The sequence below is a fragment of the Mytilus edulis genome, chromosome 12, assembly GCF_963676685.1.
Source record: "Mytilus edulis chromosome 12, xbMytEdul2.2, whole genome shotgun sequence".
NCBI lineage: Eukaryota > Metazoa > Mollusca > Bivalvia > Mytilida > Mytilidae > Mytilus > Mytilus edulis.
In genome coordinates this window covers 1-288358 of record NC_092355.1, presented here as the reverse complement: position 1 = coordinate 288358, position 288358 = coordinate 1, and the positions used below count along the sequence as shown (strand labels likewise).

At 33.2% G+C, this 288358-nt stretch overlaps 9 protein-coding genes and 2 long non-coding RNA genes across 30 annotated transcripts; 7 read left to right on the top strand and 4 right to left on the bottom strand.

The window, feature by feature from the left end:
- Positions 1-744: 744 nt before the first annotated feature.
- Positions 745-9241, top strand: LOC139499298 (insulin-like growth factor-binding protein complex acid labile subunit). Its single transcript, XM_071287967.1, has 13 exons — positions 745-911; positions 1629-1700; positions 2249-2320; positions 2641-2712; positions 3040-3111; positions 3657-3728; positions 4049-4120; positions 4448-4519; positions 5660-5814; positions 6252-6419; positions 6770-6937; positions 7400-7513; positions 8110-9241. Exons 1-13 carry the CDS (start codon positions 745-747, stop codon positions 8193-8195), a joined length of 1362 nt encoding a protein of 453 aa, XP_071144068.1. The 3' UTR covers positions 8196-9241.
- Positions 9242-39299: 30058 nt separating this feature from the next.
- Positions 39300-70042, bottom strand: LOC139499358 (uncharacterized). Of its 8 annotated transcripts, none has more exons than XM_071288041.1 (4): positions 69317-70042; positions 54050-55359; positions 43675-43822; positions 39300-40084 (listed from the first exon to the last, which is right to left on the bottom strand). In XM_071288041.1, exons 2-4 carry the CDS (start codon positions 55133-55135, stop codon positions 39975-39977), a joined length of 1344 nt encoding a protein of 447 aa, XP_071144142.1. In that variant the 5' UTR covers positions 55136-55359; positions 69317-70042; the 3' UTR covers positions 39300-39974. The 8 variants fall into 8 exon arrangements, 5 of the variants coding, with proteins under 5 accessions (XP_071144142.1, XP_071144141.1, XP_071144144.1 ...); XM_071288040.1 differs by lacking the exon at positions 69317-70042 and adding an exon at positions 65335-65864; XM_071288043.1 differs by lacking the exon at positions 69317-70042 and adding an exon at positions 64160-64466.
- A 12053-nt stretch (positions 70043-82095) lies between these two features.
- LOC139499357 (uncharacterized) lies at positions 82096-84674 on the top strand. The gene is made up of 2 exons (XR_011658164.1): positions 82096-82187; positions 84260-84674. It is a non-coding gene; the product is annotated as an uncharacterized lncRNA (long non-coding RNA).
- Positions 84675-94782: 10108 nt separating this feature from the next.
- LOC139499355 (uncharacterized) lies at positions 94783-95607 on the bottom strand. The gene is made up of 2 exons (XR_011658162.1): positions 95542-95607; positions 94783-95158 (listed from the first exon to the last, which is right to left on the bottom strand). It is a non-coding gene; the product is annotated as an uncharacterized lncRNA (long non-coding RNA).
- Positions 95608-107794: 12187 nt separating this feature from the next.
- Positions 107795-110015, top strand: LOC139499354 (tripartite motif-containing protein 59-like). The gene has a single exon (XM_071288037.1). The coding sequence runs from the start codon at positions 107818-107820 to the stop codon at positions 109738-109740; it is 1923 nt and encodes a 640-aa protein (XP_071144138.1). The 5' UTR covers positions 107795-107817; the 3' UTR covers positions 109741-110015.
- Positions 110016-112589: 2574 nt separating this feature from the next.
- On the top strand, positions 112590-113078 carry LOC139499297 (E3 ubiquitin-protein ligase Midline-1-like). The gene has a single exon (XM_071287966.1). It carries the CDS (start codon positions 112590-112592, stop codon positions 113076-113078), a length of 489 nt encoding a protein of 162 aa, XP_071144067.1.
- A 181-nt stretch (positions 113079-113259) lies between these two features.
- On the top strand, positions 113260-114516 carry LOC139499296 (uncharacterized). The gene has a single exon (XM_071287965.1). It carries the CDS (start codon positions 113260-113262, stop codon positions 114514-114516), a length of 1257 nt encoding a protein of 418 aa, XP_071144066.1.
- A 6644-nt stretch (positions 114517-121160) lies between these two features.
- Positions 121161-124262, bottom strand: LOC139499295 (uncharacterized). The gene has a single exon (XM_071287964.1). The coding sequence runs from the start codon at positions 124260-124262 to the stop codon at positions 121161-121163; it is 3102 nt and encodes a 1033-aa protein (XP_071144065.1).
- Positions 124263-133503: 9241 nt separating this feature from the next.
- On the top strand, positions 133504-135487 carry LOC139499294 (E3 ubiquitin-protein ligase TRIM45-like). Its single transcript, XM_071287963.1, has one exon. The coding sequence runs from the start codon at positions 133504-133506 to the stop codon at positions 135436-135438; it is 1935 nt and encodes a 644-aa protein (XP_071144064.1). The 3' UTR covers positions 135439-135487.
- A 9962-nt stretch (positions 135488-145449) lies between these two features.
- Positions 145450-147617, top strand: LOC139498426 (transcription intermediary factor 1-alpha-like). Its single transcript, XM_071286808.1, has one exon. It carries the CDS (start codon positions 145486-145488, stop codon positions 147397-147399), a length of 1914 nt encoding a protein of 637 aa, XP_071142909.1. The 5' UTR covers positions 145450-145485; the 3' UTR covers positions 147400-147617.
- Positions 147618-163942: 16325 nt separating this feature from the next.
- Positions 163943-287677, bottom strand: LOC139499351 (cytosolic carboxypeptidase 2-like). Of its 13 annotated transcripts, XM_071288022.1 has the most exons (29): positions 287425-287677; positions 283947-284072; positions 267093-267272; positions 252991-253635; positions 214635-214827; positions 211579-211733; positions 210057-210135; positions 209166-209244; positions 208480-208663; positions 207963-208096; positions 205497-205685; positions 204781-204930; positions 203635-203780; positions 202416-202514; positions 198265-198404; positions 196955-197234; positions 196337-196508; positions 194274-194303; positions 192601-192672; positions 189571-189606; positions 186376-186507; positions 185709-185768; positions 185380-185445; positions 183456-183476; positions 179500-179698; positions 173032-173089; positions 172043-172186; positions 169584-169725; positions 165834-167199 (listed from the first exon to the last, which is right to left on the bottom strand). In XM_071288022.1, exons 1-29 carry the CDS (start codon positions 287438-287440, stop codon positions 166984-166986), a joined length of 4143 nt encoding a protein of 1380 aa, XP_071144123.1. In that variant the 5' UTR covers positions 287441-287677; the 3' UTR covers positions 165834-166983. The 13 variants fall into 13 exon arrangements, with proteins under 13 accessions (XP_071144126.1, XP_071144131.1, XP_071144128.1 ...); XM_071288028.1 differs by lacking the exons at positions 252991-253635; positions 267093-267272; positions 283947-284072; positions 287425-287677 and adding exons at positions 220625-221180; positions 236445-236965; XM_071288023.1 differs by lacking the exons at positions 267093-267272; positions 283947-284072; positions 287425-287677 and adding an exon at positions 262944-263151 and having other exon boundaries at positions 165835-167199.
- Between the last annotated feature and the right edge of the window lie 681 nt (positions 287678-288358).

Below are 288358 nucleotides of genomic sequence, written 5' to 3'. Positions count from 1 at the left end.
GTTGTTGCTAGAAAAAAAAACCATCCCAAGATCATCTAAAGTTAGACACTATGCGTTTATACCCATTCAATTCAATACTATATATTTTTACATCAATTTGATTGAAGAAAAGAGGGTTACCAGGATGATCATTAGAATTGCTTTTCTTGCTTTAATTTCTATTTGATAATTTCTAAATGATGGTTAGAACAAGTTTTGACAATTTTTCAATATGGAAAAAAACTGTATTCTGCCTTATCACTAAATGTCTTAACCTTACATTATTATTTAACACTAGGTGTATTGAATCTTTTCCTATTGATAAACGTGATGTTCATTCTTGCAGATCTCTGTCCGGCAATACCATTACCTCAGTAGAACCAAATGTGGTTGAAGTATTAACAACGCTACATACTTTGAAAGTGAAACCAAAGCGTTGAAAGTAAAATCCGACGCGTTGATAATAAAAACCAACGCGTTGATAATAAAAACCAACGCATTGAAAATTCCATACGGTATGTTCATACCGCCAATGACACGAACGGCCACTCATACTAATGACGCATTGTACATTGTGTATAATTATTGAAAATGATTTATATTTGGTAAGAAAAAGTATATGTTATTGTATGGTTACCTAATATATTTCTTAAGACCTACTAACTGACGGTGTCAATTTCCAAACCCGTTATAAAAGTGTTACTTAATGCTATTTTCAAAGACAGTTTTATTAATTACAGAACAGGAATAAAATCACATATAAAGATGATGTTTACAGTAGAATTTATGCTGATGTTCAGCTTATCAACAATTCACTTAGCCCGTGCCCAGGGATGTCCTAACATGTGTACTTGTTCTGGCCCCACTGTGTATTGCTTTAACAAAGGTTTAACCCAAATACCAGATGATATTCCTGCTACTACAAGGACTTTGTAAGTACTGTTCATTTTGTCTTCATAATATTTACACCTTTTTTTTTATTGTTTATTCAATTGATATCTATCCGATCAATTTAAACTTAATTATACAAAAATACAAATTCTTGTTTATTTTGATTCGTTTTCTTAATTTATCTTATTTTCTTTTTATTATTTCTGATTACATTAATTTCCTTTCTTCTTTTTTACATGTTTTCAACTCAATTATCAATTTCGAATTAGCTTTTATCAAAGAACTTGAATATGTTACTAGATAATTTCAATCTAAAGACTTTTTATATATTTCTGTTTGAACAGCAGAATATTAATTTATTATATAACCAATACAGTGTATTTAGAAATGTTATTTCCGATATACAATGAAATTAGGATGCATTACGACACCGGATGTTAAGAATAGGAAAACTATTTGTTTCCAGTACTTGTAATAAGAAATACTACAAAATGTTTTCTCCCAAATTTCGAAAAAACATTTTCAATTTTTATTCTGAATACTATCATTATGTGTTTTTTTTTTTGTTTTTTTTTTTTTTTAAATTTCAGTAACAAAGCAACTTAAATGATTATTTTGAACAAGATTTGATTAACTTCAAATGTAGGAAAAGAACATAACTTTTCTTATCACTAACAATTCTGAATCTTATATAAATAACCTTACATTGGGTTTATTGAATGGTTTTCAATTGATAAACTTGATGTTCATAATTTCAGATATCTACATCTCAATAGCATTACCTCAATAGAAGAAAATGGATTTAAAGGATTAACATCGCTACAGACTTTGTAAGTACTGATACACTGTGAACCAAAAATAGACATGCAGTAAAATAAACAAAGCGTTGCATGATCTTAGCTTAACAAATATACAAAATGTGTATTGACCTGAATTTAGTCATGTAAACAAAACTTCTTCACTATACTATATACATGGTTCAGTAGAGTAGGTATGATTTGTTTTCAGATTATTTACACAAGTTTTATTTTCTATTAATATGATATTTAATCGTTGTTGCTAGAAAAAGAAAAACATTCCAAGATCATCTAAAGTTAGACACTATGCGTTTATATCCATTCAATTGAATACTATATATTTTGACATCAATTTGATTGAAAAAAAGAGGGTTACCAGGATGATCATTAGAATTGCTTTTCTTGCTTTAATTTCTATTAGATAATTTCTAAACGATGGTTAGTATAAGTTTTGACAACTTTTCAAAATGGAAAAAAAATGTATTCTGCCTTATCAATAAATGTCTTAACCTTACATTATTATTTAACACTAGGTTTATTGAATCTTTTCCTATTGATAAACGTGATGTTCGTTCTTGCAGATATCTGTCCGGCAATGGCATTACCTCAATAGAACCAAATGTGTTTGAAGGATTAACATCGCTACAGTTTTTGTAAGTTTTGATACACTGTGAACCAAAAATAGACATGCAGTAGAATAAACAAAGCGTTGCATGATCTTAGCTTAACAAATATACAAAATGTGTATTGACCTGAATTTAGTCATGTGAACAAAACTTCTTCACTATACTATATACATGGATCGGTAGAGTAGGTATGAATTGTTTTCATAATATTAACACATGTTTATTTTCTATAAATATGATATTGAAACATTGTAGCTTATCACTTAACTTTTTAACCTTATTTTATTATTTAATCCTAGGTTTATTGAATCTTTTCCTATTGATCAACTCGATGTTCATAATTTCAGATATCTAAATGACAATAGCATTACCTCAATAGAAGAAAATGGATTTGAAGGATTAACATCGCTACAGGAGTTGTAAGTACTGATACACTGTTAACCAACAATAGACATGCAGTAAAATAAATAAAGCATTGCATGATCTTAGTTTAACAAATATACAAAATGTGTATTGACCTGACTTTAGTCATGTGAACAAAACTTTTTCACTATACTATATACATTGTAAATAGTTCGGCAGAGTACGTATGATTTTTCTTCATGATATTAACACATGTTTATTTTCTATGAATTTGATATTGAAACATTGTAGCTTATCACTAAATTTTTTAACCTTATTTTATTATTTAGCACAAGGTTTATTGAATCTTTTCATATTGATAAACTTGATGTTCATTCTTGCAGATCTCTGTCCGGCAATAGCATTACCTCAATAGAAGAAAATGTGTTTGAAGGATTAACATCGATACAGAAGTTGTAAGTACTGATACACTGTGAACCAAAAATAGACATGCAGTAAAATAAACAAAGCGTTGCATGATCTTAGCTTAACAAATATACAAAATGTGTATTGACCTGAATTTAGTCATGTAAACAAAACTTCTTCACTATACTATATACATGGTTCAGTAGAGTAGGTATGATTTGTTTTCAGATTATTTACACATGTTTTATTTTCTATTAATATGATATTTAATCGTTGTTGCTAGAAAAAAAAACATTCCAAGATCATCTAAAGTTAGACACTATGCGTTTATATCCATTCAATTGAATACTATATATTTTGACATCAATTTGATTGAAAAAAAGAGGGTTACCAGGATGATCATTAGAATTGCTTTCTTGCTTTAATTTCTATTAGATAATTTCTAAACGATGGTTAGTAAAAGTTTTGACAACTTTTTAAAATGGAAAAAAATTGTATTCTGCCTTATCAATAAATGTCTTAACCTTACATTATTATTTAACACTAGGTTTATTGAATCTTTTCCTATTGATAAACGTGATGTTCGTTCTTGCAGATATCTGTCCGGCAATGGCATTACCTCAATAGAACCAAATGTGTTTGAAGGATTAACATCGCTACAGCTTTTGTAAGTTTTGATACACTGTGAACCAAAAATAGACATGCAGTAGAATAAACAAAGCGTTGCATGATCTTAGCTTAACAAATATACAAAATGTGTATTGACCTGAATTTAGTCATGTGAACAAAACTTCTTCACTATACTATATACATGGATCGGTAGAGTAGGTATGAATTGTTTTCATAATATTAACACATGTTTATTTTCTATAAATATGATATTGAAACATTGTAGCTTATCACTTAACTTTTTAACCTTATTTTATTATTTAATCCTAGGTTTATTGAATCTTTTCCTATTGATCAACTCGATGTTCATAATTTCAGATATCTATATGACAATAGCATTACCTCAATAGAAGAAAATGGATTTGAAGGATTAACATCGCTACAGGAGTTGTAAGTACTGATACACTGTTAACCAACAATAGACATGCAGTAAAATAAATAAAGCATTGCATGATCTTAGTTTAACAAATATACAAAATGTGTATTGACCTGACTTTAGTCATGTGAACAAAACTTTTTCACTATACTATATACATTGTAAATAGTTCGGCAGAGTACGTATGATTTTTCTTCATGATATTAACACATGTTTATTTTCTATGAATTTGATATTGAAACATTGTAGCTTATCACTAAATTTTTTAACCTTATTTTATTATTTAGCACAAGGTTTATTGAATCTTTTCATATTGATAAACTTGATGTTCATTCTTGCAGATCTCTGTCCGGCAATAGCATTACCTCAATAGAAGAAAATGTGTTTGAAGGATTAACATCGATACAGAAGTTGTAAGTACTGATACACTGTAAACCAAAAATAGACATGCAGTAAAATAAACAAAATGTTGCATGATCTTAGCTTAACAATTATACAAAATGTGTATTGACCTGAATTTAGTCATGTACACAAAACTTCTTCACTATTCTATATAAATGGTTCGGTACAATATGTATAATCTGTCTTCATGATATTAACACATGTTTATTTTCTATTAATATAATATTCAAACGTTGTTGCTAGAAAAAAAAACACATTTCCAGATTATATAAAGTTATACTCTATGCGTTTATACCCGTTTAAATGAATTGACATCAATTTGATTGAAGAATAGAGTGTTTTCAAGATGACCTTAAAACTGATTGTTTTTCTCTTTTTTTTTCTTAATTTAGAAAAAAAATATTTTCAATTTGTCGTTTGAATTTATTCGTCATGTTATTTTTTTTTTCAATTTCTGTTTTGACAAATTTTTCATTGTGAAAAAAAAATCTATATTCTACAGAAATCATTATAAGTTTTAAAATTGAAACCTTATGTCTGTATCACTCGCATGCCATTACATAAATAAATACTTCGGGAATTTTTGGTTGAGGTCTGTTCTGCACCAATGTCATAACATTGTATGGATTAACACATTCAATCCCTTCATGGCATATATTAACACATATTATTATGACAAAGTAAAAACTAAAATCACAAAGATTCCGAGAAAAATTCAAAACGGAAAGTCCTTTATCATGTTGATCAAATTGCCAACACATCAAGCGAATTGATAAAACCTGTCATATTCCTGACTTTGTACAAGTATTTTCTTATGTAGAAAATGGTTGATTGAACCTGGTTTTAAAGCTAAACCTCTCACTTGTATGACAGTCTCATCAAATTTATTATATTGACAACGATGCATAAACAAAACAAACAAACACTAACATGTCATCAGTTTACAGATATATCTTCTCTTGCAATCAAAAATTATGGTGATTTGAGTCAGTGAGTAAAATCCTATTTAAGTTTAGCTTGAAATTAAGTTTGAATTAATTATTGATCTTCAAAGATGACTATTGTTTTTATCAAAGTTGTTTTTGTTATCATCAATTAAAGATTTTACAATAATTTTCATTTCTTATTCTATTATTTTTGTTTCCTTGTAGATATTTTAACAACAATCCTCTTGTTTGTTGTTCAGTGACCGGATTTGTAGATTGGGTCAATAGGAGATCGTGGGGTCTATTTGAAGGAACTTGTACTGCTCATAACAAGACTACTGCAATACTAAATTTTAATACATCAGACTGTATTGTGCCAGGTATGTAGTTCTAGGGTTTTCATGTTTCATAGCTTATCATACACATGACACATATGGTTTCGTCATTATTATGGTATTACTATAAACACCATCATCATGTTTAATTTCAATTCAAGGTAATAATCAATATCATAATTTGTATTACCATTATAGGTTAAAAGCAAACAACTTTCTGAAACACACATACTTGAGTCAGTGAAAAAAAACTTTTAATCTTAAGGTTTGTAAATCTATTATCCTGAAGTTTTTAAATCAAATGCATCTTAATTTGAGTTTACATTTTTCAGTAACAATAACAATTCACACATGTCTTTGTTTACACTATAATTTATAAATATATTTGACCAATCTTAATATGTAAGGATGTTGTTTAGGATGTTTATTTATACATAGTATGACTTCAAACTAAATGTTGCAACGTTTCAAAATTTAAACAGTTGATGGTGGATGGAGTGACTGGGAAAACTCGACTTGTTCTGTAACCTGTGGAGACGGCACAGTCACAATGAACAGAGAATGTAATAACCCCGTCCCTTCTGGTGGTGGGAATAACTGTTCTGGTAAATCTATTAACACGGACAGTTGTTATCTAAGAGAATGCCCAGGTATGTACAGTGTAAACCCTATGCAGAACTCATTTATCAAAAAAACAAACTTAAAGACCTGTCTACAGGAACAAAAATATATTTTCGGTGCGCAACCTTACTTCAAATGATAATTTTTCAGTTCGTTAACCAGGTACTGTCTTGTACAGTACCTTTTCATATAGCAACACGAAATCAAACACAGTTCTACATATACTACTAGTAACTAAATACATAAATTATAGATTCAATGAGTTCGAATGGTCATTTAGATATTTTTATAAACATATATGAAAAATGTCAATATGTTATGTTGATTTATACAGAGTATGACTTCAAAGTTAACAGTGTATTTTTCTATATTCAAACAGTTGATGGTGGATGGAGTGACTGGGAAAACTCGACTTGTTCTGTCACCTGTGGAGACGGTACAGTCAATATGAACAGAGAATGTATTAACCCCGTCCCTTCTGGTGGTGGGCATAACTGTTCTGGTGAATCTTTTGACACCGACAGTTGTAACCTAGGAGTATGTCCAGGTATGAAAAAAGTCAAATCACAAAAATACTGAACTTAGAGGAAAATCAATTCGGAAAGTCCATAATCACATGGCAAAATCAAATAACAAAACGCATCAAAACCGAATGGCCAAGAACTGTCATGTTCCTGACTTGAACATTGTAAACCCTATGCAGAACTCCTTTATCAAAACAATCTCCTCGTAACGAAACATCTTTGTAAGGTAACCGTATAACACACAAATTGATTCAATGAGTAGTATTGTGGTGTATTGAGTTGTTAATAACCAGATAACACATGCCTATCTTTGAATATATAGATTATGATTTTTCATTCTTTTTAAAGTAATACAAAAAAAGAAATGAATTGACATAAGGCCAAGTAAGGGGACAAATATTATTACTAGACTTTTATTTATTTGAGGCTGCTCTTATTCTGTTTTCATGTTGTAATAAAATAGTTTTTTCTTACTTTTTTTACAGAATCATGCAGCACACTAGAAAAGGAATTGGACAAGAAGTCAGGAAAAAGATCGGACAACAAATCAGGAAAGTGGTCAGACAACAAATCAGGAAAGTGGTCAGTCAACAAATCAGGTAATACTTAACAGTCAAATGTGCATCGACTTTTTAGACTAAAAGAGAGGCAAAAGATACCAAAGGCAAAATTCAAACCAATAAGTCGAAAACAGATTGGCATTGCCATGGCTCAAAAGGACAAAGAGACACACAACAGTAGTACATAAAACATAACAAATCAATGTCGGAGCAACATGAACCCCAACAAAAACTGGAATTGATTTCAATATAATAATATAATAAGTAACTTGATGTATTATTTCTGAATAGGTTTCTACATCACAGTGAACAAGTTCATCCTTGTCATTCCGCTCCATGATGTCACGTGATAAAACATTGAAAAGGCTGGTTTAAATTCATTAGAGTTCTTACGAAATAATGTTTACACATCACCTAAACACTTGTATGCTTGTTTACAAAAAAATAAGTCAATTGATATGCACACAGGCATACATTATTCCACGAATCTGTCAATATTCGCATGCATATTCATTATAAGTATGCAGTAATATAGGTAGAACAATACGAGCAATTCTGTCCTTTTTGTATAACACACTTTTATGTTCTTTTACTTTCATGCTCTTTTACTTTTATTTCATTATCTACTTCTTTAGGCGGAAAAAGGAATGGAAGGAACGGAAAGAAAGAAAAGAGACAAAATAAGAAAGGAAATAAACCAAACAGGAACGGCTGGTATTGATATGTATCGACAAACCGAGACGATTGGACATAAACGGCATCGAACCGACATCAACCGATAACAATGTGTTATCGTTACCATTGTGGGAACTTCCATTCATAGATTTTTATATTGATTTAAATGGGAAAATATTGGGTAATTTTCTGCGATACAAACATACAATTTTAATGCATAATTAGTTCGAGTGAGAAAATTAATTGTTTTTTCAACGTACTCAGAGTGTACAACTTTTATTCTTGAATTAAGCTAAGTTCTAACTTACAGTTTTTGTGAAAAAATTTCTTTTGATTCCAAATATACAGGCATTGTTGTTTACTTTCACTTAATTCCGAACACGTATATGTAGTCTGTGTGAATCAGTCGAGTACAAACACAGTCATTGTTGTTTACCTTCACACAACTAGAAGATTGACAATAAACGGCATTTAATTGAATTTATCGTAATCATTGCGGGAAATTTCATTCATAGCTTTTATAATAATTGGGAAAGTTTTCAGTTTATTTTCTGCTATTCTAACATACAATTATTATGTGCTTCATCAATTCGAGTCAAAACATTTCAGTTTGCAATGAAGTTTAAGTGTACAATTAATGTAGTGAAATTAAGTCGAGGTTAATTTTTTTTTTTTTGGAAACATTTTTTTGTGGTTAAGTTTCTTCTGTGTTCAAATATACAGTCATTGCGGTTTATTTTCACTCGTTTCAGAACACGTACTCTGTAGCAATCAGTCAAGTTCAAATATATAGTTTGTGCTTCTGGACTTCACTCGATTTCAAATATACAGTTTGTGCTTCTGGACTTCACATATTTATTTGTTTTTGTTTCAAAACGATAGGCAATTTACTAACACCTATAACCGATTCGCATGTGTTTGTAAAATATATTTTAATCACATTATATGAGGATATATTATGGGAATATCAATTGGTGACTGGTATCATTTAAATCATTTGTTAAAAACATACTTTGGTAACATTTTGCATCTGTTTAATCATATATACATTTGTGGGTGACATTTTATAAATAAATGTGGGATTAAATTAAATTTTGAATTATATTTTGTCTGCCATATGAGTTGTCCTATTCCCGATAGTGGATCATAAAAAAAACAGGAAACGTTTGCCTTATCCACACAGCCAATATTGGTCTGTTTGGAGTTTATGCAATTCTTTTTGGTCCTAACTTGATTCGTATATTCGCTGGATTTATTATATCTAAACAAACGTTAAAATATGTTGCCTACAAACCATACACACATAAAGGCAACAGTAGTATACCTCTGTTCAAAAGTTATACATCGATTAAGAGAAAACTAATCTGTGTTCCAAAATAAAACCAATGGAAACACATCAACTATCAGAGGAAAACAACGAAACAACAGAAACGCTGAAGTGCAACAAAATGACACACATAGAAACAAACTATTATAAACCAACTGCCATTGTCCTAACTTGGTACAATATATACCAATCAAACAATATATTATCTATAGTTTCAAACCAAAAGAGATTTCATTGTCGAAAATATCATCTACGGGCAATAACTCGGAGATGAAATGCATATCTAAAACCGCTGCATCTGTTTGTCATATGTAAGGTACCTGTTGTTCAGTGGATGTTGTTTGTTGATGTGGTTCATGAACACATTGACAGGGGCAGATACCAGATAACATTCACAGATAAACTGATAAGAGCCATGCATTGCTAAAAACAAAAAAGACAAGCAATAGTACACACAACATGTAAATTTAGGACTGTGCAAAACAAACACAATTTAAAAACTGATGGTGATGTCATGTGCTCCGGAAGAGTAAGCAAACCAGCAGCACATGGGGCATCCGATGTGTTGTTCATTACAGAATAAACCCGATATATGTCTAATTAGATTGGTCATATTTGTGAAAAGGGAACGATATTGTAGTTCAGACACAAGGAACAAATTCGTTGTAATCTCAGAACGGATATTCCATAACGTCAACCAACTCATTATGGGGTCCATAAATAAAACAAAGAAAAGATTCCATCTTTTGGAACTCTTCGTTTAATAAATTCTTTGTGAGCAGCAATACTCTATAAAGGAAACTATAATAGGAAACACAAGCCCGGGAATATCGTATCAATTTAGAGATATATTCTCTATAAGTAGTCACTGCTGTGCTCCTTGTTTCTCAGTTTTTTCAATAGATTAAATAGAATGGTTTTAAACCAGTTATTATTTTAACTTGTTAAGTTTGCTTTTCATTGTGATCCAAGGCTCCGTGATGAAGACCTTTTTTTGATCTATTAGTTTGATGGTTAAATTTTCACAAAGCAAGTCTTGTATGGAGAGTTGAGTACTCATATATGCATACCACATCTTCTTATATCTATACACATAACGACCAGTTTATCTTGGTAAGGATAAGGGCATTATGTTGTCTTGTCCATTCTTTTGTGTATCCGTCCATTCGATGTTGGTTACGGTAGATGCTATAAAGTGATATTTACGACGATTCAAATAGTAGTACATATGCTAAAAAGGATGTAAACTTTTGAATTTGTACGTCAAATAACCATTACACTGTGGATACGTATTAATGTTTTGATATATAATTAGTTTTCGCGTTCAATTACGTGTACGTGTGTCTATGTAAAGTGTCTCGTGTTTTCAAAAATTGGCCAGTGCGTCTGTATGATTTAATGTATAAGTTCTCCCTTTATTTATACGTATCAGGTTGATTTTTTTTACTTGATGAAAAACGTTCATAACGGAAAAATAATGGCAACAATATTCACCTCCCCCTTTTATGGCAATGTTAAATATAACATTAAAATGACAACATTACATGACAGGACTACAATACAAATAAATGGAAGAACATGTAGGACAGAGAAGAACACGAATAATATCTAACAAAAGGTGCCTGGTTTAAAATTTGTTACGCCAGACGTGCGTTTCGTCCAAACAAGACTAACCAGTGACACTCTGATGAAAAGGTTGAAAGCCAAAAAAAGTACAATTATGAAGAGCGCGAAGGTTCAGAAGTTCTAAACTATTGTGCCCAATATGGCTAGGGGTTTCTGACTGAGACAAGAACATCCTATTAATTAGAATAATTCATACTTTTCCAAACAGTTTTTTTTTTATATGGAATGACTATATAATAAATATAATTGATGAAACCGGTGACTAACTAAAGAATAAAAAAGGATAAATAAATAACCTAAAGCAGCATATACAAATTCACAGCCGCGTTAGACAAATCGATAAACGTAACACTTGAATTTCTAATTTTTCCCAGAAATAGGTTAGATTTCAATCTTAAGTGTGTAATGTTGATATAACATTTATTAATAACAATGAAAATTACAATATTAATTAATACTCAGCAAAAAAGTCACAATCGGGAACAAGTCATGTTCGGTAATTAAACAATCAGACAACGTAATGACAATCCACAATCTAACACGTTGTAAAAATTCCCTTAGATAGTTTGGACAAAGACACATCGTATGGATCAACCAATTCGCAATTCGTACGGAGTGTCATTTTTAATCTGTCCTCCTCATAACTTTGTTGGGGTCATTTTTGCGTTAGGAGAACACTCCTGTATATGAAGTCCGTGTGAACATTCACGAGCATTAAGTATCTATTAAGATATGAAGACACCATACGAAGGAACAGAGGGTATGTTACTGCTGCGAAATGGAAAATTGGTAATTGGGAAGTTGATATCGTCCCGTTTACCATAAATTTTCGTGTGAAGTCGTCAATCTGTGTCAATATTGAGAAACAGATTAAGGTATGAAGCAGTCATTGTAGTATCAGTAGAATCCTTAATTTCAAGTTCAGTAGGATATATGAGATGTAAGCAGTGGCTGAAATAGGGGTTATTCAATGATCGGAACTCTTATATGAAACTATTTTATCAAAGATCAACATCAAAAGCTCAAACACTTCAAACAAATCGAAAACAACTGTCATATTCTCGACTTTGTACAGACAGTTTCTCGTGTAGTGAATTGTGGGTTAAAGCTGGTGTACAGGTAGCATAACCTCTCATGTGTATGACAACCGCATCAAATTCCATAAAACTGCTCACAATTTGGGAATAATTGTTAAATAAAAGAAACTAAATGTTCCAATAAAGTTACGATCACAGCAACCAGTAACGTTGTATATAACCTATACCAATACTGAAGACTAAGCAATACAATCAGTTACGTTGTATATAACCTATACAAATACTGAACACTAAGCAACACGACCAGTTATGTTACATATGAAGGCAACAGTAGTATATCGCTGTTCGAAATTGATTAATCGATTACGAAATAAAACAAATCCGGGTTTAAACTAAAACTGAGGGAAATACATCAAATATAAGAGGAGAACTACGACACAAGAGAAACACAACATTTAAATTTAACAAACAATGAAACGAACTATAATATATATGAATGGCCATTTTCCGGACTTGGCACATGATATTTAAAAAAAAACAAGAATGGTGGGTTGCACCTGGTTTTGTGGCATTCCAACCCCTCGCTTTTATGGCAAAGTTAAATATAAGATTAAAATGACAACATTACATGATAGGACTAAAATACAAATGAATGGGAGAATAAATTTGACAGATTACCTATACTCATACTGAAGACTAAGCAACACAACCAATAATGTCGTATATAACCTATACAAATACTGAAGACAAAGCAACACAACCAATTACGTTGTAAATAACCTATACAAATACTGAAGACAAAGCAACACAACCAATTACGTTGTATATAACCTATACACATACTGAAGACAAAGCAACACAACCAATTACGTTGTATATAACCTATACACATACTGAAGACAAAGCAACACAACCAATTACGTTGTATATAACCTATACACATACTGAAGACAAAGCAACACAACCAGTTACATTGTATATAACCTATACAAATACTGAAGACTAAGCAACACAACCAATTACGTTGTATATAACCTATACACATACTGAATAATGAGAAACACAACCCGTAATGTACTACATAACCTATCAAAATATTAAAGACTAAACAGCACAACCAGTAACGTTGTACATAACCCATACAAATACTGAAGACTAAGCAACACAACCATTTACGTTGTATATACCCTATACAAATACTGAAGACTAAACAGCACAACCAGTAACGTTGTACATAACTTATATAAATACTGACGACTAAACAGCACAACCAGTTACGTTGTACATAACCTATACAAATAGTAAAGACTAAACAGCACAACCAGTTACGTATTATATAACCTATAGAAATACTGAAGACTAAGCAACACATCCAGTAACGTTGTTAATAACCTATACAAATACTAAAAACCAAACAGCACAACCAGTAACGTTGTTTGAAACCTATTCAAATACTAAAGACTAAGCAACAAAACCACGAACGTTGTGCATAACCTATACAAATACTAAAGACTAAGAAACACAACCAGGAACGTTGTATATAACCTATACAAATACTGAAGACTAAACAACACAACTAGTTACGTTGTACATAACCTATATAAATACTGAAGACTAAGCAACACAACCTGGAACGTTGTTCATAACTTATACAAATAATAAAAACTGAGCAACACAACCAGTTACGTTGTACATAACCTATACAAATACTGACTACTAAGCAACATAACCAGAGTCCACCCCTAATTTTTGATGGGGTTCGTGTTGTTTATTCTTTAGTTTTCTATGTTGTGTCATGTGTACTATTGTTTTTCTGTTAGTCTTTTTCATTTTTAGCCATGGCGTTGCCAGTTTGTCTTAGATTTATGAGTTTGACTGTCCCTTTGGTATCTTTCGTCCCTCTTTTACGTTGTACATAACCTATACAAATACTGACGACTAAACAACACAACCAGTTACATTGTCTATAATCTTTACAAATACTGAAGACTAAGTAACACGACCAGTTACGTTGTACATAACCTATACAAATACTGAAGACTAAGCAAGACAACCAGTAACATTGTGCATAACCTATACAAATACTGAAGACTAGGCAACACAACCAGGAACGTTGTACATAACCTATACAAATACTAAAGACTAAGCAACACAACAAGTTACGTTCTACATAACCTATACAAATACTGAAGACTAAACAGCACAACCAGTAACGTAGTTTATAACCTATACAAATACTAAAGACTTAGCAGCACAACCAGGAACGTTGTACATAACCTATACAAATACTGAAGACTAAACAACACAACTAGTTACGTTGTACATAACCTATACAAATACTGAAGACTAAGCAACACAACCAGGAATGTTGTTAATAACCTTTCCAAATAATGAAAACTGAGCAACACAACCAGTTACGTTGTACATAACCTAAACAAATACTGAAGACTAAGCAACACAAATAGTTACATTGTATATAACATATACAAATACTGAAGACTAAGCAACACAACCAGTTACGTTGTACATAAACTATACAAATACTGACGACTAAGCAACACAACCAGTAACGTAGTTGATAACCTATACAAATACTAAAGACTAAGCAACACAACCAGTTACGTTGTACATAACCTATAAAAATACTGACGACTAAGCAACATAACCAGTTACGTTGTACATAACCTATAAAAATACTGACGACTAAGCAACATAACCAGTTACGTTGTACATAACATATACAAATACTGAAGACTAAACAGCACAACCAGTTACGTTGTACATAACCTATACAAATACTAAAGACTAAGCAACACAACAAGTTACGTTCTATATAACCTATAAAAATACTGAAGATTAAACAGCACAACCAGTTACGTTGTACATAACCTATACAAATGCTGAAGACTAAGCATCACAACCAGTTACGTTTTACATAACATAGCCAAATACTGAAGACTAAGCAACACAACCAGTTACATTGTATATAACCTATACAAATACTGACTACTAAGCAACATAACCAGTTACGTTGTACATAACCTATACAAATACTGACGACTAAGCAACATAACAGTTACGTTGTACATAACCTATACAAAAACTGAAGACTTAACAGCACAACCAGTTACGTTGCATATAACCTATACAAATACTAAAGAATAAGCAACACAAGCTGTTACGTTGTACATAACCTATACAAATACTGAATACTAAGCAACATAACCAGTTACGTTGTACATAACCTATACAAATACTGACGACTAAACAACACAACCAGTTACATTGTCTATAAACTTTACAAATACTGAAGACTTAGCAATACAATCAAAACAATACAAAACAGTTATTACCGGAGGGAGCACCTCAAAGTTGTCCGACAACTTAATTAATTTTCACACCTGATGCATGAAGGGTAAAAATGCCGTTCAAATTCCAAAAAAATCCTTACTATCTTTCTGAAACACTTAATGCATTTAACTTTAGTGTATCTAGTGGATGCCAGGCATAAGCCTCTTGTTTTTGTTAGTCTTGTTTTATTTTTAATTTTAGTTTCTTGGGTACAATTTGGAGTCTAGTATGGTGTTCATTATCACTAAACTATTATATATATTTGTTAAGGGGCCAGCTGAAGAACGCCTCTGGGTGCGGGAATTTCTCACTGCATTGAAGACCTGTTGATGACCTTCTGCTGTTGTCTGTTCTATGGTCGGGTTGTTGTCTCTTTGATACTTTCCCTATTTTCATTCTCAATTTCATTATTTAAACTTTTCCAACTGGACTGGACAGTTTTTTAAATGTAAATACAGCCATATTCGTTCGTTTGTTATGATGAATCTTAATAGACAATATGCATATAATTATGTATGGGATGAAGACATAAAAAATAAAGTATTATAAGTAAAAGAGTGCATAATCTGTATCAAAATATTTCGAAATGAAACGTTATATAATTATTGTTGTCCGGTTTTTTTTATAATTAGACGATAGCGTTTCCTTGTGGTGTAACCTGAAACACGTGACCTCTTAATGGAACAATATTGACAACTACACATCGCAAGGTAGATATAGTTATTTGATCTGGTATGATGATCAATGGGAAACTATCTATCAAACACAAAATAAGGGCGAATTGAACAACTGTAATGTACTGTTACGGTTAAGCCAAATCTTGATTGTTTAAGGAAGCTAAAATAGCTGCATTTACGCTCGTTAAACTGTCCCTTTGGTATCTTTCGTCCCTCTTTTAAAATGCTAGCTCGAAAATCAAACTTATTTAGCAGCCCCTAATAAAATGTTGGTAGTTAAGGACAATGTTTTTTGGGGGGGTGTATAAACTCGACCAATTCACTCACAAACAAATAAAAGTCCGAAGGAAATAAAATATATTTGTTGGTTAACGCAAAAATATGTACTCAATTTATCTGATAAAAAAAACCCTGCAAAAACTCATTATCATTCAAACGAATGTCTTTTGTGTATTATTTTATTTAACGATTAACTTGCAGTGAAAATTTATAAAAAAAATAACGTCGTTGTTATTATCGCCGCCTTCTTGTTTTCATTGGTTACGAAAAGAAGTTCGGTCAACGTCGTCTATCGAAAAATAACCAACGTCAAGATCAACTACTGGAAGTTCTCTCGACCAATCATATCAACGTATTCCTTAATATGCAAATCCTATAAGAATTGTAACTTTGTAACCTGATAAATAACGAGGCACTCGTTGAAAACGATATCTCATGAGGAATCAGTACAGATAGTTCGAATAATACCATTGTTAATGCAATAATAACTTATTTTAAGTTTTTGGAAAATAACGATATGATGCAAATTCAATAAAGTTTAACTGAATATGCAGTCTATACAGGCTTTGCTGAGATTATTGCACACGAAAAATGAATTAAAACTTCTATTGCTACGCTCAGATATAAAGTATATATCTCTTTATCGAAACGATATAGGAAGATTTACTTGTTAGTTCTATTGATCTAAATGACAGTTCGGTTCCATTGATAATAATCTTAGGAGGAACGTAAACAATAGGTTCTTTTTACAGATTGAAAACAAATACTTTTATTGTAATCAATAGTTGAATCTATGTCCGTGCATATTATGTACAATAGTAAATTACCACATATCATGCTTCATAAAACATTAGTACTTACAAAATGTGCTTTATCCTATTAATAATTCATATGTATATAAGGTGAGCGTTTGAGATAAATAATTCACAGCTATTTTGTTTCCCCAGTGCCCAACATTTAGGAGTAACAATGGAAACTAACCAACTCGCAGTAGGCCAAATAGTATTATTCGCCTTTTTGACGTTCATAGTGAAGTTAGATATAGGAAGATGTGGTGTGAGTGCCAATGAGACAACTCTCCATACAAATAACAATTTAAAAAGTAAACCATTATAGGTTAAAGTACGGCCTTCAACACGGAGCCTTAGCTCACACCGAACAACAAGCTATAAAGGGCCCCAAAATTACCAGTGTAAAACCATTCAAACGGGAAAATCAACGGTCTAATCTATATAAACAAAACGAGAAACGAGAAACACGTATATATTACATAAACAAACGACAACTACTGTACATCAGATTCCTGACTTAGGACAGGTGCAAACATTTGCAGCGGGATTAAACGTTTTAATGGATCCAAACCTTCTCCCTTTTTCTGAAACAATAGCATAACATCACAACAAAGAAAAACATACGATAAAATATCAATTGGCAGACTTAACTCAATCAAAAAACGTATGATTAAACAATGAACGAATAAATTTGATCTGCGATATCTGAATACAAATGCACAGTTAATTAAATATTAGAGACAAACATTCATGACCAAAAAGCTAACAAACAAATTCAAAAACAGGACATGACTGAGAAATATTTAACCAATCAATGTTCACTTTAGAAAAAAACCAGAAAAGGCGCTTCGGTCGTATGCAACTTTAAACCTTTTTGTTTTCTATTTAATCGATTGCATGACGATAATATATTGCCTTTTATGATTGATTTTAGTTCCTATTTTATTGATTGCATGACGATAATATATTGCCTTTTATGATTGATTTTAGTTCCTATTTTATTGATTGCATGACGATAATATATTACCTTTTATGATTGATTTTAGTTCCTATTTTATTGATTGCATGACGATAATATATTGCCTTTTATGATTGATTTTAGTTCCTATTTTATTGATTGCATGACGATAATGTATTGCCTTTTATGATTGAATTTAGTTCCAAGTAATGTTACAGAAGTCATAATTAATTGATGGTGTCGCAATGAACGTTGCGCTAGGCGTGCTTCAGCTGGTCCCTAGACAAACGTCGTGCTAGGCGTGCTTCAGCTGGTCCCTAGACAAACGTTGCGCTAGGCGTGCTTCAGCTGGTCCCTAGACAAACGTTGTGCTAGGCGTACTTCAGCTGGTCCCTAGACAAACGTTGTGCTAGGCGTGCTTCAGCTGGTCCCTAGACAAACGTTGTGCTAGGCGTGCTTCAGCTGGTCCCTAGACAAACGTTGCGCTAGGCGTGCTTCAGCTGGTCCCTAGACAAACGTTGTGCTAGGCGTACTTCAGCTGGTCCCTAGACAAACGTTGTGCTAGGCGTACTTCAGCTGGTCCCTAGACAAACGTTGTGCTAGGCGTGCTTCAGCTGGTCCCTAGACAAAAAAGCGTCAGTACTGGTTCAGTGATGATTCAGTGATAAAAGACGTCATACTAAACTCCGAACTAAAACAATGAACTAGAATTAAAATCATACAAGACTAAAAAGGCCAGAGGCTCCTGAATTAGGACAGGCGCACAAATGCGGCGGGGTTAAACAGGTATTGTGAAATCACAATTCTCACCTATACCTCTAGCCAATGTAGAATAAACAAACACACAGCAATACTCACAGTAATCCCACTTTATAAGAATCCAAGTCCTATGTCAGAATAGAAAAACTAAAGAAACTAATCAAAATGACAATGATAATAAATTAACAAAGGACTACTAGATACAAAGCTAGCAGAACTGACATTTGCCAGCTCCAGACCTCAACTAAACTCATTGAAAGATTATGTCTTCATCATATGAATAACAAACACAATCCCTCCCTGTTGTATGTATTGCTTATTTGTTCTTGAACATTCATGAAATATTTGTCGCTGGCAACCAAAAATTGTTAATTTAAAATAGGCTGTTTACATACAAACTACAAAGAAACCTAAGATTCAACTCCCTCGGGCTAAGTACCCCTTACAGATGGATTTTGATATGTTTAACTTCACTTTAGACAGACACCTCTTCAATTATTTCGGTTCTTATATTTACATGACTTTCAAATATTCAGTTTTTTCAGCGTTCCGTAGGTGTATGCTTTACTTAAAAGTCAGCGTTTTACATTGTACTATTTTTTTCGAGAGCAACATTGGCGCATGGCCAAAAATGAAAAAATCCCTCATACAGCTGACAGCGTGGCACTATTTTTACACAGGTCGAGAACTCTAGATTTCTTGACGTCAGAATATATTTGCATAGTAATTTAACAAACACAAAGCCAATTATGGCCTTGAAAAACTGACCAATCGACTCAATGAACTACAATGCATTGTGGGCTACTACGATTTTTACTATCACTTGAAAACACGTGTAGTTAGCGCAAAAAGTGTCAACTTATACAGTGTCTGGGATTCTCAAAATAAATGTTTTTGTTCTGCGAATATGTTTATTGTAAAATATATAACATAATCTTCAATTTGCATGCTCAGATTAGAAACGTATTGTTTACGGGCTTCACGATTCAACTTTCTTTTTCGCCTTGTAAAAGTAGTTGAACAGGTTTGTTCCATTGTTATGTGTTGCACCTGTGCACTAGTTTCACGGCGTGAAACAGTGAAATTTCAGATGAAGTGACCGGTGTCCAGTATTTGTTGAGAAAACCTGTATAATATCATTTTAAAAATGATTTCTGCCTCGAAACACACGAAAACTGGCACTGAAACACTTCTATCTGTACTGGATTTTTATTAGGACCTGAACAAAAGTAAGAATATCATAATATTCAGTATGCTTAAAATAGGTGTTATAAAAGGGGGTAGGAATTGTGCTTGATATTCCAATGATGAAGACATAATCTTAAAATCAGTTTAATTGAGGTCTGGAGCTGGCATGTCAGTTACTCCTAGTAGTCCGTTGTTAGTTTTGTATTATCATTTTGTTTAGTTTCTTTGGTTACCTTTTCGGACATCGAACTCTGACTTTAACACTGAGTTTTACTGTGTGTATTGTTGTGAGTTTGTTTTTCTACATTGGCTAGAAGTATATAGGGGAGGGTTGAGCTATGAAAAACCATGTTTAACCCCGCCACATTCTAGTGCCTGTCATGAGCCTCTGGGCCTTTGTTAGTCTTGCTTTGGTACTCTGGTATAAAAGTAAAATTAAAATAAATAATAAAATAACAATTGTTTTGTGTTGGGATATTTTGTATGCTTATATATATTCTATGATATTATCTCATCATCTTCATGTGAATTATAATTTTAATTTTACTTCATTTTATGTTAATGTGTTATGAATGAGAATGATTTGTGTGTTGTTGTCATTGTGTCCCGTAAGGGGCCCTTAATTGGAAAATAAAGAACTTTGAACTTTAAACTTGTATGCTTTTAATTTTAGTTTCTTGTGTATAATTCGGAGTTAAGTATATATATATGACGTCTATAATCACTGAACTAGTAACATATTTGTTTAGGGCCAGCTGAAGGACTCCTCCTGGTGCGGGAGTTCAAGTTCTCGCTGCATTGAAGGCCCATTGGTGACCTTGTCTGCTCTATATAGTCGGGTTATTGTCTCTTTGGCACATTGCCCATTTCCATTCTCAATTTTATACGCTATATAGCTTAACATATTTTGTATAGTTTTTTCCATCGATAAAGTCCGCCTACTGCTTATTTTATCTCAAAATATACTGTATGCATCAGGTATTTTCATCGTACGGCTGCTGTCCTTTTGACGTGTGTGCAATATATCCAATTATTAAAATCCTCTGGATCATATTGGGTTCCATATTACCTATAAATTTTGTATCTAGAAAGAAGAAAATGAGACATGAGTGTCAAATAAGACATCTTTCCATCCAAGACACAATCTAGTAAAGTAAGCAATCATAGGTTCAAAGTAAGCTCTGAAGGGACCAACATTTACTTGTGTAAAACAATCCGAACAAAAAAAAACAAAAACGGGCTATTTGTATTTACAAAAGGAGAAGAAACTTATCCAATAAATAAAATAAATATAATAGGTTTAGATCCAACACTGCAATTTTCACAAAACATATCAAAGATCATACCTTGTTGCACATAGCAAAAATAATGATTTAATTGAGGTTGACAAATGTCCGTGTCCGTTTAAAACCTTTGCAAAGACGAAAACAAAATGAAACTACAGTTTCTTGCTTCACTACCTTGAGAACAAGGGGAACAGTTTTAAAGTCCTAAATACGGCAAGAATTAATAGAAATAGATTATGTTAACACTGTCATTTATGCAAATATTTCATATTAAGGGAAAACCAAGTCTTTGCCTTTTTTACGAAAACAAAATTCAAAGATCACACAATTTTTCTTTAACTATCTATACGAAACTTGCTGCCCTCATGAATATTAGCACCGACTGTTTACACTAGTAAAATTGTCTTATGAGTAATTGTGTTTTTCACTGTTGTTTCGTTGCTGGTGGACGAATACATGAAATCTCCGTGTCATCACCAAACATATTAAGGGCTATATATCGGGTAATTCAAACACTTGTTTCTTCGCATAGAAACAATTCTTCGTTAATCTGAGCATGGAACGAATACTTTATATCACGAATTATAAATGTGGATACAAAAAATGAAAAACCAAGCAAAATTGGTAGTCCCGCATTGCACGAAAAAGGTGTTATATTTTTGTAAATAACACGTGTTCTTTGTTGATTGTAAACACGTAGTAGTCCATCATGCATTGTTACCCATTTAGTGGATTGGTCATAAAACCCAGATTAACATAAATTGCGTCACACGTAAATAAATAATTACACTTTCGAGAACATAAGTATGTAGTAGAGTCATTTTTACGCCTGTTTAAATAATAGTAAAAATATCTTTTTAAAGTTCTTTAATTAGTTGTATTTATAATAAACGTTTAAATCTTGAATTTTGATAAAGGAATATTATTATTTAAGTTAAAATCTACACTTTACTTTTTATATTGAGTTCATGAATATTCAAAAGGTTCTTACTTTAAATTACGTATTTAATTGGTCATTGTCATTTTCGCGGTCAATTTATATTTGGTATTGACCAGGTAGATTTGCACGGGAGATTGAGAATTACAGTCGCATTATATTGTATCCCGAATTTATATACCTGTGTTAGTGTTTTAATTCATTGTGTGGACACAACATATTACCTGATTATTGTAAGTTAATTTCTTTGTTATATAATTAATATTTTCACATGTAAATGATAAATTTAGCAATGTTTCTATTATATGATTTCGTTCTCCTCGTAAAGTTTGGTTATTACATAAGTATGATAGATGTACCCGAGAATATTTTATTTAGCTTCGTGCTTCATATATTTTATTATCTACCGTTAATTTGTCACGATAGAATATATAGTACAAGATAATTTGCATAGCTATTTGATTATTGACACAGATAATTTATATTTAATAAATGGCGGCATATTAGATAAAATAAGGGAAAGTGTTAAAGTTGATATTTATTAGTACACTTATATTATACATTGTAATGATAGAAGTTTAACTATGAATGAACTTGAGTTATTTTGTCATATTGTATATTTTAATATTTTACGAGTCCGAATGTTTATGATTGCATTTTGGTTTTAGGACTCCATTGATGTAGTTATTTGAAACTTGAAACTTTGAAACTTTTTATTTCTCAAAGACCCCATCAGGGGTATGTGAATATAAACAGTAATAACAAACAATAACATATATACAAAATAATGAGATAATAGAATGACATGGTTACATATTCAACGGTATACATAAAGTACATGATTTAAGGAATTTGCAGTGGAAGGCAAATCTAATTTATAACAGACAGGACAATTTTACAAAATTTGGCAAGTTTGACAATTAAATTGTAGTCATCAGAACAGAAAAGTTCACAATACTTTATAGCATTTGGCTTTTTGTACACATTACAGGGCAAAAGCCTTTTCTTTCATTCGAAAAAAAAGTACATTTAAATAGATTATGAAATTCATCACCAATTTCACATAAATTGCATAAATCGTAAATGCGATCATCACGTTCAACACCCCAAAAGCGACCTTGTTCTATTGGCAATTTATGGTTCATACATCTAAAATTACAATATGCCTTTCGAAGATCATATGGTAGATCAACAATATATCTTTCAAAATTATGAATTGTTTTGAAAATTCTATAATTTAAACATTTAGCTGAATCATAAACAGTAGTAACCCATGTTTGTTTGAACTGATCACAAAGACATTGTTTGACTAGATTTGATATGACTACATTTTTTGGTACACTCTGTGACAGCCAGTACTCTGAGAGACCACAATTATTAAGGGTTTTTTCAATACAAACAATCCATTTAGAATGTAAAAATTTCTTGATATGCATGTTACATAATAACTTGTACAAAGTAGCAGCAATTTTATCTTGCTTATTACAAATAATTCTTTTCCAGAATGCAACCATTCTACTTTTGATAAAAATATCAATAGGAAATCTTCCTAGTTCACCATACATGATACAATTTGGTGTACATTTCTTCAGACTTAGTATATAGAATGAAATTCAAAACAGTGTGGCTGTGGCCATTGATTGACACATTAAATTCATCCATTGACTGGGACAATTTACGTGAACGTTTGTCTGTAACGACCACTGTTCATGACGTACTTACGATAGACATTTAAACTGCGGGGCCACCAAAGGTTTCTTAACGCCTTTAATTATAAAATAATTCGAAAAATTAATCAGGAATAACCGTTATGTTTTGATTTATATAATTGATATAAATCAAAACATCGTGTTATTTCTGATTAATTTTTCGAATTACTTTATTAAGGTGTTGAGAACCTTTGGTGACCCCATAGTTTAAGTGTCTTTAAAAAGTACATAGTGAGCAGTGGTTGTTACATACAAACGTTCACCTAAATTGTCCCAGTCAATGGATGAATTTAATGTGTCAATCAATGGCCACAGCCACACTGTTTTGAATTTCATTCTATTTATAAAATTGCAGACAAAATGATTCTAGTATACTGTTATTAGTAAAACCCCAAATCTCACAACCATACATTAATATAGGTAAAACCATTACATCAAACATCTCAAGCTGTATATCAATAGGTAAATTTAGTTTTCTACTTTTTTTCATTATACTAAACATAGCCTTTCTAGCTTGGCAAACTAATCTTTCTTTATTTTTACAAAATGAACCATTTGAAGCAAAAATTATTCCAAGATATGTAAAATCACCAACAATATCTATAATTTGACCGTCATAAGTGAATGCAAGGTTATTATTCAGTTCAAAAGTACGTTTTCTAAAAATTACAATCTTAGTCTTAGCAACATTTACTTCTAATTTCCAACATTTGCAATACAAATACATGGCATTCAAGGCAGCTTGCAATTCAGATTCGGACTCTGCTAAAATTACAGTGTCATCAGCATAAAGTAATAGATACAATCTAAAATATACAGCAATTTCATCATTATCAAGAAAAATATGAGCAGCATTGTAAACATTTGACAAACCTTCATAAGAATGTGACAAAAATTCAACTAGATCATTTAAAAACAAAGAAAATAGTACAGGAGACAAATTTTCTCCTTGGCGTACGCCAACATTGCTAAAAAAGAAACTTGAGGTGTTACAACCTAATCGTACACAATATTTGGCATTTTTATACATACTGTGAATTACTTTAAACATTTTACCATCAATACATTGTTGTAGCAACTTGTGCCATAATGCACATCTATCCACCGAGTCAAAGGCTTTCCGGTAGTCAACAAAAGCACAAAATAAAGGTTTGTTACATCGCAAGTAAAGATCAATCAGACAGTTCATATTAAAAATGTGATCCGTAGTACCATAATGCTTTCTAAAGCCTGCTTGCTCTTCGCAGAGAACGTTAAAATTATCTAAATAACAATTAAGCCTATTATTCAGCACACATGTGAATAATTGACCAAAACAGCTAAGAACCGTAATGCCCCTATACTTATCAGGATTTGCAGGGTCTCCTTTACATTTATATATTGGTACAATAATACCATCAGACCAAGAGTCTGGTAGACAACCAGATTCAAAAACAATATTAAACAAAGCAATAAAAACTGGTAACATTTTAACAGCAGAATGCTTCAAAAATTCATTAATAATCAAATCATTTCCACAGGCTTTATTATTTTTCAACCCTTTAATAGCCTGTCTCACCTTATTTTCTGAAATAGCTCTATTCACTTCAGTATTTAAACTAGTAATATTATCAACATCAATATTTTCAAATGTATCATCATTTTCATCTTGACCAGAGTTCAATTTCTTAAAATGTTTATAAAAACAATCAAGAGACACTTTATTGATAATATTTTGTTTGGTCTGAGAGCTACATGCTCTGTTCAGTAAGTTCCAGTATGATTTACAATCATTTTGTCTAAGATTTTTTAACTTCTTAATGAAATTCTTATTATACAATCTATATCGATTACATAAAACTTTTTTGTACTCTTTACAACACATTGTTAAATTTATCTTGCTTTCAGCAGTTTTAACTCTCCAGTTATAATTGTTTGCTCTATGATACAATTTGCGTTTTTCAGCACATTCTCTATTGAACCATGGTTTCCTGACATTTCTTTTTTTTAAAGAATTATCAACCTTTCTAATGACCTTTTTACAAAGTATATTAGTGAATTGTGCCTTGTCCTTGCCAGTAAAAACTCACTCCACAAGTGGTAAGAGTATATCTATTTTTAACTATGTAATGTTGTAAACAAAACGTTATGGATTATTCCCCTTTAAATATGCGGTTTTAAGCATATTTAATATATTGGTTTAATTAGTCTTTATAAAAATAGTATTTACAATTTGATGATTGTTGTAATGTAATTGTATCTAAAGAACAAATAATATCGTATGTTCCGATTACCTTAATGTTATATTTGCAGTTTTAACTTTAGTTTTGTACCGTACACATAGAAAACCAGTAAACACTATATAGTATATTAATTCCGATCAAGGGTTACAGTCGTGTGTAGCGTATCACAATAAGAACTTAAAGTACACGTGACATCAGCTGACTGATTGTCTATTATATGTATTCGTAGAATAGTACACAATCTTAAACTGCATTGTATTTTACCATTACTATATGTGATAATGTGTAATTTAAGATACTTGTGTTTTATAATAGAACTGTTATTTATAATTGTGATATTGTTATTTCAGAGTTTATCCTTTTTACTACTGGTATAATAAATCATCCGAACCCTAAACAGAGTTTATTATTACTTGACCCAAGAATCGACCCTGTTACAAGTATGCTAAAAAAAATTATGCATTTCCATATAAGGTAGTGATCCCGACCTGTTACACGCCCCATTCTGACTGGACGTACCTGTGTTATTTTACTTTGCTCAAAGCTGATAGTCGTACGATAACTTAAAAATGCACAAATAACAAATGCGGGACAATGAGAACTCTTTAATACAAAAAAAAAAAATTTTCCCTTCATTTGCTATTTAAAAACAGTGGTTGATTTCGGGATAATGGAGCTACGTATATGATAAATGCATATTCTTTTTACAATCATTAGTCATAACTTTGTCTAAGGGAGCAACCATTTAACTTCAAAAGTAGGGATATGGTTGTTTTGTCGAAGTGAACAAAAAAAAAGAAATCGCGCTAAGCCCTTACAATTTTATTAAGTTTTACCATCGCTAATAATCAAATTATTTGGTTAAAATTTAACACTACAATGCATTTGGAAAATGTCGATTCAGAATGTTTGTTTTTTTTTGTCTTATTCTTGCACAGAATATTTTATTCTTCTTCAAATTGGGGATCAAAATATATTTATGTACCATTATTGAAGCCCCTCGTGAAAGTATCCAAGTAAAAACAAGTGCTACTTTAGTTCAGCTTTTACAAATCCAGAACAATAAGTTGGTCAATGGATGTCAATGTTTACTTTATTTGGCATTTTTAATTATACTTCACTGTATTGGCCTTTATAACTTAACTTGATTCAAGCGTCACTTATAAGTCTTTTTAGACGAAACGCGCGTCTATACTTTTTGACCTACTACGAGTTGGTAAATTTTTACTGTTGCTCCTAAAATATGGGTGCTGGGCGCTTACAACTGCCTGCCTATGGTTTTATTTTATAAATTTATTTAACTTTTAAGTATCAGTATGTTTTCATTTCATTTTGATTCGTTTCGTTTCGCATTTAATTCGTTTCGCAGTTTACAGGTACCCCTCTTTTCGACCCTTTTCTATTTTTTACATCTTAATCAAGATTTTAAAAAATCAAACTTCCAAAATGTGAAATTATCAAAATTGCACAATAGGTTTAGTATTTTTAAAGTTTGATCAAATTTCTAAACTATCAAATATAAAAACGATATTTAGAATTTTAATATTTTAATTATTTGGTTAATTATTCAAAATTTGAAAACGTTTACACAATTTGGAATTCTTATATTTTAAAACTTTAATCAAAATTCCAAAAATTTTAAATTTGAAAACTTTTTAAAACTTTGAAGTGATAAGTGTTACACGGACCATTAAACAATAATTTCAATTTTGTTCAATCACATCAATAATTTCCAATCCAAACTACAACAATTAGCTTCACACTTGTCATTTTTTTCTCAATAAAATATATAGTTTTTTTCAAGTTTATATCTACACATGTTTATTCGGATATTCGATAGTGCTTATGTATTATACAGTGATGTGTATCAGGTAAAATCAATTGTATTGGTTATTTTAATATATAAACTCATTTTATTTTTTCACAGGTGAAGTGATGCTGTTAAAATACAGGGGGCCCGAATGGCCTTCAGTAGTCAGCTAGCCCAATAACAGATAGCAACACATAATTTTACTAGAGAAAACCGAATGGCCTTCAGTAGTGAGCTAGCCCAATAACAGATAGCAACATATAATTTTACTAGAGAAAACAGAATGGCCTTCAGTAGTGAGCTAGCCCAATAACAGATAGCAACATATAATTTTACTAGAGAAAACAGAAAGGCCTTCAGTAGTGAGCTAGCCAAATATCAGATAGCAACATATAATTTTACTAGAGAAAACAGAATGGCCTTCAGTAGTGAGCTAGCCCAATAACAGATAGCAACATATAATTTTACTAGAGAAAACAGAAAGGCCTTCAGTAGTGAGCTAGCCAAATATCAGATAGCAACATATAATTTTACTAGAGAAAACAGAATGGCCTTCAGTAGTCAGCTAGCCCAATAACAGATAGCAACATATAATTTTACTAGAGATAACAGAATGGCCTTCAGTAGTGAGCTAGCCCAATAACAGATAGCAACATAGAATTTTGCAACTATAGAAAACAGAATGGCCTTCAGTAGTTAGCTAGCCAAATAACAGAGAGCAACATATAATTTTACTAGAGAAAACAGAAAGGCCTTCAGTAGTGAGCTAGCCAAATATCAGATAGCAACATATAATTTTACTAGAGAAAACAGAATGGCCTTCAGTAGTCAGCTAGCCCAATAACAGATAGCAACATATTATTTTACTAGAGATAACAGAATGGCCTTCAGTAGTGAGCTAGCCCAATAACAGATAGCAACATAGAATTTTGCAACTATAGAAAACAGAATGGCCTTCAGTAGTTAGCTAGCCAAATAACAGAGAGCAACATATAATTTTACTAGAGAAAACAGAAAGGCCTTCAGTAGTGAGCTAGCCAAATATCAGATATCAACACAGAAGTTTACAACTAAGGAAACCGAACGGCCTTCAGTAGTGAGCTAGCCAAATAACAGATAGCAGCATAGAATTTTACAACTAGAGAAAACCGAATGGCCTTCAGTAGTAAGCTAGCCCAATAACAGAGAGCAATATAAAATTTTACAACTATAGCGAATGGTCTTCAGTAGAAAGCTAACCAAATAACAGATATCAACACAGAAGTTTACAACTAAGGAAACCGAACGGCCGTCAGTAGTGAGCTAGCCCAATAACAGATAGCAACATAGAATTTTACAACTAAAGGAAACCGAATGGCCTTCAGTAGTGAGCTAGCCCAATAACAGATAGCAACATAGAATTTTACAACTAAAGGAAACCGAATGGCCTTCAGTAGTGAGCTAGTCCAATTACAGATTGCAACATACCATTTTACAACTAAAGGAAACCGAATGGCCTCCAGTAGTGAGCTAGCCCAATAACAGATAGCAACATATAATTTTACAACTAAAGGAAACCGAATGGCCTTCAGTAGTGAGCTAGCCCAATAACAGATAGCAACATAGACATAGAAGTTTACATCTAAGGAAACCGAATGGCCTTCAGTAGTGAGCTAGCCCAATAACAGATAGCAACATAGAATTTTACAACTAAAGGAAACCGAATGGCCTTCAGTAGTGAGCTAGTCCAATTACAGATTGCAACATACCATTTTACAACTAAAGGAAACCGAATGGCCTCCAGTAGTGAGCTAGCCCAATAACAGATAGCAACATATAATTTTACAACTAAAGGAAACCGAATGGCCTTCAGTAGTGAGCTAGCCCAATAACAGATAGCAACATACAATTTTACAACTAAAGGAAACCAAATGGCCTTCAGTAGTGAGCTAGCCCAATAACAGATAGCAACATATAATTTTACAACTAAAGGAAACCGAATGGCCTTCAGTAGTGAGCTTGCCCAATAACAGAGAGCAACATAGAATTTTACAACTAAAGGAAACCGAATGGCCTCCAGTTGTGAGCTAGTCCAATAACAGATTGCAACATATAATTTTACAACTAGAGGAAACCGAATGGCCTTCAGTAGTGAGCTAGCCCAATAACAGATAGCAACATAGAATTTTACAACTAAATGAAACCCAATGGCCTTCAGTAGTGAGCTAGCCCAATAACAGATAGCAACATAGACATAGAAGTTTACATCTAAGGAAACCGAATGGCCTCCAGTAGTGAGCTTGCCCAATAACAGATAGCAACATAGAATTTTACAACTAAAGGAAACCCAATGGCCTCCAGTAGTGAGCTTGCCCAATAACAGATTGCAACATATAATTTTACAACTAGAGGAAACCGAATGGCCTTCAGTAGTGAGCTAGCCCAATAACAGATAGCAACATAGAATTTTACAACTAAATGAAACCCAATGGCCTTCAGTAGTGAGCTAGCCCAATAACAGATAGCAACATAGACATAGAAGTTTACATCTAAGGAAACCGAATGGCCTCCAGTAGTGAGCTTGCCCAATAACAGATAGCAACATAGAATTTTACAACTAAATGAAACCCAATGGCCTTCAGTAGTGAGCTAGCCCAATAACAGATAGCAACATAGACATAGAAGTTTACATCTAAGGAAACCGAATGGCCTTCAGTAGTGAGCTAGCCCAATAACAGAGAGCAACATAGAATTTTACAAGTAGAGGAAACCGAATGGCCTCAAGTAGTGAGCTAGCCCAATAACAGATAGCAACATAGAATTTTACAACTAAATGAAACCCAATGGCCTTCAGTAGTGAGCTAGCCCAATAACAGATAGCAACATAGACATAGAAGTTTACATCTAAGGAAACCGAATGGCCTTCAGTAGTGAGCTAGCCCAATAACAGATAGCAACATAGAATTTTACAGGTAGAGGAAACCGAATGGCCTCAAGTAGTGAGCTAGCCCAATAACAGATAGCAACATATAATTTTACAACTAAAGGAAACCCAATGGCCTCCAGTAGTAAGCTTGCCAAATAACAGATAGCAACATAGAATTTTACAACTAGAGGAAACCGAATGGCCTTCAGTAGTGAGCTAGCCCAATAACAGATAGCAACATAGACATAGAAGTTTACATCTAAGGAAACCGAATGGCCTTCAGTAGTGAGCTAGCCCAATAACAGAGAGCAACATAGAATTTTACAACTAAAGGAAACCGAATGGCCTTCAGTAGTGAGCTAGCCCAATAACAGATAGCAACATAGACATAGAAGTTTACATCTAAGGAAACCGAATGGCCTCAAGTAGTGAGCTAGCCCAATAACAGATAGCAACATATAATTTTACAACTAAAGGAAACCCAATGGCCTCCAGTAGTGAGCTTGCCAAATAACAGATAGCAACATATAATTTTACAACTAGAGGAAACCGAATGGCCTTCAGAAGTGAGCTTGCCCAGTAACAGATAGCAACATAGACATAGAAGTTTACATCTAAGGAAACCGAATGGCTTTCAGTAGTGAGCTAGCCCAATAACAGATAGCAACATATAATTTTACAACTAAAGGAAACCGAATGGCCTTCAGTAGTGAGCTAGCCCAATAACAGATAGCAACATATAATTTTACAACTAGAGGAAACCGAATGGCCTCCAGTAGTGAGCTTGCCCAATAACAGATAGCAACATATAATTTTACAACTAAAGGAAACCGAATGGCCTTCAGTAGTGAGCTTGCCAAATAACAGAGAGCAACATAGAATTTTACAACTAAAGGAAACCGAATGGCCTTCAGTAGTGAGCTAGCCCAATAACAGATAGCAACATATAATTTTACAAGTAGAGGAAACCGAATGGCCTTCAGTAGTGAGCTAGCCTAATAACAGATAGCAACATAGAATTTTACAACTAAAGGAAACCCAATGGCCTTCAGTAGTGAGCTTGCCCAATAACAGATTGCAACATATAATTTTACAACTAAAGGAAACCAAATGGCCTTCAGTAGTGAGCTAGCCCAATAACAGATAGCAACATATAATTTTACAACTAGAGGAAACCGAATGGCCTTCAGTAGTGAGCTAGCCCAATAACAGATAGCAACATATAATTTTACAACTAAAGGAAACCCAATGGCCTTCAGTAGTGAGCTAGCCCAATAACAGATAGCAACATAGAATTTTACAACTTTAGGAAACCGAATGGCCTCCAGTAGTGAGCTAGCCCAATAACAGATAGCAACATAGAATTTTACAACTTTAGGAAACCGAATGGCCTCCAGTAGTGAGCTAGCCCAATAACAGATAGCAACATATAATTTTACAACTTTAGGAAACCGAATGGCCTTCAGTAGTGAGCTAGCCCAATAACAGATAGCAACATATAATTTTACAACTAGAGGAAACCGAATGGCCTTCAGTAGTGAGCTAGCCAAATAACAGATAGCAACATAGAATTTTACAACTAAAGGAAACCCAATGGCCTTCAGTAGTGAGCTAGCCCAATAACAGATAGCAACATATAATTTTACAACTTTAGGAAACCGAATGGCCTTCAGTAGTGAGCTAGCCCAATAACAGATAGCAACATATAATTTTACAACTAGAGGAAACCGAATGGCCTTCAGTAGTGAGCTAGCCAAATAACAGATAGCAACATAGAATTTTACAACTAAAGGAAACCCAATGGCCTTCAGTAGTGAGCTAGCCAAATAACAGATTGCAACATATAATTTTACAACTAAAGGAAACCAAATGGCCTTCAGTAGTGAGCTAGCCAAATAACAGATAGCAACATAGAATTTTACAACTAAAGGAAACCCAATGGCCTTCAGTAGTGAGCTAGCCAAATAACAGATTGCAACATATAATTTTACAACTAAAGGAAACCAAATGGCCTTCAGTAGTGAGCTAGCCCAATAACAGAGAGCAACATAGAATTTTACAACTAAAGGAAACCGAATGGCCTTCAGTAGTGAGCTAGTCCAATTACAGATTGCAACATACCATTTTACAACTAAAGGAAACCGAATGGCCTCCAGTAGTGAGCTTGCCCAATAACAGATAGCAACATATAATTTTACAACTAGAGGAAACCGAATGGCCTTCAGTAGTGAGCTAGCCCAATAACAGATAGCAACATAGACATAGAAGTTTACATCTAAGGAAACCGAATGGCCTTCAGTAGTGAGCTTGCCCAATAACAGATAGCAACATAGAATTTTACAAGTAGAGGAAACCGAATGGCCTCAAGTAGTGAGCTAGCCCAATAACAGATAGCAACATATAATTTTACAACTAAAGGAAATCGAATGGCCTCCAGTAGTGAGCTAGCCCAATAACAGATAGCAACATATAATTTTACAACTAGAGAAAACCGAATGGCCTTCAGTAGTGAGCTAGCCCAATAACAGATATCAACATATAATTTTACAACTAGAGAAAACCGAATGGCCTTCAGTAGTGAGCTAGCCCAATAACAGATAGCAACATAGAATTTTACAACTAAATGAAACCCAATGGCCTTCAGTAGTGAGCTAGCCCAATAACAGATAGCAACATAGACATAGAAGTTTACATCTAAGGAAACCGAATGGCCTCCAGTAGTGAGCTTGCCCAATAACAGATAGCAACATAGAATTTTACAACTAAATGAAACCCAATGGCCTTCAGTAGTGAGCTAGCCCAATAACAGATAGCAACATAGACATAGAAGTTTACATCTAAGGAAACCGAATGGCCTTCAGTAGTGAGCTAGCCCAATAACAGAGAGCAACATAGAATTTTACAAGTAGAGAAAACCGAATGGCCTCAAGTAGTGAGCTAGCCCAATAACAGATAGCAACATAGAATTTTACAACTAAATGAAACCCAATGGCCTTCAGTAGTGAGCTAGCCCAATAACAGATAGCAACATAGACATAGAAGTTTACATCTAAGGAAACCGAATGGCCTTCAGTAGTGAGCTAGCCCAATAACAGATAGCAACATAGAATTTTACAAGTAGAGGAAACCGAATGGCCTCAAGTAGTGAGCTAGCCCAATAACAGATAGCAACATAGAATTTTACAACTAGAGGAAACCGAATGGCCTTCAGTAGTGAGCTAGCCCAATAACAGATAGCAACATAGACATAGAAGTTTACATCTAAGGAAACCGAATGGCCTTCAGTAGTGAGCTAGCCCAATAACAGATAGCAACATAGAATTTTACAAGTAGAGGAAACCGAATGGCCTTCAGTAGTGAGCTAGTCCAATAACAAAGAGCAACATATAATTTACAACTAGAGAAAATTGAATGGCCTTCAGTAGTAAGCTAGTCCAATATCAAATGTTTGCCCGTACATTTTTACGCTAAGGGTTTCTTGCTCGTTAGAAAGCTGTCAACATATTCAATAATTCAATTATATTAATGTTCTATGCTATTTGGTCTCTTATGGAGAGTTGTCTTATTGGCATTCATACCATATATTCCTTTTTTATATCTAAAAAAAACGAAATGACCTATAGCTGTAAATTACATGTTTTTATTTGTCTCTTGTGAAGAGTTGTTTCACTGGCAAGTGTCAACAACCCGCTTAAATAGTAGATAACAGCCGAAGACCACCAATATGGGTTTTCAACGAAGAGAGAAAATTTCGCATCCGGAGGTGCGTCTCAGCTGCCCCCTAAATAAAAATGTGTTGTAGTTCAGTGAATATGGATGTCATAGTAAACTCAAAAACATATAAATGAACTATAATTGCGTCAGTGTTAAAACAATATTGTGAGATCCCAACCCTCCTGTTAAACCTCGATCAAAGTAGAATAACGAACAAACTTATGGTGAAAAAGACAGAGACAAACAATTGTAGAAAAAATGGAAAACTAAAGAATGAGTAACACAAATCCCACAAACACTGGGGTTGTTATCAGATGCTCCTCCGTGGGACCCGTCTTGTTGCTTATGCTAGTTCGAACCCAGTAATAAATCTACTTGGTAGGGATTGTAGTTAGGAACATATCCGCTTTCATGATCATCTGTGAGTTAGAATTCTAGGCAAAATTGGAATTAAAGTTCGAATTAGCATTGGGTTTCGTGTTGAACTTCCAGTTTGAGTCACATTTGACGGCAGAGTTTGAATTACAATTCGACTTCAACAATTTGGCATTTTAGTCATCTTTTGAGTTCGAGTTAAACTTACAAAATTGAGTCTCATTATATGAGATATGCACACAAAAGATAAACAACGTTACAGTATCGAAAATACAACATAGAAATCTAAATCAAGTTCGAGGATGAGGTATGGGAGTCAATGAGACAACTATCCATCAGAATTTAAATGCTGTTTATCTTTGCAAGTATAGCAACCATACCTCCTTAAAACACAATAGTCGGTTATAAAAGGCCACCACGTGAAAATGTGAAACAATTCAATCGAGAAAAGTAACAGCCCAATTTATAACAAAACAATTTCCGAAAAACAAATATGACAAATATGAACCAACGACTACCATTAAACTACAGTCTCCTGACTAAGGACAAGCACATAAAGAATGTATCTGAGTTAACCATGAGCTTAGTCATAACCATAACCTGGGACAACAGTGCAGCAGCAGAACATAAAAAAAAATGTAAAAATCAGTTGCATTTGGCTTAAATCGATAGTTCGGCATGACTTGGCAATTCCATATTAATCTATCAAAATCCTGGAGTGATCTCGGATGCTTCGGAAGGGAGAGTAGATCTGCTCAATGTTTGGCACATTTCGTGTTAATCCTTAAAGTAAAAACCGAGTAATTTGGTCTAGTTCTGTAGTTCACATTCGAGCAAAAATGAGGACGGGATTGTGATTATTACAATCGGAACATATCCGTCGTCACCTGTGAAATATATAGTCCAAAAAAAAATTGTTTTTCTCAGTCAGTGCGAGATATATCAGAGAATGCAATTTACAAAAACGAAACATTGATATTGGTACATAATCAAATGACCATACGATCTTAAAATATCGGAGAATTTTATTTAATCTAATTGTCGCTTAAAAGCCTGTCCCCTCCTTCTTCTTTTCCCGTAAATTACGTGTGAGTTGATTTGTGTGTAATTTGTTGACAATAAAGTACAAGTCACATGATTTGTGTCGAGCATGGGAACTTAAATAACGCGTCGGAGTCTTCATCATTCAGATCGCTAGGTTTCTCGTTTGAATTGTTTCACATTTGTTAGTATATCCCCCTTATGTCCGAAATATTGTTATTTTTCTAATACTTTTTGTCTGCCGTTCCTCTTTGAATAACTCAGAACAACAAATCGAAATTTAATTCAAACTTTAACACAATGAGCATGTTCAAATAGTTTTAAATATAGAACTAGATTTTCCCAAATGGTCACGTAGCAAGGACATCAGACTAAGGATGATAGAACCACATTAATTAATGGAACGAACACATTATGTAAAATAGTCAAATTTTGAAAAAAATTATTGTAATGTTTAAAGCATATAAAGAATAATTGGTTTACGAAAAAACAAAACCACATGTGTAATGAAACAACTACTGTAACATTTCGTTCAGCCAGTAATGTTCAAACCACATCGCTAATTTAAAATGACACAACCACAATGATTAAACAATTGTGAAACCACATCGAGTAATGACAAAACCATATTAAGTCCACATTGTTCAGGATAACTAAAGACAACAGTAGTATACCGCTGTTCGAAACTCATAAATCGATTGAGAAAAAAAACAAATCAGGGTTACAAACTAAAAGTTAATATAAGAGGAGAACAACGACACATTAAAATGAAACACACACAAACATAAATCTTAAAATGGTGGGTAAAACCTGGTTTTGTGGCATGCCAAACCTCCCGCTTTTATGGCAATGTTAAATATAACATCGAAATGACAACATTACATGACACGACTACAATACAAATAAATGGTTGAACATATAGGACAGAGAAACACACGAATAATAGCTAACAAAAGGTACCAGGTTTAAAATTTAATACGCCAAACGTGCGTTTCGTCCACACACGACTAACCAGTGACGTTCAGATGAAAAAAAAAAGCCAAAACAAAAAAGTGTCTTTTCAATTTTCTATGTTTATGGACCTTGAAATTGAGTCGAAAAAGTAATTTGTCATTAAAACTAGAAAGGTCATATCTTCGGGAACATGTGTCTTAAGTTTCAAATTGGTTAAACTTCAACTTCATCAAAAACTACCTTCACCTAAAAATTTTACCTAAAAACATTAACCTGAAACGGGACGTCGACGGACGGACGCACAAGAACCGAAAAAAGTTTACAGGAGAACAAATTATAGCATATCATTCGGCAATCCTCGGTAGAATCCGCTACTCGGTACGGAATCGAGACGAATGTATAGCATATATGTGGCGTACATTAATTAGTCTTAGATATAGGAAGATGTGGTGTGAGTGCCAATGAGACAACTCTCCATACAAATAACAATTTAAAAAGTAAACCATTATAGGTTAAAGTACGGCCTTCAACACGGAGCCTTAGCTCACACCGAACAACAAGCTATAAAGGGCCTTAAAATTACTAGTGTAAAACCATTCAAACGGGAAAACCAACGGTCTAATATATATAAACAAAACGAGAAACACGTATATATTACATAAACAAACGACAACTACTGTACATCAGATTCCTGACTTAGGACAGGTGCAAACATTTGCAGCGGGATTAAACGTTTTAATGGATCCAAACCTTCTCCCTTTTTCTGAAACAATAGCATAACATCACAACAAAGAAAAACATACGATAAAATATCAATTGGCAGACTTAACTCAATCAAAAAAAGTATGTATGTCTATTTTTTCTAAATTTGGTTTGATCACCCCCAGTTTTTGGTGGGGTTAGTGTTACTTAGTCTGTAGTTTTCTATGTTTAGTCTTTTGTACTATTATTTGTCTGGTTTTTTTTAATTTTTAGCCATGGCGGTGTCAGTTTATTTTCAATCTATGAGTTTGACTGTCGTTCTGGTATCTTTCGTCCCTCTTTTACATGTTTAGACTTTATAGTGTGGCGTCCATTTCTCTGAACTTGTATACATTATTGTTATAGTGTGGCGTCCATTTCTCTGAACTTGTATACATTATTGTTATAGTGTGGCATCCATTTCTCTGAACTAGTATACATTATTGTTATAGTGTGGCGTCCATTTCTCTGAACTTGTATACATTATTGTTATAGTGTGGCGTCCATTTCTCTGAACTTGTATACATTATTGTTATAGTGTGGCGTCCATTTCTCTGAACTAGTATACATTATTGTTATAGTGTGGCGTCCATTTCTCTGAACTAGTATACATCATTGTTATAGTGTGGCGTCCATTTCTCTGAACTAGTATACATTATTGTTATAGTGTGGCATCCATTTCTCTGAACTAGTATACATTATTGTTATAGTGTGGCGTCCACTTCTCTGAACTTGTATACATTATTGTTGTAGTGTGGCGTCCATTTCTCTGAACTAGTATACATTATTGTTATAGTGTGGCGTCCATTTCTCTGAACTAGTATACATCATTGTTATAGTGTGGCGTCCATTTCTCTGAACTAGTATACATTATTGTTATAGTGTGGCATCCATTTCTCTGAACTAGTATACATTATTGTTATAGTGTGGCGTCCACTTCTCTGAACTTGTATACATTATTGTTGTAGTGTGGCGTCCATTTCTCTGAACTAGTATACATTATTGTTATAGTGTGGCGTCCATTTCTCTGAACTAGTATACATTATTGTTATAGTGTGGCGTCCATTTCTCTGAACTAGTATACATTATTGTTATAGTGTGGCGTCCATTTCTCTGAACTAGTATACATTATTGTTATAGTGCCTGCTGAAACCAACCTTCGGCGGAGGATTTGTTTCTGTACGTTGAAGACCCAATGTGGCCTATTTTTATCTGTACTTTATTTTTCATTTACATGTTGTACTGTTAAATCGATCATCCTTAATCAGAACGATAGTTGTATGTGTGAGTGTATGCGAGTGGGAGAGAAAGGCTTTTTATTTTTACTTTATGTGATTACATGCTTGTTTAGTGATGAGCCCTATGATTAGGAAATAAAATATCTTTATCTTTACCTTTATCTTTAAAACATTCCCTGCATCAATTCTCAATTCTTTGTCATATATTGAAAGTCGAAATACCAATCAGTTAACATAAAGCATTTTATTAAAGCATTCTGGAATTTAACAATATGAATCACATTGGCTGTTAATCCAACAAAATTATAAAATAAAAACAACAACAACAACAAAAGCCCAATATTTCACAATATTGAAGCAAAAATTGAACATTTTGATTTTTTCATTAGTGATGCATATTTGGCACAGGGGATAATTGCTGAGAGAGAACGATGTGTTCTTACAACTCTTCAATGTATTCTTACAATTATTCATCGTTTGAATGTACATAAACACACACATCACTTTTCTTATCTAGACTCTGAACACACATATTCAAAATCTGTTATATTCTTCATCCAACTCAAAAGTAATTGTTTTCCCGGCTCATCTATAAACAGTGGATTTCATTTCTTTCTTTTTCAGTTTAATAATCAATTCAAGACCTCGTTTGTACCCTTGGTAAATCAAATATTAAACAATTTTGTAAATAACGTTTGTTTAAAAAGTGTCAAGTATATTTTCTTATTTCAAATCGCACTATTACTTTCCACTTGAACATCGTTCTCATCATTTCACGAAAGTCTTTGCAGCAACGATTAAAAAAACGCAAGATGAAACAGGCAGGTAACCTGGATGAATTTAAGATTTCTAGTTTGCGCATGCGTAGTCTTTGGATGTTATTAACTGGCGTTAACGTGTTCAGAGAGCTGCCTCAATATCTTGCTTGATTGGGGTACCAGTTTTCTTTGCTTTCAAATTAAACAAGTCTTCTGCTAATTCGGGGTTTTCAGCATACCTCTTTTCAAATTCTGAAAAAGAAAAAGAAAAGTTTTGTATTATCTTTTATGCAGGATGATTTAACCAGTAAGTAAGGCATATCTTAAGACAGGATAATTATTCAGGAAGTTCCTCTTATCGTGTCATGCATAGAATTAGACAAAATGATTAACCCCCAACATATGTAACCAGTAATAATTATCTGAGAAAATTACGTTCTCATTTCTATTTTCTCTAGCCCCATGTAGACCCTCTTACAGTGGTCGTTAAGACGTCCTGGTGTTCTTTCTCTAGTCCCATGTAGACCCTCTTACAGTGGTCGTTAAGACGTCCTGGTGTTCGTGTTTTTATATTTAATGTCAATGCTTTGCTAGTCCTTTTTTCTCTTTTCTCTTACCACAACTAGACCCTCTTTGTTTTGCTAGTCCTTTTTTTCTCTTTTCTCTTACCACAACTAGACCCTCTTTGTTTTGCAAGACCCGGTGGTTGTCGTGTCTTCGCTATGGGGATTTTGTTTAAATTCGCTAGTCCTATTTTCTCTTTTATGTAAATCACTATCTAGACATTCTCTAACTTGTTGGGACCGGGTGGTTGTGTTTTCGATATTTAATGTCAATCTTTCGCTGTTCCTATTTCTCCTTTCTTTAACCCTATGTAGACCCCCATACACTGATCATTAGGCTCGGGTAGTCATTATTTAATGTCAATCCTTTGCCTGTCCTATTTTTATTTTCTTCAACCTCATCATGTTTTATTTTGGCCCGGGTTGTTGTCTTACCTGCAATTTCCCAGTCTTCTCTCTTCCTTTTCAATTTTGCTATGGGGATTAGTTTTAATTTTGAGAGCTCTATTTTCTCTTTTATGTAAAACCCTACCAATACACTCTTTAAATGGGCCTTGGTGGTTCGTCTTTTCGTTATTAGTTTCAATCCGTTACTAGGGCCTATTTTCTCTTTTCTCTAACCCCAGTGGTCGTTAGGGCCAGGTGTTTGTGTTTTCATTATTTTATATCAATCTTTTGTCAGCTCTTTTTTTCTTTTCTCTAATCCTTTTTAGACACCCTTAGAGTGGTCGTTATGCCCCGGGGAATTGTTTTCATTATTTAATTTCTTCTTTGCTAGCCCTATTTTCTTTATTCTCCATCCTTATTCAGGTCCTCTACACTTGCTGTTTGGGCCGGGTGTTGGTTTTTTCATTATTCAATTTCTTTCCCTAGGCCTTTTTTTGTTTTTTGGGCCCGGGTGGTTGTCTAACCTGCAATTTCCAAGTCCTTACAGTGGCCCTCTTTGTTTTTGGGCCCTGGTGGTCGTCTTATCTGCATTTCCCCGTCCTCCCAGTGGTCACCTTTTTTTTTGGGGGGGGGGGGGGGGCGAGTGGTTGCCTTCCCTGCAATTTGTAAGACCTCCAAGAGGCCGTCGTTGTGTTCGGGACCTGGATGGTTTCCTTACCTGCTATTTCCCAGTCCTCCATGTGGCCGTTTTTGTGTTCGGGGCCCGGATGGTTTCCTTACCTGCTATTTCCCAGTCCTCCCGGTGGCCGTTTTTGTGTTCGGGACCCGGATGGTTGCCTTACCTGCAATTTCCCAGTCCTCCTAAAGGCCCTCTTTGTGTTCGGGACCCGGATGGTTGCCTTACCTGCAATTTCTCAGTCCTCCTAAAGGCCCTCTTTGTGTTCGGGACCCGGATGGTTGCCTTACCTGCTATTTCCCAGTCCTCCTAAAGGCCCTCTTTGTGTTCGGGACCCGGATGGTTGCCTTACCTGCTGTTTCCCAGTCCTCCCAGAGGCCGTCTTTGTGTTCGGGACCCGGATGGTTTCCTTACCTGCTATTTCCCAGTCCTCCCAGTGGCCGTTTTTGTGTTCGGGACCCGGATGGTTTCCTTACCTGCTATTTCCCAGTCCTCCCAGTGGCCGTCTTTGTGTTCGGGACCCGGATGGTTGCCTTACCTGCAATTTCCCAGTCCTCCTAAAGGCCCTCTTTGTGTTCAGGACCCGAATGGTTGCCTTACCTGCTATTTCCCAGTCCTCCTAAAGGCCCTCTTTGTGTTCGGGACCAGGATGGTTGCCTTACCTGCTATTTCCCAGTCCTCCCAGTGGCCGTCTTTGTGTTCGGGACCCGGATGGTTGCCTTACCTGCAATTTCCCAGTCCTCCTAAAGGCCCTCTTTGTGTTCAGGACCCGAATGGTTGCCTTACCTGCTATTTCCCAGTCCTCCTAAAGGCCCTCTTTGTGTTCGGGACCCGGATGGTTGCCTTACCTGCTATTTCCCAGTCCTCCTAAAGGCCCTCTTTGTGTTCGGGACCCGGATGGTTGCCTTACCTGCTGTTTCCCAGTCCTCCCAGAGGCCGTCTTTGTGTTCGGGACCCGGATGGTTTCCTTACCTGCTATTTCCCAGTCCTCCCAGTGGCCGTTTTTGTGTTCGGGACCCGGATGGTTTCATTACCTGCTATTTCCCAGTCCTCCCAGTGGCCGTCTTTGTGTTCGGGACCCGGATGGTTGCCTTACCTGCAATTTCCCAGTCCTCCTAAAGGCCCTCTTTGTGTTCAGGACCCGAATGGTTGCCTTACCTGCTATTTCCCAGTCCTCCTAAAGGCCCTCTTTGTGTTCGGGACCAGGATGGTTGCCTTACCTGCTATTTCCCAGTCCTCCCAGTGGCCGTCTTTGTGTTCGGGACCCGGATGGTTGCCTTACCTGCAATTTCCCAGTCCTCCTAAAGGCCCTCTTTGTGTTCAGGACCCGAATGGTTGCCTTACCTGCTATTTCCCAGTCCTCCCAGTGGCCGTCTTTGTGTTCGGGACCCGGATGGTTGCCTTACCTGCAATTTCCCAGTCCTCCTAAAGGCCCTCTTTGTGTTCGGGACCCGGATGGTTGCCTTACCTGCAATTTCCCAGTCCTCCTAAAGGCCCTCTTTGTGTTCGGGACCCGGATGGTTGCCTTACCTGCTATTTCCCAGTCCTCCTAAAGGCCCTCTTTGTGTTCGGGACCCGGATGGTTGCCTTACCTGCTGTTTCCCAGTCCTCCCAGAGGCCGTCTTTGTGTTCGGGACCCGGATGGTTTCCTTACCTGCTATTTCCCAGTCCTCCCAGTGGCCGTTTTTGTGTTCGGGACCCGGATGGTTTCCTTACCTGCTATTTCCCAGTCCTCCCAGTGGCCGTCTTTGTGTTCGGGACCCGGATGGTTGCCTTACCTGCAATTTCCCAGTCCTCCTAAAGGCCCTCTTTGTGTTCAGGACCCGAATGGTTGCCTTACCTGCTATTTCCCAGTCCTCCTAAAGGCCCTCTTTGTGTTCGGGACCAGGATGGTTGCCTTATCTGCTATTTCCCAGTCCTCCCAGTGGCCGTCTTTGTGTTCGGGACCCGGATGGTTTCCTTACCTGCAATTTCCCAGTCCTCCTAAAGGCCCTCTTTGTGTTCAGGACCCGAATGGTTGCCTTACCTGCTATTTCCCAGTCCTCCTAAAGGCCCTCTTTGTGTTCGGGACCAGGATGGTTGCCTTACCTGCTATTTCCCAGTCCTCCCAGTGGCCGTCTTTGTGTTCGGGACCCGGATGGTTTCCTTACCTGCTATTTCCCAGCTAGTCCTCCCAGTGGCCGTTTTTGTGTTCGGGACCCGGATGGTTGCCTTACCTGCTATTTCCCAGTCCTCCCAGTGGCCGTCTTCCTCGTCGTCTTCGCTATGGGGATTCTGAGATCGTTGTTTCTTTAGATCTTCTATGGTGTCATGGCAACGTTTTAATTGTGACAGGAGTACTTTGTCTTGAGCTCGAAGTCCAACCTACAAAGCAGGAAATAATTAAAATGTTTCTATGAGAATATTTGTGCCACAGATGACTATGATTTTTTCCCTTGTACTGAGAAATCACAAGAAAAATACGTTGAATATTGAAATAAATACTGTATACAATTAGTGCGCCCAAAGCGCTTTTCTGAAATCAACCGTCCGCTGTGTAGGAACGCACAAATAAACCTGCGGTAGGAACGCTCAAATAAACCTTCAGTAGGAACGCTCAAATAAACCTTCGGTAGGAACGCACAAATAAACCTTCGGTAGGAACGCACAAATAAACCTTCAGTAGGAACGCTCAAATAAACCTTCGGTAGGAACGCTCAATCAGAACAAACATAGATAGTAAACGCAACGTAAATACATGAGGAGTAAGATGTGCAAAAAGGGGCCGTAATCAAAATTAAAAATATTTCATAAGACGTTTTTTTATTTTTTTCGACGGTTACGGTACTGTTTTTAAAACGGTCAGTTATTACTTTGAAAAAAAAATGAAATGACATTGCGAATCCAAAAAGTTGACACATGGAACCATCTCGACCTATCAAATATGATGAGCACATGGGACCAAATCGACCAATCAAATATGGTGGGCACAAGGGACCATCCAAACCAATCAAATATGATGAGCACATGGGACCAGATCGACAATCCTAAAAGTGGGCACATAGAACCAGATTGACCAATCCATAAGGTTGGCACACGGGACTATCTCATTGTATCTGAAGGGTGATAAAATGGGACCACCTCGACCAATACAAAATGTGAACAAATAGGACCATCTCGACCAATCCAAAAAGTGGGCGAATGGGATTATCTCGAAGTTTTAACATGTGCAGCTATGGTCGGTGTCAAATGATAAATAAAATTGAGAAAGGAAATGGGGAATGTGTCAAAGCGACAACAACCCAACCATAGAGCAGACAACAGCCGAAGGCCACAAATGGGTCTTCAATGTAGCAAGAAACTACCGCACCCGTAGGTGTCCTTCAGCTGGCCCCTTAAAAAATATGTATACTAGTACAGAAATAATGGACGTCATACTAGTCTAAACTCCGAATTATACACAAGAAACTAAAATTAAAAATCATACAAGACTATCAAAGGCCAGAGGCTCCTGACTTGGGACAGGCGCAAAATTGCGGCAGGGTTAAACATGTTTATGAGATCTCAACCTTCCTCCTATACCTCTAGCCAATGTAGAAAAGTAAACGCATAACAATACGCACATTAAAATTCAGTTTAAGAGAAGTCCGAGTCCGAGTCCGATGTCAGAAGATGTAACAAAAAAAAATTGACAATAATACGTAAACAGACTACTAGCAGTTAACTGACATGCCAGCTCCAGACCTCAAATAAACTGATTGAAAAATTATGTCTTCATCATATGAATAGCAGGTACAATCCCTCCCGTTAGGGGTTTAGTATCATACTATCATAAAATATATGAGAAGAACATAACCCGTGTCATGCCAACAACTGTTTTTTTTTTCAAATAAATGTGTTTAGTTCCGATGCAAAGACCTTATAAGTGAATCAATATTAAAGCCAAAATATGCAATCTTTAATGACCTGACAACAGTATCGTAACTATGTCCCTTCTTAATAAGTCTGTTTAAAGGTTTTGTAAGCTTTTGAGGTGAATACTGACATTGTTGTGCTTTGTAAAGAATATTACCATAAAAGATTGGATGTGAAATACCTGAACATGAAGATACAATTATGCAGCTTTTAGTACATTTTCGCCTTCCATGTCTTTTTAGATCACCTATGATCCTCCAGTTAACTATAATAGCATATCAAAAGAATACCCTTCAGCTACCTCATAATCAAGATTACCCACAATGCACTCCGTGTGCATTTGAAGATTCATCATGAGATGTAATCGGCTTTGTTCTGTCAGCACCGATTACTTTCAAATCAAGATATAATTGTCATTGATAATGAAGTATGTATGTATACTTGGGGTTACAAAAAGGAGGACTTAACCGAAAGTAAAAGATCTACTTTGTATTTTACTGGTTTTGTTACGGTTGTTTTCGCTTGAGCACATACCGTTGTATGATTGATAGCCGATTGACTTTTTAAATAGTATTTGTGTTATTTGATTGTTGAACTCAAAGATACAGCTTCAGAACTGTTAGCTGTAATCATTAATAAAAATGATTCTTAAGAGGTAGACCAAAAGTATGGGATAAAACTCTTACACTTTTCCTTGGTACGTAATTTTTATCAAGCACCTTTTATAAATCTATTATAAGCTTCAATTAATTATTTATTTTCTGTTCCATTTATAGATAGTTTAAGGCATTGAGATTAAATACAGCAAATGCAATACCTTAGAAGACACCCTCCCCCCTTTTTCCCCTTCTCCCCAAACGAAATTATTTCCGTATGGAATTATTATATAAATCAAAAGTTCCTTCTGTACAAGAAAAGAAATCATTTTGAAATGTTCCCATCATGGATAATTCAAGGTTTCTTTTCCATTTAGTTTACCAATATTTCACCCCTTCATTTGCAAACTCTATACGCAATAACAATTTCGTTAAAAAGTGAAAATTGTTTGCATTAAGTGTAATAAATGACATTTGTATGTTATTTCTGCATCCTAACAGCACCCTTGCTTTGTACCTTTATCAGCAGACAAAAACAATAAATCACCAGCTCGCGTGCCTTCTGTTAGCTTTATCTTTTGGCAGAAGTAATTTTCTACTTAAAGATAATAATCACTGTCATGCCTGCTTGATTCTTTTCTTAAGTAATCATCTCCTTACAACCTGTCTGTATAAAGTTTTAAACTTACAACATGTCTGTATAAAGTTTTAAACTTACAACCGGTATGTATAAAGTTTTAAACGTACAACCGGTCTGTATAAAGTTTTAAACTTACAACCGGTATGTATACAGTTTTAAACTTACAACCGGTATGTATAAAGTTTTAAACTTACAACCGGTCTGTATAAACTTACATAATGTCAGGTCATTAAAGATTACATATTTTGGCGTTAATATTGATTCACTTATAGGGTCTTTGAATCGGAACTAAACACATTTATTTAAAAACCAGTTGTTGGCATGACACGGGTTATATTCTTCTTATATATGTTATGATGGTATGATACTTAACCCCTCACGGGAAGGATTGTGACTGATATTCGTATGATGAAAACATAATCTTTCAATCAGTTTAATTGAAGTCTGGAGCTTGCATGTCAGTCAATTGCTAGTAGTCTGATGTTATTTATGTATTATTGTCATTTAGTTTATTTTCTTTGGTTACATTTTCTGACATCAGACTCGGACTTCTCTTGAACTGAACTTTAATGTGCGTTTTGTTATGCGTTTACTTTTCTACATTGGCTAGAGGTATAGGGGGAGGGCTGATATCTCATAAACATGTTTAACCCCGCCGCATTTTTGCGCCTGTCCCAAGTCAGGAGCCTCTAGCCTTTGTTAGTCTTGTATTATTTTAACTTTTAGGTTCCTGTGTGCAAATTGGAGTTTAGTATGACGTTCATTATCACTGAACTAGTATATATATTTGTTTAGGGGCCAGCTGAAGCTGAAGGACGCCTCCTGGTTCAGGAATTTCTCGCTGCATTGGAGACCTGTTGGTGACCTTCTACTGTTGTCTGCTCTATGGTAGGGTTGTTCTCTCTTTGACACACTCCCCATTTCCATTCTCAATTTTATTAAACGTACAACCGGTATGTATACACATGGAAAAAAGTATTGCAACACCTTGATTTTTAACTAGAAAAGTTAGCCTCTTATTTTGGATGGAATATGATAAAATATTTGTAAAATAATATTGAAACATAGTTAATGATAACATTGGCATTAAAACGAACAAAAAATGCATGAAAAAAAATGTTTTATCTAACCAAAATTTTTATAACAAAATGAAGTGTTTTCTGTACAAAAAAAAATGCATTTTACAACTTTTACTGTTACAGTAGTCGAACTTTACAATGTCAGACATTTCAAAATTTATCTTTAGATGATTGTTCACATCATGGTTGATCGTTATACGCCAAATAATTAGTATTTTGTGCGCAGCAAACGTATAACCGCATCTTAACGTCTTCTGATTCCTGCCATAAGTCGACTAATTTGTTGCTAAGATATCAGCAACCATTCCTGACGAAGGGTATTGTTTATTTCATGACGTGTTTGAACTGGGCCTTTCGTGCACTTTACGCCCAATAGTGTCCCATATATGCTCGATATGGTTCAAATTCAGGCTACGATCGGGCCAAGGAAGATAAACCGAATTCCATTGGAACACTCTTCCTCCACGATGCTAATTTCCAACTTTGGCGAGCTCTGCACTATATTGGATACGGGCAACTGTGTGTCTGTTCGTAGGCAAAGGTCCCCGAAATGGTCTTATCGCACGATAACCAGTAGCGATGAGCCGATATCGAACAGTTCTTGTTTAAAGGCTCCAGTATGGTCATCACTCTCTTTTTAGGATTGTTTTGTTTGCAATGGGTTTCCTTCTTCATTATGCTGGATTTTCCCTAGCAGATGTTATAGGGGGTTTTCTTGATCTCGGAAGGTCTTTAACATCGTTTGTTTCCTGATTTTTATTCTCAAAACGACTTATAGTGGACTGGTGAAGACCAACAATACGTGAAATTGTCACAGCGACATACCTGATTCTCTCATGCTGATTATCTGCCATCTTGCTGCAGTTATGAGTTGTGGATGACCAATTACAAGGTGTCAATCACATAACTTTATAAACTTGGTTATTTAAAGTGTTGAAAACAATGAGGATAAAAACATCTGTTTTATTGTTTACGAGTACAGTAGCTGCATGTGCAGATAAGAACTTATCAAGTCGATATTTATTAATTAAACTCAGGTGATATTTAAATAATGTTCTATTTCAACAAATTATATCACAAAACAACAAAGAGTGTTTTTCAAATTTGAATTTCAATTTGGTGTTGCAATACCTTTCTCCATGTGTATATCAAGTTTTAAACGTACAACCTGTTTGTAAAAAGTTTTAAATTTACAACAGGTATGTATATAGACAATAACTGTTTAGTGTCTTTAAATATCAGCTGTAATAGACCTTTTCAACTTCTCTAGACACCGACTAATGACACCTACAGTTTACAGGTAAAATGGATGGGTTGTCTCAAAGACAAAAAACCATCGTGATTATCATTTCGTATCATATTGGATTGGCGGTTTCATACTGATTTGACTATATAGTGTAAGAATATATACCAACCAAATAAATAAATAAATATATGTATGGTGGCCGGATGCGGCCATTTATTTCGCCTTTTCGCGTTTTCGTGACGTCTCCTTTCATTTTGCAAACGCGAAATTGGGAATTCGAAAAATCGAGAAATTGAGAAATCGGGAAATTGAGAAATTGGGAAACAGATAAGATCGGGAAAGATCGGGAAATCGAGAAATCGAGAAATCAAGAAAGCAGAAACGCCAAAACACGCAAGAGAAAACGCGAAATGAATTCTTGATTTTGCGTTTTTGCTTTCTCGATTTCCCAATTTCTTGATTTCTCGATTTCCCGATTTCTCAATTTCTCGATTTCACTTTCTCGATTTCAAGTCTAGATTTCCCCGAAAACACGAAAAGGGGAAACGTCCGCATCCACCATACATATGTCTCTGTCATATAATATTCTTATTTCGTATGAATTTGCACGACATTTCATGTTGAATTGATTAAACAAATATTCCAATCATTCAGAATCCTAACACATTTTCTCTTCACTTTTGTGATTATGTGAGTCTTTCGTTAAATATTTGCCGCATGCCAATAACGATTTTATTTGTTGGTGTAAAAGCTTTTATGATTTTTTCAAAAATGAAAAAGAACACTGGACCGTACGTCCGTATCACACTTGAGAACACGACCATCTTTGTGTTTTTCCACCGATCTTTACCTTAGTTGATGTACATATTCAATGTTTACATAATTACATATTGATTTTTTTAGGTCGAAGGAAAATATCACGTTTTTTTTTTTGTTATTGTTTTTTTTTTTTTATTATTGTTTTTTTTTTATCAACGCTTCAAGATATCTTGTTTGAGGTAAAGTTTTTCCTGGATGAATTTTGAAAAAAAAAATAATTGACCCCTCGTTTCAATGTTACAACATTTAAGCAGTGATTGTTGAATACAACATTCAAGTGGAACCCCAAATTGGTGAATTGAAATGATACAAAGTATTGAGTAAGTTATGGAGGCATCCAAGGCCAAAACTAACAGACATGTGCCGCCCTTGTTAACCGACATAATCATTGTTTAATTAAATATCAACTACAATAAAACATAATTTGTTCTTTTCGTTTTCAAAATTCAACCAGGACAGCTAGAAGCTAACCGTCTAAAAGATGAAATATGACTTAAAGTATATCCTTTTCTTTATAATAAATTTAAAAAAAAACATGGACTCTGTAGGAAAGTTTTATCATTGTCAATGATTGAAAGCAATAAAATCAATAATGATCTCATTTTTTTTTATTTTTGAGACGACCCTTCACATTTTACCTGTCGTAGTCGTTCTCAACTGTAGGTGTCGAGAGATATTGAAAAGGTCTATTTGTACGAGGCTAGGAAACAAGGTGTATGCGAGCTTTTAGCGAGCTACTACACCTGTTTCGAGCCGAGTACAAATACAGCTGATATTTAAAGACACTAAACAGTTATTGTTTTTATCCTGCAATTAATTCTGTATATTGTTTGTGTTTTGAAAGACACAAAAACTAACATATTTAACATTTATTTTCGATTTGTAATCCCTTGAGGCCCGCGTAGTAATATCAAAATCACACATTACGCTGAAGACGGGTTCGCAAAAAAGAATCTCGAATGGTCAACAATAATACATCGCTCAAGGTGAATAATTATCTATTTTAACATAACAACTAATTTCAACAGTAAAAACAAATAACAAAACATTGTCAAATTTGAAACAGAAGTGTACGAGTTGTCCTACGCTTCAGACTTGACATTCACTAAACATGCATGCTGAAATTGACATGGTTGATTTTGTAACACAATCATACACATTCAAGTTTAAATCGACTATTGTCATCGTCATTGGAATGCAACTGGAATACACATTCTGAGGTCACACAGGTTAAACAATACTCAGTCCGCAGTGGGCGGAGCTTAAACCTTTAAAGCGATATCTGTATAGTATACAGATACAGCATAGCGATATCTGTAGGGCTGTATCTGTATAGTAGGACACCCAATTGCAGGATAAAAAGTTTTAAACGTACGTACAACCGATATGTATAAAGTTTTTTATCCTGCAATTGGGTGTCCTACTATACAGATACAGCCCTACAGATATCGCTATGCTGTATCTGTATAATAGATAATTATTCACCTTGAGCGATGTATTATTGTTGACCATTCGAGATTCTTTTTTGCGAACCCGTCTTCAGCGTAATGTGTGATTTTGATATTACTACGCGGGCCTCAAGGGATTACAAATCGAAAATAAATGTTAAATATGTTAGTTTTTGTGTCTTTCAAAACACAAACAATATACAGAATTAATTGCAGGATAAAAACAATAACTGTTTAGTGTCTTTAAATATCAGCTGTATTTGTACTCGGCTCGAAACAGGTGTAGTAGCTCGCTAAAAGCTCGCATACACCTTGTTTCCTAGCCTCGTACAAATACAGCTGATATTTAAAGACACTAAACAGTTATTGTCTATTTATCCTGCAATTGGGTGTCCTACTATACAGATACAGCCCTACAGATATCGCTATGCTGTATCTGTATACTATACAGATATCGCTTTAAAGGTTTAAGCTCCGCCCACTGCCGGACTGAGTATTGTTTAACCTGTGTGACCTCAGAATGTGTATTCCAGTTGCATTCCAATGACGATGACAATAGTCGATTTAAACTTGAATGTGTATGATTGTGTTACAAAATCAACCATGTCAATTTCAGCATGCATGTTTAGTGAATGTCAAGTCTGAAGCGTAGGACAACTCGTACACTTCTGTTTCAAATTTGACAATGTTTTGTTATTTGTTTTTACTGTTGAAATTAGTTGTTATGTTAAAATAGATAATTATTCACCTTGAGCGATGTATTATTGTTGACCATTCGAGATTCTTTTTTGCGAACCCGTCTTCAGCGTAATGTGTGATTTTGATATTACTACGCGGCCTCAAGGGATTACAAATCGAAAATAAATGTTAAATATGTTAGTTTTTGTGTCTTTCAAAACACAAACAATATACAGAATTAATTGCAGGATAAAAACAATAACTGTTTAGTGTCTTTAAATATCAGCTGTATTTGTACTCGGCTCGAAACAGGTGTAGTAGCTCGCTAAAAGCTCGCATACACCTTGTTTCCTAGCCTCGTACAAATACAGCCACTAAACAGTTATTGTCTATAAACTTACAACCGGTATGTATAATGTTTTAAATTAACAACACATATCTAAAATTGGGATTATCGACTTAAAACAGTTACTACAAAGCAAGATACCCGACTTGACAACTAGTCTGTACAAAGTATTACCTACCCAGAGGTGGATTTAGGGGGGGCTGGGGGCCGGCCACCCCCTTTTCAGGGAAACATTTGGTTAATTATATATAGGGAATCACTGAAGCATGACCGAAGCGGGCCTCCTCTTAGGCAGTCAGTGGGTTCCCCTCTTCCCACTCATGAAAAATTCTCAATCCACCACTGTTACCACCAACTTATAACCAGTCTGCATTAAACTTTCAAAGTGAGATTGTCCTGTTACAATCAGTCTATAAAAAGTTTTAAGCAAACGTACGTATACGTAATCCTGATTGGAAAATATCGAGCACGTGTTCACGTTAACTAGAGTATCTTACCGATGTCAATAAGATATAATGTAGACGACGAACTATGGAGTATGTTAATGAAATGTATGGTATATGTCAATGAGAAATGATTTTAAAATAAGATATGGGTTGTATGTCAGTGAAATATGAGGTATACGTCAATGATATATGAGGTATACGATAATGATATATGAGGTATACGTCAATGAAATATGAGGTATACGTCAATGATATATGAGGTATACGTAAAATTGAGAAAGGAAATGGTGAATATGTCAAAGCGACAACCACACCATGGTTGTCGCTTCCGAAATATATTCCAATGAGATAAGAGGTATACGATAATGAGATATGAGGTATACGATAATGATATATGAGGTATACGTCAATGAGATATGAGGTATACGTCAATGAGATATGAGGTATATGTCAATGAAATTACGGCATGTCAACGTAATATGAAGTTCAATTCAATTCAAATTCAAAGCTTTATTTATAGTCAGCATGTTACATAACAAATAAAGATAAGCTCTCTGATATTAAAGGGTAAACGTCAAAGAGATAGTGACGGATGTATATGTCGATGAGATATGGAATACATTTAAATGAAATTATGGTATATATTTTAAATAGATATGAGGTATACTTAAAAGAGACATGGATTATATGTCAATTAAACTAATGAGATATGGTATATAGACTTAATTATCATCATAGATTAATAAAATTATGGTAGGTCAATGAAATTATAGTATGCCAACGAGATATGGAGTATGTGTCAATGAAAGTATGGTATATTTTGATAAGATATGGGTGTACGTATTGTATGTTTTGCATATTAGAGACCTCGTTTATATGATTGGCGGAGAAGGGCTTCCGAAAGTGGATCTTGAAGTTATTTATAATTTCGATAGACGAACAAATTGAAGTTGTATTACATATGGTTGAGGCAAACTAAAGTTAGAGAACTGAAACCAACTTTCGGACGTACGGACCGCCGGACAAACTTACATTTACAAACGTTCAGACGGACAAGGGTAAAACTTAATGCCCCTTATTTGTCTAGTTTCGCCAGCAATTAAGAAATTTGTTTGGTAAACATGTCGATGAAAAGCCTCTACAGATTTTATATTGTATTCAGTTATATGTATATACCTAACTTGAAATAAATCCTCAGTTATGTTAATGTGGAAATTTATTAATGTAAGGTTAATCATTATGACATCGGCGCTAAGTTCGTTTATATATATATAAGTTATGAACTCCCGGACAACGGTAAATTTGACCGCACATATAAGTGATTTTATAGGCGCAATTGTTAACAACTGATCAAAATACAGGCAGAGGGGAAACATTCTAATACTAAATTATGTCTTACCAGTTCTGACCGTAGCCATTTCAACGCATCTTCAATTCTTCCTTGTTTTTCTGTCCATGTCTCCTTTTCTTTATGCGGCATTGCAATTGGGACATTTCTAACTTGAGGTCCATTGGGGTCTCCTTTCAGAACGTCTGGTAAATTACTTGAACTATTTGATTCTAATTTGGAAGGGTTGTCGCCCTTGTGTGAGTATTCCTGTTGTGACTTCCTGGGACTAGAATATGGATCATCTTGGACTACCGATGACGCCCGAGAGGATCCAGACGAAAAACTTGATAGTCTAGACATAAAACGATCTAAAGGTTCAGAACATAATGAGTCTCGAGAACTATTCATACTTATACTCGGAAAATAGCGTAAACTAGAGTTAGAATCACTGTCACTGACGTCCGCACCATGAACGGGAACGGAATGCGGACGTTCGTGATCTTCTGGCGTTGTCGGACAATCAGAGTAAATCTCGTGAGGTACTGAATGTCTCTCGTCCTTCATAAACTTATTCTCTAGTCTTTTAGATAAATCTGAATCATTTCGTTGTGAATATGTCCTTTCGCGTTGTTTGTTGTAAGTTTTGAATGGTGTGGAAGCAGACGAAGATGGCGAATATTTATATTTTAATGGCGTAGAAGCAGACGAACTTGGCGAATATTTAGATTTCGACGGCGTTGAACAGCGGCTAGAATAGTTTGATTGAGAAGGCGTAGATGATGAATTTTTTCTCCTGTCATTCACTTCTTCAGATATAGTCTCGTTTGAACTCGATGTTTCATAACCGGAAGTCGTGGAATATGAAGACTCCGAACGTCTGAATCTGTTTTTAGTAAATGAAAAGACGTCATCGGCAAACTTAGCGTCCGCATCAACAGAACTTCTTGCACTTGATGCAAATGAGGGGAAAGAAGAAAATAATTTGTCCGTCCGACTTTTTTGTTTCTTTCGACTAAAAAAGTTCTCTATGTATTCATCGGCAGGTTGAGAAAATATGTTCATGTCCCTCCAATTAAATCCTTCCTCGTTAAAATCATCTAATAACCGAAAGGTATCTTGTAAGGTGTCGCTGTCCAACTTATCGAAATCCACCATTTTGAATGTTTGACTGGTAAATAATTAAAGATTTTTTTTCACTAAATGTTTAGCTCACATCATTCAAGTATTAATTTCTTAATTCTCATACAACAAACTTACTACTTCCAAGTACAAGGTGAAGTCTTTGAAAATCTTAATTCACTTTTTTTTATCCATTTATTCTAGCTACCAATATATTCCCATCTGGGAGCAGACGACACTATGTGTATTCACGCGCTGATCTGAAAAAGAAGAAGAGAAAGCGATTAAGTATTTTTTGGTACATTTCCATAGAACAAATGTTAGTTCTGCTACATCGTAGAAAGCACATCACTGACGCAGATCATTACATTCTTCCCTCTATGACGAGACTAATCAAGATAATTGTTCAAGTCCACCTACTGGATTCTACTGGTTTACATTCCATAGAACTTTATAAATGAAGGATTGCTCAAAAAAATTCTTGGCATAAAATTAATAATGTGATATCAAATCAATTATTGAAAATATCTTTACTTCGGAACATCATCAAATAAATTACAATTAAGCAGTATGGGTAAAACGTGACAGAAACCTAACGACAAAAAGTACTCAAAAATATTTTTAAAAAATCCTTTATAAATTACAATGGGTATCTGAGGAATTTTAAGAATTATAACGAATTGGCGGTTTCGATGGGTTTTCAGGATTTTTTTATATGTGTTATGTACATGTTTAGTGGTATTCCATGGGTTTTGAACATCCCCTCCCCCTTTTATAAATGGCCGGATCCACGCCTGTAACGGCCTGTTTCTTTGGCACTGGACAAAAGATAAACCATGGAAGTATTATATTACCAGTGTCAATATAATACTTTCATGGATAAACCAAATGGTATTGCATTATATATATATGATTATAAATATACAGGGGTGGATCCAGGATTTTTTAAAGTAGGGAATCTATAACTAAAAAATCATTGCCGAGCATAACCGAGGCGACATTTTTAGAGAACTATATGGTAAAATGAAATATACTTGAAACTGAGAATGATTATACATCTCGTATAGATATAGAACATGTAGAGAGACATAAATCATCAATGATTATAGCAGATACTGTATAACGAACATCACACGAGTGTTTTAATTAGTGTAGACTGCACGTTCTGTGGAAGTGGGTACATAATCATACTATTGACTGCACGTTCTGTAATTATCTGGCAAACTTACTTATATTTAATCAGAACACAGGTTAATATCAGTACACAAACTCATCATTTTAAACTGTAGAATCGCTTGGCTCTATTCAATGCGATATTAAGTGCAAATTTCGCATACCACCATTTACATGATTATGATGATGCTGATGATGAGTGGCTGTTTAACGTCCAGTGGCAAACTTTATGCAAGGACGAGAAAATTTTAATATGAATATAAAACCTGCTTTGTATTAGACCGACACGCTGAGTCAGATTTTACTTGTGCTATAGTCCACACGTAGACATCTCACACGGGCACATTTCTCTAGCTCCCAGTCAACCTTGAAGTATTTGCTCTTACTTATATATATATGCTACCTAAGAGGATTGCTCTATCACTCTTACTTTTTTCTTTTTTGTTCTGTATTTCAACAATATACTTTTTCGAAATCCTAGAGAAATTTATAACACGATAACAAGTACCTTCCTAAAGGAAGTTTTAATCTGTTCTGAAATTGATCGAACTTTTCCTCGGCGATATCAGGTCAGAATACAAGTATAGTCCAACAGGTCTTTCCTCTTGCTCCTATATGCCTACCTAAGAGGATTGCTCTAACACTCTTTCTTTTTCCTTTTATTTTTTCTGTATTTAAACAATATACTATTTTCGAAATATTAGAGGCTATTCCGCAATCACAAGATCTTTCCTTAAGGAAGTTTAAATCTGTTCTGAAATAGTGGAACTTTTCATCGACGATATCAGGTCAGAATAGTCCAATACTTTTAAAATCTTGTATCCACCCATGCATATATATTACAATGTACGTCTTACATGGAGGTACGTGAGCATGTATCCGCCCATATATATTACTTCTTACATGTAGTTACGTTAGCTTTATACATGAATTAACTGACAATATCGTTTATAATTACATCACAAGAACAAAACCTTTTATAAGAATCATCTGTATATCGACGTCTTCACATGCTATTGTGACAAATATGTATTGTGACTTATGGTATTCTCTTCCGGGTGTCTGATTTTAACTTAATATACATCGAAATCCTTCCACTGAATATAATTTCTTTAGCTTAAGTCGTGTAGATTTTACACAGGAAGTTCTGATTCCACTACTGAAAGAGTAAATTTCAAAACCATCGTTTGCCAAGAGAATACAGTTGCTACACACACAACTGTATAATGATCAAGTAAAGAAATGGACTCGTTTCTTTGACTATTGTCTGTTTAACCATTCTTCTATTCTTTCTATTTTTAGCCTAGTTTTTTTCTATTATTTATGTTTACACCATTATCCTGTCTTATTCAATTGTACCAATTTCTCCGGTTCTTTTTTGACAGTATTCTCTTTCTAAAAAAAACTCAATCCATGCATGCTCTCATAACTCGAACTCACCAAAAAAACAGAAATTCATTGTTAGAACTGTTTCATGCTCATTAGGGCGGTTCCAGGGGGGCATTGGGGGGGTTCCAGGGGGCCAGGGGGCGGGTCCCCTTTTTGTTGGAAACATTTTGTGGATTATATAAGAAATCATTAAACTGCATGACTAGAGCCCCCTTTTTATGTCAAGTCAGCGCCCCTCCAAAATAACCCCCTGAAAGGTTTTGGATCCGCCACTGTTCAGTCATGTAACATGCACTCACGTTTATATCGTTTCCTTTCCTATTGTAGAAAACGCAATAGATTATAATTTCTTAAGTCATAATATCCTATTGTAAACCGACACCTTCCAAAATATGACGTGTATATAATAATAATAGTAATGGTATTACGTGGTGGTTTTATTAACTCTCCTCCCTGACATCTAATATCTATAGCCGTTCCTTATATTTCATATAAATCTGATCTGTTTAAATACGTATTTTAAATACTGCATTAGAATTAGGTAACACCATCATCTGTCATCATTTCAAATATAACTAACATTTTATTGAATGACCCACTCCTTCTTAAACTGTAATTGCATTGTGTGTTCGTCTTTGCGTTCGTACGTTGTTCATCCGTCCGTCACCGTCTGTCCCGCTTCAGGTTCAAGTTTTTATTCGAGGAAGTTTTTTAAGAAGTTGAAGTCCTATATATCAACTTGAAACTTGGTACACATGTTCCCTATGATTTGATCTTTTTTTTAATGCACATTTTACCCCATTTTCACGGTCCACTGAACATAGAAAATGATAGTGCGGATTGGGCATCCGTGTACTAGGGACATAGTCTTTTTTATGTATCTAATTATCTTTTGTCATTATAATTATAATTAGTATTATCATTTTAACTTCATAATATTTGCCTATGCCTGTTGTTCCTATTGTGACCAATCCTGTTGTTTTGACATTGTATACACATACATTTTCGTAATAATTTAAATATCTATTTGCTTTTAACTGCATGCATGACGATATAATATTTGAAGTGATTATAAACTACTTATATCTGACTCCTACACATCAATACAATTTAATCTTAACTACTGTCATAATTATATGTATGGTATGTGACATGTCTATACAACTTATATTATAGAGAATGATGTACCTTTAAAATCGTCTGTACTACAAGACAGTGCCGGATCCAGAACTTTTTGTAAAGGGGGCCCGCTGACTGACCTAAAAGGTGGGGGCGCTCCAGTCACGCTTCAGTGATTCAATATGTAATCAACCATTTTTTGTCCACGAAAAAGTTACCATACAAAATTCATATTGATCATGATTGTCATTCTGACCCTGACCCTGGCGGAAAAGTGACAAATTCAGGGTTGACTTAAGAACGACGTCATTTATATCCCCCCCCCCCCCACTCCAACCCCACCCCCTCTTAACTTAATTTCGGGCAAAACTTGATTGACCAATATGGATATATTTTATTAGAGTATACTTTTTCTGACATGGGTTCAACAACGTATGTTTGTTCTGGATATTGACATCACTTATCAAAATACATGTATGTCCATCAAAGAAGGTACTGTTAAATTATGATATAATATAAACACTACATACCCTGACCCTGGCGAAAGAGAGTCGAATTCAGAGTTGACTTGATTATCTTTTCCCTGATGGGAGATGTTTCAAATTTAATTTTGCCCAAGTACACCAGGGAAATATAAAAATAATGGGGATGTAGCATTATTACCAAGGAGACAACTTTCAATCAAAGTTCAATTGAACTGGATAGGGACAAAAATACAGTATAGTCGGCTATAAAAGGCCCCAACATGAATTTGTTTTAGACACAATTCAATTGAGAAAACTATAGGCCTATTTATTACCAAACAATTCAAGAAAACAATTTACGACAAATGAACTACTACAAATACCAAACTATAGGATCTTGACAGTGGCGGATCCAGAATTTTTTTATAAGGGGGAGAGGACACTAACTACATATTTTTCCTTCAAAAGGGGGGCAAGTCCTCAGAAAACCCTCTTAATCCACCTGTATCTGACTTGTGACAGGCACATACAGAATGTGGTGGGGTTAAACATGTCTGTTGGTGCCAAATCTCTTTCCTAGGAAAGTGTATATACTAAGAAACAAGGAGGTATGGGAAATATTCTGTTCTATCAATGATTGTTCCCATGGTTTGTTATACATTGACCAAACGTTGAAGTAGATATAAGTTTGTACTTGTATTCTTCTGTTTATGATCGTTTATTTGTATAGCCAGTAAAGTATACATTTGTATTTATCTATTTACATATACAGATAGTTATAAAGATATACTACCGATTATATCCCACCAACCAAATCTTATTAAATTTTCTTAACCTAAATAGAGTTCTATTTATATAGACTAATTTAAATGTGTATATGAGAAGTTCTGAATATGTCAATGAGGCAGCAACCCTACGACAAACATCTAGAAGGCAATACAGTATATATGAGCAGCATCGGATAGAAACCATCAACCTTATACAAATGTCAATATGTGTGTTAACTTATTTTGGGTTGAAAAGTAAAGAGAAAGTTTGTATCTGTTTGAAAATTGAGTTGATATGAGAAGCCCACAAAACAGAATAAATTCATCTTATATTTCGTGTTTAAAAGTTGTGAAATTAACAAAAGTCTTATACATGTACATGTATACGGGAATTTCAGAAGGTCGATTTCTATCCGACGCTGCTCAATATAGTCTTGAACAATAGGTGACTACACAATTTTACAAGCTCTAAATCGTTCTGAAAATTCGTTCGTTTGCTTTCTTACTATGAACTCTTTCAGCAAAATGTTCCTCTCGTTCATAATGGAACAAACGGGAAATAATTACTCCTTTTCACGGGATTATTCATTCTTATTTGGGGATGAGAATTTTAGTATTATACAATTATTTTTTGTGTAAAATTATGAAAAATTCCTACCTTTATATATTCATCGTTTGTCACTAATACAACGAGCAAGTTATATAAAAATCGTGTATCCTATACGTATAAAAGATTTAACTTTGAAGGCGGTAATGGAACACCACTGAAACATTGGGTAAAATACATCTAATCTATAGTAGTCTACAAGTGCAGTTATTGAAGTGGAAAATATTGACGTAAAATGATAGTTATCACATTTCGTTGTGATGTAAACAGGACAATTAGAAAAATTACATTCTGTGTTACAAAGTTATTAGACCTTAAACTGTTGAATTCCTGACAAATTTTGACAGTTTGAACATAAGTTTATATTGAAATTGTCCTTTTGTTATATTAATCATAATCAGGTCACCAACACGTTTTCTGGGTTTCACACACGAACTGAGATTTGTAGTTAAATACGTTTGTCTCTGGTACAAAGTAACTTAGTTTATCAGTATAATATATAAAAGAAGATTGCAAATGAGACAACTATCTACAAGAGACAAAACGACACAGAAATTATCAACTATAGGTCACCGTGCGGCCTTCAACAATGAGCAAAGCCCATACCGCATAGTCAGCTATAACAGGCCCCGAAATGAGTCCACATCGACAATTTTTCTGTGGTATCGTTATAAAAATGAAGAATTTAAGGGGCATTAGCTGTCAATTTAATGTTCACCGATTTGACTCGAATTCTCATATATAATTCATAACATACTAAAACGTATATATCCCAATTATAAAAAGTCAAAAATAAACAATTTACAAGGCAGGGGCTTGATAATTTGTATCCTCGTTTCGTGTGTACTTTAGTCTAGACGCCATCTAATTACATTTTGTATAACGATCGAATTTACCTCAGAAGACAACCGACGGTCATATATAAGCGATTTAAACATAGATATAAGAAGATAGAGAAATCGTACAATTACATTTTTCTAGGTCTCTTTTATTTCATATTATAGGTTAAAAATATATGTTAATCGTGGTTTCTAAGGTAAGGAGAAAATTGAACTACGGTAAGGGGCGAAAAAATTTAACTATGGTCAAGAAAAAACACATCAAAATGACTTGGATTAGAGACACGTGAACTAGTCAGTAAGAAGTACACCAAAATACAAGAACTTACTGGTAATAAGAAACACGTAACTGGTCAGAGAAATAAATTAGCTGGTCATGGTGAAATATACCATTAATATTATGTTATCCATTCGTTTGATGTGTTTGAGATTTTGATTTTGCCTCTTCATTGATTAGGGACTTTTCTGTTTGAATTTTTTCTTTGGAGTTCTGTATTTGAGGATTTTACTTTTTATACTAAAATTCACTTTAGTCTCTATTTAAAATAAATTATTAGGGTCCAAAAGTAAATCATCGTTTGTCGTTTTAATTAAATCTATAACTTCACAGGCACTTGTCTTAGAAAAAAAATCTATATATCTTAATATATAATGTTATATTAAGGTATAGAGGAATTTTTTTCTGAGACAAGTGCCTGTGTATAACTTATATGAAATAAAAGTATAATCTAATTTAACTTTACCTTTAAAAGATCTTGTGTAATTTCATACAATAACTATAATTCCCGCGTTATTATAAATTATTCCTAATAATAAGATGTATTTGTGTATTGCACAAGTCGCATAATGATGTTAAATATACCGAACAAAACAATATAAACAATCTTTTAAAGCCCGTCCTTGGTTTTGTGTGTGTATACATACACCACTTACTAACCCACTCACGACAATTGGTTTCTATTTTTATAAACTTTAAAAATCCCGACAAGATGTTTTATTAGTAAATTAAATTGAAAGAATCTGATTTTAATACAGTACTTTATTTTGTCACGATTAACAATGGTAAGCTTTGTGGTTAATGTGCAAATCTTTTACGAACACAACAAACACGTGACCCTGAAAATGTCGATTAAAAAATCATATTACGTTATGAATAATAATAAGAATATTTGATTCTTATATGACTCGGCAAATATTTTGTTATTAATTTTTTGTCAGTTATATTTACAAGAGATCATAAATAATTGAGAAGTTTTAAATTGTTTTATGAAAAGGTAATATTAATTGTTTAATGATCTTTAATTGATAGGTGTACTGATTTTCGTTTTTTGAACAGATGGAGGTTCGAGATACAAGGTTACAAATAAGTATGCCAATGTTTTTAACTAAACAGTAATATATTTTCCCCATACCTGATATTGTTAAATTGTGAGAGAAAAATAAAATTGATTGATAGAGTCAAAATAGAAAAAAATGTTCGCGCTTTGCGCACAAACAAACTATGGAACCACCCCCTTTTGTCCTTGAAGTTAAACTGTTGACCCCTAACAAATACTTTCTATAAAACTTGAAATATATGAAATGTTGTTTTGTAACTTTATCGTTGTCTATTTCTAATTGTGTTTATCTTTGTTTATTTGCACCGATTCGGAACTGCAAAATTTCACAAAAGATGATCTGCAAGTAGTATTGGCACAGACAGAGAGATACAATACAATAAATTATATATATTTCAACATGCAAGAGATTTAAATCTAACACTGGATTTATGTTGTGTCAACAAAAAACTATCTTTCAGGTCATCGGTAAAGTGACCTGATTACAAGATAAAGATGGTCAGATAACATGTTATGTTATAGTTAACATTGTCTGGCCATTTCTACTCGGGTAATTGGAAAATTCGTTTTTACAGAATAAAAGATTCATTATACATTCACTTACAAAAAATATATAAAGATAGACAGTCTATTTGCATATAACCAACCTAGTGCAAAGGTTATAGAGATGTTAAAAGCCTGCATGCAAAATATAAGATGACTTTTTTGTGATAACATGAAAAAAGTAAAAAAAAAAATGAAAAATGAGAAAATTGATAAAACAAATACAATTTAAGTTTGAAAATGTATATACACACACCCGAAAAATAACGTACTAAATAAACATGTGTAAAACGAAATAGTTTCAGTGTTTAAATATATTGAAATTATAGTTGAGAAGAATGAGTAATTAGACTGTCTAAATACATGTAATTACTTTTTTTTTAAATGTACTTTTTCACTTTTTTGGTCTTTTGGAAAATGTTGAGTGTGTTGTATTTAGACCTTAGGAAATGTTTTACACATATGAAAATTACGGTTTTTGTCCAACATGTCCAACGCAATCATAGATGTATTGGTTGTTTTCAATTTACACTTGTTTACAACTAAGAAATTACATAGCTGTGCGATTGTGTGGATCCGGGAATTCTTTTTTCAGATTTCGGGATGCCGGGATTTACTTGATTTAATTTCGGGACCTCGGGATTTCGTGTTTTTAAGCCCGGGATATCGGGATCAGGACCCCTCCTAACCCCCCCCCCCCCCCCCCTTTAATAGAATTATTAAATATTGACGTTCAATTTACCTCAATGAGATAACTTGTTATTAAATAGTTACTAGTAAAATTATTTTGTCATTGACAATAAAGAAATAAATGAGACTCACGATCAATGTTTATTTATCACCGGTTCCTCTGCAGTTATTTCATTATTTTTCGTTTTAGGAGAAATTATCATTTGTAAATCGTCTCTCCCACTTTCACTAGATTTTATTTTACACGGTTTTGTTGTACAAAGAAACATTCAAATAACTAAATTACTACGAGGTGGTAAATCCCGGGCTTAAAGCATGTGGTATTTACTTTACGTAACAAACGAGGACAATATCTATTCTTCTTTCTATTTACCATCCATTCTTCTTTCTATTTGTTAATCAATTAAATTTAATGTGATAATCTCAGTAGGTATTTTAATGAGTAAATTGTTCAGTGTAATCTTACGTCACCGTATGACATGTTATTACGTAGTAATCTTATTTCTTGTCAATTACAGGGTCAGCACGGGGGTCAATCGATAATTCATTTAGGGAATCTAAATATATATACAAACACTCGAGAACAAACTTATTTCTAATCTCAAAGTCCTCAAAGACGAATTGGGAGAACATGATAAAAATCGTTTTAAAAAGTCTCCCGGATACTCCATAATAATTTTTCCTTTTCCTTGATAAAAATACCTATTAATTTCTTAAGGAAGTTGGAAATCAGAAAAAATGCATACCCCCGAATTAATGATAATTTAATTATATAGTATTTAAAACTTTATTTTCTAAACTGTATTGCTAAGGTATGTTATTATTACATCCTTCAACAAACTTTAAATATTACTAATAAAATAATTTCTTTCTTCAAAATACGGAAGTAACCGGAGTATGCATAAGGCCAAATAAAAAAAGATGTGTGTTTCCTATTTTCCCTAACCTCCCTTTTTTAATATAAGCTCCAAAAAAGCCTACCATTAAGTTTTTTTTTGTCATTTTCCAATAAGCACTGTTAAAGTCAGAATGCCCTCCCATAGACTCAATATAAAAAATGGTTTCATAGAAAAAAAATCCCTACCTACCCTATTTTTGTTAAAGATATACCAGGAAACACACATATTATTTTTTTTTACCTAATGTGCATCTCTGCTGCTTCAATCACTCCGTGTTCATGTGAAATTAAAGAATCGTATAAATTTAAGACAATGTATAAACATCCTTAATTATATTTTCCTTTTTGCTTAGAAAATTTTACATGAATGTTTTACATTTTAACATCTATTTTTCCTATAAAAACTTACCTTCTTAATTTATATCCATAAATAAGAAAATAATGATATTGATTGTATTATCCTCTCACATGTGTTATTTCTCAATTTCTCCATGTATGATGATTTAAATAATACATTTTTTTTCAATTACAGGTAAAAATCAGCTGTTTTATTACAGGTATGTTTCACGTAATAATACGCTCTGTTGACACTTTTGTTTAGGAAAAAAATGTCTGTATGAACAAAAATGGCACATTCTTGTCACATTGTGACCAAACATTCTTACTGCCAGTCAATATTGAGTGTTCATTTTGTTAATACATTCCGAGTGGTGCTTCCAGAAGAGAAAGTTACCGACCGTGCGGCGAGGGCTGTATAGTCAGTCAAGGTCGTAAAAAACTCCTATCATCAACGCACTTCAATGTATTAATAAAGTAATTATACGTTAGAAGATCTTAAAAAGAAAACCGATAATGCATTAAGACTTACTGTAAATGTAGTGTAAAGACACTGTCGCATGCCAGAGAAAGAAACTGATACATTTCACATAAAGGACAGGTGTTTATAATTATTGTAGCATTGAAATCAATAATCATTTGGTAAAATAACACCTGATTATCGATTATTTTATCTGTCAAAAATCAGATTTTATCATTCCAATTGTTATATTAGAATAGTTTAGTGTTATATCATTTGTATTGTATTGTTTTGTCAGGAATATGAAATATCAAATAGATTTTTTTCACATCTCATATAAAACCGAGACTGTCATTCTTTCAACAACCATCGACCTTTTCATTTTTAATTGACATTCCCCATGGGATAAAGCAAGGTGAATCGAACAATACAGTCCCTCTTCGTTATCGACTCTCCACATCGTAACCCGGCTGATTCTGTACCTCCATCCAACAGACGGAGACAAGCGGAATCACCCGAGGTTAGCCGATGTGCAGTGGAACAAAATATAACGACTGAATAATTTGGGTTAAAATGCTGATCACAGTTTTAGGTGTTAATTTCAATATAAAAACTGTATGATTCAATATGTATATTAGTTATATCCAATCCACCCCCCCCCCCCCCAAAAAAAATAATTACGAAATAGCGGGGTTATAAATTGTTTTACCCGTTCGTCAATCTGTCATTTTTTTTTCAGATGCCAGTAACGCAAATACTTCAGTTTATCAGAATGCAATTTACTATGATAAATGAAGATGCATATTGACCCTTTCTGAGTGTGGGGTCACGGCCGTAACTAGGGTCAAGATGAAAGGAAAAAGTGGTTTGCGAATACTTAACAAAAACTACACTTGGGATTTCATACAAAATGTGCTCCGATCCACGCTTTAATTTAATATTAAAAGTAACTGCATGCATGACATTCAATTCTTAAATTAAATTAAAATTAGTACTTTCTTTCTCGTGGCTATCTATTCAACATATTAAATCCTATTCCTAAAACTACAAGTTCGCGTGTGAAGGTTTAATCATATTATTTATTCATTATCATGTCGTCGTTTTTATTGGGATATTAAGTTTCCTAATTATAGAAAAAATGCACCTTTTTATTACAGCACTCTAAACATATAACTATGTGCCTGTCCAAAGTCAGGAGCCTGTAATTCAGTGGTTGTCGTTTGTTGTTGTGTTACATATTTGTTTTTCGTTCATTTTTTTACATAAATAAGGCCGTTAGTTTTCTCGTTTGAATTGTTTTACATTGTCTTATCGGGGCCTTTTATAGCTGACTATGCGGTATGGGCTTTGCTCATTGTTGAAGGCCGTACGGTGACCTATAGTTGTTAATGTCTGTGTCATTTTGGTCTTTTGTGGATTGTTGTCTCATTGGCAATCATACCACATCTTCTTTTTTATATAGCTTTTATAAATTAGTCTTGTTAAAATTTGACACTATATTTGTACCACAATATGAAATATTATCCTATAAAATGAAGTATATAATATATAGATATAAATGTGTTGTGATTAGACAAATCGTGACTTTCATCTCTCATGATTTTTACTTTAAGATTTTCTTTATTTATATAACATAATATGTATTTCGTTATTAAAGTCCTGTGGGATTCTGGAAAGACATACAAGAGGTCAAACATAGATACATGGGGTCAAACATCGCTACATGAGGTCAAACATCGCTATTTTTTAACAAGGAGAACAATTAAAGTATGAAACGGAATGTTCTGAGGTAAACAAAATACATTATGATTCAATGATTGTTTCATGCATTTTCAGGGCGCAAACACATAAACAAATTTGAAATTAATAGAACAGGTTAGATCTGTTAAGTGCGAGAACCATCGTAAGAAGAACAAAATACAGAACCGACGAGAGAGAGAGAGAGAGAATTTTCAGTTAAAGCTACTAATCGAAAACTAGAAACTTTTGTAAAGTGTCCCTATAGCTAGAGTCTTATAGTTAAGACATCATGTCTTCTTGGAGCCTCTAGTTTAATTTCAAATGTAAGAGGTTTATTTGAAAGAACTCTATTGTCATATTTTGACACTTACAGTTGGTATGATCCATACCTGTCTGCGTGATATGTCCGCAGGTTAAATCAATTTTTGCACATTCTTTTAACATTTTTAATTCAATTACTATTAGATATTAATTGATTAGGCGGAGCAACATATGTCATATAATTATTATTAAGAGTAGTAATATCATATTATTTGACTGTTATTTTTTTGAAATTTCAGAATATTTTTATGCCCCATTTATAGGCATTATGTTTTCTGGTCTGTGCGTCCGTTCATTCGTTCGTTCGTTCGTCCGTGTGTCCCGCTTCAGGTTAAACTTTTGGTTAAAGTTTTTGGTCGGGGTAGTTTTTTTTTAAGTTGAAGTCCAATCAACTTGAAACTTAGTACACATTTTCCTTATGATATGATCTTTCTAATTTGTATGCCAAATAAGAGTTTTTACCCCAATTTTACGGTCCACTGAACATAGAAAATGATAGTGCGGAGTTGGCCTGGCATCCGTGTACTGGGGACACATTCTTGTTATTATATCAATCAAGACGATTTTTTTTCTTGAAAGCCTGTATGTAAAACAATGAACAAAACCTATACCAAATACCTAAGTTAAATCATTAAACATAAAGCAACATCTTTATACATGACTTGAACAAAGGATGGACCATTATAATAATTAAGGTCTGCAGCCTTCATGATCTTTCAAATCTTAAACATAGTGTCCAACAAGTTAAAGTATGCATGAAATTTAAAATGTAAAGCAAATTGAACAAGGAAACTAACAACAAGCGTCATGTAAAGGGTGACAAAGAAACGCTTATAATATATACAGCAACAAACGGCAACCACTGAAATACAGGATATGTTGTCTTGAGAAAAGCATATACTTAATGCGGCAGGGTTTAATATGTTTTTGGGGCGCCAGCCCAAACCCTCAGCCTGGGACAATGGTTTTACAACACAAGATTTGAATAAGAACTCGTGTTAAAATGCGTTTCATACGAAGGTAAAAGAAAACAAACCACCTTTTAATGATTTATTGTTTTTTTGTTTTACGTTTAGTGTCACATTTTGTATGCATGTTCAAGACGAAAATCAGTTAACAATGGTTGTATGTCCTATAATAGAGCAGTAAATGTTGGTAAAAGGGTGGGAAATTCTAACTGCCACCGCACAATGAGGGCATGTTTTATAGGGGACAAAAATTTGCCTTCCAACAGCGCACCTGCGGACCCCTCAAATAGTTGTTGCAAGGTAGCGAGACACTATCTCTACACATGCCATCGAAACTAAGGTCCCAATTCTCAGTAGAGGTAATTATACCTTTTACGTAATGGCAAATAAATCGTAGGTACCAGTACTACAACCCGAAAAATCCAGTCATAATTTCACTCACTTCGATCGCTACATCCTCCGGAGGACAATGGCCATAAGGGGGCGCTTTTATTTTGTTACATGGAAGTGAAATACCATGAAAACCACAAACATTATAGATACATAAATAATTGAAACATACGTACTGTTTTGTCTTGATGCGATTCAAATTATCTCAATATTTACATGCGTTGTCTGTCTTGAATGACGTGTCGCATTCCCGATGTTGTGCAGGATTCCTGATGTCGTGCAGAATTCCCTGTGTCGTCCAGAATTCTCGATCTCGTCCAGAATTCCCTATGTCGTCCAGAATTCCCGAAATTTCTATGAATCTATCACAGCTTCATTTCAACTTCAATAGTATAAATTACGTTTCTACTACTGAAATTATATGTTTCTCTTCGTGTTCTCCAATGAACTTTGTAAGTTATGCAGCTTTGAAATTACTACAAATTCCTACATTCGAATCAAAGAGTTACACAACTTAAAAAGCCCTAATACTCAATTGTCATTTTTACTGTGTGTCCACTACAACTGTCTCAACTTTGTGTAGAAACAGAATCTTCTCCAGAACTGGCTGACCTTTGTGTAGAAACAAAATCTTCTTCACGGAACCGAATGACCTCTGTGTAGAAATAAAATCCTATAAATTGTTTGATCCTTGAATAAAAACAACGTTTTAAAAGCTTAAAGATTTAACGTCAGTTATCCCCCGTAATAAACTGAAGATTATCTAAATTAAGTTAAATCCCTTAATTGGTCAAGAGTCCAATTGGTCAAGAGTCCACTTCTATATATTGACCAGGATCTCTAATTCAAACCGATTCGTCTCTTCTGTATTATCATGAAATTTGTCGAATACATACTATATACAGATTATAATAAACTAACTCAAACCTAATCCTTCAGATTAAAAAACAATAAAAAAAAATGTTAAGATAACCGCCAACATGAGTATTGTGTTGTTTTAATTGGTATATTATACTCATTCTGAAAATATTTTAAAATTTTACAATTGTTAACAAATCTTAGGCCAGGGCAGAAAGAAAATGGTTCTGTCCATTTGGAAGACAGAAAAAGGTGATCTCGAGTTTTATAATTTAATTTCTAATATAAAAAAAGAAGATGGGGTATGATTGCAAATGAGACAACTGTCCACAAGAGACCAAAATGACACAGACATTAACAATTATAGGTCACCGTACGCCCTTCAACAGTGAGCAAAGCATATAAAAGCTATCAAAGGCCCCGATATGACAATGTAATGACTTACCGACCGTGCAAGGGCTGTATAGCCAGTCAAGGTCGTTAAAAACTTCCATTTGTTGTAATGACTATTTCAATAAAGGTATTACGCTCGACTGAATTGATTCGAGGTTGGTATTCGTATCCTAAAATAAAACCAATACGATAAAAACAAATCTTCTTAATTAAGTTTGAGGAAACAAAATATTGAATTCAAGAGGGTTAATTTTTTTTTATTTATTAATTTACTCTTTTTCAGTTGTTACAAACGTGAAAATATAAGTATAACGAAAAACAAATTGTGCCTGGCCTAACGTTGTCTTTAAACTAAGTAGTGTCAATCTAAATACTTATGGATACACATTGTCATTTGTTTATATGTATGTAGGTGTAATCTGTTACAATTATTACAATAGACAAAATTCTCAACTTTAAATATTCTAAAATATGTTATTATTGCTAGTGTTTCGAAATATTTAAAGATACTATCAGAGAATTTGAAATATTAGAATTATGTAGCAAAAACCACAAACATTTTTATGGAATTTGAAGTATCTTGTCATATGGTAAGGAACATGTCTTAACGTATTTTCTTATGTTTTTTGGAGTTTAACAAGACGGGTGACGTCCATTTTCACTGACCTAGTACATAATTTTATTTAGAAGGCCATCTGAGGACCACCGCCGGTTGCGGAATTTTCTCGAAGTGTTGAAGACCCATTTGTTGCCGTCGGCTGTTATCTGCATTTTGATCGGGTTGTTGTCTCTTTGAAATATTCCCCAATTAATTTTTCAATGTTATTGACCAACTATTTATATTTGGCGCAAATGAGATGGACAAAAATTTATTTACCCTACACAATATTTCTTTTAAACCACAGTGCTGTGCAGCAACATCTAGGTGACATCGATCATAACAAACCACAGTGCTGTGCAGCAACATCTAGGTGACATCGATCATAAATTATTTCCGCGTTGTTGTCAATTATCAAAAACTTAGGGTGAATAATATGTGAATGATGTTTCATTACTGACATTTAGATCACCACATTAATTTGTTTTCGTAGTAAAATTCATGCATTGTCGTTTGGATTTCCGAATAAAAAAAGGCAATTGTAAATGTACATTATACACCTGCAAATGTAATCAATATTCTCATATTGAGAAAGTTCAGTAACTCGGGAACTATCAGTCCCCGAGGGTATCATCAGCTCACTAGTCATGCAGTACTTTGGTACTGACATGATTTAACAAACTTTACTAAATATGTTTGTCCCTTTATAAATTTTGAAATTATTAAGAAACTAAGGTTTCAACTCCTCAGACAAAGTTGGCTTTAGATGAATTTGGCTATTTAGTTGAGGTATTTTTGACATATTACTATTCAACGGTGTCGGTACTTATACATCTTCTGATTTCAAATGTTTGGTTTTGAGCGTTCCTGATGAAAGTAAATCCAGAAAAAGCGCTTCGAACGCAAGAAATGATTAAATGTGTTGTTTTCAATTTTTTTTTCAGTAACACGTGGGTTGTGACCATAAACACATAGCGGCTTGATAGTTGTTTGCCTTGAACGTCCATCGACACATATAACATGGCTTTTTGCGTGTTCCGTACGAGAACGGATACCGATCTAATACTTTTACTTAGCCTGGGGACTATGATAAGAACCAAGAAACACTTTACTTCTCTCAATTTTAATACAATGCCATGCTTCTGCACTGGCAGACGACAACTAACTTAATAATTTAAACATGTTCTACCTTTTTGGACCAAAGAGCTAAATTGTGTGAGGCAGTCCCGAAAACCAGAAGACACAAAGTAGGAATATAATACATTAAATAGAATAGAAGGTAGGTCGACCGATAAGAAGGCGAAACCTTTGGATTGACCCCCAAAGCGTTAGAAATTCATTGTCCAGTTTTCAGTTGAAATTAATTTAAAAGTAAGTATGTTTGATTAGGACGGACACTGTCACACCTTTTCAAGGTAGATAGTTTGACTTCGCAACAATATTTTGGTATTTATGTCAGTCAACAGAAACATTATAGATTATAAACTTCCGTGTACATCTTGTTTCTTCAGTCTCTTTCCACTTTTTGTTAATCAAAATTTAATTCGTAAATAAAGCATTATCTTCAAAGTGAGTACTAAAACACTTTATCAATGTAAGCATCGGTGCAATTTTCCCAGTACAAAATCAATAGACAGTGTAATAATTCCTGGTACAAAATCACTAGTGTAATAATTTCTGGTTCAAAGCGTCTGTGAAGACATTCCGTTTATTTTGTACATTTGTTTACATAAATCAGCTACATTTGTATGCAAGTATTTGTTTATTCAAATACCCCCAAAAAAATCAAGCCCCATTTTTTCTATATTTCCTCTTTAAAAAATTCTCTTTAGAATCTTATCAAGAGTGGTGGATATTTTACACCGGACCTGGATTAGCGATTTTTTATTGGTGTAAAAAAACACTAGGAATTTTCATCCTCCGGATAAAGTATACTGACGGAATAAAACCACTGTTAAACAAACATGCCTGCTATTGTTTCATGAATATCCTGTGTTGTTCTATTATACTTATTTCATTAATTGTTTTGTTCCTATAGGTCTTTTTTAAAATGAATCTCGCACTTTTATATATATACATATATTATTTTATCTTCTTGAAATAAAATTTTACCATTTATCCGGATTCAGTTATCTCTCTTCCCCTATATTTACAAATTTCGTTAGTCCTCAATTTCCAAAGTAGTATTACCATGCAGTCAAGTTTAAATAACTTTTGGGGATCTCTATCCTTAGTGTATTCATGATGTCTGACATAACAATCACCATTAGAGAACACATGTACCAAAATCATTAAATTTCGATACAAAATATAAAAAAGCGAAAGATCTCATAGGAAACAACTATAATTCAATGCACACTTTACTCGCGTCCATGTGAAAGACGGGTATGGTTTTCTCGTCCACGTAAAAGACCAGCATGGTGTTCTTGTTCATGTGAAGGACCGGCTTTGTGTATGTTGCCACGTAAAGGAACAACAAGGGGAGTTTGTGGCCATGTGCAATACCAGTATTATGTTCCTGGCCATGTAAAAAGTCGTTATAGTGAAATGGAACTATATATAAATTTGCTGACTGCCTGTTATTTCCCTATATAATGACGTTATTGATATGAAGGCTTTACTGCTGGGCTTTGATCATACAACAATGAGTGTACGATAGCTTTGCTACTTTTCGCTAATCTACACAAATTTATGTATGAAGGATTTGATACTGTTCATTGAGCATACAGCTATTGAGATATGAGACATTTGCTACTGGACGTTAAACATATATCCCAATAAGTGAGTTTTTCGTACTGAATATATACGAAATATTTGCTACTGGACGTTGAGCATATAACAAATTACTGATGTATCGTCCTAAATATGTATGAACGATTTGATATTGGACACTAACCATACAACGATTAGTTGAAAGCCAATAACTAATAAAACATCATGTATCTATAACTAACATATAAATTAAAAAATGAATTGACAATGGAAATGGAAATGGAAATGGGGAAAAGGTCAATGACACAACAACCCGACCAAAGAGCGGATAATTGCCGAAGGTCACCAATGGGTCATCAATGCAGCGAGAAAGTCCTTTACCCGGAGGTGGGCCTCATCTGGCCCCTACATACAAATGTGTACTAGTACAGTGAAAATGGACGTCTTAATAAACTCCAAAACATATTTAAATGAACTAAAATAAAATTAGAAAAAACAAACAAGACTAGCAAGGGCCAAAGGCTCCTGATTTGGGACAAGCGCAAAAAAGCGGCGGGGTTCAACGTGTTTTGTGCGTACACATCAATTAGTACACATCCAACACCCAATAGATTTTATGTTTGCTTCTTGAATCAGCTCTATTCTACAAGATACCATAATTAAGGGAAGTAATTCTTAATTGATCAAATTGAGTGAATCCTAAGCGTTAACTTGGTATACAAAAAAGTAAAATCACACAAATACTTAACTCCAAAGAAAATTCAAAATGGAAGTCCCTAATCAAATAGCAAAATCAAAAGCGCAAACATATCAAACGAATGGATAACAACTGTCATATTCCTGACTTGGTACAGACATTTTCTTAAATAAAAAAATGGTGGATTGTACCTGGTTTTATAGCTAGCTAAACCCCTCACCAGTCGGCAGTAAAACCCGTGCAACAGCAGGGCGTCCGTTGTGCTGTGTCGGATGTATAAATTTGTATTGACGTTTGGTCAGAGTTAGAAGTTAAATCAGATGCATCATGTAGATAGATAATACCACCGTCTCTCTTTTCTAAAGAACCCTTGCGAAAACTCGTTGATGTGGTCTTTCGATACTCATAACTTTCTTTACATGTGTCCAAACAATTGCTCAGTAACATTCTAGAATTTTGTTGTAAAAGAAAATTTCTTATTTTAACATAATACAATATTGCCAACAAAAATTTGTGCAGCCACTTCCACTGTGCAATTTCCCTCGATATCTATTTGGTACATTTATGATTTCTGAAAGTAACCTGAATAACATAAGATGACATTTGTAGATTGATTGATTGATTGATTGTAAGTTACTTCACGTTACAGTAACTATGGTTTCATATATATGCATGTTCAGGAAGAACACCAATTAATAGTTAATACAACACGTGAGTGTCTGGATTTGGAATTCTTTAAGGTTGTTTTTCTCTATTCTTTATATTTCAGGACCTCATTCTATATTCTTTAGTTTGTAACGTTGGCCTATTTTTCTCATTTCTTAATTTTTTTGGGGTCCTTTAGTCTGCACATTTTCCTCATTATTTTCTATTACTTAACCCCATCCAGACCCTTATACTTGGGTCAGTCGTGCATTAGAAGGTCGACCGTGTTGACCAATAGAAAAAGAGCAATGTGTATGAGGACAAACATTTAGATTATCGAAGGGTACCCATAAACGAGTGCTTTTAAGGGTTCTTCAAAATACATTGAGGGTGGTACTATCTCTTCTTCATGGTACATTTGATTTAACACTAAAACTCTGACCGTACGTGACCACAAATGTTTACAACACACAAAACACAACGGACGCCTACTTTGGCATGGGTTTAACTGCCGGTTGTATGTCCAGTTATATAATTATGTAATCCTTTGGATTTACTCAATTTGACCAATTAGGAGTTACTTCCCTTAATGATGATATCTTTTAGAATAGATTGATAACATGATGTTGTATCATTATTGGCTTTGAGCAAGCTGTCAGTCAGTACGAGTACTTTCAGATCTGTCTTTTGTGTTAATACCCTACTACGTCCGGTCTGTGCTGCTGGGTTTTTTTTTGTATTTACTGCATTGTATCGATCTGATGAGTTAAGCCCTTTTCAACTGATTGATAAAGTTTGTTCTCATATTTTAACACGACTGTCCAAGGCTAAAGGAGTGTTTGTGACATCAAATATATTTAACCCCGCTACAGTCTATATGTGCCTGTCAAATGTCAAGAACTTGGTATATTGTATTGAGTGGTTGTCGTTTATTACTGTTTCGAATTGTTGTTTCGTTTATTTTTTATTGTTTGTCCTTGTGATATGTCGTTACACCACTGTCTAAGGTTAAGAGGGTGTGTCGCCACCATCCAACACGTTTATAATCCTGGTACTTATGTGTCTGCCACAAGTTAGGAGCTTGTAGTTTTAGATTTTGTGAATATTTTTTAGGAATTAGGCTGTAAGTTTTCTCAGTTGAAAAGTTTCAAATTTGCATGTCGAGGCCTTTGTAGAAGTCTATTAAAAGGACCAACCAGAAAATCTTATTTACACCAGAATGACGATACAAAGCAGATAAGGGAGACAAATTATATAAGTCTAAAAATTTGCATAACGGTACTAATATAAGATGGTATTATACGAAGATGTAGCCAGTCAAGGTCGATAAAAACTTCCATTTGTTGATGTTGATATTAAATCATTTCGTGACAAACATTTCGGCGTAACAAATAGCATTCGTCAGTGTCAATAATTTTAACAATACTGTGTCTATGTGTAAAATAGGTCAATAATAAAGGTAAGGTTTGGTCTATTGATTAAATCCAAAATCTTGAACATCATAATATAAACAAAACTCGCAACTCAAATATATGTCACTTTGAATATTTACATCCATAAATTGGTGAAGAAATAAAATTGTTAGTATTTCTTATTGATGATGTTTGGATGACGTATATTTAGTTCCTTTATCCAAAAGCTTTCCCGAATCTGTCGCTTGGCAGCAATCCAGTGAATGTTCTGTTCAATCACATGTATTTCAATGCGGTTATCGATTAAGTGACCCCACTATCTGAAATTCTTGAGAAATTGGAGAATTGGCTTCTAAGATATATCACTCCTTTGCAATTGGCCATTGAGGCGTTTCTAGAAAGACTGTTTTGACTGACCAACATATTGGAGGTCACAAACCGAACATTCTAGTATTTAAATAGCATTCATACTTTTGCAGGTAACATTGCAAAATATTTTGTAGTTATTTTTGGTTGCCTTACTGTGAATATTTGATGAATGATGCATCTGTAGGCAGCATTTGCAGCGTTTTTTATCACACGAACGATATTCTCTAGCAGTTATTCTATTATAAGACACTTCAGCCCGCACCAGCATTTTTTTAATTTTGTTAAAATACTTATAATGAAGATACCAAGAATCAATACAAAATACAAATATCAATAGCTGTATTGTTTTGTCCTTCACACGTTCCTATCGCCAGATAAAGATAGTTCAATACAAAGCACTGTTAAATATTATCATTGCAATATAAACCGATTCATTTATTGTGAAGATTAAGTACTGACAAGTAATAGCTTTTCTAAAAAGCTTGCCGTATTTTAGCTGATTATATTGAGATCAGTGGTTTGTGAGTAGTTTATTTTTATTGGAATATTGCACTTCAAGCAATATGAAAACATGCGCTTTTTTCTACTAATTTGTCTACTAATTTGTCATTTTTGGTGTATTATTGGTCTACCCGTGTTATAATGGAAGGAGATTTTATAAAATTGAGAATGGAAATGGGGAATGATATTATAATAAAATGTATTCTGTGTCTATAATCAACTTGATAAAAATAGCATATAACCTACAAGTACTTTTGAGGATTACTACTTGACAAAATGGACAACAACAGAAGGAAGAGGCGGATCCAGAGGGGGATGTATAAGGCGTACACCCCCCCCCCCCTTTTTGCTCATTTTTTTTTAAATGATTAATCATACTAGACTATGTGAACTTTGCGATTTCCTGTGTACTCTATTTTTTTATATTGATGTGACAATTCTTTACTTATAAAGATATTTTTGGCTGGAATTTACTGATTGTCAAAGTAATGTGATTCGCTATGGTAGAGTTGACCAGTGCTTCGAAAAACGTCACTCAGTTGTTTTGAAATTCAAATTACAGTAACACATTGCTAAGTCTGAGGATGACAATCATGACACCTTCAAAGCGACATAGGATTGAGCAAGAACGTATTGACTTCTATTTAACTATTCCACCGAACAGGAAGTAATACTCTATAGACTATAACACTCTCATGAAAAAATTCTGAGGCAATATTATTTACCTACGAGAACATGTTTAACCCCAAATGCCATTGTCATGATTGATTGAATATATAAAAGTGCTGCTTTGCGTTGAAGACTAAACTCCAACCTTTAATAATTTACTTTTATAAATTGTGACTTGGATAGACAGTTGTCTTTGGTACTTACATACATGTATATGAGATCCAGTTGTATCTATCTACAAGATTGAGCACACATTTTTTTGTAATAAATTTAAAACATAATTATTTCTATAATATCTGATAATATGTATCAGTTATTTGTGATTTTTCATTTGATGTGTACTCTCTGATAATCTGATAATGTCAGTTTCAGCATGATCAGTTGATTGGTTGTGATAGAAAAAAATGGGGCAGTTTGCAATTGTCATGTGCAGGTACACCACATGTGGATCTTCTTTCCCCTCTCATTTATAAAATTGTGCATGATATCTATCACAGAAATGCCCCAGAATTTTGGTAAATGAAACACTTGTCATATTAAATTAAAGTCAGGGGTGGAATTAAAAGTGTTTTTCAGGGGCCTGGGCCATCCCTTTTGTAGGAAAAATTTGTTTTTTTTTATAGGGAATCACTGAAGCATGACTGGAGTTGGCCCCTTCTTAGGCAGTCAGTGGGCTCTCGCTTATGAAAATTTCTGGATCCACCACTAAAAGTTTGAGTATAGTTAGATAAGAATTTTATATATGACATATTATGTTGAAATTTGCACAGATAATGAATGAAAAATAGAGTAAATTAAAAAATAGGAACTATTATTAAAAGCTTTCCTTGCTTATTCACAAGGACGTATAATATCCTCCATGCTATTCCAATCTTAGTTTCTATTCATACATACATGTAGTCTGGTGCTGTTCTAAGTAGTTTTCTTTTTTCTGTTTCTTGAGAAGTATTTCTTTTACCTGTTCAGTCACTGTAAAGTGTTACAATTCCTATTTAAACGCAACACATAAATAGTGACCAAAAAGGTACAGCTATCAAATGAGAGAAGCTAGAAAAAAGTAAAATGTATACATTTTAAACATTTTTGTAGGACCATGAAAATGGGGTATATAGATAGATATGCATAAAGAGACCATAGAACAAATAAGCAAACAAATTCAAAGGAGATATACAAGTACATGTAACATGAATTATTATTATTAAAAAAAAGCCATGGCCAGAGACCCCAAACTTGACAGCATTTGGTGTTGAACAGGTAAAATGTTTGCATTGACAATAAATATAGCCTTTGTTTCACCCAGGTCGCCTTTCCCTAAATCAGCTATATTAAAGGTAACCACATATTTCTGGGCCGGGTTGAAAAATAAATGAAAATGACTTTGAAAAAAGCTTATAGAAAGACACCAAATTTGGGAGACATCTATTAAAATGTTTGAAATAATAAGAAAGTTGACAAGAAATAAGCTTTTTCAGATAATATACAGACTATTGCAGTCAGCCTCCTGAAATGTTTGCTTATACACTTTGCTTTCCTATAATGATTTAAGATCAGTGTGATAGTTTTCATGAAGAACACTGAGCGTACAGGTATTATGACGAGATAAATGTTGTGTTATGTGAACATATATTTGTTCCGCATAATACTTGTTCCCCCTGGAACAAAACTATGGATAATAAAAGTTCTTGGGATCAAACATTACATAATATTATTTCCACCTTCATAAGATATTTTCCTGGAACTAAAATGTCATATGATTTCATAATATTTGTTCCTTTAAACAAAAAGTGTCATTTGATTTTTTACACCTGCTTACCTCTTAATTAATGTTCACTTCACATGACATTTACCTGTACATATTTTTAATATTTTATTACTGCATGCTGCACTGTGATCATATAATAAATATTTCTGGAACTTTAATTATTTAATAACCATGATAACTATTCCTGCAACATTTGTAATATATCCATTATTCCAATATGCCTGGAACTTTTATAATATAACTAATATTCCTAGAACTTTTATAATATAACAAATATTCCTAGAACTTTTTATAATATAACAAATTTTCCTGGAACTTTTATAATATAACAAATATTCCTGGAACTTTTATTATATAAAACATGGTCCATGATATTTATTCCAAAGAACATTTAGCATATAACAAAAGTTCCATTGGGAACTTTCCTTATGTAATATTTTATCCTTTTTGAAGGAAATTTTCTTATAGCATTGGATAAAATATTATATAAGGAAAGTTCCCAATGGAACTTTTGTTATATGCTAAAAGTTCTTTGGAACAAATATTATGGGGGAACTTATATTCTGTCACATTACATGTATCTACCCAAATAAGTAAAATATGAAAATTCTAGCCTCCAAAACCTGTGATTGATCTCCTGATTTATATCTCATCACTCTATGCAGATGCTGTGTGAAAAAAAAATTGACTAAACAGTATGCTTCTATCCATTGAGTTGATTTGTTATTAATTATTTTACTTTGAATACACCTTATTGCTACAATATGAATATGTCCACCATTACAAACTGTACATGTACATCACAAATATTCCATGTAAAATTTTGATGTTTTAATACAAAATATATGATGCCACAATGGAAAAGTAATTGTTGTACATGTATGACGTTAATGGTTTAAGAACGGACAGATTCTTAGGTCAGGTGGGACAATAAGGGGGAAGGGGGCGACTTCTCCAGTCATGCTTCAGTGATTCCCTAGATAATCAACCAAATAGTAATGTTTGTTACGAAAAAATATACTAAGTGCAAGACCTGATGATGTGAATAAATTGAAATCAGACATATCAAATGAAATTTTCAGTGCTTTTGATATATCAATGGGCAATCTGATGAGTTAAGACTTTTTTGACTGATTTTTATAATTCGTTCTTATGTTGTACTGTTATACATGTACCACTGTCCAAGGTTTGGGGGAGGATCAGAATCCCGCTAACATGTTTACCACGCCACATTATTTATGTATGTGTCTGTCCCAAGTCAGGAGCCTATAACTCAGTGGTTGTTGTTTGTTTATGTGTTACATATTTGTTTTCATTCATTTTTTTATATAAATAAGGCTGTTGGTTTTCTGGTTTGAATTGTTTTACATGTCATATCAGGGCCTTTATAGCTGACTATGTTGTATAGATTTTGATCATCATTGACCTATAGTTGTTCATGTCTGTGTCATTTTGGTCTCTTGTAGACAGTTGTCTCATGGGCAATCATACCACATCTTCTTTTTTTATAATGACTGCTGATCACCACTGATCATACTGGGACTATTATGGTCCAACAACCAGTGGCGGATCCAGAAATTTTCATGAGTGCAGGCCCACCAAATTTCCCAAAAAAGGATTGCATGCCCCCTGGGCCCCTTCTAAATCAGTCTCCCTACAGCTACAAAGAATAAATTATCAGGTACGAGTACATCAAAGATCATTAAACTATCTACCCCACATGCAAACATGTATTTGGGAGTTCACTGTATTGCAAGTTTTTTTTGGGGTTCGAAGGATCGTATAAATGATTGCATTGGGGGTCATTGTCAAAATATAGAGCTGTGCATTGTAAAAAGATAAATTATATAATTTGCAACAGCTGACACTATAGTATCATATAGTGCACTGAAACCCTTGCAAATAACAATACACAGTGGTGCTTGGTGTAGGCTTCTTTGCACATAAGAAACCATATTGCTCACCTTGTAATTTTTGTATTCTTCTATAATCAAGGATTTGTATAGTAATATAATAAGTATCGTCGGATTTGTTTATTTACATCAGAAATCAATGAAGCGATGAATGCTGGAAACGAAATTACATCTTCGGTAAATTCCGTGATTCTAATATTTTAATTTCTAATCAATATGTCCAAGCAAGGATTTGTATAGTAAGAAGGATTGGAATCTCGTGGGCTTTTGCATAGACTGTAGTATAATATCTAACTCGAATAATTACAGCGCCCCCTTACGGTCATTGTCCTCCAGAGGATGGAGAGTTAATGGAGTGATCGAAGTGATCGTAATATAACGACTGGATTATTCGGGTTATATAATATCTTCTGCGGCGCGAGATTTTGTGAGATTACCCGTGATGCATTTGGAAAATGCTAAACTAGCTCTGATTAATGGCTGACATTTGCATCACCTAAACAAATAGACATCGATATGTAAGTATCTACAATCTATATTTATCAAATATTATGCTTGAAATAAGAAGTTTAAAATGGTTCTGGTGTTATGAATAACTTTACGATCGCAGTAAGAATACACGGCTCCATAGAATTAATTTGCATATTGACCGAAGTGACCTCACCCTATCCCGCCTATTGGGCGGTCCTATCATCATTTTCTATTTTCATACTCCTTCCTCAAAAAACGGAGATGAGTGATAAAATTTATATTTTCTGATAGATATATGATTTCTTCGTGTATTGAGTAACTTTCGTAGTGATTGATGCATTAGTTTTCCTATTTTTTTACGTTTCTTTGAGTTGATTACAACAAAAATGGCGTTTTGGAGCGAAAATGGGGGTGGCTTGGGAAAAATGAATAAAGTTCTTCAATTGGCCTAGATTAATGTTCAAACATGTTTACAAACGTAAAACATTGGTGATAAAGTGTATTGAAGAAAGCTCAAACCGCTAAATAAGGGAATGGTGATATTTTTCTGTCTTTAAACATCAATGTGGTTCTCAGATGAATCGCAATTTACCAGGCCTAAATTGGGAGGGGATCCAGTTGTCATAATAATCTGTAGTCCAAATAATTATGACGTCTTGAAAGGCTATTATAATTTTTTTCTTTGACGCCTTACATCGACGATGTAAGGCGTCAAAGAAAAAAATTATAATAGCCTTTCAAGACGTCATAATTATTTGGACTAAATAATCTGATACTTCCTTCCTGTTTATACCGAAATGAAATCGTTAAACCATGTGTTTTGAAATAGTTTTACATCAATTTTAACTAGCCATGTTCCATAGAAAACTCCATAGATTTGCCTTTGCAGATGTGGAAAGGGACAATGCATGGATGCATGGATGGTAATATTTTCAAATGTTCAGCCCAGTGTTTACTAGTCCAAATAATTATGACGTCTTGAAAGGCTATTATAATTTTTTTCTTTGACGCCTTAATTATGTCGATGTAAGGCGTCAAAGAAAAAAATTATAATAGCCTTTCAAGACGTCATAATTATTTGGACTAAGTGTTTACCAGCATCATGGTATTGTGAACGTACATTGTGTACAAATGAATGTACATTTTTACTGACATCAAAATAATAATACACCAACACAGCTCATCTACTTTAATGCCTTTAATGATGTATGGGTAGTGCTGTTTTGGTCTTCATTATAAATCACTGCCCCCCTTTTATTATGCATGTTATTATTATGGACTCCCTTCTTCTCTATCTGGGGGGTCTCTTTGGGGGGTTCCAATCCTGGATCCCGCTTATCGTTATGTCAGATTCCCGTATCCCACTTACACTATGTACGTAAGCAATTCTCATTTTTTTGTCATTTCCCGGGTCCCGCTAGACCTCATTTCCCGTTTTCACGCCGCAATAATTTCACTTTCACGTGTCCCGCTTACAAAAAATCAGCAATCCTGCGTCACGCTTAGACCCCAATGAGACCCACTATCTGTTTATACCACATATCACATGCATTACAAATTTTTAATTATGGCATTTTGCTAGGCTAAATAATGTTTTCCTGCAACAACTTCAAATCCAACAATGCAATGAAAGATTTTTTCCTGCAATGGCGTCAAAGCAAATAATTAAAATAGCAAGACATCATAATTTTTGTTAAACCTGTGCATTACAAATGTACCCGAGTTTTATCTTTTCTAGACCGAACTGCTCTAAACTATACTTCAGCCAAGTCCAGTTAGAGTTTTATATATATAATATATAAAGGATATTCTGTTATCTAACATTTATTCCTTTTATTGTTATTTTTGATTTTTTGTTTGTTTGCGACATCTTTTGATCCTACAATATTGCAAAATATTTTATTTTAAAACAATAGAAACATTGCTACAAATATAAATTATTCCTGAATTTGCATAAACCCATAGAAATCTAACATAAATTTTGCAAATATAATTATTCGAGCAGAGATCTTGAGGTAGTATTGCTATTGTTAACGACATATTTGATATTGGAATTGTTTAAGCCATATGATATTGTATTATTATTGCCACATGTAACTATATTACACCTTTTTTTCAGTATTTTCCAAAATGCTCAAACTGGTGAATGTTAAGAAGAAAAGTCTAGGCACAAGGATTCAAGTCCCCAAAAAAGTCTAAGCAGTTGTGTGCAAACAGCAGTTGGCCATTCATGCACTTATCATGTGGACTAACATATATACATGATATATATGGCATGCCTTCAAATAGAAATAGAAATACTAGTGTACAACTGAATGCCACTTTTGACCAGAACGTTCCTCTGAATATCATTTATGGAGGATATACCAACAATGTTTCATTGGATCATTAACATTTAATCTCTTCTACCTAAACTTGAAAGCTACGCTTTGTGTGTAGGGAACTTTGATAGTGACTTGATAGATGATCATGTGATACCTGGGTTAAATTGGATTATTTCTATATTTTAATATAAAAATAAATCATTGAACATCTTCTTTTAAATTCCATTACATGCCAGATTCATTTAATACTTCAAATCTGCTTGGTGTTGAGTGTATATTGACGATGTACATGTATGTGTAGTAAAATAAGCAAGGAGACATGGGATATGATTGAAATGAGACAACTATGCATTCAATATCAAATGAAGATTTTAAAAACTAGTAGTCTACATGTACAATGGTTGAATCAATGGATGTATGTCAATCACCATCAACAAAACCCATGCAGCATAGCAGGTCGATAAATATTATCACATGAAACCAACAGCCCATACATAATACATGCACAAAAAATTGTTTTTATACCAAATTTGAAGTTAAGACATAAGAGTTAAGAGATGGGGGATGTGGTATGATTGCCAATGGAATGAGACCGCTCAGTTCACCAAAGAAACAAATGATGTTGATGTAAGCAATTATTCAATCTATTGTTATTTCTTATCTTGATAGACAAAAATTGTTTTACATGTATTATACAGTATATTCGTAATTATGAGCTATAAAGTCAATACATGTACAAGACAAAATTGTACAAAAAGTATCTTCTGTTAGACAATAACCATTTTATAGTTATCATGTACGTCTTAACAAAGACATTTATTGTAAAAATAGTTTTTATACCAAATTTGAAGTTAAGACCTAAGAGTAAAGAGATGTGGTATGATTGTCAATCGAATGAGACAGCTCAGTTCACCAAAGTTCAAATGATGTTGAAGTACTGGTAAGCAATTATTCAATCTTTCCTTGATAGACAAAAGTCAGTGTTGTACATGCATATTAGTAACTGTGCGCTATAAAGTCAATACAAGGCAAAATTGTACAAAAAGTATCTTCTGTTAGACAAGAAACATTTTAGTTATGTTTACAAAGACATTTATTGATAAATATCTATAGACACTAAAGTTTAGACCTACCAAGCATGAAAGTTACAAACAGAAAAGTATTACTTTTGTTTTAATACTTGATGTAAACTGCTGTTGCGTACCTCATATGAAAGTGTACCAATGTACAATCAGAAAAAGATAGTCTTCTTTGATATATGACAAGTCGCTCTTTTCAAGTTAATTTCTGTATTATACGTGAATAATACATAACCAGGAATAATTCCATGACTGAATACTTGAGAGGCCGTTATACATGTATGACATGTATGACAGAGAGCTGACACTATAAAATTGCTCTATCAAATTCATGCACAAATTGATGAAAGTGCTCTGATAAGAAACAAAAGTGCATTTAAAGATGTAATGTTATTAGTACAATTAAAAATTTTTGCTTGCATTGATAATTTATAACACACTAGCTAACGTTTCTTTTATGCCTATATATGTTTATGATGATTGAAACCGGCTACAGTAACATGCAGAGGCAGTTTTATAGGGTTTACCAGTGGGCTCCCTCTTTAACAGTTCTTGTTCCAAACTTATGATAATGACTAGCCACTATGTATATAAAACGCAATGCAGTAATTCGTCCTGAAATGTGTTGACAGTTCTTTTTTGCCACAAAAAATGTTTTGCACCTGTTTCCCGAGATTGAAAGAGTTTCCGAAGATGCAAATTCGCATATAACTATAATGACATAATTTACAAGAATAAGATTTTTTAAATTTCTTTGACAATTGACTGAAAATAAAAAATTACAGAAGTTAACATACTAACACATTGTCAACTGCCGTTATACACATTGCATTACAATGTCCATCAAATAAAACAGTTAAATTATGCTTTTTCGTCAATTGAAACTTAAGTGAAAATCAATAATTATTACGTTAAAAATGAATAAAGTCCTTAACCATTACAACATTGTCTATACGTGACAAAAATAAGAACACAACTCGATGCATGTGTACAAAAAATCACGTTCCGATATCGTAAGTGACGAGTAGTAGTAGTAGTAATTGAACTCTAACACAAAAGTATCTCAATGCTCGTCGATCTCAATCATTTAACCGTTTTAATACGCAGTTTAAAGTGTAAATTATACGCATTACTGTTCTATTTTTAGAGAATAGCAATAATACATAAATGTACAGTTTCTTAACAAAATAGCAACATAATTACAAGATTAAATCACCACATTGTCACATGATTATATAATCTGCACCAAATTGACAGTTTGTCGTGAGTTATCATCATAACTAATCACTATAGCAAATGAACACTTTATCATAATATATACATATAACCTAGTATCATGATTTCAATCCGACCCCACTTACGGACGCGTTGAACATATAATGCATGCCACTCATTCATAGCCAATCAGACGTTAAAAAGACCTTCATTTCCCCAAAAATCATTCCGGAAACAGCCGCGAAGCAGTATTTATAACCAATGAAATAACAGAAATATCGTTAACAGATTTACCCGAACCTGACGTTTAGCCTCTGACTAATCAGACCGTATGACCATGGTCATACGGTAACTATATCATACGTCATTCTATCGAAACGTCACAAGATATGGGTTCATACTTCCTGCAGATAACCTTTTTCCCCTTCGCGTGCTAGTTCTTCATATTTCTACGTCCAAAATTAATCTAACCAATTTCAAACACAAGGACTTTAGTAGCACTATTAAATGTCAGTAGAAATCTATTACTGTTTGACTGGAACCGTATTACCCATGGTGCAGCTGTGATGGTATTGTCTATATCTGATATGGGACTAATTCGTACGAGTTTTCCAGTAGAGGTCAACTGGTGTATGTTTCTAGACTGATGTCCGGCGATATAAATGTTCCCGTCGCTATCAACATCCTGATCTTACGGGTGTTGCAATAGACTATTGGTATACGTAAAGCCTTTTCCATCATTGCTGAATTTTTTAATAGAATGATTTAGAATGCCCGCTATCCCAGTAGATGTACTTATTCTTTCTGGATACAATTAACATATATTGTGTCTGTTGTTATTCATGTTATTGTTTGACTTCTAACTACTGTACCATTTTCAGCATTCATCCAGGATATTTTTCTACTATGACCAGTACCAAATTCGTTTTCACAAAACGATATACCCCCACACAGGGTTGTTTATATTAAATGTCTTGGAGATAGTCAGCGGTTTAACGTAACGTAGTAAAATCTTCTGTGAATAAGTGACTGAATTGTAAAGAATAGAGAAAAAATACTTACAAATTAAAGAAGAGCCACCCATCCATACCCCCACATGTTGCCCTAACTATTAACATGTTTTCGTCCTGAACATGCATATATATAAAACCATAGCTACTGTAACTTAAAGTAACTTACAATTGTATTCTACAGAGCCCTTAAAACACTCGTTTATGGGTCCGTTGGTACCGTTTTAATACTCTTACACCCATTGCCCTTTTTCTATTGACCATCCCGATCGACCTTCTGGATAAAGGGTCTGAATTGACGGAATAGAAAATAATGAACAAAATATGCAGACTAAATGACCAAAGTAATAAAGAAAAAAGAAAAATTGGCCAAAAAATAAAGATTAGAGAATAAGTGACTGGAATGTAAAGAATAATGAAAAAATACTTAAAAATTAAAGAAGAGCCACCCATCCATACTCCCACGTGTTTCCCTAACTATTAACTAATTTTGCTAGAATGTTAATAGTAAACGTAGATGTAATTTATCCATTTTAGTAGATGAAAAAAGGTGGAGAGTTAGATAAAAACAAGTTTAGCTTTGGCAAACATGCTACACGTGTTCAGATGGGGGAAATTAAAAAAAGTATAATTGACTTTCATTTTTAAATTGATAGAGGAGCGGATGAAATGAATTAGTACATATGCTACCACTTTTACCACTTGCATTCTCGATAGTTACGGCACTGTCAAAGGGTTGCTTCGTACAAATTGTTATTTATTTGTTGTGAGCACCTGCTTGTCCTAGTTCAGATAATCATTTCTGGTGATCAATTTATAATTTTATTATCTAGTAACAAACAAAAAAATCAGCCTATCAATATATCATAGATAAGAATTAAATTAGCCTTACAAAAGTCATAATTTATTTAATTAATTGATATGGATGGAGGAGGATTTAACCGCCCCCTCCCCCTCATTTTCTAATAACATATTTAACCATGCCTAGACAAAACCCTACCTTATTCTGTATGTGCATCTGAAGTCAGTATGCGAATATCATATTTGTTCTTTTGTAGTCGTGTTGATAAATTAGGCTGTCAGTGTTTTGTTTGAATTAGTTTATGTTTTGTTTTGTCTGGGCCTTATTTCATTTAGTTTAAATAATTATGACGTCTGGCAAGGCTATTTTAATTTTTTTCTGGGACACCTTCCTAGCGTCCAAGATAAAAATTAAAATAGCCTTGCCAGACGTCATAATTACTTGGACTAGGCCTTATTTTAGTATAATAGCTTGGTACAAGTTATGGTTTTGTTTATTGTTAGGACCAATGGTTACTTATATTTACTTTATTTGGTCACTGGTTGATAGGCATGTCTCATTGCAATCTGGTGGTAACATATCGTCTTACTTTAGTCAAAATAATTATGACCGCTATAAAAAAAAATATTCTGGGACACCCAGACAATAAGGGACGACATCAAAAGATCGATGTAGGATAAAAAACTTAAATCAAATAGTTTGGGGGTGGGGGTCAACATTGCTGCAAGTTTTGTTAATCCAAAATCGATTTTACATACATGTATATCCCTATTGGTCAATCAATTTTTCCAAAATTAAGTTAAGAGGGGGGATGTAGGGGTTGGTGAAAAAACTATGTGAATCAAGTTTTTTATCCTTCATTGAACTTTTGATGTCGTCCCTAATTAAAATACATGTACATATAACCTTGCAAGACCTGGTTCCTTTACACATATTATCATTGGTATTATGTGCTGCTGGAATAGGTATATATTCTGCACCAAAAATCTTTCTGACTACTAGTTTGAAGTAAAATTGAGAATTGAAATGGAGAATGTGACAAAGAAACAACAACCCGACCATAGACAACAGCAGAAGGTCACCAATAGGTCTTCAATGCAGTGAGAATTCCCGCACCCAGAGGCATCCTTCAGCTGGCCCCTAAACATATATATTATGTATATACTACAGTGTAGTTCAGTGATAACGAAAAGACCTGTTTTCCGTCATTTTATTTATATGTTTTAAGCAAAGATTTTTAAAACTTGCTAGTTCAACTTTTTATATACTTGTCTAGTTTATCTTACTAGTGCCTAACAGTCACTGAATAAGTCTTTTTTTTCAAATTCCAGCTTTAGAATATGTGAAAATATTGGGTAACTATCAATTAAAGTCATTAAAGTTCCAATATTGGCTTTTAAATAGTATTTACCACTGGCATGGTCAATATTGACCACTTTTTTGCCAACCTTGTTTTCTCTGGTATCAGTTTGCAGTAAAAATGTAGCAAAATCTCCCTCTAGATGTCCGTTGAATATTTTGTTGGATTTTTATCTCCTTTATCTATGCTGTATGGTCATTTTATATATATTTTTTTTAATTAAATTGCTTTACATTTGTTATGTCATTTCACATGTTTCATGCCTTTCACACATAGCTTAGTTATGTATGTGCCTGTTGCAAGTCCGGAGCCTGTAATCATGGTAATTCAGTGGTTGTCATTTGTCTATGTGGTTACACCTGATCCTGGAGTCCCAATAAAGGTCCTATTCCTCCCGTATGGGTTTTTCTCAATGTTGAAGGCCACACTGTGACATATAGTTAAACTGTGATCTTCTCTCTGAATTTTTTTTCCCTGATAATTGGCACATCTTCTGATTTTATATGTATAAATTATACAAATATCACTAATTACAATTTAATACGGATGAGTAAAGTTTTGATTTGACTTGTCGATAATATGAGCCCTCTTACTACATAGTATGGTTTCAGCTCATTGTTAAAGGTTGTATATATTTACCTAGAATTGATTTAATCAATGTCAATTGGATTCTTTTGGATAATTTTTCTCATTGGCAATTATACCAAATCTCCTGAATTTTATTTTGAATTTTTTTCATAATATTATTACAAGCATGAGAAGTAAAGGTTGTTTCTGTACAAACATGCATTGGACATCTGAAATTTTAGTGCCTGAGAGTTTTCGTGAAGTGAAAGTTCAAAAGAATTCCAAAATTATAATATGCTGTGGATTCATCTTTTTTTTGTGTTTTCTTGCATTTGTAGTTTGTTTAAAGCTTACGTACTAGCCTAAGGAGGATTTGTATTCTAATGCAATTATTTTGTATCAATGGTTCTGATTGGATGACAGTAAGCGTAAAATTCTCTATCTCCTTGTCTGTAAACAAAATTTGCGACAGTAAAACTACTGATGGACGTCCTTAAAGCTTCAAATACAATACAGTTATCTCTTAATTTTATTGAACATTTTTTATTAGGTTGACCAATGAAATCTTTGAAATTGACTTCCAACACATCCAAAACTGAATCAACATTTTTATCGTACACAGTTACCTTTTTTTAATTTCTGGAATATTTTTGTTTCCACAGGGATTAATATTTTATAACCATGATAACCTTTATGGAGCCATTTATCACCTGCGCTTGAAAAGAGTGACAAAGATACCATAGGGACAATCAAACTCGTAAATCTAAAATAAACTGACATCGCCATGGCTAAAAATGAAAACCATGTGTAATTTTACATTAAAAGTAGCATGTTTCAAATTATATTCAAGAATCACAGATCGAATCATAAAATAAATATATATTTCAGTTTATTTTTAAAGCAAATTTATATATTAAAGTAAACTATAATGAAGATGATAGACAGAATCTTCTTTTTATTTACAAATTTATTATATAATCTGAAAAATAACACTCAACTTCTTATGGTGGTTCACTCTGCATTCAGAAGGTTACTTCCATATCTATTGAAGCTACCTTCCTTCCAGGCTTGTGACTGGCAAGATTTTAAATATCTTGGCTGCATTCCCCACCCACCACCACATTGCAAAATTCAGTCCAAGAGAATTTATTTTATACTTTTAACTTTTATCAAAATGGCTGTGTAAAAATTAGTTAAATTTTCTATCTATATGTATTAATTGTAATTTTTATAACAAAATGATTACATAACTTTCCCATGTTTGAAGCCAACCTTTATTATTTTAGTCTGAAGAAACAATACTGATTTCAATTACAAAATGTACTTGTTATTTTTACGTTTTTTTAAACAAATTAAATGCAGTTAATCTGCTTGCTATCATTTGAAGAATATGGTTACATGCAGACATAATTGATATTTTTTAAACATTGACCTATATTTAAATTTATAAGAAAGAAATGACTTACTCTCATATTTATCATTTACTCTACATTGTATTTATAAAACTTTATATATGAGGAGAGAAAAAAATCAGTTTGATTTAATATCCGAAGTTCCTGAAAGTGCTTGACTTGGACTGATGAAATATTGCAAGACAAAATATAGCATGAAATGTAGCATTGAGAATTTTTACACAGCAAGTAAACCCTTAAATGCCACTCACATCTTCTCTGAAACCACTGTTTTTATTACTTCTTTTTTGAAACGACTGTTTTTATTGCACCTTCAGGCTTCTTTGAAACAAATAAACTAAATAATTTGCAATTTAAAAAAGTCATTTATAAATTTTTGCTATATTGCCAGTCATTCTGATTTTATTGTTGGCCTTTTTTGTAATACTTGGTCCTTTGATTTATTTTATTATTTTTTCGATCGTTATTTGTTTATATGATAATATTTTAAACTTAACTATTCAAAAGGAGAAATTTTTAATGCACACAAGAACTGTGTACAAAACATTAACATCTTTAAACTTTATTTAATGATTATAAACATCAAATTTTAGTAGATTATTTATGAAATCGTAGATGAAAAGTTAAAACACTTTTCTGACATTATTGAGTCAAGTCATATCCATTAATTGTTGTCAAATCAAGAGAAAAGTCATATTCGGTAAACTATGTTGTCGTATCCCAGGGGTGTCTGGTACTGAAAGTCTAATGCAGCATCCATCTAGCAAGTATGTACAAGGGTCTCTGTCTAAATTCTAGATACATGGTTGATGAGGTGTTTCATGATCTTTGTGTCTCTTCCAAAATTTCCTTCTGAGCAAAGAATTTGAATAAGGGTATAGCGTAGAAAACCCACACTGACCCAAAATTCTTTCAGAACCCTATCTATGACCTAGCTTCTCCTATATATGGTATAGCGCGGAATCCCACACTGACCGATAGGATACTAGTCATATCTGATAGTTAAAGGAAGGACTCTTAAATTCAGATGTTGTCTTATAACTTGTTTAAAAATACTTGTCCTGTTGCATGAATATATGTGTCCTATGGGTTGAACTGAGAATTTCTGCACCCCTGGGATTATTGAGTAGATCATTGTCATATCAAGTATATTAGTCATACATGTATTAGGTAAATTTTTGTCATATCCTGACAGCGGTATCATCCTGATGTTATTGGAAGCTTGGTATACGAATCTCTGGTTGTACTCATAGCAGTAACTTAAGTACAGGTAATGAGGCTGATGCTGTATTCACTGTTTTAAAAAGGAATTTAGGAAAAAGATTCCAACCATGCTTATTATTAAACCAAACTTGAATTTAACATTCTCATTATACACCTAAAATACATGTATTTGAAAATTGTATTTGAATCAAACTTTCAATTGTATGAAACTATATTGAAATCAAACATGTTAATGACTTCTATTCTTTACACTTATAAGTCTCAATATTATATTCTTGATAGGTTGTTCTTCAGATTTACAGGTATGCAGTCTCCTGGACTTAATTACAAAATATATTAATTTCAAACAGTTTATACTACAGATGAATACAGTATCAGTCATGTCTGTCTATTGAAGAGTTCCCCTTCATAAATCCTTTCATATTAACCACAAGATCTATTTAAAAATACAGGGGCAGGCTTTGAAAATGAATATAGTTGCAACATGGTTTAAGTAAATGCTCCTATCGAAGGTCAGTTTGTGATTAATGTTCACATAGAAGAGCAGCCATTAAAACTACCATTTGTTTTGTCTCTTTGTTGTTTACATGGGATGCTGTCGGCCTAATTTTTTTATATTTTGCTTTAAATAGCACTTATCGGGCAATAGATTTACTGATTTGATTTGAATCTTGCTTCCTGGTATAGGTTTTGCTCATTGTTAAAGGCCCTCCCAAACAATAATCTACAATTATATTCTATTCTGATTTTATGACTATACATGTATTGTGAACAATAATTGTGTCATTTGCAATCCTATCACATTACCTTATTCTTATCATACTAATATTAATGGGAAATTACATTCCAGTCAATCTACCAAGAAAAATTGTGTCATTTGCAATTATATCACATTTCCTTATTCCTTGCCTCTTTCCAGCCCTTATCATGATACATCTGCAGTAGAAATTATTCTGAGGATTCAACACACATATTTTAGTAGTTTGTTATTATTCCCCGTTTCAAAGTGTTACCAGGGTATGCTCTTAACAACCTGCCCCCTTCCCCTTTTATATAAGTTGCCTTTATGAAAATAGCCTTATGATCCAAGCCACTAAGGGTGCACATACAAAACATATCCAGTGCACCATTTTACATATTAAAGTACTCTATATAATTGTATGATTGGTCAATTCACTATTAAATGTGCATTAATGTAGTGGTTATTGAGTATAAATTAAAGCATATAACATTAATATGTTGTTGTTGATGTGGTTTTTAAGTTTTTCTTGTTATTTTAAGACCGTTGGTTTTACCATTGAAATCATGTTTTGGACCCTTTATAGATTGCAGTTTTGTGTGAGCAAATGCTCTGTGTTGAAGACATCACTGACCTTTAAATACCTTTACAATTTGTGACTTGGATGAGAGAGTTGTCTCATTGGCACTCACTATCTATTAAAATATAAATTCCAATTGAATCGTGCTATGATACATATATTGTGCCTACATTGGATGTTTTTAAGAAATAACAAAAGTCAAATGCTATAAAACAGGCAGTATGATAAAGTAGAATTTCTTGTGCTCCATGGTGACCAATAGCTGCTTACATCTACATGTATGTCCTTTTAGTCATTGCATTGTAGCAATTGGCAATCATACCACATCTCTTTATTTATTGGCATTTAGTAATATTATTTTATATGCAACATTTAAACATTTTAAGAATTATTATGTAGTGCACTGGACATTAAAAGTAGTACACTCCCCAGTGATCAAGCAGCTTTTGAGCAATCTCTTTGTCGGCTAACAGATTCTCCCTGTTCTCCTTTCCCTCATCTTTTGCTGTTTTATCTTTCAGGGCAAAATACCTTTTGCTGACCTCAATCTGTAGCTTAGAGAAAGATTGATCAAAAGCTGATACGAAGGATTTATGACCAGGGTGTTTTAGCTTCAATTCCCTGTACTTAATGCAGTCATCCACATCTGATGATGGGCCGAGTAGTTGGACAACCAGATCGAATGTTGTCTTCTTTCTACGTGGTGCTGAAGCATAAAAAGGTAAATACTATCACAGTAAAATTATACTGAATTTTAACGTACATCCCTTTTCACAAGTATTATTATTTTTTTTTTTTTTAATTTAGTCAAATTACAAAAATAGCTACATGAAAATGTATGTTTTATTCCTAAAATATTAGATGCTGCATACCTATCATTCTAATAATAATCTTTAATTTAGCACACAACTTAAGCTTGTAACAATATTAATTAACAACATGCATTATATTAATCAGTGATTAATTTTTGTATTTATAGTTGCAAATTTGATAAAAAATAACTCTTCAGAAATGTTATTTATTTCTTATTTTACTCTAATTTACTTATCATTAAAGTTTAGGTAATACTACTAATACTTTACTACTTACCAAATTCTTGGTTGGAAATTTCAGAATCAAATAATTTCCTTTTGCATGATAGTGGTTTCTTAGCTGAAATTAAAGGTTTTGTTTTGAAAAAGGTGTGATTAACAGCAATCTAACATTATAAAGCAAATTATTGGCTTCAATATATGATTAATATCTGATCAGTATTAGAAAATGAAGATTGTGTAACCTACCTGGTAATTTTGGTTTGACCATCGTATTTTCATGAGCATCGGTGCTGTAAGGTTGTTCAACCCATCTCAAAACTGAAATTAAAACATATTTTATATATATCCTGTATATCTGAATGATGTGGTGTTATATAAATAGAAAGAAGTGTTATGATTGCCAATGAGATATCTCTACACTAGAGACCAAATTAACACAGAATAAAACAAGAATGTGTCCCCAGTACACGGATGCCCCACTCGCACTATCATTTTCTATGTTCAGTGGACCGTGAAATTGGGGTCAGAACTCTAATTTGACATTAAAATTAGAAAGATCATATAATAAGGAACATATATACTAAGTTTCAAGTTGATTGGACTTCAACTTCATCAAAAACTACCTCGACCAAAAACTTTAACCTGAAGCCGGACGAACGAACGGACGGACAAACGAACGAACGAACGAACGAACGAACGGAGCCACAGACCAGAAAACATAATGCCCCTCTACTATCGTAGGTGGGGCATAAAAAACTACAGGTTACTATACTTCATTCAACATAAATATAAATGACATTGAGGATGTTGAGATTATTGTGATTGAATGGATTTTTTTAATACTATTTATAGTCTTCTAAATATGTACAAATATATGAATAATTCAAAATTCTGCCATCCAAATCAAAATATTTTAATAACATTATACAGAAATGACATACTACTTCAAACAATGATCAGGTATACATGTATAAGTTGTTCCGTCTATAATCATGATATTAAATGAATTATGTTGTAAGAAAAAATAATTACCTTTAATGTAGGATTTGTACTTTTCTTTGGTTTCAGAGTTCTCTAGTTGGTGTCTTTGATGGTCAACTGCTTAGTACATGTACTTCAGGTGGGTCTGTTTTAAGGAAATGAGACATTTTTTGCATTTTATATATTTACATTTTCACCATGTTATTTATCATGTTTATGCTTTTACTTATACTTGTACTAAGACATTACATAGATGCCAACCATTACGATTTATATGCCCCACCTACGATAGTAGAGGGAAATTATGTTTTCTGGTCTGTCCTTCCGTCTGTCTGTCCCGCTTCAGGTTAAAGTTTTTGGTCAAGATAGTTTTTGATGAAGTTGAAGTCCAATCGACTTCAAACTTAGTATACATGTTCCCTATGATATGATCTTTTTAATTTTAATGCCAAATTAGAGGGTTTACCCCAATTTCACGGTCCACTGAACATAGAAAATGATAGTGCGAGTGGGGCATTCGTGTACTGGGGACACATTGTTGTTCCTTAGTTTTTCCGATTTTGCAATAAAAACTACGCTATTACGGTCAAAGTCGAATAGTTACGGATTCCCAATCATTGCTGTTTAATTTTGTAAAACGTGGATTTTTATCATTACTTTTCCGTCCTGGTCCGGTATTTAGAAAACGCCAATGTAATGCTTCCGGTTTCTCGGGAGTTATCAACCTACTGTTGGGTAACTTACTGACTTCCGAAGAGGCAAACCTGCATTTCATGAAGTAGCTTTCCCCCTTTCTCTACTTTTCCTTGAGAAAACGAAAATGTACGTGTAGAGAACATCTGAACAATTAATGAATGGAATACATACTACAGACATAATGTTAAACGACAAATTTTAGTGCACATCATTTTGCAACCACTTGTCATTAATTTTTATTGGTAAATGCTCGTTTATGAATGATTACTGAAAACTTTTCAAAAATACGGAAAATTTGATTGTTTGTTACTGATTGTGTCAAAAGGGCATCTATGACATTACATAATATTCCAATAACTTAGAATAGATCATATATATTTTATATTAACTGTGGATAGTAAACACTTTTAAGATGTAGAAGAAAAAAATGGAAAAAAATTTAACACAATGAAGGTAGTTCATTTACAACTTTAAAATGAAAACAAAGCTTTTTATTACATTAATTATAAATTATTTGATAATAACAAAAATTCTTAACATTATTTGTTTTCAAAGAAGCATATGGTGTGTTTCATTTTTCTGCAATTTTTAGGTTAAGCTTACCAGAATGATGAGAGGATTTCCCTTTCAGAAGTGTACACCCTTCCTCCATGACATTGCTGACCTCAACATTTGAATCCATACAATCATTTACTGGCAGAAGACTTGAGTCCCTAATTTGATCCTTTGCTCCGTCATTTTCCTTGATAATTTTAGTAGCTGCAAAAAAGGTTAGTGCTTTTCTCAATAATGATCCAAATTTTCTCTTGATTTAATATATAAAAAAAAAGACTGACTTGTAACTAATGCAGGAAATTTAAATATACCCATATTATTGGAGAAAATCACACACCTGTTGATCATTAGTTATTTGATAAACATGTAGCTTGAATGGGTCATCTCCTTTTCATAATAATGATTTTCACATTGGATGACAGGTATTTTTTATATATTTAATCAAATTTAATAATAAACATATTGAAATGCATCTTTGGAACCATAATTTTACCTTCAAAATCTAGTATGTGAGGCTGGTAACTGATGGTGATATCCGACGCATCGTCTTCTGTAAAAGAGAAATTTATAGAATTAAAAAGAATTATGCTCGTTACGGTGCACAAATATATACTTTAAGAAGATTAAAACAAATACTCATTTTATTTAAAGTATTCAAAGTACATATTATGAACATGATGAAAGTACCTTTCAATGTGTTTTCTTCACAACAAGACACATATCTGGAATTTCCATCATCAAACACCTTCAGTTTTTTTAAAGGTAGCAGTAAATACCCACTTTCAAATTTATCCACTACCTTATCCCAAGCATTTTTCAAAATTTTGTCTACTTCTTTCAAGCCAGATGATCTAAAATGGTGAAGTGGAGGCCCCTCAGTTCTTGAGGAGGGATCATTTGGGCCATCAAAAAAGACCAAAGCTCCATTTTCAAAATGCCACCAGACATCTTGACCCTGCAACATGAAATCTGCAATTCTTTCCAGATGGCATTGGACAAAGGAAGGTCGCTTATTGATCAGTTCTGCTGAAAATGTAGATCTTCTTCTTTCTGGTAACAGCCTTGCCTGCCTACTTATTATTGAATCCTGTATTTTAAATGACTCCGGTTTATCAGGTGCATTCTACTGACTATTGAACCTTAGCATAGCATTGTCAGCAATCCATTTGGGTTGTCTATTGGTCGTCATTTCAGAAATTCTTCTTAAGTCGCCGAAACATCTTTCCTCTTGTTCAGTGTGAACAGATCGTAAAGAGAAAATTCTAAATGTGTTGGGAAGATGGACTGTAACACTATGAAAATGACTGCCATAAAACTTTCTAAATGTCATTTTTGAAGGTTTTCCAATGACATTCCTGCATACCATACCAAATATGAGAGCCTGATTATAAAGTCTTAAAATCATCTTAGGTGTTCTTGATTCACTGGGTAGGTAAGAAATATTAACTACTTCAACAAGGGAATTTATAAGCTGCATAATGTTGTCCTCTAATTTTCCATTACCGTGTAAATCTGATGTAAACTGGGCCAATTTAATCAAAAACAGACGAGCATCTGATCCTTTGATCTGGTTTTTGTCACCGATTGTGCTGTTTGAAAAATTTGAAAACAGCTTTTGAACTGATGTATCAGAGATATGACATGGTAACTCTGTAATAACATTTTGGATAACGTTCGTCAAATCATGTAGGGGTTCACAGCCAAGAATTTCGTATTTTCCTATGTTTAAATCTTGTGATGAAAGATGTGGACTGTTTGTCATCAATGCTGGTGGTCTACAAATACCATGCAGTGTCGTCGTCAAAATGGCTTGAAGGTCTGGTTTAAGGGAACAGTCAAAATCTATTTTCCTGCTGTCTAACTCGGTCATTATTTCATCTTTTTTCAGGTTTTGAAAGGGGTTTAGACAGCCTTCTTTCAATTTCCGTAGGGAATTCGATGAAGTGGCCAATCTGCATCTGTCATCCAAATCTTGAGGGGAAACTTGGAAACAATGGAGTAAATTTGTATGTTCTTCAGCATGAACACCACAAAGACATGGGTAATTTCCTCCTCGTTGTTGACCACCTTCAAACTGTCTGGCAGGTCTATCTCCGCTAAAAAGTCGTAAGCAATCCTTTACTTTGTAGTCGTCGTGTTCGATGGGGGTGTCTATATCTTTCAAGTCTTCCAGTCGAGTTTCTACATATGTCATTTGCTCTTCATCTTTACAACCTGCATTTAATATTTGACTGAATTAATTTTACAAGTGGCATCATGCACAGGTCTCCAAGTTTTTTTGTGTTTCTATTTAATTTTATTTTTTTTGGAGGGGGGTGAAGGTTGGAGGGGGCTTTAAGTTTTGCTCATAGAACCATTAGTAACGCAATATTTATAAGCTGAGAAGTGGCCTAGGAAGGAATAAAGTATCCACCAAAATAAGTTGCTCTACAGTAGTTAACTGTTCAATGAATCTGTGAGGTGTTATTTTTAATTTTTATGTTAAGAAATTAAATATCTTGAATGAACAATTAAACAGATGAAACATATTTTGGTATGAATTAGAATTTTGATAAATGTCACAATAAGAAGGGATACAGTAGATTTAGTGTCCATTGTGAATAATTTCTTTGAGGGGGAACATGAGTGGATGTATACTTTTTATGTACTATATGAATTATAAAAATGTTTTATCTTGTACAATTATTCTTTTTTCAGCATCACGATAAAAAGAATATCAGGAATAAAGATTTTCTATGAATGACAAAGACAGAACAGGTATATATTTTATTTTACAGCAGAATGCTTAGAGTGTGTAGGTTAAGGTAGTATCTTTTCTTAGCTTGTGTGCTAGCTGAAACATGAAGTCGTTATTAAATAAGGTATATTAACCTTCTTAATCTTTAATTGTAGACTAGTCCAAACAGATAACCAATATATCTGTCTGAAGAACTTGTACTCTACTCAGAAAGGAGGGATGTATACCTTTATACCTTACTGATTTCACAGAGATATTACCTTTACCTACACATTCTAGGCATTTTAGCTGGTAGATTTTTATTTTAAGGTTGTTAAAGGTAAATAATGCAAGTTTTAATTGGCCACTGACAGCCTTCAATAATGAGAATAACCAATACTGCGTTTAGCTGTTAAAGGCCTTGACAAAGTATATGAAATGATTTAAATGAGAAAATTCTACTTTAGAACAAATATAAGAAATGCAACTTTGGGATCATCATTATTATGAAAACAGACAAACTGGACTTGTCTTTAAGTCCTAAATGCCACATGCAGAGGCTCAAAGGTACAACAAAATTGGAAAAAAAGTATTTTGATAACTTTTTTTATTTTAATAGTTAAACAGAAAAAAGTACCTTACAAAAATGCATGTCTCTTTGGAAAGCAGATTAAGAGCTTAAATGAACGGTTGCACCATATTTTTTTTTTATTTATTTAAATATATAGGATTAAGTTTATTTATAGAAAAAAAATTGCGAAATCTTATTTAAAAAAAGAAAAACATTTATACCTGTGAGCCCCATTAATGCAGATAATACCAATTTTATAGTCTTTGGTCTGACCAAGCTAGGAATTCAACTTTCACTCAAGGGAGCACAAGGCCTTTATTAAGAGGTGCTTCATAAAGAATTAACAATGTGCTAAAAAAATTGTGGTAAATTATTGGACTATTACCTGATTGTCCAAATATATAAATTTTTGGTTTTTCAACCTCTGCTTGTACATTTATAGGTTTTCTTTCTGGATATTTTTCCATGTACTCTTGATTGGTTAGATAATTAGCTGTGTCGTAAAGCCAAGATAGCATAAAACAAACATATGAATGGTTGAGTATATCACTATGGTCATGCCATTTTTATACTTCTAGTACGTTCCAAAGATTTCAGGAAACTAATGGCATTTTCTCTGTTTTCAGGTATACTCTCCTGGATTCTCAAGAATCGTGATCTGAGCTCTTGGTCGGATATGTTGATGTATTCCTCATCGGTGAAGAAGCGTAGCGTTCCAGATTGAATTTGATGTTCTAACGCAGATCTTCTGATATGTTGCATTGGAATTTTTCTTCCATATATTTGTTCCTTCTCCTGATTAAGTGTACCGGCATCTGTTATTTTTGTTTTAACTATTGATTTAGGGGCAACTGGTACTCCAATATATAATTCCCCGGAAGAAACCTTCCTCTTTATATCTGTCTTTAGATTTTTAGCTGGTCTCTTGGTTGGTAGGGAAATTTTTATGTTTTTTTTGGATGATTATTTTTTTGGCCCTCCTGATCCTTCGCAATCGTAAATTTTGAGTTAGATTGGGATTTTTTGTTTTTGCATACTCTTTCAAAACTTGGCCAGCATTTTTTGGGGTTGATCCATTCTTAGATTTAACGTCATACTTCCTAGCTAACAGGGACCAATTAATTGTACTACCTGCTGGATTTTGTTGAATTTCCTGTAAAAATAAATCTTTGTTAAACTTGTAGTTGTCAAATTTACCATGATGTTTCTTTGGTTTGTATCCTGATTTTTCTTTGTTTAACCGAGACAGGACCCTTTTACTGGCACTTTTTTGGACTCAAAACTGGTTGACATTCTGTCCCTGGTATACTGATTGTAAGATTTTCCGGATGCAAGAAATACATGAATGTCCTCTCCAACGTCAGTAAAAGCATCGTCCATTTTTTGTTTAGTTTCTTTTAAGTTTCTTTCAAACTCCTTCCTTTTCTGCTCTGGTGTTTTCAATGGAGATAAAGAAACTTTAATTGGGTTTTCAAATTTGATGTTAAGATTTTTTTCCATCATTGGTTGAACAATTTTAACTATATTTTGTACAGCCTTCAGTCCCTTTGTTGTTGTCCCATGGCTAGATGAAGGTGTACTCTGTTGTACAATTGTGTTGGTAATAGACTGACAAAGTGCTGTCAGTTCTGTAACCTCTGGAGCGGCAGACTTATGGAGTGATGAGTGCTCAATGTGAACAGTATTGCAAAGCCTGCAATTCTCCAAAGTGTGTTGTATTTTCTCCGGCTCGGGTAGTTTTTGCCAATTTTTGAAAGAAAAGTACTCTAGAAATTTATTTTGTTGTCCTTCTTTGTTGTTGTTGTTCCAATACTTTTTCTCTGTTTTGTACCCCTGAAGCCTTCTATATCTCAAACTAAAATACTTGAAGTTCATACTAGTCATCTTTGGATATTGGTCCATGAATATTTCATAGTTTTTAAATCTGTCTTGGAGACTGATATGGCTTGAGTAGATGGGTTTATTTTTGTTTTCTTTTTTCTCCTTCCAGGCATTTATTGAGGAAAGGTCTTTGGTTGCCCTTGTATTAATGACTTTGCCAAAGTTACAAATGTTCATTGTGTGGTTTATTTACAGCTACCTATTAATTATAAAATCATGTATTCTTGAGGCTGTATTGTAGAATTTAAATTTTTTGTCTTTTTTTTTATAGTGTGTACACAATTAACTTTATGGAGAAAAATTAATTTGGATTTTTTTGCAAATAAGCACAATGCCCATTACAATAGTATATTGTTGAAATATAATTTAATTTTGACAGCCAATAGGCTGTGAGTTTGGGTATTTCCTGGCAAGATGGCTTAAAATTTATTGGATTTATATCTTTTGATGTGGTATGATTGCTAATAACTTGATGAGAAAACTGGACCAGAGACCAACTGACAGAAATAAGCAATTAAAGATTATTATATGACCTTGAACAATGAGCATAAACCCAGGATCAATCAATCATAAATAAATGGAAATTGTAATAAAAAAAAAGACTTGTTATAAATTTTTCAAAGTAACAGATGTTTATTCTATGGTTTATTACATGTCTTAAGATGTACTTTTCTGCTTGTTTTTTTTTTTTATAATTGTATTTTGATTATTGTTGGTGTCATTGGAAATGTTTGATATAAAGATGCTTTGTTGCACTTGTTTTATTGTTTGTTCTCTATTGTTGCTGACATTTAAAAAGGGGTTAGGTCTTAAGATTATAAAAAGAATGTTCCTGACCCAAATCAGAAACCTTGTAAAGAACAACAAATAGTCAATCACTTAGTTTAAGATAGATGTGTTATGATTGGCATTGAGACATCATTATATATATTATATGAAGTCTACATTAAGTTGCATTCTACAGTTGATTTCAATGAGTATGTGGCTAAAGATAATATCTTTGGTTGGCTGGCTTTCTAGCTGAACCTGAAAGTCACTGGGTTAGATAAACTACCCTCCTCTAAGAGTAGACTAGTCTGACAGATAACCAATCTAGTCCGTAGGACTATGCTACTTCGAAAGGAGGGTAGTATACCTTACCTAATAATGACTTCCAGGTTAGCAGATTTTATAGTTTGGTTGATGAATTGTATAGTTTAAATGATTTATTTTATAGCTGGATTTCTGTCTTATTGGTGTATTGTATAGTTTAAATGATATATTTTATAGCTGGGTTTCTGTCTTATTGGTGTATTGTATAGTTTAAATGATATATTTTATAGCTGGGTTTCTGTCTTATTGGTGTATTGTATAGTTTAAATGATATATTTTATAGCTGGGTTTCTGTCTTATTGATGCTCTTTAATAGTTTGTGTGATGCCATGCTAATATATAATGCATTTAATAGCAGTTTTATTTCTGTATTCATAGTGTTACTGTTTCTTAAATGTATTTTGTAGTTGGGTTGCTGCCTTAATGATGTTCTATGTAGTAACTCATTAATGTATTTTGTAATTAGTTGCTGTCTTGTTGATAATTACACTAAAGCACCTGTTATGCTTACAAGTTGCAAATATTTTTCATTTACGGAAATGTGTTAATTTTGTCTGCATTATAAGGTATGCATTTTCATGTTGGAAAAAAAATTGCATTAAATTGAAATGGTGTTATGTTATTAATTATTTCAGCTCTATCAATACTAATTACCAGTGGACAATTTGTTTTGGTGGTAAATATATTTAATATTTGCCACTTGCAATGTGCTTCAGTATAATATACTATATATTAAAAAGGAATTGAGCAATCCTAATAGTTCTTGACCTGGAAGTTGGAAGCAAATTCAGAGCTATGACTCCCAAAAGCAGGAGCATGTGTCTTAAACTTCTATGTAAAAAAGCCTGGTTTTAGAAGAATGCAATGGTGCATGTATATGCCATAAGACTAACAAAAGGAATTAAAATTACAAGTAATGTTGAAACTTGTTCTGTTTTGGGATAGACATTTATAAATGTATAACTAAGGTGGGTGGCTGATGGAGATACAAAAAGGATTAAAGCATAAACTTTACAGATGTTCTCAACCTTCGGAGATCTTCTGAACATATAGCTTTGGTGATATTACCCCCTCCCCCTTTTTAACTCTTTTTCATAGAAATTTGAATTGAACTGATTTACTCCAGAATTTTATTTATCAATGGAAGGTAAGTTAATATAAACAGTTCAAAAACTGGCATAATCATATTGATTATTAAGATAATTACTGAATGGTGGTGGTGTCCAGATGAGCGGGGAAATAATTTTCGCGATGTCTTGCGGGATTTCTCTATAACTCTAGATAGTTTTTCAATAAAATTTGCGATATATGTTGTTGAAAACTACTGCCTCAAGAATACAAGTTTTGATATAAATATAAATCGAAATGAGATGATGATGGATTGTTTTTCCCTGGTGCTAGTTGTATCATATGCTTTCCTCCATCTTCAATATAGTTGGTGCAGTTCACTCCGGTATTTGAGGGTTCAACATAAAAATAAATTTCGTAATTGATCAATTGGTATACGAATGTTGTAGGACACGTGCTGCATAGGATAGCTATTGTATGTCTAGGACATTTGTCTTTAATTATTTGTGATGGCTTGGAAGTTTTCGGATATTATTTTTGATTGTTATTTATCCTGCACGACCTCCTATGTATTGGAATCTCCCAAGAAAACCGGGAAAACTTTTGGACATTCAAATAATTTCATTTTATTTTTTAAGAAAATGATTTGAACATGATAAACAAAAAAACAAATGTTTAATCGATTGTTATAATAAAACAAAATTGTATTAACAATTGAAAGTTTGCCGCCAACCAACTGTCCGGTTTCTGGATGAGACCTGTTTTATTCCGTGTTTGCTGTTCTACGTCTTTGGTGCGTTTGTGTTTATCTCTGAAAATAAAAACACATCCAACAACATTTTTTTAAACGAAAAGTGCAGGTTGAAGATCGATAAGTACGTCTTAGTTTCGGGCATGTATGGATTCAGCAGATGTTGAAATTTAAAGAAAGTGCTGTTACAAATCAAAATAATTGTGGTTCATTTTTCTAGCGCCATTGGAAAGGTATTGTTGTTGTTTATAAAACCATTTTACTCATAAAAGTGACTCGTTTTTCATCTTACAAATTAAAAATCAACTTGTACCAGCAGTTTTTATAAAAAGTAGACCTAGCAGTTTCTAAAATTCCAAAGTTGGCATTTGTACGTGGCTATCTTCAACCTGCACTTTTCACTTTTGTGATCGATTATGTTGTTTGTGGATTTGTGGTCACGTGACTACTTTCACTTTACCGTAAAACTGTACAATGTAATAAAACTGTTAATTTGTATGTTTTATGGAAATAAAAACATTGACATATAATTTTAACGAAAGTTATTGGTGATAAACAGTGTAATTTTGGTTGATACAAATTATGGCCAAATTTGATTGATTTTCTTTCAATGTGCCTTAACCTCGCTGCGTAATAAAGAAGATTTCAGGATAATATGTACCATAATAATATATGAAGGTCACGTGTTAAAACAAGTCAAATGTTAGCAGGCTATATATATTCGAACAGAATTATAACTGATCTTTGAACAAGGAAATTTGGTTGGTTATATTGGAAATAACTGAATCATGACTGGAGCGGTACCTTTTATGTCAAGCAGTGCCCCCTTCCACTGATGAAAAGTTTTGGATCCACCACTGGAGGTATCAACAGGAGTATCGTTTATTTACACATAAGCCACAGAAATATAGTAAAACATTGCAAAATTATTGCCATCACTAGTTGGTTGACCGTTATGGAATAAACGTTTCACAGATGATATCGAATATCTTCCTTATGTCGTAGCTACAATATCCTCCCCTTTTCACGAGTGTGACCTACCGAACTTGACTAGTTTTTGAATTTGTAACAACATTAGCAACACGACGGGTGCCACATGTGGAGCAGGATCTGCTTACCCCTTCCGGAGCACCTGCGATCACCCCCAGATTTTGGTGGGATTCATGTTGATTAGTCTTTAGTGTTCTATGTTGTGTCTTCTGTACTATTAATTGTCCTTTTCCTTTTTTCAGCCATAGCGTTGTCATGTTGTTTCTAAATTTATGGGTTTGACTGTCCCTCTGGTAAATTCGTCCCTCTTTAAGTAATGTGTACAAGTTCATTTATGTACAATTTATCTTTTCGATAATATTCCCAACTTTTTACTTCGTTTCTATCTATGTTACTCTTATGTTATAATGATCTTACTATATTAAACACATTTAGTATTATATGGTTCAGTGAATCCAATTTAGGTTCTTTTAAATTTACTCACCACTGGATATGTGACAATTAATTTTCTAATAGTTGTTTTATCTGGTTCTGGCTAGTTGGGCAGTTCACTTTGACTATATAAACTGTAATTTTCATCTATATTGGCAATGCAGAATACGTTACCCCAGAAGCAACATTATGAACGGTAGCCAGCAGTATATTGTATTTATCATAGCAATGTTTTTAAAATCAATCTATGGTTAATAGTTTGTGTCTTAAATGTTTTATTTAGTTTCATTTACCTAGCTAATTGTATTTCAAACTTTATATGTTATCATTTACCTATAATTAGCTTTGCAATATTCTTTATTCATGTTATTTTCAATTATGTAACTAAACATAATATACATTATGTGCTACAAAATGATACATTCACACTGCATTTATTTGTCTGTAGTATAGCAATCACCGAATTCCCTAAAACAATTTTATCCTTATGTATCATGTGTTTTGATAACAAGAGTCATGTGTTAAACTAGTCAAGGTAAGCAGGCTATAAATATGTTCGATCGATCTTTGGACAGGGAAGTTTGAAAGTTACAACAAAATGGCAATGTCGGCGGAGGTGAAAGGAGAAAAGTTAAAAGAAGATTTTGAAGATTTGCTGACTTGTACAATCTGTTTGGAGATCTTCAAAGAACCTAAGTATCTGCCGTGTCTGCATACGTTTTGTAAGTCGTGTATCAATACATATATTGTTTCAACCGTGAAAGACAATAACCCAAGTGAGTTTAAATGTCCCGTATGTCGTCGGTCTGTGTCAATAGATGATGACAAGCCTGACAAATGGGCCAATAATTTACCCGGGAACCATTTTATCGTGTCACTTATAGATAAAAGGGAATTACAGAAACCCGATAAGCTATGTGATACTTGTGACCAGGACAAACAGAAAGCTATTTCATTCTGTACTGTTTGTGAAGAGGCATATTGTGAATCGTGCAGAAGGGGCCACACCATTTACAAAATAACAAAAAGTCATAAATTAGTACACATTAAAGATATCAATGCAGACACTACCGTTTCCGGTCTTTATGCACATGTCACTTGTAAAGAACATCCTGACGAGACTATCAAAGTGTACTGTCATGATCATTCCAAACCTTGTTGTACAGTTTGTGCCACTGTCCACCACAGAAAATGTGAACAAGTTACCACTATTGATCACGCGGTGACTGGGATAAAAGAATCAGAAAAAGCAAAACACCTAATGACGAAATTAACAGAAACGAGTAACACATTGGGTGAAGTTCTTCAGAACCGAAAGACTAACAAGGAAAATTTTGAAAGTGGCATAGAAACAGTTCTACAAGAAATCACACGTTTGAGAGAAAACGTTTGTAAACATTTAAATGAACTCGAGCAAAGACTTCAGGATGAAGCTAACAGTAGCAGGAAAGAAACATTAATTAAGCTTGATGACGAAACGACAGATTTGTCCAGCCTAAAGAATACAGTTGATAACTGGAAGAGTTTATTCGAAGCTTGTGTATCTCAAGGATCAGAAATACAATGTCTGGTAAAGATGGACGAGATTCTAAACAACCTTCCTCAAACTGAAAATGACATTTCTAAACTTCTACGTGAAATCAGATTTATATCCGTAAAGTTTGAACACAAAGATATCATTTCAGAAATTAGTTCTCTCGGCAGTTTGATTTTTGATGAGCATCGGCCTTCTGCATGTTCTATTCCCGGAAAAAATATAGCAAATTTCCGTACAGGGAAAATCAGAAAAGTTTTCACAATTGATGTGACAATCAATGGTGTTAGTGGGATATTCTTTAATGATGATATTATTTTGACCCATTGTATACAAAATAAAATCGTGTACTACGACAACAAAGGAAAACAACAAGAGCAGTTATGTATTCCTCATAATGTAACAGACATAGCTAAAGTGGATGATCAAACAGTCGCTGTATCGTCTAATGCAAAGAAGATTTTTGTTGTGAACGTTAAACCGCTGACTATCTCTAAGACATTAAATATAAACAATCCTGTGTGGGGTATTTCAATCTGTGAAAATGAATATATAACTGCTTATAGTAGTAAAATATCGTTTTTGAACGCTGACAATGGTACAGTAGTTAGAAGTCAACAAACAACAGCAGACACGATATATGTTTATTGCTACAAGAAAAATGATTACATATATTGGGAAAGTGAACATTCTATAAAAAGAGATAGCAATGAAGGAAAAGGATTTACGTACAATCATAGTCTGTTACAAAGTCCTTATTTCCAGGACGTCGATAGCGACGGGAACATTTATACAACCGGATATGATTCCAGAAACATTCATCAGTTAACATCTACTGGAAAAATCGTACAAATCATTCCTATATCAGATATAGACAATACCATCACAGCTAAACCATGGGTAATGCGGTTCCAGCCAAACAGTAACAGATTTCTTCTGACATTTAATAATGGTGCTACTAAAGTCCTTGTGTGTGAAATTGATTAGATTCATTCAAAAGTAGAATAATAAGAAGCGAAGGAAACAAAGCTGTGCTTCTGGGAGTATGAGTCCATATCTTGCAGATTTGTTGTTGTGATTACAATCTTTGATATTGCGTTATGTTGAACTCTCTATCATGTGAAGAAATAGTCAGTGTCATGGATAAAACAATATAATAACTGATAGTTGTATTTTGTGTTGATACTTAATATCTCTCTTATAAGTGTATATCAAATGTATTTAAACAAGAATAAAAAAAATATATAGGATTGAAATTAGATTCAATTTTTATCTCTTTTGTTTTGTTTTTCCGATGGATATCCAAATTGTGTGTATTTAAAGTAACCATAGCAGCAAAATATGTTTAATTCTAGATATGAAAGGATTCAATAATTTATAATGGAGAATTCAATCAAATGATAAAACGTTTAAAACGAAACATTGTTTGAACCTATCTTGAGTCAGAAATCTGATGTTCAGTGGGTGTAGTTTGTTGATGCGTTTAATAATTTTGTGTGTATTTAAAATTTGAATTTTTCGAAAAACTAAGGATTTTCTTATCCCAGGCATAAATTACCTAGCTGTATTCGGCACAACTTTTTAGAATTTTGGATCCTCAATGCTCTTCAAAAGAGGGACGAAAGATACCAAAGGGACAGTCAAACTCATAAATCTAAAACAAACTGACAACGCCATGGCTAAAAATGAAAAAGACAAACAGAAAAACAATAGTACATATGACACAACATAGAAAACTAAAGAATAAACAACACGAACCCCACCAAAAACTAGGGGTGATCTCAGGTGCTCCGGAAGGGTAAGCAGATCCTGCTCCACATGTGGCACCCGTCGTGTTGCTTATGTGATTACAAATCCGGTAAATAGTCTAATTCGGTAGGTCACATTCATGAAATTACATAATAAAACAGCATGTTATCAATCAGTACTCATCCCACAACCAATTGATTTAATGTTTGCTTTTTGCATCAGCTCTATATTACAAGATAGCATCATTAAGAGAAATAACTCGTAATTGATAAAATTGAGTGAATCCCAAATGATTAAATGGATATAAAACCGGCAATAAAACCAATCTCAAAGTATGGGCTCAATTGTGCCGTAAAGGATGTATAAATTTGTAGTCCCGTATGGTCAGAGTTTTAGCATTAAATTATATGTATCATGTATATAAACCACCCTTACAAACTCTCGTTTATGGGCCCGAAGGTACCGTTTCGATACTCTTTATATCTGTCATCATACTCATTGACTTTTTCTAATGACCTTCTAATGGACGACTGATCTACGTATAACGGTCTAGATTGGATTACGGCATACAAAATACTGGACAGAACGTGTAGACCAAAATACCCCTCCCCCCAAAAAAAAAAGTTAAAGAGAAAAATAGGTCGAAAAAATAAAGAATAGAGAATGAGGTGCTGATGAAATATAAAGAAAAGAGAAAAAATAATCCCCAACCTTTAAAAGCAGGTATTGTCTTGACCATTTTAACTACTTATAGTTTTTGTCCTTAACATGCATAAAACATCAATAATGTCACTGGACGTAAAGTTACAAAAAAAACATTGTCACTGGACGTACAGTTACATTAAACCATTGTCACTGGACGATAGTTACATAAAACCATTGTCACTAGACGATAGTTACATAAAACCATTGTTAGTGGACGATAGTTACATAAATCCATTGTCAGTGGACGATAGTTACATAAAACCATTGTCAGTGGACGATAGTTACATAAAACCATTGTCACTGGACGATAGTTTCATAAAACCATGGTCACTGGACGTAACGTTACATAAAACCATTTTCAGTGGACGATTGTTACATAACATCATTGTCAGTGGACGAAAGTTACATAAAACCATTGACAGTGGATGATAGTTACATAAAACCATTGTTACTGGACGATAGTTACATAAAAATATTGTCAGTGGACGATAGTTACATAAAACCATTGTCAGTGGACGATAGTTACATAAGAACATTGTCACTGGACGATAGTTACATAAAAACATTTTTACTGAACGATAGTTACATAAAACCATTGTCACTGCACGTAAAGTTACATAAAACCATTGTCACTGGACGATAGTTACATAAAACCATTGTCACTGGACGATAGTTACATAAAAACATTGACACTGGACGATAGTTACATAAATTTAATAATCAATCAGTCAATCTACAAATGTCGATTAAGTTGGAACAACTGTTGAATCACTATTATTCATTGGACACCAATTATCGCTAGTTTTATGGGTACAGCTGAACCACTTATTGAAATGCTCAACGCACTATAAATTTTCTATAGGCTTTTGTTTGCAGAACGTTATCAAAGGTACCAGTATTATAATTCAATGCACCAGAAGCGCGTTTTGTCTACATAAGACTCATCAGTGACGCTCAGACCAAAATATTTATAAAGCCAAACAAGTAAAAAATTGAAAAGCATTGAGGACCAAAAATTTGATAAACTAAAAAATTAAATATCCACGAAAATGTAAGTTTTCCTAAATCTACGATAATTGATAGCCACGAAAATAAATTAGTCCAAAGTATTCAAGAAAACAAACCGTTTAGGGAAATTTTCTACTGTGATAGAATAAAAAAAAAGAAATTTCCTCAACCTTGATTTTTGACTAAAATCAATATAATGTAGAATATTGATAGTAATTCAAATGTAGAAACCATATCAGGTGATATCAGTACAATACGGACCATGATAATGATGTTCACGTGTTTAAACCAGTCAAGGTAAGCAAGCTATATATAGATATCCGATTATAGTCATAACTGATCTTTGGACCAGGAAGTTTTCAAGATACAACAAAATGGCGATGTCGGTGGAGGTGAAAGGAGAAAAGTTGAAAGAAGATTTTGATGATCTACTAACTTGTACAATCTGTTTAGAGATTTTCAAAGAACCTAAGTATCTGCCGTGTCTGCATACGTTTTGTAAGTCGTGTATTAATACATACATTGTTTCAACTGTGAAAGACAATAACCCAAGTGGATTCAAATGTCCAGTATGTCGTCGATCTGTGCCAATAGATGAAAATGATGAGAAGCCAGACATTTGGGCAAATAATTTACCCGGGAACCATCTTATTATATCACTTATAGATAAAAGGGAATTACAGAAACCCGATAAGCTGTGTGATACTTGTGAACAGGACAAACAGAAAGCCATTTTCTTCTGTACTGTTTGTGAAGAGGCATACTGTGAAACGTGCAGAAAAGCCCACAGAATTTTCAAAATGTCGAGGAGTCATAAGATAATATCCAATCACCGATATCAATGCAGAAACTTCAACTTCTAGTCTATATGCGCATGTCACATGTAAAGAACATCCCGACAAGACGATAGAAGTTTACTGTCAGGATCATTCAAAGCCTTGTTGTACAGTTTGCGCCACGGTCCATCACAGAAAATGTGAACAGGTTGTCACTATTGATAAAGCAGTGACTGGGATAAAAGAATCCGATATAGCTAAAAACCTGATGACAAAGTTGACAGAAACAAGTAACACATTAGGTAAAGTTCTTCAAAACCAAAAAACTAATAAAGAAAACTTTGAAAATGGCATAGAAACCGTTCTACAAGAAATCATAACATTGCGAGAAAAAGTTTTTAAACATTTAGATGAACTGGAGGCAAAACATCGGGATGAGGTTAACAGTAGCAGAAAAGAAAACTCAATTAAGCTTGATGACGAAACAACAGATTTGTCCAGCCTAAAGAATATAGTTGATAACTGGAAGAGTTTATTCGAAGCTTGTATATCTCAAGGGTCAGAAATACAATGTCTGGTAAAGATGGACGAGATTTTAAACAACCTTCCTCAAACTGAAAATGACATTTCTAAACTTCTACGTGAAATAAGGACTATATCCGTAAAGTTTGAACATAAAGATATAATTTCAAACATTACCTCTCTCGGCAGTTTCATTTTTGATCAACAACGCCCTTCTATATGTTCTTTCACCGGAATGAAGATAACAAATTTCCATACAGGAAAAATCGGAATAGCTTTCACAATTGATGTAACAATAAATGCTGTTAGTGGAATATTCTTCAATAATGATATTATTTTGACCCATCATACACAACAAAAGATCGTGTACTACGACAACAAAGGGAAGCAACAAGAACAGTTAGATATTCCTCACGATGTAACAGACATAGCTAAAGTGGATGACCAAACAGTCGCTGTGTCGTCTAATTCACAGAATATTTTTCTTATTAACGTCAAACCGCTGACTATTTCCAAGACATTAAATATAAGCAACCCTGTGTGTGGTATTTCGTTCTGTGAAAACGAATTTGTTACTGCTTATAGCAGCAACATATCTTGGTTAAACGCTGAAAATGGTACAGTAGTTAGAAGTAAACAAACAGTGACAGATATTAGGCATGTTTATTGTTACAAGAAAAATGAGTACATATACTGGGAAAGTGGAAATTCTATTAAAAGAGATAGCAGTGGTGGAAAAAGCTTTACGTATAGTAATACTTGTTTACAATACCCGTATTGGCAGGACGTTGATAGTGACGGGAACATTTATATCACTGGATATGGTTCTAAAAACATTCATCAGTTGACCTCTACTGGACAACTCGTAAGAATCATTCCCGTATCGGAGTTAGACAATACCATCACAGCTGCACCTTGGGTAATACGGTTCCAGCCAAACAGTAACAGATTTCTACTAACATTTGATAGTGTTACTAAAGTCCTTGTGTGTGAAATTGATTAGATTTATTTAGTAAAAGAACTATTTGAAACTGACATGCGAAGGGAACAAAGTTTACCTGCATTGAGTATGAGACCATTTCTTGTAGATATCGAATAATTGACATAGGATATAGTCATTACTTTACCTTCTTAAAGCAGAGAAGCGGTTTGTAGTGTGATTACAATATTTGACATTGCGTTTTGAACTCTCTATCATGTGCGGAGAACGTGTCAAGGATAAAACAATAAAGTAATTGATAGTTGTTTTTTGTGTTGATTCTTAGTATCTGAATATAAGTTTATATGAAATATATTTAAACAAGAATAACAAATATATTATGGGATAGAGTTTCGATTCCTTATTTTCTATCAAAATTTCTTTCTTTCCTGATGGATAGCCAGATCGTGTTCATTTATAGAAACCAGAATAACAAAATATTTTCCATTTTAGTTATTAACTGATTGTATCATTTAAGATTATAAAAGGTTTATAGAAGGAAACATGTAGAATATATTCCCCATTTCCATTTTCAATTTCAAAATTAAGGCGAGAAAGGTCTTACAGATGTCCAAATTAGTTTTCAGGTATACTAATATTGAAATAAATAATAGAATCCACATTAGGTTCTGCTAATTTGTTTTTTAGTTATATGTCCTGACCAAGCTAGGTATATGGCAGTTATTATCAAATACTGTTTCTATCTTTGTTGGCGTTTGTTTTTGTTACAGTTCAGTGTTTCTGTTGTTCCGTTGTTTTCCTCTTATATTTGATGTGTTTCCCTAAGTTTTTGTTTGTAACCCGGAATTGTTGTCTCTTTATCGATTGATGGCTTTTAAACAGTGGTTAACTACTGTTGTCTTTATCTTTTCGACTGACAAGTTCCTATGTCCCTTTAGTATTCGTTCGCCTCTAATTTAGTATTATGTTTCAGTTATGAGTTATGTAATTTATTTGATATATAGAATCATTCAAAGATATGTCTGTCAGACAGAGTTCGCCTGACTATGATCTCCTGTCAATACTTTAGTCTTCAAGAAAAGTTCAATACCAGATCCTCCATGTAATAGGTAAACTAAAATTGGTGTATCGATAGATTATGAAGTTCATAATTCCGTCCGACATGGTTAACCGGACTTTACTCTCGATGCATTGTTCAACATTTTGTTAGGCCTATTTCTCAGATACTATTACTATGTTTGTGTTGCTCGGTCCTTAGTTATCTTGTGTTTTGTGTACTATTGTTTGTCCTTGTCTTGTTTAACCATGGCAATGTCAGTTTAATTTCAATATTTGGTGTACTAGTATGCAACTATCGAAAGGTATTGTCGATTATGTACTGACGAAGAATCAAAATACAATTAAGCAAATCAGAAACAGAAAAAGAATGGAATCTCTTGACAAATTTAAAAATTGACGTGAACAAACCATGTCTCAAAAAGTACTATGAAATACACAAAAGCATATTTGAAAAATTACACGAGTGACATAGATCGTTTCAGACATATCTTCATCGACACTCAAAAACACATCGGAGCTAGAGGAACATGAGACGATTGATCAAACAGTGTTTTACTATTGGCAGAACCAGTATAGACCTACTGTCACAGTCAAGCTTTCTTCCTTCGACGTCGAATTTATTTAGCGGTTTTTGTCACTTAGAGCTATCCCCTATCACGATGCCCTCGTCAGTCATTCTCCAGTGGTCACTGTTTGTGTTTAGGAAGTACACCACTAATTCATGGTCCCATTGCTTTCTATGTTACATTCATCCGTTTCAAGCAGGCACACCTCTTTTATTTTAAGTTCAAATAAAGTGGCAATTATTGCATGTCACAGCAACACGTTATGGTGTCTTGTACTGAAAAAATCAACATACCTTTAATGGCATATAAGAAAAAACAGGTTCCCGGAACTTCGGATGTATCAAAACAGGTACTTCAGATCTGACAAACAGACAAAATGTACCCTCTTTTTAAAATTTGTGCAGTTTTTTTAATATTCAAAATTAAAAGTCCAAAAGTGTTCTACAATGATCATCAGTCCTTCAACTTTCATTTTCTACATCTTTTGAAAGTTACACTCATGCGTAGGAACTATTTTGTGTTAAATATGTACTACTTTCTGGTATGTGCTTTCTGGCCGGGCCCGAATTAGTAGTGGTACACCTTTACGCGAATGATTAGTGACTTCACATGAATTATCATCGATATGGTCATAATTATAAATTAACTGTTACAAAACTTGATTTTTTTTAATACTAAAAAACTCATTATAAGTACCAGGATTAAATTTTGTATATACGGCAGACGCGCGTTTCGTCTGCAAAAGCCTCATCAATGACGCTCGAATCCAACAAAGTATTAAAGGCCAAATAAAAGACGAAGTTCAAAAGCACGAAAGACCAAAATTACTAAAAGTTTTGCCAACAACAGCTAAGGTAAGGATTTTCTAACTCAGGAGTGGATTACCTTAGCTGTATCTGGTATCTATGATGAGATTATTTCCATACAGCAAGATTCATACAACATAATCACTGACAGCTGATTTTGACGTATCATTGGACCTTCCATTCTAACTTCGTTCCTGCTCACCTAAAAAGTCATTTTATTCATGTTTGGCTCAGTTATAGGTCTAAAATGTATAAACCGTATCATTTTTATAATATGAAAACATGATATATATAAACACATTTGGTAAATAAAAATATCATAGTTTAATAAACAGCTGCGCCATGAGCGCATGATACGCCCGACTTCTTGTGTGGAAGTTTTATGCAATAATCATAAATAGTTTCTGAGAAAGTTTTAAGCAATTACCATTTATTGCTTTTAAGACACGGCGGGACATGTGAAACCCAAATGTTTTTTTTTTACAAATATCACTAAAATAAAATTTTGAATCAAACCAAAAAGTATACAGATCTTTAGATTAATATAACAAAGAAGTGTATACAGTTTCAAGCAATAATCATAAATTGTTTTTGATATACGGCTCGACATGTAAAAAAAACCCTCCCCTTTTTTACAAAATACTCAATAACTCAAAAATGAAATTTTGAACCATCACCAAAAAGTATAGAGATCTTTAGATTAATATAACAAAGAAGTGTGTAAAGTTTTAAGCAATAATCATAAATCGTTTTTGAGATACGGCGCGACATGTAAAAAACCCTCCCCCTTTTTTACATGATTTGGCTATACTTTTTGGAGCTTTTGGATTATAGCTCTTCATCTTTTATATAAGCTTTGGATTTCAAATATTTTGGCCACGAGCATCACTGAAGAGACATGTATTGTCGAAATGCGCATCTGGTGCAAGAAAATTGATACCGTTAATTTTATTACAAAATACTCAATAACTCAAAAATGAAATTTTGAATCATGACCAAAAAGTATACAGATATTAAGATTAATATAACTAAGAAGTGTGTAAAGTTTTAAGCAATAATCAAGAATCGTTTTTGAGATACGGTGCGACATGTGAAAAAACACACCCCTGTTTTAGTTACAAAGTGCCGTAACTCAAAAAGTTTAAATCTTATTTTCACCAAAATGTATACAGATCATTTGACCATCATCAAAACCAACTATATTAAGTTTCATGAAATTTAGATAAGTCGTTCTCAAGTTACGGTGCGACATGTTTACGCCGGACAGACAGACAGACAGACGGACGGACAGACGGACGGACAGACGGACGGACATCGGACATTTGTATACCATAATACGTCCCGTCAAAATTTTGACGGGCGTATAAAAACTATAGCCGTTGTTCAAATAAGGAATAAATTAAAATGTGCAGAGTTTAACACCTTCTGAATCTTGATCTGTGAATGAAGAAGTTCGAAGACTCCATTAACGCTATTAAAATCTAAAAGTAAAAGAAAGACTGACAACAAGGCTTAACAAAAAATCAAAACTTAAACAACACAAAAGTCCTAAAATCACTCACAGAAAAAAAATGAGATTGAGCTATTAACCATGCAAAAAATGGTTATAAACTAAGATGATCCAAAAAGGTCTGCGTTTTTGCTCCTCTAGTGACACCCTTCATGGTAATCCAGTGAAGCCGTAAATCAATAGGGAATAGGCAAGTGTACACATTCTACTGCTAAGACATTACCTTGTTTATAAAACATCGGCACACGAAAATTCTTTAAACCTTAATCATGAATGATGCATATCTGCACCAAGAGCACATGGTGCTGTTATAATTTGACCCATCTAGTGAACGGGGCTATAAAAAACTAGCACTGCGATATACTTCGGTGTAGAAATACATGCATAACCTTAACCCGTAACTATGGAATGAGAAATCCAGATATTTCCAAATTGTAAGGTTTATTACATTAACCAATTTCACTGATACATCTAACCAAAAACTGTATAATTCAGTTGAAAAGGTCGTTATAACTTATCAAATCGATACACTTCTTGTTCAAATCCAATAACAAATAAAACATTGTTATCAATCAGTACACTCCAACATCCTATCGATTTTTATTTTTACCTTTTGAATCGGGTCTTTTCTACAAGATATCATCATTAAGGGACATACCTCTTAATTGATCAAACTGAGTTAATCCCAATGATCAACTGAATATACAACCGGCAGTAAAACCAATCTCAAAGTATGGCCTCAATTGTACCGTGTGGGATGTATACATATTGTAACGATAACCGAGCGGTCAAGCTTTGGTGTTAACTATAAATATTGGAACCCTTAGTGTGTTGCTATAAGACTGGAATATATGAACTAAAGTTATAACTGGCGACTCTTCTTTGGTAACGTGGTTCTCTGGTATCGTGGTATTCGGGTAATCTACAGTTGGTTCTGTATAGGTTTTGTGGTACGTTGTGGTATTCTGATAGATCTTAGTTTAGTTCCGTTTAGGTTTTTGTAAGAATAACAGACTCGTCGAATAAAAATCAACTTGTATTTTATACGTGCAATAAATATCAGCAATTCGTAGACATAATAAATAACTTAAGTAACAGGATTCTAGTTTAACAAATAAATACCTTACTTTATTAGAATATCGTAAAGAAAATGGATAGCGGAACTATAATACATAAATACCTAGAAAGTTTACGAACAAGATAGTTTGGTAATCGGCAAATGGTAACGGAAATTCAATGTCAAAACTGATAACGTTTCTCTCGAGAAGTAATTCTCTAAATACAACTTGTTATGGAACTAACAAGCCAACATTATACGGAAATAGTCTGGTTATTTCTGGTTATTCAATCGCTTGGAATTAGCGTGTGTCACTTGCCCAGGGTAAAGTCGTACTGAAGCCTTTTTGGCTTGCTCCAATGTATTTATACTATGGTAAAATATTACCTAAATGGTTTACCATTTACCAGTGGTGAAAAATACCTAAACTACCAAAACCGGAATTGGTAATTACCAAAATAATGTTCGGAACGATTGGTAAACGTTTATGTACTTCATTTGATATGAACAATCGAGGGGAGTTCCGAATATAAATTCAAAACATGGACGTTAAGAAGAATAAAAAGTTAACAATGTTTACACAAAGTTGTACAAGAAATATAAAATAAAAACAGTCAATAAACGGTAAGGTTTTAACAACATCATCACACAATTTTAGGGAAAACAAGTTCCATTTCAAAGAACCCCCATTTTGTTACACTCTCCCCACCTTTGAAAAATAATGTTTGCCCTCAAACATGAATAGCCATTCCCTAAAATTTAAAACAAGTTCTCCAATATTTTTCATTTAAAATATTCTATAACATATATATTCAAAATAATAAAACAATATTTGATCAAACAGAAATGTAATACAATCTTCTGAGTTTTCATTGTTCTTTTTCGTCTTCCCGCAACGTTTGACTTCCGCACAGTTCTTTATGATCCTTTAATTTTGTAAATGTTTATATAGCACCAACATCTCTTCTTCCCATAACGATTGTTCATAAAAACGAGTTCTGTTTATTTTAACGAATGTTTATAGAGCACAGACATATCTTCTTTACTTGACAAATGTTCATTGTAATGGCCTGACCATTAAGTATAACCGACGATTGGGCTCAAGGAGAAAAGACTATCAGGTGCTGATACTTTAATTATGAACCAATCTGACATATGGTAAAAAGCTGAAAAACAAATAAAATACAATTTTACAATGTGTTCAATTAATGTTATTAAAACGAAATGTCAAAGGTAATAGATAACACAGTCCGTTGGATCCGAGAAAATGTTGTACTTTCAAGAGCAGTTAAATTTCCAGTGTTTCACGGAGAGAATGTTCAAATATGTATAGAGTAATTTGAAGGCTTCAAAAACAATGTTGTAAAGTTAACTCACTCTGTGGTTAGCCACGAATTGTGTCCTAGATGACGTTTGTCCTTTGAAAAGTTCTCCAGAACTGGTATGACCTTGCAATGTTCGGTTTGAGATCCGTGTGAGCAGGGGAAAGGTAGCGATGATACGATGTTTTAATGTTCTTATGAGGTTAAAGATGAATAATCCTCCTAGACTGGAACACATAAATAGATTAAGAATATAATCAAACGAACTGTATAAATTACGGAACGGTGTAACAGAATACTCCCCGTCTGATGTCTATCTGATATCACTATTCCACAAGTATTCCACATGTGAATGTCACTATATAAATCCATAATATATACAAATAATTACACAGAGTTGTTCTCTACGAGAAGAATCATGTCCACGATAGGGCGTGTGTAGGTTGTGGCTTTCTCATTAACGATTACTCGCACTTCTGCTTTTCGGACATGTTCGTCTGAACTTTTAAATGAGTTCACTATGATTCCAACGGGCCATTGGGTACGGCAAATGTTTTTGTCCTTTAGAAGAATGACGTCTCCTTCGATGAGATCACGGCGATCTTCGGTCCATTTTCGTCGTTGTTGTAGTAACGGCAGGTATTCTTTCCTCCAACGGGACCAGAAAACACTGGCAAGAGCCTGTACTCGTCTCCATTCGGCAAGACATAGATCTCGTTTATCGAATTCTCCGAGATGATCTGAGGTGAATATGTAGTCGGTTTTCTGTGTCAATAACATAGCCGGAGTTAATATTAACGGATTTTCTGGATCTGTTGATACCGGTACCAGAGGTCTAGAGTTCACTATTGCTGAAACTTCTGCCATTAGTGTGTTGAGCACGTCATGTGTTAGGCTTCTTCCGGCTGCGTTAAGAAGCATAGAATCAAGAATTCTCCTGGTGATACCAATCATTCTTTCCCAGGCTCCACCCATGTGGGACGAATGCGGCGGATTGAAGATCCAAGTTGTACCAGAATTGTACAGAAAGTTCTTGAAGGGTCCATCTTCAACGTTGATTGAGTCAATCTTTAAATCGTCGATTGCGCCGATAAAGTTCGTTCCACGGTCAGATCGGAAAATCTTAACTTGGCCTCTTATAGCGGCGAATCTCCTGACAGCGTTTATGAAGGCTGAAGAACTCATTTCCTCGATTAATTCGATGTGAATAGCTCTTGTCACTAAGCATGTGAATAAAATTGCCCAACGCTTTGAGTTGGCATATCCACCACGTGTTTTACGTGAAACAATTGTCCAGGGTCCAAAGGTGTCTATTCCAACGTTAGTAAACGGAGGTGAAGGTTCAAGACGGTCCTCTGGCAAATCAGACATGATTTGATACTCGGTTTTTCCTCTGAGTTTGCGGCATGTCACACATTTGTGAATAATAGATGAGATCGAGCGTTTTGCTCCTACGATCCAAAATCCTGCGGATCGAATCGCTCCATCTGTGAAATGGCGACCTTGATGTTTTATCTTGTTGTGGTAGTATCGAACTAATAATGTCGCTATATGATGGCGTCCAGGGACGATCAATGGTTTCTTTTCACGGAGGTTTAAGTCAGATTTGGCGATACGGCCTCCTACTCGTAATAGTCCTCGTTCGTCCAAAAACGGATTTAGGTTAGCTATCGGACTCCGCTTATGAATTTGTTCCTGACGTTTAATGCAATCTATTTCATCTCCGTAAACTTCATATTGAGCAGATATTAAGATGAAATTTTCGGCATTCGAAAAGCCTTCCAGAGAAGTCACTGGTGCTGTCTGTTTTGACCCGTGTAAACGGGAGAAACGTTCCAAAAGGGCTATCGCTCGCACAAGTGATGTCCAGTTGGAGAATCTGTTGAATCTATCAGTTCCGATACCTTTTTGCTCAAGTGTGGCAAATGTTTTTGCAACATTAACAGTTGCACGTATTTCTCCATCTTCCTCTGGGTCTATTAGCTGATATATGTCCTCAGAATTCTTTTGTTCTGAGAAAAGAAGTTGTCTTGGTCCTAATAACCATTCGCTGCTATGAATTTCGTGAGCAGGTACGGACCTTGTTCCCGAGTCTGCGGGATTACGGTTAGTTGGTACATAATTCCATTGACTTGGAGAGCTAAATTTTCTTATTTTCTCTACTCTATTGGCCACATAGATAAAGAACCTTCTTGTCTCGTTACTGATGTAGCCTAGGACTACTTTACTGTCTGTGTAGAATTTTACGGTGTCTATATGTAAATCTAAATTATCCATGATGGTCTGTGTTATCTCGACTGCTAATACTGCAGCAGATAGTTCGAGGCGTGGAATAGTATGACCACTTGTTGGTGCAACTTTAGCTTTCCCAAGAATGAAAGCTATGTTTGGTTCACCACTACTGTCGGTCGTGCGTAGATATGCAACAGCTGCTATGGCTTTTTCTGATGCATCAGAGAAGACATGTAACTCCTTTGTGGTGGTTTTGCTGAGATACGGCACGTAGGTACGTGGAATGCGCAATGTTTCGATAGCAATTAGAGTGTCTCTCCAAGATTTCCACTCATCTGCTGTCTCATCAGAAAGAGGTTGGTCCCAATCGACGGTTTCTGATACTATTTTCCGTAATAGGAGTTTCCCTTGTATAATCACCGGAGCCAAAAATCCTAGAGGATCGTAGAGACTGTTTATCGTTGATAAAATTCCTCTCCGAGTGATCGGTTTGTTTTCTGATGATAATTGAAATAAGAAGTTATCAGTGTTTACGTCCCAGCTGAGACCAAGACTACGTTGTAGGGGTTTGCTGTCGCATTCTAAGTCTAGATCTTTAAGATTTGAAGCCAAATCACTGACATGAAATGCAGACATAACTTCCGCACAATTAGAGGCAAACTTGTGAAGGCGTAAGTTTCCATATTTTGCTAATGCTTGCTGTGTGTCCTTCATGAGCTTAACAGCTTCCTCTTTAGTAGGACATGACGTTAGACCGTCGTCGACATAGAAGTCTCTTGTAACAAAGCTAGTCACGTGACTGCCAAACTCTTGTTCTGATGCTTGCGCTGCTTTTCTGAGTCCAAGCGTAGCAACGGCAGGTGACGGACTATTTCCGAAAACATGAACTCTCATGCGGTATTCGACAAGGTTCTTCTGTAGGTCATTGTCTTTCTGCCATAAAAATCTCAGATAATTTCGGTGGTCTTTTCTGACAACAAAGCAGTGAAACATATGTTGAACGTCTGCAGTAACTGCGACCATTTCTTTCCTGAAACGCAGCAATACTCCCAAGAGATCATTGGTCAAGTCTGGACCTGTAAGCAGGACGCTGTTAAGTGAAACTCCGTTACATTTGGCGGAAGAATCAAACACACCTCTTATCTGATCGGGTTTCTTCGGATGATAAACACCAAACAATGGCAAATACCAGCACTCCTCATGTTCGTGCAATGGTGGAGAGAGCTCTGCATGATTATTATCTAAGATTTTACTCATAAATGTAAGAAAATGTTCCCGCTTCTATTCAGACTGGCGTCTAACATGTTAGCACGGTGAAGAGCCTGTGGTCTGTTGCTTGGTAATGGCTGTCTTGGCACTCGGAACGGTAACGGTGCTACCCAACTTCCTTCCGAGTCTCTCACAAATTCGTTGTCCATCTGCTTCATGAACATTTTGTCCTCATATGACTGTCCAGGCTTATCATCGTCCTTTGTTTTTTCAAAGAGTGGCGATTGTAAATCTTTCGTTACAAGGTCTGTGTAATTTTCCCGGATGTCAAACTTGCTTGTGCATGGTTGAAAGGTTGAAGGTTGTCCTGTAGGTAAAATGTTGGTTATTTTAACATTTAATTCAAAGGGTACGTGCTGCTTGTTAATGCAGGTTTCTCCTATCACTACCCAACCAAGTTTCAATTGTTGTGCATATGGAGTTCTTGGTGGTCCTATGCGCTGGTCAAGGACGTGGTGTGCCTCTATAAGGTCTCTGCCAATTAGGAGAAGAATTTGGCAATTTTCGTCTAATGGTGGAATGCTTCCTCTGAGTTCTTTTAGATGAGGGTGATGCATTGTGACTTCCGGAGTAGGAATTTCGTCCCTATTATTTGGAATATGATCACATTCAATCAGTACAGGAAGGTCAAACTTGTCATTACAGTTGATTGATTCCATGATGAAACCTCTTCCTCTTTTCCCGGAGGTGACTACTTTGCCGGAGCATGTTGATAAAGTATAGTTCTCCGGTTTATCTTTGACGTCGAAAATATTAAAGAATTCGGGCGATGCTAGTGACCGGTTGCTTTGGTCATCAATGATGGCGTACATGCGAATAACTTTGTCCTGGTTATCTTTGTGATAAACATTCACAGGCAGTATTTTAGCACAAGATTTCCCGCTATATGTATCTTTGCAGATCTCAGTACAGGTAGAGTTAACTGAGGTTGCCTTAGTTTCAGCCGATTCTATAGGCTCCCCGCCGTAGGCTTGCTTAGGCGAGCTAGACTGAGAACTTGAAGGTTGCTGTGGTCTAGTAATGTGAAGTGCGGTAGTGTGTTGTTTACTTCCACATTCTTTACAACTTATGCGTGCGTTGCATTCCCGGCTTCTGTGTTTGGTAGAATCACAACACTTGTAACAGACATTGTTTTCTTTCAAAAGACCTTTGCGTTCCTCTATTGATTTGGCTCGGAACGCTCGACATTCATTTAAGGAATGCTTTGTATTGTGCAGAATACAAAGACCTTGTTTGCTGGCGTCTCCGGATTGTTGCTCAACCGCTGTTTTATGAGTACCAACTTTAGTCTTGGGGTAAGACGTGAACCTTGGCGCAGCACCTTTTGTATTTGGTGTGACTTTTGACCCAAAGATTAATCCAGGATCGTTTTTAATTCTACTGATTTCACTGATGAATGCAGATAACTCTGTAAAAGGAGGAAAGGCAACGCCGTGATTAGATTTGTATCTAGACGCCCTTGTAATCCACTTTTCCTGAAGTCCATATGGTAGTTTTTCAATGACAGGGTTTATTCCGGTCGGTGAATCAAAATAAGCTAGCAGACATCCCAGCTTGGGATTTTCCTTGTGGTATTCTATTTCTGATAGAATGTCAGACAGTTCATAAAGACGTGCGTTGTCCTTATTCGTCAAGGTTGGGAATTTGTCAAGTTTACTCCTGAGAGAGGCTTCCAACATTTCTGGAGCACCATACCGCTCGTCAAGCCTCTTCCATAATCTTTGTATACCTGTTGTAGGATTATTGGCGTTCGACGCTCTTATGCTTATGGCATGTTTAGCAGACTCAGGACCGAGCCACTTGATCAATAAATCAATCTGTTCCGAGTCAGATACTTGTAACTCGTCTGTCACGTTTTTAAAGCTTGCTTTCCATGTATGGAAGGATTCTGCCCGATCGTTAAAGCTTGTTAATCGGGAGAAAAGCAGGTCCTTGCGCAAGAGAAATCTAGTAATCTCCGATGTTGGGTTGATTTGTTGCTGGTGTGCAACAGGGATCTCTTCTATTACGCCTTGTTTTTGGTGTGAAACAGGGATCTCTTCTATAACGTCTTGTTTTGTGCGTAAGACAGGGATTGCTTCTTTAACACCCTGTTTTTGGTGTTCAGCAGGGATCTCATCTGAAAGGCCTAGTTTTTGTATGCCGGTTACTAATCCCAGATCTGGGATAGAGGTAACTTCCGGTGACTTAGTATCGGAAGGCAAGACAGCAGATGTCTGTGACAGTAAGTTCAGTGCCACGGATGGCACGAACGCTGGTGCTTCGCGACTCAGCTCGATCTTAACAGGAATTTGTTTTTTCTTTTGAGGTCCTGTTACTTCCTTTTCAACAGTTGATACAGGAAGTTTATTGACGAAATCTTGCACACGCCGGAGCGGGTCTTCCTTTTCATCAGGAAGATCGCTAAATGCTTGGCTGCCGTCGTATTCTAGGACACGAGCCTCGGCTTCTGCGGCTGCAGCTTCTCTTTGTGCTTCTAGAATGTTCATAGCAGCTTTAATTTCGGCCTTTTCCCGTGTTGCACGTGCAGCCTCCTGTTCCATTAAAGTTTTCCTGCGTATGGCCTCGCGTTTCATTTCAGCTCTCTGGTGTGCAGCCTCAGCATTTCTACTTGTGGCTTCTTGATCTGCTCTGATGGCTTCTTGTTCTGCTCTGATGGCTTCTTGTTCTGCCTCGGCCTTTATTTCATTTTGCTTGAAAAGAGTCTGTTCTTCTATCATTGCCTCCTGCTTTAGGAGCAAGGCCTGTTTTTCAGCAAAGGCTATCTGAGTTCTGGCAGCCTCTGCTTTAGCACGCTTCTTCCGTGCAAGACTTGAAATGTCAGAGACGTGGGAGCTCCCACTGTGTGAGGATTTCTTGCCTCTAGATGTCTTTGTTTTTGTAGATTTAGCCTTTGTAAGAGCGAGGCGATGCTCGTGTAGTTTTTCCATAACTAGCTCCACTTTGGACAGACGTAAATCCAAAGAGAGTTTACATGCATCAATTTCTTTTTGACTCTCCAATGTTCGGGTCCTTTTCAGAAAGTCTAGGTATTCATCTGTGAGCCTACGATAATTATTACAGGCTTTAACAAGTTTGTCCTGGACTGTTAGGAGTTGCTGGAGATCGTTAGGAGGCGTGGTGATCTCCAATAACTGTGGTTCTACATCTGACCAAAGGGTCTCTATTTCCTGACAGAACTTGTCACGTTTTTCTGTGAAAACTCCTTTGCCTTTTTCTGTGAGGTCACGCACTCGCCTAGTCTCGACATTTTCATCTGAAAGTGTTGTATTAGACGGATTTTGTAGTAGTTCTAGATCTGGGACATTTCCCTCTGGGGGCTGTATCTCTTCTTGCGGTTCCGCGTGACTGGGATCCATGATGTAAATCGACTAACTGTAAGCAGTGTTTGTTCAACGTTGTCGGTTTGCTGCCTAGGACGCACAAGCTGTGTTGCGTAGTGTCAAGGTAACATCTACGAACGATGCTCCGTTGTATTTCCTGTTCAGGAGATGTGTAGACAAGTTGTTGTCATTTTTTTGTACGTCAAGGGATGACGCGTACATGCAGGGCTCAACAGGTAGGTAGTTATATAGCTGTATAACTAACGTGGAGTGGCGTTATCTGTGAGACACAACAGGCAAGTTGTAGACTTTTTACTGTAATGGCCTGACCATTAAGTATAACCGACGATTGGGCTCAAGGAGAAAAGACTATCAGGTGCTGATACTTTAATTATGAACCAATCTGACATATGGTAAAAAGCTGAAAAACAAATAAAATACAATTTTACAATGTGTTCAATTAATGTTATTAAAACGAAATGTCAAAGGTAATAGATAACACAGTCCGTTGGATCCGAGAAAATGTTGTACTTTCAAGAGCAGTTAAATTTCCAGTGTTTCACGGAGAGAATGTTCAAATATGTATAGAGTAATTTGAAGGCTTCAAAAACAATGTTGTAAAGTTAACTCACTCTGTGGTTAGCCACGAATTGTGTCCTAGATGACGTTTGTCCTTTGAAAAGTTCTCCAGAACTGGTATGACCTTGCAATGTTCGGTTTGAGATCCGTGTGAGCAGGGGAAAGGTAGCGATGATACGATGTTTTAATGTTCTTATGAGGTTAAAGATGAATAATCCTCCTAGACTGGAACACATAAATAGATTAAGAATATAATCAAACGAACTGTATAAATTACGGAACGGTGTAACAGAATATTCATAAAACACCAATACATCTTCTTCTCATAACGAAAGTTCATAAAATGCGAGTTCTGTTATTTCGACCAATAATTATATAGAGCACTGACGAATCTTCTTCACTACACGTTCTAGACGAATGTTCATTAAGCAGCAACGCTTCTACTTCGAGTTATGAATGTTCTCACATCCGAAATAATTCAGTGTATTTTGACAAATGTTTATAGAGCACCATCAAGTATTCTCTGCGGGACGAATGTTCATAGAGCACTATTGTATGAATGAATTTCCTGAAAACAAGCTACATATTTAAACAATCAACAAATGTACACAATATCAATAAAAATCTGAAATAGAATTACATTTAATCTACAAAAACTCTTTCCCTTTTCCAATATATACTTGGACTTTTATCTATAAAAATCAAACTCAATAATCATTGATACAAGTATATCTATGTCAGCAATAATGAGACACGATACCGAGTATTTATTAGACTGTGTTGGTAATACAGCAGTCCCCATCGGCATAACTACGCTTCAATTAGTCATGCAGGGGTATCCCACTACGTGTATTGGTTAACACTGTCTTCACAATCTTGGACATGGTATTATTCATGGATGAATAACAAATAATAAAAAAACTACCCACATACAATGGACCTGGTATCAATCAAACAATTTAATTCTATGTCAAAAACATTGACAATTACATATAAACTATCAGAATATATTTATCTGACTGAATTTCTCAAAATTATTGGACTCTTCAAAATCATAATTAGACTCAGCTAAAACTTGGTACTCGGTTTCAGCTACTAATAGTTTCCCCGACCAGTCATTTGGTCTACCACTTTTCTTGGAATAAAATTGTTATTTCTGTTATATGGATTTTTTTTTTAAAGACGACCTGAAATGTCATCAATTTGTTCAGACAAATAAATTTCCCTATTTAGATCAAAACTATTATATTCATTTACAGTATTTACGTCTGTTGTTTTGGAAGGCTTCATATTCAAGAGCTACTTGAATTGCGTTATCAATGTTTTTTGCTTTGGCCTGGAAAATAGCCCATTCCATGTCAGCATCATTTAGAGAATCAATAAAACAATCACGTGCTAAATAGTCCCTAACCTCTATCGGAGCTGATGGATACGCTAATCTTACAAGACGTTTTATGTCTTGGCCTAATACAGGTATTTGTTCCGTGCATCCGCGTATCTTACTTTTCATTTGCGCCCTGTACATTTCTGCTTGGTTTTCTGGTTGAAAACGTGACGCTAAAGCTGCAGTCAGTTGTACAAAATTGGTCCGCATCTCTGGTCTTAAATTGGTTAAAATACTTTGGGCGGTACCTCTTAAGCTAGTAGCTAATTCTAAAGCTTTCTCTAGGTCAGACCATTTATTAATTGCTGCAATTAATTCAAACTGAACTAAATAGTCTTCCCAATTAGTCTCTCCGTCATAAAGTACTGGTTTCTTTTTGTAACAGTTTGTATTTTGTAAGTTTATATCACAATCACGCTCAAAATTTGGTTTATTGATAATGCCAGAATAATTAAACTTACTGGTAATTTCATCAGTACGGTGTTCATGGTCGGTCCTGTTAACCCCAACTCTGAATCGTCCGCGGGACGTCAAAGGTAATGCTTGGTACGTTGCCCCCATATTATGGAGTACGCCCCGGTCCAAAGTCCTAGGTAAATCTCCCGAATCCCATCTGGATTCACAAGACGTCGCGACTCGTCTTGTATTCCCGGAGTCTCCCTCAGCAGAACCCTTTGCCTCTGCAGTAAACTCTGCCCCGGCATAACCCTCTGCTATAGCAGTACCCTCTGCTATAGTAGAACCCTCTGCTTTCTGACTCCAAAACCCATACCTAGACCTGGCAGCATGGTTATAAAGAGTGCTTGACTCTTCACCAAGATTCTGTTTTACCGGCCACGTCGCATTTGGTTCTAAATGCACAACCGTTGCCCTATTTGAAACTTCCTTATTTTTCGCTTGGTCAATGGCCACTTTCGTTGATGGTGATAGACCTCCTGACAATGGCCTTATGTCAGTATGGTGTATACCATCCTTTTCGTATCTATCTGTATTCTCTTGTGAGGGCCATTGATCTTGGTTCACTCTTATGCTTATCTCTCCGGTCGGCGTCAGATCATGGAAAGTTTCACAGGACCGAGATCGGGGGAGTACTGGTCTACCCTGGGCAGTTAACCTAGGTGTTTCAAATCTATTTTCCGCGCTATCCATTTTACTTATTTTATTTATGCCTTATCTTAAATATTATTCAACTTATTGTAAGAATATAAAAATGTAGGTACGTGCCTCCGCTGCCACCACTGTAACGATAACCGAGCGGTCAAGCTTTGGTGTTAACTATAAATATTGGAACCCTTAGTGTGTTGCTATAAGACTGGAATATATGAACTAAAGTTATAACTGGCGACTCTTCTTTGGTAACGTGGTTCTCTGGTATCGTGGTATTCGGGTAATCTACAGTTGGTTCTGTATAGGTTTTGTGGTACGTTGTGGTATTCTGATAGATCTTAGTTTAGTTCCGTTTAGGTTTTTGTAAGAATAACAGACTCGTCGAATAAAAATCAACTTGTATTTTATACGTGCAATAAATATCAGCAATTCGTAGACATAATAAATAACTTAAGTAACAGGATTCTAGTTTAACAAATAAATACCTTACTTTATTAGAATATCGTAAAGAAAATGGATAGCGGAACTATAATACATAAATACCTAGAAAGTTTACGAACAAGATAGTTTGGTAATCGGCAAATGGTAACGGAAATTCAATGTCAAAACTGATAACGTTTCTCTCGAGAAGTAATTCTCTAAATACAACTTGTTATGGAACTAACAAGCCAACATTATACGGAAATAGTCTGGTTATTTCTGGTTATTCAATCGCTTGGAATTAGCGTGTGTCACTTGCCCAGGGTAAAGTCGTACTGAAGCCTTTTTGGCTTGCTCCAATGTATTTATACTATGGTAAAATATTACCTAAATGGTTTACCATTTACCAGTGGTGAAAAATACCTAAACTACCAAAACCGGAATTGGTAATTACCAAAATAATGTTCGGAACGATTGGTAAACGTTTATGTACTTCATTTGATATGAACAATCGAGGGGAGTTCCGAATATAAATTCAAAACATGGACGTTAAGAATAATAAAAAGTTAACAATGTTTACACAAAGTTGTACAAGAAATATAAAATAAAAACAGTCAATAAACGGTAAGGTTTTAACAACATCATCACACAATTTTAGGGAAAACAAGTTCCATTTCAAAGAACCCCCATTTTGTTACAATATGTAGTCGCGTATGGTCAGAGTTTTAGCGTTAAATCATTTGCATCATGCAGAGAGACAGCACCCTTCAATCTATTCTAAAGAACCCTTAAACACACTCGTTTACGGGCACGAATGTACCCTTTCATTGCTCTTTATATATGTCATCATACTAATTGCACTTTTTCTTTTGGCCATCAAGATCGACCCTCTAATTGACGACTGATCTACGTATAACGGTCTACATGAGGTTTAAGGAATAGAAAATACTGGGCAGAACGCGCAGACTAAAAGACCCCAAAAAAAGAAAAGAGAAAAATAGGCCGAAAAAATAAAGAATAGAGAATGAAATGCTAAGAAAATATAGACAATAGAGAAAAACGACATAAAAGATAAAAGAATCCCCAATCCAGAAAAGCACGTGTTGTCTTAACCATTTTAATTACTTATTGTTTTTGTCCTGGACATGCATGAAAGAGGGACGAAAGATACCAAAGGGACAGTCAAACTCATAAATCTAAAATAAACTGACAACAACCTGGCTAAAAATGAAAAAGACAAACAGACAAACAATAGTACACATGACACAACATAGAAAACTAAAGAATAAACACGAACCCCACCAAAAACTAGGGGTGATCTCAGGTTCTCCGGAAGGGTAAGCAGATCATGCTCCACATGTGGCAAACGTCGTGTTGATTATGTGATAACAAATCCGGTAAATAGTCTAATTCGGTAGGTCACATTCATGAAAGGGAAGGGAATTGTAGTTACGACGAAAGGAACATATCCGATATCATTTGTGAAACGGTTATTCCATAACGGTCAACCAACTTGTGATGGCGTTCGTAAAATTTACGAAGGGATAATTTCAACTTCACCATTTGTTACTCTTGGTTTAATAGCTTCCTTGTGAGCAGCAACCCTCTATAAAACAAAAAAATCATAATAGGAAATGCAAGCATGGGAATATCGTATCAATTGGGATATATAAAACATTGTCACTGGACGTAAAGTTACATAAAATCATTGTCACTGGACGTAAAGTTACATAAAAAAAACCATTGTCACTGGACGATAGTTACATAAAACCATTGTAAGTGAACGATAGTTACATAAAACCATTGTCACTGGACGGTAGTTACATACAATCGATCAATCAATTAGTCAATCTACAAATGTCGATTGAGTTGGAACATCTGTGGATTCATTATTATTCGTTGGACACCAATTTTCGCTGGTTTTGTGGGTACAGGTGAACCACGAATTGAAATGTTCAACGCACTATAAATTTTCTATAGGCTTTTGTTTGCAGAAATTGACAAACTACAAAATTAAATATCCACGAAAATGTTAGTTTTCCTGAGCCACGCAAATAAATTAATCCAAACTATTAAAAAAACAAACGTTTAGGACAATGTTCTACTGTGATAAGATGAGAACAAATTTCATCAACCTTTATTTTTGAGTTAAAATCAGTATTATAAAATAATGTAGAATATTGATAGTAATTTAAAGAAGAAGAAGAGACATGTATTGTCGAAATGCGCATCTGGTGCAAGAAAATTGGTACCGTTAATTTTATTAAACAAAGAAACCATATCAGGTGATATCAGTAAAATATGTACCATGATAATGATGTTCACGTGTTAAACCGAGTCCAGGTAAGAAAGCTATATATATCCAATTATAATCATAACTGATCTTTGGACAATGACGTTTGAAAGATAAAACAAAATGGCGATGTCGGCGAAGGTGAAAGAAGAAAAGGTGACAGAAGATTTTGATGATCTACTAACTTGTACAATTTGTTTGGAGACATTCAAAGAACCTAAGTGTCTGCCGTGTCTGCATACGTTTTGTAAGTCGTGTATAAAAACATATATTGGTTCAACCGTGAAAGGAAACAATTCGAATGGATTCAAATGTCCCGTATGTCGTCGACCTGTGCCAATTCATGACAATGATGAGAAGTCTGACACTTGGGCAGATAATTTACACGGGAACCATTTTATCGTATCATTAATTGAAAGAAAGGCAATCCAAAAGTCGGAAAAACTTTGCGATACTTGTATACTAGACAATATTTCTCAGAAGGCACACTCATTCTGCACTGTATGCGAAGAAGCTTACTGTGAATCATGTCAAAGATGTCATAAGCTTTACAAAGCAACAAGAACGCACACAATAGTTCCCATCACAGATATTATAACAGACACCACCGTTTCCGGTATATATGCGCATGTCACTTGTAAAAGGCATCCCGACAAGACGATAGAATTTTACTGTCAGGATCATTTAAAACCTTGTTGTACAGTTTGTGCCACTGTCCACCACAGAAAATGTGAACAGGTTGTCACTATCGATAGAGCGGTGACCGGGATAAAAGCATCTGAAAAAGCAAAAAACCTGTTGACAACATTAACAGAAACGAGTGACACATTAGGTAAAGTTCTTCAGAACCAAAAGACTAATAAGGAAAATTTTGAAAATGGCATAGAAACATTTCTTCAAGAAATCACAACTTTACGAGAAAAAGTTTGTACACATTTGAATGAACTCGAACAAAAACTTCGGGACGAGGCCAACAATAGAAGGAAAGAAAAATTAATTAAGCTTGATGACGAAACAACAGATGTGGGCAGCCTAAAGAATATAGTTGATAACTGGAAGAGTTTATTCGAAGCTTGTATGTCTCAAGGATCAGAAATACAATGTCTGGTCAAGATGAACGAGATTCTAAATAATCTTCCTCAAACTGAAAATGACATTTATAAACTTCTACGTGAAATAAGGACTATATCCGTAAAGTTTGAACATAAAGATATCATTACAGAAATTAGTTCTCTCGGCAGTTTGATTTTTGATGAGCATCGGCCTTCTGCATGTTCTATTCCTGGAATGAAGATAACAAATTTCCATACAGGAAAAATTCGAATAGCATTCACAATTGATGTAACAATAAATGCCGTAAGTGGGATATTCTTTAATGATGATATCATTTTGACCCATCATACAAAAAAAAAAATCGTGTACTACGACAACAAAGGGAAGCTACAAGGACAGCTAGGTATTCCTTACAATGTAACAGACATAGCTAAACTTAATGATCAAACAGTCGCTGTTTCTTCAAATGAAAAGAAGATAGTGGTTATCAACGTTAAACCGCTGACTATCGTGAAGACTTTAAATATCAGCAATCCTGTGTGGGGTATTTCATTCTGTGAAAACGAATTTGTTACTGCTCATAGTAAAATAATATCTTGGTTAAATGCTGGTAATGGTACATTAGTTAGAAGTAAACAAACAACGACAGACACAAGATATGTTTATTGCTTCACGAAAAATGATTACATCTATTGGGATAGCGGACATTCTATTAAAAAGGAGAGCAATGAAGGAAAAGGCTTTACGTATAGCAATAGTCTGTTACAGAACCCGTATTTCCAGGACGTTGATAGCGACGGAAACGTGTATATCACCGGATATAGTTCCAGAAACATACACCAGTTGACATCTACTGGACAACTGGTACGAATCATTCCCATATCGAAGTTAGACAACTCCATCACGGCTCCTCCATGGGTAATACGGTTCCAGCCAAACAGTAACAGATTTCTACTAACCTTTCATGCTGGTGCTACTAAAGTGCTTGTGTGTGAAATTGATTAGATTTATTTAGAAGTGTAATTGTTTAAAACTGACATTCAAATGGGACAACAGTTAGCTGCAGGGATTATGAGATCATTTATTACAGATCTCGAATATACTTGCATAAGTGGTGCATAGAATTCGGGATAAATCATCCAGAATAAGCGAACCATAACACTATGTGCTCTTTTGCTTAGCTTTGTGTATTTCAAAATATCACTTTATCTAGAAGTACAAATTTAGCGAATAGTCATATTCTGTAATGTCATAAATTAAGAAAAAGACAACATTATTTATAGTAAATCAACGTTGAAAACGTTTTTGAAAGGTGAATAATAAAGGCAACAGTAGTTTACCGATGTTCAAACTCATAAATCCATGGACAAAAAACAAAATCGGGGTAACAAACTAAAACTGAGGGAAACGCATTAAATTTAAGAGGAGAACAACGACACAACACTACAATGTAACACACACAGAAACGGACCAAACAACAGACAAAATCCCACGAGAATAACAAATATAACATCATAACCAAATACATGAATTTGGGATAGACAAGTACCGTGACACGTCTTATCGCAATGTGAATTTACACTCAAAAATAAGAGAAAACAAACGACGCAACGTTAAAATGTAACACATACAGAAACGAACTATAATATAACAATGGCCATATTCCTGACTTGGTACAGGACATTTTTAAAGAAAAAAATGGCGGGTTGAACCTGGTTTTGTGGCATGCAAACATTTCCAATGAAAAAATCTATCCTGTATGGTTAAATTGGTGATTTCCTCAAAAGAGACTTAATTGTAGATTTTTTTTTACCTCAATACTTCAGATTTGACAATGTAATTTACTTTATGCAATAACTCTACATGTAACTTATATTGGCGGATCTTATTGATCAGGATATATTCACATTTTCCCCAATCTCTTATAGTTCTCAAGATAGCAAAGACATTGGAAATTGGTGAGAAAAAAAATTACTTGGCAATAAGTGCAAAATGGGGGTGTCTGATATTTCTGAAAAAAAAACTAGGAAAACAAGATAACTTGGCCAGTTAATAATTGTAACCAAATGTCAGTTTGCTCTTACTGCTTGCAATTTAGAGATAAAAATAATCAATAACAACATGTTATTCCCTATGTTCTATGTTTATTCTCAATTGTATAAGAAGCAGTGGCCATGTTATATTATGGTTTACATCCCAGATACGAATTGTAAACTTGATTGCCATAAGGTCGTGATATAAGTTAGGAAAACAATTAGAATTTGGTCAAAAGTAGAATTTGAATCTCCAGGAGTGATACTTTTTCTGAAACTATTTCCATGTATTTATCAAGGGGAACATAGTAAACATGTAAAGTGTTTACTATGTTAGTACATACATGACTATTATAAACTCTTTGTTCTTATTTTCACATGTATTTTCTTCTATATGGACGGTATAGTTCAGCATAGATTGCTCTGCATTTAAGTGGTCAGAAATGGCGTATTTACATTAGCTTAATATACTGTCGTCCCTAGTTCTGGACAAGAAGTCCTCGTGTGGTGATCCCCTTGGATGACTTGTGGTATTTTCTAAACCCCACCTTTACATTTTAATGTCATTTTCATTTATTTGCTCCTATTGATATTTAAATCTGAGTATTTTCCATAGATTTTATTTCCAGTAGTCATGGTAGTTAAAAGGGTTGTAATTATGTGAAAAAAATTGAGTGGATTTGCTGGACATATGACACTCTTGATTTGAAAATACTTCCTGTCAAACAGAAAATAGCCCATAAAACATCAAAACGCAATATTGGTATTCATATAAACCCACTTTGAATACTTAAGTTTAGTCTTCAGCTGTCGTTAAAATTACTTTATCACACAATAATTTCCCCTTAAAAAATCAACCGCAACCACAATTGTGATACCTAACTCTTGACTATGTATTGCTACCTCGCTACATTGAAGACCTGTTGGTGACCTTCTGCTGTTGTTTTTTTCTATAGTCGGGTTGTTGTCTCTTTGGCACATTCCCCATTTCCATTCTCAATTTTATATGGTAAGGTTTCGTAACATTTGGCAATTATTTTCAGAGAAGATGATAAAAAGTTTATGATGATAGACGGCTGAAAGAAAATTGATGGCAAAAGCTCATTTGGCCTTTTGTTTAAGCTTGGTGAGCTAAAAATTGACATACAATTTGGAAATAATAACTTGACAGAGATGGTGGTAAAGGCATAAAGTTATCAAAGGTACTAGGCTTATAATTCAATATGCCAGACGCGCGTTTCGTCTTCATAAGACTCATCAGTTACTCTCAGATCAAAATAGGTTCAAAGCCAAACAAGTACAAAGTTGAAGAGCATTTAGGACTCAAAATTCCAATAAAGGGCTGCGCTTTAGCGCATGATACGGCCGTTGTTTGAAAGACGACGGGCGTATAAAAATGGCAAAAAAGACTACAATGACAATGAGGAGCAGCAAGAAGATAACAGGGAAAGTGAAGATGGTGAAAGTGACTCTTCTGAAAGTTATGATCTAAATGAGGAAGTAGGTGATGAAAGTAAGGATTTCACCGATGATGAAGATAAAGATTTCATTGATGATGAGAAGGCCTCTTCTGAGAATGAAAATGAGGATTTTTCTGATGGTGAGGACAGTGATTACAGTGAAGAAGACACTGATGATTAAACCTAGTTCAGCTTTTCAATATTTAGCATAAAAAACAAATATCATTAACATTGGCATATAACATAGAAGTCTTCAATGCAATATAAGGAAAGTGATATATGATTATGGGTTTTAGTAATTCTATGGATGATTTCCAAATTTTATAGTAGTTTGAAAGAAGGTAAATTTTCTTGGGGTATATTGCTCATAGTTAGGTTATGTAGAACACAGTAAGGAATCCATACTAAATTATACAAAGATGTATGCAAAAGTTGTTCAAATGGTGCTTAATATGGTGGATAATGATTATTACCTTTTATTGTTTAGAATATTCACAAGATGATCATATTGATAAATGTTTAGGAGACTTGATTTCCTATTTTTTTTCTCATAAAATGACACCCTTTAACATTGAAGGAATATTTAGTCACATGTTAGGATTTTCATGTTGTCACTTGTTCACTTATTATGTGCTATTGTAGACTAGTTATGTTTTATAACATTTTTTATTGCGCTCAACCCTACCACCGAAACCGAACTCTATAAAAAAAAAGCTGCAATGCTAAGGTATCATTTGTGATTTCAATTGCAACCAATTTTAACAAGAGTAAAACATCCTATACGCAAAAACAGTATTTGATTTTTATACATAGCTTAGATAGTAAAAATGTTATCATAAAATGATATATGCCTCAGGGAACAGTTAGTATCTCAGGGACTGCTAATGTGCTTTCATCCTTGCAACCATTCAATAATAGCACAAACGTATGACATTCATGGAACCTATTTTTTACAAGAAATTTAATGTTTTAAATTGAACTAAAGATTTTACAAATTTTATGTTTTCATCAGACATTATTAAGTATTATTTGTTACATCAATAGATATAAACAATTCACCAAAGTTTCATGGACATTGGTGAAAGCCTTTTTGAGTTATTGTCCGAAGTGTTAAAACTCCCCCTTTTTTATGAATAAAGCCCCATAAATCCAAAACTTTAAATCTGAAATTAAAAAAAAAAGAAAGGGAGCTTACGTCAATAGATATAAACAATTCACCAAAGTTTCATGGAAATTGGTGAAAGTGTTTTTGAGTTATTGTCCGAAGTGTGGACGACGGACGGACAGACAGACGGTCGGACAACGGTATACCATAATACGTCCCGTCTTAAAGACGGACGTATAAAAAGTTGTGCCAAATAGGGCGAAGTTAGTCTATCTTGGGATAAGAAAAAAAGCCTTAGTTTTTCGAGAAATAAAACATGTTGTCAACAGGACACTTATTAAAATTAAAACGTTTAATCCCGCTGCAAATGTTTGCACCTGTCCTAAGTCAGGAATCTGATGTACAGTAGTTGTCGTTTGTTTATGTAATATATACGTGTTTCTCGTTTCTCGTTTTGTTTATATAGATTAGACCGTTGGTTTTCCCGTTTGAATGGTTTTATACTAGTAATTTTGGGGCCCTTTATAGCTTGTTGTTCGGTGTGAGCCAAGGCTCCGTGTTGAAGGCCGTACTTTAACCTATAATGGTTTACTTTTTTAAATTGTTATTTGGATGGAGAGTTGTCTCATTGGCACTCACACCACATCTGCCTTTATCTATATAATTGATATTCATGTCTACACCGAAGTGCTGACTACTGGGCTGTTGATACTCTAACATATCCTAGTGCATATACCTTGGTGAAGTTTAAATCTGATAGAACAGATATGAAGATTACACCATAATCTACTTGTATTAACTAATTCAAAATTAAGGATATTTACACTCAGTCTTATTTCCAATAAACAAACCAAACTTTTCTGATTGGGTTTCATTAACATATCCCCCAGAACTAGAAATTAATGAAACAACAAACACGGCTTCATCCACTTCATTTATAGACTCATACCTCGAATTTGGCATAATCGTTCATCGCAGGACCAGAAATTATGATAAACAAGACGATTTGGATTTTTAATCAAATCCCCCACCTTCGAAGCTATAAAATTCCAACTTCGACTGCATATTGGATATACATTTCCCAACTCATACGGTAGTTAGGAACTTGCTGCCACTACTCAGAGTTAATAAAACGTCACCAGTGTCAGACCAAAAGTTCCTGAACCACAAAAGCAGGGCTATGTCAGAACACATCTTTTTTTTTTTAAAGTTAATGGGATATATCAGTAACATGTTGATAGATATTCGATAACAACTTCACAAATGACGAACAACGATCTAGAAGGATAGATACTAGGTACGGCCGTTGTTTACAATCTTAAATATAACATGTTTTAGTGTTCTTTAATTTGTCTTTGTGAATTGTTATCCTCTACTATTTAGTCCATTCATTACATGTTATAGTGTTCTTTAATTTGTCTTTGTGAATGTTATCCTTTACTATTTAGTCCATTTTACATTACATGTTATAGTGTACTTTAATTTGTGTTTGTGAATGTTATCCTCTACTATTTAGTCCATTTTACATTACATGTTATAGTGTACTTTAATTTGTCTTTGTGAATATTATCCTCTACTATTTAGTCCATTCATTACATGTTATAGTGTTCTTTAATTTGTCTTTGTGAATGTTATCCTCTACTATTTAGTCCATTTTACATTACATGTTATAGTGTTCTTTAATTTGTCTTTGTGAATATTATCCTCTACTATTTAGTCCATTCATTACATGTTATAGTGTTCTTTAATTTGTCTTTGTGAATGTTATCCTCTACTATTTAGTCCATTTTACATTACATGTTATAGTGTACTTTAATTTGTCTTTGTGAATGTTATCCTCTACTATTTAGTCCATTCATTACATGTTATAGTGTTCTTTAATTTGTCTTTGTGAATGTTATCCTTTACTATTTAGTCCATTTTACATTACATGTTATAGTGTACTTTAATTTGTCTTTGTGAATGTTATCCTCTACTATTTAGTCCATTCATTACATGTTATAGTGTTCTTTAATTTGTCTTTGTGAATGTTATCCTCCACTATTTAGTCCATTCATTACATGTTATAGTGTTCTTTAATTTGTCTTTGTGAATGTTATCCTCTACTATTTAGTCCATTTTTGGTAATATCCTTTAGGTGTGGCTCAGTACTTATGCATCCCACCAATGTATTGTTGTACTGTGGTCATTTGATGTAATCTTGTCTTCATTTTTGCTTATGTTCTTTGTCTATCATGTCTATATGGCATTTTTTTTTTCTTTGTGGACACATTTGTTTGTTTTTTTGTGATTAATATCATAACACAATGTTGACTTCTGTATCCCTTTTTAGACATTTTTACCTATTATGTATGTTTGTTTTTTTCATACATTGTTGTCAATATAATTGAGTTTTATGTGACATACAAGTGAGAGGTTTAGCTAGCTATAAAACCTGGTTTGATGTGATTCCCTCGGTTTTGGTTTATAGCCCAGATTTGTTTTTTTTTCCTCAGTCAGTTTATGAGTTTCGAACAGCGGTATACTACTGTTGCCTTTATTTATCCACCATTCTCTACGTGAAGAAATGCCTGTACCAAGTCAGTAGTATAACAGTTGTTTTCCATTCGTTTGGTGTGTTTGAACTTTTGAATTTTCTATTTGATAAGTGACTGTCTGTTTTGAATTTTCCTGTGAGTTTGCTATCTTTCTTATTTCACTTCTGCTATTTCCTAAAGCCTCAAAACTGCCTCAAGGTGATTTCAGATGGACTGTAAAATTTCTAATCCATTTTTTAGGTGATAGCAATTCTATTGGTTAATGGCAGGGTAAAAAAGACACTGTAAATTTCATCTATGTGTATTTTGATCAATGATTTTCCAGAACTTTTGACTACCAAAATTGTTAACCAAACATTTTACATATATTTGTAGAAAAAAACCCTAAAATCAGCAGTATAAATAGCGTTCAATAAAATTCAGGAAAATATCACAGCATTAAACAATCACAGTCCCTACACATTATACACATAATGGCACTGATTGGCAAGTCTTTACAGATATACATTATGTTAATCATATGATTCCTGCTCGAGGATTCCTGACTTCATTCATTACAATATATACAAATGCTCACATGTAAAATTTTCACCCATAGTAACACATGTCAAATTTCCACCCATATCAACACATGGTGTCAAATTTCAACCCATATTAACACATGTCAAATTTCAACCCATATTAACATATGTCAAATTTAAACCCATCTTAACACATGTGTTCAGTAAACCTTATATATCAATAAGAACTTGATATCAAATAATTTCTAAATGCTTTTTATAAAAAACAATAAATAAATAAATAATTATACACACAAAATTACAAATTTGTTATACAACCCATTGCTAATTTTCTCGTTTTTAATAGATGCATGATTTCATATGACCACATATTGCATTATATCTAACAAGCTCCAGTCACCAATAACTTAAATAAAATCCTTATAATAAACACAATGTTCTAAATAATAAGCACATTGTAAAGATATTGTCATGTGACAGTCAGGTGATTCAAGAACAGAGTTTTGTTGTTAGTGTGGCTGTTCAAACTAGAGTTATAGCACTAAAAATTCACTAAACATTATCCCTTACAATATTCAAATTTCAATAAAAATCCATTTCTAAGATCCATATTTGAATCCGTTTCTGAGATCCAGGTGTTTGAATGTTCAATTTATAACATTATCCTTTTCTTAGATCCATGTGTTTAAATGTTCAATTAACATAATTCATTTCTTAGATCCATGTGTTTAAATGTTCAATTAACATAATCTGTTTCTCAGATCCATGTGTTTGAATGTTCAATTTATAACATAATCCGTTTCTTAGATCCGTGTGTTTAAATGTTCAATTATCATAATCCATTTCTGAGAAGCATGTGTTTTCATTTTCAACTAAAATCACTATCTAAGATCTATGTGTTTAAATGTTCAATTAACATAATCCGTTTCTAAGAACTATGTGTTAATGTTCAATTAGCATTTTAATCCGTTTCTAATATCCATCTGTTTAAGTGTTCAATAACAATCCATTTCCAAGATAAAAATGTTTACTATACATATTCCTTTTCTAAGATATATGTGTTTAAATGTTGATTACAGATAATCAATTTCTCAGATCTATGTGTTTAAATGTTGATTAAGCATAATCCATTTCTAAGATCTGTGTCTTAAAATGTAAAATTAAAAGAATCCTTTTAAAAGATTCATGTGTTTAAATGGTAAAATAAGCAGTAAGTCTTTATTATAGACCTCATAGCTATATAAGAATCTGCAACACATTTTTGCAAGATTTCGTGACACTTAAACTATTGACGTCATACAACAAACACTATAGTTGTGTTGTGTCCAACATTGTTTTTACAATTTTCTTCTTTGGACACCAAATATTAAAGGATCATGATATATGTTCAGTAGTTGTTGACAAATAGCAATAAGGTGCATTATGGGTAGTTTCTAATTGATTACATTCTATGGGTAAGCCTGTGTCATGACTCAGTTTTCACTTTTATTCCTCTTATCTACAATGGATAAAACAAATGAATAAGTTACAGTAAAACCACAATTAATGTTTTATCTACAATGGATGGAAAATATATGAATAAGTTATAGTAAAACCACTATCAATGTTTTTACATCCAATGGATAAAACAAATGTATGAATAAGTTACAGTAAAACAATAATTACTGTTGCCAGTATTTCATTTGTTTAATATGCTATTACTTTTCATTTTGAACATATAATATTTCATGAAATATAAAAGCTTTTTGAAATTTAGATGTGAGTTTTTTTTTGTGTTTTTTTTTCAAACTACTAAAATTGTGACAAGGGAGATAATACACATTCAAAATCTCAATTTTTGGTGAGTAGATGTAAGAAGGAAAAATTACCTCCAATTCATAAATATGTCCATATTAAATTCTTAAATAACATATATATATATATATATATATATGTTTTTATTATATAAAATGCATTTATTTCAACAAACTTATACTTGAGTATAAGGCTCAATTAACGGTGATTAAAACCTTTATATACAAAATAACAGATAATTGTGTATGCTTTGTAGAACGTCTACGTACAATGTCTAAAATCCACCAGTAAACTCTCACCTCTACAAAATGATAATTCTAATATCAAATGAAATAAATAACCCTACTCCATCTGCATGTTTATGTCCAATCATTTGAGTGCATTTAATTTACATGTTAAATCTTAAATCAAAAATTCATTTTACTTATTTAATCTTCTTGAATTAAAAATTCATTTTACATGTTGAGCCTTATTTTTAAGTTTCAACTTAAACTATTTAAATTAATTGATAACAGCAATTGTTCAAATGGATCAGTTATTAAAATGAACTCAAAGATAACTTTTTATATGAGTAACTCTCAATCAGTCTACCTTTGGTACAGCTTCCTCTCCCTATATTGTCTGCTAAACAAAGATAACATTTAAACCTTGCTATAGTATTGGAAAGTGGCATACATGTATGTACACTCCATGTCTGCTAAACAAAGATAACATTTAAACCTTGCTATAGTATTGGTAAAGTGGCATACATTTATGTACACTCCCTATCGGCTAAACAAAGATAACATTTAAACCTTGCTATAGTATTGGTAAAGTGGCATACATATATGTACACTCCCTGTCTGCTAAACAAAGATAACATTTAAATCTTGCTATAGTATTTGGTAAAATGGAATCCATGTGCACTCCCTATCGAGACGAAAAGAGATGTATCACTAGTCACTAACATATTTACGACAATTTTTATAAGAAAAATCCCAACCACAACAAAACGGCAGTGCTATGACACAGGGCAGAGTATGTTATTATGGTGGGAGAGGCAACAGGCCACTCGGTGGAAACAGACACACAGGAGTAATATCAGAAGATTGTTCTCCAGGTCAAAGTAGAGGACAATTTTGACCAAAAAGGCTCCCAAAATTACAAAACGTATGCAGACACGGCAGATACTTAGGTTCTTTGACGGTCTCCAAGCAGATTGTACAAGTCAGCAGATCATCAAAATCTTCTTTTAACTTTACTCCTTTCACCTCCGCCGACATCGTCATTTTTTTGTAAGTTCCCTCTCTAAAGATAGATCGGACATATATTTATAGCTTGCTTATCTATTTCAAACTTTATATGTTATCATTTACCTGTAATCAATATTTATTCATGTTATTTACAATTATGTAATTAAACATACTACACATTATTTGCTACAATATGATACATTGACACTGCATTTATTTGTCTGTGGTATAGCAATCACCGAATTCCTAATGTTTCATGTGTATTTCATGTATTTGATAACAAGAGTCATGTGTCAAACTAGTAGTCAAGGAAGCAGGCTATATATATCCGATCGATCTTTAGACAGGGAAGTTTAAATGATACAACAAAATGGCGATGTCGGCGGAGGTGAAAGGAGAAAAGTTAAAAGAAGATTTTGATGGTCTGCTGACTTGTACAATCTGCTTGGAGATCTTCAAAGAACCTAAGTATCTGCCGTGTCTGCATACGTTTTGTAAGTCGTGTATTAATACATATATTGTTTCAACCGTGAAAGACAATAACCCAAGTGGATTTAAATGTCCCGTATGTCGTCGGTCTGTGCCAATAGATGATAAGAAGCCTGACACGTGGGCTAATAATTTACCCGTGAACCATCTTATTATATCACTTATTGATAGAAAGGAATTACAGAAACCCGATAAGCTATGTGATACTTGTGAACAGGACAAACAGAAAGCTATTTTCTTCTGTACTGTTTGCGAAGAAGCATATTGTGAATCGTGCAGAAAGGCCCACAAAATTTTCAAAATTTCGAAGAGTCATAAGATAATACCAATCACCGATATCAATGAAGAAATTTCAACTTCCAGTCTACATGCACATGTCACATGTAAAGAACATCCCGACAAAACGATAGAAGTTTACTGTCAGGATCATTCCAAACCTTGTTGTACAGTTTGCGCCACTGTCCACCACAGAAAATGTGAACAGGTCGTCACTATTGATAGAGAGGTAACTGGGATAAAAGAATCCGAAAAAGTCAAAAGCCTGATGACAAAGTTAACAGAAACGAGTAACATATTAAGTAAAGTTCTTCAGAACCAAAAGACTAACAAGAAAACCTTTGAAAATGGCATAGAAACAGTTCTAATAGAAATCATAAGTTTGCGTGAAAAAGTGTGTAAACATTTAAATGAACTCGAGCAAAAACTTAGGAACAAAGCCAACAGTAGCAAGAAAGAAAAGGTAATTAAGCTTGATAATGATTCAGCAGCTTTATCTAGCATCAAAAATACAGTAGATTACTGGAAGAATATATTCGAAGCTTGTATATCTCAAGGGTCAGAAATACAATGTCTGGTCAAGATGGACGAGATTTTAAAAAACCTTCCTCAAACTGAAAATGACATTTCTAAACTTCTACGTGAAATAAGGGTTATATCCGTAAAGTTTGAACAGAGAGATATCATTTCAAAAATAAGTTCTCTCGGTAGTTTGATTTTTGATGAACACCTGTCATGTATTCCTGGAGTGAAGATAGCAAATTACCATACTGGGAAAATCAAAATAGTGTTCACAATTGATGTTACAACAGCTGCCGTTAGTGGGATATTCTTTAATGATGATATTATTTTGACCCACTATAGACAATATAAGATCGTATACTACGACCACAAAGGACAAGAACAAGAACAGTTATGTATTCCTTACATTGTAACAGATATAGCCAAAGTGAATGATCAAACAGTTGCCGTGTCCTCAAATGAAAAGAAGATAGTGGTTATTAACGTTAAACCGCTGACTGTACTAAACTCATTAGATATAAAGAATCCTGTGTGGGGTATTTCGTTCTGTGAAAACGAATTTGTTACTGCTAATGGCAAGACAATATCTTGGTTAAACGCTGACAATGGTACAGTAGTTAGAAGTCAACCAACAACAGCAGACACAAGACATGTTTGTTGCTACCAAAAAAATGATTACATCTACTGGGATAGCGAACATTCTATTAAAAGAGAAAGTAATGAAGGAAAAGGCTTTTCGTACAACCACAGTCTGTTGCAACGCCCCTTCTCCCAAGAAGTTGACAGCGACGGTAACATTTATACAACTGGATATGATTCCATAAACGTTCACCAGTTGACCTCTACTGGACAACTCGTGCGAATCATTCCCATATCAGATATAGATAGTACCATCACAGCTCCTCCATGGATAATACGGTTCAAACCAAACAGTAACAGATTTCTACTAACATTTGATAGTGATGCTACTAAAGTCCTGGTGTGTGAAATTGATTAGATTGATTCAGAAGTAGAATTGTTTAAAACTGACATGCAAATGGTACAACAGTTAGCTGCAGGGAGCACGAGATCATTTATTACAGAATGAATGACATATGATATACTCAGTACTTAACTTTTCCGAAAATTGAATTATTTTGTTGTGTGATGACAATATTTGACATTGCGTTATATTAACTCTCTTTATCCAGTGAAGTGAACGTGACAAGGGTGAAACAATATAGTCATTTATAGATAAATTTTGTGTTTAAATCAAATGTATTTAAACAAAAATAAAAATAAAATATAATTGGATAGAGATTAGATTCCATTTTTATCAAAATTGATTATATTCCGATGGATAGCAAGGTCGGATTTAATTTAGCTGAATAACAAAAGTTTTCCATTCTAGTGGTTAACTGGTTCTAAATTTCAAAATAATATTCGCCATTCATTCAAATGATAAAAGGGTTAAGAGGAAGCATACAGACTGTACTGAACGAACGGCGAAGAAAGTCTCATAAATGTTATTTTTTTTATTCATGAATAGAATATAATTTTGAAAACTTATAATCGATACCGCTAGTTTTATTGTCCCCCTTGTCATGTTGTGTGGCACAGTAATATTGTCTCTCAGGTCAAGTACTCTGGCTCATGTACAACATTTGAGCGGACAAATTGACGACCAGACGTACAACGGTATGCCATAATACTTCCATTCGATGACCGGCATATAGCAATGGAATAACACTTATAAATGTTATTGTCTACGGAAAGCCTTCATGAAAGTTGTTGGAACTGCTGAAAACAACAAAAACAAAATAGGCCAACATTTTACACAAGAGTGCTCACGCTGAAATGTCTCGCCTTCTTTGCTATTCATTGTTATTATGTTGATAGTCCTAAATATAAAGCTTTATTACAACTGCCACATAAACTTAACATTAACAAAGTAAACTAAACATTGACCAATGAGCCATGAAAATGAGGTCAGGGTCAGATGAACCATGCAGACATGCATGTACAGTTAACAATTCTGCCATACAACAAATATAGTTGACCTATTGCTTATAGTTTAAAAAACCCAGACCAAAAGACAAAAACTTAACACTGAGATATGAACTGTAAAAATGAGGTCATGGTCAAACAAAACCTGCGCGACTGACATATAAATCATAAAATATTTCCATACACCAAATATAGTTGACCTATTGCATATATAGTATTAGAAAAAAAGACCAAAACTCCAAAACTTAATTTTAATCACTGTACCATGAAAATGAGGTCAAGGTCAGTTGACACCTGCCAGTTAGAAATATACACCTTATAATCATTTCATACACCATATATAGTAGACATATTGCATATAGCATGTATAGTATAAGAAAAACAGACCAAAACACAAAAACTTAACTATAACCACTGAACCATAAAAATGAGGTCAAGATCAGATGACACCTGCCAGTTGGACATGTACACCTAACAGTCCTTTCATACACCAAATATACTAGACCTATTGATTATAGTATCCGAGATATGGACTTATAAAGACAGAAAACAATCAAGCAGGATTACACACATGTACAGTTTCAAGTATGATCTTAAAGATATTTTCATTATATGACAACTCTAAATAGCAAGACATACAACAAAATATAACTATAATTTTCGTACCAGTTATAAAATATTTAAATCACCTAGGACAGATTGTAATGGCAACCATTTTTTATCTATATATTCTTTTTGTGTAGGTGATAAGAAATTTACTGTATGTTGTTCTATTCTTATACAGTATTTTAAATATGCAATACTACCTTTCACAGAAGGTTTTTCTCCTGAATTTTTACAGCTATAAATATAAAATTTTAAAATCAACATTATATGTTGTACTACATTATATGGGTCAAAAGTTTCCCCAGTACCAAAAATAACATCTTTTGCCTCTATATGTTTAAGGCTAGATCCACATTTTAATAATAACTCTTGAAGTGCTATCCAAATATTTTTGCTGTATATACATTCCCAAAAAATATGCAGTAAGCTTTCCTTGGTTTCAGTACAAAAAGTGTACATTTCTGTTTCTATTAAACCACATTTATAAAGAAAAGAGTTTGTGTATACAATTCTATGTAATAACTTGAATTGAAAATTCTGAAGTTTAGTGTTTTTTGTTGCTTGAAATGCCATCGAATAAATTCTTCCCCAATCATCAATCTTAACACATAAATCATCAGACCATTTATTTTGTGATCTTAAAGGATTTTCTTTAATTTTTTCTAGAAATAATTGATAAAAATATTTACATGGTTTTTTTTATCATTTTTGAGTTTTTGTACAATATCATTTTCAATAATATCTAATCTACAATGACCTGAAATGGTTTTCTTCAAGATATCTGGAATTGCACTAACAAGACCATAATATTCAACAAAATTGGTTTTAACTGCATACTGAGTTTTAGCTGCTCAAATGTCAGTATGTTTTTCCCATCTGAGATTAGATCATTTAGAAAAAATATACCATCATTACAATAATTTTCAAAAATAAATGGCTTTCCACATCTTTTAATGTTGATATTCAGCCAAATGGGTTGACTCAGGATATTAATGGGATTGTTTTCATTTTTCACCTTTTCTGGCTTCAATTTAGCCAGATTTAGAAAAATGCCCCTCCAAAAAGGATTTAACTTTTTTGCAATTTTTTCCAGACCTTCTTTTGTCAGGTACAATATTTTATCCCCTCCATATTTTTCAATATAACTCAAAAATAGAATTTTCCAGGGAGAACTATTCAAAGGATCTAGCAATTTATAAAGCCATGACATTTTAAGGGACATACAAAAACTTTCTATATGTGGGAATTTTAAACCTCTCTCGTCATAATTATTTAAAATAACTTTCCTTTTTATTTTGTCTGGTTTTCCATCCCATAAAAAATTGATGAAAATTCCTTGTATTTCTTGTATAACCTGAACTGGTGGATTTGGAAGGACTGTCAGAAACTGTACCAAAAGTGGGAGCGCCAACGTTTTGATAACAATGGTTTTGCCAATATATGTCAAGTTTCTGTATGACCATAAATTGAAAAGGCTTTTCATGCCTTTAATTTTTTCTGTAAAGTTTTCTAAAGTTTTATCCTCATTTAAGAGATTGATCCCAATAGTTTAAACTTTCCTGATATATTCCAAGATAATTTCTTATTTGGTAACAGTTATTCATTACTGCCTAATCTTGAGTCAACCCATATGGCCTCAGTTTTATCTACATTTACCCTCAAACCAGCACAGGCAGCAAAACTTGACCACCAAAACTTAACCTTGTTCACTGATCCATGAAATGAGGTCGAGGTCAAGTGACGGGCATGAAGACCTAGCAAGGTACGCACATACCAAATATACTAGTAGTTATCCTTTTACTTATAAAAAGAGAGAATTTACAATTACAAAAAATCCTCACTTTTTTCAATAGTCACTGAACCATGAAAATGAGGTCAAGCACCATGGACATGTGACTGATGGAAGCGTCGTAGCTTTTAAAAAGTTATAACACCGCCGCCGCCGCCGGATCACTATCTCTTTGTCGAGCTTTCTGCAACAAACGTCGCAAGCTCGACAAAAATGATGCCCCCATGCTCCACTCTGAAGTAAAAATATCCTTACAAAGTCATTGTGGAACTTTCTTTGACACATACTGTGTATTGGACAAACAAATAATGATTTCGCATATGCCAAGTGTTATTTTGAAATACACAAAGCTGAGCAAAAGAGCACATAGGTCTATGGTTCGCTTAAGGATGATTTATCCAGAAACGCAATGCACCACTTATGTAAGTATATACTAAAATTAATATAACAAATTTCAATATTAAAAATCAAAATTCTGACCCATGGACAATAACCTTTAATTTATGTAAAAACAGAAGGAGTTATATGGAATAAATATATACCTATAAATGAATGGACAGGGGTAAACCAATTAGCCAACTAACTTATAGTTGAGGGTACATAAAAAGAAGAATAGAAAAGCCAAAGAAAACAAGTTCAAATTCCTAAAAGAAGTTTCGTAATATAAACTAAAGTTTAAAAGAGACATGAATTGTCGAAATGCGCATCTGGTGCAACAAAATTGGTACCGTTGATTTTATTACTACCACTGGGTCGATGCCTCTGCTGGTGGACTATTAGTCCCCGAGGGTATCACCAGCCCAGTAGCCAGTACCTCGGTACTGGCATGAAAATACGGATTTTTTGTGTTATTAAAATTTGCTGTTACAAAATATTAGAAATTATTATAAATTAAGGAATGTATCTCCCTCATGCAAAGCTCTGATTCCTTTCACGAATTTGGTTATACTTTTTGGACCTTTTGGATTATAGCTCTTCAACTTTTATATATGCTTTGGATTTCAAATATTTTGGCCACGAGCATCACTGAAGAGACATGAATTGTCGAAATGCGCATCTGGTGCAACAAAATTGGTACCGTTGATTTTATTACTACCACTGGGTCGATGCCTCTGCTGGTGGACTATTAGTCCCCGAGGGTATCACCAGCCCAGTAGCCAGTACCTCGGTACTGGCATGAAAATACGGATTTTTTGTGTTATTAAAATTTGCTGTTACAAAATATTAGAAATTATTATAAATTAAGGAATGTATCTCCCTCATGCAAAGCTCTGATTCCTTTCACGAATTTGGTTATACTTTTTGGACCTTTTGGATTATAGCTCTTCAACTTTTATATATGCTTTGGATTTCAAATATTTTGGCCACGAGCATCACTGAAGAGACATGAATTGTCGAAATGCGCATCTGGTGCAACAAAATTGGTACCGTTGATTTTATTACTACCACTGGGTCGATGCCTCTGCTGGTGGACTATTAGTCCCCGAGGGTATCACCAGCCCAGTAGCCAGTACCTCGGTACTGGCATGAAAATACGGATTTTTTGTGTTATTAAAATTTGCTGTTACAAAATATTAGAAATTATTATAAATTAAGGAATGTATCTCCCTCATGCAAAGCTCTGATTCCTTTCACGAATTTGGTTATACTTTTTGGACCTTTTGGATTATAGCTCTTCAACTTTTATATATGCTTTGGATTTCAAATATTTTGGCCACGAGCATCACTGAAGAGACATGAATTGTCGAAATGCGCATCTGGTGCAACAAAATTGGTACCGTTGATTTTATTACTACCACTGGGTCGATGCCTCTGCTGGTGGACTATTAGTCCCCGAGGGTATCACCAGCCCAGTAGCCAGTACCTCGGTACTGGCATGAAAATACGGATTTTTTGTGTTATTAAAATTTGCTGTTACAAAATATTAGAAATTATTATAAATTAAGGAATGTATCTCCCTCATGCAAAGCTCTGATTCCTTTCACGAATTTGGTTATACTTTTTGGACCTTTTGGATTATAGCTCTTCAACTTTTATATATGCTTTGGATTTCAAATATTTTGGCCACGAGCATCACTGAAGAGACATGAATTGTCGAAATGCGCATCTGGTGCAACAAAATTGGTACCGTTGATTTTATTACTACCACTGGGTCGATGCCTCTGCTGGTGGACTATTAGTCCCCGAGGGTATCACCAGCCCAGTAGCCAGTACCTCGGTACTGGCATGAAAATACGGATTTTTTGTGTTATTAAAATTTGCTGTTACAAAATATTAGAAATTATTATAAATTAAGGAATGTATCTCCCTCATGCAAAGCTCTGATTCCTTTCACGAATTTGGTTATACTTTTTGGACCTTTTGGATTATAGCTCTTCAACTTTTATATATGCTTTGGATTTCAAATATTTTGGCCACGAGCATCACTGAAGAGACATGAATTGTCGAAATGCGCATCTGGTGCAACAAAATTGGTACCGTTGATTTTATTACTACCACTGGGTCGATGCCTCTGCTGGTGGACTATTAGTCCCCGAGGGTATCACCAGCCCAGTAGCCAGTACCTCGGTACTGGCATGAAAATACGGATTTTTTGTGTTATTAAAATTTGCTGTTACAAAATATTACAAATTATTATAAATTAAGGAATGTATCTCCCTCATGCAAAGCTCTGATTCCTTTCACGAATTTGGTTATACTTTTTGGACCTTTTGGATTATAGCTCTTCAACTTTTATATATGCTTTGGATTTCAAATATTTTGGCCACGAGCATCACTGAAGAGACATGAATTGTCGAAATGCGCATCTGGTGCAACAAAATTGGTACCGTTGATTTTATTACTACCACTGGGTCGATGCCTCTGCTGGTGGACTATTAGTCCCCGAGGGTATCACCAGCCCAGTAGCCAGTACCTCGGTACTGGCATGAAAATACGGATTTTTTGTGTTATTAAAATTTGCTGTTACAAAATATTAGAAATTATTATAAATTAAGGAATGTATCTCCCTCATGCAAAGCTCTGATTCCTTTCACGAATTTGGTTATACTTTTTGGACCTTTTGGATTATAGCTCTTCAACTTTTATATATGCTTTGGATTTCAAATATTTTGGCCACGAGCATCACTGAAGAGACATGAATTGTCGAAATGCGCATCTGGTGCAACAAAATTGGTACCGTTGATTTTATTACTACCACTGGGTCGATGCCTCTGCTGGTGGACTATTAGTCCCCGAGGGTATCACCAGCCCAGTAGCCAGTACCTCGGTACTGGCATGAAAATACGGATTTTTTGTGTTATTAAAATTTGCTGTTACAAAATATTAGAAATTATTATAAATTAAGGAATGTATCTCCCTCATGCAAAGCTCTGATTCCTTTCACGAATTTGGTTATACTTTTTGGACCTTTTGGATTATAGCTCTTCAACTTTTATATATGCTTTGGATTTCAAATATTTTGGCCACGAGCATCACTGAAGAGACATGAATTGTCGAAATGCGCATCTGGTGCAACAAAATTGGTACCGTTGATTTTATTACTACCACTGGGTCGATGCCTCTGCTGGTGGACTATTAGTCCCCGAGGGTATCACCAGCCCAGTAGCCAGTACCTCGGTACTGGCATGAAAATACGGATTTTTTGTGTTATTAAAATTTGCTGTTACAAAATATTACAAATTATTATAAATTAAGGAATGTATCTCCCTCATGCAAAGCTCTGATTCCTTTCACGAATTTGGTTATACTTTTTGGACCTTTTGGATTATAGCTCTTCAACTTTTATATATGCTTTGGATTTCAAATATTTTGGCCACGAGCATCACTGAAGAGACATGAATTGTCGAAATGCGCATCTGGTGCAACAAAATTGGTACCGTTGATTTTATTACTACCACTGGGTCGATGCCTCTGCTGGTGGACTATTAGTCCCCGAGGGTATCACCAGCCCAGTAGCCAGTACCTCGGTACTGGCATGAAAATACGGATTTTTTGTGTTATTAAAATTTGCTGTTACAAAATATTAGAAATTATTATAAATTAAGGAATGTATCTCCCTCATGCAAAGCTCTGATTCCTTTCACGAATTTGGTTATACTTTTTGGACCTTTTGGATTATAGCTCTTCAACTTTTATATATGCTTTGGATTTCAAATATTTTGGCCACGAGCATCACTGAAGAGACATGAATTGTCGAAATGCGCATCTGGTGCAACAAAATTGGTACCGTTGATTTTATTACTACCACTGGGTCGATGCCTCTGCTGGTGGACTATTAGTCCCCGAGGGTATCACCAGCCCAGTAGCCAGTACCTCGGTACTGGCATGAAAATACGGATTTTTTGTGTTATTAAAATTTGCTGTTACAAAATATTAGAAATTATTATAAATTAAGGAATGTATCTCCCTCATGCAAAGCTCTGATTCCTTTCACGAATTTGGTTATACTTTTTGGACCTTTTGGATTATAGCTCTTCAACTTTTATATATGCTTTGGATTTCAAATATTTTGGCCACGAGCATCACTGAAGAGACATGAATTGTCGAAATGCGCATCTGGTGCAACAAAATTGGTACCGTTGATTTTATTACTACCACTGGGTCGATGCCTCTGCTGGTGGACTATTAGTCCCCGAGGGTATCACCAGCCCAGTAGCCAGTACCTCGGTACTGGCATGAAAATACGGATTTTTTGTGTTATTAAAATTTGCTGTTACAAAATATTACAAATTATTATAAATTAAGGAATGTATCTCCCTCATGCAAAGCTCTGATTCCTTTCACGAATTTGGTTATACTTTTTGGACCTTTTGGATTATAGCTCTTCAACTTTTATATATGCTTTGGATTTCAAATATTTTGGCCACGAGCATCACTGAAGAGACATGAATTGTCGAAATGCGCATCTGGTGCAACAAAATTGGTACCGTTGATTTTATTACTACCACTGGGTCGATGCCTCTGCTGGTGGACTATTAGTCCCCGAGGGTATCACCAGCCCAGTAGCCAGTACCTCGGTACTGGCATGAAAATACGGATTTTTTGTGTTATTAAAATTTGCTGTTACAAAATATTAGAAATTATTATAAATTAAGGAATGTATCTCCCTCATGCAAAGCTCTGATTCCTTTCACGAATTTGGTTATACTTTTTGGACCTTTTGGATTATAGCTCTTCAACTTTTATATATGCTTTGGATTTCAAATATTTTGGCCACGAGCATCACTGAAGAGACATGAATTGTCGAAATGCGCATCTGGTGCAACAAAATTGGTACCGTTGATTTTATTACTACCACTGGGTCGATGCCTCTGCTGGTGGACTATTAGTCCCCGAGGGTATCACCAGCCCAGTAGCCAGTACCTCGGTACTGGCATGAAAATACGGATTTTTTGTGTTATTAAAATTTGCTGTTACAAAATATTAGAAATTATTATAAATTAAGGAATGTATCTCCCTCATGCAAAGCTCTGATTCCTTTCACGAATTTGGTTATACTTTTTGGACCTTTTGGATTATAGCTCTTCAACTTTTATATATGCTTTGGATTTCAAATATTTTGGCCACGAGCATCACTGAAGAGACATGAATTGTCGAAATGCGCATCTGGTGCAACAAAATTGGTACCGTTGATTTTATTACTACCACTGGGTCGATGCCTCTGCTGGTGGACTATTAGTCCCCGAGGGTATCACCAGCCCAGTAGCCAGTACCTCGGTACTGGCATGAAAATATGGATTTTTTGTGTTATTAAAATTTGCTGTTACAAAATATTAGAAATTATTATAAATTAAGGAATGTATCTCCCTCATGCAAAGCTCTGATTCCTTTCACGAATTTGGTTATACTTTTTGGACCTTTTGGATTATAGCTCTTCAACTTTTATATATGCTTTGGATTTCAAATATTTTGGCCACGAGCATCACTGAAGATACATGAATTGTCGAAATGCGCATCTGGTGCAACAAAATTGGTACCGTTGATTTTATTACTACCACTGGGTCGATGCCTCTGCTGGTGGACTATTAGTCCCCGAGGGTATCACCAGCCCAGTAGCCAGTACCTCGGTACTGGCATGAAAATACGGATTTTTTGTGTTATTAAAATTTGCTGTTACAAAATATTAGAAATTATTATAAATTAAGGAATGTATCTCCCTCATGCAAAGCTCTGATTCCTTTCACGAATTTGGTTATACTTTTTGGACCTTTTGGATTATAGCTCTTCAACTTTTATATATGCTTTGGATTTCAAATATTTTGGCCACGAGCATCACTGAAGAGACATGAATTGTCGAAATGCGCATCTGGTGCAACAAAATTGGTACCGTTGATTTTATTACTACCACTGGGTCGATGCCTCTGCTGGTGGACTATTAGTCCCCGAGGGTATCACCAGCCCAGTAGCCAGTACCTCGGTACTGGCATGAAAATACGGATTTTTTGTGTTATTAAAATTTGCTGTTACAAAATATTAGAAATTATTATAAATTAAGGAATGTATCTCCCTCATGCAAAGCTCTGATTCCTTTCACGAATTTGGTTATACTTTTTGGACCTTTTGGATTATAGCTCTTCAACTTTTATATATGCTTTGGATTTCAAATATTTTGGCCACGAGCATCACTGAAGAGACATGAATTGTCGAAATGCGCATCTGGTGCAACAAAATTGGTACCGTTGATTTTATTACTACCACTGGGTCGATGCCTCTGCTGGTGGACTATTAGTCCCCGAGGGTATCACCAGCCCAGTAGCCAGTACCTCGGTACTGGCATGAAAATACGGATTTTTTGTGTTATTAAAATTTGCTGTTACAAAATATTAGAAATTATTATAAATTAAGGAATGTATCTCCCTCATGCAAAGCTCTGATTCCTTTCACGAATTTGGTTATACTTTTTGGACCTTTTGGATTATAGCTCTTCAACTTTTATATATGCTTTGGATTTCAAATATTTTGGCCACGAGCATCACTGAAGAGACATGAATTGTCGAAATGCGCATCTGGTGCAACAAAATTGGTACCGTTGATTTTATTACTACCACTGGGTCGATGCCTCTGCTGGTGGACTATTAGTCCCTGAGGGTATCACCAGCCCAGTAGCCAGTACCTCGGTACTGGCATGAAAATACGGATTTTTTGTGTTATTAAAATTTGCTGTTACAAAATATTAGAAATTATTATAAATTAAGGAATGTATCTCCCTCATGCAAAGCTCTGATTCCTTTCACGAATTTGGTTATACTTTTTGGACCTTTTGGATTATAGCTCTTCAACTTTTATATATGCTTTGGATTTCAAATATTTTGGCCACGAGCATCACTGAAGAGACATGAATTGTCGAAATGCGCATCTGGTGCAACAAAATTGGTACCGTTGATTTTATTAACTTAGTTTTAACAGAGACATGTAATAAATGTGTTTTTTTTTTTAAATACATCGGTAAATTTAATAGATCAAACATATAAACCGACTTACGGCATAACATAAAAACCAAAAGCAAATTATAATACGCACCATTAACAAATTTAAAAGAGACGCCCTCAGGTTCTCTACTGGTTGCATCCATTGTGTTAACATCTGTTTAGTTAACGCATTGATGTAAATATAACGGAAATTGATGAGACTGTCATCAAAGTGAGAGGGTTAGCGCTATAAAACCAGGTTTAATCCACCATTTTCTACATTTGAAAATGCCTGTACCAAGTCAGGAATATGACAGTTCTTGTCCATTCGTTTTTGATGCGTTTTGTTATTTGATTTTGCCATGTGATTATGGACTTTCCAAATTGATTTTCCTCTAAGTTTAGTATTTTTGTGATTTTACTTTTTTCCAAAAACACATTTTGTATGGTTAAATTGGTGATTTCCTCAAAAGAGACTTAATTGTAGATTTGTTTTAACCTCAATACTTCGAATTCAGCTTTGATAATTTAATTTACTCTACATGTAACTTATATTAGAGGATCTTATTGATCTGGACATATTCACATTTTTCCCAATCTGTTATAGTTCTCAAGATAGCAAAGACATTGGAAATTGGTAAAAAAAAAACCATTCCCTTGGCAATAAGTTCAAAATGGGGTGCCGGATTTTTCTGAAAAAAACCTAGGAAAGAAAGATAACTTGGCCAGTTAATAGTCGTAACCAAATGTCAGTTTGCTCTTACTGCTTGCAATTTAAAGATAAAATTTACCAATAACAACATTTTAATCCCTATGTTCTATGTTTATTCTCAATTTTATTAGTAGCAGTGGCCATGTTATATTATGGTTTACATCCCAGATACGAATTGTAAACTTGATTGCCATAAGGTAGTAATATAAGTTAGGAAAACAATTAAAATTTGGTCAAAAGTAGAATTTGAATCTCCAGAAGTGATACCTTTTCTGAAAGTATTTCCATGTATTTATCAAGGGGAATTTACTATGTTAGTACATACATGACTATTATAAACTATTTGTTCTTATTTTCACATGTATTTTCTTCTATATGGACAGTATAGTTCAGCATAGATTGCTCTGCATTTAAGTGGTCAGAAATGGCGTATTTACCATAGCTTTATATATTGTCTTCCCTAGTTCTGGACAAGAAGTCCTCGGGTGGATGACTTGTGGTATTTTCTTAACCCCACCTTTACATTTTAATGTCATTTTCATTTATTTGCTCCTATTGATGTTTAAATTTGAGTATTTTCCATAGATTTTTTTTCCAGTAGTCATGGTAGTTAAAAGGGTTGAAATTATGTGAAAAAAATTGAGTGGATTTTCTGGACATATGACACTCTTGATTTGAAAATACTTACTGTCAAACAGAAAATAGCCCATAAAACATCAAAAAGCAATATTGGTATCCATATAAACCCACTTTGAATACTTCAGTTTAGTCATCAGCTGTTCTTAAAATTACTTTATCACACAATAATTTCCCCTTAAAAAATCAACCGCAACCACAATTGTGATACCTAACTCTTGACTATGTATTGCTACCTCGCTACATTGAAGACCTGTTGGTGACCTTCTGCTGTTGTTTTTTTTCTATAGTCGGGTTGTTGTCTCTTTGGCACATTCCCCATTTCCATTCTCAATTTTATATGGTAAGGTTTCGTAACATTTGGCAATTATTTTCAGAGAAGATTGATAAAAAGTTTATGATGATAGACGGCTGAAAGACAATTGATGGCAAAAGCTCATTTGGCCTTTTGTTTAAGCTTGGTGAGCTAAAAATTGACATACAATTTGGAAATAATACCATGACAGAGATGGTGGTAAAGGCATAAAGTTATCAAAGGTACTAGGCTTTTAATTCAATATGCCAGACGCGCGTTTCGTCTTCATAAGACTCATCAGTGACGCTCAGATCAAAATAGGTTCAACGCCAAACAAAAACAAAGTTGAAGAGCATTTAGGACTCAAAATTCCAATAAAGGGCTGCGCTTTAGCGCATGATACGCCCGTTGTTTGAAAGACGACGGGCGTATAAAAATGGCAAAAGACTACAATGACAATGAGGAGCAGCAAGAAGATAACAGGGAAAGTGAAGATGGTGAACGTGACTCTACTGAAAGTTATGATCTAAATGAGGAAGTAGGTGATGAAAGTAAGGATTTCATTGACGACGGGCGTATAAAAATGGCAAAAGACTACAATGACAATGAGGAGCAGCAAGAAGATAACAGGGAAAGTGAAGATGGTGAAAGTGACTCTACTGAAAGTTATGATCTAAATGAGGAAGTAGGTGATGAAAGTAAGGATTCCATTGATGATGAAGATAAAGATTTCATTGATGATGAGGAGGCCTCTTCTGAGAATGAAAATGAGGATTTTTCTGATGAGGACAGTGATTACAGTGAAGAAGACACTGATGATTAAACCTAGTTCAGCTTTTCAATATTTAGCATAAAAAACAAATACCATTAACATTGGCATATAACATAGAAGTCTTCAATGCAATATAAGGAAAGTGATATATGATTATGGGTTTTAGTAATTCTATGGCTGATTTCCAAATTTTATAGTAGTTTGAAAGAAGATAATTTTCTTGGGGTATATTGCTCATAGTTGGATTCTGTTGATCACAGTAAGGAATCCATACTAAATTATACAAAGATGTATGCAAAAGTGGTTCAAATGGTGCTTAATATGGTGGATAATGATTATTACCTTTTTATTGTTTAGAATATTCACAAGATGATCATATTGATAAATGTTTAGGAGACTTGATTTCCTTATTTTTTTCATAAAATGACACCCTTTGACATTTAAGGAATATTTAGTCACATGTTAGTATTTTCATGTTGTCACTTGTTCACTTATTATGTGCTATTGTAGACTAGTTATGTTTCATAACATTTTTTATTGTGCTCAACCCTTCCACCGAAACCGAACTCTATAAAAAAGCTGCAATGCTAAGGTATCATTTGTGATTTCAATTGCAACCAATTTTAACAAGAGTAAAACATCCTATATGCAAAAACAGTATTTGATTTTTATCCATAGCTTAGATAGTAAAAATGTTATCATAAAATGATATATGCCTCAGGGAACAGTTAGTATCTCAGAGACTGTTAATGTGCTTTCATCCTTGCAACCATTCAATAATAGTACAAACGTATGACATTAATGGAACCTATTTTTTATAAGAAATTTAATGTTTTAAATTGAACTAAAGATTTTACAATTTTTTTGTTTTCATCAGATTTTATTCAGTATTATTTGTTACATCAATAGATATAAACAATTCACCAAAGTTTCATGGACATTGGTGAAAGCCTTTTTGAGTTATTTTCCGAAGTGTTAAAAATCCCCCTTTTTTTATGAATAAAGCCCCATTAATCCAAAACTTAAAATCTAAAATTTATAAAAATTGAAAGGGAGCTTACATCAATAGATATAAACAATTCACCAAAGTTTCATGGACATTGGTGAAAGCCTTTTTGAGTTATTGTCCGAAGCGTTGAAAATCCCCTCTTTTTTATGAGTAAAGCCCCATAAATCCAAAACTTCCTTTTTTTTATGAATAAAGCCCCATTAATCCAAAACTTAAAATCTAAAATTTATAAAAATTGAAAGGGAGCTTACATCAATAGATATAAACAATTCACCAAAGTTTCATGGACATTGGTGAAAGCCTTTTTGAGTTATTGTCCGAAGCGTTGAAAATCCCCTCTTTTTTATGAGTAAAGCCCCATAAATCCAAAACTTAAAATCTGAAATTAAAAAAAAAAACGAAAGGGAGCTTACGTCAATAGATATAAACAATTCACTTAAGTTTCATGGAAATTGGTGAAAGTGTTTTTGAGTTATTGTCCGAAGTGTGGACGACGGACGGACAGACGGACGGACAACGGTATACCATAATACGTCCCGTCTAAAAGACGGGCGTATAAAAAGTTGTGCCAAATAGGGCGAAGGTAGTCTATCTTGGGATAAGAAAAAAAGCCTTAGTTTTTCGAAAAAAAAAGTTTTGTCAACAGGACACTTATTAAAATGACCATATAATTGATATTCATGTCTACATCTGATAGAACAGATATGAAGATTACACCATAATCTACTTGTATTAACTAATTCAAAATTAAGGATATTTACACTCAGTCTTATTTCCAATAAACAAACCAAACTTTTCTGATTGGGTTTCATTAATATATCCTCCAAAACTAGAAATTATTAAAATAACAAACACAGCTTCATTGATTGTTAAGACTCATACCTCTAATTTGACATAAGCGTTCATCTCAGAACCAGAATCTATTACAAACAAGACGATTTCATTTTTTTTTTATCAAATCCCCTCACCTTCGTAGCAATAAAATTTCAACTTCAACCGCATATAAAATATACATTTCCCAACTCGTACGGTATGTACGAATTTGCTGTTACTACTCAGACTAAAAAAATAAACTCATCATAGATACCTGGACTAAATTTTGTATATACGCCAGTTTTGTCTACAAAAGACTCATCAGTGACACTCGAATCCAAAAAAGTTAAAAAGGCCAAATAAAGTACGCAGTTGAAGAGCATTGAGGACTAAAATTCCTAAAAGTTATGCCAAATACAGCTACGGAAATCTATGCCTGAGGTAGAAAAGCCTTAGTATTTCACATTTTTTTTCCAAATTTTGTTAACAGTTAATTCATAAATATAACCATATCAATGATAATTCATGTCAGCACAAAAAAGAACGACATAAATAAAACGTCACCAGTGTCTGAGCAAAAGGATGCTGAACAACAGAACCAGGGTTATATCAGAACAAATCTTTTTTTTAAAGTTAATGGGATATATCAGTAACATGTTGATAAATATTCGGTATCAACTTCACAAATGACGAACAACGATATAGAAGGATATATTCTAGGTACGGACGTTGTTTACAATCTTATACAGAACATGTTATAGTGTTCTTTAATTTGTCTTTGTGAATGTTATCCTCTACTATTTAGTCTATTTTTGGTAATATCCTTTTGGTGTGGCTCAGTACTTATGCATCCCACCAATGTGTTGTTGTACTGTGGTCATTTTATGTATTCTTGTCTTTCATTTTTGCTTATGTTCTTTGTCTATCATGTCTATACTTTTTTCTTTGTTGACACATTTGTTTGTTTTTTTTTGTGATTAATATCATAACACAATGTTGACTTCTGTATCCCTTTTTAGACATTTTTACCTATTATGTCTGTTGTTTTTTTTTTCATACATTGTTGTCAATATAATGGAGTTTTATGTGACATACAAGTGAGAGGTTTAGCTAGCTATAAAACCTGGTTTGATGTGATTCCCTCGGTTTTGGTTTATAGCCCAGATTTGTTTTTTTTCCTCAGTCAATTTATGAGTTTCGAACAGCGGTATACTACTGTTGCCTTTATTTATCCACCATTCTCTACGTGAAGAAATGCCTGTACCAAGTCAGTAGTATAACAGTTGTTTTCCATTCGTTTGGTGTGTTTGAACTTTTGATTTTGCTATTTGATAAGTGACTTTCTGTTTTGATTTTTCCTGTGAGTTTGCTATCTTTCTTATTTCACTTCTGCTATTTCCTAAAGCCTCAAAACTGCCTCAAGGTGATTTCAGATGGACTGTAAAATTTCTAATCCATTTTTTAGGTGATAGCAATTCTATTGCAATGGCAGGGTAAAAAAAGACACTGTAAATTTCATCTATGTGTATTTTGATCAATGATTTTCCAGAACTTTTGGCTACCAAAATTGTTAACCAAACATTTTACATATTTTTGTAGAAAAAAACCCTAAAATCAGCAGTATAAATAGCGTTCAATAAAATTCAGGAAAATATCACAGCATTAAACAATCACAGTCCCTACACATTATACACATAATGGCACTGATTGGCAAGTCTTTACAGATATACATTATGTTAACCATTTTGATTCCTGCTCGAGGATTCCTGACTTCATTCATTACAATATATACAAATGCTCACATGTCAAATGTTCACCCATATTAACACATGTCAAATTTCCACCCATATTAACACATGTCAAATTTCAACCCATATTAACATATGTCAAATTAAAACCCATCTTAACACATGTGTTCAGTAAACCTTATATATCAATAAGAAATTGATATCAAATAATTTCTAAATGCTTTTTATAAAAAACAATAAATAAATAAATAATTATACACACAAAATTACAAATTTGTTATATAACCCATTGCTAATTTTCTCGTTTTTAATAGATGCATGATTTCATATGACCACATATTGCATTATATCTAACAAGCTCCAGTCACCAATAACTTAAATAAAATCCTTATAATAAACACAATGTTCTAAATAATTACCACATTGTAAAGATATTGTCATGTGACAGTCATGTGATTCAAGAACAGAGTTTTGTTGTTAGTGTGGCTGTTCTTAACAAACTAGAATTGTAGCACTAAAAGTTCACTAAACATAATCCCTGACAATATTCAAATTTCAATAAAAATCCATAATTAAATCCGTTTCTTAGATCCAGGTGTTTGAATGTTCAATTTATAACAATCCGTTTCTTAGATCTATGTGTTTAAATGTTCAATTAACATAATCCGTTTCTTAGATCCACGTGTTTAAATGTTCAATTTATAACATAATCCGTTTCTTAGATCCATGTGTTTAAATGTTCAATTAACATAATCCGTTTCTTAGATCCAGGTGTTTGAATGTTCAATTTATAACATAATCCGTTTCTTAGATCCATGTGTTTAAATGTTCCATTAACATAATCTGTTTCTTAGATCCATGTGTTTAAATGTTCAATTTATAACATAATCCGTTTCTTAGATCCATGTCTTTAACTGTTCAATTAACATAATCCGTTTCTTAGTTCCATGTGTTTGAATGTTCAATTAACATAATCCGTTTCTTAGATCCATGTGTTTAAATGTCCAATTAACATAATCCACTTCTTAGATCCATGTGTTTAAATGTTCAATTAACATAATCCGTTTCTAAGGTCTATGTGTTAATGTTCAATTAGCATTTTAATTTGTCTCTAATATCCATCTGTTTAAGTGTTCAATAACAATCCATTTCTAAGATAAAAATGTTTACTATACATATTCCTTTTCTAAGATATATGTGTTTAAATGTTGATTACACATAATCAATTTCTCAGATCTATGTTTTTATAAGTTGATTAAGCATATTCCATTTCTAAGATCTGTGTGTTTAAATGTAAAATTAAAAGAATCCTTTTAAAAGATTCATGTGTTTAAATGGTAAAATAAGCAGTAAGTCTTTATTATAGACCTCATAGCTATTTAAGAATCTGCAACACATCTTTGCAAGATTTCGTGACACTTAAACTATTGACGTCATACAACAAACACTATAGTTGTATGGGGTCCAACATTGTTTTTACAATTTTCTTCTGGACACCAAATATTAAAGGATCATGATATATGTTCAGTAGTTGTTGACAAATAGCAATAAGGTGCATTATGGATAGTTTCTAATTGATTACATCCTATAGATAAGCCTGTGTCATGACTCAGTTTTCACTTTTATTCCTCTTATCTACAATGGATAAAAAATATGTAAGTTACAGTAAAACCACAATTAATGTTCTCATTTACAATGGATAAAAAAATTAATAATTACAGTAAATCAATAATTACTGTTGCCAGTATTTCATTTGTTTAATATGCATTACTTTTCATTTTGAACATATAATATTTCATGAAATATAAAAGCTTTTTGAAATTTAGATGTGATTTTTTCTTTGTTTTTTTTTTCAAACTACCAAAATTGTGACAAAGGAGATAATGCACATTCAAAATCTCAATTTTTGGTGAGTAGATGTAAGAAGGAAAAATTACCTCCAATTCATAAATATTTCCATATTAAATTCTTAAATAACATATATATATATATATATATATATGTTTTTATTATATAAAATGCATTAATTTCAACAAACTTATACTTGAGTATAAGGCTCAATTAACGGTGATTAAAACCTTTATATACAAAATAACAGATAATTGTGTATGCTTTGCAGAACTCATGTACAATGTCTAAAATCCACCAGTAAACTCTCACCTCTACAAAATGATAATACTAATATCAAATGAAATAAATAACCCTACTCCATCTGCATGTTTATGTCCAATCCTTTGAGTGCATTTAATTTACATGTTAAATCTCAAATCAAAAATTCATTTTACATCTTTAATCTTCTTGAATTAAAAATTCATTTTACCTGTTGAGCCTTATTTTCATGTGGAATCACTTTCTTTTTAACCAACAGGTTTCAGTTTTATGAGAAAAAAAATTATGTGTAAATTATCAAATGTAATGTGACATCGCTATAAAAACGGTTATATTATTTTATCAAAGCAATAAAATGTACCAGTGAACTTGATTTTAACCACTATAAACCAATAAATTGGATGTTTTCCCCATCACCCATTACCAAACATGTGACTAGAGGACTTTATTTTGACCTTTATAACCCAATGAATTCTAAGGTTTCCCATAACCCAATATCAATCATGTGACTAGAGGACTTAATTTTGACCTCTATACCCAATGAATTTTATTTTTTCCCATCACCCAATGCCAAACATGTGACTAGAGGACTTGATTTTGACCTTTATAACCCAATGAATTCTAAGTTTTCCCCATCACCCAATACCCAAACATGTGACTAGATGACTTGATTTTGACCTTTATAACCCAATGAATTCTATTTTTCCCCATCACCCAATACCAAACGTGTGATATACTTCTTAGCCACATCAGACAATAAATCTGGGTCATACAAAACAGTTTTTGCCCTCTTCTTTAATCTATCCAATAAAACGTTCATGTATTCTCTAGCAATGGCTGCTGATTTATTTTGAGGATCACCGTCACCATTTTTAGTTATAAGCCTTTGTATGGCTTCCTCTGCAATGCCATTCTGAAGGGTGCAAAAAGGTAACTAATTATATATTTTTATTTTTATAAGCCTTTGTATGGCTTCCTCTGCAATGCCATTCTGAAGGGTGCAAAAAGGTAACTAATTCTATATTTTTAATTTTTATAAGCCTTTTTATTTCATCCTCTGCAAAATAAAGGCAACAGAAGTATACAGCTGTTCGAAATTCATATTTTTAAAATTCATTGATATTTTCCACTTTTATCATCTATTTTGGGAATAATTCCAGAACAAGATTTCAATGAGAATGAAACGTCAGAAGAATACATTCTGTAAGTGATTGCAGATTGTGTAATTTGGTCTCATGTTGAGAGTTGTCTCATTGCCAATCATACCACATTTTCCTTTTATAGATAGCAGATTTTGATATCAAGTCAGTCCCATATATAGTGTTTTGTTTACACAAAAATTACTTTAGCAAAAAACAGTCAAATAAAAGCAATAAGGTCAGCATAAACTGCAAAAAGTAATTATTTTATGATTTTATGAGTTACGAGACATGTTTTTAGTTTACAATTCTTATAATGATTTAATATTTAATATAAGCATTAGCATACTAAGCAATACAAATTTCAAATGCTTATGTTTTTGAGCTCATCATTAATTTATTATTTTGTATAAATGCAGGCTGTTATTTGATTTAAGTTAATCCATTACTCCAATAATTGTCCCTGCTCAATTATACCTCCCTAAAGTAAAATTATTTCCTGACTTTGAGCATAGTATTAAATCTGGAAATGTTTTATCTCATTGATTCCTATGTGTGTCTCTCCCTAACTTTTCAGGGATACTTTTATGCTTTTGCCAAAACCCTTAACTTAATTCTAAGACAACATTTTCTAAAAAATCAATGAAATTGATTCCATTCCCTTCGCAAATATCCCAAAATACTATAATTAGTTCAAAAACTTTTAATTTCTATTTTTAGAGAAGTTTTAACTTAGACTATTTAAATTAATTGATAACAGCAATTGTTCAAATGGATCAGTTATTAAAATGAACTCAAAGATAACTTTTTATATGAGTAACTCTCAATCAGTCTACCTTAGGTACAGCTTCCTCTCCATATATTGTCTGCTAAACAAAGATAACATTTAAACCTTGATATAGTATTGGTAAAGTGGCATACATATATGTACACTCCCTGTCTGCTAAACAAAGATAACATTTAAACCTTGATATAGTATTGGTAAAGTGGCATACATGTATGTACACTCCCTGTCTGCTAAACAAAGATAACATTTAAACCTTGATATAGTATTGGTAAAGTGGAATCCATGTGCACTCCCTATCGAGACCAAAAGAGATGTATCACTAGTCACTAACATATTTACGACAATTTTTATAAGAAAAATCCCCACCACAACAAAACGGCAGTGCTATGACACAGGGCAGAGTAGTTATTATGGTGTGGGAGGCAACAGGCCACTCGGTGGAAACAGACAAACAGGAGTAATATCAGAAGATTGTTCTCCAGGTCAAAGTAGAGGACAACTTTGACCAACAAAGGCTTCCAAAGAACCCATTCTAGTTGAGACTCTGGTCTAGGTACCAGATAAGTGTGTGTGATGTACTGAAATTGCCACCCACTACACCACAAAACCACACAAAACAGTAGTGTTATTACTATAGGATAACCAAATATTACACAGACAGAGGGAAATAACTCACTATAAACATTTTTAAATTATCTGATTATCTAACACTGATTAAACATCTAAGGTTTGGCAGACAGAAAGACATGAAAAAAACAATTGTGACCTGAGGAAAAAACACCTTTCTTTATAGTGATTTGGAATTGTTGACTGGAACGTGTACTTGGATATCAGATTAAAAAGGTATCTATCAGTTGTATATAGGGGTTTGAAGGGATCACTCATCACATACCTACATGTCACTCCTTCTCAGATATTAGACTTAAATGAAATCCCTTTAATAATGTCTCCTATTTGATTTAAATAAAACATGACTTGTGCTAATTATATGAATCTCACATGAAACAACAAATGGAAGATGTCTGAACTGGTTAAAGTAATCGTTTTTTGAGCTATAGCTATCAAAAGACATCGAAACAGGTGTATCATTCTGTGTGCTATCCATGTAACAGAATAGGCGAACCAGAATATACTTTAAAGATTTATAAAAAACAAAATATCTAAATCAAGGTTATAAATATATCCCCTAACATTAGCTTTTCTTTTAAAATAATTTTAATATTTTAAATATAATTAATTTTTTTATTTAACTATGGTGTGACATGTGTGCTCAGATGCAGAGGAACTAACAAAAAAAAGATTGTAAAATAGTCAATCATTTGACTTTTACAAATAGACTTTATAGAAGATTATAATAAACATAAGCCTTACCAATGGTCCTGCATTAGGAGTTATTCTAGGTCTTTTCTCTGTTTTAATCTCGTCAGTAACAGGGAATATGTTTGGGGGAGTATTGTTGAAAGTTATAGACGGTGTTGACTGTCTTCTAGAGGTCCGGGATATCGGACCACTCCTGTTAAAATAAAATTTAATATTACTCCACATAGGTTAAATAGACGTTGTGGACTGTCTTCTAGTGGTCCGTGATATTGGACCACTCCTGTAAAAAAGTTTTAGCCCCATATGTAGATATAGGAAGATGTGGTATGAGTGCCAATGAGACAACTCTCCATCCACATAACAATTTATAAAAGTAAACCATTAAAGGTCAAGTTACGGCCTTCAACGGGGAGCCTTGGCTCACACGAACAGTACATGTATGAGCGGTTGTGGAGTGTTATTTGCAAGACTGAGATATACCTAGATGTATTCAGGATCTCAACTATAAATTCAAAATTTAACCACATCTTACAAAATTTTCCAGCTTTGAAACTTTCTATTATATCCATGTTTACTATAAAGACAGAGGAGTGTAAGAAAAAGGCGACTATTATTGCCTGCCTTAATGTATTGTGCATATTGACACTTTAGTGACATAAACTGTTATCACATATATTCTCCATGGTAACGAGATGTGTCAATGCTAATACAACTGCATACCAAATATGATTGACCTACCACTAGTGGTTTACTATCAACTAGACCTAATCACAAACTAATACATTGTTGCACTGCCATTACCGGAAACAGCATACCTATGTCTGACTTTTTGACTCTGTCAAGGCGGGACAAAAAGTAGTTTTCAATATTACTAGATGTATATAAGGAAAAGTATTATGTCAAGAGGTAATATTTGCATACTAAATAACAATTATTTATTTGTACAGAAGAAAGACACTAATATCTAGGCCAAATAAGGGATCCCTGGGGGCTTATTGCCCTTACTCCTTTTCTTAATATTATCAAACTTTGGTTTGGCACATACTTTTCCAATCACATACAATGTATATACTTAGAAGTTGATATAAACAAAGAAAATAAAGAAATTTCATGAAATATACAAATTTCCTCATGGATTGTTTCAATTGCCATTTCATGAAATGTGAACACCTCATACATTTAACTTCAGTGTAGTAAAGATAAATCAAAGAACATATATATGGCAACTTTTCAATGGGCAAAATATAGGACTTGTGATGTCCTTACTAGGGACCTTTTCTTCTTTTAAAAATAACTGAAAATTTGTATTTGTCATTTATCTGAAATCTATTTATAAATCAACAGTTATTAATAATGTCACACTATATAATGTAAGTAAGTTTAAATATCGTTAAAGTATGAAAGTTAGTTTCTGTTAGTTAAACCACACAAAATATTTGTGTTACAGCTAAACCTATAACCTATAACCTACCCTAATAATATTTCGATATTTTTTAACAAGCACTTCAAAAGCAAGGATTTGTATAGTCTTACTATACAAATCTTTGTGTTAAAATTAAGTTTTTCCTATTAAAATTAGTCATTTATTTTAAAATACAATTAGTTGCAAGAAATAGTCTTTACTAAACATACAAATGTTACAATACAGAGCAACATAAATGTTAATGTTTTTCTTTGAATATAATTCAAAATTTTAATTGCTTAGACAATAATTTGGAGTGTGGAATTATGGAAATGAACAGTAATTTGTGGGTATAAACATTAATTTTGAGTGTGAAATCGATAAAATAATAAAAAAATAATAAAAATATGAAACAAATATTATTAAAAAAAAAGTGTTTGGAATTTCCCCCTTGGGGTACCATTTTGGGGTATTTCCCTATGAGCGTAGTCTAGGCGGTAAGCATTGACAATTTACGGAATAAGAAAGGGAAAATGAATTTAATTAATAGCATTTGATAAACATGGTATATAAATTACCAATTTGAAGACATAACAGGTTTAAATTCATAAAAGTTTGACCATTGTTACTACAAGTTGTCATGGTTGTGACGTGACGTTGTAAGTAGGCGGGGCTTATAGGTGAGTTGAGGTCATTGACGTATAAAGCTAACGTTTATACGTATAGCTTTATCTGTATAGTAAAATAGCTGATTGCAGTATAACTTGGCTTATGGCATTGATGTTTTAACTGCTGGAATTTGTGGGTATAAACATTTATTTTGAGTGTGAAATTGTGGGTATTAAAATCAACTTGAGAGTGTGGGTTTGTGGGTATTAACATCAATTTGAGAGTGTGGAATTCCAAACCTGTTATAGAGTGCGAATAAAAACATAAAAACCATGTTTTGTGGAAGTGTGAAAAATATCCAAAATTATTAGTGTGCGGATATGACTAAAAATTCTTATACCTGTACTTTGTACTAAAATGTATAGTCCTATACCTCTATGTTGTATTAAAATGTATATTCCTATACCTCTATTTTGTATTAAGATGTATATTCGTATACCTGTATGACTTTTTTGATGTGACATCCAACGGAAGCATTTGTAACTGAACAGAGTCTTGGTGAACATAGGGATTATTCCTAGCAGCCAGAGATAATGTGGCCGAGGTAAAGTCAGCCTCACTTTCACCGCTCCCGTCATCAGTACTGCAATCAGTGGTTAGTAAATAATATACAGATAGCATGCAAACACAAAACAGGAACAATTCTTGCAGTTTTATATATTTATTATCTCCCCTTAACTTCTAATACATGACAATAAATATTAAAAGAGGGGAATTAACTCAGATCTACTCCCTATATAGATAAAGTAATGTTTCAAGTCAGTTATAATGATTAACAGACATTTGTGATAAAAGGTAAATTGCACATGCAAATATTATCCCTCCTACAGGATATAGAAGGAAGGACATCTTCCACTGAAGGTTGGCAGGTATGCAACAAATACACTGCTAAACATATTTAGGTGTTAACAATACACACATACATGTATTTGTCTTTACTAATATATTTCATATATTTTTTTGGCAGATTATTTTGTTCAACTGTTTCACATTTTGTCAGGGCCTGACTTCACGGCAAATTTCCGGGGGGAAATGGTTTTGCTCATTGTTGTGAAGGTCTTGTACATTGTGTCCTATGGTTGCTTCTATCTAATTATTTGTATACAGCTCTGTTGTATAGTTGATGTCTCATTGGCAATAATACCACATCGCCTTATTTTATATTCTTTGTTTTTTTGAGTTAAAATATCTTGATTCAAACTTTTTAGCTTTTTATATATAACTGCAAGAAAAGTTTATAAATTTGTACTGAAGTTAGACAACAATTAAATAGTATAAATGAAGCATTAAGTTAATAAAAAGAAGCAGAAAAAAAAACTTTACATCATTTACACATGGTTAATTACAATGAAAAACTGAAAAGAAATACTGATGTTAAAATAAGCTGAAAGAACAAAAAATGAACATTTGTTGACAATTGTAAGTTACCTTATGTCTCTGGGCTGAGGTAGTGATGGCATTGTAGAATTCATGTCTCGAAATGCATCTGTAAGGTAAAAGTTAAAAGATACCATGAACACAAATTTAAAATGCACAGAAAAAAATAAAATTGACAATATCTTTATCTTTTAGTAAAAAGTAATAAGAATATTTACATTAACCTTTGTTGTTAAATTTAATTAGGTCTTGCATTTCAATAGAATATAACCCCTGCGAGATGAAATTCATGAACTGATGAACCACCATGAACTGTTCATGAATGTTCATGAACAATGCATGACTGTTCATAATGAGTTCATTAAGTTTCGTTCATGAATTTAGTTCATGAATAGTTCATAAAATGCAGTTCATGAACATTTTCTGAACTTTAATGAACTGTAAGTCAGTTCATAATGTTCATAAATTGTTCATAACACATGTTCATGAACATTTTATGAACTTTAATGAATAAATGAATACATAAAGTTTATAAAAAAATTCATAAATTTGACTGTCATACAAGTTCTCATAAAATTTGACATCCATTACATTGTATCATGACATCACAATTAAAGTGCTTTTAGCATGACCTCTAGTTTATTCATTTACAGATCTTGAGATCATTTTGAGACAAAATTCAGTTGAATAGCAAAAGTGTAAATACATGTATGAGGGGGAGGACAGGGGTAAGGGAGACAGGGAGGAAGGGTGTAGGAGAAAGGAGAAAGGGTGTAGGAGAAAGGAGAAAGGGGGTAGGAGAAAGGAGAGGAAGGCTGGGAGAAAGAGAAAAAGTTGGAGAAAAAAAATAAAATATGAAAAAATAAAATATCTCTCTTTTTTGTGGTAAATTAAAGAAAATAAAATAATCATTAAAAAAAAATCATTTAACAACAGATATTAGCTCAGCACCTTTTTCTTTTTTTCATACTATGCCAGAAGAGTGTTACATTTTTAGAGTCATACAAAATTTGGGACTAACTTTGAAGTTTTGTAACTTACTTTGAGCTGGAGATGTTTCTCATGTTTCGTTTTTACAATCATGACAAATTTGGTAAACTTAATTTCTTTCTTCTAAAGATGTAATTTCTGATTGTCTCTCAAAGTTCAAACATGTGCCTTTCTTAACCATCATACGGCACATACAGTCAGGGGTACTACTTGTACAAGTGTATTTTATTTACTTGAAGAAGTAAAAAAAAATATACACATATAAGTAAATAAATAATGTTTGAATAATCTCCCCTTAATTTTCTAAAAAATTTACTTGTATAAGTAAATTTTTCTTACAATCCCACAAAAATCCTCAAGTTTTGAGATGTAAAATCATGCCTTTAATGAATTTTCCCAGGTTTGCTCAAATTTTTTCATTAAAGTTCAATGTTTCATCTCATTAATTCATCAAAGAAACTGATTGAGCAAAGATCTTGTATATTTGCGCAAGGCCTTCAAAAATTGCTCCTTTGGGGCTTGTAAATGAGCAGTGTTATGAAGATAACAGACAAATGGGATTTTCATTGTCCATGAAATTATACTTTAAATGATTAGTAAAGACATCTGTAAAGGGAACACAATTTAAAATTCTATTAGAGCAAAGAAATCTTAAGAATTCAAGAAAAGAAGAAAGGATGATTTTTTTACTTATACAAGTAAAAAATTCTGAATGCCTAAGGGACATAACTAAGCCATTTTTTTTTTACCTATACAAGTAAATAAAATTCACTTGTATAAGTATCCTACAAATTTACTTATATGTGTATATTTTTTTTTACTTCTTCAAGTAAATAAAATACACTTGTACAAGTAGTACCCCTGACTGACATAGAGGAACTTGGAAAATAAGGACAGATTAATGACAATTCATTCTTTCCCAAACATTGCAGACTGGTGTCAATAATTATCATTATTAATGAATTACGTTTACCTATTGTAAAACACTTCAATGACTTTGACAAAAGATTACAATGTAGACAAATGATTACAAGTGACTGGGAATAGAAAAACGTCATAATGACGTCAGCAAAATGATGTTTTTGACGCTTACAATACAAATGAAGATGTTTGATGAGGAGTGAAGTAATATAGCTGTCAAAACAAAGCAGATTTGTTATCAGATAAGTAAATTATATATATTTTGATTATATTTTTTTGCTGAATAACTATTTGTTGAAGCATTTTATAATAATTATTGATTAATTAAAATAAATATAAAACACCAGAAAGTAGCCTTTACATTTTACAGTGTTAGTTTAATGATTTCCATTCAGGAATAACTGATAGATTTGTACAATATATTGTATTTCAAGGTAAAAATAATTCATGCTTCAGCCACTCTTATGATTGTGTGTGGGTAAATTAAAAGGGGAAAAAGGGGGGTAGGTACATTATTTGAAATGTCATGAAAAGGCTGAAGTGATATTCATGTTATTAATCTTACTCTATTGATATTTTAATAAAAACAACATTTATTAAATTAAATTATTACATTGTATTATACCTGTTAGAAACTGTTTAATCTTGAGTGCTTATTTATAAAAACAAATATCAAGGACTTTTGATTCTTTGTGGAGTGATTTTTGATTTTGCAGGGGGAAACTCAGATGCATTTATTGATTAAAAGATTTGTTCAACTGTGAAGAATTTCAAGCAGAACAACTGCACCAAGATGTTATTTAGCATTTCTAGTTGGAAGTCCTGATACAGCAATTTTAATTACAGACAGGAAGAGAAGTTTACTTATGATAATAACACAAAAAATGAAAATTCAAAAAAATACTTTTAAATTATTTCATGAACTTTAGATGAACAGTTCATGAACTACAAGTGGACAGACAATGTTCATGAATTAAATTACTAATGAACAGTTCATAAACACAGTAGTTCATGTGTTCATGAATGATTCATGGACTGGTATGGTTCATGAACAAATTCATGAATCATTCATAAAAAAATTCATGAACTATACATGAACAGGACATGAACTACAAATGGACAAGCGTGTTCATGAACTATAAAATCATGAACAATTCATGAATAATAAAAGTTCAAGAACTATTTTTGTTCATGAACTTTAATGAACCAAAGAGTTCATGAACACTTTCTGTTCATGAATAGTTCATTATTCACTGGTTCATGAACGTGCTTGTCCATTTGTAGTTCATGTCTAGTTCATTAACTGTTCATGAATCTTTTATGAACAATTCATGAATTATGTTCATGAATCATTCATGAATCATCCATGAACATTCATGAACTATTCATAATCATTTCGCAGGGGAAAAGAACAAATTTCCAATATCCCCATACATTGCATATATTTTATATTTCCAAGGGCAATAACTACAAAAGTAATTTTTCATCTTCTTTAAAACAATCTATAAGTAACTGATTATCTTATTAAAGAAAATATAAATTGTATCATAAACAGACCTTCAAGGGCATTACTTATATAATATAATTTAAGTTTTATAAAATCTGGCAAGAAATGTACACTAAAACAAGCGCTAACAAGGCCATTTTCCATAAATTTAATATATCCAAGGGACATAACTCTCTTTAAACAGTTGATCAATCATTATAGGAAAGTTATCTTATGTGGGCCATTTGGCAACATTTGTTGTAGGATGAGAAAAGTATGCACTCAGTGTTCTAATTTTCAAATTAAGTTTAGATTTTCTCACTTATTTCAGTTTCAAATAAAACTGTAAATAAAATGATAAAATGTATAATACTGTAAATTCAGAAATTACTGTGTGTATTTATTATTGCGATTTTGATATTTTAGACTTTAATGTGATTTTATTTTTCTTAATATTGAGAAAAATCTTGTACGAAAATATAAAACACACGTGTCAAAAACCTAATAGACTCGTCCACTGGAAAAACAAGAATATTGGGTTAATCTGTTGTCTCGCATTCCCGTTTTTTTTATCCAAATGGATGATAATTTTTTTATTATCTATGAAACAAGATTATACCAAATGATTTGTTAATATTCAGTACTTTAACTTGATGCCTTCACCCTGTCCAAATTATTTGCGCAAACGACATTTCAAGGTCAGTTATAATTGATTTGTCTATTGTTAGAAACGTAAACTGGAAGTTTTATTTTTTCACAACAGAAAGTGTTATCAATTTTGTTAGTGGTTAATGCATTTCATTTCATAAAAAAAGAATATTTCAATTATTTTTCAGGGATAATACATTTGTTAGGGTAGGCAGGAATAAAAAAAAAAGCATGAAAAGTCAATTTTATTTTCATTCTGGAAATCAGCAAAATCGGGTTGGCGGATCCGTAAACCATCAAATTAAAAAAAAAAAATGGCCTTACTTTATACAAAAAAAATCAAAATGAAGTTTATATTAGGAAGCTAACCCTGTCACATTTTTCACAATAATAAAGACAGCGATAATTTATGGTTTTACAGTTATCTATTGAAGGAGGTGAAAATTAAGTAAATGATAATTTTGAACATCTCCGGAAAAATATACACTCTAATTCAGTAAATAGTTTTTCCTAAGTTCTACATCTAACTAATTCAAACACTAATGAGAGAGAGAGAGAGAGTGTGTGTGTGAGAGTTCTATGTAGTATTGTGAGAAGCATAAAGGATTAATGAAAATTAACATTTTCAATGTTGGTTTATAAAATTGTCTGGTAAGCAATCTCTTTTATTTCAGCATTACTCAATTATCGTTTCTTTAATTTTACACAGCTTGAACCTCAATATAGAATTAATAAAAAGAATCAGGTTTGAAGAATCAAAAAATAAAATGAAGATTTTCCTGCCTTGAGGCTTGATAATTCCCACATGTTAGGGGAAACTAACATTTTTCTTTCTTCAATTATAGTGCCTAACAAGATTTTGTGAGGTAGACGAAATTGACCTCAAAACGATCGTCTTGACATTTTGGGTCCCAAAATAGGTAGATCAGACATATTTTGACTTAACGGCTTCTTTAGTTTGGGATTAATTGCAATTAGTATGTTCCTATGAGACTGAAAAATCATATTTTTTGTAAGATAAATAATATTTTTTCCTGGCGTAGCCGTGCGTAAAATGTATTTTGGCATTTCTCTTCGAAAAATGACTTTTTGATTGGAATAAAACTTCTTATTTGTAAACTTTTTCTGTTTTTCTCCACAATTGCCTATTAAAAAAGTAATTTATCTACTGTGTATTTGGAGAAAATTGTGAAAATAGGAGAATTGGCAATTCTTACCTTCGTACCTATACTTTCATTGATAAAACATAACATGGACTCATCCAGTGTCCAGTTTGAAGGTCATTTTAGTTACTGTTACATTCTAACTCGAATAATTACAGCGCCCCCTTATGGTCATTGTCCTCCAGAGTTAATGGAGTGATTGAAGTGATCGTAATATAACGACTGGATTACTCGGGTTAGTCACATTCATGCACATTCTGATTTAATCAATAGTCATGTATGAAAAGCAAAAACAGTTAGAAGGTAAACTGTTATAATTTAATCCAATCAAATTGCGTTATTTTCAATAACAATGACCGGTCCACATCAAAATAAGTAATAGGGGTAAATTGGGTAGGGAGAAAATGTAAGATATTCAAAGTTAATTTTTTTGCAATAACGAATAAAAAATTGTCAACCAAAAGTTTTGCTATCATTTCATAAACATGTTGTTCTGTGTTGGTACAGTTATCGAAACTTTCATGTGTGTATTTAAGGCAATACAAAGTTTGGGCTTCAAAAGTCCACATAATTATTGACTTTATACAGAAAATTCATCCTTTTAAAACATAAAATGTTTCACAAACAATATGTGACTACAAAGTAAAATCATTTCTCAAAACACTGCAAAAAATTTCATTTCGATTGGTATAGTGGTATTGTTATAACGTGCGTTGAAATGAACAGTGGTATAGCATCGAATTCCCTCACAAAATCTTGTTAGGCACTATAATATGAGTAGGAATTAAATCTAGGTCAACTTGTAATTGTTACAACTAAAAAAATAACAAGAGATTTTAAATTTGTACAATTAACAAAATTAATGTATAATTTCCTCAATTTCACAAAACTGATTAAAGTAGCAAACACATTATTGCTTTAATGTCCAACACCAAAGTCAGTATATAACTATATTATAAACCTAACAATTAGACATACATTTAGACAAACATATCTAGCATGTGTATAATAAAAATATATACTATATTCTGAGTACATTAGCAGGATATAAGGAATTCAATCTACAGTCTCTAAGATAGAAATCAAAACACAGGTTATAGTTAAATATTCCAAGTAATAACGAAGTCACTAGCCAAGAGAAGTCTTGAGCTGAGAAATGTTAGAAAATCACACCCTGACCAGCCACACAGACAAAACTTGGTAAACAGTGAAACAATAAGACATACACAATTAAAACAGGACAGGCTAGCTCAAACAAACTCTTGGTTAATTCACAGAATAAATAGCCAGCCAACAACAACCTTGACTCACAATTCTCAAATGGATCTCTAGGTGGTTTTCTTATCTGTGATAATGTTTCCTCCAATGTAGGAACACCTTCACATATAGCAAAAGGGTAACTCCTCCTGGGTGGTGGAGGAGTTAGTGCCCTTGGTATATTTTGCTGAACTGTTATAATACGCCGTGGCAACCTTGATGAGACTGCTTCAGGGAAATCACTATCAGAACTCTTATGTTAGGCAGAAAAAGAAAAAGAACTGTGTTATTATAGAAACTAGAAATCGTACATGCTCTTTTTAGTTTATATTCGGCTGAAAGCTTATCTCAAAATGAAAATTCCAAGTAATATATCTGTAACTTTTAATAAGGCAATTGTATTTAAACAGTCAGGATACCATTATTTTGAACATAGAAAAATCCAGATATAGAAAATCTCAGATGAGTTTATTGTCTTTTGGCTTTTGATAGTTTTATGTAAAATATGCAAATTATCCAAGTGCCCAACCTCAGATCTGGTCAGATATTCCCTTGAAAAATTGAAAATTGTAAATTACCTGTTCAGGTAGTGTTTTGTGTTTCAGACCACCCAATTTTTGTCACAAATTTTACTTCTGATTTTTCATAATAAGAGATCAACTTTCAGTAAATATTGTGCAACTAAACATATTTATGCTGTAGACATACTCACAACATATCCCCATATAAACCTTACCTGCATGAGTGTAGGCTGTTCTAACATTTAGTCCTACAAGTGTTTGAGCAATGTTGGCTGATCCTTCGTGTAGCGCCACCTGTAGACGATGTTTTAAATCATCTTGTGTTAACGATCGTCTTAATGACATGATTTGATGGTTATACATTCCGTCTTCCTCATTACACTATGTAGCAGGTTAGGAAAAGCAAGAAAATAGAAAATATAGCAAACTATGAATAGCCCAAATTATGTAGAGTGGAAAATCCAAATCTATAATTAGCAACCATACACAAACTATAACCAGCCCAATTATAGTTGAAATTCCATTCTTATAATTAGCAAAAAATATACAAACTACAGTTTTATACAATTCTTGCTCACACTAAGCCCTAAAAAAATATGGTTTAACTTCGATGAGAATTTTGCCTCATTTTAAAACAACATAGTTAAACAACCAAATTAATATAATCAAAGAAAAATTCTGATGCCTGTTCCCTTAATTGCCATTTCTTTGCAAAAGCTTCATTATAATTTCAAGTTTATGGAAGCTATAGGTAAGCAAAATTGTAAAAAGTAAAAATTAGAGAATCTTGATTTTAACAACACTATTTTTAGGACAAAAATATTAAAGACAGCTATAGCCCTGTGTACAAATTATTTTTTTCTGAATTAATAAAGGCCATAATAAATGAAAAAAAATATTTACTGAAAGAAATGTCATTTATGTGAGAATTAACTATTAAATAATTGAATGGTGAAAATTTTCAAAATCTTAACATTTTGCAATTATTATAGTATCGCCTCTACAAGAGTTCTCATACAGTACAAACTCAGATAAGAAGATTGCTGTGCTAATTTACTCAAAATCATGTAGCACATTTTACTATGTTCAAAGTCCACATAACTTTTTTATTCCATTTTCCACCATAATATAGCTACATAATGTCTTAATACTTTATATTTAGGGTAGTCCAAGATGTGCTGTCAAAATGTAAGAAATTCTCTGAACTTTCTAGCAAGCAAATATCTATATAGCATTACAAACCAAATTCCACTTTAATCTGTCATAAAAATAATCATTGACTATTTGGATTTTCTGAAAATCTGTGTTACAAATTATAGCCAAAAATAGTTGTAGTTGAAAACATTTTGTTTCACTTAAATCGAAAAAAAATCCAAGCCAGTCTTTTTTTTTTTAGGAAAGCACCCATCACCCATTTAACACACATAACATTGCACTCTAATTAAGCATCTTAAAATATACAGCTTATATATTTTGACATAATATAACACTTTCACAATTATAAATCTGTATATACTCCGACCTCTTTGAAATGAAGCATATGGGGAACAATCATTAAACAAAAGTGTTTGTGTGAAGCACTTCTTCTAATTTCAATAATATCCTTTTAGTGTATCACACTGGTTAGATAATGAGGAATAAAACTTTCGCCCACATGTTAGCTTATCATTCTCTTTGAATTGACTTTAATATTTTTGAATAAATCATTAAACATTTTCTATGTCAAACAATCCACAAAAATTTTCATTTTACTGTTATTTGTTCAACATTAATATCAAAATATTAGTTGTTTTATCATTAAACTTAAACAAAACACGAAAACAACAAATCAACAACAAATGACAGTCCAAAATTAAGACCTAAAAAACCATTTACAAGTTAGGGTTGTTAAACAAAAATCATTCAGTTTTTAATTACTGTGGAATCATTATTATTTGTAGGATAACCATTTTTTATGGAGTTTGTGGTCAATGGTGGACTTAATATTCAAGTGTTCAACAGAACAAAAATGTTCTATAGGCTTGTACGCAGACTTTGGCAAAACCACAAAATAAAATATCCATCAAAATGCAAGTTTTCCTTAAAATCTTCCATCATTGTCCTCCTTAATCCATTATAATTACCGATCGTGCAAGTGGTGTATAGCCAGTCAAGGTCATTAAAATCTTCCATCGTTGTCCTCCTCAATCCATAATAATTACCGACCGTGCAAGTGGTGTATAGCCAGTCAAGGTCATTAAAATCTTCCATCGTTGTCCTCCTCAATCTATTATAATTACCGACCGTGCAAGTGGTGTATAGCCAGTCAAGGTCATTAAAATCTTCCATCGTTGTCCTCCTCAATCCATTATAATTACCCACCATGCAAGTGGTGTATAGCCAGTCAAGGTCATTAAAATCTTCCATCGTTGTCCTCCTCAATCTATTATAATTACCGACCGTGCCAGTGGTGTATAGTCATTCAAGGTCATTAAAATCTTTCATCGTTGTCCTCCTTAATCCATTATAATTACCTACTGTGCAAGTGGTGTATAGCCATTCAAGGTCATTAAAATCTTCCATCTTTGTCTTCCTCAATCCATTATAATTACCGACCTTGCAAGTGGTGTATAGCCAGTCAAGGTCATTAAAATCTTCCATCGTTGTCCTCCTCAATCCATTATAATTACCGACCGTGCAAGTGGTGTATAGCCAGTCAAGGTCATTAAAATCTTCCATCGTTGTCCTCCTCAATCTATTATAATTACCGACCGTGCCAGTGGTGTATAGTCATTCAAGGTCATTAAAATCTTTCATCGTTGTCCTCCTTAATCCATTATAATTACCTACTGTGCAAGTGGTGTATAGCCATTCAAGGTCATTAAAATCTTCCATCTTTGTCCTCCTCAATCCATTATAATTACCGACCTTGCAAGTGGTGTATAGCCAGTCAAGGTCATTAAAATCTTCCATCTTTGTCCTCCTCAATCTATTATAATTACCGACCTTGAAAGTGGTGTATAGCCAGTCAAGGTCATTAAAATCTTCCATCGTTGTCCTCCTCAATCCATAAAAATTGATACCCATGAAAATAATGATTCCACAGTAAATCTCAAGAGGATACAACAACAGAGTATTTAGCTGGTTCATTTAATATTATTCATCATACTCTTGTAAGTTTTCCTGTTTACATTGTTTTACATTTTGTCAAGCAGAGGACAAGTTCTATAGATGACTATCAGGTATGAGTTTGTATCATTGTTGAAGGTTGTGAGTTTCTTAAATCCACTTTATTTGTACTGTGGACAGTTGTCTCATTGACCATCATATCACATTTCCTTATTTCTATATTTGAGACATATGCTGTTGAAGTGACATGGGTGCTGATATAAAAAAAAGCTAAAAAAACAAGGCAACAATGACAAACTGTGAAACAAATGAGTGAACTTTACAATTCTGCAACACAAGATAAATATTAGCTCACATACAACAGCCAAACAATGGTATTACCTGTAGTCGAGGTTCTGGGGTCTAGAAGAGATAAAATTAACACTTATCTGTGGTCAAGAAAAAATATTGACCCCTGCATGGTCAAGAACAAATATTGACCCCTTCTCCCCTGCATGGTCAAGAACAAATATTGACCCCTTCTCCCCCTGCGTGGTCAAGAACAAATATTAACACCTTCTCCCCCTGCGTGGTCAAGAACAAATATTGACCCCTTCTCGCCCTGTTAAGTCAAGAACAAATATTGACCCCCTTCTTGCCCTGCGTGGTCAAGATCAATTATTGACCCCTTCTCCCCCTGTGTAGTCAAGAACAAATATTGACCTCTTCTCCCTCTGCATAGTCAAGAGTAAATATTGACCTCTTCTCCCCTTGCATGGTCAAGAACAAATATTGACCTCTTCTCCCCCTGTGTAGTCAAAAACAAATATTCACCTCTTCTCCCCTTGTGTAGTCAAGAACAAATATTGACCCCTTCTTCCCCTGTGTAGTCAAGAACAAAAATTGACCCCTTCTCCCCCTGCGTGGTCAAGATCAATTATTGACCCCTTCTCCCCTTGCATGGTCAAGAACAAGTATTGACCCCTTCTCTCCCTGCATGGTCAAGAACAAGTATTGACCCCTTCTCCCCCTGTGTAGTCAAGAACAAATATTGACCCCCTTCTTGCCCTGTGTAGTAAAGAACAAATATTGACCCCTTCTCCCCCTGCATGGTCAAGAACAAATATTGACCCCTTCTCATCCTGTGTAGTCAAGAACAAATATTGACCTCTTCTTCCCCTGCATGGTCAAGAACAAATATTGACCTCTTCTCCCCTTGTATGGTCAAGAGCAAAACTATTGTCCTATTCTCCCCCTGCATGGTCAAGAACAAATATTGACCCCTTCTCCCCTTGTGTAGCTATATATATATGGTCAAGAGCAAAACTATTGTCCTCTTCTCCCCCTGCGTGGTCAAGAACAAATATTGACCCCTTCTCCCCCTGTGTAGCTATATATATATATATGGTCAAGAGCAAAACTATTGTCCTCTTCTCCCCCTGCATGGTCAAGAACAAATATTGACCCCTTCTCCCCCTGTATAGTAAGGTAACTTATAACACCCCCATTATAAGTAGTACAGATTGTGCATTCTTATTCAATCAGTTGAATTGTCTTATAGTAATTGTCTTAAAAGTAATATGCTCAAAATACAATTCATGTAAATTTCATTTTCTTGTAACTGCTAATGCTAGTTAAACGATGCATTACACTATTATACTGATCCTACATACAAGATATAATTATAAATTCTATGATCTTAAAGCAATTGGAGTGATCTCCCCTCATGCAAGGTGATTCCTGTAAACCAACTTATTTTTGGGGATACTTTAATTGGATTGTGTTTGACCCTTTGTAGCCCATTTCGCAGCGATTTAATCTTGCGATTCTCAAATTAATAATTGATGTAGTTAAGAAGTTTTACATATTTGTGACAATTTATATATTATCGAAATTTTTCCTCTTTGCAAAAGTTGGGAAAATTAATTGCATGTGAAAATAGGTTGGTTTACAGTAAATTACACTAAAATCCTATATCAAGTTAGGCCAAAGCAATTAAATTCTGTACCAATTTAGGCAAAGCAATGATTGTTTTACCCATTTTATAAATAATATAAACTGCAAAGTACTGATATCTCATGATAAATACACTGAAGGAAAATACTAAAATCTATCCATGCAATTAAAATTTTATACTAAGTTATATTCATGCAAATAGATTGTAAGCTTACAGGATTGAGGTAATTAGGAATGTTATCAAATTAGGCCATTCTAATTACATTATTTAGCAACTGTGTTGTTGCAATATTTAATTAAATATACAATTGCTGCCACCAAATGTTATGTAACAAACAATGGGGGGTTAGACTAAATTTCATAAACATACTCTTTTTTCAAATAAAGGTGGAGGTTGTCTCTGTCTGTTTATATAGTCCATCATTTGGTCATATGACTAGTAAAATATTATATAGTGTGTAATAAAAGGTAAGAAGTTGAAATAAAAATAGACAGATTTTAATCTTAAATTATTGTAGAGAAATCAATATTATTAAGGGATTAAAACTGAAACAAAAAAACAAATTCCTTTTTTTAGCATAGTCCTTAAATTAATTTAGTGTTCTAATGAAAATATTTTCCTTAAAAATAAATCAATTTAACTGCCTAGAACAGTGAAAAAATTCTCCAAATATTCATTTCCTAATTATCTAAACTTACAAAGAAAGCTAATTCTCTTTGTTTATCCTCCTCTGTTCTTTTCTTCATATCAGCCATTCTCTGAGGGAAAAATAAATAATACATGTAAAAAACATATACTGTGGATTCATTTATTTTCGTGGGTATCAATTTTCGTGGATTGAGAAAAACTTGCATATTCGTGGATATTTAATTTCGTGGTTTTGCTGAAGTCTGCATACAAACCTATAGAAAAATTATCATTCGTTGAATATTTAATTTCGTGGTTTGACTGTGCCCACGAAATCCACGAAAATTGGTATCCAACGAATAATAATGAATCCACAGTATATTTTTAGTTCAAAAATAGTTTTATCACCTATGTAAATATTCCAGAAGCCATTTAGGTATATTCCATAATAAGCTAATGTAAATTATATACTTTGAATTCCTTTATTTTTGTAGGCACCAATTTTCTTGGATTGAGGAAAACTTAAATTTTAAGGATATTTTTTTTCAGGGTTTTGTCAAAGTTTGCATACAAACAGATAACCACTAAATCAACATACATTTTTTGTGTGCATGAATATATATTAGGGATGTCAACTCAGAGAGGATGTAATAACCGAGTACTCCTTAAATTTTCCCGAGTGATACTGGAGTACTTGCTTGTTAAAACATTTACAAAATGGAAACACAAAATTTTTACCTTTTGAGCTCTTTCTATACTCCTTTCTTCAGCAAAACATGGTATACCTCCATTTTTCCTCCCTTCATATTTACTAACAAAATGGTTGTCCTTCTTTTGATTTCTCATAAATTTCTCAAAACTGGTTGTTGTCTGGAGAATAATGAATTCAATGTAGAATAAAAACAAAACAAAAATCAAAATTTTTTATATTTTTTCATTTTGTAGAACCCATGCAATCATTGGTTTGTTAAAATGAAGGATTCCGAGATGTGATGGGGAGGCAGAAGTGCAATGGTCAAGCTGAGGTGCGATGGCAACACTGAAATGTGATGGTCTGTTCACTGATGTGCAATGGTCTGTTCACTGATGTGCAATGGTCTATCAAACACCATGATAGCAAGTTTAAAATTATATAGATTATTTTGAGAAGTACATGTAGATTAATTCTGTGCGGACAGACAAGCCAATACTGAGTATTTGATGTAGATTAATTCTGTGCGGACAGACAAGGGAATACTGAGTATTTGATGTAGATTAATTCTGTGCGGACAGACAAGCGAATACGGAGTATTTGATGTAGATTAATTCTGTGCGGACAGACAAGCGAATACGGAGTATTTGATGTAGATTAATTCTGTGCGGACAGACAAGCGAATACGGAGTATTTGATGTAGATTAATTCTGTGCGGACAGACAAGCGAATACTGAGTATTTGATGTAGATTAATTCTGTGCGGACAGACAAGCGAATACTGAGTATTTGATGTAGATTAATTCTGTGCGGACAGACAAGGGAATACGGAGTATTTGATGTAGATTAATTCTGTGCGGACAGACAAGCCAATACTGAGTATTTGATGTTCTGAGTATTTGATGTAGATTAATTCTGTGCAGACAGACAAGCGAATACTGAGTATTTGATCTTAATAGACCACTCAATTACAGTGACAAAGCCCTTGTAAATGTATGAAAAGTCTTACTCACACCTCTCTTTGGGATAAATATAAGCAATGCATCACACAAAAAATGTCATTTGAGATCCCTTATTAATTGATGAGGAAATTATTATCAATTTTTGTTATCCTTAATAGCATTATAGTTTCAAAGAATTCATTTGAGATCCAACAGAAATGTAAGATACAAAAGAAAAATCAAATTTTTGTGATCCCTTAAATTGGCAATATAAATATAATGCTACGCTGATCTCAGCCTGATACGACTGCAGATCCCTCAGAAATGTAAGATACAATTGGAAAATCACATTTTATGATCCCTTGGCAATACAATAAAATATTTTGTAATCTTTAATAGCAATGCATGAACAAATACAATTTTGCAATATATGATAAAAATGTGTGAGAAAATCTGAATTTATGAACTTAATAGCAATGTATGACTAAAAGTGATTAACATTTCTTTACATATTATTATATGATAAATACATTTTTAAATATCACTCTTACAGTGTTAGTATAACTATTTATTTATTAGATGAAAACTTCCAGCTATGTTAAAATTTATAAGTAGTTCACCAAAAAGAAAAACAAATAACCATCGCAGAAAAAACTTACAAACATAAATTTTATAAATACATGATTTTAAACTGAACAAGAAGAAAAAGATCTAGCGACCAGCCAACTAACTAAGAGATAGAAGAAACCCTATAGATACCAAGACTCTACCAGAGAAAAACACCTTTGACTATTGACTACTCTTACTGGTTTTAAGTCTGAAGAGACTAATTCAGTAACGGCTACCGGAGAAAAGGACCTTTGACCATTGACTACTCTTACTGGTTTCAAATCTAAAAAGACTAAATTAGTAATGGCTACCAGATAAAAGGACCTTTGACCATTGACTATTCTTACTGGTTTCAAGTCTACGGAAACTAATTTAGTGGTTGGTAAAGACGAGGGTCTTTTGTTTTTCATTGGTTTAACCTTAGGGAGCCGTGTACGAAGTTGAAACTGTGAAATAAAATGTGAAAATTATTTATCCATCATTTTTTTAATAAGCAAATTGTGTTTACAAAAGTCATTTTTTTTCTCTTAATATTATACTACCATTTTCATTTCAATGGTTCAATATAACTTTCAAAAATCCTGAATTTTTACCCGTATATTCAAAGACTTTTAAATAAGTTTTAAAACAAGTTATTCACAAACAATAATTCTAATTTCACAAATATACAATAGTGAAAACATAATATATCAATAAACAAGAGTTTGTCTATAGGACACCACTACCCACACATCATAACAATTCTATATAGATGTTCCACAAAATCAAAACTATCATTTCTAATATACCTTAAAGAGGCTAGAGGGTACAAAAATTTCAGGAAAAAAATAAACATTTCTTTTTTCATTACAAATTTTATTATTATTACTTGTAATTAGTTGTTACTTTTTCATTTGGTACAAAATCATCCAAAAAAATCAATTTGTTTTGGCCCAAATTTTCAAAATGTAAACATATCATTGAAAAAGCTCCCAATTATCTCCCTTTTGTGCAAAAATGTGATTTTTTTGGACTTAAATTGAAATATCTTTTTTAACTCTTCAGTGATCTATATTTTTTATTATTTGTTCAAATAAGCTGTATCACAGAAAATAAAACTTCCTATTGTATTATGGAAAATAAATGAATTTCAAGTATAAAACGTACGTCAAATTCTGTAGAAAATAAATGAATTCTCAGTGTACTCAGTAAATTCCAAGAATAATTGAATTCCCAGTGTATAACGTCAAATTACATGGAAATAAATGAATTCCAAGTATGAAATGTTGAATTCCCAGTGTACTACATCAAGTGACAAGGAAAATATGTGAATACCCAGTGTACTTTGTTGAATTCCATGGAAACAAATGAATTCCCAGAATACTACGTTGAATTACAAGGAAAATAAAAGAATTTCCAGTGTACTACATCAAGTTACAAGGAAAACATGTGAATACCCAGTGTACTTTGTCGAATTCCATGGAAATAATTGAATTCCTGAGTGTACTACATCAAATTACAAGGAAAAAATGTGAATACCCTGTGTTACAACAACACCTAGACATTATAAGTGTTTTACTATTCAATCCAAACAACACTTGGTCAACAACACCTAGACATTATAAGTGTTTTACTATTCAATCCAAACAACACTTGGTCAATACTATAATCATGCTGTACCACTTTACATGCAAACATTAACAAACAGTTTTACCTTAGCCCTCTCAAGTACAAGAGCTCCCCGAAAAACCTAAAATTAACAAAGTAGTTTGAACATTACTAAAAATAATTTCTTTGTTAAATAGTTATTGCTATGAACATATTTACACTTTTGTCCCAAGTTTGAGTCCTGTTATATTTCATACAAGCATAGAACTGTATATTAGTAATCAAAATAACACAATAGTTTACAAATCTATATTAGTGCAGAAAGCCGTCATTTTAAAACCAAGTCTGTTGTGACAGCAAAACTTCATAGAATAATAACTAAATAAAGTTAGTAGATAATAAGGGAGATAATCAATCAAAGTAAGACTGTAAAAGGGGAGATAATCAAAGGCAATAGGCAAAGGAGGAAAAAAAGAAAAGAGAAAGTCCACAAAACAATAAAAACAGAAACTAAAGATATTAAAACGCCCCCCCCAAAAAAAAATAAATAAAAAAAATTCATGTAATCACGAAGGGTAACAAACAACTGAAGAGTTCTTATTAACTATGCCGTAATCCTCAAGTTAAAAAAAAAAAATATTTGAAAGGTTAAAATATTTTATGAAAAATTTCATTTAATGAAGGAAAGAAAATAACAGTCTGCATCTAAATTAAATTGTAACTCCTTCCTCAGCCAGCAAACATATAACCTTCTTCTACGAGTATGTCACCTGTCTATAACAAAGATGTCACCTGATTCTACAACCTGACTAATCTAATCATTGCTAATAGGTAAGAGGATACTTGCATTCTTTAACGGTAATAAACAAGGCTAAAATATCAATTTTAAATCTGTCAAAAATAAATGCCAGGTTATCTCCCTTAAAGTCAGGGATATATAATAATTTGATTAAAAAATCTTTATGTTATCAGCAATGATTTAAAACTAAATAGCATATTCTAACAGATAAAATCAACGAGGTAGTCCAAACATTATGATATTTTTCCTTTAGATTAATTAACCAATTTGTTGACCCCCTTTTCCCTAATTCCTGCATCATGCGCATTGCATTGATGTGGTGTATATGACTGGTAAAGCAAGGAATCCCACTTCAACCATTCCTAGGGATTTTGTTCTGTACTTTGTCATTAGGTGTAAACTGTTTTTACTTGTTGAACACTCACTGACTTTTAAGATGAAGAACAGCAATTAAAGCTTATTTTGTCAAGTGTATGTAGTGATTTTATGTTATGAATTAGTGTAAATTCAGTAATACTGAATCATTGACATACAAACAAGCAATACTAGTAATGAAATAACACATACGCACATAATGATATGTTTACAGCTAAAATTTTAATTGCAAATGCTTAAGTTCATCTAAACTCTTTAAAACACTATTCTATAAATTCTATAACGAAAAATAGTGTGATTTTATAGCACACTTCAATGTATTTAATTGTCACTCATCTGTCCAAGTTCACAAATTTAAAATTCCCAACACCTTTCCCAACATCTGTCTTTTTTGTATGAGCAAGAAGACTAGAGTTACTTTCTCTTGGAAGTAATCTATTGAACTGGTTCCCAGTTTGAAACCATGTTTTATTACGTTTAATTTGTGTAAAGGTGTTGTTAACATTTAAATCTAATGTAAATGTCTTTGGTTTCACATCAATCACTTCTTCATTTGATTTATCTCCCTTTAAAGATTTCTCCTTGTGAACTTTCCATTCCTGAGTAACCTCAGATCCTACTTCTTTACAGTGTATGAATGTTGGTGGTGGGTAGATCTGAGTTCTATCTGATTTCATGTTCCACATTTTAGATAAACTATTGATTTGACTGTCCTCAACATTTGGTTTCTTATTTTTATTTCTTTCAGTGACAGTCATTTTTCGAATTTTCATCATATGGTCTTGAGACAGCAAAATTAAGGGTCCACTTGAAAAAGGTCCACTTGATAAAGACCCACCTGATTTATTTTCAATTCCAAATTTAACAAGTGGAAGATATTGTGGGTTTTGTTTATTAACAAAACATTTCTTGCCCAAAAATGGTTTTGCTTTCACAACATCCAAATCAGATGGACTGTATTTTAGACCTTTGTCAAGTTTTGACAGTTTGACGGGTTTAGTTTGTCTCACAGATGGGACAGCACTTATAAATCTAGGAAATGTTTTATTATATTTTACAGCTACGTCTAGAACACCAGAACTACAAGATTTTACCAGCGGTGCTTTCTGCCCACGTGCAGCATGAAAATACACAACACTTAATCAGACCACATATAGTTCAAAGGTCAAATAAAACACATATTTAATTACACACAACAATTCATGTGTACAAGCTAAATATAGTTCAAAGATCAAACAAGGTTAATAAAATTAGGGGTGCCAGCTATAGCATCCAGTGTAAAATTCAAAGATTAAACAGAAGTTTAAAAGTTAAACAAAACATGTAGGAGAAAAAAAACCACTCAAATTATTAAATGTATACAACAGACATTGATTGCAAGAAAGCATTCCAAAATATAATGTTCAGGATTATCAGGTTACCACTGTACATATAGCAATGGAAATATATGTCATAATGTATAATGTTCAAGATTATCAATTGTAAGCAATAAACATAGCAATGTGAAAAGGTTAATATGTTCATAATGTATAAAAATGATATTATAATACTTCAAAATATTGGAGGGGCTTTACTTGCAGTGCAAACTCTCTATCATGTAAAAATTTACAATTGTTTTTAAAGTAACCAAATATTTTACAGTTATTCAAAGATTTACTACTGTAAATTCAGAAATTATTGCGTGCATTTATTATTGCGATTTTGTCATTTTAGACTAAAATGCGGTTTTATTTTTGCGATATTCAGAAAAATCCTGTTAAATTCATTTAAAAAATTTCAAAATGCAAGTTTAAATTATTGCGATTATAAAAATATAACCCTGTCGCATTTTTCCCATTAATAAAATCATCGCAATAATTTCTGAATTAACAGTAATAAAAACATGACGAATGAAATAAACAAACCATCTGCAAGTCTTTGCCACAACCCCAAGTTACAAAATGAAGTGGAGATAACTCTTACCTGCTTTGATAGAGATTTATCTCCTTTATCTCTGTCACTCAACTCTGAACAGGCAGGTATATTAGGTAAGGCCTGATGTTAAAAGGTCAAAGGTCAAAGGTCAAAATCCAGAACATCATGCAAGTTGAAGGTTCAAAGTAAAATAAAAAAAGACAGAAAAATACATTAATAAGCAGAAAGATAATAAAACTTGTAATTGCACAACTTTTCATGTTTATAATCAGCATTTGAATCTTTTTTTTCCAAATCTAATTTTTATTATTTTGATAGGATGTTTATCAAGAAAAATTCAAATAATGAAGCACAAACTGTGTGCAATTACATTGTTAATATGTTACACATGCAGAAAACATTTCATTCCTCCTTTCATAATTGAGTTATTTCCCTTTGAATAATATTGGACTGAAAAGACTGATCTCTACAACATTGTAGATAATTATTTTAGTAATAGGGATCAAGAAAATTCATTTACATTTAATGTCAAAATAAACTTTTCATGTCCGTGATTTAAAATAAGCTACTTATTAGTTCAACCAGTCATCACTCAAGGGAGATAATTAGTGTTCTCTCCAAGGGAAATAACTACTGTGCTATGAAAAGAGGAATTTTATCAATTATGTAATAAAACTTTAGCTTAGGATAACTAGTATAAATATATATATATATGCATGCACTATTATTAAAGGAAAACTGATTGTTTTTATTCTTAACCTGGTTCCACTCAGGTATTTGATTGGAGTCACTTATATGTAAACAAATTATACAAATAATAATATAGATCTATATACATAAGATTTACTTAGAAGTTGATATGAGAATAGATTAGATTAATATAAGGAAAATTCCATATGTAAATTTGAGGCAAGGAGAACTTAACATAGCTGATCTAAACACTAAGAACTTTACATCACTTTCTAAACACTTTTCTGCATTTTGGTAACCTGTATATTTAGATAGAAACACTGAATTTCAGCCAAACAACTGGCAATCTCATTAGGCAAACTAAGAGTTATGTCCCTTCTTTTTAGCCAAAACAGCTCATAATCATGAATGTTATTTAATAATAAGTATATTATATAAGAATATATCCTATAAGAAATTTTAATACCAATATATACTGATAATAAGATGACAGTATTACAGAGTACAAGATGTGGGTTTTCAAGTCAGTATTTAATCAGATAATAGAAGTAAGAAAGTTTGTTTGTTATTAATAATGGGGAGATAATTTAGTAAATTTTCCATGATTTTAGTTTTGAAAGATAATAATCCCACCTCCTCAGTTAAAAACTAAGACATGTCATAGGATCAATCCAATCTAAGGTCATACTAAAAATATGATAAATTACTCAAGGTCATACTTCAAATGTGTTATATTACTCAAGGTTATACTAAAAATATGATATACTACTCATTTGAAAGTCAGTAAATCATTCTTTTTAATTTTTAAACTATTTATTTCTTCCTGACATGTTTTAAAGGTAGAATGCGAAAGAGCGTTTTCCATCTTTTTTTGCAATCATTCCAAAATGTCAAAATAAGAAAATGAAGAAAATGAATATTCTCAAAGAAAATTTCAGCTTTAATGGTCAAGTTATGTTCAAGAAACATGATTTGAATGTTGACCTTAGATTGTCTGACCAGCATGTCATTATAAGTATGAATTCAACTACCTGTTCTGCTGGGAATATTGGTGTCAACTCCTGATAATATCAAATAGCAAGAAGGTCATAAGTCAAAATATTACAAAGGTATCTATTACACTGTAAACCAACTAATATTTCCTAGCAATTTATTTTGCTGAAGGTCATTTTATTTTGCTGAAGGTCATTTTATTACAGAAGTATACTACTGTAAATCAACTATAAATATTTCCCAGCAATTGGTTAAGGTCATTCAAGGTCAAATTATTACAATATTGTATTACTGCAAATCAACTAATAGTTCAAAACAAGGTTAATTTATCATAAAAGTTATGACATCTTCACAGATACTATCACATTTAGCCCTTTTTAACCCACTTCCCAGAGACAAAAGTTATGACATCTTCACAGATACTATCACATTTAGCCCTTTGTAACCCACTTCCCAGAGACAAAAGTTATGACATCTTCACAGATACTATCACATTTAGCCCTTTCTAACCCACTTCCTAGAGACAAGTTATGACATCTTCACAGATACTATCACATTTAGCCCTTTGTAACCCACTTCCCAGAGACAAAAGTTATGACATCTTCACAGATACTATCACATTTAGCCCTTTCTAACCTACTTCCCAGAGACAAAAGTTATGACATCTTCACAGATACTATCACATTTAGCCCTTTCTAACCCACTTCCCAGAGACAAAAGTTATGACATCTTCACAGATACTATCACATTTAGCCCTTTCTAACCCACTTCCTAGAGACAAGTTATGACATCTTCACAGATACTATCACATTTAGCCCTTTGTAACCCACTTCCCAGAGACAAAAGTTATGACATCTTCACAGATACTATCACATTTAGCCCTTTCTAACCCACTTCCTAGAGACAAGTTATGACATCTTCACAGATACTATCACATTTAGCCCTTTCTAACCCACTTCCCAGAGACAAAAGTTATGACATCTTCACAGATACTATCACATTTAGCCCTTTCTAACCCACTTCCCAGAGACAAAAGTTATGACATCTTCACAGATACTATCACATTTAGCCCTTTCTAACCCACTTCCCAGAGACAAAAGTTATGACATCTTCACAGATACTATCACATTTAGCCCTTTCTAACCCACTTCCCAGAGACAAAAGTTATGACATCTTCACAGATACTATCACATTTAGCCCTTTGTAACCCACTTCCCAGAGACAAAAGTTATGACATCTTCACAGATACTATCACATTTAGCCCTTTGTAACCCACTTCCCAGAGACAAAAGTTATGACATCTTCACAGATACTATCCCATTTAGCCCTTTCTAACCCACTTCCCAGAGACAAAAGTTATGACATCTTCACAGATACTATCCCATTTAGCCCTTTCTAACCCACTTCCCAGAGACAAAAGTTATGACATCTTCACAGATACTATCACATTTAGCCCTTTCTAACCCACTTCCCAGAGATTGAATTTCATGATTTTCAAATATTTAATGAATGTCGATTATTTATTTTGAATTTATAGAACCATAAAATTAATTTTTGACTCTTAACATTTTACATAATTGGCTTCGCAGATTATTCAATGTAAAGAGTCAAGAATTAATTTTATGGTTCTATAAATTCAAAAGAAATAATAGCCATTCATTATAAATAACTTTCTATCAAAAATAAGGCTCAAAGAACTTTTTATATTATTTAAATTAACAATAACAACGTACACACATGTTGGTGTTTGAATACATGTCAGAGTGGGCGTGTCGCCATACAAATTGATAACACTGAAAATAAAAGTAATACTTTTAACCAATCAGAAGACAGTAAATACACTCAATTTATTTGTTTTCAATGAATTAAATATTAAAAAATATTAAATATTCAATTGTCACATGCATGTGCCAATTTATTGGGGTCATATTTTTACTCGCCAAAGCCATGAAAATAAAATGCTAGCAAAAATTAATTGATTTACAGTATAGCAAAACTACATCAGATTTCATGCATAATTTAAAACTACAATAATCCACGACACTAGGTTCAGTTATAAAACACGCCATTACGTACAGGTATCTAAAAACAAAAATCATACCGTAAGAGACTTAGAACGAACTTCTTCTTGTTTTTTATCAGATGAACCAGAGCCATTTTTTCTATCTGCCTGCTCTCTATCCCTCTGCTTTCGAGACTTCCGTTTCTTTTTCTTTGATTTTGATTCAATAATCTTCATTTCTGGTTCAGATTCACTGTCACTGTCACTAGAACTGTTAATAGATAAAATGCATAATGGTTTATTTTTTACTGTAAACAGATAGCAAATATTATGGTTTTCATTTTTGATAGAAAACATAATATTTATCATTTTTTATTGTAAACGAATAGAAAACATAGTTGTTATCATTTTTTTATAATGAACATATAGCAAAGATAATGGTTATTATTTTTTACTGTAAATAGATAGCTTACATAATGGTTTTCCTTTTTGTATGTGAACAGATAGAAAACATAATGATTATCAGGAAATAGACAGAAAGAACCATTGATACAAAATTATTGCATTACAATGGTGATTGTGTGCATTCTACCTTCCATTACACAGTCAATCATTTTGCATAGCTAAGATATGAGGAAAAGTTTAGACATAATACAAACTCTGAGCCCTGTATGACATTCACTCATTCAACAGTTACTGAGCCAGGATTATACTCACTCTGATTCCTGCATGACCTCTCGTACATTTAACTGAGCCAGGATTTTCAGACATCCATCCATTGTTTTCAGTGAAGCATTTTCTAGCAAATTATCTACATCCTTCCGACTCAGATTAGACTGAGCTTTCTCGCTCTTCTTTGACCGTTTTCCTCGTTTATCCTCCATAACAAATGTACTGTTCTCGTGATCCATGACGGTCAGTACAGCTTCTTTAAAAACTGGAGTACTGACATGAGGTTCAGGAGTTGTCTTCTCTTGACTAGAATCGTTACCGTTTTCTATAAGGAAAAAAATACATCAGTCTTAGTGTTTGTTTGAATTGTTTACATTCATCATTTTAAGGCCCTTGAATGCGGGCTTACTATATGCGGTATAGGTTTTGCTCATAATTGAAGGCTGGACAGTGACCTATCTTTGCTAGCTTATATGTCTTTGGGTCTCTGGTGGAGAGTTGTCTTATGGCAATCATACCACTTTTTCTTATTCTTATATTAAGGTTCAAGAGTTATCTTCCCAGAACAAGACTAATAACACGTATCCATAGGGAAATAAAAAAAATGCTTTTTAGTGTGTTTTATTGTTGTAGTATTTATAGGAAAATATAGAAAGCTGCTTGGTTTATAGAAAGCTGCTTGGTGTTTTTTAATTGTGGTTCAGGAGTTGTCTCCCCTTGACTAATCATTATAGAACCAGTGCCTTAAGTGTTTATATTGCTGAAGTACTCTCCTTTGGCTACACTCAATAGCAATACTAGTTTATTATAGGGCAACAAAAACAAAGCAGTCTCAGTGTGACAACCTTTCACATTTCTATATTGACAATAACATTTCTATTTATCTCTCCCTTTATTCATGACTTTAAGTTTAATATTGTATTATTGTATCATGTTTCTATATCCTTGTACTTTTGTGACTTGTAAGTATTACCATTTTTTTTCATAGGCGGATCCAGGGGGCCCCCCCCCCTTTCGTGGGCAAAATTTGGTTGATTAAATAGGGAATCATTGAAACATGACTGGAGCGCCCCCCCCCCCCCCCCCCTAGGAAAAGTTCTGGATCCGCCATTGTTTTTTACCATTTTCATACTTTCCATGAATCACGCCTGAATTATTACTACCTGTACCTGTATTATTAATACAAATATAACATTTTTGTCTCCCTTCATCATTGACCTAAAATTTGGGAATTTAGGTCGCTGCATCTGCATGACCTATTTATTACTTACCTGTATTGTTTAGAACATTTTAGTCTGCCTTCATTATTAACCGTGGTAATTTAGGTTGCTGCATCACATTTCTTTATTACTTACCTGTATTATTAATAACATTTTTGTCTCCCCTCATCATTGACTTAAAGTTTGGTAATTTAGGTCGCTCCATCAAACCTCGCTGTTCCATGACTTGCTGTGTAACATATCTCGTTAGTTCTAACACCATTTCTGACTGTTTCCTGTTAAAACAATAATTAGTAAAAAATTATCATTAGAAAAGTAGTTCACAAAAGATGACTCATAATTGGATATAAAGTTCTTCTGAATAAATTGTAGCCTGAAATTCTCTTATTCATCACAGACAACAGACAAAAAAGGCTAAAGGCCAACACACTAAAAGTAAATAAAACAAGTAAAACTGTGAGCTACTGCTCACTGATGATACCCCGCTGAAATATTTCGGTAAACAGGAAGTTGTAGAGTGATGAATCTGAAAATGCATCACACGGTATAACTGACTTATATAAACCCTGAAACCAAATTTCAGAATTCCTTGTCAAGTAGTTCCTGAGAAAAATGCGAAATTTTCAACTTGGCTTTTATGTGTAAAATGATACAAGTGTTCGGTAAACAGGAAGTTGTCGTGTGATGAATCTGAAAATGCATCACACGGTATAACTGACTTATATAAACCCTGAAACCAAATTTCAGAATTCCTTGTCAAGTAGTTCCTGAGAAAAATGCGAAATTTTCAACTTGGCTATTATGTGTAAAATGATACAAGTGTTTGGTAAACAGGAAGTTGTCGTGTGATGAATCTGAAAATGCATCACACGGTATAACTGACTTATATAAACCCTGAAACCAAATTTCAGAATTCCTTGTCAAGTAGTTCCTGAGAAAAATGCGAAATTTTCAACTTGGCTATTATGTGTAAAATGATACAAGTGTTTGGTAAACAGGAAGTTGTCGTGTGATGAATCTGAAAATGCATCACACGGTATAACTGACTTATATAAACCCTGAAACCAAATTTCAGAATTCCTTGTCAAGTAGTTCCTGAGAAAAATGTGAAATTTTCAACTTGGCTATTATGTGTAAAATGATACAAGTGTTTGGTAAACAGGAAGTTGTCGTGTGATGAATCTGAAAATGCATCACACGGTATAACTGACTTATATAAACCCTGAAACCAAATTTCAGAATTCCTTGTCAAGTAGTTCCTGAGAAAAATGCGAAATTTTCAACTTGGCTATTATGTGTAAAATGATACAAGTGTTTGGTAAACAGGAAGTTGTCATGTGATGAATCTGAAAATGCATTACACTGTATAACTGACTTATATAAACCCTTAAACCAAATTTCAGAATTCCTTGTCATGTAGTTCCTGAGAAAAATGCGAAATTTTCAACTTGACTATTATGTGTAAAATGATACAAGTGTTTGGTAAACAGGAAGTTGTCGTGTGATGAATCTGAAAATGCATTACACTGTATAACTGACTTATATAAACCCTTAAACCAAATTTCAGAATTCCTTGTCATGTAGTTCCTGAGAAAAATGTGAAATTTTCAACTTGACTATTATGTGTAAAATGATACAAGTGTTTGGTAAACAGGAAGTTGTCGTGTGATGAATCTGAAAATGCATTACACTGTATAACTGACTTATATAAACCCTTAAACCAAATTTCAGAATTCCTTGTCATGTAGTTCCTGAGAAAATTGCGACGAAAATTTTCAACTTGGCTATTATGTGTAAAATGATACAAGTGTTTTCGGTAAACAGGAAGTTGTCGAGTGATGAATCTATTAACGCATCACACGGTATAACTGACTTATATAAACCCTGAAACCAAATTTTAGAAATCCTTGTCAAGTAGTTCCTGAGATAAATGCGACGAAAATATCCATGGGATGGACGGACGGACTGACTGATAGACTGACGGATTGACATACTGATGGACTGACAGACTGACGGAAGGACAGACAGAGGTAAAACAGTATACCCCCTTTTTTTCAAAGCGGGGGTATAACAAACTTGAAAAACACTTGGACAAGAAAATGTATGAATATAGGTTCCATACCTGCCAACATTTCAAAATGCCCATGTGTGTTTTATGTGTAAAATGGCTCTCCATTTTAGTCCTACACAACCTTTAAAGGGGCATCAAAATTTATTTAAATGTTGTTTATTTGCTTCTTCATACTTAAAAATGATACACCCATGATAAAATTGATTTTTTGTATCAAAATGTGGACAAAACTGCTTTTTCAAGATGTCCTAATGGGAGCTTCCATGGGGGGGGGGGGGGAAATACCCAGAAAATAGTGTCATTTAGCAGGTATTAGATTCTACCATGGCATTGAGTGTGATATGATATGTCTCCACTTAATTCAATTTTGAATTTCAACTGTCGACAGTGAAAAAATACAGTATGATGGTTGAACCTAGCAGTTTCTCTTAATTAGTTGAAGGCTATTATATACAGACAAACTTTTCCCATATCTGGGAAATAATAAAAGATCTTTATACCTGACTCCATTAAGCATGATCAACATGGCATCGTCATCTTTTTGCATGATATCAGGATGGGAATTTTATAGGATAGCAAGAAAATTTGATGTACATCATAATTCAATTTCAACCAATAAAGAACTGAGATTAGAGTAACCACAAGTTGGTTAAAAAAATTTCAACTGGGCAGGAAAGGATAAACTGGATAAGAATTAGAAGATTTATTGGTCTTATACTAATTACTACTGTTTTATAATTCCAATGTAGAATGTCTTCTTCATAAGTGAGTGAGTGTAGATAATTCTTATGGATTTAATGTAAATACTTGTGGAAGATATCCAGAGTATATCTAACATTTTTATATACTGTACTCCAGTTCCAGGAGGTGTGCCTTGATTGGCAGAAGATATTTACATAGATAGATGACAATCAAAGACAAACAGTAAATACAAGTTTCATTTCAATACAGTTATGATTCATATATAGGCAAATAACACAGTGTGTATCGATTCAAACTTCAAGGTGAAATGTAGAGTGTGTAAAGTAACCAATCACAGCCTTGTTAGTACAAAATAGATTATTTTAGATGGTGCAAGGGATACATGTATAATATACTGATAGGTACACATTAATTCAAACTGATTAAAATACAAATTATGTGTCCAAACTTTGCCTACAATGATCTGACAACACTCCATTCTACTTTTTGTTCTGGTAATTTACATCAGCCAAGGAAATTTCAGCCTTCAAGTATTGGAAAGAGTGTATAATCATTTGAACAAAACCAGAGGATGTAGAAAAGTATTGACAATAAAACGTAAGAATGGGGTGTTGTCAGATCATTGTAAGCCAGACATGGACACAGGAATTTAATCAGATTGATATTAATTTAGAGTACGACTCAAAGAGGTGACTGGATTCAAATCTCCTTACCGCTTTCTCTTACTGTAAAAATAAACTTCCTTATTTCAACACCTTAACTACAGCCACGTGAGTTCAAATTTCTACTTATCATCTTAACACCTCAATTACAGGAGAATAAACTTGTTCAAACTTTTTAATATTTAAATGTATCACCTCAACTACAGAACATTTCAAAGTAGTTAAAAGTTTTAAATAAAAACTACCATTTACACAAAAGCTTGAAGACCCTGTGCTGACTGCTATTGCTTCACTTGATGGTACTATTGTTTAATATGTCATTGGCCTGTTATAACAGTGTTCTTATCTTTTAATGGACTAATGATTCATAAAAAAGTACCAAGTAGCAGTAACTGTCCTCAGAGTCTGATTCACAGTGCATTAGGTTCCAGCATTTTCTAACTATGTTTTTACATTCAAAATACACTTCTATCAATTCTTTGATGTTATAGCACTTTAGAAAACAAATTCAACTAGCTTAAAGGAAGTCAGTTTCATTTTAAATTTATTTATATTGCCTCATTTTGAAAAGGTAGGTCACATTGGTTGAATGATTTAAAACATCAAAATAGTGGACATAGAAAATAATGTGTTATGGTATGCCATAAAACTTGCAACAATCAAAAGTCTATAGAAATTGTTTAACCTTGAAAAGTGCCCAAGGTTATCTCCAGTTTGGGTTTATGTTACTCTTTCTATAGTTTTGGTTTTGTGAACTGTAGCAATTCTTACTATTGTTTATTTTTTTGATTCCTAAAAATTTGGTAAATTATGCTCATCTTCTATTGAAACCAAGTGACCTCTGAACTTACGCATTATTTTCCTGTGTTCTCTGATATTCTAGCACTGTTTGTGATAAGACTTTTCCCATCTCTTGAAAATCATGCACATTAAAATGGCGATATTCATTTCTGAAATTAAATTAAAATTAAAGTTCAATCTCATGATAGTGTCATAGTTGTACCGTACACAGTATCATCATACATTTGTAAGTCAATTCGCCGTTTCAGAATCTAATGCATCCTGGGTAATATTTTCAAAAGTGTACACCGAAACGTCCTGATTGGTTAAAAATGTCATAAACAATGGAAATTTAACCAATGACGTGACGTTATTTTCATTTTGGGGTACGAACAATGAAACTACCCATGATGCTTTAGATTCTGAAACGGCCAATTGATCGAAGATTATTTTAGTAAAGCAATATTTTATTTGCCATTCAAGGATGGTCATAATGAGAATTAATCATATTTTAGATTGTACATAATATACTAGATTTTAGGTTGTCTGAATAAAATATATTGGAAATGGGGAATGTGTCAAAGAGAAAACAACCGACCATAATATATATTAAAGTTATTTATTGTTTGAATAACATTTAATTCTAATTTAATGAAATAAAAAGAATATGTATAAGCTCATCGTTCATTAATTATACATAGCTTCCTGAATATGACCTACAGAATTAGACTTATTACTAGGTTTGCACTAACATTATTAACACAACGGGTGCCACATGTGTGGAAGGATCAGCTAACCACTTCAGAACACCTGACATCACCCCCAGGTTTTGGTGGGGTTTGTGCTGCTCAGTCTTTAGTTTTCTATGTTGTGTCTTGTGTACTATAGTTTGCTTGATTGTCTGTTGGTCTTTTTCTTTTTAAGACATGTTGTTGTCAGTTTATGTTCTACTTGTGAGTTTAAGGAGGTAGGTTAAGGGAAATAACTCTTAAAATCATCAGTACGTTTGTGTCAACCATTTTCAAAAATATATTTTAAGCTTCTAGGTTACATAGATTATTTTCAATCTGTTTCATGTAAATGCTTAAAATACATTGATGAACTTGACTTTTACAAACGCTTAACTGATTAAAGAGTTATCTCCCTGAACCAAGGTCTACCCCCTTGAATGTCGCTCTGGTATATTTTGCCTCTCTTTTCCAACATATTAAACTATTGGAAATTTCTTTGTCAAACCTACATTTTAATTATAACTCAGAATATTAAATTTGAACATAAAAACAGACTTACTTATTCATAATTGTTCCACTAAATGTAGCTTCTAATGTGAAACTATTGAGTATTTTAAATTGCCTCCACATTACAACTCGACCAGTCGATTCTTTGCACCGTTTTATATTAAATTTACAGGATTTGAAGGCAAACTTGTCAGGAGCCTGAAATAAAGATTAAATTTACACGATTTGAAGGCAAACTTGTCAGGAGCCTGAAATAAAGATTAAATTTACAGGATTTGAAGGCAAACTTGTCAGGAGCCTGAAATAAAGATTAAATTTACACGATTTGAAGGCAAACTTGTCAGGAGCCTGAAATAAAGATTAAATTTACAGGATTTGAAGGCAAACTTGTCAGGAGCCTGAAATAAAGATTAAATTTACAGGATTTGAAGGCAAACTCGTCAGAAGCCTGAAATAAAGATTAAATTTAAAGGATTTGAAGGCAAACTTGTCAGGAGCCTGAAATAAAAATTAAATTTACAGGATTTGAAGGCAAACTTGTCAGAAGCCTGAAATAAAGATTAAATTTACAGGATTTGAAGACAAACTTGTCAGGAGCCTGAAATAAAGATTAAATTTACAGGATTTGAAGACAAACTTGTCAGGAGCCTGAAATATAGATTAAATTTACAGGATTTGAAGGCAAACTTGTCAGGAGCCTGAAATAAAGATTAAATTTACAGGATTTGAAGGCAAACTTGACAGGAGCCTGCAATAAAGATTAAATTTACAGGATTTGAAGACAAACTTGTCAGGAGCCTGAAATAAAGATTAAATTTACAGGATTTGAAGGCAAACTTGTCAGGAGCCTGAAATAAAGATTAAATTTACAGGATTTGAAGGCAAACTTGACAGGAGCCTGCAATAAAGACTAAATTGATTCTTAGAACAACAATAACATTGTAACTTTTATCTATATTTATTCTAAATAATCTGAGTTATCTCCCCTTCATTTATGTTATGACAATATTTTTTTGTATTCTTTTGTATCATTTTTCTCATGTGCTTTAATTTGTCTATATGTCTTTTTGTTTTTCTTCATTGACATATTTGTTTGTTTTTATAGAGATTAAGATTTTATCATCTCTTAAATTTTTGACATTATCACTATTTTGAATTTATAAAACAGCTTCAATCCATCATTTCACTATGTACCCACCTTCTGGGACATTAACCAAGCGAATAATCTCTCGTTAAGGAATGATTTAGCAGCACCAAGTCCATTGACGTCTTCCTCTGAGGTATTATTGCCGTACATGAACACATTATGTTTCCGACTGTGTCCATGTAAATCACAATATAATAAAATCTGAAAGTAGAGAAACGTCATGGTAATGATTGCAATAAAATAAAACAAATAACAAAGAATGACTTATTTCTTACATTGTCTATATGAAATATTTGTCACTGAACATTAATGTCTTAAGCGATGCAATACAATTGGCATATATAATATCTTGTTTTCAAAGCTTATATATGTAGGTTTTTCTCCAATTCAATCATGCTTGTTAAGTTTCAGTTTAAAAGTTTTTGTTTTAAGATTTTTAGAATAAAAAAAACATTTACATGACACACTACACTCAGTGTTCCCTGCTGAAACATGCCCACTACACATCAAATTTAAATTAACTTAAAAGACATGTGCTCTACACTAAATTAAATATTTACATTCACATCAAATTCAATATTAGCATTAAAATACATGTACAACACTATATCAAATATTTACATTTGAGAACGTGCCCTACACATCAAATTAAATATTGGCTTTAAAAAAGCAAGTGCTATACACTAATTAAATATTAACAGTAAAGAAAATGCGTCTTACATTTTTATTGGAAATCACATGTAAAAATGTAAAGCCCCTTAACTTACTTCGTGTCTTTCCAGTATTTTCTCTATAAGTGTTTTTGTATGCCATACTGTAGGGAAACTTTCTTTCCGTGGATGTCTGTAATTTCTATTTAAATCTCTAGCAGCCAAAGAACATCTATAATTCCCCACTATCACACCATCAGGATTTAACATTGGTACAATTTTAAATATAAACCTATTGCGAAGTTCCTGTGGAGAAAATAAAGATAAATTTATATACTATATGAATATATTATCCTGTAAAATCAGAAATATGTGCATAATATTTATTATTGTAATTGTTTAATAACAGACACAACTAGAGGCTCTAAAGAGCCTGTGTCGCTCACCTTGGTCTATGTGCATATTAAACAAAGGACACAAATGGATTCATGACAAAATTGTATTTTGGTGATGGTGATGTGTTTGAAGTTCTTACTTTACTGAACATTCTTGCTTCTTACAATTATATCTATAATGAACTTTGCCCATTAGTAACAGAGAAAAATATTTGGTAAAAATTTACATAAATTTACCAAATTAATGAAAATTGTTAAAAATTGACTATAAAGGGCAATAACTCCATAAGGGGTCAATTGACCATTTAGGTCATTTTGACTTATTTGTAGATCTTACTTTGATGAACATTATCGCTGTTTACAGTTTATCGCTATCTATAATAGTATTCAAGATAATAACCAAAAACAGCAAAATTTCTTTAAAATTACCAATTGGAGGGCAGAAACCCAACAACCGGTTGTCCAATTCATTTGAATATTTCAGGGCAGATATATATTGACTTGATTAACAATTTAACTCCTTGTCAGATTTCCTCTAAATGATTTGGTTTTAGAGTTATAAGCAAAAAACTACATTTTACCCCTGTTCTATTTTTAGCCGTGGTGGCCATCTTGGTTGGATGGCCAGGTCATCGGACACATTTTTAAACAAGGTACCTCAAAGATGATTGTGGCCAAGTTTGAATTAATTTGGCCCAGTAGTTTCAGAGGAGAAGATTTTTGTAAAAGATAACTAAGATTTACGAAAAATGGTAAAAAATTGACTATAAAGTAAAATAACTCCTAAAGGGGTCAACTGACCATTTCGGTCATGTTGACTTATTTGTAAATCTTACTTTGATGAACATTATTGCTGTTTACAGTTTATCTCTATCTATAATAATATTCAAGATAATAACCAAAAACAGCAAAATTTCCTCAAAATTACCAATTCAGGGGCAGCAACCCAACAACGGGTTGACCGATTCATCTGAAAATTTCAGGGCAGATAGATCTTGACCTGATAAACATTTTTACCCTGTCAGATTTCCTCTAAATGTTTTGGTTTTTGAGTTATAAGCCAAAAACTGCATTTTACCCCCATGTTCTATTTTTAGCCGTGGCGGCCATCTTGGTTGGTTGACCAGATCACGCCACACATTTTTTAAACTAGATACCCCAAAGATGATTGTGGCCAAGTTTGGATTAATTTGGCCAAGTAGTTTCAGAGGAGAAGATTTTTGTAAAAGATTACTTAGATTTATGAAAAATGGTTAAAAATTGACTATAAAGGGCAATAACTCCTTAAGGGGTCAACTGACCATTTCGGTCATGTTGACTTATTTGTAAATCTAACTTTGCTGAACATTATTGCTGTTTAAAGTTTATCTCTATCTATAATAATATTCAAGATAACCAAAAACGGCAAAATTTCCTCAAAATTACCAATTCAGGGGCAGCAACCCAACAACGGGTTGACCAATTCATCTGAAAATTTCAGGGCAGATAGATGTTGACCTGATAAACATTTTTACTCCACGTCAGATTTCCTCTAAATGCTTTGGTTTTTGAGTTATAAGCCAAAAACTGCATTTTACCCTATGTTCTATTTTTAGCCGTGGCAGCCATCTTGGTTGGTTGACCAGGTCACGCCACACATTTTTTAAACTAGATACCCCAATGATGATTGTGGCCAAGTTTGGTTCAATTTGGCCCAGTAGTTTCAGAGGAGAAGATTTTTGTAAAAGTTAACGACGATGACGATGACGAACGCCGACGGACGCCAAGTGATGTGAAAAGCTCACTTGGCCCTTTGGGTGAGCTAATAATAATTGTTGCAAATTACAGAGAGGCTGTACAAATATGTTTAAAATCTAAAGCATAAGTATTTCTGTGCAACCTATCTCACACTTTTTGCAATGATAAAAACATCCCCAAATCAATATCTGAATTTTAAGTTACTGAATCTATACAAAATCATATTTACTGGTAGATTAATCTGTAAATAGATTTTTGTCACCTGCATACAGAGCCTAGAGATATTTATAAACTGTCAAGAAAAAAAGTTGCTTGCTTCAAAATAGTGAGTTACCATACATGGAGAGAGCTTTTATAGAATGTGCCTGTTGCTCAATCCTTTTTATATCTTTATGAATAAAATATGTTTAAAATCAAATCTTGCATCAAAATAATGTAGTTGACAACTGACCTTAGCGACCGGGTCACTAGAGGTTATGTACTCTAAGAGTCCTTTCATCATCCAGCTCGCCTGTGTTTCCCCGGGATGAACTCTGGCAGTGATGACAACAAACTTCTTCTTGTGTTGTTCCTCCTTAGATGCACCTAGATATAGAAACAGTAAATATAGGTCACAGCAACCCAAATGTAATTATAAATTATTCAATCATGATTAATTACCTTTAAATCTATTACGAAATCAACAATTATTAAAGGAATGACTGTAATATTTTTCCTGTCTGAAAAATATGTGGTGCTAACTGAATTATCCACTTAGAGGTTCATTCAAAGTATGCACCACATTAAAAAATGTTCCTGACAGTCACATGTCAAAATTATGTCTATGAGCTGATAGACAACACACTGTGATCCAGATGACTTGTTCCCAAAATATCTTGAATTAAACTTGTTTGACATTTTTTTCTTCTTGAAACTATGGCAATAAAAACATCTACTTCCAGCCAAATTAGCACATAAATTGTACATACCAAAATTAGAAACTGTTACAAGAAAACAACTATTTCCAGCTCGTGTTTCACACAAGACTTCTCTCTTCATACATTCCTTTCTGTCTGGAGCGTTGATTAGGGAGTCTAAATCCTCCTTTAAATCTGTAAATGTGTAGGGATAACAATGGGCCAGATAACAAGCATCTTCTTCATGTGGGAAATCCTGAAAAATATACAATTTAAATAGAAAATAGGCTAATTAGCAAGCATCATCTTCATGTGGAAAACCCTTAAAATATATAGTAATTATCAACTTATCAGTAGTAATTAACAATTGTTCATGTCTGTTATGTGTGTTTCCTCATTTATATTTTACATTTGTCATGTTGGGTTATTTAAAGCCAACTATAATTATGGGTTATTCTCATTGTGAAGGCTGATGTGTTTATAAAAAAAAATATAACAATTAGGAAACATCATCCTCATCATCTTTGCTAGCCAAGGATGAACACGTCTCATCTTCACTCTTGGCAGATTAAGATATAATTTGTTTATACAGCTTTGTGCAATCATCAATAGATAGAAGTCACGCCCGCTCTGACGACATCGTTCTTGACCAATAGCAGCACTTCTGTAGTACATGTGTTAGTAGTGTGGTCAAATGTTTTGTGCTATAATCTACTGGTAACAATTGTTTATTGTAATTTATTGCTGATTTGACTTACCATTTGCCATTCCAACATGTAGTATGCTATTCCTCGTGTCAGTAAGGGGCAGTGTAAATGCATGACATTACGAGAATAACTGAAAGAAAAGTTAAAATGACTATGATTTATTCCCATTGCAAATCAAAAGACTTTTCTTTATTATCAGAGTTTACAACCTTTATGTTCACCTTCATATATTTGTCTTGTGGAGGGTCGTCTATAGTCAATATTGTCAAAAATCAAATCGTTGCTCATTAGGAGTCATATTCGACAACTTCTAATTTTTTTTTATATAGAACCAATATTATTTTCCTAGAACTAACATTATATGTTCCTAACAATCTGACTTAAGCAAAACACTCAACATTGAAATATGCTGATAAATTCAAAGTCACTGAACATGATGCCCTTATATAACTTTTTGATTTAACTCTACATAGAGCTGAAAGATGGGAGGTAGAATTGACACATTGACATGCACTATTTCTTTGCCCCTGCACTACTTTCAGGAGTTAGTTTACCAAAAACAAAATTTGTTTCCTCCACTGAAGAATTTGTAAAATTGGAATTAAAAGCTTAAACAATATAAACCAACAAGTCCAATAAGAGGAAATAACTAATGTCCAATAAGAGGAAATAACTTAATGTCCAATAAGGGGAGATAACTTATGTTCAATAAGGGGAGATAACTTATGTTCAATAAGGGGAGATAACTTATGTTCAATAAGGGGAGATAACTTATGTTCAAGAAGGGGAGATAACTAATGTCCAAGAAGGGGAGATAACTTATGTCCAAGAAGGGGAGATAACTTATGTCCAATAAGGGGAGATAACTTATGTCCAATAAGGGGAGATAACTTATGTTCAATAAGGGGAGATAACTTATGTTCAATAAGGGGAGATAACTACCTTATATGATGACCTGCTCTCATCCATCCTCGACCAAGTAACTTGGCTTCTTTCTCTGAGTATTGCAATGGACGCATGCCTGAAATAAATATCAACAAAATAGACTAAATGTTTAACTGTTAGTTATTGAGGGTATCAACAGCTAAGTAGCCGAGAGCCACTGGCCTTTGTTAGTAAGTTTTCTTTAAATTTTGATAATATGTTCTGGTGTAAAGTGTGACATCCCATTTTTGATGAAAATTGCATCTTTTCCAGATATGTCACAGTGAGACATTGTGAAAAAAATATATTTCAAATTAGCAACATGATTACCTCCCCTGTAATTGTATCTTCTATGCCTTTAAGATTAATATTGCAGTCAAACACACATGTCAATTTAGTTTTTTTAATTATCAGAACATTTTTTGTTGCACAAGTTCAATGCCTATCAAAAATTCATAACTGGAAGACAGCACAAATTGTATAAATGAAGATGGACATGATTACATGTGACCTTTAACAAAGTGCAACAATAAATTACAAAGAATGGTTCATAACTTTAGTTAAGTAGAAAACAAGTGCAGTTAAACTAGTGGTAACACTAAACTGTTTCTAATTTGAGAATTTTTTTACAAAATTAGAACGGATAAAATCTAGAGAGCTATAAATCAGATTGTCTTTAAAACAAAATATTTATTATTATCGTGTTACCAGGAGTAAATGAAGCGAGCCTAATGACGATACTGACACTTATTAAGTTCGTTAAATATTTATACAAAACTTAATACGTAGATTTGAAAGTCCATATCAAATATCTTTTTGTATAAATATTTACTTTGTTAATGGATTAAATCAATTAATGTCATGCGTTTCCTTTGATCATGCTGATATTTATCCCTTAAGAATATTTGTACATACATTGTTTGTATAAACAGTGTTTTAATGTTTACTCGGTTAGACATTGGTCAGTTCCATTGAAATTGTTCTTTATATTATAGATTTGAACTCAATATAAAATAAAATGTTTGTTATAGCTGAAGAAATTGTGACCATAAACAAGGTATTGTCATAGCTGAAGAAATTGTGAGATGTCAACTAATTCTACTGAGAATAGCCTTCATTTATATGACTACCGTATGCATGAGCAAGTCAAGATAACAATTGTATGGTCATGATTAAAGATTTTTGATGGTCTATTTTAAAATAATCTAAAAAATCTTAGAGCTTGATATATGCTACCATCGGCGCTACCATCATCTCTTTATATGCATTTTACTTTTTTTTAATGTTAGGAATTAAACACATCCAAAAATCCATTATACTAGATCCCCACAGAATAATATAACTTAGTTAAGTCCAGATCGTTTCAGCGTTTTAATAAAGATTTTTTGTGGAAAGAACGACTGAAATGGACCTTATAACACCATATTAACAGGAAATATAGTTTAGTGACAGTCAGACAGAATTCTTGTTTTAGTACTATGGTTTAGACAGCTAGTTACATTTATATCTGTCATTGACCCTAAAATGTAAATAAACCTACCATAATTATATAAACTATCTCTTTTGAGGAGATTGACTATTCTAAACTTGTACACCACACCGGGTACTGTGTTTGATACTCTGAAGTAATACCATTGTGTGTGTCTGTTAGTGTATAGGTCAGTTTTCAGCACCAATTCATATTCAAACTGTCCTCTGTAATATAACAGAAAATAAATATGAGTAAAACAAATAAATATGTGTTTGGTTTATAACATGTGTCAAATAAATTGATAAAAACTGTCTAGTTCATAACATGTGTAACAAAATATTACTATGTGTTTGGTTCATAACATTATGTAACAAAATATTACTATGTGTTTAGTTTATAACATTTGTAACAAAATATTAACTATGTGATTGGTTTATAACATTGTAGCAAAATAGAAATGTGTTTGGTATATAACATTATAATAACAGTGTAACAAAATATATATAACATTATAATAACAATGTAACAAAATATATATAACTATATGTGTTTGGTTTATTACACTGTAACAAAATGATGAGTATATTGTCACCATGGCAAAACAAATAATTACAGATATTTTTTTTAATATAAAGTTATCATGTTTAAATATCAAATTTAAAGGGGCATATAGTTTAGACCCACAGTGAACTGAAATGCTTTTTTTTAATCTTATATTATCTAATTTAACTAAACATATAGTTTCTCCCCATACCGAAATGAAATATTTGTTTTAATCTAAAGTTATAATTTTTAATATCAAATTTAAATGAGCATGTACAACAAATGTCTTCTATAGAAATAAAAGGTTTTCAACTTCAACTTTTCTTTAAAAATGATCCAATTTGTAATAGCTCTCAGGTGGATGTTTAAATTACTTTCTATTTTCAGGATCAAATTACAAATTTGAATGAAAGACAGGAAAAATTAATATAAGAAATATTTAAATATTTTGCATTAGACTGTAAAAAACACATTAAAATATAATTCAGGTCAATTTTTAACTTGTTCACCGATTTTAGCATGCACTTTATCATATTTAATGCTGTACAATTACAGAGTAATTATTCAAATGACTTTAAACTAGTTTTTGGTTAAAATAATAGAAAGCAAGGGAAAGAAATAAATATAGTGATTCATACATTGGCTTGACAGTGTCTTGCTTACAGGGGCCTTGATGGCCGAGTGGTCTATGTAGTTACTACTGTAATCCTAAGCCAGTCAACACTGAGGTTGTGAGTTCGAACCCTGCTCTCGACTCCAATCTTAATTAACTAGGATTGTCAGTTTTCCTATCGAAGATTGGTAGTTTTCTCCGGGCACTCCACTTCCTCCACCAATAAAAACTAGCTGCCATGAATTAGCCAAAATGTTGTATTTATTTTGTTAAAACCCACATGTAGTACAAAATGTATAGGCACTTGAAAATGGATGTCTCACTTAATGTTCGCTACAGACTATTCCAAAATAACAAGCTTTTAAAAAGTTATTTAAAAGTAACAAAAAAAGCAACAACAAAAAAATTGGTCAGTGTTCTCTTTTTCGAGATATAAGCCATTGAAAATTTGGCCGGAAATAATTCTCTCTAGACTTTTCATATATTTAACATTGACACCTTTTTTCTTTCAAAAATAATTGAAAAAATAACAAGGATTTTATAAGATTTTCAAAGAAGATATTTTAAACTATGTTTAATCAAATAATGGACAAAAAAAGTAGGGGTTAATGGGCAATTTTTTTAAATGGCACTACATAGATAAAACAAGAGGATTCCAAATATCTGACAAATATTCAAAAACATGAGGATCGAACTACCTCAACTCCAAAATATATAAATAACAGACATCCTGGAAATTAGTTATTGTTTGTAACAATAAGATCATGGTCTACTTGTTGAAATTAAAAGAGGGAATCATATATTAAAAAGAAAAGTTTAACCCTATCACATGTTCTTGTCCGTCATGTGACATAAAGTTCATATGCCAGAATTATTTCTCTCCATACAAAAGATAATCGTTAAATTTCTTCTATAACAGATTTCAGTCATTATTAAATATAAATGATGGCATCTTTATAATATCTTACTAATTTCATTAATAATTTAACAATTCAAATTTTACACTATATAACAATGGGTTTTCTTCCCATGTGAAATTTTAACAATTACAAACCAACAAAGGAAAGATAAATTTAATATATTTCAACAGCACTTACATTAATTGATGTTTTATACAATTTCATTCTATGTATAGTTTGTTTAATTTGATTTTCAAAGTTATAATACATCATTTTACTATTGTTCTGTTATTATCTATTTAAATTTCAACTTTAATTTTGTGATATTAAAAAGAAAGTTTGGCAACTTAAGTATCTATGAGAATTTTACCCCCCCCCCCCCCCCCCCCTAATGATTCACTCAACAGATAAATGACTTTCATTATTTATTGTATAATATCCTTTTATCACAATAAAGAGCGCTGGAGTTCTTTCAAATACAATTTCATAATTAAATTAAATTTTAAAGTTTTTGATCAATTAGTACAGTAACTGTATATCTAGCCATACTAAATGCCAATTTACTGCTGACTGTTAATCTTTAGTCTTTCAGGTCAAAATAAGGTCAAATTGAAAAACCACCAGAGTCACAGTAGAGAGAAACCTCCTAAATTATTGGACTTTAAATAGAATAGAAGACAATTGCATCTCTAACCAGTAAAAAATACTTTTCTTTTGATACAAATTATTTCCATGATATTTTTCATTGGATGTATTTTTCTAAGATGGGAGTCAAAAAAGACGTCATTAACACTGATGACCTTTGTTAACTGATGTAACCTATTCATAAGCTATATGTGTCAGAATGACATGAAGGGCCAAACTCGCAAATAAAAATTGAAGCCATTATAAGGAGAAGATAATGTCATCATAGAAGACTAAAATACTCAAAATCAGCTCAACTTTGTGGAGGGCAAAAAAATAAGTTGAGATTTGTATATCTTCAAAGATATATATAAACTTCCACTCTCCAATGGCCTGTCGTAGGCTACCACTCTCAAATCGAGATTCAAAGATATATATAAACTTACACTCTCCTGGCCTGCCGTAGGTTACCACTCTCAAATCTAGATTCAAAGACAAGGTTCGGACAACATCCTTCAGGGACTGGTTGTGGCTGTCTGTCCCGACTACTTCTCTCCGAGTCGTACACAATCAACACCCCTCGCCATTTAGACGTAAAATGTGTAACTTGGTTGTCAAATGTTTTCGGATACTGAAGATCTGAAAAAAATAATGTTATATTAAAATCTAAAATAAGTGTGGACACAGGACAATGTTTTGCAGACATAATTAGATGATGAGGAATGAAAGTGTCAATTTACTCATTTATAAGTAAAATAAAAGTATGTACTATCTATTGTGAATAAAAAAAATTAAAGGATTATATCTGAAATGTAAAGTGTTTTACAGTTGATAATTGCACATTCTTAAGGTTTTGTGGTTGAAGTTTGTTTTGATATGATGCATAAATTGTTTCTCTTATTATCAGAAAGAGATATTATGTATCATCTTTATATCAGAAGATATCTTAAGTCAGATTTTATTTAGGGACCAGCTGAGGACTACACCTAGATGCAAGATTTTATAGCTACATTGAAGACCCATTGGTGGCCTTAAAATCTGCTGCTGTCTGCTATTTGGTCAGTTGTTGCCTCTTTGACATATTCGCCATTTCCATTCTCAATTTTATGTCTCAATATTAACATATATGACATGCTGATATAATATATATGATGATCCTTATAAGTTAATGTCATTTTTTTTTTTGTAAAACGCCCATAATCTTTCGTTTCAGTAATCCATTGTCGATTTTATAAAACTTCTCATATGATTATCATAGTGAAATGAAGTGTGATTAATGTAAACAGAAATTCCATGAGATATAAATGTAGCAGAAAGTTATTGATTAAGCCATGTGAAATATTTCTTACATCTAAATTAAGTATCAATAATGATAAAGCCACAAGATATTTATAAATTTTGGATCTATTCAGGGTAGAAAAGATTTTATATTAAATCTGTTGGATATAGACTTTCGAAATATTACTTTATATAAATGAAGGAAAAAATCAAATTAAATTTATCCATTTATAAAACCTTTATTAATTTATAAAGGTAAATAATCTATATATATCTTTGATAAGATAAGTTGTTCACCTTTAATATAAGTCAACTTTCATATCAGTTTAGTATGTGCCATTCTATATCTTATATTTATATCAAACACAAAACTATTATACTGGCTTGAGAGTGTTTTAAGGATGTACTTAGGTGAGGTTAGGTGAAAATAATAAATTAAGAAGTTAAAATTGATACTATAAGCTGGTAGAGCATCATTTAAGGATAAAAATAAGCTAAAAATATTGAGAGGTGACGGACCTCCTTTTCGAGATATTTGAGATTTAAAATATGGTGGGAAAAGGCTAACTCAGACTTTTACCTAATATTTGCATTGTTATTATTAGGTCACAAAACAAAAGAAAGAAAATTAAGAATCTACTAAAATTTTTGTAAACGACTTTTCATGAGCTGTTAAGTCTTATATGAAAAAATTTGTAAGGGTTCCATGGAACCCGGGTGTCTCGCCTACTTTTGCTGTAAATCGCAGGCTCAACAAAAGTGAGGAAAAAAATCAATAAAAATATTCCTCTTGATACTATCTTTTGATTGTAAGAAGCTTCTGTCCAAGTTTGGTAAAAATCCAGGATAGTTTTTGAATCTAATAAATGTTTTAACAAGAGTGCACACGCTGAAATGTCTCGCCTTCTATACTAATCATTGATATTATGTTGATAGTCCTAAGTATAAAGCTTAGTTTTATTACAACTGTCTCATAAACTTAACATTAACCAAGATAATTACTAAACAAAGACCAATGAACCTTGAAAATGAGGTCAAGGTCAGATGAACCATGCCAGGCAGACATGTACAGCTAACAATGCTTCTGTACAAAATATATAGTTGACCCATTACTTATAGTTTAAGAAAAATAGACCAAAACACAAAAACTTAACACTGTGCAATGAACCGTGAAAATGAGGTCACCGTCAAATAAAACCTGTGCGACTGACATAAAGATCATAAAATGTTTCCATACACCAAATATAGTTGACCTATGGCATACAGTATTAGATAAAAAGCCAAAACTCAAAAACTTAACTTTGACCACTGAACCATGAAAATGAGGTCAAGGTCACATGACATCTGCCCGCTAGACATGTACACCTTACAATCATTCCATACAACAAATATAGTAGACCTATTGCATATAGTATGAGAAAAACAGACCAAAACACAAAAATTTAACTATAACCACTGAACCATGAAAATGAGGTCAAGGTCAGATGACACCTGCCAGTTGGACATGTACACCTTACAGTCCTTCCATACACTGAATATACTAGCCCTATTGCTTATAGTATCTGAGATATAGACTTGACCACCAAAACTTAACCTTGATCACTGATCCATGAAATGAGGTCGAGGTCAAGTGAAAACTGTCTGACAGACATGAGGACCTTGCAAGGTACGCACATATGAAATATAGTTATCCTATTACTTATAATAAGAGAGAATTCAACATTACAAAAAATCTGAACTTTTTTTTTCAAGTGGTCACTGAACCATGAAAATGAGGTCAAGGACATTGGACATGTGACTGATGGAAACTTCGTAACATGAAGCATCTATATACAAAGTATGAAGCATCCAGGTCTTCCACCTTCTGAAATATAAAGCTTTTAAGAAGTGAGCTAACACCGCCGCCGCCGCCGGATCACTATCCCTATGTCGAGCTTTCTGCAACAAAAGTTGCAGGCTCGACAAAAACTTTAACTGCAGACTGTATGTAATGTTAACTGGAAGAAAATCTAAGTCCATTTATAAGTAAAATACGGAAAAAATGGATTTATTTTTTTTTAAATTTACTTCTGGATACTATCTTATGATCATAAACAAGCTTCTGTCCAAGTTTGGTACAAACCAAGGACAGTTTAAGAAAGTTATTAAGATTTTGAAAACATTAACCACAGAGTGAATGTAATGTTTCCCCGCAGAAAAACTAAGTCCATTTAAAATTAAAATACGGAAAAAATGAATTTATTTTTTTACAAAATTTACTTCTGGATGCTATCTTATGATCGTAAACAAACTTCTGTCTAAGTTTGGTACAAACCCAGGATAGTTTAAGAAAGTTATTAAATTTTAAAAACTTTAACCACAGAGTGAATGTAATGTTTCCCCGCAGAAAAACTAAGTCCATTTATAAGTAAAATACGGAAAAAATGGAATTTTATTTTTACAAAATTTTCTTCTGGATACTATCTTATGATCATAAACAAGCTTCTTTCCAAGCTTGGTAGAAATCCAGTATAGTTTAAGAAAGTTATTAAAATTTCAAAAACTTTAACCACAGAGTGAATATTTGTGGACGCCGCCGACGACTACGGAATGTAGGATCGCTTAGTCTCGCTTTTTCGACTAAAGTCGAAGGCTCGACAAAAATAAATGGGTGTTATGGGGCAAAATATTTTACATTGTATAGTATGGAAAAACACCAAGGAGTCCGAACATTTGACACAAATTCCCAAACCTCACCTAAGTACATCCTTAAGTCATTGCTTATAATGGAAGAAGTAGAGTTTCAATCTATTTGCCTCAATTTTTTGAGAGATCCACAACTTTTTATGATTCATTAAAGTACAAAAAAGTGCCAATAGCATCAGGGTGGGAATCTTTCATAATAGCAGTCCTCACTCAGGGTCTGTACGGGAATCTTAAGAAAACAAGTATACTGCAAATTGGCTCTATTGCGTTACTATATAATGGCATAACAATTGTATCTCTATAAACAATAATATTTGTGAACAGATATATACAAAGTTGTGGTATGAGTGTCAATGAGACAACTCTTCATCCAAGTAACAATTTGTTAGAAACGAGAAAGACTTATATGAACCACATAACAAAAGGACATTTACTACTGAACATATGATTCCTGACTTAGGATATTTTAAGGTGGTACCTAACACTACAGGGAGATAACTCTGTAAAGACAGCTGAACGTTTTAATTACGTTGTGTTGTAAAGGGAATACTAAGCTTCTCAATGATCAAAATTGGTGTTTGTCAAACTGCTATATAACCAGTGTAATTTTTCTGACAAAACGGTTGGATCAAACTTTTTGAAATTTTTATATTTTTGTTATAGGGTTAAAGTAAATATTTTGACAAAATTTTATGAAAATTAAACGAGCCAAATTAATTTTAGTGAAAGTGTTGGGTACCACTTTAACACAATTAATTTATCATCAAACTTTTTATTTTACTTTAAAAAATCAATAAGCTAATCTTTTATCTTTGAAATGATGGCATTTTAAGTTAGATATTATTATAGTCTTTATATAAATAAGCCATAAAAGTTAATAAACAAACTAATATAATAATTTGAATTTTAAATTTATAACGGGTTATTAAGTTGAGTTAAAACATAAAAGAAATAAAACTTATAAATTTACAACTATAAAATTTAATATGAAAAACAGTAAAACCTGTTCTCAAGGTCATGCACCTCTTTTACATACAAACCTGTATTGTTAGGGCCATAATTAAAAATATTTTGGTTTGTCCAAACTCTACCGAAAGGTAGAGACAGTGGGTAGGTAGGCATTTTCTATTGCTTATTTAGCAAAGAGAATTTGAAGTGTCATATATGTTTTTTTATCTTCATGCCTATCTGATTAAAAAAATACTTTTTCACATTAGGAAAATCCAAAATTTTAGTAGGCAGCTATTTTTTGGGTATGTAGGGTTAGGGCAAACAATTTTTTTCTTTTTTATGGTCACTTCTTTATATATCCCTTAGAAGTAATACCGATGTAAACTGTGAGCCTAAATTCAAAGGTGGCCTCTATCAGTATTTAAACATAAATGAGTGCCTCACAATTTTTATTTAATGTGGACATAAAATTTGGTGGGATGCATATAAGACAATGTGACAATAAAAAATTTGTAAGGGTTCCGCGGAACCCAGTGTCTCGCCTACTTTTGCTGTTAATCACACACTCATCAAAAATGATGAAAAAAATCAATAAAATTATTCCTCTCGATACTGTCTTTTGATTGTCAGAAGCTTCTGTCCAAGTTTGGTAAAAAATCCAGGCTAGTTTAAGAATCTTAAAAATGTTTTAAATACTTTAACTGCAGACTATGTAATGTTAACTGGAAGAAAAACTAAGTCCATTTATAAGTAAAATACGGGAAAAATGGAATTTCATTTTTACAAAATTTACATCTGGATACTATCTTCTGATCATAAACAAGCTTCTGGCCAAGTTTCTTACAATTCCAGGATAGTTTAAGAAAGTTATTAAAATTTTAAAAGCTTTAACCACAGAGTGAATGTAATGTTTCCTGGCAGAAAAAACTAAGTCCATTTATAAGTAAAATACGGAAAAAATGGAATTTTATTTTTACAAAATTTACTTCTGGATACTATTTCCTGATCACAAACAAGCTTCTGGCCAAGTTTTGTACATTTCCAGGATAGTTTAAGAAAGTTATTAAAATTTTAAAAACTTTAACCACAGAGTGAATGTAATGTTTCCTGGCAGAAAAAACTAAGTCCATTTTTAAGTAAAATACAGAAAAAATGGAATTTTAATTTTACAAAATTCACTTCTGGATACTATCTCCTGATCATAAACAAGCTCTGTCAAAGTTTCGTACAATTCAAGGATAGTTTAAGAAAGTTATTAAAATTTCAAAAACTTTAACCACAGAGTGAATATTTGTGGACGCCGCAGACGATGACGACGCCAACGCCGACGGAATGTAGGATCGCTATGTCTCGCTTTTTCGACTAAAGTCGAAGGCTCGACAAAAATGTAAAAATAAATCTTGAATCTTTAATCTATATAAAAACTTACCTGTTAATAAGTCCATGATATAGTGTCCACTCTGAACTGATGTACTTACCGTTAATTAGCCAATGATAAATATCCATGTTATATATAACTTACCTTCGGTTAATTTGTCAATGAATTTTTCATGAAAATTTGGTGCCGTTTTTATAAATCGTGGAGTCTCAAGTATTTCCCTTTCATGATATTTAGGCCAGTACGGTCCATAAGGCCAGAATTTAATGTCTGGAGGACGAGTTTTATAACGAGCTATAAAATCCTCCAATTGTTCTGAGTAATTCCAGTAACTAGTCTTTAGTAGCTCATTTCGTGATTGGTAGAGATTTATTTTAGTCTTTTCTGTTGAAACTAACGCCATGGTAAGAAGTTTTTTAAACCATAAATTAACAACTCCAATTACAATACTTCCATTTTGAAATAAAATAAAAATCTAAAGGCTTTACAACACAACACTGTCAATCACTCCTCAAAATAAGGGGAGATAACTTCACATTTTCGATAAAAAATCAAATATCATTATTGCACTATAAGAAAATAAGTTTCACTTCTGTATCACATGATTCCTATTTTTTGGTCATGTGTCCTGTCATGTGATCTGTATCTGTCGTCTGCTCTTCCCCTGGGTTGTCTCCTGCTGGCCTCCTTCTGAGTGAAGCTGATGATAAATAAAGATGAGCTATTTTCAATGATTTTCGTCTGAAGTTATGGTTTGGACCTAGATTGTCTATCTTGATACATTGTCGAGTTTTATGCCCCTTTTCAGTTTCTGAATCCATTGTCAACGCATTATTCAAAGAATAGTGTATTAACGAACATGACAAATTGTGTGTATTTCAAACATCTACACAACTGCTTTATGAATAAATCATAATGTATTATTTCTCATCAAAGTATATTAGGATTTTTTATGTTAAAAATGAAAAATTTAAACACTACAATAACTGTAGTTATCCAATAGACTGTGAGCCAATAAAAGGAGAGATTATCAGTCATCAAGTATTAATATATATCGTCATATATCGCTTCATTACTCCTAACATCACATATAACTTAACAATTACCATCCAAAACAGTCAACAAAAAACTAAAATCATTTCAACCACAGAATAAAAAAATACAGGATGTCAAACATCCATTCAATAAATTAATGACTTCACCACATTAAATTAAACATCTATCTAATCGAATTTCAGAATAGTCTAATATAACAACTCTTCCTGTTAACCAACATATATATCCATCTTACAATTCATCATACAGATATCAAATGAACAATCATGTAGAAATCCTCAGAAATATCATTAAAAAATGTAAATGTTCTGTTTTATTCCAAATTCAAATTTAAATTTACAGACTTAGAAGACTATCAATTAACCGTCCAGTTATTCATTGAAAAAACATTTCCCTATGAAGTCTATAAAATTATCTGCCAATCTTTCTTTGTTTTTAACATGTAAGTTACATGAATACTATCACAACGTATTGATTAACTCTTTAAAAGTGAAAACCATCTCTACGATCGTAATGACAACGACGATAATTTATCAACACATTCCACCTATAGTCACTAACACTTTCTAATGTTACTATGCAGCTGCACGTTCAATAACTCCTAGTGTTAGGTGCACCTCATTTAAGTCAATTTGTTTTACCCTCCATATACAATGCAGTGGAGAATAATTAATCATACAATAGTCAAGACTTCAAACGAAACTTTGGTGTATAACTAAATGTCCCAAAAGCTCATATCTAAACACAACGAAGACGTCAATTCTTCCACATACATCACTTATATTTGGACTCGAAATATTAGAAGTCAATTGTTCAACATACACCACTAATATTTGGACTCTAAATACAAGACGTCAATTGTATGACATACATCACTAATATTTGGACTCAACTGTTGATATATTACGATTAAAAATCCATGTCAGATTCAAGTGGCAATTCTGCAAATTGACCGATCGTTGTGAGAAGTATAAAGTTGACTATAGGTCTAATCTAAAACCACTCAAGAGGGTTTGATCAATACTAGCTGATTCAAGTGTTAATAAAAGGCGTCAAGTATTTGTTTTTTCGACACTAATTCAAAGTTTTCCGTGGTAAATGAAAGTTGAAGATCAGACCTTATAAGTTATATATAGATAAAAGAAAGAGACACTATGTATAATGTGTGTCCTAAATGTAAGTAGTTATATGACTTTCTTTGATAAAAAAAAAGCCCACTGTGGTTTAAATGATCAATTGTTGCCTATTGTACAATTAGTTGGTTTGTTATGAAAATTTGTAATTACTAAGTCAGATAATCATCTAGTCATTCTTCAGTTGTCATTCAAACAATTATGTTATTTCATTGCTAACTATAATGTCTTCCGATTTCAGAATATATATAATGTAAATTGTATCCAATCATGTGACGTATCATGTCTTACTGAGGACATTCAAAGCCAAATTCAATAGTTTGAATATCTATCTAATTCAAAATTTAAAAAAAAAAAAGAAAAAATTTAAAAAAAGGTTTGACCAGCTGTAAACAGTTGATACTTTATACTTTTTAAGCTGTGTCTTCAAATATCTGCACAATATTCAAATCATTAGTCCCTGAAAATTGTGACGAGCTATTAAACACCAATAGAATTTACCAATGTGATGAAGAGATGTTAGTTTCAATAACTCAAAACCTCCTTCTGTCATACTTTATAATACACAGAAATAATGAGATGTTTTTTTACACAAGTCTGCTAGAGAAGTGTCATAACTGAATTAGACAATGGTCTTTCCACAGAAAGTGTCAAATCAGAATCAGACAAGTGTTAATAGAAAAAGTATCAGATTTGACATGCACAAAACCTACCACTTATCTTTTTATTAAAAACTTGTCATTAGAATTCAATTTCCGAGGCACCCACGACGTTATCAATAAAACATTGATAAATTGTCTAAACTTGTAAAATGTGTCCAGCCGATGTCAATAAATTAGTTTGGATCCATAGATTTGGTTACGGAGTAACATCCATGACATTTAACTATTCCTTTTTACCGTTATGATTAATTCATTCCTAAGTGATTCCATGCTAATTATTGTTTACATTTGCATCTGACAAAAATGTTTTTAAGTTATTCAAATAATTCACAATCTTGTTAAAAATTTCCTTTCCATCAAATATTTTGTGAGAAGATAAATGATTTTGTGTGTCAAAGGTTTAACCTTGTTGTTTTCTGTATTCAATTAAGACAAACAATTAAACATTAATAATATCACTCGGTAGTACTTATAACTCAGTAAAAGAAATATTACTCCTAATATAAAATATCATTTGGAATCTATTATATATTACTTGGTATAAGAAATATTACTCGCTATACGTAATACTTTAAACATCTATGGAACATTTCATCCAAACAGTTTAATTGTCAACTATATCCGATATCAAATATTCATTGTTTTTCACTGAAACACTAAATTTTTAAATCCACAAGTGAAATAGTTTATTATATGACATCAAGTCATGAAAAGGTTTAATAACCTACGGTCAACTCTCTGTTCAACTTTCCAGTGTAAATTCAACACATATAAAAACAAGAATCTGAGTGCAAAAAACAACATTGTAAAGATAAGGTATTAAAATATGTCCTGTCAGACAACTTAAATCAAACCAAACATTCAGATAGTTAAAACCAAGCGTTCATAAGTTTGTTCAACAGAAATCTTCCTCCTTTTAAACGAATGCTAACGGTTTTTAACATGTTACTTTTGTCCCCATCAATTTCCTGTGGTTTAACAAAATAGACTCTTTTTACTATCCATTAAAACACTTTAAAAATTCATTTCACATGAGTGAATCTAATTCATTGAATATTAAGTCAAAATACATATATTTACTTTGTATATTTTTATGATATTTAAATAAGTCATTAGTTTTCTTTTGAAATGCATTTATATTTATCACAATATTAAAATTGATAAAGGTATTATTATATTTTATTTTAACATTTGACCTGAGATGTTTGACATTAGGCCTAAAGAAGATTGCAAGATATTTGACCTGAATTGAGAATTTGAGAGATATACCAACTCTTCTGATTCAGTGAACACATTTGCACACACTGAAATGTCTAACCTGCTTTTAATTAATACTAACTATTGATTTTGTGTTGCTTAGTCCTAAATATGAAGTTTCACATAAACTAAATATTATCGGAGACACTGAGGTTAGAACCAAATAAACCTACCCAGAAAAAGATGTTCACCTTACAATCCTTCCATACATGGTGTATATGACTCGCTGCTTATTGTATACAAAAACAGATAAAACCTTGAAAAATTATATTGACCAATGAACCAAAAAAATGAGGTCAAGGTCAGATGAAACATGCAAGACAGACATGTACACCTTATAATCATTCCATACACCAAATATAGTAGACATATTGCTTACCAGTTTAAGGAAAACCTACCAAAATACAAAAACTTAACTTGGAGCAATGAACCATCTAAACGAAGTCAAGGTCAAATAAAAACCTGCCTGACTGGTGTGTACATGTAAAATATTTCCATACACCAAATATAGTTGATCTATTGCATACCATTTGAGTACCACACCAATACAGAAAAACTTGACCACTGATCCATGAAAATGAGGTCAAGGTCATAATAACACCTACCAGGACATATGCACTTCACAATTATTCTATAAACCAAATATAATTCATCAAATTAATTTTTCTCTGGTAAAGAACCATAAAACTTTAAAAATCTGGTACAAGTATGACACTTGTATGACCCTGATCAATGTTTTTTTCATTGAGTAAATAACATTGCTGCATACAAGACACTTGAATTGACACATACCAAGACAGGTGAATTGATATATACCAATCTTATTATTACAATGGAGATTTAACCTCAATTGTCATCAATTCTATCATTTCTTTACTTTATACAGTGAAAAGAATGAAATAAATTGCAGTAATTTTAACAAGAGTAACCACAGGTGCAGTGGAAAATAACTAGACACTAGTAACATCACCTGTACAACACAATGGCCAATCAGATATTTATCTGACAATAATAAACTACTCATTTCTCATTTTTTTATAAAGATTAGACCCTTGGTTTTACACTAGTAATTTTAACCTTGATAGCTTGTTGTTCGGTGTGAGCCAAGGCTCGGATCCGCATTGAAGGCCGTACATTGACCTATAATGGTTAACTTTTATAAATCGTTATTTGGATGGAGATTTGTCTCATTGGCACTCATACCATATCTTCCTATATCCATATACATTTTAAGTGCCAATATAAAATATGTTTTGGTCGCCCTGAACACTCTTCATTAATCATCACAATATGCTTAACTTAAAAAAAAAGTTTTGAAAGCTGTACTTCAAGCTATGTTCAGAAACCAAAGGACAGACAACTATCCCTACACATCAATGTAAGGGGGAAACTATACCTAAGGTACCAAAGGGAAAAAACAAAACATAAGTTAAAGAGAAACAGACAACATCAAAGCAAAAAGTTACAAAAAGACAAAAAACAGTCTACAAAACACAACATTGGAAACAAAAGGAATATTCCAATTTGAAAGTATAATTTTAAACTCTGAGGTCAAGGACAAACTGACAATACTACAAAAAACATTTAAAGTACAAAAAAGACGAACAACAGTTTAAAATACAACATAGAAAACCAGACTGAACAACTTTAAAATACAACATAGAAAACCAGACTGAACAACTCGCAGAGCACCAAAAACTGGGGATGTCAATTATGATCTCAGTGCTGACATGAGAGTAAGCAGATCCTACTACACATAATGTACCTAAGGTCCTGCTCAAGCCAGATCAGTATACATTTGGTAAATGAGGTTCAAAAGGGATCAATAAAAATTCATTACTTAAAATACCTTCTGAGCTCATGCAACCATGCATTTATAGAAATATTTGAACTGGTCAAAATGTTAGAAGACAAATTGGGCAGGTCAAAAGGTTAAAGTAGAAATAACTTTTACGAGTCTGGGTTTAAATATTTGAAGTTAATATTATTCTGTTAATTTATTTGTTATTGCTATCAACAATATAGTTTACATTCAATATTTGTCAAATTTAATATGTTCTATTTTAATAAGTAGAGATTAAAGTGTGTAATAATGACAAGTTAAATCTTTGTCAAAACAAAACATTCCACCAGTAATACATACTATAGCGATAGATATGGGGGAGCTCAGGTTAAGTTTACTATATGGATATATATCGAGGAAATTAGTTTGCTTTGAATATTAAACCTTCATAAAATATACATCTCAGTCATCTAATGTAAACATGATAGCTTATTGTGTTAGATCAATGAAAGGGTCAGAGTTCACATCATTTTACATGAAATTGAAATATTTTGAAAGGAAGAGTTTTATAAAAAAAAAATTTAGAAGATGCCATATGATTGCCATTGAGACAACTCTCCATCAAAGACCTAATGATGTAGGTTAAATTTACAATTATTGGTCATGCACTGTGCAGCCTTCAACAATGAGCAAAACTACATTTACAGGTACATTGCATAATAAACAAAAGCATGTTTGATGTCTGATGAATCTTTATCATGGAATCGAATATGGTAAATGGTTCATTTTTCAAATTTAAATTGTTGCATTAAACTTCAAATCTCAACAAGCAACATGTACTTCATACAACAATGTCAGTTCCCCGTGGTTTTTTTTTTAAATAATACTTATAGTTTAGATATAGCATGATGTTGAGACATACAACAATGAGACAGCAACCTAGCATGTATATACAGATGATACAAAGGTACTGTGTTTTATCTACATATAATTACTTGTCTTGGATATACACCTGCTTATAAAAGTCAGAATAGATTGACATGCAATCGTGTACTTACATTACTGATAAGTCTAACAAAGCAATCTAACAGTAACATGGGCTGTGGTTTACTTCAAGACTATGGAGAAATACAATGCTCTTTTATTCTCTTCTTTGTTTAAATAAAGGTTTTCTTTGTGGTTCTTTTACAAAATAACTTTTTTTAATGAAGTCATAAAGTTGTAACTGTTGTTTAAACATCAATGTAAATTGGAGGTTTTTAAACACAACAATGAAACTTTATAATATATACTCCACTGTTTACAAAGAATAAATGATTTATTTGAATTAAGTTATGTACAACAGCCATTTAAAATCAGTATAAAAATCATTTCTCCTTTTTTTCTCTTATCACATATTTACTTTGGACATTTCCTTTTTTGGAATATGAAGTAAAGCTAGGGATGAAGGAGATTTTACAAAGTTCTTCCCAGAGTCTAGTTGGGAATACCAGATTTGCTCTAAACGCTTTGGTTTTTGAGATATAAGCCAAACACTGCATTTTACTCCTATGTTCTATTTTGGCCATGGTGGTTATGTTTATGGCGAAACAGAAAATTAAAAACAAACTATAGTCTAGATACCCATACAATGACGGGTGGAGACAGACGCCAGGTGATAGCAAAAGCTTGCAGTTCCTTCGAAACAAATAGGAGAAAGTATCATTAGGCCATTTTAAAGAGAACAGGAGAAGGTTACATATAATCAAAGTGTATTTTAAGGACAGGAAAAGGTATGGACCAGGTTATTTTATAGAGAAAAGGAGAAGGTATCAAAGGGCAATTTTATAGACAACAGGAAAAGCTTACATAAAGTCACTTTATAGGGAACAGGTGAAGGTATGATGAGGCCAATGTTAGAGAACATGAGACAATATGATGAGGTCATTCTATAGGAGGTATTATATGACAATTTCATAGGGAACAGGAGAACATATTTATAATGCCATCTTATGGCCATTTTATAGAGAACAGGAGAATGCATCTTATGGCCATTTTATAGAGAACAGGAGAATGCATCTTATGGCCATTTTATAGAAACAGGAGAACATAATTTATGGCCATTTAATAGAGAACAGGAGAACGTATCATATGGCCATTTTATAGAGAACAGGAGAACACATCATTTGACCATTTTATAGAGAACAGAAGAATGTATCATATGGCCATTTCATAGAAAACAGGAGAACACATTAGTACGGCCATTTCACAGAAAACAGGAGAACACATTAGTTTGGCCATTTTATAGAGAACAGGAGAACACATTAGCATGGCCATTTTATAGAGAACAGGAGAACGTATCACATGGCCATTTTATAGAGAACAGGAGAACGTATCACATGGCCATTTTATAGAGAACAGGAGAATGTATCAAATGGCCATTTTATAGATAACATGAGAACACATCATATGGCCATTTAATAGGGAACAAGAGAATGTATCATATGGCCATTTAATAGAAAACAGGAAAAGGTATCTTATGCATGGCTACTTTATAGAGTATATAAAAAGAATGAAAAAGGCCACCTTGTAATATAATGCTGCGTTCACACGTAATTCGAATTCGATTCACATTAACTTATTCGAATTAGTTTAATTCGCATTCGAAACGTTTAACGTCCTAACGTCAATTCTAATTCGAATTGGAATGCACGTCAAATTAGCTTTACTGTCCTAACGACGTTAACTTTTAATTCGGATTACCAAAAATGTATTTCTAATGCGAATTAGTTAATTTGAATTAGCCAATTCGAATCAATTCGAATTAAAAAAAAGAAGAGTGTGTGAACGCGATTAGCGAATTCGATTCGCATTCGATTCGAATTCAATTCGAATTAAAGGTAAACGTGTGAACCAGGCATAACATTTGGTTTTTCAATATTACTACAATGATCCACCTATAAAATACATATGTTTGTCCTAGATGTGTTGCAAGGAATGCAGTGATGTAGATCAAAGAATTACTTATTTGTAAATCAATTCAATTTCAGTAGTTCTTATCCCATGCTTATATTGTATTGTATATTTGTACTTGTTCTTTTTGATAACAATTTCATTTTCTTAAAATAAATATACAACACAAGATAAATATCTCCTGCCAAGAGTTAGAACATACATGTACATAAATTAACTATAGTTCAAACAGCACTGAAATCTATCAGAATTATATCTAATCCTATCTAAGCTAGTTCTTTATGAACTGTTTCAGTCCCACGTATATATTACCAGAGACATATACTACTTGTATTATATGTCTCTGATATTACATTATAAACTAGTTCAAGTCTAAAATAGATCTGTATGTACACGTGTGTGACTGTATTCTGCTCTTTAGAGGGGTAACGTTGACACATTCCCCATTCCCATGTGTGACTGTATTCTGCTCTTTAGAGGGGTAACGTTGACACATTCCCCATTCCCATGTGTGACTGTATTCTGCTCTTTAGAGGGGTAACGTTGACACATTCCCCATTCCCATGTGTGACTGTATTCTGCTCTTTAGAGGGGTAACGTTGACACATTCCCCATTCCCATGTGTGACTGTATTCTGCTCTTTAGAGGGGTAACGTTGACACATTCCCCATTCCCATGTGTGACTGTATTCTGCTCTTTAGAGGGGTAACGTTGACACATTCCCCATTCCCATGTGTGACTGTATTCTGCTCTTTAGAGGGGTAACGTTGACACATTCCCCATTCCCATGTGTGACTGTATTCTGCTCTTTAGTTAGAGGGGTAACGTTGTCTTTTTGACACATTCCCTATTCCCATTCTCAATTTTTAAGCCTACATTTATATTTATTTTATATGTCAAAAGTATTACAATTCTCATATTGATAACTTGATAAATGTCCAACAAATATTTTATATTTATGTAGTTACATTCAACCAAACTGTTACTTTTTTTTTTTTAACTTTGATAAGGAATTAAGTCAAAACAAGAATACAGCAAAAGAATAGTATGTCTAAGTTAGGAATGTTATGTTTTCTATGTGCTTTGTTCAGGTGCCATTATAGTTGACCATTTGACTTTGTCAGGTTTTATGGGTCCCCCTTATTTTAATTTCCTGTGAAATTCAGGATTTTTGTTAATACTCTTTATCTCAATCCAGCAGTTTTTCAAAGTCAGGTACTTTCTGAATATCAGAAGGTTACGTCTCACTGGACCTCAGATTTAAAGGACTATAAATGAAAGCAATGGTTGTAGGTACCTTAGACCTACAAATTGTTTACATGTTGTGTTCCAAAATGTAAAAAAGATCAATATGATAGATCAGTAGATATAGGTAGATGTGGTATGAGTGCCTGGAATGAGACAACTCTCCATCCAAGTCAGTTTATAAAAGTAAACCATTATAGATCAAATTAAGTACAGTCTTCAACACAGAGCCTCAGCTGACACACACCAAACAGCCAGCTATAAAGGGCCTCAAAATTACTAGTGTCAAACTTATTAATTCAAATGGGAATGTGAACCTTTTATGGTTTTCTTGATCTGAGCCTGCATGGTTAATGGGTGATGCTGTTAAATACATCATGCACTTAGCAATATAAAAAGAAGATGTGGTATATTACCAAATAACTAGATTAGTGACTACTCCATATCAGAGACCAAATTACATTGAAGATGAAAGCTATTAAATTGAGAATGGACATGGGAAATGTGTAAAAGAAACAAAAGAGCAGAAGACAGCCCAAGGCCACTGATGGGTCTGTAACATTACAGGTCAAAGTACAGTCTTCAACACGGAGTCTAAGTGGCTCACACCGAACAGCAAGCTTATAAAGAGCCCAAAAAATTCCTAGTGTAAAACCATTCAAACTGAAAAACCGCAATGGTCTTATCTATATATATAAAAGATGAGAAAAGAGACACACTCATCAATAAACCACAACTCCTGAACATCAAATGATAAACATGTGTGGGTCCAATAATTATTTCTGTTATCATAAAATATTTCTTTATTGGAACTTTTAAAATCAGATATCATTCTGATCACATAATCTAACAAATTTAAATGAAACCTTTAAAAATGTAATTGACCATCATAAATCATTAGACTTTATTACAACATTATTTTATTTTTGTTACAAGTTTTATAAATTACCCATCATAAATTTTCTCAATTTTCATTTTAATATTAAAATTTTCTTTCATTTTTGATCAAATATAAATTGATGTGAAAGAATCAAAAGTTTATGATTATAATTGAATTTTGGGGAAAGTTTGGTAATAAAAATGTTGGAGATTATTATAGGTCATACAAGTTACTCTTTATATTCCTGGTTTATTTGATTTTAATATCATCAAAAGAGTAAGAGGTTATGTCTCAATCTTAGAACATAATTTTATCTGTAAATGATGATTTAGAATTTCTATGATATCAAAATGAGCTTCTCTGATATCCGTTCTCATTATAATCAGATATCAAAAAGATCCTGAGCATCTCCAATTGGCTTCTTAGTAATCGAATATCTAAAAGAGCTTCTTTTCATTAAAACACAGTTTCTTATTCTTTAACTAGATCTTACATAGAGCTTCTATTCATTAAAACACTTTCTTATTCTTTAACTAGATCTTACATAGAGCTTCTATTCATTAAAACACTTTCTTATTCTTTAACTAGATCTTACAATTTAGAGCTTCTATTCATTAAAACACTTTCTTATTCTTAAACTAGATCTTACATAGAGCTTCTATTCATTAAAACACTTTCTTATTCTTTAACTAGATCTTACATAGAGCTTCTATTCATTAAAACACTTTCTTATTCTTTAACTAGATCTTACATAGAGCAAAAATCTATTCATTAAAACACTTTCTTATTCTTTAACTAGATCTTACATAGAGCTTCTATTCATTAAAACACTTTCTTATTCTTTAACTAGATCTTACATAGAGCTTCTATTCATTAAAACACTTTCTTATTCTTTAACTAGATCTTACATAGAGCTTCTATTCATTAAAACACTTTCTTATTCTTTAACTAGATCTTACAATTTAGAGCTTCTATTCATTAAAACACTTTCTTATTCTTAAACTAGATCTTACATAGAGCTTCTATTCATTAAAACACTTTCTTATTCTTTAACTAGATCTTACATAGAGCTTCTATTCATTAAAACACTTTCTTATTCTTTAACTAGATCTTACATAGAGCTTCTATTCATTAAAACACTTTCTTATTCTTTAACTAGATCTTACATAGAGCTTCTATTCATTAAAACACTTTCTTATTCTTTAACTAGATCTTACATAGAGCTTCTATTCATTAAAACACTTTCTTATTCTTTAACTAGATCTTACATAGAGCTTCTAAAACTGGATCTGAAATTCTTAATAGATCTTTAATACCATGCGTCAGTTGTGCTTAATCTATTCAGATTTTATGAGGAGCTTTTTTTACTGTTTAATTTACTTTCTTTACCTACTTTATTTAGAGCTTCATTAAATTTTAACCAGATATTTAAATAGAGCTTTTAGACATAATTTTATTCTATTAAGACTATATTTAGAACTTCTTGTAAGATAATTTTTTCAATTAAGAATTTATATCAAGAATGTTTTTGCGCTTTTAATAGTTTAATATAGAACTTCTACAAAGGTTTTAATTTTCTTCTCTGAAGGTTTTTATTCTAACTGAAGGTTTTTATTGTAACCAAGTACAATAACAATGTTTTAAAAATCTAATATTGTAACCAAACTTAATGCAGTATTCAATTATACTGTGTTTTCCAAATCTGATATATACCCTAACTTCAATTGTGAAGGGAATATATAATTAATTCAACAATGTAAACCTCAATTCAAATATTCATTATGATTTAAATAAAGTAGCAACATTTCTTATTTAATGTTTAGTTACATGATCTTTTTACTTTTAAGTAATAAAGCAGAAATATCCATTGAAACAGAAGCCAAAAATAGAAGTGGGACTGTCCTGTACAAACATATATGTAATCATTACAGAATTATAATTATAGTACAAATATATCTGCAGAATAATGATCATACTTTCAACAAATATATGTAATCATTACAGAATTATAATTAGAGTGCCAACAACAAACATTAGGTTGTACAAATATATCTTCATGCATGTAACAGAATGATCATCATTAGAATCAACAAACATTTACATGCATTACAGATCTAAAATTATAGTGCAGATAGATATATAGGTTGTATCAACAGGAAAACTGCTCAATTTCAAATCTTCATGGTCCCATTCAATGCCTGACACAAAAAGGGAAAAAAACACCTAACCTTGTTCAAACAAACTTTAAACTTATAATCAATTCAATCATATTAACACTTTCAACACTATATATTTTGTTTATTTTTTGGCAAATGATAATTAACACCATTGTAAAAACTGTCAGTAGGGGACCTAATCTATTGTTACACAACAGTTAGAGTTGTTCTGGGGATGAGGGGTGGGGGCCAGAGTAGGGGGGTGTCAAACTATTAAATCTACGTTCTAATGCAACACGATTGATTGATAGGTGTTAAATGTCAATTTCACACTATTTTCTGGCAGTCAGTTTTTGTTGATGGAGGAAACCAAAGTTGTCAGAATCTGTTGATGGAGGAAACCAAAGTTGCCAGAATCTGTTGATGGAGGAAACCAAAGTTGCCAGAATCTGTTGAGTCTCAACCATTAAAACTGACAATCTGAATCCGTTAAGATTTGAGTAGGAGTCCTGCTGCCACATTCAACTTATCAGACAGGCTAGAGATAGAATCCGTTAAGATTTGAGTAGGAGTCCTGCTGCCACATTCAACTTATCAGGCTAGAGATACATAAGTTAGACTTTGTAACAACAATCATCATATCGCAAAGAATTTAGCTGTTCTCTCAGGGGTTACAACTGACTGTTTTATTTCAATCTATAATATCATATGTTAAAAAAGTAATAATCTAATAGAAGTAATAGAGTTTCTGACTGTTTGGTTAAATCTTCCTCACCGATGTAACAAAAGTCATTTTAGTAGTATATACAACTGTTTGGTTAACTTTTGTAACTTTACAAGGTTACATCTTTATCATGAAGGAATAAAAAGTGCTGAGCTCATCTATATTGTCAATCTCCACTAAAACGTGTTCAAAATAACAAAACTGGACTAAAACACAAGTCATATATCATTTGGCATAATTTACAATTAGTAATCAAAATTAATTTGACTCCAATATTTTGATATGAATATTAACTTTGCCAATATGAATTGCATTGAGATAATTTTTGACAGTTGCAAATGACCCACGTCATACTGTTGCAATAACGTTATTGATAAAATTATCTGAATTTGATATCAAGAATTACTTGCCCTTGATCTCAAACCTTGACAAGGATGCAGTTACATCATTGTTTCATGATGGGGAAATATATCATCAAAAATAAATTCATTGACTTTTGATATCAATATGCATTTAATGAGGCAGTGATTTACAATGTATCAGGTTTAAGAATTGATGCCATTAATATGAAGGAGTGGTACATCAGGACTATTGTCTAAAACTTTCAGGTTGGTATTAATTGAAAGTTAAATGAACAAGGAACAATTAATTGACATAAGTTACATGCATAAAAAAAGATGGGGTATGATTCAGTTGCCAAGGAGAGAAACTATCACCCAATGACAAGGCTTAGTACAACAAGTTGCTCTCAAGAGCATGAATCACTCAACTTGATTTTTTGGCATTTATCTTTCGTTTAAGAGTTTAAGTGTTCAATTTCATCGTAGTATTTTTTTTGGTTTAATTTTATCAATAAGTGATTGAAAATGCGGTTTTTGGAATTGGTTCAGTAGTTTTAGAGGAAAAGATTTTTTAAAGTTAGAAAACATGATAAACAAATTGTGTAAAATTGTCCTTAAAGGGTAACTGCGGGTAACTGTAGAACCTTCAACAATGAGCATTTTTAACCCTTATGATGATACATCTATGGATTTATTCATTTTTCATGGATTGAGTAAAAAATAAATATTTATGGATATATAAAGTATATAAATCTTATTATAAACTCTTCAAAAGTACCACCTAATTACTTATTGTTATGTCGGGGTACCACATACTTGTTTCATTTACAAAAGACTCATCAATTGAATCCAAAAAGTTAAATGATCAAACAATTATCATTTAGTTTAAGTGTCTGTCTATTTTTATAGTTTTGATCCACTGTTACGACCAATTCTCCACTAAATACCCTTCTCCTCCTCCCATGTTGGTTTAGATTTTATTCAATTTAGCAGTGATGGGAGATAACTCTCTAAGATAGACAATCTAATCTTTCAATGTTCTTCTGTATACATAACATAAGACTCAATTATGGAAGGGAGATAACTCTCCAAGATAGACAATCTAGATCCCTCAATGTTTTACTGTACATAAATGTAGGACTAAAATATCAAAGTCAGTAATTACACACAATCATTGTATCCTATCATAAGCCTCTAAAGCAGTACATTTTGCAAACATTGGGGAGGTGTTTAAGTCTCAGCAAACATTGGGGAGGGGTTTAAGTCTCAGCAAACATTGGGGAGGGGTTTAAGTCTCAGAGGCATTGTCAATTCAGATTTCTATTTTTGCCTTTTTGATTGGTATTATCTCAGATTAAAAGTTGTTCAAAGTTCATAACATGCATACTCTGCATGATACTTTTGTTATATTATTCATGAAACTTTACATTTGAAATATAACAGAATATGTAAAAATATTAAACAATTTGAGCAGGCTTATGTTAGGATACATATATACTACTTTAGAAAATAAAGTATGAACTATCAAAAGCAAATTTGTTTATTTTGAAATTATATAAATATCATTATAAATAATTTAAATGTGCAATTAATTTTTTGAAATATTTAATCTTTGATTATTTTGTTTAAAAGTAGCACTTTTTCATGTGTAAATGGCTTTTTTGTTTATGAAAACCAAGAAAAGCTTAATCCTTGATTGTTTAAATGTTTAGAATTAATACAATTTTCTTGTTTTATGAATACAAAAATTGACTAGAACTAAATACGAGACCTACCTTTCTGGTTTTTATGTATCAAACTTTTACATCCATTACATTAAATGATAATTCCTTAGTGTAAATATTATCCTGGACATTCAAAATATCAAATTAAAAATTGTAATTCTTCGAGGTTCAAAAATGTATACAATTCTTTACACTTGTTTCCCCACTATTAAACACTTTCTTATTTCTTAATTTAAAGTTCCAAACTTTTACATTTATTACAAGTTACTAATGAAGCGAATCGTTGATAGGTTTTATACATGTTGAATTTGTACTGGTCTTTTAAACTCCGGGATCACTTAGATCTGTTGTACGCCACACATGTCAAATAAGACTTTTATTATCCGCTGGACTATCTACTTTTCTACAGTAACTTAAAAGTTGGACTATCCACTTGTTAACAGCAACTAATGCTTAGCTGTACTATCCACTTGTCTATAGAAACTCACACTTAGTTGGACTATCCATTTTTCTACAGTTACTCACAAGCTGGACTATATATTTCTATAGCAACCAACTAGCTGGTCTAATGACTAGTCTATAGAAACTTGCAAGCTTATTAAACAGTATGTCAACTTCCAATAATAAACTTTCACTATCTATTATAATAACCTACAGTATCTTATATTATCCATAGAAACTAATCCACAAAATCTTATAAATTATTATTCCACAACGATAGCCTTTAATATCAATATAAATTTAAACTTCCACAAATCTATCAAATAACTTCTCCACTATATAATATACCTCTGTCAACAATCTAATTTTCAAAAGTATTTCAAATTAATATAGAGTTAGGTATTAAATAATTCCTCTATTATATAATATATACTTTCGTCAACAGAATCTAAAAAGTCTTTCAAATTAATAACGAGTTTGGTATTTTCCTCTACTATATAATATACCGCCGTCAACAGAATCTAAAAAAGTTTTTCAAATTAATAACGAGTTTGCAATTGGTATTTTAAAAGTAGAAAGTTTCTTCCACCTTACCAATTCAATAGTCCCTTATCACACGGTATTTCTCCTGTCAGTTTTGTTAAGCGGTCTCTTGTTATATTATGAGGAGATAAATATTGGTAAAACATTTTGTCGATAACAGAGTGAAAGGGATCGAAGTGGCGGTACACAATAGGGAATCGCTGTGTAAATATTATCTCTATGTAATCAACAAGGTAATTATACCTAAACTGGACGTACAATTGGGGAAGACAAAATATAATCGTAAAGAGTTACAAAAACTCCCCCCTAAAAAATACATTATACAAATTCATTAAAAAAAAACTTGCAAAAAATTTGTTTAAATTTTTTTTCTTGAGGATAAAATTCTGACCAAATATACTCTTAATTAATCATTCATCTGATTTTTAAGACTTATTTTTGTTGCCTCTAAATGGCTTACAAAAGTCTCCCTCCTGATACAATGAATAAATTTTAAAAAAGTCAGATTTGAAAATTGAATATAATAATCTTTTATGTAAGGTAATTTATCACACTCAAACGTTTGTCCAAATATACTGAACATTGTTTTAGTTTATAATAATTAAAATTGACAACAACACTTCAAAAGATCTGCAATTTTATTATCTATGTCTACATGTTTCGCCTGCAAGGCAGGCTTCATCAGGACAATTTTTATACAGAAATTGAGCCCCTGAAGTACTCAAAGTGGTGCATTGAATTTGACGTCGTCATGGTGAGAGAAACAATGAGAAGTGAAAGTAGCAATACAGAGTTATAAATAGATAAGATAAATATAGAAAATTAAAGTTTGTATACAATGTAACTTGAGTTCGTTTTACTATTATATGATACATGAAATTGTTCTAAAGGCTTGGCATCTAATAGGACGAACTTCCCATGGTTCCTACCACTTCGCAAGGCTTCTCTTCCAACCTGGCCATAGTTGGAGGTTACTGCTTCACCTCGCGGAATTTAATTTATTATTTAATCGTGAACCCCTGCATCCGAAAGGAACCGCCAAGCTAACAGCGCCAATCTACAGGCCACCAGCATATACATGGACCAAGGAATATTCCATACTTACAACGAAATAACAACTGAATCAAGATGACCAAGATGTCCGATACCACCTATACATCTATAAATGATAGCAGATATAAATGATTGCAGAAGAAACGTACCACGGGCGCCGATCTTAAATGAACTAGGAATTCACAACTATGCCATTATACAGACCAACTACTGCAGACGATCCAAAAATTATATAGTCACCAAATAATTAACAAAGGAACAGTTTTTGACAATTTTATTATCCACAGCGGCGATCATAATCTTCCTATTGTTGCCGACGCGCCGGGAAGCAGTAACCTCCAACTATGGCCAGGTTGGAAGAGAAGCCTTGCGAAGTGGTAGGAACCATGGGAAGTTCGTCCTATTAGATGCCAAGCCTTTAGAACAATTTCATGTATCATATAATAGTAAAACGAACTCAAGTTACATTGTATACAAACTTTAATTTTCTATATTTATCTTATCTATTTATAACTCTGTATTGCTACTTTCACTTCTCATTGTTTCTCTCACCATGACGACGTCAAATTCAATGCACCACTTTGAGTACTTCAGGGGCTCAATTTCTGTATAAAAATTGTCCTGATGAAGCCTGCCTTGCAGGCGAAACATGTAGACATAGATAATAAAATTGCAGATCTTTTGAAGTGTTGTTGTCAATTTTAATTATTATTTAAGGATTGCATTCATTTGCATGATTTGACAACCCGGCATACCAAGGTATCCACTTCAGGGACTCTACCAAAACGATTTCACAGGCGTTGGTTCACCTCGCGGAATTTAATTGTTTTAGTTTGTTATCAATTTTAATCCTTTTTTTCAAAACATAACGGTCTCAAGTAATTAAATCTTTTTCTAAATGGGTGTATATAAAAATGTACTATGAAAATTGGTCGTTAAATAAAAATCTTCTCAGAATTTTGGTTGCTACGGTATATAAAAATCTTCAACTAAAATTGGTCATTATATAAAAATCTACTACAAAAATTTGTAACTATATAAAATCTAATGGAACTTATATTAGTTGCAACAATACAATATATCTTATAAAAGAATTCTGAATAAAACAGGACATCCCCCATTAATTTCATTTGATTTTGAGTACTGTGGATTCATTTACTTTTGTGGATACCTTATAATTTTCTTCGATAAAGGAAAACTTATATGTTCATGGATATTTAATTTCGTAGTTAAGTCAATTAAGTCTGCCTATTGAAAATTTGTTATTCCTGGAACATTTAATTTTGTGGTTCATCTTTTCCCACGAAAAACACAAAAATTGGTATCCATGGCAACAAATAATAATGAACCCAAAGTAAGACCTATTGGATGAACATGTTAGTTGATGTATTCACAAATAAAATGTTGTGCTTTATAAAATATGAAAAAGGGGGAGGCAGGTGGTTCAGAATTACAAACTTTTAAGGTTTGTTAAGGTTGAGAACAATAAACGTCAAGCCAATATTTTCATTATCTGTAGAAAGGAAAGTCTACATGAAAACATTTACTAAATTCACTCACAGTTTTGTTCATCTTTAGTGTTTTTTCTTCACTAATTAGAAAATAGGTTAATAAACTCATCACAGATACCAGGACTAAATTTTGTATATAAGCCAGACGTGCGTTTCGTCTACAAAAGACTCATCAGTGACGCTCGAATCTAAAAAAGTTAAAAAGGCCAAACAAAGTACGAAGTTGAAGAGCATTGAGGACCGAAATTCCTAAAAGTCTTGTTTACTGTAATTTAATTAGATTAAAATGTAAACGTTGTCCTTTGATTAAATTTAGTCAAATATGACATCAGACAAACAATATTTTTTGTGGTCTTCGGAAAGCAATGATCAGATTATGACATCAGAGATAAAACATAGGTAAACAGTGGTCAGACTATTGGTCAGACTATTAAATCCCTGATAAAAACATAGTTTTGATATTTTGTAAACAACCGTCATATTATGACAACAAAACTATAACTGTAAGTAATGAGAACAGATTAAACAATCAAAATTAAAACAAATGAATGAACATGTATAAAACATATCTAAGTTCCATTAGAAAATATAAGTCACTATTGAAATAACATTGACTAAATTGGTGAAGTTCTGGGCAGACAACATCAGAGTTTGGTAACTTATAATCAGTCAGGGGTGCTAAGACTTAAACAAGTGATTTCATTATCACTTATTTCAGTGATTTGATAAATTCAGTTATCACCTATTTAAGTGATTTTGGTGTTTCCTTTGATCTTCAAATGCTAATTTCATTGATTTTTCATATTTTCACAAACTTTTCTATAATTTTCCTACATAAATCAATTATCCCTTTTTCTATGGATATTTAACTTCATCAGTGCACTTAAAGTGCCTAAAGCTTTTAAAAGTACCCTTGGGAATTGTTCTGTTATCAAATATACATTAACTACTCTTACTATCAGACAAAGGTCAACAATATTAGGTGACCTGATTGGTTTTCTTTAGAGTTAAAATGATATACTTCAAGGTTATGTCCTGATCTACAAATTATTCAAGAAAATGCATATTTTGAATAAATTGTAAAAACTGACAGGCTTATCAAGCAAAAGACAATTTCTAGATGTTCATAGTTGTTTTTGTAATGGAATTCTGGTCTTTTTACCAATAAAAAAATCAAGCTTGTGAGAAAAATATCAAGAAAAAGTTATAAACACTTATTGAAGTGATCGTCTCATTATAATTAGATATAGGAAGATGTGGTGTGAGTGCCAATGAGACAACTCTCCATACAAATAACAATTTAAAAAGTAAACCATTATAGGTTAAAGTACGGCCTTCAACAAGGAACCTTGGCTCACACCGAACAACAAGCTATAAAGGGCCCCAAAATTACTAGTGTAAAACCATTCAAACGGGAAAACCAACGGTCTAATCTATATAAACAAAACGAGAAACGAGAAACACGTATATATTACATAAACAAACGACAACTACTGTACATCAGATTCCTGACTTAGGACAGGTGCAAACATTTGCAGCGGGATTAAACGTTTTAATGGATCCAAACCTTCTCCCTTTTTCTGAAACAATAGCATAACATCACAACAAAGAAAAACATATGATAAAATAACTTGTTTTAGCGATTTTAAAAAGTCTGAGTCTATTCATAGTTTTTTTTTTAATATTTCACAGCCAAAATCACTTGAAGAAGTGATTCTGAAATCACTTCCCAGTTTAACTTAAGTACCCCTGACTGTAAATAGGTGTATACATACCAATATTGACTTAACCATGAGTCTGAGTCGCATATTCTTAATAAAGATTTTCCCAAACAACTCATTTATAATGAAGCATAAAAGTTGAAGATAAACATATTCTTTTATCTATATTATCAGATGATTGAGAAGTATTTCCATTATGAATATTGCAGCAGCATCCATCTAAGCTGGGAATTTAGCCAAAACTTTAAAAGACATATGATAGTATATGCTGAAGAGAATGTTTGGACAGAATTTTGTGATCATATTTTGAATAAGATAAAGATAAATAGATGTTTCGTTAATTGTGCACTATATATTGTCCTAAATAATATCAAATAATGTCTGTGTGGATTTTGCATGAACCTTTTTGTTTTGTTTATTCTTATAATCATCATGGAAGCAAAACAAAAATTTTTGACAACCCCAATCACTTTTTTAATGACATGTATTGTGTCCAGCCCCAACCCCAACAAATGGAAGTTTTTAACGACCTTGACTTGATAATACAGCCCTTGCACAGTAGGTATAGATCGGTAAACAACCACAATCACTTCTGTATGACTTATACATTGTGTCCAGCCCCAACCCCAACAAATGGAAGTTTTAACGACCTTGACTGGATAATACAGTCAGTCCTTGCACAGTAAGTAGGTCGGTAAACAACCACAATCACCTCTGTATGACATGTACATTGTGTCCAGCCCCAACCCCAACAAATGGAAGTTTTTAACGACCTTGACTTGATATTATACAGCCCTTGCACAGTAGGTATAGGTCGGATAACAACTACAATCACTTCTGTATGACATGTATTGTGTCCAGCCCCAACCCCAACAAATGGAAGTTTTTAACGACCTTGACTGGATAATACAGCCCTTGCACAGTAGGTAGGTCAGTAAACAACCACAATCACTTCTTTAACGACATACATTGTGTCCATGCAGCCCCAACCCATGGAAGTTTTTAACGACCTTGACTTGATAATACAGCCCTTGCACAGTAGGTAGGTCAATAAACAACCACAATCACTTCTTTAACGACATACATTGTGTCCATGCAGCCCCAACCCATGGAAGTTTTTAACGACCTTGACTTGATAATACAGCCCTTGCACAGTAGGTAGGTCAGTAGTAAACAACTACAATCATTTCTGTATGACATATACATTGTGTGCCCCCTTTCAAACTTTTTATTGATATAATCATAATGTCAAACCTTGTGTTAGTTTTAGCACTTGTCTCTATGTCACTCAGATTACAAATTGACAGCACAAAAGATATCAATGAAAAACAACAATTTTAGAAAAACTTAATTATTATTCAAAATTATAACAATCATCCATGATTACTTTATAGAGTGACACTATCTGCTACCAAATATACAAGTTAATTTTTAAATCTCACATAAAGAAATTTATTAAAACTTTTATGAAAATTATTGAATATTTTCCAATATAAACACTTCAACTTGTATAATCTTGATCTTTGTATTATTTTCTGATGACAGCCAATTAGGCTGATACTTTGACGACCAGCAAATCCTTTTATCCAATGTAATATGGTGTTGTTTCAAAGAATTTTAACAAGTTTGTTTCACCATTTCCTAAAGCAGAGGTTTAAGTCCCATTGAATAAAATTGATAAGGAATGAGGATTGTGTCAAAAAGAAAACTACCTAACCAAAATGCAGAAAACTGTTTAAGCCATAGGACACCAATGGGCTTCATAGAGAGAAAATAAGGCACCTGGAGGCAGGTTTCTGTCGACAGCCCCTAAATCAAGTGTATTTAAATAAGTTCAGTGAAAATAGATGTCACACTAAACTTCGAAACATTTAAATGAGCTAAATTTTTAAAAAAATACAAGATTAACAAAGACAATAGGCTTCAGACTTTGGACAGACACAAACTTGTTTTGTGAGATCTCATCTTTCCTTCTGTACATCTAGCAAATGTAGAATAAACAAACAAACAAACACCAATATGTAATGTTCAAAACTGATTAAAATACTGTAACACTCTGTCAACGTATATTTGTTCCGCCTAACAGAAGTTCCACTGGAAACTTTGTTATAAATAGTGTCATAATACCTATTCCTGTTGGAACAAATATTCTATACCATTTATTCCGTTAGGAACATATACTGTAATATTTATTCCTGTGGAAATAATATTCCAGAATAATTCTTCCTTTTGGAACTTATATTATGAAGGAACTTCTATTCCTTGACAACTCTTTCATTTCTGGAATAAGATGTTTTAAATTACATAAAGAACTGATTTCTAACCCTGTGATTTGTCATCGTTGTTTTCCAGTTACGTTTTCTTTTGACAAAAGTTTGTAACATAAAGATTGTATATGCACCTAAAATGTAATGTTGATTTCAATTATCTAACAATATATCAACCATCAAAGAAGTTTAAAGCACTCAGTAAAATTCAATTAAAATTACCATTAAAATCTTCACCTCGTTTCATTTGAATACATACAAACTTTTGTAGCTAAAGTTTTTATAATTGAGTTTTTACATGATGACTGATCTTTAAGATTTTTCAGTTTTTATGATTGACATTTAGTTAAATATACATTTGATCTTTAATCAAGCCAACAAATTTCCCAGATCTTCCCACATAATTGGGAAAAATATATCAAGAAGATCGATGCACACGTAAAAATACATTTGATCAAGCCCACAAAACTTCCCAGATCCTCCCTCATTATTGGGGAAAATATTTCAAGAAGATGCACATGACAGTCATGTGATGATGATGATGTTGATTGATGGCTGCTTAACTTTCAATTTCAAATCAATATTCATATTCAGGACAAGAACATGTAAGTGTATACATGAATATTATCCCTGCTTTATCAGGAGCCTGTTATTCAGTGGTTGTCTTTTCAACAGTTTATATGTAACATATAGGGGAAATTCCCCTAATTGCGGACAGCGGCAATATGCGGACGGAAAACGAATTTCACACTTTTCAATAAAATTATGAAAAAAATAAATAAAATAGATATATGAAAAAAGGTGTTTTTGTTTTTTATTGACACTCTATTTTGTTGCAATGAGGATATCCTGTTTATCACTTGCGATTTACTTTCATGTCATGTGATTGAAAGTACATTCTATAAATAGCTTATGTCAACAAGTTTGAAACCCGGGAAATTTTGAAAAAGATCTAAAGTCATCGTGTCAGAGTCAATATTCAGTTATTCATGTAAGTATGGTTATTTATGTGTTGAAAAGAAATAAGTATTACGTATTATATCTACGGGCACATTTTTGTTTACTATTGTTACTGATTTGTTTAAATATGATTACAAAAATACGAAAAAAACAAGTGTCCGCATTTACACTACCGAAAATATTATGATAGCTGAAATGCGGACACACGATATTTTGGACATATTACACGTGTAGTGGTGCAATGCCAATACCATGATGTGGATCATAAGCAAAATTCTCTAAGTATAATACATACAGAAATAATGCGAATCCGATATATATCAATAAAGTGTTGATTTGTTTTTATTTCATTCTGCATATTACGAATATTATGCGTTTACCAGTCTGATTTTCACTCCAATTGCACCCATCTTCACTAGGTCAAAAACTGAAAAACATCCTCCTCAAAACCGGCGATTTTTGAAGTCAGTCTATTTCTCTCTCTTTACAGAATGTCTACATGTTTAGGACTTTTTGCAAGAGCAAATGGAATGAAATCAAATGTACCTAAAATCGTTGCCAAAATGAAATTGCAACAATGTCTCGTAGACGAGTGGCTATTTGACAATGACAGGGATGATTCCACTATATAGTTTAGGGCCGCTTAACGGCCCTTAAATCGGCCAGCGGCCCCAAAAAAATGTTTGTCCATATAAATTCCCAATTCAGGAAAATAAAACAAAAATCGGTATTTCCGGAAAAGTTTCCGTCACCGATTACGGCAACTATAATTTTTCATAGTTTGTCGTCAAAACATAGTAAAATCCAGATAAAAATGCTGACTATGATCGCATTTTATTAACAACGATTTAATTATTTCAACATGAGGTAAACAATTTTAGCAGCCGGATTCAATTGAAGTTAAAATGTTATGAGAGTATGTGGTCTCGTAAAAGTAGATCGCTCAGCAGGTTGATAAAAAATATGCTTTTTGTCAAAATGGGTGTCAAAACAGACCTCGGCAAAGAGCAAATTTTATAGAACATTGATGAATGAATTTGAATGGTAAAAGCAGATCGCCCAGCAGAGCCGGTTATGTTGATTAAAACTTGTTTTGTAAAAGAAATTATTTTATATTTTGCTCTTTTTTCCGCAAAAGACAAAAGTTTGAGTGTTTTTGAAAATAATGTTGATGATAGACCATTCATGAAATGAGCCCCCCCCCCCCCCCCCCCCCCCCCCTGAAATACGATGTCATCATTATGGAACTGTTTCAAATGATATGAAAATGATCCAAATAATTTTAAAGTTCACTGGTTCAATTGCTTTAAATAACTTATCAATTAAGCATAAAAATGTATATATATATACTTTTGTAATTGCTTTTCTTAATTCAACAATTGGCCAGTTCTATTTGAAATAATATGGCAGGCCGTTTTGCTATTTAATCTAACTTCAAGATATCTCATAAACTTTATAAGATATCTTATATAGTTCACGAGATATCTGAAATAATTTATGAGATGTCTTATACATGTAGTTTATAAGATATCTCATATAATTTTCTTAATATGATATCCAATGAACTATATAAGATATCTTATACAAAACATATTTATAACATATTTCATATACTTTAAAACATCTTAAATAAATCTTATATATTATATGAGATATCATATATATTATGAGATAATTTGAAATTCGAATAAATAGCTAAAGGGCCTGCCATAGGTTTATGTTAGCTGGTACTTGTGGTATATATGTTTTTTGTAATAGGCCTCGTTTACCAAAGTTAAGATGATAGTGCATCATATATGCAATGATATTCATGTATTACAACTTCCCTGGTCTGAATCCAATAATTTCTTCAATCAGTGTACAGAAGAAATTAACTTAATATTCATTTTCCGTTTTTACAGGAAAATGATATATTATTTCGTCTTATATTGTATGCATAAAAAATTCCCAATTGGGATAAAAATTCCCAATTTGATATTCAAGGGACCCATTTGTAAACACCTGGAATCATCCCTGCAATGATGCTGTTTGCTGTTTATTCAAGAAATTATTATATTTATCAAAACATGTACATGTATCAACACTATTGTGCGAAATTATTGAAAGGGATAAGGATAATGAACTCAGCAGCATTGTGTTTATTGCTAGACAAAAACCAAAACTAAACCAAAAAATTGGAAATGAAGATGCAATAATCACAGTCAGCCGGGCCTTCAATGAGGAGTGTCACCGGGGGCCTTATTCATATTAATGCTGTCTCTTTTCATATCTAGGATAAAAATTCCCTGATTTTTTAAATATAAAAATCAAGCTTTTAAAAGGCATCTTATCCTCTAGGACTACTATACCTGATTTTTAAGCGATTAGGAAATTAAAGATATAGAAACGAATATTAAGCGGTTTCAAATTGAAAACTATCACCATACTATGTATATTTGCGTGTAGGCATCTTGGAAGACAATATCACAATGGAATTTGTCAGCACTAACAAAATTCTGCTTCTTATATCATTTAATGATTAACGTGGTTTGAGACATTGAACTTTTTAATCTGATTTTTTTCACCTTTCCACGTGTATTACTTATGGGTATAAAACCATTCTCAGACATACTTTAAGATGCCATGAAAGGGTATTCATGAAAGGTAAAATCGTATATATATACATAGTAATTTCGTTTTGAATAGCAAGAGTTGTTAAAAAAATAAGTGTCCGCAATTTGAAGACAAGGTGTCCGTATTTTAACTCCCTCTGTCCGTATTTACACGACTGGGCATTTCCGCGGGTTTTAAGTATTTTAAATCTACCAATCAAGAGAGGTGACATAAAAATGCGGGAAATAGTCCATTTGATACCCCTCTATCCTTTCCTGTCAAGTGCAACCATCAGTATGTCTGCATTTCACCTCTACGGTATCCCAACTTCCGAATTTTAAAAAGTGTCCGCAATTAGGCAAATTTCCCCTATTTGTTTTTCGTTCATTTTTTTTTTTGATGTACTGTAAATGAGGCTGTTAGTTTTCTCGTTTGAATTGTTTTACATTATCATTTCGGGGCCTTTTAAAGCTGACTTTGCTGGACAGTATGGGCTTTGCTCATTGTTGAAGGCCGTACGGTGACCTATAGTCATTAACTTCTATGTCATTTTGGTCTCTTGTTGAGAGTTGTCTCATTGGCAATCATATCACATCTTCTTTTTTTATATTTGTAGACTGACATGCTGAGCAGGATTTTTGTAACATGCTAGTTCACAAGGTAACAGGAAGACACTTGACCTTATCGGGATCCATTATTTCTGACTCGGATCCAAACACTCAGTCTTTGCTGTTATTCCTCAAAATGTTGTTAACTAAGTTGTGAAGCAACAAATACTAAATTTTTAATACTTTTGCCACATCAAATTTAAGCAATAGAGAAATGATATCCCAAACCAGAATTAATTATATCCATATGACATTCTTACACTGCTTTAAAGGTGTTATCAAGGACAGCTAGGCATTGTAACATTCTTATATAATCTATTATTATTAACAAATTAATAGACCAAAGAATCAGAACAAAAGAAAAGACTCCTTGAACTTGTCAGTAAAATCACTCCCATTGTATTTCATATAAACAATGGCAAGTAAACCTGTCAAAATATGGGTGGACCCAATAGTGTATTTAAGGGGGCCGGGAACAATGAAAATATTATTGTATAGTATTTGTTTCATATGAGCACTAGCCATAGATGGATCCAGTTTGAAAAATTTGGTTGATTAATATAGGGAATCTCTGAAGCATAACTGGAAGCCCCCTTCCCCCTCCTTAATTAGGGCAGTCAGTGGACACCTTGTTATAAAAACCCGCCACTGCTCAGCACATTGTTGTTTATATACCCTACAGTATATCATATGTACATAGGGCAATTCTAATAACAACATTTCTGTAAAGTTTTAAAAATTCTATCAATCTCAGGTTTACTCAGTGGGTCTACGTATAACCACTTTTTTGTTACCAATGATAATATCATAATGAAAAGTTTTACACATGCAATTTGTACAAATTCCTCAACTAACCCATAACAAGTCATCTTCTACACAGTGCCTGTGGTAGTCTTATATGTCACTTTTATATTCCTCCTTTCAGAAGGAACACCACCATGACAGGACTTACGTCTTTTGTAGTTAAACTAATTAATGAGTACTTAATACTAAGTGCATACTGCTAGACACTGCCTGATACAGGTCTTATTCTCTCGTCACTTTTATACAAAACTATTCTTATCTTTCAAGTCAGAATACAACATGTGACAGAGAGAGTATTTTAAATACCTTGGTATATGTAATTACAATAGATCTAATATAAGATATATCTATTGTTTGTGTCTGTCTATGGTTCATTAACTACACAATGGTCTACACATGCATTGCATGGTACTATAACAATACCACTTTACAATAATAATCTATTGTTCTTTTCCACTCTATTTATCCAAATTAGTTTAATTATACCAAAAAATGCACTGACTAGGTCACAATGTTTCTTTTTTAGGTCTATTATAAAATAAAGGTAGTTTGGTTATCTAAGCTTGACAAAGACAATATACATATGCAAGGTTGTCATAATAAGTTTTAAAAAAACCTCTAAAAAACATATATTATAACTTTAATAAATTGTTCTAAATTAACATGAATAAATTTTTGTCACCTAACTGTCTGTGGTTGTAGAATTTAATTTAGGAACACTCAGGCCACCTAAAATCTATACAAATATGAACAGTTCTGACTATGAGGGCACATTCTTTTTTCAAATTACTTGTAAATATTCTGTTTTATAAGCAATCATGTAAAGGTTGCCTGCCAGAGGAGACATTGTGAATGTCCTCATGTCTTAAGGTCTCAACATTATGTAGAAAATAGTCTAGATTTCTACCAATATGGTTTGTATAAAAAGAAGATGTGGTATGATTGCCAATGAGAAACTTTCCACAAGAGACCAAATGACACAGAAATTAACAGTTATATATATAGGTAGACCATCCAGATGTTCTCATGCATTAAATCATCAAAATTATGAGGAGAGTTAAAGATTTCTATCTTTAGGTCCAGTTAACAGACATTATATAGAATCCTATCTGCTGCCTTAATTGGTACCTGGTGAACAATTTTTTTGTATGAAGAAAATGATGAAGATTTCTGTATATTTGACTAATTCAGGGACAGAGACAGTGTAGATGTCACCTTCCCTTAAGACATTAAGACACTAACATCATGAAGAAAGTTACAAACATTTCTGTATATTTGACTAATTCAGGGACAGAGACAGTGTAGATGTCACCTTACCTTAAGACATTAAGACACTAATATCATGAAGAAAGTTACAAACATTTCTGTATATTTGACTAATTCAGGGACAGAGACAGTGTAGATGTCACCTTACCTTAAGACATTAAGACACTAACATCATGAAGAAAGTTATAAACATTTCTGCACATATGGTTTAACCAGTTATATATATCCACATGGCTTACAGAAAAAACTATAATGAAGAAAGATTTCTGCACTTATAGTATTAAAGGACCATTCAGGAATTTTAGAGGTAGATGTCCTCATGCCTTATGGGTCCAACATAAGAATGTTACACAGGTTTATGCATATAGTGTAGGACCAACCAATTAAGAGAAAATGTAAATGTTATCATGTCTTACAGTGTCACAAATTAAGAGTTGGGCTCATTCATAACCATGATGGGCTTAATTTTTCATTAATTCTTTCTTTGAACAAAAAAAATCCTGCTGTTGTTATATAAAAGATATCTTATTCTTAGCTGGCTGCATCAGTATATATAATGTTTAAAATACTGGGAAATTGTGTTTTAGCTGAGTTCTGGGAACTTTTGTTTTCTTACTTTTTAAACTACTTGGTGTTTATAATGATTGTCTGAGATCTAGGTAAACACTACATACATATAATTGTTTTTAAAAGTTGTTTACTTTTAACATTGAGTTGTTTGTATTGTAGTAGAATCTACAGAAGTATAGATTACATACACTTGCACGATTAAACAGGTTTTTTATACTGAGAAATCATTGATCATTATGGAATACAAATTCTTGTGATTTTTTTGGAGGGGTGTGGTTAGGGAAAAAAAATTTAATCATTTTAGTGAATTTAAAGGGAGCAAATGTTGAGACCTAAATGAATAAGAGATTCTGAACATAATTTTAAATCCTCACAAAAAATATAAACACCAATAGTTGTGCAGAAACTGTCTTGATTCATTCTCAATGTAGTTTATTCAATTATAATACCATTTAAACATGTGTATTACAAAACAAGGTAATGTACTATTGTATTGATCTATATCAAAATAACTTCAAAAATATAAGAGAAAATCATTTTCTATATCACATAGGGTAAGCAAAACACAGAAAGTCACTAGAGTTATCTCCCATATACCTGATTTATAAAACAGGAAAGATAACTCTAGTTTTCATTGTTTGTCTGAACTTTGATGCATTACCCCAATGAGAACTCAATATTGCTTTCTTATTCTTATAATCATCAATGACTAATCCAGGTTGGAGCGTAAAGGGAATACAATTTGTTTTAAATGCAAACTTTTTAGTTAAATATCATGTTCCTTAACTATATATTTATTTAATTTTTCAGCATAAAATGAGTTCACAATTTTAAACATACACAGTTTAGCTAGGTATATTATTAATTACAAAATAAACAGTTATGAAACCCTGCAGTCGTACAACTTTTTTCTACTTTCTGTTTGATGTTTTTCCAAGGCCACACCACTTCCAGTAAACATGATATCATTTCACTTTCCTTGTAAGATGTCTCAAAAAAAAATGCAATGTTTTGTTTTAATCTCAATATATGTTTCAATCCAGCATAAACTTTTATTCAATCAGAAAAAAAATTGAATCCAGAAAAAATGGACTATTTTTATTTCACAACTGGTTTTGAAATACAAGACTGGTACCATTACTTACCTACTATTATTACATTACTCCAATCATTTACTTGTTTTATTATCAAGCCACTAATTCATGGTTCAAAATTTCAGGCACTTATAGCCATTCTGTCTGATGTTAATGAAGTGACAGTCATTCCAAGTTAAAAAAAACTTAAGCCTGGCTTTTACCCAAGTACTTTACAGCTACATGTATGCATATTAACTATTTTGTGTGTAATATGCAATACTTTCTTTTATATTCTTCCTGACCTGGCAGAGTTCTAACCCAATAAAATATTATCACTTAGTTTGGCTACATAGCTGCAATGTGACTGAGGGAACTGTTTTGTGTCTAACATTACAACTTTAGAACTTGTCTTCAGTTTAAAGAACTAAGATTTATAGAAATCATTGACAATCAATATAACAACATTATTCCTGGTGTATCATATGGCTTCACAGACCTGGTGTATCAAGTCGCTTCACAGACCTGGTGTATCATATCGCTTCACAGACCTCAGGTGTATCATATCCCTTCACAGACCTGGTGTATCATATCCCTTCACAGACCTGGTGTATCATATCCCTTCACAGACCTGGTGTATCATGTTGCTTCACAGACTGATGAAATATAAATGAAATGACAGACAAAGGACACTAATCAATGAAACTTTAAAAGACACTTTACTTCACGTCTTAAAACCACTAAAACAGGAGATACACTGAGAGGAAATGGAATAGTCAAAATGTGAGATCATTGGTTCTTGAAGCTAAGTATTGAAGTCTGATATGGTACTTAATGTAAACCTGAAAATACAGTGCTTTCAGAGGCACAGGGTTGAGGTCTGATATGGTACTTACTGTGTACAATGAAAGAGCAATGTTTCATGAGGCTCATGGTTGAGGTCTGATATAGTACCTACTGTGTACATGAAGGAACATTGGTTCATGAACCTCAGGGTTGAGGTCTGATATGGTACTTACTGTGTACATGGAAGAACATTGATTCTTGAGGCTCAGGGTTGAGGTCTGATATGGTATGTACTGTGTACATGGAAGAACATTGATTCTTGAGGCTCAGGGTTGAGGTCTGATATGGTACTTACTGTGTTGGTTCTTGAGGCTCAGGGTTTAGGTCTGATATGGTACTTACTGTGTACATGGAAGAACAGGGGTTCTGGAGGTAGATCATTAAACCATTTGAATCTTGGTGTTGCAAACAATGGACCACAATCACTAGGCCAGAATGGTCCATCTTGGTCCCGTTCAACTCCATAACGGTCCTTATATTTCCCATTCTCATTTCTAAAATTATTGCCTTGTCCATTTAAATTGGCAAGAAAACCATGTTTAGTATAAAACTGTCTCTGTATCTGTGTTAGTGAAGGATACTTGTCAAAGCTTTGTCTTAAGTCCTTCACTCCTTCAGATAGACTAGATAGACCAAAGACTCCAGGAAACTCAGCCTGATTGGACCGTGAGAGACCATCCTGGAATACGTAATCTACAGGCGGAGTAGGCTGGATATAATTCATTCTCATTAACCTTTGAACTTGTCTCTTAGCCTGTAACGCTCGCCATTTTCTGGATTTTAAAACATCACGATTGCTACCAGCTAATCCAAACACGATATGAGAATTAAGTTCATTTAAAGTCTGACTAGATTTACGATCTTGTCTGTTGTGATCTGCCTTCTTAGCACGTTCTAGGGGGGGAGTCTCGAGAGCCTCTCTCACACGCTGTTCTAACTCCTCCTCCATCTGTATTCTTATTGATTCCCGCCATGATGGAGATGGATCTGAAAAAAAACAATATTAGACATATTATCTTCATTGTTGTGTTAGGAACTAGAAGAACCATGCAATGTTAATATTATTTATCAACTATATGGTTGGATTGGAACTGAAAAGAACAAATATTAACATACTATCATATAAAGGGGGGACATCCGTTGGTGACCTTGTGCTGTTTTCTGCTCTCTAATTGTGTTGTTGTCTTTTGACAAATTCCCGGGTTTCTTTCTCTATTTTATTTAAAATTTTGATACTGCTTAATAGAAAGTTAAAACAACATCAATTAGGCAATAAAAATACACATATTTTTATGCCCCACCTACGAAAGTAGGTGGGCATTATGTTTTCTCAGGTCTGTGTGTTCCTTCATTTGTCCGTTCGTTTGTGCGTCTGTCCCGCTCTAGGTTAAAGTTTTTGGTCAAGGTAGTTTTTAATGAAGCTGAAGTCCAATTAACTTGAAACTTGGTACACATGTTCCTTATGATATGATCTTTATAATTTTGAAGCCAAAATAGACTTTTGACCCCTATTTCACGGTCCACTGAACATAGAAAATGAAAGTGCGAGTTTCAGGTTAAAGATTTTAATCAAGGTTGTTTTTGATGAAGTTGAAGTCCAATCAACTTGAAACTTAGTACACATGTTCCTTATGGTATGATCTTTCTAATTTTAATGCCAAATTAGATTTTTAACCCAATGTTACGGTCCATTGAAGATGGAAAATGATGGTGGGGCATCCGTGTACTTTGGACACATTCTTGTTTTTATTTCAGCCTTATTGATGAACTCTCCATGCTAAGACTATCTTCACAAAATTATTAAGTGTTCATTTGGTTCTTTTAGACAGAAGTAAATATCCTGATTTCTTATGCTTGAGATCCAATTTCTAAATTAAGCACTTTTTAATATCACAGTACTTTTTGAAGTGAAAGAGTATTTAATATACACAACACACCTTCTTGTTAATAGTCATGAAAAGTTTCATCTACTGAACTCATCTACTAGGGGTGTGAAAGTAGGAGATGGAATGTTTACAAGGTGAAGTAATGCTAAGTACTGCACCAAAATTAAAGATTCTTAGAACAAGAATGTGTCCTCAGTACACGAATGCCCCACTCGCACTATCATTTTCCATGTTCAGTGGACCGTGAAATTGGGGTAAAAACTCTAATTTGGCATTAAAATTAGAAAGATCATATCATAGGGGACATGTGTACTAAGTTTGAGTCGATTGGACTTAAACTTCATCAAAAACTACCTTGACCAAAAACTTTAACCTGAAGCGGGACAGACGGACGGACGGACGCACGCACAGACCAGAAAACATAATGCCCCTCTACTATCGTAGGTGGGGCATAAAAATAGTTGTCTATAAGTAATGCTCTATATTTTGGACATTCAGCTAGAATAGTGGTTTTGGAGTTATAAATGCTCTGTATTTTGGATGTTTAGCTAGAATAAGGGTTTTTAAGTAATGCTCTATATTTGAAGAGTTTAGCTGAAATAGTAGTTTCTGAGTAAGGCCAATTAAAATTAATTGATAGATTTTCATCCCCGCCCGCCCCTCTGAAATCGTCCAGCCCTGATTTTTTTTATTTTGAAAAATTTACGATTTCCGGATTTGTTCATCTCCATTTCCGGTAACCGTCAAACATTTTGTTTCCTTTCAGACTTCCTGTTTCAAATTTCGGTTTTCGTATTACTTCGAGTAATTAAAAAAGATTCTGCAGCTCTACGATGACAAAATCGTCTACCGAGAATAGAGATTGATTTCAAGAAGGGCATGAAATAATCGGGTTACAAGTTATACGCTGTGTCCAAGATGGCAAATCGCGGTATGACACAAATTTCTGTGATTAAGAATACCGTGGATTTTTTTATTGATAAAATGACTTTGTGGCAGGAATTGTGAACTGTGAATTATACCCAATTTAAAGAGCTCGAATCGTGGAACACATTCGTACAAAACCATAACTGTATAAATAAAATGATGCAAGCACAAACTTGTTAGATTTATGACAGTACAATTGAGTTCAAAAAGTCGGCAAACATACACTTAGATTTACCCATGGCTTTTTTAATGACAAACAGCACAAACACCTTCTGTCCCAATACCCTTAATAGAGCCATTAAACATCTTCTCTTTTTTGGTTAAGTTCATGTTTTACATATTAATTATATTTGCATCTATAAGAAGAATCATAAAAGCACCAACCCCTTCGTTTTCAAAACAGTTTCATTTTATTCTGAACTCGTAATTCTTTAGTTGCATATTTGTTTCATTTTATGGAGACAAAAAAATGGTCGCTTAAAAAGACACTAAATTTGGTGAAGATAGTCTAACTGAAGGGAGCATTCTTCTTTTATGTTTTTGCTGTTAAGGCTTCTTAACAGCTATTACATGTAGAACAGTGGTTGCCAATTAGAGATTTTTATTCATGTTAAGATTTGAAATATTATGTACCATTCCTTATATGTATATACATAATATAAACTTATTATTACTCTTGCATATTTGAAGAACACGTCACAAGAGGGTTTCATAAGAAATAAAAATCAAAAAGTAAAATCCTCCCACCCGCCCCATTTTTTTCAAAAATTTGGATGAAAATCTACTAATTAATTTTAGTTGGCCTAATGGCTATTATAATGTTCTAATTTTGGATATTTAAGTAGAATAGTGGTCTTTAAGAGTAATGCCTATGTCTTACTTTTAGGTAGAATATTCGTCTTAAAGTAGCATTTCATATTTTGGATGTTTAGATAAAATTAAGTGAGTACTTTATTTTGACTGTTTCAACATCTACTACATTAAATTGGGAAATTAACCCTGAAGTAGTCAGAATGATTACTCAGTAGAAATTATGGTAGCTTACCGTTTCATCAATACAAACGTATCAGCCCAAATACATCTAGCTATAATATCCAAACTAAATAAAACCAATTAAGTTTGTTGTTATTTCATCCAATTATGAATTTATAATCTATACAGGTGTAATATAACTAATAAAAGTCAATACTACAAGCAAATTATTAACGATTTTCTTTATAAAGCAAAAAACAATTCTATATTGTAATATTAATCCATTAATCTCTTATAAATCCACAATTGATTGATTAGACGTCATTTTATAAATCAGATTTATTAAATTTTCTGTCAATATCTTACGCGAGGAATTAATTTGTTGTAAAGGAAAGTGGTACTTTAATCATGTATTGGGTTCAACCTGCTTTTCTGGATTAATGTCATCAGAAATGATAAAACACAAACATTTGAAATACATGAAGGATCGATGTATATTGAAAGCCTAAATAACAAAATGTATCATCAAAATTATTGAAATTGTTCTATGGTCAACTTTGCCTCAGGGATTTATCATATATCTTAATAATTTCTTAAATCATATCAATGAAGAGTTGAAGAAAAGTTTGTACAAAATAATGTTATGGTTTATTTTCTAGTCCTGCACAGATTTGTCTCCCTTGGTAGTCTACAATTGTACTGGCATATTTATGGACGATTTTAACAATTTAAGATGAGTATCAATTTATTTAGATGTGGATCAATGGGAGATAACTCATGAAATTTTAGGTATGAAAACATTTAAAGAAATATTGTGTTCTATTGTTCGCTTTAATTAAAGAAGAAAGTTTTCACTGAGGTCAAAAGTTATATACATGTGGCTTCTGTGTTTCCTAACAAGATTTAAAAAAAATTTAAAATAATACCAGAAATACCAAAAACAAGATGTCAATGACGCTTCAATAAATAAATCATGTTTGTTCTCCATTACCTAATTATTTTGGTGCAGTTTCCAAATGAACACAGTAATAAAACCATGACCTTTTCCCAAATGTTTCATACAATAATTGTAGTTTTAGATGCCAAGGGATTATATATACTTCATTTTTAGAGTATGAAATAAGAACCATAAAAACGTTTTACTTGGCCTGATTATATAACACTAGAATTATTTTATTTTAACATTTAAAATATGATTTTTTTTATTCTTGGCACAATCATAATATCATACCTGAAGATCATATATCTTACTACACATCACTTATCTCATAAAATACATGGATATGTGTCTCAAACAATAGAATGTAATCTTTTTTCTCAAACACATATATATTATTTGATATAAAATTATCTTTGGAGATGATTAATTATCACTATCTTTGGGAAATAAAGTAAAATACATGGAACACATTTTCTTGCAGTACAGGACAAACAAAAAACAGATTAAGAAACCCCTAGCATAACATCTTTTCTGGCAAGACACTCTATCTATTATGCTGGGGGGAAAAAAAGGATCTAACAATCAAAATATGGTCTTCAACGACAGTCTATAAATACAAGATTTATTTTTCAAAGAGAACAAGACATCAGTTTAAGACAAACTGTATCCATGTCTATAGAGAGCAAGGGCAACAAGCATGGTCTATTGTGTGGGATCTAATTAATTAATAATTAATAGAAAAGGTCAAAAGTTAAGCTGTAAAACATATTAACCTATAGGGGTAAATTCAGTAAATAAATATACGTCATCAGGGACCGCCCATTTGGGGGAGAGCTTTCTGTCTAAAAGTGAAGTCATGTGCTCTTCTGATTGGTAGATAATGTTTGTAATAAATATTTTATGGTAGATGGATCAAAACTAGAGTTGAAAAAAATAAAAAAATAAATGCTGAATGTACTATTTTTTTCCCCTACAGGGTTGAAAAGTAATGGGGGTCAGTATAGGAATTCAGTGCGAATCTACACTGTTTGTAAACAAGGCCATGTGAATGCCCAAAAATGCCGCATGACCCTATGTTTTTATTGTTGCAAAAGATAGGGCTACATTTGTACTTTCATGAATGATATATGAAAGTTTTTAATTTCTAAAGGTAAATCAGGTATAAATTTATTTCCACACATAGATTAGCATTAAAGTCAATGGGAGATTTTTTACTGAATTTACCCCTAAACCAGCTCATCTTAAAAGATGATATGCAAATAAGTAGTATGATAGCCAATGAGACATCGAAGTTCAAATGAAATGGATGTAAGCAACTGAAGGCAAGCATATGGCATTGATCCTGTTCATGAATAAGGAAACACCATACCAAATGGTTTGCTATAAAGAGCCCCCAACATGAAAATATAAAACAATTCAATTGAGAAACCAAAGGCCTAATTAATAACAAACAAATTTACACCAAACAAAATATGAACCAACCACAACCACTGAACTTAAATTACAAAGGCTCATGGCTTAGGACAGGCACATAAAAAATGTGGTGTGTTTTGAAACATATTTGTGATATCTACATTCCCAATGTGTTGAATACATGCCTCATTGCATGAACACTTATGTACCTGAAATGCTAAAATCAAAAGTCCATAAAACCATACCCGTAGCCAGGGGGGTTTGGGGGTTCAGACGAACCCCCCCCCCCCCCCTTGAAATCAAATAAGCACTGTTAAAGTCAACGTTTTTTTTCAAATTGTGACTGTTAAAGTCGAGTTCATGAGTCCAACGAACCCCCCTTGGAAATTCCTGGCTACGGGCCTGATAATACATGTAACATTGTGAAATTGTTAACATGTTTACTTATTTTAAGGATTTGATTTGACTTACCAAACAGACAGTTATTATATTCCCAAATAATTCATACTTCAAAATCATTGCCTTTAAGTCTGGTTTTATTGAGTCAATTAATGGGTATTCTTTCACAATAGTATGTCTGTTAAAGTGTTTAATGTTATACACACTAACTTAATGATTGATGTCTGAGGCCTTTCACAAAAATATTTTATTTTTAAATATGATTTAATGGTTGAAAAGTGCAATTAAAGCTGTTAATTGTTGCTACTATTTACAATCAAAATATAATCAGGTGAAATGAAAATGGACATAAAGGAAAGGTTTCTTGAGGGGAAAGAATTAGATACCTAACAGCAAGGGAGAGGTGTTCTGAAGGGGGAAGAGTTAGACACACAAGGGCAAGGGAGCCCTTATTCACAGGAAGGGAGCCACAATGAATTAAAGAAAACTAAATTGTAAATTTTCTTTTTAGATAAAAGCCACGTTGGTTACATTCAATCAATTACTTGAGAAAACAAAAAATAATGAATTAATTTAAAAGATCAATCCCTCAAAGGTACGCCAGATTTTCTTCTCCTAAATACCAAGGTTACAAATCATTTAAAAGGTATAAAGAAATAAAATAAATATACATTAGGCATAGTGCAGTTAAAGAATTGAATGAATTATTTATACAAAAGATTGTCATTATCTCCCTTTAATTGTAGATAATTTCCCACTTATATATATATGTTCAAGAACTCAACATAACTCCAAGTTTTAAACTTTGTGTGTACTATAAGAAGGGGTTCTTATCTGTGTTAGTCCATGTTAAAATCCATCTAAACGTCTTATATTGCTCACATAATTACAAATATATTCAAGTTCAAAGAATTGCTGCACTTAAATGTTTAAGATACAAAACTTTCCTGCACAATAAAAATATTATATGATTACGAAAATTGCAATGGAAAATGTTTTTGTTGAAAAAAAAATTTCATATCAAATTTGATAGTGTATTTGTAGGCAGCATTTTCTGTCATTACAATAATTAATTTGACATTTGTGTAATATTTTACATATGGAGGTAGGATATGTGCTTAACAACATTTGAGATTGATGTAGCATGAGCATTCATTCAACATATACATTTGTTTTATTATAATTTGTATCAAAGACTTTACAGCCTTAACTAATTTCGTAAAAGTGTATGTACATTTTCGCGTTAAGCCATAATTCATCGCCTGGCATAATCCTTGACTGAATTCTTCAGTATTTAGAAGTTTTGTCTCCAGGTGATGGATTTAGGCTGATAATATTTCTGGCCTTTCTTGTTTTTTATATAGGTAAGAGTGTTGGTTTTCAGTTTTGAATGGTTTTACACTAGTCATTTTTGAGGCCTTAATATACTTGCTGTTCAGTGTGAACCAAGGCTCTGTGTTGAAGGCTTGTAACTTTGACCTATAACTTGTAACTTTTTGACATTTCAACTTGGATGTTGAGTTGTCTCATTGGCACTCATACCACATCTTCATATTTATTTTGGATGAACCATTTCCCCAAAAAGTGTTGTTGACAATCTTTGGGTCACCAGTAATAACTTGTGAGCAGCCAGTATGGTTTAATTTTGTCAGAATAAGCTAAAAAAACATTTATTATAAATTATTCACTTGCATGTGAATAATTCGACCTCATTGAATCCGTATTCATGTGAACTTCAATTTAATCCCTTAGCTTGAGATGGATAACACATGAATTGTATGTGTAAAGTAACATATTTAAAGGAAAAGAATGTCAACATTGAAAGTGAACCAAAAGTTAAATCATTTGATTGACTGATTCGATCCACAAAAAAATCAAAAATAAATGTTTATCATCGTTTTTACTTTATAAGGTAAAAACGATGATAAACATTTCTTTTTTCATCTATAATATAAAATTAAAAAGACCTAGAAAAATCCAACAGCACGAGTTTGCTTAATTATTTATATCGATATTTATGTTTACATCCCTTATATGGTCAACGGACGACTTTAGAGGTCAACTCTATGGTTAATTTGATGGCGTCTATCCTAAAATATACACGAAACAAAGCTACGTAATTTAATGCCAGTGCCCTGTTTATTGTTTTTTTTATGCCCCACCTACAATAGTAGAGGGGCATTATGTTTTCTGGTCTGTGGCTCCGTTCGTTCGTTCGTCCGTCTGTCTGTGCGTCTGTCCGTCCGTTCGCTTCAGGTTAAAGTTTTTGGTCAAGGTAGTTTTTGAAGAAGTTGAAGTCCAATCAACTTGAAACTTAGTACACATGTTCCCCATGATATGATCTTTCTAATTTTAATGCCAAATTCTAGTTTTGACCCCAATTTCATGGTCCACTGAACATAGAAAATGATAGTGCGAAGTTCAGGTTAAAGTTTTTGGTCAAGGTAGTTTTTGATGAAGTTAAAGTTACATCAACTTGAAACTTAGTACACATGTTCCCTATGATATGATCTTTCTAATTATAATCCAAATTATAATTTTGACCCCAATTTCACGAAAAATGATAGTGTGAGTGGGGCATCTGTGTACTATGGACACATTCTTGTTTATACTTTTTAAAGTTTGGATAAATGTTTTAGATTGTTTTTGATTAAAATTGGTGAACATGAATTTGACAGCTAGTACCACTTAGATTTTTTAGTTGTTAGGTTGCTTCCTTAATGATGTAATTATAATAAGCAAGTTTCAACTGCTAAAAAAACAAACTTAATGAACTAGGATTGGGCGTCTGCTAACATGTTTAACCCCACCACATTCTGTATGTATGTGCCTTTTCTCCTTTGAATTGTTTTACACGTCAATTTGAAGCCTTTTATAGCAATGCAGTAAAGGCTTTGCTCATTGTTGAAGGCCGTACCGTGACCCATAATTGTTTATTTCTGTGTCATTTTGGTATCTTGTGGAGTGTTGTCCCATTGGCAATCATACCACATCTCCTTCTTTAAATAGATATGCCAAAAAAAAGGGGTATTAGTTGGGTATATGTTACACAGATAAAACTTTGTGGCAGTACCAAGTCAGACTATCTGGTCACTGTGTAGTTCTTAGTTGTTATGCCCACTTATGCCCACCTACGATAGTAGAGGGTCATTATGTTTTCTGGTCTGTGCGTCCGTCCGTCCGTCCGTCCGTCCGTCCGTTCGTTCGTCCGTCCGTTCGTTCGTCCGTCCGTCCGTTCGTTTGTCCGTCTGTCCCGCTTCAGGTTAAAGTTTTTGGTCAAGGTAGTTTTTGATGAAGTTTAAGTCCAATCCACTTCAAACTTAGTACACATGTCCCCTATGATATGATCTTTCTAATTTTAATGCCAAATTAGAGTTTTTGCCCCAATTTCACGGTCCACTGAACATGGAAAATGATAGTGTGAGTGGGGCATTCGTGTACTGAGGACACATTCTTGTTTGTATGTATGTTTTCAGAGGATTTTGATGTTAGTTGCTTATAAAGGTGTTTTCAAATTAAAAAAAAACCTTTAAATTCAATCATTTATGTTTCTAATCCTTAAGCAACCAGAACAACACAAGGGTCAATATCTTTGTTACAGAAAAAAAGTCAAGAACAAATGAATCAGTAAATGTACAAAGGCAAAAAGGTCAGTACATGTGAAAATAAACAAAATGTAAAACTTAATTCAACAATGTATAGATTTAAGATAACTTAAATTAACAATGTATAGAATTTAAGATAACTTTTGTTCCTACCTGTTAAAACTTTTCTACCTTGAGAAACTTTTTAAAATCCAATGTATATTTTAAACTCCACGAATGACATAGATCTAAGAGAAAATTAACCTCATTCAGCTTAACTAACAGTAAACAAATTTGGATAAAGAAACGGTTTATCTTTGGACGCTTTCAACCCATGACAGGTTATGGTAGTTACAGTTTTTATTATTCTGTTTACATAATGATATTAGACGTATTAAATATACCCCCAAGTTTAGCAAGCTTTTAAAAAATTCACACACCTGATTTTAACAATTAATATTCGATTAGATAATGATGGTTTAAACTAATGTCAAAGTCTGTTCAGTGATTTAAATGTGATTTACATGGAGAAATGACCTCATGCGGAACCGGTTCATTTAATTCATTTTATTAAGCAGTTATAATTTCTTAACAACTGTTTCAAAATCATAAAGTACAAGACAGGGGAACTAACTCTACAGATTCCTGGCTTGGGACAGGTACACTAAGTGAAAGACAGAGGAACTAACAGGCTTGGGACAGGCACACTTTTTTTTTACATAAATAAGGTCGTTAAATTTCTCGTTTGAATTGTTTTACATTGTCTTATCGGGACCTTTTATAGTTGACTATGCTGTATGGGCTTTGCTCATTGTCGAAGGCTGTACGGTGACCTATAGTTGTTAATGTGTGTGTCATTTTGGTCTTTTGTGGATAGTTGTCTCATTGGCAATCATACCACATCTTCTTTTTTATATAAATCTACATATTCCTGGCTTGGGACAGGTACGCTAAGTACAGAACAGGGGAACTAACTCTACAGATTCCAGGCTTGGGACAGGTACACTAAGGTGGCAGGTACCAGTTTTGGTGTACCAGAACATGTGTCCCACGCAGAAATTTTGTTATAGTTAAGTATTGAGGTATATAATTGCATCATGTGGACTGAAAAAATAAATGAATGTAAATTCTAGGCTATTGTACTACACAAGTAAGTAGTTGCATACACAGGTTGGGGATTTCCTTCACATATAGGTCCAATCAGATGTCAAAATTGTGGTCTCCTCACTTGACGGCATCCAATCACATTGGGGGGAAAATTCAGTTTTATGTAAACAAAAATATCTTGAGATTTTGATGGTAAGGATAGGTTCGGACAAGGCTCTAATTCACTGAATATCCTTTCTCTCTTGAATTTTGGCTAAAATTCTTGTCGGCTTTTAGCAGGATTTTGCAGGTGAGGATTAGATTGGTATCACAGCATCACATTTTTTGCCTTATTTGCAATGCATTTATAAATTTTTAAATTTCCATGCTGGACAGACACCCAAATTTATAGGTTTTCTATATATTAACATAAGCATGCACACATCTTAGTTCCTTGAAACCATACATTTTATTTGTATATAAGCTTGAATGAATTTTCAAGAAAATAAAATCATAAATCCATGAAATTCTAAAGATTTATTGTAAAATAACTGGTTTCTGCCACCTAAGTATAGAACAGGGGAACTAACTCTACAGATTCTTGGCTTGAGACAGGTACACTAAGTACAGAACAGGGGAACTAACTCTACAGACTCTTGTCTTGGGACAGGTACACTAAAGAAGCCCTACTTTGTACACAAGTTTTCATAAACAGCCAAATCAAAATTTTTAAAAAAATGTGTTCGAATCAAAAACAGATTCTAAACAGCAATTTGTATATGAGAAAGAAAAAAAATTGACACATATAAAACAAAAATCATGATTGCAAAGAAATATTTATTCAGTTGCAATAATAAACTGAGGGCAGACACATGTTGTCATTCTGAAACTTTTCTGTAGTTTATTCTTTTAACCTAGTTTTTATTGTTCATTATAACAGACAACAATTGGGAAAATAAGGAAAAATAGCTATAGGTCGTTTTCATATAACTCAAAACTAGAGGCTCAAGACCTGTGTCGCTCATCTATATCATGCTTTGGGAATCATGTAAAATAAGTTTAAAATCATAATAATAGTATTAGATATAAGATATTATTAGATACTATAATGATATATAAGATTATAGCAAAAACTGCAAAATTTCCTTAAAATTACCAATTTAGGGGCAGCAACTGAACAATGGGTTGTCAGATTCGTCTGAAAGTTTCAGAGCAGATAGATCTTAACCTGCTGAACATTTTTACCTCATGTCAGATTTGCTCTAAATGCTTTAGTTTTAGAAATATAAGCCAAAAACTGCATTTCACCCCTATGTTCTATTTGTAGCCATTTGGGACATGTTGGTTGGCAGGCAGGGTATCAGAAACATTTTTTTAAGTAGATACACTAGTGATGACTGTGGCCAACTTCGGTTAAATTTGCAGTCTTCACCAAAAACTTTTTCAACTACTAGTCGGAAGACCAATATTCTGACATTTTTCTTATTGGTTCAAACAAAGTTTTGCAATAACTTACTAGTCCGAATGAAATTTTACTAGTCTCGGGCATCGGACTAGTGGCTAATCGTGCAGACTGATTTGACCCAGTGGTTTCAGAAGACAAGATTTTTGTTAAAGTGAACAGACTGCGAGGAAGAACATGACAAACACAAAGTGAAGAGAAAAGCTTACTTAATCTTTTAGGTCGAGTGAGCTAAAAAGAAGAATTTTAAGAATGTTGCCATGCTGACCATTTCTATATAAGCAAAAAAGTTACAAAAACAAATTTCAGGAGTAATATCTCAAAACAATATTTGTGAAACTTAATTGTCAGGCCTGTCCACAGGTCAACATAATCAAACAAAATTTATTGTAGAATTTAGCCTCAGTCATTTAGATTTCTAGATTTCAAAGTCTAAGGTGAAGACTGCCGACTTGTACATGAAACACATCATTATAGTACGGCTAGTCTTCCCACCCTGTACATGAAACATGTCATTATAGTTCGGCTAGTCTTCCCACCCTGTACATGAAACACATCATTATAGTACGGCTAGTCTTTCCACCCTGTACATGAAACACATCATTATAGTATGGCTAGTCTTCCCACCCTGTACATGAAACACATCATTATAGTACGGCAAGTCTTCCCACCTTGTACATGAAACACATCATTATTAATAAGTACAGCAAGTCTTCCCACCCTGTACATGAAACACATCATTATAGTACGGCAAGTCTTCCCACCTTGTACATGAAACACATCATTATAGTACGGCTAGTCTTCCCACCTTGTACATAAAACACATCATTATAGTATGGCTAGTCTTCCCACCCTGTACATAAAACATGTCATTATAGTACGGCTAGTCTTCCCACCCTGTACATGAAACATGTCATTATAGTACGGCTAGTCTTCCCACTCTGTACATAAAACATGTCATTACAGTTCGGCTAGTCTTCCCACCTTGTACATAAAACACATCATTATAGTATGGCTAGTCTTCCCACCCTGTACATAAAACATGTCATTATAGTACGGCTAGTCTTCCCACCTTGTACATAAAACATGTCATTATAGTACGGCTAGTCTTCCCACCCTGTACATAAAACACATCATTATAGTACGGCTAGTCTTCCCACCTTGTACATGAAACACATCATTATAGTACAGCAAGTCTTGCCATTCTTTGATGCACTCCATGTTCTACTATATGGCGGACAAGTACACAATGCTTCAGACCTTCAATAATGTGAATAGCACAAAATGGAAATCTGTGTTAACATTGTTTGTAACAGAAAAAAATATATATTTTGAAGGTTTTGGTTTCTTATAGCTTTTTAGCAGGTCATTATAGCATATGATATGGGGCTTACCATTCAAAGGGAGATAACAACAATATAACATTTTATTCCTGAACGGAGTTATCTCCAGTTGTTTGTAGTTATTGCACTTGTGAAGACAGGCAAAGTAATTTCCCATAAGAACTCCTTTATGGTGAAAACTTTGGATTCTTTTATTTTCGTGGGTACCAATTTTCTTGAATTTAGGTAAAACTTGCATTTTCATGGGTATTTGATTCGTGGTTTATCAAAAGTCTGCATTCAATCATACCTTAAATTTGCAATTTGTTGAACATTTAAATTCTTGGTTTTCATGTACCAACGAAATCCACAAAAATTGGTATCCAACGAATATTAATGAATCTACAGTACCATGGAAACAACTAAAACTTTTCAAAAGTTGTTCCCCATTACCTGAGTAGTTTATGGCACCTTCATCTGTCTTTTCTTCATTTCTTTCTTCCTTTTCTTCGTCCTCATTCTTACTGCCACCTTGTATAGACTGACTAGTTGTGGAAGAACTTCTACTGGAGGGTAAGGACAGACATTCTAGTATTGGAGCAGAGCAAACAAGTCTAGTCTTCATATTATCATCTGAAATAGAGGAATTTATTGGTCAAATGGATTTGAAAATTTGCCGTATTTTTACTGCTCTGGACAATAAGCCACCAAAAATAAATCAATCATGATTTACCTGAAATGCAAGAAATATAAATAAGAAATATGTGAAATTGAGTTTCCATACTGTTCCGTCCATTTCATAAATAAGATTTCATAAAACGTTAACAAACTGAAGCACTGTTTTTTGTCTCCTGAACATTTAATCAGAGCACAAGCATCATACTGAATCAAGAAGGCAGAGTTTTTCTTCCAGAATACAAAACAGACTCAAGCACAATAAAAATTGAAAGCAAGTTTACTGGGAATTAAACAATAATGAATTATAAGAACAAACAACAATAAAATTGCTCTCTATTTTTTTCATTAAAGTATTTTTTTTCTTCCTTCTTCAAACTTATATCGTCAGTATCAGTTACAGTATGATTTGATACAATTCAACAATCTGAAGCAGATTTAATGATGCACATTACATTTTCTCTCCTGAACATTTTATTAGAGCACAAGCATCATACTGAATACAGAAAGATGACTTTTTCTTCAAAAAATACAAAACAAACTGCAGTACAAATTTGAAAGCAGATTCACCTGGAATTAAACATTGATGAATTATCACAACAAACAACTATAAAATCTCATATTTTCTTAATAAAAAAGAGACAACAACCCGACCATAGAGCAGACAACTTGTTTATTTTATCATTTGAGTATTCAATTAATATCTTCAATGTCACTATTCCTTAAGAGTATGTACAAGGGGAGATAACTCAAAATACTAAATCTATTTTCATTATTGCAAAGAATTGTGAATGGAATCAATTTAATAGTTTTAATCCATTTGATGATGTTTTATGTCACTTTTGGCTGTCATATATGTAGAATGTTTTAAACAGTATGCAACAAATGATTACAGCATGAAAGTTGCCACAATTATTGAGCAATAAGTGCTTGTTCTTTACAGGCTCACTCAATACAAAATCCTCTATAATAATATTTACACACCAATTTTTTGCATAATTTACATTTCCAAGGGGCATAACTCACATCTATATTCCATTCCTATATACAAGGTGATTAAGGATGTACCGCTGAATTAGGTCACATTTTCCAGCTTGAAAATATGTGATTAGGTGGGGAAATCTGTTACAAGTATCCAAGAAGGTCAATAAAGTTCATTTGATTACTCACTCTGGTTAAATGAAAAGCACAGTCAAAAGTCTGATAAGAAAGCATTACAGAAGGAATCAAAGCCTCATTATTTGGGCTTTGAGCAAAGGTGATTTTTATTTATTATGCTGTTGTTATTCTATTTTGACACTTTGATATTTCACATTTCCAAAACACCACATAAAACCCAACCAAAATGTTACATTTTTACCTATGCAATATATGAAAAGGTAAACTTTTTTAAAATCTTAATTAGATGAAAAGGGTGGGGTTACAGAACCCATCTGCACCCTTATCTATTGAGCAGTGTTCTCCCCAGGCCGTTTTAGCGTCGCGGTACCGCGACGCTATATTTTTTCACCGTGATGCTATAATAATTCCCGCGACGCTATAATTATTCCCGCGACGCTATTATTATTTTGAAGATGCTATTTTACTTCTCCTCAATTTTGAACTTTCATCTATTATCGATTATGATCATAAAAATTATACCACCTTTAATTGTAATCCCTTTAAGTCAGACACTAAAGGCAATTAAGAGATTAAATAGCTAGGTGTTAATTGCCATCAGGGTGGTAACTGTTTGGATGCGAATATCCCAAGCTGACACTTGCGACATGACTAATACCACGTGTCTGCAGTAACCAATTTCGACATGCAAAAATGCAATCACAAAACAATTCGAAATCTACGTTTTGTATTACGAAACTTCAGATTGAAACGATTTTAATTTTTTTTTAAAAAGGTCGTTTATTTGTGCAACTCTCCAAAAATTACATTCTTTCTTTTCCGGTAATACGAGAGCGAGAAAATTTTGGTTTAAAGCTAAAATAAGTTTAATACTTCTTTAAAAAGTTATCATAATTGGCTGAAGTTTATGTTTAATCCATTTAATGCATTAAAAGCGTCTTATTCATTCACAATCTCTTGTCAAACAATGTTTATTCTCGGACTCATTTTCGTAATTTTTCTACGGCCGCCATTGTACATTTTTGTGTAAACTACGGATCGGAACCGGACCAGATATGACAAAAATCCACATTTTCACGATAATGACAACAGATGGACAGTAGACAGAAAAAATATACCAAGAGAGAAAACTACGCTTTAACAGACTATTTTTTAGATAACTTTGTTAAAAATACATATCATTTTAATGTAAAAATAAAAAACAACTGGAACATGAATTTCATAAACATGATAAAAAAAGTTTTTAAATTGATTTTTTTTTTGCTACTTTTGCTACTTTAACTTTACTTGATATACTATAAAAAAATAGTTAATTTTGTGTACTAGACTATATACAGGTTGATCTATAATGAACCATTCATTCATTTGACTTATTGTTGGGTAACTGAAACCACATATTTATTTTTATTTGGCACAAGAGGAAAAAAATAATTCTGTAACTATAAATGAATAAAGAAAACATAAACTGAAACAACTGTTTTTGTGGTTATAGTTTAATTGTATTCTCAGTTATGAATTGAACAATATAAACTAAAACATATTAAGGAAATAGAGCATCAACGCGACGCGACAAACGAAATTAAAAAAAAATATAGTTATTTTTATTTACGCAAAATGTGATGCTATCCAAAATTTCTGGGGAGAACACTGTTGAGTATCAAAGATTTAGAGACACATGTCATAAACCCCTTGTGTAGCTTGCTTCATATACTTTTTACAATTATCACTCCAAATATTGGCTTGCCAGGTGCCCCTCCCCTCTTATTTTTTTTCAAAATCCAGAATCTGCATCTGTATGATCCCACATCTCTCATTTATATGGTGTAACACAACTAATTCAGGCCGGCTCAGAAAGCACATAGCTGTGTAGCACCACTAATTTAGGCAGGTTCAGAAAGCACATAGCGGGGTAACACCACTAATTCAGGCCGACTCAGAAAGCACATAGTGGCGTAACACCACTAATTCAGTCCGGCTCACGCAGAAAGCACATAGCGGCGTAACACCACTAATTCAGGCCAGGTCAGAAAGCACTGTGATGATGATGATAGCGGTGTAATACCACTTATTCAGGGCAGGTCAAAAAGCACATAGTTGCATAACACCACTAATTCAAGCCTGGTCAGAAAGCACATAGCGGGGTAACACCACTAATTCAGGCCGGGTCAGAAAGCACATAGTGGCGTAACACCACTAATTCAGGCCGGGTCAGAAAGCACATAGCGGTGTAACACCACTAATTCAGGCCAGCTCAGAAAGCACATACCGGGGTAACACCACTAATTCAGGCCGGGTCAGAAAGCACATAGCGGCGTAACACCACTAATTCAGGCTGGGTCAGAAAGCACATAGCGGCTTAACACCACTAATTCAGGCCGGGTCAGAAAGCACATAGCAGCGTAACACCAGTGACTAATTCATCATAATTGATGATATGAAACACTATTTTTATCCTTGTGAATTATCTTAATTTCTACTTAGAGAACTATAAATCCATCCATTGCATTGCCATAGAAAATCAAATAAACCACAAATATAATATTGATATAACTCCATAATTAGCTCTATTAGGATGCCATTTAAGTTAGTTTAGCATAAGAACTATCATATAAAAAGACTCATTTACAAATAATACCACACAAAAAGAAAGCTTCATGTAGTCTTTCCATGACACAATCGTGTAAGGTGCCTCCTGTTTAAATCAAACCACACTTTATCCATACTAACATATGTTCAAATTTCTCTATGTACCGTGAGTAGTAAACCATACATTGCATGGTGCCTGCAATTCTCCAATGGTGAAACGACATAGAAAAAGATCTATTTATTTAGTGTGCAACTTTTCAGCATTATCATTCCTTCATATGAAACACTATAATTCAATATATATATAACATCTACTTCTTCTCCTTCTATATATATATAAAACAAAGATGTGGTATGATTCCAAATGAAAAAATAATCCCAACAGCTAGAGTACATTATTAAATGACTTTTGGTTTAAGCAATTATAGGTTATGTGGTACAGCATTCAATAAATAAAACCCATACTGCATTTTAACTGCATATTGCATAAAGAATGTCTATCAATTACATGGTCATTTAATGTTTCCCTTCAGGGAGAAAATAATAGAGATAAAAAAATCCATTTTAGAACACTGATGTCTATATATAGTTTGACTATGATGTTTAGAGATAATCAACTTGGGTCTGACTTATTTTCTACATTCCATTTCATTTACAAACACAATGTCATATCATTTATTTTAATTATATTCAGATTTAATCTGACTTTATCATATTCTCTGCAATAACTGTCTCCATATTTATGCAGTGAATTCTATATTTTAAAATACACATTATCCACAAGAATATTTTGAATAAGCAAATCAAGATTTTCCTAAACTAGACTAAAAGAGAGAAAAAGAGAGTCTAAAGATACCAGAGGAACAGTCTAACTCATATATTATATATATATATAGGTTAAATGTATTAATTAAGCAAAAATATTTAAATCAATAATTTAAATTGCATTTATTTTCCACCTTTTGATAAAGATATGTAAAGTATTTAAACTTTGTGTAACATACTTATCTCCCTTTAAACAGAACTAACCCTCCCTAATCCCATTATTGTCCAAATTAATCCCCATATTCACCTTTAATCCCTCCCATTTCTGGTCTGTTTTATAAATAAACATTTTGGACTATAAATGTACAAATAACATTTCATTTTCTCAATGTGGACAAGAGAACAGTAAATACCTTATTTGTAGACTTGAGTCTTATACGTAATCGTTTCATTTATTATAAAACAAGAATGTGTCCTCAGTACACGAATGCCCCACTCGCACTATCATTTTCTATGTTCAGTGGACCGTGAAATTGGGGTAAAATCTCTAATTTGGCATTAAAATTAGAAAGATCATATCATAGGGAACATGTGTACCAAGTTTGAAGTCGATTGGACTTCAAATTCATCAAAAACTACCTCGACCAAAAACTTTAACCTGAAGCGGGACAGACGGACGAACGGACGAACGGACGCACAGACCAGAAAACATAATGCCCCTCTACTATCGTAGGTGGGGCATAAAAAAATACAAAACATTTAACATCATGTCGGGGACAGTCCCTTGAACAATTCCTCTGACCATAAATTATGTCCGGGACAGTCCCTTGAACAATTCCTCTGACCATAAATTATGTCCGGGACAGTCCCTTGAACAATTCCTCTGACCATAAATTATGCCTACATTTACATTGATTTCTTTATTTGCGTTGGTTTTTTAGCTTTTGATTTTGGACTTTCCATTTTGAATTTTTCTCTTGAGTTTTTTGGTTCTTTCACTTTTTTTTATCACCTAAGTCCACATGACAATGTCCTGTATGAATGATGGAAATAATATTATAGAATATTTCTTCCACTTGGACCTTATATAATATATATATCCTGACACACAGACACCACTTATTCAACAACTCCAGATATTGTGAGTTTTTAACAACCTTGACTGGCTATTCAGTCCTGGTAGTTGGAAACAACTCAGTAAGTTCCTTTAACCAATTATACCCCTATGGTAACAGTGTGTCCCTTTATTATAAATGCATGAAGGCCATACGGTGACCTACAGTTGTTAATTTCTGTGTCATTTTGGTCTCTTGTGGAGAGTTGTCTCATTCGCAATCATACCACATCTTCTTTTTTTATAAGCAAGAATTTAGTGGTTTATCTGCCCCTATTTCTCTTCAATGTGACATGAATTCCCCTAATTTCCCCCTCATGAATTCCCCTAATACTCCCATTGTTGACAAACAAAACAATACCTTATCCTTTTCCAATATAAACCCATAAATCATTGTGATCTTTGACATGCTTAATAAGGCAGGTAATTATGCAATTAAGTTCAAATTTCTGCTCAATAGAAATCAATTCCATCACCATTAATTTACGGCATTCTAAAACATAAAACCTTTCACTATTATGACTATTGGAAATGAATTAAATATTTCTTCGTTTTTATATAGAATGCCGATTTAATGTCCCATTACCACTTCATTCCTTTTTCGATAAATTATTTCTTATTGATACTTTAGTAAAAGGATAGAAGATTTTTATCTGTCTGCAACACACACAAAAAATTGAAAAAAAATCTTAGTAAGTTATGAACAATTCAGATGTTCTCACAATCAATAGTACGTTAAACTCACTGTCCTAGTCATTTTTGAGAAAGGGGGCATACTTTTTTGTGAAAGTCTTTGGAAAGAACTGAATAGTGGCCTTAACTAGTAAATAAAATTATATTAAACTTAGCTCTGGGTAAATAACTAGCGTTATCTGGTTTATGAATCCAAATAAAAACCAGTTCTGATTTAAGCTGGCCTCAAATGGTAAATGAAACCATGCTATAAAATTAGCTCTAAATACTGGCCTCAAATGGTTCAAATGAAACCATGTAAAACTTAAGCTCTGAAAAACCGCTCTAAACTGGTGAATGAACCAACTTTGTACATATTTTATCTATCTAAGGTACAAGGACAATAACTAACTAGAGCCTGTGTCACTCACCTTGGTCTATGTGCATATTAAACAAAGGACACAGATGGATTCATGACAAAATTGTGTTTTGGTGATGGTGATGTGTTTGTAGATCTTACATTACTGAATATTATTGCTTTTTACAGTTTAGCTCTATAATAGTATTCAAGATAATAACCAAAAACAGCAAAATTTCTTTAAAAACTACCATTTGGTGGCAGCAAGCCAACAACCAGTTGTCCAATACATCTGATAATTTCACAGCAGATATATATCGACTTGATAAACAAATAATATAAGCCAAAATCTACATTTTCCCCCTATGTTCTATTTTTAGCCATGGCGCCCATCTTGGTTGGTTGGTCAGAGGAGAAGCTTTCAGTAAAAGTTAACGACGACTGTCTACAAGGACGCCAGACGAAGATGCAGGACGCTGGACGCCAAGTGATGAGAAAAGATCATTTGGCCCTTAAAAAGAATTTTTCTTTTGTCCTTTAAACTTTTTTTAAATTATAATTATCTTAGAAAAATGAGTACCGGTACATTGCAATGTGATTAATATTTTCAAGGACCATAACTGGTTAAAAATATTTGATCAGAGCTGATTTTCGAACTCATCCAAGACTTTGCTGATATAACCTATGACATGATTTCATAAAAATCTTTCAAGAATTGTACACCTGAGTGTGCTTATTTGACCAAATATCCAGGAAATATCGCATTACATCTTAAGGAAGAGTAATCTGTTTCATTTCTTATTATTGTTTATGTTTTCAAGTCATTTAGATATTCATTTGATTTACAAGAGTGTACACACTGAAATGTCTCACCTCCTTACTATTAAATCATTGATATTAATATGTTGATAATCCTAAATATAAAGCTTTTTTATTACAACTGTCACATAAACTTAACATTAACAACTGAACCATGAAAATGAGGTCAAGGTCAGATGAACCATGCCAGGCAAACATTGTACAGCTAAAAATTCTTTGATACAACAAATAAAGTTGACCTATTGCTTCTAGTTTAAGAGAAACAGACCAAAACACAAAAACTTAACACTTAATTAGCAATGATTATGAAAATTAGGTCAAGGTCAAATAAAACCTGCGTAACTGGCATGTAGATTCTAAAATATTTCCAGACACCAAATATAGTTGACCTATTGCATATAGTATTAGAAAAAAAGATCAAAACTCAAAAATATTACTTTGTCCACTGAACCATGAAAATGAGGTCAAGGTCAAATGACTACTCCCATATAGACAAGTACACCTTACAGTCCTTCCAAAATACACCAAATATACTAAACCTATTGCTCATAGTATCTGAGATATGGACTTGACCACCAAAACACTGATGGATGAAATGAGGTCGAAGTCAAGTGAAAACTGTCTGATGGGCATGAGGACCTTGCAAGGTACGCACATACCAAATATAGTTATCCTATTTCTTATAATAAGAGAGCATTACAAAAAATCTTAACTTTTTTTTCAAGTAGTCACTGAACCATGAAAATTGGGTGAAGGACATTGGACATGTAAAATTGAGAATGGAAATGGGGAATGTGCCAAAGAGACAACAACCCGACCATAGAATAAACAACAGCAGAAGGTCACCAACAGGTCTTCAATGTAGCGAGAAATTCCCGCACCCGGAGGCGTCCTTCAACTGGCCCCTAAACAAATATATACTAGTTCAGTGATAATGAACGCCATACTAATTTCCAAATTGTACACAAGAAACTAAAATTAAAATAATACAAGACTAACAAAGGCCAGAGGCTCCTGACTTGGGACAGGCGCAAAAATGTGGCGGGGTTAAACATGTTTGTGAGATCTCAACCCTCCCCCTATACCTCTAGCCAATGTAGAAAAGTAAACGCATAACAATACGCACATTAAAATTCAGTTCAAGAGAAGTCCGAGTCTGATGTCAGAAGATGTAACCAAAGAAAATAAACAAAATGACAATAATACATAAATAACAACAGACTACTAGCAGTTAACTGACATGCCAGCTCCAGACTTCAATTAAACTGACTGATAGATTATGATTTCATCATATGAACATCAGGCACAATCCTTCCCGTTAGGGGTTTAGTATCATACCATCATAACATATATGAGAAGAACATAACCCGTGTCATGCCAACAACTGTTTTTTGAATAAATGTGTTTAGTTCCGATGCAAAGACCCTATAAGTGAATCAATATTAACGCCAAAATATGCAATCTTTAATGACCTGACAACAGTATTGTAACTATATCCCTTCTTAATAAGTCTATTCAAAGGTTTTGTTAGTTTTTGAGGTGACTGACAGAAACTTTATAACATGAGGCATCTATATACAAAGTATGATGCATCTAGGTCTTCCACCTTCTAAAATATAAAGCTCCACAGAAGTAAGCCAATGCGACCGCCGCCGGATCACTATCCTTATGTCAATTTTTCTGCAAAAAGTCTCAGGCTCGACAATTAAACTATGAAAGGTCCTCTAGCAAAGAAATAAGATATTCAGAATGTAGACTAAATTAAGTTATCTCCCCTTATACAGTAGGAAATCATTGACAGTTTGACCTTTATAAACGTTCCAGATTAAGTATGATTCTGCAGTCATTCCTTAGCTATCAGTCCCCTCATACAATGAAATATAAATCTAATTTGAAGAAATATTACACAAAAAAATTTCCACTCGACTTGTTATAATACTGTGTAATTCAAAATATATTAAAGCATAAATAAGTTCACAAGTAGGTATTTAATTATAACGATTTAATTCAATGATTTATCTGATTGTTTAATATGGAACCTAGGTATATTGACCACTGTTAAAAACATGTTAATTGTTTATACATAATTATAATGCACTTAGTTTAAAACTTCATTAAACTTTCAAAGGGAATTTTGTTTAATTCAATACAATTTCAGTTTGTATTAAATAGTATGCGTCCTTTGAGCTTTGTCTTAATTAAATAAAATGACTGAGTCATGCTTCAGTGATTCCCTATATAAGCAACCAAATTTTTCCCACAAAAGGGGGGCCCGCGCCACCCAGGGCCCCACTGGATCCGCCTGTGTATATTCACAAATACATATGACTGTGTAAAGTGTATTTATTGGGGGGTAGTTAGATAGTTTGTCAGTTCACTACGCTGTGCCATTGACCGCTGGTGCGATGCTTGATCACTATCCCTATGTCAAGCTTTCTTGAATTTTTTTGACAAAAATAACTTCATGCTAGCTACATCTTTAACTCAAGACGGAGATGCTAATTGTTGTTTGTGCTTGGCCTTATGATTCAGTGCAGAAATAATTTTCGTTAGAAAATAAGAATTCTATCTAACTGGGGAAAAAAATTGTATAAAAAATCCTATTACATCCTGAAAAAAATTAAGGTATAAATAATACACACAAAAAACCTGTATGGTTAATCAAATAATACTGCAGATTTGATATCAAAATGTTTTTGTTTAATAATTGACAAACTGACCACAGGCAATAGTAATTGTCCAGAGTACACACTAGAAACATGTTTGTAATAATAATAATCATTTCTAGCTAATTATATTGATGTAGTTTTTATAGCAATAAAAGAAAAATTTCAATACACGATTTCACAATCAATATATATATAATCAGATGAGGGAATATTTGAATTTTGTCCGAGTAAATTAATATATGTCTGTTTTTGCTGGTCATCATCTTTAACATTTGGTCAAATTTGTTTTAGTCTTTAGTACAAATATTTGCAGAGCCGAGGTATTATGCTGCAGGGATTGTTCAATATAGGTTCTCTTAATCTAACTTTGTTTTCCAAATAAACCCATTTATTAAATTTTCTTGACCCTCAGAACATTTAGATGTCCAATTCACTATGACTTTCTGTACCTTTGCTTGTATATTTTCTGGATCTCTTAAATTCACTTTGACTTTATTTTTAGACCCTGTTAAAGCTAATGTTCAGTGGTTGGTTTGATAAAAAGACCATAGTAAATATACTGAATTTTTCATGACGTATATAAGATCAACTTAGATGAAATATTGTAAAATCGACTCCAGTTCGTTTGATTTTCAATACCTATTCTTATATTTTTTTTAGACCTCTTTTAAAGTTAATGTCCAGTTGATTTTCAATAACTCTTTTTATTAATTTTCTTGACCCTCATAGAGTTAATGTCCAGTTGATTTTCAATAACTCTTTTTATTAATGTTCTTGACCCTCATAGAGTTAATGTCCAGTTGATTTTCAATAACTCTTTTTATTGTATAGCAATATAATATTTCCCACAGAACGTAACCAAAAGTTATCGTGCAATAAATTCTAATATTGCAATAGTGCAATAAATCTTCAAAATTCATGACGTCATCAACGACAAAATCTTAGTTTAAACCAATTTTTACTTTTAAATATTATATTGCTATACAATAAAAGGGTTATTGCATGAATATTGGGGAATATTGTCCCTTGTAGAACATATATTGCACTCGCAAGCTCGTGCAATATAAAATTCTACTTGGGACAATATTCCCCAATATTCATGCAATAACCCTATATTATTAATGTTCTTGACCCTCATAGAGTTAATGTCCAGTTGATTTTCAATAACTCTTTTTATTAATGTTCTTGACCCTCATAGAGTTAATGTCCAGTTGATTTTCAATAACTCTTTTTATTAATGTTCTTGACCCTCATAGAGTTAATGTCCAGTTGATTTTCAATAACTCTGCCAAGATAAATCCTTTGGAATGGAATCTTCTATTGTATAAAAACACAATCAATTATCTGGACAACATGATGGATTATTTGATGTCAATTTCTACTGTTTAAATCAATTCTTTGTTTTGTTACTGAAGGGAATAACTAAATCCTCCCAGGTGATGATAATTCCTGTCAGAATGTCATTGTGTGCATGTAATACAGGTTCCATTTCTAGACCAAGATTTAATAAGGCTACATGCCAATCCTTAGACAGACTTGATAAGGCCAGGTCTAAATGTTTTACGAGGCCAGGTGTTATTGCTAGACAGACTTTTACTAGGTCAGGTTCCATTCCTAGACCAAGGTTTAATAAGGCTGCATGCCATTCCTTAGAAAGACTTGATAAGGCCAGGTATAAATGTTTTACGAGGCCAGGTGTTATTGCTAGACAGACTTTTACTAGGTCAGGTTCCATTCCTAGACCAAGGTTTAATAAGGCTGCATGCCATTCCTTAGAAAGACTAGATAAGGCCAGGTAGAAATGTTTTACGAGGCCAGGTGTTATTGCTAGACAGATTTTTACTAGGTCAGGTTCCATTCCTAGACCAAGGTTTAATAAGGCTGCATGCCATTCCTTAGAAAGACTTGATAAGGCCAGGTATAAATGTTTTACGAGGCCAGGTGTTATTGCTAGACAGACTTTTACTAGGTCAGGTTCCATTCCTAGACCAAGGTTTAATAAGGCTGCATGCCATTCCTTAGAAAGACTTGATAAGGCCAGGTGTAAATCTTTTACAAGGTAAGGTGTTATTGCTAGATGGACTTTAATAAGCCATGTATCATTGCATGACAGACTTTACAAGGCAAGGTCCAATTCCTATAGAGACTTTATAAGACAAGGTCCAATTCTTAGAGAGACTTTATAAGGCAATGTCCAATTCCTAAAAAGACTTTATAAGGCAAGGTCCAATTCCTAGAGATACTTTATAAGGCCAGGTCCAATTCCTAGAGAGACTTTATAAGGCAAGGGTTCATTGCTAGACACACTTTATAAGGCCAGTGTCCATTGCTAGACAGACTTTATAAGGACAGGTGCCATTGCTAGACAGGCTTTACAACACCAGGGTAGATTGCTAGACACACTTTATGAGGCCAGGGTCCATTGCTAGACACACTTTATGAGGCCAGGGTTCATTGCTAGAGACACTTTATGAGGCCAGGGCCCATTGCTAGACACACTTTATGAGGCCAGGGTCCACTGCTAGAGACATTTTATGAGGCCAGGGTCCATTGCTAGACACACTTTATGAGGCCAGGGTCCATTGCTAGACACACTTGATAAGGTCAGGGTCCATTCCTTAACAGACTTTACAAGGCCAGGGTCCATTGCTAGATACACTTTACAAGGCCAGGGTCTATTGCTAGAGACACTTTATGAGGCCAGGGTCCATTGCTAGACACACTTTATAAGGCCAGGGTCTATTGCTAGACACACTTTATGAGGCCAGGGTCCATTGCTAGACACACTTGATAAGGTCAGGGTCCATTCCTCAACAGACTTTACAACACCAGGGTCCATTGCTAGACACGTTTTATGAGGCCAGGGTCCATTGCTAGACACATTTTATGAGGCCAGGCTCCATTGCTAGACACACTTGATAAGGTCAGGGTTCATTCCTCAACAGACTTTACAAGGCCAGGGTCCATTGCTAGACACATTTTACAAGGCCAGGATCCATTGCTAGAGACACTTTACAGGGCCAGGGTCTATTGCTAGACACAATGTACAGGGCCAGGATCTATTGCAAGACACACATTCATAAGGCCAGGGTCCATTGCTAGACTCACTTTATAAGGCCAGGGTTCATTACTAGACACATTTAACAAGGCCAGGGTCCATTGCTAGAGACACTTTACAGGGCCAGGGTCTATTGCTAGACACACTTTATAAGGCTTTAAGGCCACGGTCTATTGCTAGACACAATTTACAGGGCCAGGATCTATTGCAAGACACACATTCATAAGGCCAGGGTCCATTGCTAGACTCACTTTATAAGGCCAGGGTCCATTACTAGACACTTAACAAGACCAGGGTCAATTGCTAGACACATTTTACAGGGCCATGGTCTATTGCTAGACACACTTTATAAGGCCAGGGTTCATTTATAGAAGACTTTATTTTTTAAAGTGTTTTGTTTCACTGAAAACATAAACGATTCAGCAAACCAGTGTCAAGTTTGTGTCAATATTTTAATAGCCCATCAAATGAAAAATTAAAATAATATATGCAAATTAGTATTTAGCCTTCAAATTACATATAATTATAAGTTCCCTTTAAATGTTCATCTATTGAAGGACAGTTTGTAAACCCTGAAGAGTCAAGTACATGTCAATAGTGGTGTATCAAATGAAAGAGAAAAACAATCTGTTTCTAAATATTGACTTTGTCAATAATAAAATTGGTATTTAACTCTCTTTATCTGTTTGTAAATGTTGACAACTGTTTAATCAAACATGTTTCTGTGAGAAATAAGGGGGTTGTATTGGTGCAATGTTCCCCCTTTACAAATCTACCGACAAAGACTTTTATTAAATGTCTCAATGTATCACCATGTTATGACAAGGTTTCCTTTCACTGTCATGCACCACTCTGCTCAACATTTTCTCATGACTTCAAATACATATAACTTTTAATATTAACAGAACATATTGTTATGTCTTCTGATAAACACTTCCTTCTTTGCTTTAAGAACATTTCTCTATATACTTAATAGAGGGGGGATAGGACCTTTATCGGGACTCCGGGATCGGGTGTTTTTAAGCTCGGGATTTCGGGATTTACCTCTTCGGGATCCGGGAATTCTTTATTTCGAATTTCGGGATCCGGGATTTTTATTTATTTAAATTCGGGACCTCGGGATTTCGTGTTTTTAAGCCCGGGATTTCGGGATCATAACCCCTCCTATCCCCCCTTTTAATATAGTGCTGGAATGTTTCGATACATTGAAGACCTGTTGGTGACCTTCTGCTGTTGTTTTTTCTATGGTCAGGTTGTTGTCTCTTTGACACATACCCCATTTCAATTCTCAATTTTATAAAATGGAACTGGACTAAGCTTGCTGTTTTCGGTGTGAGCAAGGCTCAAGATTTGTGTTGAAGACTGTACTTTGACCTATAATGGTTTACTTTTATAAATTGTGACTCGGATTGAGAGTTGTCTTATTGTCATTGGCACTCATACCGAATCTTCCTATATCTTTAAAACATGTCTTTGTTTAACAAAAGATATACCCAATTTACACACTAATAGACATGCAACAAGAAGACCACAATTATAAAAAAGAAGATGTGGTATGATTGCCAATGAGACAACTGTCCAAAAGGGACCAAAATGAAACAGACATTAACAACTATAGGTCACCGTACGGCCTTCAACAATGGGCAAAGCCCATACCGCATAGTCAGCTATAAAAGGTCACGATAAGACAATGTAAAACAATTCAAACGAGAAAACTAAATGTATGTACACTTAGAAATGTGTGATTATACCAAATATGCATACTTATAGTTGTTAATTTCTGTGTCATTTGGTCTCTTGTGGGGAGAGTTGTCTCATTGGCAATTATACCTCATCTTCTTTTTTATATAGCTAGTAAAAAATTAATAAGATGTGGTGTAACTGCCAATAATTATTGTTCATCAGAGACCAATGCCAACTATAGGTCATGGTATAGTCTTCAACAATAAACAAAACCAACAACAACTATACATGCCATAGTAAGCTACATAAATTATTCAATTTAGTAATTTATTTCTTTTTCTAATATTATTTTAAGCGGTTATTTTTGAAGAATATTTGAGTGTAAAAGCTTATGATATGCTCATTACTTGTTGTTTTTTTGGGTATAAAATATTCATCAAAACAAGTGCAAAGTCACTGGTAATTTTTGGGTATAAAATATTCATTAAAACATGTGCAAAGTTAATGTGAAAGATTTAACCTAGGGGAATATATTAGCAAGTCAGCTGTAAGTTCATACATCATGCAATGATATCTCAACAGAACTATTCTTCTAAAACTTTGACAATGTTCAATTCTGAAATACCAATATTTTTTGGTGTGCATACACGAATAAACATACAGGCTACAAAGTTTAAGGGTGTGTATGTAACACAAGTACTTGTACATGGCGAGATACAAGCAGTCTGCACCAAAAACTTTTTCAAATTCTAGTTTGAAAAACAAATATTCCGCTTTTTTCTTATTTGTCCAAACAAAGTTTTACAAAAACTTACTAGTCCAAATTTCACTTAAGTCTGGGGCATTGGACTAGTGGCTTAAACAGTGCAAACGTATACAGGTTTAAGGTGGTTTAAAAAAGAGAAATTTTAGTAAATGTGTTGGGTACCACCTTAACATGTCCAAGATAAAATTGAGATGTAATTAAACATGTCAATGAAAAAGGTACCTGTGTCTTTATTTGTTAAAACTAGATAAACTCTTATTGATTGTGCCTTGTATCTGAATTAATACTTAATAAATCATCAGGTCCATTGTTGTTAACATGGTTAAGTAGTTATAGAAATGCACGAACTAATAAATTTTAATACCTTCACAATTTCTTAGCAATTGTTAATTGGTACTGATATAAATCACCTATATTGTGATGTTGTATCATAGTTACTTTACAGTATTAACTACTTGTCTTATAACATATGACAAGAACACTGTATTGGATCATAGTAAACTTGTGATGTAATATAATATACAAACTAAGCTAGTGTATGTGTACTGGATATTATAATTTAAAAATAAATGAAGAATGTGTCTATTAGGAAGTCAGATGATGTAGCTTTCTGGCAAATACTGTTATAAAGGGACATAACTAATGAGAAGAATGGTAACTAGTGCCACAACCCAAATTGAACTTGATCTATAACGCGTGTCTGGCGTATATACTAAATTTAGTCCTGGTATCTATGATGAGTTTATTTACTTTGCGGTATTAAGCCTTTAGTTTGTAATTTCATCCATCAATAATAATTAATACTGCGGAATCAAAGTAATTTTTTTTCGTGGCTATTTAAATGAGCATTTTTGTGGATATTTGATTTTGTAATTTTGCCAATTTGTGCATACAAATCTGACAGAAATTTTTAAATTCATTAAACATTTGAATTTGTGGTTCATCTGTACCCACGAAACCTAATGAAAATTGGTATCCAACAAATAATAATGAATCCACTGTAGTTTTTTAACATATTTGTACCTAAATTTTCCTCTGGACTCTCTGGCATCTTGATGACCTTGACATCTTCCTCTTCATTGTCGAAGGACTTTGCTATGGAGGAAATCTTGTTGGTCTCTGAAATAAATAAATAAATGAATTCTTCATCTGTCCTATCAACAATAATTTTCTGTCCGGGACATGGTCCTAGTATTATATTATCACTCCAGCCAATAGATTAACAGATCTTATAAAAATCCTAGCCACTTATTTGACCTGTCCTTTGTCAAGAACCTCTAGTTTTGTGTGTGGTTTTTATTTTGTTTTAATTTGGTTCATTTGGAATATGTTTCAGATTTAAATGAGGCATCCATTTTGCTAACATATTTTTTCGTTATTGTTTTAAGGGCCAGCTGGGGGTCTGGCGCATGGGGGCTGAAGACCAATTGTTAGCCTTGGGCTGTTTTCTGCTCTTTGACTCATTCCCTTTTTCCATTTTTTATTCTATAAGCAGTTCATGGAAAACTCAAATGGAATATTATAAACTTATAACTATTTCTCTCAATAAAAGGCCCTACATATAATCAGTTCTTGTCATAAATAATATCATTGTCCATATCTTGTCTTTAATTTCAATATCAAACTTTTAATCAACTTAAATATCTCCATATTAACTATGATCCACAGTTAAATACCTCTATTTATATCCTGATCAACAGTTTTCTTTACAAAATTCAAGATTATATTTGAGATTTAAATAAATTATCCACGGTTTAATTACAGCTCTCCATTACTGAATGACTAATCATAATTAATGTAAATCAATGAGGTTAAAGGTCAAGTGTCTCACCTTAAAACAGGGTTAGAGGTGAATTCTATACATTTTTACATATGATTTTTGCTAATTCTATAATGATTGAACGCCATATGAATAAACAGAACACAATCATGAATATATAGAATATAAGAAGCTGTGGAGGAGTGCTAATGAGAACTTAACTCTCCATTCAAGTCACAATTTATAAAAGTAAACCATGATAGGTCAAAGTACGGTCTTCAACACAGAGCCTTAGCTCACCCCAAACAGCAAGCTATAAAGGGTCCCAAAAATGACTAGTGTAAAACCATTCAAATGGGAAATCTAATGGTCTAATCTAAATAAGAACAGAGAAATGAGAAACACTTATGAACCGCATCAACAAATGACAACTACTGAACATCAGATTCTTGACTTAGGACAGGACTAATTATATATACTTACAATAGAATCACTAATCTTCTCTCTCTCTATTTTACACTTTCACTACTGAATGACTGATATATGTTCTTCTAGCTATCTTCTAAAATAAAATATCAAATAAGCAGATTAAGTTTTGATTTTGCAATAGCTTCTAATAAATATATAATAACAAAACTTTGTCTTATAAGGAGAAGGGAAAACTGTGTTTGTCTCAAATAAGGTCTAGGGTTCGAATGCTATATATATATATATATATAAAATTAAGATGTGGTATGATTGCCAATAGCAAGACAACTCTACAATAGACTAAACGACTAAGAAATTAACAACTTTAGGTCATCTGACAGTCTTCAACAATGAACAAAGCTCCTACCACATTGTCAGCAATAAAAGGCTCCTAAATGACAAATGTAAAGCCATTCAAAGGAGAAAACTTTATGGCCTTATTTATACATAAACATAATGATGCCAACAGCAGTTCATTCAGCTAATGATAGTAAACATTAATACGAGTCCATTATAAGGACAGTGGCGGATCCAGCTATTTTAAAAAGAGGGGGGGGTCCCAACCCAGGGTAAAGGGGGGTTCCAACTATAAAAAATTGCTCCCATTCAAATGCATTGATCGACCAAAATAAAAGGGGGTTCCAACCCCCGGAACCCCCCCCCCCCCCTGGATCCGACATTGAAGGACACCAAAAAATTGTCCATGCACTCATACCATCTGATTTCAATATTTAGTAAAACATGAAACTGGGTCATAGTCATATGATTTGACACATATTTTAAAATGTCCACATATTATTATGAACCAACATACCAAAATTGAAGTTCATATTTACACAAGTTGATGGTTTAGATGTTACCTTAACCAAAAATGTAAAAGTACATAGTCTCAAATACACATGTATTATATTCAGTCTCAAATGTACATAAAATTTTGAATGGGAAATATGTCAGAAAACAATCAGTTTCCAATTGTACATGCAGGATTTTCTCGCTGTGTTGTCATTGACAGGTGGCCTAAATTGACTGTATTTTGTTCTTTGGTAGGTTGGTGTCTCTTTGACCCATTTGACAGCTAGTGATTTCCATTCTCAATTTCAGTCTCAAATGTGCAAATGTCTCTGACACAATTTCCCCATTTCCATAATTCTCAATTTAATGTCAAATATATATATCCAGTGTCAAAAGTACATGTATATGTATTCAGTTTTGTAAATGTAGTTGTATATTATATTGACCTTTTTATCCTAACAACATCTTGTCTTAATCAACCATCTGTGTTTTATTATATAATTTAGAATGTTTATAGCAGTTTCACTCCATATAACTCACTATATTTGTTTGTAAAGTTCATATAAATACTGCAATAAAATGCACTTTAATTTCAAATGGTAATAAATGTTCATGTTTTATGCACTTCAAAGCTTTTAAAGATATAAAATATAAATATCTTATCCTTCAAAATTTGAGATTTTAAGTTATTAATCACAGATATTTCAAGTTTAAATGTTAAATTTTAAATTACAACATTAAAACAGAATTTCTCAGTTCATACTTGTCAAGGAACATCTTAAATCTATTTTCTGACATATTTATTTATATTGATGAATGATTTTTACCATCACAATGTATGTGATTTCAACATGAACCAAACTGAGCATAATCTTACAAAATTGTTCATGTTTTAAATTTTTTTAAATCTTGAACACATTTTTTCTCTGATATCAAATAGGAGACAGAACGGAACTACAGAACTACTACCAATTTTCAATAAACTTAACAGATCTAAATGGAACACACCTGAGCCGGAACACACCTGAGCCATGAGCAAGGGTCAATCTCAGTACCTAGTAAGAGCTATTAAAAGACTAGCTATATATCACTGATGTTGGAGTTCTTAGAACATTTTGCCACCAAGGCCCCTAATTGATCTTAATACTTTAATGCTTCTTTGTCTACCATCTAATGGGTTTCATATATATGAATCTTAACACACAAAATTATTATGTAGGTCCAGGTGATATAATTTTTAGTAAAAAAATATTATGGTATAAAAAAAACTGTATTCACCATTTGTATTATTCAATCCATCTATCTTTACCAAAAAATAAACAAACACTATAACTTTCTCTCAACATAGATGAAAGTCAACATTAGATACAAATCACAAGTCTATTTTTAAATACTGATTCTCCTTCAAAGTATCTAAAATACAAAAATAAATATTTCCTTCTTTCAACTTACAATACAATAATAACAAGCATAAACAGAAACCTTTCAATAAAGTCATTATAGAGATCAACTTACAATCCAATGGTTCAACCCTCCATTCTAATCACTTTTACTCACTTTGATGTAGGAATATAACACCATGGCACAATTCATAAATCATAAAATATTGAAATTTTAATTTGTCCCATAGTGACTTCAATAATTGTAAAAGTGAAATATCAATAATCCTAACTGTTACTAACTATAGTGCATCATAACATTACATTGTCATCATAGTACATTCTTACATTACATTGTCATTTAATTGTTACTGTTACTACATTACATTACATTGTCATTAACTTATATGACATACAATAAATATCAATGGTCTTAGATACTTTCATACCAGAAATCTGATAAGGAGTGTTTCAACTGAATATGTAAAGACATGAAATTAATTGATATATCTTTCAATTCAACTGATATTTAATTATTCACAATATTATACATTAAACAAATTAAAAGACTCACTTATTATATGTAATGTTACAAATCTACATGCTATCTTTTTATCTTTATATTGAAGTCAAAACTTGTTCTTTCTACAGTTCAGTTATTTATTAAGTATTGAAGGTTATTTACATCATAGCTGTAAAGGTTTATTTACAAAAAAATTTGGCCTAAAACTAATGGAGTTGGTGAACTAGTTAAAAATTATTTTGGCCCTTTTTTCTTTTGTGATGATGTCGTGAAATATTTTAAGCTCAAACACATCAAACGAATGAAAAACACCTAAATAAATGTACACCAATTTTTTTTTATTTTAAAAATTTCTAATATTTTCACTGTGGGTAACCCCCCCCCCCCTTTTTTCTGAAATATTCTATAAACCACATTCTGTACTTAACAACCTAAATTCCCAGGGGCGGATCCAGCCATTTTAAAAAGAGGGGGGGGGGGGGGGGGGGGGGGGGGGGGGTCCTAGCCCAGGTCA

Excerpts from the sequence above, each read along its gene's own strand:
- LOC139499298 (XM_071287967.1), top strand. The coding sequence starts at position 745 with ATGATGTTTACAGTAGAATTTATGCTGATGTTCAGCTTATCAACAATT. Across the intron at positions 5,815-6,251 it reads ATCAGACTGTATTGTGCCAG|TTGATGGTGGATGGAGTGAC; the intron begins GTATGTAGTTCT and ends AAATTTAAACAG. Across the intron at positions 7,514-8,109 it reads GTGGTCAGTCAACAAATCAG|GCGGAAAAAGGAATGGAAGG; the intron begins GTAATACTTAAC and ends CTACTTCTTTAG.
- LOC139499358 (XM_071288041.1), bottom strand. The coding sequence starts at position 55,135 with ATGGTGGATTTCGATAAGTTGGACAGCGACACCTTACAAGATACCTTT. Across the intron at positions 43,823-54,049 it reads AATGGCTACGGTCAGAACTG|GTTGGACTTCGAGCTCAAGA; the intron begins GTAAGACATAAT and ends CCTGCTTTGTAG. Across the intron at positions 40,085-43,674 it reads GGAGGACTGGGAAATAGCAG|AATTTGAAAAGAGGTATGCT; the intron begins GTAAGGCAACCA and ends TTTCTTTTTCAG.
- LOC139499354 (XM_071288037.1), top strand. The coding sequence starts at position 107,818 with ATGGCAATGTCGGCGGAGGTGAAAGGAGAAAAGTTAAAAGAAGATTTT.
- LOC139499297 (XM_071287966.1), top strand. The coding sequence starts at position 112,590 with ATGGCGATGTCGGTGGAGGTGAAAGGAGAAAAGTTGAAAGAAGATTTT.
- LOC139499296 (XM_071287965.1), top strand. The coding sequence starts at position 113,260 with ATGACAAAGTTGACAGAAACAAGTAACACATTAGGTAAAGTTCTTCAA.
- LOC139499295 (XM_071287964.1), bottom strand. The coding sequence starts at position 124,262 with ATGAGTAAAATCTTAGATAATAATCATGCAGAGCTCTCTCCACCATTG.
- LOC139499294 (XM_071287963.1), top strand. The coding sequence starts at position 133,504 with ATGGCGATGTCGGCGAAGGTGAAAGAAGAAAAGGTGACAGAAGATTTT.
- LOC139498426 (XM_071286808.1), top strand. The coding sequence starts at position 145,486 with ATGGCGATGTCGGCGGAGGTGAAAGGAGAAAAGTTAAAAGAAGATTTT.
- LOC139499351 (XM_071288022.1), bottom strand. Across the intron at positions 203,781-204,780 it reads CTTGGTTAATGTCCCAGAAG|GCTCCTGACAAGTTTGCCTT; the intron begins GTGGGTACATAG and ends TCTTTATTTCAG. Across the intron at positions 172,187-173,031 it reads CCTCAGCCCAGAGACATAAG|TACTGATGACGGGAGCGGTG; the intron begins GTAACTTACAAT and ends CACTGATTGCAG.